Source organism: Hemiscyllium ocellatum, chromosome 8 (assembly GCF_020745735.1).
Source record: "Hemiscyllium ocellatum isolate sHemOce1 chromosome 8, sHemOce1.pat.X.cur, whole genome shotgun sequence".
In the NCBI taxonomy this organism is placed as follows: domain Eukaryota; kingdom Metazoa; phylum Chordata; class Chondrichthyes; order Orectolobiformes; family Hemiscylliidae; genus Hemiscyllium; species Hemiscyllium ocellatum.
In genome coordinates this window covers 56,894,061-57,137,853 of record NC_083408.1, presented here as the reverse complement: position 1 = coordinate 57,137,853, position 243,793 = coordinate 56,894,061, and the positions used below count along the sequence as shown (strand labels likewise).

Genomic DNA, 243,793 nt, shown 5'->3' with positions numbered 1-243,793 from the left:
GACACAGAAGTATTTGGTTTCACATGACTCTGAGGAAGTGCCTGAGCTGGATGGTTTACATAAGAAATCACAACCAGACTTTCTCCTTTTGACACAAACATCAAATATTATGCTCCCAAAAGCAGAAAGTTCTGTACAAGAGAAGTTTAAGCCAATAACTACTAGCCCTGTGGAAATGTCTGAGGATATTCAACAAGACAATTTTTTAACAATTAACATTGATGATAATGCTCTGGTACCAGTTGAAGTTGCAAAAACAGGTCCTCTAAGAAACAATAAGAGATTAGGTAAGAGACATGCAACAAGTAACAAAAAATTGATTGGAGGCAAAGAATGGCATGAACCACATGGCAGAAAACGGGATGTTTTCAAATCGGCAATAGCTCCAATTGCCGGTACTGCTACAGCTCTGTCTATGTCAAAGAGGCCTAATCCACCACCAAAACCTAATTCATCAAAACTCGTTGCTGCAGTGAAGTCTTCTACACTAAAAACACCTTCTTCTCTTCCTGAAAAGGAAGAAGTTGCTGTTTCAAGTGCAAAAGTGCAAGATCATAAAACCAAAAGTAAAAGTTATGTAAAAAGTAGCACCCTTTCTGCAGATGTGACCAAACAGAGTAATAAAAAAGAAAATTTCAACAAATCTCCTTCATTGACAAAGCAAATACCATCAGATTCTACAGGTGTCCAAATTGATAAAGAAGAAAGTGCTCATTCCATTCATTCTCAAGGTGTGAGGTCTGCTTCAGAACTGCTAGAAGAAGCTAAGTATCTAGCAATGCCAGACGCACAAAAAATATATGAAAGAAACTTCCAACAGAGCAAGCCAGAGCACTCTCTGACTGCAGCACAGCAAACATTTACAGCTAAGGCAAAATCTGTTGATGAAATCATTGCTTCACTGCGGTCTGGTAGACACACCACCTCCCAGTCTGCTTCAGACCAAAAGATCAAAGGACTCTTGGAGAGAGTGTTTGGCTACAGTTATAGCAGTAAAAGTGAGGTAAGTGAACCATAACAGAGTGATATTTTCTATTAGTTGAAAGTTGAATGTTGTGAAAAATGTAGTTTCCCAAAATTATAGCAGAGTTTGTTGTCACAACATACCAGACAAAACCAACAGTTGAAAGAAGTGATGAATCTTGATGTGGTTCAGTCAGTTTGTTTTTCGAATGTATATACCTTGTATATGACCAAGCGCACAAATACACTGTGACATAAGTATTAAGTATTATTATTTAGCTTTCTTGATTAAGATATTGTCACTGCAGATGATGAAGTAGGAAATTTAAAATACGACACATGGCCAAATTTTAAAAAAAATTGTAATAATGCTGAAGAAGGACAGCAGATGACACAGTTATGTTAGAAAATGCTGTGAAAACGCAGAAAAAAATTCTGAAAAATGATTCTGTTGATATCACACAAGACAACTGAGTGAAACCTAGGAAGCAGTGGGTATAACAGAAACATTGTTGTAGACAACGAAGTGAGTTGGGTGTCAAAATTCAAAAGACTTTAACCCTGATCCTGCTTACCCACTTCTGAGTTTCACAGGACTGGGAAAAGGAGTGTAAGAACTGAAATGAGATGCGGATAGCTTTTGTACAAAATGAGTATGTTCACATCATTATTTATGGGCTACAAGGAATGGGAATACTTTCTTCCAGTCCCCCATCAAACTTGGGACTATATCAGAACTCCCAACATTGGCAGTTAAAGTCTCACCTGCTCGCTGCACTTTTCATGTGGATTGGGCCCTTGTGCATCTTGGGTTTGGATGGAACCTACTGGGTCCTCCAGCTGGGTTTACAATTCCCACCTGAACCGTTACATCTTCCACTCTCCCATTCTTCTCTGCATCCATAACCCATACCTGCTTGTAACCAGGCTTACCTTTGTTTGTCAATCCCTTGACATTTAGCTATGTAACAGGTAATGATTCATTCATTATAATTATAAATAAAAGGTGTTGAATACACTTCAGGGTAACAGGTAGTAACAGAACTAAAATGATAGGACAATTAAAATTTTCTGCCAATATATACTGTGTCATGTGGCAACTTTGAGATGTTTAGTGAATCTTTGGTGACTACATGGACAGGAAATGCCTTCAGCTGCTTAAACTCAACTTAATTTCTGAACTTGAACATTAGCTACTGCCACTGGAGGGCATGTAGATGAACGAAATTTTCCTGGTTTGCACACCTCAAGTGGTGTACATCCTGGGGCAACAAACAGTTCAAAAATATCAAGTGAGTGGCTGTTCCGCAAAGCAAAAAGGAGATACCAGTACTTCAGGAATCCTTTACAAATGTGGTGCTGCTCAGTTGTTGTTTATCAAATGGCTACATGGGGAGGGAATGGCAAAACATGGAAATGTTGTTGTTGTTGCAGGGGATTTGACATTCAAGAGGATAAATGGGCATTTCTGCAGCCAGTTGATGTCTTGCATGGCCTTGTCTCCTTGACACAAGGGTAAAAGAGACCACCAAATCAGTGCAGAATATCATGCCAGGAGAATGGGAACAGACAGTCATGGTCGAGTTTAGAAATAAGTGTTAAAAGCAACAGTCAGCATGGATTTGTTAAATGCATATTTGTGTCTGTCTAACTTGAATGAGTACACAGTTGAATTGAATTTGGTCATCTCAATGGCGGTGACATTAGTAGCAATTACCTTACAATGACTAGTGCTGGTTGAAGGGGAATTGTTTCTTGTGCAATTTGTGAGCCACACATCACTTCAGCACCCGTCATTTAAGTGGAATGATGGTCTGTGCTGAATGCAGCGATAAGTTGAACCTTTAATGTGGTCTGGTTGGAAGGCTAATGGAGTACTGCAGGTGTTCACATCTTGATGACAATCACCAGGTAATTGCACATTGCCTGAATGTGGATGGATGGTGGGAACATGTCCCTCATCATTAACGTATAGCATGTCTGACTGTGCGGAGAAGTGTGCTCAACCCTCATCTTCAGGCAATGTCACCAATGAATGTTCTGAGATTGAAAAAGAACCTTTCACTCCTTCTGTTTCCTTTTTAGTTCATTTCCACTGTGAGTCCTGGGTCCTGCCACTAGTGGTCACTGTGCTTACTTCCCGAAGAAAGTGAATCAAGACCAGAGCTGATGACAAGTTCAGGAACAGCAGTAGATCACTAAGGGGATCCACCTCACGGAGAAGCTCAGGATGTGGGGGCTGTGCAGGAGCGCTAGAAGTTTTCAGCCCCAACTGAATTTCCTGATGAGGCATAGTTGATGCAGGCTCTGTATGACCCAGCATACTGACTGAAATAAGCCTGATCCTGGAGTGGGCCCTGAGGGCTGAAGGAGTGACAGCCCCCCTCTCCCAGTGGTTGTGAAGGTGAAAGCTGCCTGAATCTCTATGTAATTGGCTCCTTCCAGGGAGTGATGAGAGATTCCTGTGGGATCTCTGTCATGCATCATAAATACATTAGGACAGCGACTGATGCCACTCTGCAGTAGGAGCCAAAAACAAAGCTGGTTTCCTCCAGGTGCAGGGTGCCACCTATTGTACACACACTATGAGGGACGTATTATAGCACTGCAGAATTGATCAATAGGAAGGGATTACATTTGATTAATGTTCAGGTGATCTGTGAGCATCATTACTAAATGCTTGACATGTGTGCCCACTACCCTGGCAGCTGCCATGACTCCTACATCATGGATCAGTGGTACTGGAAGAGCACAGCAGTTCAGGCAGCATCCAATGAGCAGCGAAATCAGGAATATGAAGGGCTTTTGCCTGAAACGTCGATTTCGCTGCTCGTTGGATGCTGCCTGAACTGCTGTGCTCTTCCAGCACCACTGATCCAGAATCTGGTTTCCAGCATCTCCAGTCATTGTTTTTACCTCCTACATCCTGGAGCACTCTCGTGTACCTGGTGAGTTTGAGTTTCTAGGGTCTTACAAGATTGGTTACTGAGGACAAGGGACTGGGACCTTGGTTCATGATACCATTGTGCAATGTACTGATTAATGTGGAGTTCAAATACAGTACTGCCAAGGCCTCTACCAGGGACCGTGGTGGTACTGACACTGGGGCTGATGAAGATGTAGGTTCACTGCTTGGATAGGTCTGGGACATTGCCCTCCAGTAAAGTCTAGATAGAGTGTGCTGTATCATCCTGATGTGCTTTACTCTCTACATTTGGTCTGTAGGTGCTGGTGTTGGACTGGGATGGACAAAGTCAGAAGTCATACCACACAAAGTTATAGTTCAACAGGTGATTTGAAATCACAAGCTTTCAGAGCACTGCTTTTTCATCAGGTGACTGCTGACTTTCTCTGCATTTGCTGCAGGTGATATGTTGGATGCTGAAGAACTAGGGGCAAAGGACAGTGTCCCATGAAAGAGGAGGACACTGGGGAGGAGGAAGCTGTCATTGTCTATGACAGAGCTCAGCTATAATGGGCACCAAAAGCTACTCAGGTCCTCATTGAGACCAGCTTCTAACAGATGACAGATGGGTGCAGTGGGTAATCACGGATTGTAAAATATTGATTACATATAATGCATGTTCTCATTTGCAACAATATGGAGAACCTCCACTTCGCTTGAGTTTGTTTTTGTTTGCTCTGTTGTCTGGTAATAAAAGCATTTGTCTGCATATGATATTCCCCTCATGGACAACGACAAGCTGCAAGTCTCCAATGGGCATTGGGGTAGATTTTCAGATGGTGAATCGAAGGACAATTGATGTGTCTGGCCTGGTCGTTAAAAAATGACTATGGTGAGAGAATGGGATTGTTTGAGCGAGGGTGTGTGATTTTCTGGTTGCTGTGCCATGATATTTTCAATGAGAGGTAATACTGATTGTCAGTGCTTGTTCAGATGCACAGCAGCTTTTCACAGGTGGCATAGGTGCAAGGGATTTCAGTTTCTCAGTGAATATCTGTTGAATGGTGAGTTGTTCTGGGAGCTTGTGGTCACATGGGGCCAGAATTAGATGTAATAGCTGCCATAGGTGTGTGGTAAGTTGTCAACCAGGTGGATTTGGTAAGTTATGGTGGGAAAACTCTCAAGGCTTCACAGCAAAACTCCTTTCAAATTACTGGATGCAACTGAGATTTGGACAAAAGCAACAGTAAGATTCAGCCTGCAATGTTTGCAATTCTCCAGTTCTTTGGCATCTCCCCTGACTCTAGTCCTGACTGAAAGGTTATGAACAGTGTACCTGCAATTTCTATCTTCAATATCTGTGGATGGACTTCCTCTGGTCCTGAAGCTATGTTAACTTTAAGTACTGAACATTGCTCCAAAGTGGTTTTCTTATCAAATTTGAACCCTTTTTAATGACTTGAATGTCCTCCTCTGTCACGAAGACATGTTAGAATCCACCTCCTTGGTAAAAATAGATTCACAGTATTCACTTAATACCCACTGTTGCCTATTGCCTCCATGTGTAAATTCCTTAATTGGCCCTACACCTCCATTTTTACTACAAAATAGAGGACAGTACAGCACAGCACAGTAGCAGGCCCTTCACCCAATCAAAACTGAGTGAATGTGATGTTGTTTTAAACTAATCCTATCTGCCATCTCCTCTTTATTGCCTTTATAAGACTTTGGGATTTCCCTTTATGTTGGCTGTCAGTCTTATCTCATAATCCTTCTTTACTTCTATAATATGCTTTCTGTCCTCCACAATTAACTTCTGTGTGCTTCTCTGTTCGCGATTTTATGTGCTATCTGGCACCTGCAGAAGCCTGCTTTCTTCTTTAATTTAATTTCCTTCTCCTTTTTCATTTGAGGAACTCTGGATTTGTTCGTCCTACCTCTTCCTTGTGAGGGAACATGCCTTAACTATGCCTGAACCATTTATTATTTGAAAATATTCCCACTTTCAAATTTCCTACCAATGTTTTGATTCCGTCTATCTAGCCTACCTCTTCCATGCCTCATTGAAGTCAGCTGCCCCCCAATTAATTGAACTTACTTTGCCTTTCTACAGTCATTTTCTATTGTCATCGAGGCATTTGGATGGGTATATGAATAGAAAGGGTTTGGAGCGATATGGGCCGGTTGCTGGCAGGTGGGACTAGATTGGGTTGGGATATCTGGTCGGCATTGACTGGTTGGACCGAAGGGTCTGTTTCCATGCTGTACATCTCTATGACTCTATAACTCTAAATTATAAAATTGTAGATAGCTCAGACAAATGTTATTCAACCCATCATGTTGTACTTCTCTGTAAGAGCAAGTCACCTACTCCCACTCCTTCACCTCTTCCCCAAAGCCATGCACATTTTTATCACTTCAGATAATTATCTAATTCTCTCTTGAAGGGCTTGATTAAATCTGCCTCCACCATATCTCAGACAAAGCATTCCAAGTTCTGAAGCACTTACTGCTTTAAAAAAAATTGTTCCCTTATGCTAGTGTTACTTCCTTTGTTCATCACTTTGTTTCTTGATCATCCTGCCAATGGAAACTTGTTCTTCCTATTTCCTTTGTCCAGATCCCTTGTTGCTTTGAATATCTCAACTAAACCTCTCAACCTTCTCTTCTCTATGGAGAGCAGTCTTAGCTTCTTCAATCCATACATGTAACTAAAGTTCCATACCCTTCAAACTACCCATTATTTTTTGCACTGTCACTGATGCTTTCACATCTTTCCTGAAAACTGGTGCCCAGAACTGCACTCAGTACACCAGTGGAGGCCAAGTCAACAGTTCATGTAGGTTTATCATAACTTCCTTATTTTTGGACTCTTTGCCCCCATTTGTAATGTCTAGAATCTCAACAGTTTAGTTAACCACTTTCTTATGCAATGCCACTGCTTTCAATAGTTTGTGCACATATATATATATATATATATCCTATTGCTGAAAAAGGACACATTTGTCAAGGCTTTTCATCTTGCACGTATCAGGGTTGGAGGGTTTGAGCTACAGGGAGAGGCTAAATAGGCTGGGGCTGTTTTCCATGGAGCACGGAGGCTTAGGCGTGACCCTGTAGAGGTTTATAAAAATCATGAGGGGCATGAGTTGGGTAAATAGACAAGGTATTTTCCCTCTGGGTGGGGGAGTGCAGAACTAGATGGCATAGGTTTAGTATGAGGGGGGAAAAATTTAAAAGGGACCTAAGAGGCAAATTTTTCATGCAGAGAATGGTACGTGTATGCCATGAGCTGCCAGAGAAAGTGTGGAGGCTGATACAATTACAACATTTAAAAGGCATCTGGATGGGTGTATGAATAGGAAGGATAGAGGGATATGGACCAAGAGCTGGCAAATGGGACTAGATTAATTTAGGATATCTGGTTGGCATGGACAAGTTGGACCGAAGGGTGTGTTTCCGTGCTGTACATCTCTGTAATTCTGAAGAATACCAAGGCAAAGGAAAAAGGTATGCTTTCCTTTATGAACAGAAAGTGCTGATTGCTAGGCAATACTCAAATTTTGAACAACCAAATGCTTACCTTTATTTTGTATTCCCTCTTGTCATTCTTCTGATCAAAATACAGTATTTCCAATCTGTTTATGTGAAAGAACTGATTTTTTAATTTTTAAATCACACCTTCTTGTCATACTTTCCCAAACTAGCAATATTTCCTTTTTTAAAATCTGTTCTCCTTTACACTTTGGAAACTTTTGTCAAATCATTTCTTCATCTTATAAATTCCAGCAAGTACAATTTATTTTTATCCATGGGACTTGTGCATTGCAGGCTGAACCAACATATATTGCCTGTTCTAGTTGCCTTGAAAAGGTTTATGTAATTTCTCCTCACACTTGGGCCAGAATTTAACATCCCGCCCTAGGCTGGGCTGACAGGTGGGGAATGAATGCGTAAAGTTGTGCTGTGTTCGGGGCCATGCCCACCCACTTCATCACCTCTGCTGGTGTTTACCAATGGGAGGTATGTGTCAGGTGGCCTCTTGCTGTTGAGTCAGCTATGGTTTTTAAATAAGCACTTAATTGCTACTTTCCTGCCTCCTCTCACTGCTGCAGGGGGTATCCATATTGTAGTGGGGCCAGATGTACTCTGAAAGCCCATGTGGCTGGGTGAGAATTTGTTCACATCAGACACCTTGTGCACATGGAGGGCTCCTCTAGCAGAAAGGGCCATCCTTGTCCCAACCATTCTACCTATTGATCCACCATATGTGCCCCCATGACCATGGTGCACCCACTTTCCTCAACTTTGGCTACCAGCAACACCCCTGCTTGGGGACTAATTCATCAAGTAACTGCTGCAGCATGGGAATTCAATGTTTGTGAAATACAGATGTCAGAATGGAAGAAGATATAATGTGCCCTGAATAGGTATTAATGACTGTCCTAATTTTGCAGAGCATGTATTGGAATTGGTCATTTACTCATCAGAGTGGTTATATTAATTCCAGAAAAGACAATACGTATGTACATATATTAAATGGACCAAAAGGACCCTGAATCCAGCAAAGATTTCAGATCAACAGCTAGATGGCATTTCTAGTATATGGAATGAATTGTCTGTTGTGGCCACAGGCTAGGATTGCTCAGAGACTACCAACAAAACCAAAATTACATGTTTCCAGTGATTTGTCATCATACAGTGGCAAAAATACAAGTTCCCATTATGTCATACTGTCAACATGGATGAAATATGCATTGATTTCAATATGGTCAGCAATCAGTGAAGGGAGTAAGTTTGGAAACAGTTCCACTGAAAACCATGGGGCATGAGAAGACAGTCTTCTCTTCGGTACTAACCTGCATGGCCACCGAAGTAAATTTAAAGTCTATGGTAATTTCTAAACATAAGACCACTTTGAAAATCAAGTTTGTTGCAGGAGATTTTAAATATGTCCATGGTAATGGTTTGTTAGGTAAGGATAGAGTGAAGTTGTGGATTGGTAATAGTCCAATATCAGCATCCCAATGGTGTGCAAGATAAATGAAGCTTATTAGTGTGGGACATCGTCAGATGGCATATAACCAATAAGATGAAGAAGTCTCTGCAAATAAATAATGACGACATAATAGATATACCCAGAAGTCTAACATCTGTAGTTTAACCTTTGGATGAATGCCTCAACAAGACATTGAAGAACCACGTTCATGCAGAATGTAACAGGTTCGTTGTTGGTGGAGAAGGAACCTCCACAAAGAGTGGAAATGTACATATTGTCCCACTTGATATTTCATGTCATTCCATCATCAAATCATGGGATGATATTAACATACAAATAGGTAATTTGACAAATGTAGAATATGCTATTCATTGAATGCAGAGAAGGTCATTTGTTGTGGAGGGATGGTTCTGCAATTGAAAGTGTCAAACCTGATCCAGCGTGGATCCTTACAATGATGCCATTGCTGAAGTGACTCAGAATAGTTTTGCTGCAGTCTTTGCGTCAGATGCAGGAGATGATGCTGTGCCATTTTTATAATTGTAAAGACCATGCTTTTTTAGTTGTGTGTTTGTAATTTTGGACTCAAATGAACCAAGAACTGCTTTAAAACTAAGGATAGCTGTATGATTTGAAAGCAAGTTATTTGACACTCATAATGAATACAATTTGTACAGCTGTGGGTTTTAACAGTGTTTGCGGATGAGCTGGCTCATTAGGGGGTAAATTCAGAACAGAAATGCGGAGACATTTCTTCAGCCAGAGAGTGGTGGGCCTGTGGAATTCATTGCCACAGAGTGCAGTGGAGGCCAGGACGCTAAATGTCTTCAAGGCAGAGATTGATAGATTCTTGTTGTCTCGAGGAATTAAGGGCTACGGGGAGAATGCTGGTAAGTGGAGTTGAAATGCCCATCAGCCATGATTGAATGGCGGAGTGGACTGATGGGCTGAATGGCCTTACTTCCACTCCTATGTCTTATGGTCTTATGGCTCAAAGGGTCATGTACAGATGGAGCTTTGGTTGGCAACAACTAGTTGATTGGTCTTTGTACTAGTGACCTGTTATTGATGACAAAGATCATCTGATTAGCTCTCAGGCAACTGAACAGCTTGTCCTGGGAACAAGCCACAGAGAATCCATCAAGTCACTACCAGTCAGGAGCTCTTTCTCCTTCCTCTGCATAAGCTACATTAGACCTGAATAAAACTAATTTATTTTTCATTCATCACTTGCTGTAAACTATGATTTTTTTAACTGATAAATCAGAGATTTTTTTAGAAATGAACCAGCTACCTGTGCCTTTTGCAAACCAGTGGAAGCATCCAGTGAATGACAACTGAGAAGCAGCATTCTGACCTGTACTAGAATCATAAGAATCATCTTCACTACCTTTGTAAACAGGAACCTTGAAACTCTTTTTCCAGTTTTTCTCTCTATCCATAATCCATGATATTTTAAGTGGCTATGTATGTGTGTGTGTGTAATTCAAATCTAATCAGTAATAAACAGTAATTTTTGCTAAGTACAGAACACTGGTCCACACTTTCTGTCAACCTGGGATTAAGAGTCAGGTAAACTGATGAACCTTTGCATACTTTTAAAATCTTTAACTTTTGTGATTACTCTAGGAATAACAAGCTTGATTTCCAGCAAGCTACACACAGTGAGTCATGACAAAATGTTTTGATTACTCCTTTAGAATTAATTAATTTGATAAAAACGGTCAAATCAATTCAATGCAATTTACCGCTGATTACTTTTTTCACTTTTCAAAATGATGACCACCTTCATCAACACCAGTTATTCACATTTTACATCTAGTGTAAAATTCAACTCTCTGTTTTGGAAGGATTTTCCAAGGCATCAAGGTCAACAAATATGCTGTGAACTGCAGTGCTTAAGAAGAAACATTTGGAGTGTTTTGGGGAAAGCGAGGTAGCAGGGCTAATTGGTAGCTTGTTAAGAGCGTAGATACAGGCAACATGGATCCAATTACTTCTTTCCTTGCTCTATGAGTGCCAAGTATTGGCCATTTAAGGTCACTTCCCTTCAGGCCTCAAATGTGAGGTTGGCAATTTTATATACAAGATAAATGTTTTTGAACAGATTCCAAGTCCACACTTTTTAATGAGAGCTCCATATAACATTTAAGTGAGAACTCTATATTACTCACAATCTATTGATTACTAGCTCCCCATATTAATACAACTGGGTTGGTTGGTCAGCTCAGTTGGGTGTGATGTTTGCGATGTAGTGTGTTGCTAATATTATGGGTTCAATTCCCATACTGGCTGAGATTTACCATGAAAACCTTTCCTTCTCAACCTCTCCCCCTAGCTGAGGCATGGTGATGCTCAGGTTAAACTACTAGCATTGTCTCTCTCTAATGAGAGTGGTCCAATATGACTATAGCAATTTTACCTTTATTTATACAATCAATTCTCACCTATTGCCCCATTCCATTAGGCCTCAGGCATTCCTTCAGATCTTATTATATTAGACAGGCAGGAGAAGTTCACAAGCAGCATGATGCCTTCCTTAATCTTCAGATGTGAATGGAGTACGGGTACCTCAATTAAGATTGCATGAATAGGAAACTCTGCCATTCACAATATCCTGCTGTGTTTTATTTTGTGCTTCATTTTTATCCTTTCTTGAATTCATGACACTGTGGGTGTACCTATACAAAACAGACTGGTTCAGAAAAGTTGCTCACCACCAACCTCTCAAGGGAAGTTAGGAGAAGGCAACAAATACTGGCCTTGTAGGCAAAACTCTCACTCTATGAATGAATAAAAATAAATTTAAAGTGCTTGCTTAAAATTCTGTATTGAGGTACAAAGAACTTTTAAATCAGAAAAGTAATTTTATTTCTCTGATCTGTCAGCCTGTGGAGAACATAGAAAATCTTAGCCTGGGAAGAGAAAAGCTGGGAGACAACAGTCAAGTTGTAAGCAATATGAAAGAAGATATGTATGCTAAATTTTATGATGTACATATAGAAAAAAACTGCTTGTGCTATGGGAAATCTGTGAATTTTTGTAACATTGGTTGGGGGTCTCAGAATAACAAGTTGGAAAAACATGAGATAGAGCATCTGGTTGTTTAAATGGTATGTGCATTTGGGTTGAAGTGCAGGTTGTTTAATGTGGGAAGAGTGATCTGAATGTTAACCATGGTGACAGTGAAGTTACTTCACTATTTTTGGATCTAATGTGACAGATAAGTAAAATTATCACAAATAAGTCGAATAGCAAATGCATAAAATAACATGGTCACTTTTTAATTGTGTCTTCCCGTGGATGAGAAATATTACTTTAACTATTCCACCAGATAGAGGCATGGGAAATAAATGTAAATTCATTAACATTATCGATGACATATTTTGAGTATCATATTTTAGGCCAATCAGACAACAAAGCTATATATGAATGAAATTGTCAGGCTGATAGATTTTACAGGCTTCTTAACTTTATTAAAATCTCATTTAGTTAAGCTTGAATATTTATCCTGTGCTTTAGTTAAGAAATGGGCAAGAAAGACTAGTTTATGCACAGCCTTTCTAGGAGAGTAGCTGTGCTTAAGTTGTTGATATGCTTTGCAACTGCAATATTTTTCAGAGCAATGAGATTATGCATATGGATTTAGTATTTAGTTATGTCTACCACACAATATATTTGGATTTAAACAATCAACTTCATCTACTTCTAAGCTTGGTTGCAAATTATGTGTTTTTATGTGTCTTGGTTGAAGATCAGTTGGGTTGCATTTTTTCACTTTAACTGCAAGTTAGATTTTGCATTATAAAAATATGTTGTGTTATATATTATAGATTTGAGATAACATTAACATAATACCTTCAAGCATTATCAATGTTGGAGTTTCTGAATCAGTTGAGAACAAAGCCTCCTGTGCCAACTACTCTGGCTGCCTGCCAGCAGGCATTAGATCTGGATGAGTTCATGTAGAACTGTCTTACTTAGTCCCCAGGGTTAAGATTGTCCCCAGATGCTTAGGGTACAACATCCACTTTAGGTGGCAGCTATACCATCCCCACTCCTTGCTTTAAGATAGGCCTGCCATCTGAACATGAGTATTATACGGCCTCATGTGAGAGGAAATGTTAAATTTCAAGCCATAATGCCAATTGTTAATACAAGGATTATTTAGAAATACTGCACAAGAGCATGTCCACTTTATTCCTGATGAAGGGCTTACGCCCGAAATGTCTATTGTCTTGCTCCTCGGATGCTGCCTGATTGGCTGTGCTTTTCCAGCACCACATTCTCGACTCTGATCTCCAGCATCTGCAGTCCTCATTTTCTCAATGTCCACTGTATGTTGAAGATCCTGGTCACTTACCAAATGACAAATTGCACGGGATTGCATGCTAGTATTTAAATGAGGAGACTGTGGAAAATTCAGGGAAGGACCCTCCGTGAACTTCCAGTACAATGTTGGTGCTGTCCATACATAAAGATCTGAATTCCAGCTTCACAGTTGGATTATGTTACAAAATTGTTCTTACTGAGATGGGGCCTAATGTGCAATTATCAGAATAAAAATAAATTGCCAATAATAGTTAAACGATTTTAATAGCAGCTTTATATTGTGCTTTGAATTAAAAATAAAACCAAGAATCTGGTGAAGATAAGGGTTAAAATGCACCACATATTTGTGCTAACATAGCTGAGCACTGTGCTCCTATCAGTAACAACAAGAATTTTGAAGGTTTAAAAGATTTAATTTTTAGATAGTGGAAATGGGGAGAGGAACAAAGTGGTAATTCATGCGTTGAAGCAATAGCAAAGTATTACTATTGAACTGATTTACATTCATTGCTGCTGGTCAGGTTGGGCAGAGATGGAAAGTGAGCTTTAGGCTACTTGGCTGATATTGTAATTGGATGAATTTCTTGGAGAGAACTGGGTTACTTGTTCAGTTGAAAACCTGTGATGCTAAACTAAAATCAGTACAGATGCATGAAATTATCTGCTTGGAGTTCTTGTTGTGCTTATGTTTAATTTAATGATTTTAAGTTGGGGTTTGCGCAATGAAGGTTGGCTTTAGTACTTGTTTGCATAATTGTTGTTAAGTAATCTTGATCACTAGATTGACAAAGTATTATTTTCGGTTTAATAGGGTTTAGCTCTATTTAAGTTTTTTTGTGTTTGCTAGAGCAAGACTGAAAGTTTATTTCAGGGAAGAAATGTCTATTGTGTTAACTGTGTGAAATATACTTCTTTTCAGCATTTGGAATTGTTGTAATCTGATTTCAGGTGAGACTGGCTTTTCTGCCTTCTTTACACCTGAAGACAGAAATATCGATTGCAAACAAAACCGGTGCCAAATAGCAGTTTTGATGAATTTGAAGTTCCTATTCATCTGATACTAAAATATAAAGAACAGTAGCTATCACCTGAAGCTAACATTTGTAGCTTTACCTTAAAGGTTTTCCATTACTCTGTATTAATTTTATAGCCGGGTTCCATAGACCATGAAGGCTCTATTTTGAGACAGCATTACTAAGTTAATTGCATTTAGTTATCCATCATATCCTAAATTTTCCATCCTCCTCTCTAGATCTTGAAGTGCAGTAAAATCTGTAGTAAAATCTATTTATTCAAATGTATACAATTGCCTTACCCTGATTCTTATCCTGTTGCATATACAAATTTGTTATAACCATTGCTTCCAATTCTACATTTATTACTGAAATAGAATGTTAACGTTTATGATGGAGAAATCTGCTTATTTAGTTCTGCTTCTGATGATGCTACACATTCACTTGTATAATGCAGCATCAATGATAGGGTAGTGGCTGCTTCACAAAGTTAATGTAAATCTGTGTGGCATCATTAAAAGTATAAATTAATTTCTCCCTTTTTATATTTAAGAAATGAAGGATCCTTGATTGCTTCACTTGCTTATTTCTTTGCATAGCTGAGCTTGCTTGGGTTGCATCAGACCGTGGGTGGGTTTTTCTTTGTTTTCTTCTAAGTGGTGATGAATATCAAATGCACGGTCTGCCCACCACTGTGAATGGGAAAGCCCACAGATCGTGTCCCTCTCAGGCAGGTATGTGGTCATCTAGTGGGCTTTGTACTGGATCAACTCTTTGGGTCAGCAATGCTTGTTCTGCCTGAAATTGTTGGTGAATCAGAGGTTGTTCAGAGGTAGGCAACCTTATAGATGATTGCTAGGTGGGACTATTGATGAGAGAGAATCAGGGAGGTGTGGAAGCAAGAGAAGTGGCTGTCTTTCAGCAGCCAACCCCTTACCATTTCTGATCTATGCTCCCGATCGGCTGAGACTGAGGCCCACATCTGCCTCAAACAGCCCAGGGAGGTCACTGCACAGAACAGGTCGGAAGGCTTTAATTAACTAGTTAAGAGTCTGAATTGGTAACAGGACACGCTGAGGACTTAATTCCCGCATTGGCAAGAAGGTTAATCGATTTATCCCTGATGTCTCCTCATCAGATTACCTTGCCCACCTTTTCCCAGGAGGACAATCGTGAGAAAATGTGGTGACCTTTTTAAGCCTAGAAATAGGTTTCAAACTGCAAATTTTTAAGCATCGCCAAAACCACCCACAATATTATGCACTTTAAAACTCCTCCCACCCCACATTCCATTTATCACTCTTATCTATTACTTTATCACCTGTGTTCAATGTCTTAATCACTGCATCTTTCACCACATCACATCACAAAATTCAACTTGCCTAATACTTTGCCCAGATCCTGTCTTTCATTAGCTTCCCTCAACCATGACTCATCTTTGTTCATTGTTCCAGTAATGCACCAAGATCAACGTTCTTTCTGTCAACAAAGAAAACCCTCCATTTTATTTGTGTGACAAATGCATGGCATCCATATCTTTCTTAGTCTTTGTAGTGTTTTTGGATGTTGAACTAGAAAAGGTTGCTATATACTGCATCACACGCTCAGACTATAGATTCAATAATGATATTGTAGTCCGATTCATTTTAGGAACCTTTGGGAAGAACTAATTTAGATAACATTTGTTTGAATTACTGACTGAAAGATTCATCATTGAAATCTGGGGATTGATTTTAAATGGAGATATACTGAGAGCAGAGAGAATTAAAGGGGAACTCCTGTAGGAAGCCAATGTGAAGACTGGCCCCCTGTCATTCCTGGATCTTGTTTGGTAAAGTAGCACAAGCTTTAACTTAAACCTGGTGGCAGTGAAATTGGGGCCAGTGGGTATAAAGTGATGTCCCAAGAGCTTTCTCCAGTGCCACCAGTGTGTTCCTCCACCATAGAACTTGCTGGGTTTACAATTAATAGCTAAAGATAACTAACCTTTGGGAGCAGAAGGCTTTGTGGCTTCTCAATGTCACTGAGTGTTTTGGATCCTGTTGGACAGGATAGAGTGAACTTTACTCCTTCATCTACACATTGTAATATATTTTCAAACACCCAAGCAAGGATGCCCATCTCACTTTCCCTGATTCGTTTCTGGGGAAGTCACCTGGCTACCTCTATGTTTCTTCCCTCCATGGCAGTGATGATGTACAGATGGGACAGTACCGTTTCTTAAGTCTTTCTGCATGCATGCACTGCCAACCTCTGTGGCTTATGACATTGGCTCATTCTCATTGAAAGCTATCTCAATGTTGGCCAGTTTTCAATAGTGCTATGGCTCTTGGCCTTGCAGTGGGGTTTGTAGGCACACAGGGCACACATTCCTTCCATGTTCAGAAGCAGTACACATCCTCAGACTCCTCAATTGGTGTGACTGCTGGAGGGTGAGCACCCAGAGCCTATCAACAGAGTCTGACATTACATCATGCTGCTGGACTGATTAAGGTTATTGAAGCATTTCTGTTCCTCCTGACCACACTTCAGACTGCTGTCAGTCTCAGTAATCCCAACTTGGTAATGGCATGGGGTGGGGTGGTCCTCTCCTGACACACTCTAAAAAGAAGACCTCATTCCTAATTCCTATCCCTCACTGACTCAAGGAGGTTCTCTCGGTCACCTTCCCTCTTTGCCTTTTTTCATTCGCCATTGATGCACCAACAGTAATGCGTTTTGTGATGTGTTTCAATGCTGCCTACACTTGTGCAGTCCTATCCACATGTGAACGCAAATAGGGTTGCAGCCAATTAGTAGCCTGCCAATTGAAAATCGGGATTGCTTCTGAGATTATGCTGGGAGTCAAAAATAGTCCTAATGTGTCCCTAATATAAATTTCCCAAACCTGGAGTGAATATCAGGTCAAATGACTTCCATGATGCATTGTTCGCTTTCAAGGCTTCTTTTATGAGGAATTTTAATAAGCATTGCTTTCCTGCTGGTATCAAAAAAATGAGGATTAAAGTTTTAACTGAGAAAAATAGTTAAATATTTAAACTTTTATTGATGGCTCGGAAATTAACATTGTGCGTAGGGGAACTAGGTTCAAGGATAGTTGACATCAGGATGGAAATCAGTCAGATGCAAGACACCAGAGCAGACAATGAGCAATATATTGTAAAAGGAACCAGTTGTAATATTTTTTAACCTGTGAATCGGAGGGATTGATTGGAGGCACAGCTCTCAAATAAGGGAAGCACTCCAGTGTGCTGGAGATTGAGTGACATTCTATGATTGTTCACACTTGCTGAGAATGAAGATATTTGTGGAGGCTCCTCCTCCTGTTAGTTGTTTTATTGTCTACCACCATTCATGGCCGGATGTAGCAGGGCTGCAGAGTTCAAATCTGATCTGTTGGTTGTGGGATATTTAGTCCTGCCTATTGCATGATACTTTTGATGTTTGACATGAAAGTTGTCCTGTGCTGTCGCATCACCAGCTTGAAACCTCATTTTTAGAAATGCTAGGTACTGCTCCTGATATGCCCTCCTGCAGTCTTCTTTGAGGCAGGGATGATTTCTCAGCTTGATACCACAGTAGATTGAGGAACTTGCTGAGTAACGAGTTTACAGATTGTGGTTGAATAAGATTCTGCTTCTACTGATAGCCCACAGTGCCGAAAGGAAGCTGAAGTTTGAGTTCCGTGGTCTGTTCCAAACATGTGCCATTTAGAATAGTGGTATTGTGACCTTCATCAAGAAGGTTATGAATCTATGGAATTTCCTGCCCAATGCAGTGGCTGAGGCTTCCTCAGTAAATGTTTTTAAAGCTAAGATAGATAATGTTTTGAGTAGTAAAGGAATTAAGGGTTATGGTGAGAGTGCAGGTAAGTGAAGCTTAGGCCAGAAAAAGATCAGCCATGTTCTTATTGAATGGCAGAGCAGTCTGAAGAGGTCAGATGGCCTACGCCTGCTCCTGGTTCTTATAGCCTTATACATAGGCCTCTGACATCAATGTGTGGTAGCTGCTTCTAGAAGTGGTGTGGTGGAGGTGGTCACCCCTATTGGTGCTGTAATGCATGGACTTATCTGCGAAAGATACATCTGGGAGGTCTCAGAAAGTATGTCTTTCCCTCTTGCTGATTCCATAACTATCTCCTGCAGACCCATTCTAGTGGCTGTTTCTGTCAGAACTTGACCAGCTTGTTCCATAGTTGTACTATAGACTTACTGCTGGTGGTGGATATTGAAGGCTCTTTCCAGACTAATTCTGTAGCCTTGCCATATTCTGTGGTTCTTCCAAGTGGTGCTGAATATGGAAGAGTACTGATTCATCAGCTGACATGATAAGACCATAACATCATCAGAAATATGAACAGGAGTAAGTCATTTGGCCCCTCGAGCCAGCTCTGTCATTCAATATGATCACGGATGATCCAACATTCCTCATGTTCACTTTCCTGAATTTTCTGCGTAAGCCATAATTCCCCTACTCATCCAGGACCTATGTATCTCAGCCTTAAATATATCCAAAGACTCTGTCCCTTCAGCTCTCTTTGGCAAAGAGTTCCAAAGACTAGAGGGGGATAGTCAGCAGGAGGTTTCCTTGCTTATTTGTGTCCTAATGCCATGAGACATCATAGGGTCCAGAATGTTAACATCTCCCAGAAGAATTTCTTCCTGACAGTATATACCTATAGTGCAACCTCTGCTGGGCCAGACCTACTGGTGGGTGAGGACACACCCAAGGATGGTAAACGTATTGTCTGTGAGGCGGTTGCTTGACTACTCTTTGAGAAAATTCTCAAAGCTTTGCACAAGCATTCAGAAGTACTGCAGTATTGCCTGCAGTTCTGGTCACTGCATTATAGGAACAATGTGGAAGCTTTGGAACATGTTCAGAGGAGATTTACTAGGATGTTGCCTGGTATGGAAGGAAGGTCTTATGAGGAAAGGCTGAGGGGATTGAGGCTGTTTTTGTTGGAGAGAAGAAGGTTGAGAGGTGAGTTAATCAAGGTGTATAAGATAATCAGAGGGTTAGATCGGGTGGAGAGTGAGACTTTTTTTTCTCGGATGGTGAGCACTGACAGGAGGGGACATTGCTTTAAATTGAGGTGTGATAGATTTAGGATGGATATCAGGGGTAGTTTCGTTACTCAGAGAGTAGTTGGGGTGTGAAAGGGCCTGCCTGCAACAGTAGTAGACTTGCCAATGTTAAGGGCTTTTAAATGGGCATTGGACATACTTATGGATAATAATGGATCAGATTAATTTCGCTGGTCGGTGCAACATCAAGGGCTGAAGGACCTGTACTGCACTGGAACAATCTATGTTCTATGTTCTATGTTCTAAGTTTGTAAAGGTGGACTTTGCAGGGGAGATAGGGCTATGTTTGCTGTTGTCAGTTGTGGTGCCCAAGTTGAAAAAGAATAACTGATGCCTGACTTCTGTACTTTTGTATTTAATTCCCCTAACAAGAAATGATAACATTCTATTAGCTTTCCCAATTACTTGTTGTACCTACATACAAAGCTTTTCCAACTAGAGCACCAAGATCCCACTGAAGCTCAGAGTTCTACAGTCAACCATTCAGAAAATACTCTCACTTTTTGTTTTCCTTGGCAACATGGAAATGTTGTATTTTCTCACATTATACTCCATTTGCCAGATCCATGGCTACTCTCTTAACCTAGCTGTATCCCTTTGATAGCTTCCTTATATCTTCTTCACAACATACTTTCTTTTGCCTATCTTTGAGTAAATTTAACAATGATACCTTGGCTTCTTCATCCAAGCCATTGTATACAAATTATAAAATTTGAGGCCCTAGCACTGATCTCCCTGGTGCAGCACTTGCTACACTCTGCCAATATATGTTTGTCTACCCTCTGTTTCCTGTTAGCTACCTAATATTATAGGACTCCCAATGTGTTACCATCATTCCATGATGTTTAGTTTTCTTTGATATGACACTTTATCAATGTCTTTGGAAATCTTAATATATTCACTGGTTTTCTTTTATTCACAGCCATATTATTTCTCCAAAGACCTCTAATAAGTTGGCTAAATGTGATTTTACATTCACTAGACCACATTGAATCTGCCTGATTATCTTGAATCTGTAGTGGCCTGTAATGATGATTTTATATAATTAGCTTCAGGCACTCTCCCTATGGCTGATATTAAGCTGACTGGTCTGCAATTCCGTGGTTTCGGTCTCGCTCATTTTTTGAGTGAAAAAGTTGCATTTGCTATTTGTTAAACCATTGGAATTTTCCCTGAATCCAGGGAATTTTTCAAATAAGTGATATTTACTCAATTTCCATTGCACTTGAAAGTTAGTTGAAGATTGCTGGATGCAAGCCTTCTGACCCCAGCTACAAAAACTTGCTGAGTACCATTTCTTTGGTGGTTGTACATTTCTTCACTTCTCCTTCCCTACAATTTCCTGATGTATATCTTATTCTGGGCTGTTAACGTGTATATCCTATGAGGAAGACTGATGTAAACTACATGTTCAATTCATTTTCCACTTTCTTATTTTTCCTTATTAATTCCCCAGACTAACCTTCGTATAGAACCAATTCTCACTTTGTGAATTCCCCTTTTTCTGGAAACTTTTGAAAATTTTAATTTAAAATTGGAGAATTCAGGAGGTGTCTCATGACATTAACCAAATAGTTACTTACAAAATATTAGATAATTAAATACAGACCCCACCCCACCCTTAACTAATCTCTCTTCTTGTGAACAAAAAGGTGACAGAGTGTCAATCTGAGTGAGATTGCTACTCTTTAGAAAATTCAGCCAAATAAATTAGTCACTCTTTGCCATGTTTTGATTGCCAACCTATCCTTGTACAATTACATATATATATTTCTTCTTGACATTCGGGACTATCTTTTCTTTAAATAAACAAATGATGCCAGTGGCACCCCTTAGAAGTTTTCTTTCTCTTTGGAATATTTCGATTTATGCAGCATATTCTGAACTATCCCCTTGCATTTCTACCACTGCGTCTAGATTGAACTGGCCCTTCACCGAATTCACCAACTCACATTGCTACTGTACTTTTATTTCCTCATAATGACCATAACGTATGCATGCACCTTGAGGGAGAGAAGCATGAGTTCAAAAATAATATTCCATGTTTAAGTTACCATAATATTCAACCATATTATGGATGTGCTTACTTGGGAAGCCTCCATGACAAGTTTATTCGGTCATCCCATCTCATTGAACAATATTATTGGCCCTCTGGTTGGACCAGATCATGCTGTAAGAAACAATCATAAAAATACACAGAGTATTTACACATGGACCCATCAGGTATTACAGGAATACTTTTTATCTGCCCTTATCAAGGACGAAGATCTTATCCAGGTCATATTTAAAAGGTGAAATGATTGAAATAATTTTACTTTATTCTTTCATATGATGTGGACATTGTTGGAAAGGCCAAATTTTGTTTTCTATTCCATAAATGCCTTTGAGATGAATGGCTTGTGGGGCCACTTCAGACAGCATATAGAGTCAGCCACCTTACCATGAGTCTGGAGCCACATATAGCTAGACAGGTGAGGACGGCAGATTTTGGTCCTTAAATTGAAGGGTTTAGAAGTGATAAGGAGGAGATCTTGGACAGATGTCCATATTTTAAACTAATAAAACACCAGGACCCCATCCAGTGCATTCAGGGATACTGAGGAAAGTGAAGAGGAAATTGCAAAGGTCATAATTTTCCAGTTTTCCTTAGATTTGGGAATGATGTGAGAAGACATGTGTATTACAAATGTTACACTCTTGTTCCCAAAAGAGTGTGCAGGTAAGCCCAGCAATTGCAGGCCAGTCAATTTAACTCTGACGGTGGGGAAGCTTCTAAAAACAATAATTCATGACAAATCACTTGGGCAAATGTCAGTTAATTGAGGAAAGTCAGAATGTCAAGATCAAATCTTGTTTAACTCTTTAAAGGGATCTATTTTGAAGAGGCAAACAAAAGGATTGATGAGTGTAATGCTGATGCTATTGTTATGATCGTAGCTGATGAAAACACCCAACACGTTTCATTCCAGATTGAAACTTTGCTTGATAGACCATAAGTTTTAAATTTGCAATTTGGTTACTGTTGTAGTTGGTTACTTAATGTATGTACTCAAAACTGTCAAACTGCTTTTAATTAAAGAAGATACACTTATTGCATTAAAAAATGGCTATTTCTTGGTCCATCATGATTAACAAATCATATGTGATCCTCAGCTTTATTAATAGGGGCATGAGCTACAAAAGCATAGAGATTTTGTTACGTTTGTATAAAATACTGGTTTAGTCCAGGTTCAGTCACAACACACTGGAAAAGATATAAAGGTGTAGGAAGGATGCTGAAAAGATTCATGAGAGTCGTTCCAAGAGTTGAAAAAAAGAATAAAACAAACTGAAATTTCAACAGGCCATGCTGCATCTATAGAGTTCTGAAGCAGATGTGAAACATTAACTCAATTTCTCTCCACAGATATTGCTAGACCTGTTGAAAATTTTCAGCTTTCTCCATTCTTATTTCAAATTTCCAGCATCTGCAGTGTTTTACGTTTGGAACCAGGAATGGAGAACTCGCATAATATAGATAAATTGGAGAAGCTGGGACTTATTTCCTTAAAGAAGAAAAGGTTCAGAGGAGATTTGCCAGAGGTGTTCAAAATCAGGAGTCCAGCCAGCGTAGATTGGGAAAATAAAGTCCTCATTAGTGGAGGGATTGCGATTAGGAGGATGTAGGTTTAAGATAATTGGTAAAAGAAGCAATGAAGATAAAAGAGGGAATGTTTTGATTCAGAAAGTGGGTTTAGATCTGGAAAGTGTTGCCTGAGAGTGTGGCATTGGCTAGTTTGGATTATTTTCTAAAAAGAAAGATTGTGCAAGAATACAGGAAGAAAGCAGGGGAATGGTGTTATTTGAATTGCTCAATTGGAGCACTGGCATGGAAACAATGAATTTTATGCCTTCGATCTGTGCTGTAACAGTTCCGTGATGTTGACAGTGTCACTGAACTGCATGAAAATTGAGAGATGTAGTAATTTTCAAAGGAATTGGCAGTGCCATTCTCACTGTACTCTGTGACTAGAGATCTGGTTTGTGGAGGTTGCAGCTCGGTGCCTCAGAAAATGCTACTGGCTGATTCTGGAGTAGAAAAAAAATGTTCTTTGAATATTTTGGGGACTATGGTCTTCTTTTGAGAGCTCTCTTCTTCCCTTAGTGCAGAGGTTCCCCTTTGCAGTCTGTGTCCCATTGAAACCCAAGATGAATTATAAGTATGAGCTCCACACTTATTGCCGTATCCTTGCTCATAGGTCTTTAAACTTCACTGAATTCCTTTAAAAGTGACCAACAACCTCCTTCTCAATCCAACAATCTTTGAGAGGCCCTCCAACAAAACAGTATATGATATTTCTACTCACTCTATAACAATAAATGAAAGTCAAAAGCACCTCACCTTGAATGTGCAATGTAGATTACTTCAAATAGAGCTGATGGTAGTGGAGGAACTGGTGGTTTTGGTGGAGATGGGATGTGGGAGAGGGAAGCAAGATTGAGGAGGTTGACTGGTGAGTTGTGGCAGGCTATCAGGGGCCCTTACTCATATCAGTGTGGCTGATAATAGGACCTCCAAGGTCAAAGAAGGCATTGGGTGATGGCATGCTGTACTCACTCTGTATATTTCAGCCAGGTACACATCAATCAGAACATTCCTGCAAGCATCTAGCGTTTTTGCTTTTGCATGATATTTAATTAAGTGTTTCTGGATTGCCATTTCCGTAACTTAATTTTCATGTGTTTAAATACACATCTGAGGTTTAAGAATTGAAAATAAACTTCAATTTTTAATTAATCCAGAAATAGTATTTTCATAAGTCTTGAGCATTAGTGGCAGGGACATTTCTGCCCTCTAGTGTTTGGTATCTGAAGAACTATTGTTACATTATAGGTATGCACATCAGATTAATGTTAAAATACTGGTCAGTCAAAAAAATGCTTTATTTTAAAGGAGATGACGAAAATCACAGCTGAGCAGAAACAGGAGAGTGATATGGTATTGCTGCACTCTGAATGGAAGGCTTCACTGACAGATTCTCAGTGGACACCTCGAAAGCACAGACATAAGGTACTTTATAACAGCATATTTTTTATATAAAACAAATACAGTTGTTTGACAGCATTTTATTTTCAATTTAAAAATGAAGGAATAATCCATAGTTTATGAAAGGTGACAGTAAAACTGACAAACATTCACAAATTGCATGGCTGGATTTTATAAACAAATTGTTGACATATGGGATTTTATTGTGATCCTATACCTAGTAAGATTATGTTTCAGTCGGGTCACGTCAGTCAGTGATGTGCCCCATAGATGGGGGAGGAGATTCAAAAGGTGAATAAAAATGATTCTTAATAGATTAAATAGTGTGTAGAGTGGTTCAAATAGCATCCTATGGCATTGAGGGAATCTAGAAAGTGGATCTTTGGAATTTTAGGCTAAAAATTGCATGTGGCTTGCTTGTGGTCATTTGTGACATGATGTGATTACTTACACTGTCGACATGATACAGACAGCATGAAAACTTTGTGCTGCTTGATCATCTCCTGCTTGCTGTTACAGACCAGCTTAAATGCTGACTGGCTGCATGTCCTGCAGGGGGCAGAGCTGCATGTGAAGTTAGCTAAGGTTAAAATTAGCCTGCAGTCCTGAATGTCGCCTTGGACCTCTTTAAAAGGCTGCTGAGGTATTATGAGTTTTTTTGTGTGTGTGTGGTCTTTCATTTCAGAATTTTGGCCAAGAGGATGTTGTGATGATCTGGGAGCATGAGCATGATAAAGTGGGGAATTATCGAGCAGCAGTGACTTGGAGAAATTTTGAGGAGACTCAGAATGTCATGAGCTACTTGGAGCAGCTCTCTCTGAGGTGCTCACGTAGTCATGATGGCAATGGCTGCGACTGCACTAGAGCTGGGTTCAGTCGATCAGAATTTGGAGTGATTATTGCTGGGCTTCCTCAAGCTGTTGAGGCATTGGAACTGTTGTTTGAAAATGTCAGTGTTTCTACAATGTTACGAGATTGTGAATTTTGAATTTGAAATTGATTACACTTTTGTTATCCATAAAATGCTAAGAGATATGGGGACAAGACTAGAACACAGAGTTAAGTTGCAGATCAATCGTGATCTCTTTACAATAAGTGGAACAGATGCAACAAGTTAGATAATTTGCTCTTGTTCCTTTTGGGTAGAATTTTCCTGTATATTTACTAAGTATGATGGTGAGCCTAAAGAACTAACATGTCACCTTCACTGGCAAGAAAACTCACTGGACCAGCCACCATACAGCTCATTATGAGCCGGCAGATGAGCCGAGTGACAGGCCTCAACGCGAGTGGCCCAGAAACTGCTAGCTCCTGGTTGCTGAAGTCCCCTGTTCAAAGCCTATGGCTCAATGGGTACAAGCAACAAAGAGCTTTCCTTCTTGCAGGTTAGGAATTGTGGGGGGGAGGGGTGGTGGTGGTATGGTGAAATGGGATCATTAGTGTCAGAGGCAAGACTAAGTTAATTGCCTACAGAAGCCATCCACTTGTTCACCGTTGCCACTTCAGTATGCCTCCTGCCTGTCCTCGTTGGGGCAATTTGAAGCCACCCCTCCAACTTTGCAGGCAGTTTCCCAGTCAAGAAACTAGCCACCTTTCTCACTGAGGTGTAGGTGGTCAAGAAGGTGGTGAGTTAAAGCCTTTTCAGTGGTCATTAATGACCATGATGGGTTTTATTTGCTAGCAAGTCAAGTAAGTTGTCTATTGACCCTCTGTTTGAACACAGAATTGCTCAGATGGTAAGAAGGGGTTAAGTTACTCTCCTGGACAATTCTTTTTTTTCTTCCTGTTACTCTTCTCACAATGTCCAGAGAGGGAAGAATTGCACACACCATCGTTATGGGAAAAATCTTTATCTGTATATTGAATGCATCTTAGAAGGTGGCTAAAGAGAAGTAGAGTTAGTTTCATTTTCTTAAGGAATTAATGGTATGTTCTAAAGTGATTTATGAAATAGTCGGGGGAGAAATAAATACATTGAATTAAAAGATCCTTCAATAAAGAAGTATCAGACTAAAATTGAAACGATGGAATTGAAGGTGAACAGTGAGAGGGCAATTGTACAGCTTTAGTCTCTAGCTGCCTCTTCAGTGCGTCTGTCAAAATTTATGTTATGAACTGTGCAAGGATTCCCAACTATTCATAAAATTGCCTATTAAGTGTTAAACAATTTATCTACAAATAATCATTCTGATGTTCAGATTGAATCTTTAAGGGAAATCAAACAGAAAATCCAAAAGGAGGAAGGAACCATAAAGGCTTCGGGCAGCACTGTGCAAAGTTCAATGACACCTCCAGAAACAGAGGAAAGGCCAAAATCTATATCAGCACTTACTTCAGCACTGGAACTGACACCTTCCAGAGAAACTTCTTTTGAGGTTCCAGACAGATTTCAGGATACTCTAACCAAGGAGGAAGTAGAAAAGATTCTTGAATTATCTGGAAAGGTAGGTTTAAAAACCATTCTACGTTGAATCATAAAATGGTTACAACACCAGCTTTTTGCACAAACAATTCCCCTAGTCCCACTGCCCTGTGTTTTTAACCACAGCTCTGCAAATCCTTTCTCTTCCAATAATTATTCAGTTCTCTTTTGAAGGCCACAATGTAATTTTCCTCTGCCACACTTTCAGGCAAACATTCAAGATCATAAACTTCCTCTGTGTAAAAATATTATTTTTTGTCTCAATTGCTTCTTTTGCCAATATATAATTTTAACATTTCTGTGTATGCTCTTGTTCATCATTAAGTCATTTTTTTGGAAGTGTTATTTTAAGTTTAAATTAGAAGTTTAGGGCACCAAGAGGATTCGAGGTGAGATAAAGAGATACAGGTCCAGATCGTCCAAGATGGAGACTAGATGTAGCATGAAAGATGTGCCTTGGGATCTCCTAGAAGTCTTGGTATACTGACAATGAGGAAATTACTTGAGTTGTTTAAATTTCTGCAGCAAGTCTGGAACCCTCATTAAACTGCTCTACTTCTGAGCTCAAGTCAGAGCTTTGGAAGATTCTGATTTATTTTGGGGATAGTTACCCAGAAAATGTAAGGATTAAAACCAGTTTTAATTTCTGAAACCTATATTCTCCTCTGGCACCTAACTCCATGTTAGAGGGAAAGTACAGCAGGTCAGGTAGCATCCGAGGAGCAGGAAAAGCTTCATCAGATTCATTTTTACCAAAACATCGATTTTCCTGCTCCACAGATGCTGCCTGACCTGCTGTGCCTTTCCAGCACCACTCTAAACTTGACTCTAATCTCCAGCATCTGCAGTACCCACCTCTTCCATGTTGGAGGGACTATACTCCCTCTGTTGAATGTACTCCATTTTTTTCATCCACTCCTGCTTAGTTGGAGAGATTATGCTCATCCTGCTGTCCTTTAGAGAATGCACCTCAGTGTAGCATCATGGGCCCTTCAGCAGGGTATCTGGGTGAGTGGCAGACCCAGCAGTAACAGTATTGAGGCTGCATCCACTTTGAGCTCTGAGATTTTCTTGACATTAGACTCCAGGATGACTGTTGCAAGTTAATGTTCTTCAGGCATGACCTAGTTTCTCCCGTAGCCACTGAAATAACTGCACGGAGGCCAGAATCCTGTCACGAAGTCACCCTTTATTTACTAGTACACAGTACATCGTGCCAGCCAGCTCCGAGTTAGTCCTCGTCTGAGGAGATTCTAATCTTCTACTTATATTGGTCAACCAGGGCTTTCCTGATTGTCCCAGGTTAACAACCCAATCAAGAACCTTGTCATCAACAAGGTCCACCTGGTTCCAATAATTACAGTAATCTTCCAGTAGAGTTCTCCTACATCAGTGGCAAGATCTGGTGAAATCATGAGAAAGCATTCTTTTAGCCACCTCCAACATGAAACAACACTAGCTGTAAATTTCCCTCCAAGTTGCTCACCATCCAGACTTAGAAATATATTACCATTCCTTCAGTGTTGCTGCATCAAAACCCTAGAAATCCCTCCCAGCAGCACTAACAGAGGGTGTACTTACAACAAATGGACTACAGTACTTCAAGAATACAGCACACAACCACATCTAATCATGGGCAATTAATACTGTCCTAGCCAGTGACACCCATGTTCCATGATTAAATGAAAACAAAATTCTGTAGTGTATAAAGCAAAATATTTCACCACTGTATTACTGATCAATAAAGTTGTTGCATTGTAAAAAGCTTGTGAAGTAGTAGAAGACTATAAAGGCCTCTTTTGGTGGACAGATTTTAGTAAGCTGAAATAACAGTCCAGAGTCTACTGGAAAAATATAGAGAATTTATTGGGCGCATAAATGTTAGTATTTAAATTGTCCAGTAATTTGTGTGAGGGAGAGATAACCTGAGTTGCAAATTACTACAAATGTCTGGATGATTTGTATCACATACCATTAGCCTCATGAAAATTGCATTTTGCTATCAACCTCCCCATTAAGTCTTGAGAAATTGTTGTCTTTGCAAATCAATTGTTAAACAGACTAATCACCATTGGTTTGGGTTTGTTCTTAACAGAGAAATTAAAAATTTAACATTATTCATTTTTCTTCCTTGCTCACTTTAATTCCCTCTCTTTCTCAATCTTTATTTCCATTTCTTTGATTAGATGGATTCTTGTTTCTATTAATTTCATATTCTGTTGTCCCATTAAATTTGCCTGGTGCTATCTGTTCACATTTCCAGTCATATTCCATGGCAAAAATCTTTGAGCTGAGGGCTGAGTGAAAAAAAAGTCTGATGGGCTAAATCGTGAGATATCTCACTCCAGGAAATGTTGGACTATTAAACTAAGCACTGTAAGAAATTATGATGTATTTCATCATTGAAATATATTAGTCTAGGACTTATAGAAATATTACATAGGTGTATAGAATATTATATATTTGGATATGTTAGCTTAAAATGTAAATTGCATATCTTTCATATCAATACATTTCAGAAATCTGTTTGGCTCTGTGTTTGATTTCTCAAACATCACTGTTTTTGAAGGAACTATTTTGTTTCATCGAGCAATATGATCTGACTTTGAAAAATACTGTTTTTTGAGGCATGTTTATAGTATGAGCAGAAATTTACCTTCCACTGGTGAGTTTGCCATTGGGTAGGCTCATTGGATCCCTCAGAAGGCCTTCCCATCAGCACCTGTTCCAAGCTACCTGCAATTTTAGGGGGATCAGATACGTGGACGGCACTTTCATTATCATTAAGAGACCAGAAATTGAGAACACATACTGGATTATCAACATACTCACAGGGATCAGATTTACGAGGGAGGAGGAAACCAACAACCAATTCCCATTCCCAGATATGATGGTAGAAAGAACACGGAATGGTGAATGCACCACAGAAGTGTTCAGGAAAGCCACACACACTGACCAGGTCCTGAATTACAACAGCAAACACCCAAACACACATAAGAGAAGATGCATTAGGATCCTGTTTAAAAGGGCTACAACACACTGCAGCACGACCTAAGTAACAAAGGGAGGAAGAAGAAACCTCTACAGAGTACAGAGGAACCTCGATTACCTGAATATCAATTATCCGAATATTGGATTATCTGAAGGAGATCTCGAGGTCCTGATAGAACACTGATCACGTCTTTAGTTTGCAGTGATTAAATAGGCACCATTTCCAAATGACTGACCTCCTGCCCTCTCTCTCTCTCTCTCTGCCCACACTTTCCGTGGAGTTCTACATAGGGTTGTACCCTAACCCCCCCCCGCCCCAGATAATCAAAAAGTTGCAGTAAAGAGGTGTGTGTGTGTGTGTGTGTGTGTGTGTACGCACGCTATTTGGAGATTTACCCCACAAAGGGAGCAGCAGTAGTCTTGTTGTTGGATGGGTTTGGGGGGCAGCAGGGGAGGGGGCGGGTTGGGGTTGGGGGCTCACATGTGGTATGCAGCTGCCTCGTCTCCTGAATGAGGAGCAGACTTAAAAAAACTCCGAGCCTCAGAGGAAAGGCATTTAATCGATTAACCGAATAATTTATTATCTGAATGAAACAGAGCCCGCCCGTCTCATTAGGATAATCGAGGTTTCTCTGTATTCACCAAGAATCGATATCCCCACAACTTCACCGCAGATGCCTAACAGACAAACAATGCATTGAGAACATGCCATGACCTAACTCACAAGCAACGCTTCCTGACATTAAAAAATGTTTTGGAGCTCACAGCCAGATGTCTCTGACCACTGGGATTCATGCCCGTAAACCGACAACCGCACACAGGCAACTCACCAGAACAAAAGGCTCTATACCCATCATGTGCAAGACAAATGTAATTTACAAGATTCCATGCAGAGACTGCACAAAACCCTATATAGGCCAACAGGCAGACAATTAACAATCCACTTCCATGAACACCAACTAGCCACTAAACGTGACGATCAGCTCTCCCTTGTTGGCAGAGGTGAAGGACCACAAATTCAACTGGGACAATGCAATGAATGTAGGATAAGCCAAACAGAGGACAGCTGGAGAATTTCCAGTAGCATGGAGTTCATCCACGCACTCCATCAACATAGATCGGGACCCAATATACTGGCCACTGCAACAAACAACTGGAACCAGCAACTGGAAGTAGCAGGAATGGGACCAAATTAATTCCAGAAGACACAGTACAGCAGCACTTCACAGGAGACTGGAAAGCTCAGAAGATGTCACGTAGACAGGGGACGAATTATCTTCAAATCAACTTCCCAGTTCGGTGAACGTACCCATAACTGTGACAACTGGCACCCAAGCTACAAATCTTTATGCAAACTTGAATTTTAGGGGATTGGGGAAATCTACTTTTCCTGGTTCTAACTGAGGCCCTGAAGTGACCAATTCATTACAATTTACTGACCATTTCATCCCATCTTCAAATTTCAGACTGGCAAGAAGAGTTCAGTCCAGGGGAAAATGGCATTGCTCATGCCCAAGGTGGGATTTGGACTGAGGGAAGGAGCTTCCATCAGTAACCTCTTTTCAATATTAATGAAGTCTAATGAAGTCTGCCTGGAGAGTGCCCCCTCCTCTGCCTCTTTACCAATACCTCCATCCCTACCCACTGCGCAGCCCTCTGAGACTCATCCATCACCACAATGAGATCTCCTTACTTAACTGGCCCTGAAACTCCAAGAGTGCCAGACTATAGGACTGTTTGCAGATGCATTCCTGTCCACTGTAGTTGCTGGATATCATCCTGACTGAGGGTGGGATGTCCCATCCCCAACTAGGGAATGGCCAATATTGCCACTAACTCTTCCAGTGCTGGAATGGGAAACCTTGCCATTCTAAATATCCTGGTCATGAATTACTTGGCATCAGTTTTTTTGTTTAAAGTTTCTGGTATTCATCTTTCAAACGTTAACCATTGACTTTAACTTATTAACTGAAGGCAGGACACCAGATGCTTTAGTTTCAGATAAGGAAATTAATATTAATGGCAAAATGTTGAGCAGTTAATGATATAAACAATTCAAGAGCTGTGCAAGTTGCTAATCTTTCCTTAGCAGTATTTTTCAAGCTGGCTATGTGTGAACAAGAGTAACTGTTAATTCATTGAATTTTAAAATTTAGATAGTAAAGGACACAAATCATATATTAACACATGGCATTTTTCTTAGCAGAAACGTTATATTTTATATTTTGTTTGGACACTGCAGCCTGATTACATTTTGAAATTGTTAAAATATTAATACAATTCATTAGCATTTGTAATTACTTTAAATATATAATTTTTTTGATTCATTCTTGACAGAACAATTTTCAACTATTATTATATTTCATATGTTTTACCTTATTTCTAGGTCACTGTTTCTGATATAATTCATGTAAAAGGAACTTCATTTGGATTAGCAAAGAGAATTTCAGATGACCAGAAAATCCTACTTGGGGATGAAGAGCCTGACCAACAAGTCTCAGTGGTAGCCACACGGATCCCAATGAATAAGTACAATGCAATTATTATGGGTGTTACGTTTCAGAGAGGTTCTCACATGGAAATCTCTGCAAATAGTTTATGAATCTTACTACATGTAATTATAATACTAGGCGACAGTCTTAAAAGCTTTTAGCTTTGTACTTCAGTTCCTTGTAGATAGAAATGAGGAAATTCACCACAATTACTTATAATTCTGCTGTCATCATAACTTACAGACTTCAACTCTAGCTGCCTCAGCTACGGGTTTAAATTGCTATAATTACTCATTCAGGCACTATTTAGGCTCCAATTGGTCTGGTGCCAGCTACTTTATGTGGTTTATGTGAAACTCACCTAATTTTACTCCTCTGTGTCAATAGTGCTTTTAGAACAAGTATCAAGCTGCAATGGCCACACCTTGTTCATTTTCTCTCCAATCTTTATTGAGGTTTAAACAAAATTTAATTATTAGCTTTTGTAACAACTGAGGCCTCTGAAAGGAGTGTAGCACAAGGAAGACAGCCTTTACATGGAACTACTGACAATTCATAAACAGATAACATTCTCAAATAACTGAGCAGTAAACGCTCAAAAATGGTTTACTGTCAATTTATTTTTTACTGTTTGGAAAAAGGACATCACTATGAAGACTGGTATTTATTGGCTATTCCTAGAGTGCCCTTGGAAAAGAATTGTTGAGTCTGTTCGCTGCGTTCCTTTAAAGGCACTTCCAGAATATGATTACAGAAGGAGTTCTCAGATTTTGACTTATTTGATATCATATAATCACTCAATATTGCACAATATTTTACTCAAATTTGTCCTTAATATTAGGTGTGAGAGAAATCTTGAGAGAATTTGGAATAGGCTGATGGGAAAGAATATTTCTGAGCTTAGAAAATGACAACTAAGCCACCCACAGAATGTTACTTTAACAGATTTAGATTTTGTTACAAAACAAAGTTTTATGTGGTATGTGTTATATGGTAGCCAATGTTAATGCTATAGCTTGAATAAGTGACTTTGATAAATGGTTATCATGCAATTTTCATGTGGAATTGAACTGCTTTTCCGAGAATTGTTAAATAATTGCCAAACAGACCACATACAAAACAATGTTAGTGGGTGATGAAATGTACAAAATAGTAAGATTGGCTAGCCTAAATTCTCTCTTAAGTTGATTACCAAATTCTAGGAAATTTATATCATAAAAGCACAATTAGAATGCAACATATTACTTCTTTTTAGAAATAAGTTCAAAAAAGTTATGGTATCTTGTACTTCACAGATAGAACTGCCCTAATGTTGGTCAGCAATTACTTGTTTGTTCACATGCTGATTGGTGACCATATAAAAAATTCTTGCAGAACAGAGTTTCAAAATGAATATTTGCTATTTCTGGAATGCAATGGGCATATGTACAGAAGTCAGTATTAGCAAAGCTCCAGCCTCACTACATCACCATAGCAGTACTTCAGCAATGCACTCAATAGTGCACCTTACATTGCAATGCCACTGTCAGCCCACTTAGCATGTAGGGCCAGACACCCATCTCTAGCATTGAAATAGAGTGCTTCTCAAGGCTCTTAGCTTACTTTCTTAGTACTTACACATTTGCGCTTAGTTGAACACACAGTATCTTTGCCTGACTTTGCCATTTAATGCAGTCACCAAGCCAAGTATTTTTTCATATTTAGTAAAAATGGACAGTCAAGGGAGCAGACATGTTACTACATAGAAGGCAGTGAGGTCTGGAGATGCTGGAGATCAGAGTGTGTTGCTGGAAAATCACAGTGGGTCAGGCATCACCTGGAGCAGGGAAATCGATGTTTTGGGCCAGAGCTGCAGGAATTCCTGATGAAAGGCTCCGGCCTGAAACATCGATTTTCCTGCTTCTCAAATGCTGCCTGACTTGCTGTGATTTTCCAGCAACACACTTTCAACATGTTACTACATAGCACCATTCTATGACAGTGTCATACCTCAGCTTATATGACAAACACATTGCATATGCTTCAACCAAATGGCCATATCTAATGGGAATTAGTCCCTTGTTCAAGCAATAGGGAAATGGTTAGTCAGGGTGCCACCACAGTCGGTCAAGGCCATTCTTTGATTTCAGTGCATGAGTTTGATATGGTCATTTGCATGCTTGGTATGATCAGGGTACAAGGCTCTGTGTCCATCTAGTGCTGGAATGGAGCAACAGTTAATCCTGCAGGTTGAGTGAAACCAACCTGGGGATTACTGACAACTCAGTCAGAAAGCTGCAAAGAAATAAGTCAAGGGACTGGTTCATCCTCAGTCAGGAAACTTTATGAGGTATCCCAAGTGGGGGAGGAGGAAGCATAGTGGGCAGAAAACATTAGTAGTCAGGTAATGACATGAGTGAAAGCTATTTACAGAAAATGTTGCATACTATAGAGAGTAGAAGGCCATGAGCCTTGGTGAGATGCAATAGCAGAGTTAGAATGAGCATGAGATAGTGGAGAGAAGATGGTGGCATTTATGGAGAAGCAGAAAGGGTCATTAAGCTTCTTGCAACATTACTGTGCAATTCTCTGGATTGTGAACACTGCACTAACACAAGTGGCAACTTCAGACCGACTGGTAACCTCTGATGCCATGATCTCCTGTTGTAGTACTGCGGAAAGAGGATGTCCCTTTTCGCCTCCAACCCATTCACCGGGTAACTATTTGTAAAATAGGGTGCCAAATTATGGAATGTCGTATGGAATAACACAGGACAATTGTTTGGTTTTCAGTATTTAAACTGGGGTTTAATTATGGGATTTGTGACACCAGAAAGGACTTCCATTTCTGCTGAGCACAAGATTGTTTGACAGGAGCATCGTGGAGGATCCATCATTAATGAAGCCACCAGTGGACAAATGTATGAGAAAAGCTGCCTGGTCTGACAAAGGGAAACTCTCCATAAAACTCTGTGAAAGTGACATGATCAAAATGTGGGAAGGTTAAGCCCAAAGAATCTACTGCTCTCTGCATTTTGTATTCCCATCTTCCTATATTTCATTATCAGAATGCCTTGAGGTAAGTGGACCCAGAGAGCAAAAGTACTTGAGTGTCAGCTTCTGCTTTTGCCCATTAGTTTTGATGTTCTCTCAGCCTGTCTGTGTAAGAGAAGGGACTGCAGGGAGCATGTTGTGGGTACAAGGAATGCAGTATTCGGTAAGAGTGTAGTGATCTGATCTCCAGCATCTGCAGTCCTCACTTTCTACTAAGTAGTGAGGTGTATTGATGCCATTCTTTGAAGTAAAGAATGAGAGTTCAGATGGCTGTATTGTCTTGTTAGTGTCACAGCGTGGCATATTTGCTCAGGATTGTAGAGGAATTTGGAGCAGGAGGGGGAGGATCCAGTGATTGTGGTCAATGTAGGTGGAACTAGGAAGGAGTTTCAGCATAGAGTGTATGAGAAGCTAGATACAAAATTCAAAAGCAGATCTTCGAAGATTTTAGTCTCTGGATCGTTAATTAACCCGCATGCAAATTAGAATTCAGTACGTAAAGTTAGAGAGATGAATATGTGGCTGAAAGAATGATGTGGGTGAAGTAGGTTCCAGTTTGTGGGTCATTGGAACCAGCAATGAATAAATGACCATTGTACCATTGGTATGGTCTGCACTTGAACTGGGCTGGAGTCTGTGTATTTGTGAACTGTAATTAGGGAAGTAAAGAAAAGATTAAACTAAGTAGTGAGGGTAAGGGATCAGTTGTGCAAAGATGTGTTTTATTAAAGGGCAGAGACACGGTAAGAGAGGAAAATAGTAATCTGGGAAATCAGGGTCAGAGAATTGAAGGAAGGGACAGAGAGAAAAATGAACCATGGAATGCACTAACTATCACGATTAGCTGCTAAAAAGATAACAACAACTAAAGACTAACTGAATTAATGTAGCATTCATAACAATGTAAAAAAATTGATATTGCATATCAAATAAATAAATACAATTTGATAGCCATTACAGAAACATGGCTTCATGATGACAAGGATTGGATCCTAAATATTGAATAGCATGTGGCATTCAAGGATGTTAGGCAAAGGTGAAGGAAAAGCATTGTCAATCAAGGAAGACATTTATTGCAAAGGTTTGTAATAATCTTTGTTCAGGAGATCATGATGTAGAATCAGTTTGGGTGAAGATGAGGGATGATAGAGGAAAAAAGTCACTAGTGGGAGTGGTCTACAATTCCACCCTTAACAGTAACCACAGTATGAGACAAAATGCACAGGTATTCTGGTGCATGAGTTACAAAAAGTTTTCAGGTACTGACTGGAATCAAAATGGCTAATGGAATGCTTTTCTTTATTATGAAAGAAATGGAACATAAAATTAAGGATGTTAACCTTCAGTTTTACAAGGTATTCGTGAGACCACATCTTAATAATATGTGCAGTTTTTGTCTCTTTAAGGAAAAATGTAAATACATTGGAGGCAATCGGAGGAGATTAACTATGTACCTGGAATAAGTGGGTTTTTTCATGAAGATGGGTCGGACTGATTAGATTTGTTTCCACTGGATTTAGAAGACTGGGGAATGACATGATTGAAGTGTACAATAGTCTTGAAAAGGTGGATGTGGAAAGGATGTTTCCATTTATGAATGAATCCAGAACTAGAAGGGGGCACTATTTTAATATTGAACATCACTCTCTTGGATAAAAATGAGGAGTTTTTTTTCCATGAGAGGGTGGTGCGATTTTGGAACTCTCTGACCCAGGAGATGGGGGATATGGGATCATTTTTAAGACAAGGTGGATAGATTCTTGTTACGCAAGGGGATCAAAGGTTATTGGAGAAAGATGGGAGTGTGGAATTCAAAACACAAATAGATCTGCCATGATTTTATTGAATGGTGAAGGCGACTTGATGGCCTGAATGGATTATATCCACTTCTATTGTATTTTTGTATGATTTTATGTACAACTTATTTGTATTTCTCTGGAATTCCATTGCAGATTTACTTTAGTATGGTTATGACTAGAGGCAATGGCAATAGGAATTGGGATAACCAGCAGGGAAAAATAAGTTGAAGGAGCAAAAGGGAGCAGATGACAAAATTAAGAAGTCAGTCATATAGTATCTACCTCAACCTTACCTCTTGCCTTCTTGCTTAGCTCCTTTTTGGTGCCCATCTCTCCTCCTACCTCAGTTTTATTATATATCTGCCTATAAAAGACTTTTGGTTTCCCCTTTATGCTAATAGTGGTCTCCTCTCATTTTCTCTCTCTCTTTGCTGTCTTTGGGCTCATTTCCTTTAGGGAGCCTGCCCCCATCAACCAGTGAAAATTCTACCTGCTGCCTCTATTTATGAAGCCCAGGATTCTATCTTCTTTACCTGCCCTACCACCTTAAATGAATTGTGCACACTTACTCATATTTTCTCTGATCCTGCATACCTTTTATTTACAATTTACATAGATGATTTAGAGTTGAGGACCAAGTCTAATGTGTCAAAGTTCGCAGATGACACTAAAATGAATGGTAGAGGACACTGAAAGTCTGCAGAGAGATAAAGCTAGGTTAAGTGAATGGCAAAGGTCTGGCAGATGAAGTACAATGTTGGTAAATATGTGGTCATCCATTGTTAGGAAGAACAGCAAAATGGACTACAATTTAAATTTTGAAAAGTTGCAGCCTGCTGCTGTACAGAGGGACCTGGGTGTCTTTGTGCATGAGTTACTAAAAGTTGGTTTGCAGATGTAGCACGTATTTAAGAAAGCACATGGAATATTGTTCTTCATTGCCAGAGGGATGGAGTTTAAAAGTAAGGAGGTTATGCTGCAACTGGTGAGGCCATATCTGGGATACATTGTACTTTTAGGTATCCTTACTTGAGAAAGGATGTCCCGGCAGTTGAGTGGATGCAGAGGAGGTTCACGCGGTTGATTCCTGAATTGAGAGGTTTGGATAATGAGGAGAGATTGAGCAGCTGGACCATATTCATTGGGAATTAGAAGAATGGGGTGGGGGTGGGGGTGATCTTATGGGAGCATATAAAATTACGAAGGGAATAGATAGAATCTGGGAGGTTGTTTTCACTGGTGGGTGATACTAAAACTAGGGGGCATAGCTTCAAATAAGTGGGAGCAGATTTAGGACTGAGTTGAGGAAGAGCTTCTTCACTCAAGAGGTTTTGAATCTGTGAAATTTCCTGGTCAGTGAAGCAGTTGAGGCAACCGCGTTCATTGCTTTTAAGGCAAAGATAGACAGATTTTTAAACATTAAAGGAATTAAGGGTTATGGTAAGTGGGCAGGTAAGTAGAGCTGAGTCCATGTAAAGATCAGCCATGATCTTATTTAACGACAGAGCAGGCTGGATGGGCCATACGGCCTACTCCTGCTCCTAGTTGTTATGTTCTTTGAAAATTATACCCTTTGGTTTATATCACCTTACTGATCTTCCTTTCAGAATGCATCACTTTCCACTTCTCTGCATTAAATTTCATCGACATTGTCTGTCCATTCCACATGTCTATGCCTAGCTGGCTATCATTTTCCTCCTCGCAGTTAATTATATTTCAAGGTTTCGTGTCATTTGCAAATTGTGAACTTGTGCCCTATTCACCAAGTCCAAGTAAAATGGTGGTGCCTTTCCACTAGTAGACCAGGTGGATACCAGAGAATAGGTTCCATTCAATGTGGAAGACTCTGCTGCAAAACCCAGCCACAAATGCAGCAGTGGCTATTACTGCGGGGCCTTCCTCTTCATGCCTGATTGCTTCTGACCCTCCACCTTACCTTATTTGTTCCACATGTAAGGTATTGTGAATGGAGGTTATTTCTGCTTCTATGTGTACTTTTCAGCACCAACTCTGACAACTGGTTGTGGATTTTTGACCACCTTTTGGCCTTTTGAAGGCAGCCATTTAACTGAATGGTCTCATAAATCAGATTTCACTGCTAGCATTTGAAGGATCCTGTCCCTCGTTTTATCCTGTCAATGAGAACGGGTGCCAGGAATAAAATTCCTGAACAGAGAGTAGTAAAGCAAGGAAGCAATGGTGAACCTTTATTAAACACTGTTTCAGCTTCAGTTGTGTATTGTGTCTGAAGTTGAGCATTGCGTTTTTCAAAGGATGTGAAGGCATTAACAAAATGTAGATAATTCCATGGATGAGAAACTTCAGTTATGTGGATATATTGAAGATGGTAGGATTGTTGTTTTTCTTAGAGAAAGCAAGTTTGAAAAGTGTGTTTACAAGTCTGTCTCTTGTAGTGACCTAATTCTTCCAATTGAACCACACAGAGTGCTCAGTGTTAGGGATATCAAAGAGCAGGAAGGAAATTTTGTGCTGCATCAACTAAAAGAAATACCAGGGGCAAAGCTTTAGACATCCTGTGTACATTTTTACACTGATGTCTAATATTCTATTCCTGAGTGCATACATGTGTATGCAGAACAAACTATTACTTAACAAATCAGAATAGTTGCTGAATACATTTTCACACATCTAGATTAGCAACTGAGGGGCTTTTTTTGCTGTATAGTTGAAGAGACTTTTTTTCTGAATTGTTGTAAACTGATGGATGTTTAAAATGAATGATTTTCTTCAACTTTTCACACTAAGATATTTTGTTGTATCATTTAAAAAAGGGTACATTTCATTTGATATCAATCTTTGTTACAACTGTTTCAGATGTGCCTTATTTTCAGAACACATGTGGCTTTTTAGAAGTGATATTTCTGTACAAATCTGTGTTTTCTTTTCCAAAGCTATGAGCGATTACTTTTTTAAGTTTCTGCACAGTTCATGGAATGATGATTTTTGTCAAATGTACTCCCAAGAATTAATTTCTCATACTACTTTGATTGTGTATTGCAGACATCGAGGGCAACAGAATATCCACCACCTTTGCATTGCTGAGCTGAGTCATGTATTACCCATTGATTTGCAACTGGCTTCAAAGTTGTATTATACTCCAAACCGAAGAGGACATGGCAGTAGTAAACTTCCAGAGTCAATTCAGCTAGAGGAATCATACATGTATAAAGATGAAGATTTTTCATCTGAACAACAGAAGATAGCAAGGTAACAGCAATCTATGTAAGCTTTCATGACTGATGTCTTGAAAATCCATTCACCATGTACAAGAGACCAATCAGAGTATGAATGTTTACTCCCCACCTACTTGGATGAGTTCAGCACCGTGGGCGGCACGGTGGCACTGCTGCCTCACAGCGCCTGAGACCCGGGTTCATTTCCCGACTCAGGCGACTGACTGTGTGGAGTTTGCACGTTCTCCCCGCGTCTGCGTGGGTTTCCTCCGGGTGCTCCGGTTTCCTCCCACAGTCCAAAGATGTGCAGGCCAGGTGAATTGGCCATCCTAAATTGCCCGTAGTGTTAGGTAAGGGGTAAATGTAGGAGTATGGGTGGATTGCGCTTCGGCGGGTCGGTGTGGACTTGTTGGGCCGAAAGGACTGTTTCCACACTGTAAGTAATCTAATCTAATCTAATACTAAAGAGGCTTGATATCCTCCAGGATAAAGCAGTAACCTTGATTAGCACCACATCTACAAAAAATCCATTCTCTCCATCACCGATATTCAAAAGCAAGTGTGTGTGCTACCTGCATTTGCATTGCAGAAATTCACCAAAAGCTCATTGGACAGCAACTTCCAAATCCTTATCCATTTCCAATACAAATGATTGTACAGTATGGAACGCTATGATTTCTATGTTGCATAGACCATGGGGAAATTATCATTGAAATGCAAATGGTCAATATTGAACAATGGAAACTTAAGAAAACTGTCTAAAATGTTTGGCCAATTGCCTTTTTGAGTTCAGTTTAAAGTTGACAATTTTTTTTGCCACTGATTTATTAACTTCCTTCAAGAGTTTGAAAGCATAAGACAGAGAACTGAGGATATCAAATTTTACATGGCATGTTCAAGGGTCCTAATGCGTGATCTTGTTATATCGTTTTAAAAGAAATTTGTTTGAGATTGCAGTGTTAATAATTCATACAGAGAAATTCATCAAATTTGTGAGCACCTCTGGAGAGAGAAACATAGTTAACATTGAATCTGAAACTCTGAGTTTGGGAAAAGTCACATTGGACTCAAAACATTACCTCTGTTTCTTACTTCACAGATAGTATCAGATCTGCTGAGTTTCTCCAGAATATTATGTTTCTTTTTCAGGTGTCCAACATATCCAATGTTTTGCATATCTTTTAGCTTTATAAGGTCTAACTTTCAAAATTATTAAAGTTTATTCTGAATATATAATGTGCATTTACTTATTAATTAAATTGTGCAACAACAATATCATGATAAAAGAAAAACATATTTTCCCACTTGCACATAATAAACGCATTATTTGTTTGCTCTGTAGTGCTCCATGTCTTCACACTGTTGTTTCTTTATCAAATAAAAATTGTAAAGTTACAATTAATGTTTTTCTAATTCCAGAATTATCTATGAAGGAATTCCTGCATCAGAAGCAAGTCAGGAAAAAGTGCAGGATAGTGTCAGAATTTTACCACCACTTTCACCTGAATATTTGAGGGAATGGCAAAGAATTGCAGAATATTATGTGGAGAGACCCAGAATTATGTTATTGGGAGAGTCAGTAAGTAATTAACATAATAAAGCTAACAGTACAATCAAGAAAAAGTACCATTGCAATAAATAACAGGCTTTGGTTGCTAAGGGTAAATGGTTTGTTCATAAACTGAAATATGATAAGAGGCATAATAATGTTATGGGATAACATAACTTCGAATATCCTGCTCATCTCTTACAGTAACTCTAACAGGTCACTGTTGGAGCCCTTTATCAAATCTCCTTTGTGTTGGGTTTGCATTTTTTCTAAGCGTTTTGCTTTTGCCTTGTATGTGTGGAAGAATCTTCATCACCTCTTACAAATCAAATGCTAGCAAAGGCTTGAAGTCATGCATGTGGGGACATTATGCACTGAGAATTCCTACTGCCTTTGTGTGTTGGGCACATTTTTTTCTCATTGCTGACTAAGACTGACTTGTCATTGTTTTTTGGGACTCTCTTTTTTATTCTTTAATGGTATCTGGGAGTTGCTAGCTAGACAATATTTGTTGCCCATCCCCAATTCATCTTAAGTTGGTGATTACTTGTCTTCTTGAACAAAAGCAATCGACCTGGTACAGGTAGACCACGGAGAGCCAATGGATGATATCTATCTGGACTTAAAGAAGGCCTTTGACAAAGTGCCGCACAGGAGGCTACTGAGTTGGATATGTTCCATGGTGTTAGAGGCAAGGTGCTAGCATGGATAGATGCTTGGCTGGCTGGCAAAAAAGCACAGACTGGGGATAAAATGGTCTTTCTTGGGATACCACCTGGTGACAAGTGATGTTCTGCAAGGCTCAGTGTTGGGACCACAACCTTTCACTTTATACTTTAAAGATCTAGATGAAGGAACTGAGGGCATTCTGACTAAGTTTGCAGATGATACAATGATAGGTAGAGGGATAGGTAGCATTGAGAAGGCGGGGAGGCTGCAGAAGGATTTGGACAAGTTAGGAGAGTGGGCAAAGAAGTGGCAGATGGGGTACAAAGTGTGAGGCCATGCTCTTTGGTAGGAAGAATAAAGTATACATCATTTTCTAAATGGGAAGAAAATTCAGAAGTCTGAAGCGCAAAGAGACTTGGAAGTTCTCGTCTAGGATTCTCTCAAGGTAAACTTGCAGGTTGAGTCAGTAATTAGGACAGCAAATGCATTTATATTGACAGGACTTGAATATAAAACTAGGGATGTACTTCTGAGGTTCTATAAAGCTCTGGTCAGACCACATTTGGAGTGTTGTGTACAGTTTTGGGCCCCATATCGCAGGAAGGATGTACTGGTTTTGGAGCGTATTTAGAGGAGGTTCATGAGAATGGTCCCAGAAATGAAAAGGTTACATATGAGGAACATTTGAGGTCTCTGGTTCTATACTCAATGGCGTTCAGAAGGATGAGGGGGTGGTCTAATTGAAACATACACAATACTGGGTGGATGTTGGGAAAATGTTTCCATTGGTAGGAGAGACTAGGACTGGAGGGCACAGCCTTAGAGTAAAGGGAAGAACTTTTAGAACAGAGATAAGGAGAAAGTTCTAAAGCCAGAGAGTGGTGAATCTAAGGAATTCGTTGCCACAGATGGCTGTGGAGACTAGGTCATTGAGTGTATTTAAGACTAAGATAAATAAGTTCTTGATTGTCAAGGGGATCAAGGGTTATCGGGAGAAAGCAGGGGAATGGGGTTGAGTAATGTATCAGCCATGATTGAATGGTGGAGCAGACTCAATGAGCTGAATGGTCTAACTTCTGCTCCTATGTCTTTACAGTGCTGTTATTAAAGGAATAACAATCTGCTTCCAAGTCAGGGTTCTGTCTGGCTTGGATAGAACTTGTGGGTGACGATGCTTCCATGCATCTGCTGCATTTCTCCTTCAAAGGTGGTTGATGTTATGAGTTTGGAAATTTCTGTTGAAGGAGCCTCAGTGAGTTGCTGCAGTGCATGTTGTGTATAATACACATTTTCCCACTTTGTGTCAGTGGTGAAATATTTGAAGCCACTATATCTTGCTATTTACTTGGTCAACATTGAAGACCTTCAATGTAATGTTGGGCTGAATGAGAGCTGAAGGGAAGCTGACCAAGGCAGCATGAAATGAGTCTGATCAGCCTACCTGAAGAAATTATGTGGAGAGATGCAGGAAAAGCTATTGGTCAGAGTGGATGAAATCAGCATTGATTTTGAGCATCATGTTCCATGCAATCAATTTTCATTCACAGATTCTGATGTTCAACTCAGTAAGAGAAAGAATGGTTTCCTTTTTGGTACAGTTTGTATCATTGACAATTGTTGCACGATTAATTTGTTTTAAGTAGTTTTGTTTTCATGGAATTGTAATTCATTTTGTATTTGCTTTGAACAGATGGAGATTTACAAAGATGCAACAAAGTTGTTTTGGACATCGACATTTCCTAAGTTTGCTGTTCCTATTTCATGCATGCAAGAAACCCTGTATCCCCAGTTAAAAGTGGAACTGGTAAAAAAATGAAGTTTTCTTTCAAAACTTATATTCTGATTCAAAGAAAAATATGTGTATTTGTAGGCTCTATGATAAATTATAATCTATAAAAGAACAGTTGATACTATTTAGACAATATATTAATGCTGTTGTTTTGATTTTTTGAGATCAAATTTAGTTCTCTATCTGCCCTGTTCCTCTCCTGTACACCATCACAATGTCATTTAGTCCATCATGCTTGTGACAGAACTTTGAAAGAACTATCCCAAGAACTCTCCTTTTCTAGTCCCATAGCATTGCAATTTTATTTCCATTTCAAAACTGAATTAAGTTTTCAAAGTTATTATTGAATTTGCTTCCACCAACCTGGGTAAAATGAGTTTCCTTATGTTGCTTTAGGTTGTTTTGTTAATTATCCTAAACTGTGTGTCCTCTGATTACTGACCCTTTTGAACACCTCAATCAAATTTTCTGTTAACATCAGTCCCTTCATCCAAGTCAAAAATATACATCGTTACTAGCTGAAGGCAATCTACTGATACTTCTAGCACCCTGCTCTTTGTGAGCTGTCAATTGAATAAATCCCATTACTATTTTCTGTACATTAACCAATCCTCAATCCATGCCAAAATATAATTGTCAATCCAATAAATCCATGACCTAAGATCATTCCCATATAACTACTCCACTTTTAATCTGCTATGAGCTACTTTATTAAACATGTTTTAACAATGCACTTGATGTGTATGTAGATAATCTGCACGACCTCTCTCATTGTTTCTTATAAGAACTGAATCAAATTAGTCAAACAAACTTTGCTTTTACCATTTCTGTGCCATCTTTTATTGATTAACTCTAATATTTATAGCTAACAATTCATTTTGTCCTTGTTTAATATTTACTAAAGCTCCCCCACAGCCTTATTACGGCCGTATGTAGTTGCTGAATACATCACTTTTTCCTTTTTTGAATGTGATGTAGTATTTGTACTGAAACTAGGAAGTGCTGAATTACTTAGCAGGTGTGGCAGCAATTGTGGAGAGAGCAATAGAGCTTACCTTGTAGGCTGTTTCAGATCAATGCCTCTACAACGTCCACTGTAATTCCATGAGCAGCTGGGTATGCATCCCTCCTGGACTAAGTGATGTGAGTGTGGTCTTGCCTTAACTTTGACTATCTTTTTATTTTGTGTAGCTTACTTTAAAAGACTTTTGGATTCTCTTTTCTGCTCAGTCTGAATGCTTCCTCATACACTTGCCTTATTCTTTTTGTTTACTTATTCTATTCTCCCTGTTCAGCTTGGTTCTCACCTGAAATAGGAATTTATCAAACACTTCCCTTTTTACTTTTAATTTTTATGTCTTTAATAATCCAGGGATGTCTGGTTTGGATGCCTGACTTTTCCCTTCCTCTTGGCAATGTGTATATTTTGTACATGAATTAGTTCCTCTTTGAAGGTCACCCAGTTGTCATTTGCCAAGATATATTTTCTAATTGTCTGCTGTGCCTGCATGTTAACCTTCAGTGACTTATTGATGAAGTATCTACCCAGGTTTACACTTTCTAATCAACAACCATTTAAGAAATACTCTGTATATTAGTTCTTCTTACCAAAGGTGACAACCTCGCACAATTCCACACATATTCCATCTGCCATGTTCTTATGCATAGATTAAGTCTGAATTCTCTTGAAGGTACTTTGTATATTTTCACAGCACAAATTCAAACTTAGCTTTAAGTCATGCATAAACTTGGAGAAATATTACATTTGCCCCCACCTCCAAATCACCAAATCAGTAATATACATTGTGAGAAGCTGAGGCCCAAACCAGCCTGCCAATGCGAGATTGCTCATTTTTTCCCTACTCTATGTTTCTTGCCTGTTAGTTAATCCTTAATCCATATAGGTTTATTATTTCCCATCCCAGGGGCTTTAATTTTGCTAAGTAGCGTCCTGTGGAGGGCCTTATTGAAAACTTTCTGAAAATCCAAGAATATTAAGACCAGCTTTATCCATTCTGTTAGTAGCACTATCCAAGATGTTCATCAAGCATGATTTCTCATTCAGAAATCCATGCTGACTATGCCCTATCAGAATATTATTATCCAAGCTTATATTTATCAATTATTTATAATGAATTTTAACATTTTCCCTACTATGGATGTAAGGTAAGCAAGTCTGTAGTTCCCGATTTTCTCCCACCTTCACTTTATACATGGTGGGGTGATATATGCTACCTTACAGTCTGCATAATCTGTTCTAGAATCAAAGGATTGATGATCACTGTCTTCACAGGTACCTTTATCAACATGCTTGTATGCACAATAACAGGTCCTGGGACATAGCAATCTTTAGTCCCGCTAATTTCTCAACATGGGGTAGGTGATGGCCTAGTGGTATTATCACTAGCTTGTTAATCCATAGGCCCAGTTAATGTTCTGAGGACCCAGGTTTGAATCACACTGTGGCAGATGATGAAATTTGAATTCAATAAAAATCTAGAATTAAAAGTTGAAAGATGACCACAAATCCATTGTCATAACTGGGGAGAGAATAGGGCCCCTCAAAGATCAGCATAGTGGCCTTTGTGTGAAGCTGCAGAAAATGGGGAAGATACTAAATGAGTATTTTGCATCAGGATTTACTGTGGAAAATGATATGGAGGATATAGAACGTAGGGAAATAAATGGTGACACCTTGCAAAATGTCCATAATACAGAGGAGGAAGTGCTAGAAGTCTTGAAATGCATAAAAGTGGATAAATCCACAGGACCTGATCAGGTATACCCTGGAATTCTATGGGAAGCTAGATAAGTGATTGCTGGGCCTCTTGCTGAGATTTTTGTATCATCGATAGTCACAGGTGAGGTGCCAGACGACTGGAGGTTGGCTAACGTGGTGCCACTGTTTAAGAAGGGTGGTAAGGACAAGCCAGGGAACTATAGACCAGTGAGCCTGACATCAGTGGTGGGCAAGTTGTTGGAGGGAATCCTGAGGGACAGGATGTACATGTGTTTGGAAAGACAAGGACTGATTAAAGATAGTTAACATGGCTTTGTGTGTGGGAAATCATGTCTCACAAACTTGACTGAGTTTTTTTGAAGAAGTAGCAAAGAGGATTGATGAGGGCAGAATGGTAGATATGATCTATATGGACTTCAGTAAGGTACCCCATGGGAGACTGATTAGCAAGGTTAGATCTCACGGAATACTGGGAGAACTAGACATTTGGATACAGAACTGGCTCAAAGGTAGAAAACAGAGGGTGGTGGTGGAGGGTTGTTTTTCAGACTGGAAGCCTGTGACCAGTGGAGTGACACAAGGATTGGTGCTGGGTTCTCTGCTTTTTGTCATTTACATAAAGGTACAGTTAGTAAGTTTGCAGATGACACCAAAATTGGAGGTGTAGTGGACAGTGAAGAGGGTTACCTCCAATTACAACAGGATCTTGACCAGATAGGTCAATGGGTTGAGATGTGGCAGATGGAGTTTAATTCAGATAAATGCGAGGTGCTGCACTTTGGGAAAGCAAATCTTAACAGGACTTATACACTTAATGGTAAGGTCCTAGGGAGTGTTGCTGAACAAAGAGATCTTGGAGTGCAGATTCATAGCTCCTTGAAAGTGGAGTTGCAGGTAGATAGGATAGTGAAGAAGGCGTTTGGTATGCTTTCCTTTATTGGTCAGAGTATTGAGTACAGGACTTGGGAGGTCATGTTGCGGCTGTACAGGACATTGGTTAGGCCACTGTTGGAATATTGCATGCAATTCCGGTCTCCTTCCTATCGGAAAGATGTTGTGAAACTTGAAAGGGTTCAGAAAAGATTTACAAGGATGTTGCCAGGGTTGGAGGATTTGAGCTATAGGGAGAGGCTGAACAGGCTGGGCTGTTTTCCCTGGAGCATCAGAGGTTGAGGAGTGACCTTATAGAGGTTTACAAAATTATGAGGGGCATGGATAGGGTAGATAGACAAAGTCTTTTTCCTGGGGTTGGGGAGTTCAGAACTAAAGGGCATAAGTCTAGGGTGAGACAGGAAAGATATAAAAGAGACCAAAGGGACAACTTTTTCACACAGAGGGTGGTATGTGTATGGAATGAGCTGCCAGAGGAAGTGTTAGAGGCTGATACAATTGCAACATTTAAAAGGCATTTGGATGGGTATATGAATAGGAAGGTTCGGAGTGATATGGGCCAGGTGCTGGCAGGTGGGACTAGATTGAATTGGGATATCTGTTCAACATGGACAGGTTGGACCGAAGGGTCTGTTTCCATGCTGGACATCTCTATGACTCTATGACTCTCTGACTACATTCAGATGAATGTGGCATTGAGGAGCACTAACAAAATTAGAGTCAATGGGAATCAGGGAGATAATTTTCCACTAGCCAAAGCCATAATGAGACATAATGGTTGTAGTTGTTAGAGATCGGTTACTACAGCTCTGGGATATTGCTGCTGGAATTTCTTAGGATATAATATCCTCTGCCCAACCATCTCCAATTACTTCATCAACAACCAAAGTGGATAAAGAGTGGAGCTGGGAAAAAAAAACACTGCAGGATCACGCAGCATCCGAGAAGGAGAGTCGATGTTTCAGGTCAGAACCCATGAAAGTTTCCTGAAGCATTGACTACCCTTCTCTTCTGATGCTGCTTGATCCTGCAGTGCTTTTCGCAGCTCCACTCTTTATCCACTCTGACTGTACAGCATCTGCAGTCCTCACTATCTCCCCATCAACAACCATCCCATCACAAAGTCAGAAGTGATGAAGTTTGTTGATGATCACACAACATTCAGCATCATTTGCAAATTCTCTAGTTACTGAAGCAGTCAATATCCAAATGCATTAAGTCTTAGATGATATCCAAGCCTGGGTTTAAGATAGTAAATAAATTTCATGCCAGCTAATAACCATCTCTACGAAGAGAGAATCCAACAATTGGTCCTTGACTTTTAGTTACATTACCATCACTGAAACTTCTACTATCAACATCATAGAGGTTATCATTGATCAGAAACTGAACTGGACATGCCGTATAAATATTATGGCTACAAGAGTTGGTCAAAGATAAGGAATCCTGCAGCAAGTAACCCACTTCCTGACTCCCCAAAGCCTATCTATCATTGACAAGGCACAAGTTAGGACTGTCATGGGGTATTCCCTACTTGCCTGGATGAGTGCATCTCCAACAACACTAAAAGCCTAAAACCATCAGGAAAAGGTAGCCCACTTGGTTGGCACCATATTTGCAACCATTCACTTTCTCCATCACATACTCTCAGGAGCAGCAGTGTGCACCATCTACATGATGGGCTGCAGAAATTTGCCAAGGCTCCTTTGTCAGTCCCTTCCAAACGCATAACCACCACCATCTAGAATGACAAGGAGAGTAGATGGAACACCATCACCTTCCTGATCCCCTCCAAGCCACTCACCGCCCTGATTTGGAAATATATAATTGTTCTATTACTGTCACTGGGTCAAACGCCTGGAACTCCATCCTGAACAGCATTGTAGATATAACTATGACAAATAGGTTACAGTAGCTCAAGAAGCAGCTCACCACCATTTTCTCAAGGTCAATTAGAGATCAGCAGTAAATGCTGGCCCAGTCAGCAGCACCTAAATCCCACAAACAAAAATAATGCAAAATGTTGGAGGTGTGAATATTTTTAAAATTGTGGCACAAAGGAATTGAAAAACTATAAAAACAAATAATAAATTATAATTGAAAAGGTATTATTTTAACATCTAAGTCAACTAGATTATTTTTTTGCAAATAGTCGTTATCTATCAACTTAATGAACATTGCTTCCATACTGTAGTTGCAGTTGAAATAACATGTTGATGACATTGATTCATGTATCACTAACATTTAACAAATGAAGCTAAGATTTCAGCATATAATCCTGTTGAACAATCTTTTTCTCAACATTAAAGGATCACACAGCTTTCTGTGACTTTGACAAGGAAATATATCAATTGGATGAAGAGTATGACAGTGATGATGAGGAGGAAAGTTTGGAACACAAAGCTGCAATGGTATGAATCACAAACAATTTTTTTTCCTTTCATGTTTGACAAAACAAATCCAAGATCTCGGTTTCAGGAAGAAACAAGGTTGATATTCCTGACCTTTACATCAAGAGAATTGTTATTTTGCCAGGGCCAGATGTCAGGAAAGAGGATCGAGACTTGGTTAATTGGTCTCCCACCATTTTTCACAATGGCTTGAGATTTCAGGGCTTTCCCCATGGCCGGGAAATAGTAAGACTTGCATCTGATCTTGTGGCTCCACGTCTGTTGGCAGTTGTCCATTCTCCTTGGTGTGATGTAAATAGGTTCAGAGAAATTTCTCTGGGTTTTTTGTTTAATCTTGGGCATTTTAGTGCAGGAATGCCATGTGAAGTTTATTATTTTACCCTATTTCTGCACCTCAACTAACTATAGGATCTGTAGAGGCCCTGGAGCAGTTAAGGTCTGGGTGATAATTGGTACATTTTTGTTCTTTTCTGGCAATGTTTTCAGTTCATGGAGTCTTTCTCATTGTTGCTATTCATCTGTGATAAGCGTGTGTGATCTTGAACCCACTGAATAGCTGGATAGCTACAGGGTAGACCATTTAGGACAGAGATGAAGATAAACTTCTTCACCCAGAGAGTGGTGGCTATGTGGAATGCTCTGCCCCAGAGGGCAGTGGATAGAGCTCTCAAGGATAGTGGAATCAAGGATTATGGAGATAAGGCAGGAACAGGATACTGATTGAGGATGATCAGCCATGATCATATTGAATGGTAGTGCAGGCTCGGAGGGCAGAATGGCCTATTCCTACACCTATTGTCTATTGTCTAAATATCTTTCCTATTCCTCGTGCTGAAGGTGAGCCTGTGCCCAGCCCTTTGCCCCTCTGCACCCCCACCACACAAGTGCCAGGGAAAAGGTAGGGATCAAGGCTGACTTTATTTGGATTTAATACGAACCTTGCATTTACCTCTTGTAGCATGCTCAGGGCTGGCCTTAGTGGAAGTCATATGAAAGTGGGGTCCAAAAATGGGTTGCCTTTCAGTGTGCATTTTTTGTCTCTTCCAATTTGCTTTGTGAATAGAATTTTGCGGAGGTGGAGGAATAGGCTGGGTGTGTTCCTGCCTTTCTCTCAGCGCATACATTCAGTGTCGCATTCTCACCCATTCCTTTCCCTTCCTCATTCTGTCACTCACGGGAAAGTTGTCTGGTCAGCAACGGTCACATCAAATGAAAGAATAAAGAAAAAAAAGGAATTTCACTGAAACACAGTGGAATCATCAATGAATATCTCTACTTTTGACATTATGCTCTGGTCATTGATCAATCATCAGAAGATGGTTAGGCCTGCCCAGTGAGACCCCTACAGATAGAGCTGTTGTGATGCAGTGGTAGTGTCCCTACCTCTGGACCAGCAAATCCCACTATTTAAATCCCACCCATGCCAGTGATGTGTAATAGCATCTTTGAATAGGTTGACTAAATGAGAAAAAAATGAAACTTCCACAGTGATGTCTACACATGTAGTGATTGAGTCCCAAGAAGAAAATGAGGACTGCAGAAGCTGGAGATCAGAGTCGAAAGTGTGGTGCTGGAAAAGCACAGCAGGCCAGGCAGCATCTGAGGAAGTGCTTATGCTCGAAACGCCGATTCTCCTGCTCCTTGGATGCTGCTTGAGTTGCTGCGTTTTTCCAGCATCACGCTCTCAACACCCAAGAGCCACAACCTTTTTCCTTTGTGTTAGTTATGATTCTAGGCAGTTGAGTGCTTTGCTTCTGATTCCCATTGCCTTCAGGTTTTCTGTGGATCCTTGACACTATGAATGTTACTTGATGTCCAGGCAGTATTCTCATCTTACTTTCAAACATCTGCTGTTAATTTGTATCAAGTCCTGTTCACTCATCACTTCCCTACTAGCTCCCCTCCTGGCAATTACTTACTTTGAAAACCCTTTTCCCTTTTACACGTTAATCCTTGGCTCTGTCCTCCACTTCTGTAATCTACTTTAGTCTTTCTCATTGGTATATACATCATTCCAATCCTACCCTCTCTACATCCACAATTTTGATCACACTCTATTAGTGGGATTTCAACTCCCTAGACCTACCTCTGGAATGAAACATCTCTGTCCTCCTTTACCATATTCTTAAATATCTACATCAACTAAGTTCTTTAGTCCTTCCTTAGCCCTTCTCTGGCTCAATGAGTAAAACATTTTTAAGGTTTCTAACAGAAAGTGCCTGAGGATATGGTTAGTGACACTACATAAATGTTAGTTATTGTTATGGCCATTGTAAATAATTGTAAGTGATATGTTTTATTTCAGCAAAGAACACTTTTCAAAAAGCACAAATCATTACCAGATCTACGAGTATTTTCTTTTTATTCTTCCAGTGAGTCATTCACAAACAGTAACTTCCAGGTATGTTCTCCAATTTGCAATGTCTTTGATAATTTATAAGCTTAAAGTAGAAATCTCAAGATAATTTACTTGTAAATAATCACCTATTTTGAATTATTTAAAGTTCCAAAACACACTTCTAATGTATGTGTTAACAATGCCTAATCTTTGCTCAGATATTTTACAGATGTTGCTTTTTAGTTCTGGAGATTTAATGTTAATTGTAAGTACAGGGGAATAAAAGCCCTGGTTCATATCTGAAAGCTGGCAAACATTTAAAATTAAGATCATCACAATTCAGAACATAACTTATTTACTGGGTAAAGTCAGAGGAAAGGATTATGAAATGGCAGGTGGTTGTACTTAGTTAAAGAGCTTGAGACATGATATCCATAGTTATTCCAGTGAAATAACAACGTTCTAAATCTAGATTCCCTTGATGAAGAAACATTTTGGAATTGTTAATTTGCATTTCAATCCAGAAACAGTTGTTGTGTGTCACATGGGTGGGACTTACTGAGTTTTGTTTGACTGAATTTCAGTTTTGTTGTGTCAGATTCATGACACCTGGCTTGCAATGATTTTTCTCACGTAATCCATGGCTCTACACCTTATTAACTTTGCATGTGGTTTCTCTGGTGCCCTTCCAAAGGAATCCAATGATAGGAGAGAATGAAGTTTTTACAGTTGCTAGGACCTTCCCGTACATGGTGTAGTATGCACACCATTTCAGACATTATGAGCCCCTTCACACATGGGTGCTATATTGTTATCACAGAGAACAAGTAGAAATGTATGTTAGCTTCCCACTTCACCCTGAGCTGATGGTGGATGGAGTGATGGAGAACAGGAAACAGCTTTACCCTGTAGCTTGGCAAAGGAGGCCATTGTTGTGGTTCTGTTTGCCGAGCTGGGAGTTTTTGTTGCAAACGTTTCGTCCCCTTTCTAGGTGACATCTTCAGTGCTTGGGAGCCTCTTGTGAAGCGCTTCTGTGCTGATTCCTCCAGCATTTATAGTGGTTTGAATCTGCCGCTTCTGGTTGTCAGTTGCTGTCCGCTGCAGTGGTCGGTATATAGGGTCCAGGTCGATGTGTCTGTTGATAGAATTTGTGGATGAGTGCTATGCCTCTAGGAATTCCCTGGCCATTCTCTGTTTGGCCTGCCCTATAATCGTGGTGTTGTCCCAGTCGAATTCATGTTGTTTGTCATCTGAGTGTATGGCTACTAGGGATAGCTGGTCGTGTCATTTCGTGGCTAGTTGGTGTTCATGGATGCGGGTTGTTAGCTGTCTTCCTGTTTGTCCTATGTAGTGTTTTGTGCAGTCCTTGCATGGGATTTTGTAGACTACATTGGTTTTGCTCATGCTGGGTATCAGGTCCTTTGTCCTGGTGAGTTGTTGTCTGAGAGTGGCTGTTGGTTTGTGTGCTGTTATGAGTCCTAGTGGTCGCAGCAGTCTGGCTGTCAGTTCAGAAATGCTCCTGATGTATGGGAGTGTGGCCAGTCCTTTGGGTTGTGGCATGTCCTCATTGGGTTGTGGCATGTTACCAGATTTGACCAATATGGATTGAGACAATGGCCTAAGTCAGTGCCGTCTTCACAGTAAAATGTAATGTACTCAAGTGGAGAAAAAAAGGTTAATGATCTTCTGTGCTCTGCAAGGCTACTTTGTCACTCACTGGGGTCACCACGAACTGTTCCTCCATTCATTTCAATTGTACTTAATCAACCCACTTTTGCTTCAGTGCAGAATGAATTATGCTATGATCGGGCCAAAACCTGTGATGGAGCAGGTGGGTGGGGTGGATATAGAGCTCCTTGTTTCATATGAAGAGAAAATATTCCAGCTGGCCGAAGAAGAGGACAGCTGCTCACGTGGAGAAGGGGACACCTCGCTGGGCAACCAAACCAATAAACCTCATTGTGTGGTATTGTGCTGCTCTCCCATTATCACCAGTGCCAACTCTTCCTTAATCTACTTAAGTGTTGATCTCTCTTACACATCTACTTTCCTCTCTTCTCTTCGGCAGACACCTCTATCTTGAAAAGGTCAGCACCAGAGTCCTTTAGCTTCATCTCTTAGGGGAAGCTACTGAATCCTCAGAGGATATACCAGCAAGGCTTTCATTTACACACTCCACCAGCTCAGAGACTGACACTATTGGTGTGTATTCTTTCTGGATTAGATTCAGGAGCACAATCTAGTGAGCACATCACTGACACATCTCTGCAGCTGGTTGAGGTAGAAATGCCCCAGGTATATGACACTCAGAGAGCCAATGGAGACCAGCTTAGTTCGGGCAGAATATGATCTGTGATTTCTGCCATTAATGACTTTGTGAAATTGCATAGGTAGGCATAAGATCTGCAGGCAGTTTCATCAGAAGTAGGTGGTAAACTGGAACAAACGATGGAAAATAATGACAGCAGTGACATCCTGGATACATTTATGGTTTGAAGATTGTGAGATGCTACATTGGTCCCTTGTTGTTGGTTGAGCTGTTGGATTAAAAATTCAGGACAGTTGTATCCTTGCAGCCATTGGGCTGGAATGGCCATCCAGTTCGTCTGAGTGTAAGTCCTCCATAGCTGATGACACAGGTCAATGCTGATGGCTCAGATAACCTTGATCTGTGTCTGTACTGTCTTTCTGAGGCCTCTCATCATTCTCTTCTGCCTTCTTGATCAATATTCACTTGTTGCCTTTCTCTTTTAGGCATTGTACAGAAGTATTTGAGCTTACTATTCTTCCAGGGTTTGCTGACATTGTTGAAATTACCCCCTCCTTCACATTTCCCTTACTTTTAAAGTAACAACACAAACACTCCAGTCTTGGATCTACGAGCAGATAATTCATGGAGAATATCAGAAAGGAAACATTATTTCTTTAATGGCACTCCTGAGCTTTCACATTAATCATTTTTCATGTTATGCTCTGACTTGGTGTGCCATGCAAAGTTAGTCAATGTCACACCTTAATAAGGAGTTCTGAGGTATCAAAATCTTTCAAAGTATAAGTTACACAACCAAGCTGTTTGCTCTAAACTAGAGAAATGGGATTCTGGTATCTAATGTGATATCCTGCTACCTCCACCCAGAAAAAAAAGCATCCTTGCATATCATGGACCTTTGTAGACTTACAGTTCAGTGTGTGAATGTGGCAACTCGGAAGCGATGAAGCCCAAGTGAGGTTTTTAAATTAGTGACTGATGACACTTGCTCAGCTGACACAACAAGGGCATAATTAGTGAGAGCAATGATTACTTGAAGTCATAATTCTTGAAAAATGAATGACCTGGCATTGGAGGGAAATTTGATACCAAATGAGTGGTATTCACTGAATGAAGCATGGTTAATGCATTTGCTGCGAGCAGGAACCTTACATTCAAACAATATTACTCCACTATCAAAGATCTGGAGACTAAAACAGTTACTTAGTCTGGTCACTCTGCATGCACTGGCAGTCATTTTGTGTAATTATTGCAGTGCTGGCATTGGATCAAAGATGGCAACGCTTCAACTTCATGTCCTTGTGAGTGATTTGAAGGTAACTGCAGGATACTGCCCATATTCTCTACACTTCCCTTTTTGTTGCTGTTCCTGTGTGCCTCTCTCCACTTTCATTCAGCCTTGTTTTATAACCCTTCACGTCCACAGTTTACACCCAAATGGCCATGGCTTTTCGATTTGCTAGGTAGAGGCTAGAGTCATAGCAAATTGTGAAATTGCACTCTCTCAAAGGTCCCAGTCTGCTCTTATGGCTTGAGATCCCACCCATCGATCTTGATTGCTCACTTATGTTTCCGTCCTCATGCCTATCTGTGTTCTATAGGTACCGTTCCCTCCATGACTCCCTTGTAAGGTCCACTCTCCCCACCAACCATCTCCCCACACCTGGCACCTTCCCATGCTGCTGTGAGAGGTGTAAAACCTGCACCCACACCTCCCCCTTCACCTTCATCCAAAACCCCAAATGATCATTCCAAATCCGGCAAGGATTTACTTGCATATCCTTGAACCTCATTTACAGAATCCATTGCTCTCGATGTGGTTTTCTCTACTTCGAAAAGACGGAACGCAAGCTCACGGAATGGTTCAGGGAACATCTCTGGTCCACAAGCACCAATCTGTACTACCTTCCGGTGGTCATCCATTTCAACTCCCCCTCCCACACCCCTAAGGACACGTCCATTCTGGGCGTCCTCCACCGCCTAAACAAAGCCACCCGCAAACTGGAGGAAGAACACTTCATTTTCCACTTCAGGAGCCTACAACTATATGGTTTTAACATTGAATTCACCAGTTTCCAAATCTCCCCACATCCTATCCCATCCCACATCCAACCCTCCGGCTTGGCACCTCTTGACCTGACCTACCTGTCCATCTTTCTTTTCACCTATCTTCTCCACACTTCCCACTGACCTATTACAATCATCTCCTACCTGTTGCCATCCCTCCTAAATTTTCCCAGCCCCACCTCCCCCCAGCTATTTCTCAGCCCCCTTCCTGATCCCCAGTCCTGATTAAGGGATATGCCTGAAAAGTTGACTCTCTTGCTCTTCGGATGCCACCTGGCCTGTTGAGTTTTCTCCAGTGCCGCACTTTATTGACCCTGCCCACTTTCACAGTAATCATTACCTTATCGTCCAAATCCAATGAAGCTTATCACTAGACTTGATTATCCCTAGAAATGAGAGTGTGGCCTTAATCTCAGTTTCGATTTCATGACGGAAAAGCAGTAGGAAGATTTACTTTAACTTGCTGTTCTTGAAAGAAATCAACAGAAATCCTCACTAGCTTTCTGGGAAAGCAAGTGTTAATTGGAATTAGCTGGGATGTATGTATGTATGTATGTAAGAAGGCATTCATACAGGGGATTAGGGATCCATAATGAAGAGGTATTGAACTAAGAGTCTTACCTCCCAGAATAGCTGGAACTGAGGAAAATTAAATTCCAAAAGACTGCAGCCTACGTTTTGGTTGGCTGATGGATTTAAATAGAGTTTTCATAAAATTTAAGAAAATTCTTGGGATGCATATGAAGCAAAATTGAGTGCTTAAACTCTGTAATTATATACCATATCATTAAGTTAATAATGCTAGTTTGTTTAAGTCTTCATATACAATAAAGTTTGGTTTTATTTAAAAATATGAAAACTTATTGTATTGTTTCCATCAATTAAAATTAACTGGATCTCTCTTTAAATGAAATGGTCCCGAAAAGGAATATAGAATATGTTATACATATCAGTTAAATATAAACACTGCACGTATTTTTTCGAAATTATGTGCTCTTTTTAACTTTTTAAAACACATTTAATGTGGCAGTAAACATAAAACAATTTTGTTGTTGGAAAATAATTGGTGTTTCTATAATTACATTTTTAGTTCATAATTCAACAAACTGACAGGTGGGAGGCTTTCAAAAGTGTGATAATGAGAGTTCAGAGATATTATGTTCCTGTTAGAGTGAAGGGTAAGGCTGGGAAGAGTAGGAAATAATAAATGAACAAATAAACAAAGAATGATAGTGAGATCCTGGTAAAGAATAAGAAAGAGTTGTATATCATACGCAGAGAACTGGGATCAAATTAACCTCTTGAAGCGTATAAAGGGCGTAGAGGCATTTTTAAGACAGAAATTAGGAGGGCAAAAGAAAAGGGAGATGAGATAGCCTTGTGAGATAAGGTTAAGGATAATCCAAAGAGAATTAAGTACATTAAGAGCAAAAGAGCAACTAATGAGAGAATAAAGGCCCTTAAACATCAACAGGTCGTCCATGCATTTGAACCTCAGAAGATAGGAGAAATACTAAATGAATATTTTGCATGAGGTTTACTGTGGAAAAGGAAATGGAAGCTGGAATCAAACATTGATGTTTAAAAACAGTTCACATTACAGAAGAGGAAGAGCTGGAGGTCTTAGTAAGCATAAAAGTGGATAAATCTCTGGGACCTGATCAAGTGTATCTTCAGATACTGTGGCAAGTTAGGAAATAAATTGTAAGGCCCCCAGCTTAGATAGGACCCTAGCATCATCTATTACCATGGATAAGGTGCTGAAGGACTTAAGGGAGGTTAATTTTGGTGCCTTTATAAGAAAAGGTATAAGGAGAAGCCTACGAACTATAGATCTGCGAATCTGACATCGGTGGATAAGTTGTTGGAGATGATTCTGAAAGTTAGAATTTACATGCAATTGGAGATGCATGGACTGATTAAGGTCAGTATGGCTTTGTGTGAGGCAAATCATGTTTCACAAACGTGTTTGAATTTTTTGGGGAGGTAAACAAAAAGAGTGATGAAGGCAGAGCGGTAGACTTTAATAAAGCCTTTGACAAGGTTCCCCAATTAGACTGATTAGTAAAGTTAGATCACATGGGATTCAGGAGAGCTTGCAAATTGGACGCAATATTGGCTTGATGATAGGAGACATAAGGCGGTGGTGGAGGGTTGTTTTTGGGACTGGAGGCCTGTGACCAGGAGTGTTCCATGGGGATATATACTGAGTCCACATTTGTTCATCATTTATAGAAATTATTTGGATGAGAATATAGGAGACATAGTTAATAAGTTTGCAAATGACACTAAAATTGGTGTATAGTGAACAGTGAAGAAGGTTATCTAAGATTACAAAGAAATCTTGATCAACTAGGTCGATAATCTGAGGAGGGGCAGCTGGAGTTTAATTTGGATAAATGTGAACTATTGCATTTTGGTAAAACAAATAAGGGCATGATTTATACAGTTAATGGTAGGGCCCTGGATGGTGATGTAGAATGAACAGACCGAGGGATTCAGGTACATAATTCTTTGAAATTTGTATCACATGTAGACAGTGTGGTACTGAAGACATTTAAGTACGCTTACTTCATTTCTCAGGTCTTTGAATATAGGAATTGGGATGTCATGTTCAGGTTGAGAAAATTGGTGAGGCCTCTTCTTGAATACTGTGTCCAGTTCTGGTCACCCTGCAATAGGAAGGGTTCAGAGAAGGATTTTCTGGGAATTGAAGGTTTGAGTTATAAAGCGATGCTGCAACTTTTTTCACTGGAGTCAAGGAGGTTGAAGATTCTAGGATTTTCTAAAATCATGAGGGGCATAGATGAGATGAATAACAAGGGCCTTTTCCCAAGGGGAATTCAAAACTAGGGGACATATTTTAAGGTGAGAGGAGAAAGATTTAAGAATAACATGAGAGGCAACTTTATACACAGAGAGTGGTTTGTCTGTGGAATGCACTGCCAGAGGAAGTGATGGATGCAGGTACAGTTACAATGTTTAAAAACTGTTTTGGTAAGTACATGAATAGGAAAGAGTTATATGGGTATGGGCCAAATGCAGACAGGTGGGACTAGTTTAGTTTGGGAACATGGTTGGTGTGGACCAGTTGGGTCAAAGGGTCTGTTTCCATGCTGTATGACTTGATGAATCTATAACTGTGGCCTAACTAGCGTTTTATTTCTATTTAGTAAATCTGTTAAAAAGCCTACACTGTATCTCTCAATCTTTCTATTGACAACTTGCTTTCATATTTGATACAGACAGTAGATGGCACTAAAATAAAATAAGTAAATCCTTTATTTCTTTGAAATTCAGAGTATGATACCTGAACGGACAATACAACATTCGGTACAAAAGAGGAGGATAGTTATATATATAAATTTACAAAACACCACTGACAAACCTGTGATTACCAAGCATAACTCGTTACCAAACCTCCATTTCTTTGAAGATGAGAAAAGCCTGCCGCTATCTGCTCCTTTCAAAACTATGATGAAGGAGATCGAACTCCAGAGGGAACAACTAATTCAGGCTTCAGTAGAGACCACCAAACGGGAAGAACAGGCAAAAAGGAAATCAGTAGAAGGCTTTCTGACTCCAGATGCTTCTCAACTGAATGCAATGCCAGTAAGAAGCATATCTATAGAACAGATGCAACCTTCAGTTGCAGCTCCAGTAACAGAAGCAGTCATCAAAAGAACAAAAAAGACAAAACGCCGAAAAAAACTTAAAGCTTATATGAGAAAAACACCTTTATCAACACAGTTAGCTTTTGTTTACAAAAAACTGTCGATGCCTCCAAAGCGTATCAAAAGGTTTATTTATTATCCTTTTAAAATATAATGGCATTGATTCCAAATTGAACTTTAATTATTATACAATTTATAATTTTATGTTTGAAACTCTCTTAAACAGATCAGAATCTTTCCCTACACTAATTACTCGGAAAGGTGAAAATCGTAACGTTCCCCAGCGAGATTCTAGCGTACCTCGCTTATTTAACTTTGAAAACTTTGCAAAAAAGAAAGGAGGAATTCCTGAAGGTGTCGTGACCAGAGAGTGGGTCAGGGATATATGGAACAAGTGGTTTGATGAAGTCTTCCTGCCATCAGAACCAACCAGTCCAGCAACTATCGATAAAAAAGATATACCGGTGCTTCTAAAAGAAAAAGGAGCTTTTCAATTGCACGTCAACCTGCAGGAGATAGAACTGCAGAATTTACAGCTATCAACAGAACAAGAGAATTTAGAAGTGTATCCAACAGGTTCCCAGTCTGAAGTCACTCGAGCTGTTTTGCAGTCTTTAGTAGATGATGTAACGTACCGCATAGATGTAAATGGTGAATCCACAGCATTTAATTATTGCCGTCGGGGAGCTTTGTGTAGAAGATTAGGACAGTTAAAGTCAGCCATGGAGGATTTAAATGAAGTAAGTGCACACAAAATTTAAGAAATATATATTTGTAATAACGTTGTTGGCCTTCTTTTGTATTTACAAATTTGTTTTTCAAGCCACAGGAAGTATTGTCAATTGAGGGAGAAAGCGAAAAAGTGATCAGTAAAAGTTGGAAAGCAGTTATAGTCTGGAATTGTGTGAAATATGAAGCTATTTTCCTCTTTCGGCTGTGTTTCTTGTAATGTAATGATAATGAATAGGGTGAGATATTGATGTTCATCATGATGTGACAGTAACACTAGTTATGTATCAGAGGTTGTGAGAAAGGATAGAAAAGTTTGTGTTAGTGAGAGATGCAGTTACCCAGATAACAGTATTATGTATGATTGTGAATAAAAGAGAAACTGTCAGTCAGCCAGTCGTCACTTTAGGGCAAACCATTTCAAGCCACAAATGACCAGAAGGAATAAGAAGAGCCATCTCTCCAATGTGTGAAATAGAATATCACACTGCCAGCCTCATGGCAACAAAAAAAATGTTTAGTCTTTTCATTGTTTAATTTATATACTGATAAATCAGACAAAAGGAATGAGTTAACAGTTATATTTAGTTTAAAAATGATGTTGCTCTGACTTGATTAAACTTAAAATATAAGCCATAAGTATTCATTTAACATGGAACATTGTTTTGTAGAGGAATAAGACAGTAGATTGAAAGAAGCAATGGTCCTTAGTAGAGTAATATGCTCTTTTTGTCGGATGTGGGAGTTCACGGAGAGTTTATGGGTTACTGAGGATTATATCTGCAATAAATGCCGTTGGTTGTGAATCCTATTAGATTGAATGTATCATTTGGAGAGGCAGTTCAAGGCAATGAGGAACTAAAAGAGAAAGGGGGTGTGATGGGTGTCAGTTATAGGAAGGGAGGAAAGTCTCAGATACTGTCACATCGATGGGTTAACTCCAGGAAAGGTAAGGGAGGTAGGCAGGTAGTGCAAAAGTCTTCTGTGGCTATTCCCATTTCAAACAGCATATTCCAAAAACATGGTGTTTTGGAAAATGTTGGGGGTGGTGGATTCTCAGGGGAATGTAGCACGAACAGTCAAGTTTTGAGTATTGAGACTGGCTCTGATGTAATGAGATGTATGTCGGGTTCCATGCGATTGATTGTCTTAGGGGACTTTCTAGTCCGAGGTACAGACAGACATTTCTGTGGCCAGCAGCGAAACATCAGAATGGTGTGTTGCTTCCCTGGTGCCAGGATCAAGGATCCTCAGAGAGGGCACAGACAGTTCTCAAGGGGGAAAGGGGCCAGCAAGATGTCATTGTGCACATTGGAACCAACGACATAGGAAGGGAAAATGTTGAGATTCTGAAGAGTGATTACAGAGAGTTAGGCAGGAATTTAAAAAGGAGACCCTTGAGAGTAGTAATATCTGGATTACTCCCGATGCTACAAGCCAGTGAGAACAGGAATAGGAGGATAGAGCAGGTGAATGCATGGTTGAGGAGCTGGTCAGGGCAGGCAAGGACAGAGCAGAGAACAAGGTAGGATTGATAAATTAAACTGCATTTATTTCAATGTAAGAGACCTGGCATGGAAGACAGATGGACTCAGGGCAAGGTTAGGAACATGGGACTGGGATATCTTAGCAATTACAGAAACATGGCTCAGGGATGGACAGGACTGGCAGCTTAATGTTCCAGAATACAAATGCTACAGGAAGGATAGAAAGGGAGGCAAGAGAGGAGAGGGAGTGGCATTTTTGATAAGGGATAGCATCACAGATATACTGAGGGAGGATATTCCCAGAAATACATCTGGAGAAGTTATTTGGGTGGAACTGAGAAATAAGAAAGGGATGATAACCTTATTGGGATTGTATTATAGACCCCCGAAAAGTCAGAAGGAGAAACAAATTTGTAAGGAAACCTCAGTTATCTATAAGAATACTAGGGTGGTTATGGTAGGGGATTTTAACTTTCCAAACATAGACTGGGACTGCCATATTGTTAAGGGTTTAGATGGAGAGGAATTTGTTAAGTGTATACTAGAAAGTTTTCTGATCCAGTATGTGGATGTACCTACTAGAGAAGGTGCAAAACTTGACCTACTCTTAGGAAATAAGGCAGGGCAGGTGACTGAGGTGTCAGTGGGGGAGTACTTTGGGGCCAGCAACCATAATTCTATTAGATTTAAAATAGTGATTGAAAAGATTAGATCAGCTCTAAACGTTGAAGTTTTAAATTGGAGGAAGGCAAATTTTGACGGTATTAGGCAAGAACTTATGGGCGGCACACTAGCACAGTGGTTAGCACTGCTGCCTCTCAGCGGGAGAGACTTGGGTTCAATTCCCACCTCAGGCAACTCTCTGTGTGGAGTTTGCACATTCTCACCGTGTCTGCATGGGTTTCCTCCAGGTGCTCCGGTTTCCTCCCACAATCCAAAAATGTGCAGGTTAGGTGAATTGGCCATGCTAAATTGCCCGTAGTGTTAGATGAAGGGGTAAATGTAGGGGAATGGGTCTGGGTGGGTTACGCTTCGGCAGGTCGGTGTGGACTTGTTGGGCCAAAGGGCCTGTTTGCACACTGTTAGTAATATAATCTAATCTAAAAAAAACTTTCAAAAGCTGATTGGGAGCAGATGTTCGCAGGTAAAGGGACGGCTGGAAAATGAGAAGCCTTCAGAAGTGAGATAATGAGAATGCAGTGAAAGTATATTCCTATCAGGGTGAAAGGAAAGGCTGGTAGGTATAGGGAATGCTGGATGACTAAAGAAATTGAGGGTTTGGTTAAGAAAAAGAAGGAAGCATATGTCAGGTATAGACAGGATAGATCGAGTGAATCTTTAGAAGAGTATAAAAGCAGTAGGAGTATACTTAAAAGAGAAATCAGCAGGGCAAAAAGGGACATGAGATAGCTTTAGCAAATAGAGTTAAGAAGAACACAATACAAATACATTAAGGGCAGAAAGAGGTTAGATTAGAGTGGTGCTGAAAAAGCACAGCAGGTCAGGCAGCATCCGAGAAGCAGGTAAATCAATGGTTCGGGCAAAATCCCTTCATCAGGAAACCTGATGAAGGGCTTTTGCCTGAAACACTGATTTTCCTGCTCCTTGGATGCTACCTGACCTGCTGCGCTTTTCCAGCACCACTCTAATCTAAACCCAGGGAACTATAGACTAGTGAGTCTGACCGTCGGTGATGGGCAAGTTGTTGGAGGGAATCCTGAGGGTCAAGATGTACATGTATTTGGAAAGGCAAGGACTGATTAAGGATAGCCAACATGACTTTGTGCATAGGAAATCATGTCTCATAAATTTGATTGAGTTTTTTGAAGAAATAACAATGAGGAGTAATGAGGGCAGAATGGTGGACATGATCTATATGGACCTCAGTAAGGCATTTAACAAGGCTCCCCATGGGAGATTGGTTAGCAAGGTTAGATCTCATGGAATACAAGAGAACTTGCCATTTGGATGCAGAAGTGGCTCAAAGGTAGAAGACAGAGGATGGTGGTGGAGGGTTGTTTTTCAGATTGGAGGCCTGTGACCAGTGAAGTGCCACAAGAATCAGTGCTAGTAAGTTTGCAGATGACGCCAAAATTGGAGGTGTAGTGGACAGCGAAGAAGGTTATGTCAGATTACAACAGGATCTTGATCAGATGGGTCAAAGGGCTGAGAAGTGGCAGATGGAGTTTAATTTAGATAAATGGGAAAGCAAATTTTAGCAGGACTTATACACTTAATGGTAAGATCCTAGAGAGTGTTGCTGAACAAAGAGACCTTGGAGTGCAGGTTCATAGCTCCTTGAAAGTGGAGTCACAGGCTGATAGGATAGTGAAGAAGGTATTTGGCATGAGTACAGGAATTGGGAGGTCATGTTGCAGCTGTACAGGACATTGGCTAGGCCACTGTTGGAATATTGCGTGCAATTCTGGGCTCCTTCTTATGAGAAAGATGTTGTGAAACTTGAAATAAAAAGATTTACAAGGATGTTGCTAGGGTTGGAGGATTTGGGCTATAGGGAGAGGTTGAAAAGGTGGTGCTGTTTTCCCTGCAGCGTCCGATGCTGAGGGGTGACCTTATAGAGGTTTATAAAATTATGAGGGGCTTGGATAGGATAAATAGACAAAGTCTTTTCCATGGGGTGGAGGAATCCAGAACTAGAGGGCATAAATTTAGGTTGAGAGGGGAAAGATATAAAAGTGACCTAAGGGGTAACTTTTTCACGCGGAGGGTGGTACATGTATGGAATGAGTTGCCAGAGGAAGTGGTGAAGGCTGGTACAATTGCAACATTAAAAAGGCATCTGGATGGGTATGGGAATAGGAAGGGTTTGAAGTGATGTAAGCCAGGCGCTGGCAGGTGGGACTAGATTGGGATATCTGGTCAGCATGGATGAATTGGACCGAAGGATGTTTGAATGCTGTACATCTCATTAGTATATATCAAGTAAAATAAGTGGTTTTGTATTGAAGCATGAGGTATCCAACTGAATACTTTCCTCCAGTGTGGAAAAACAACTATTCACCACTACTGTTTGTTTTCTGTCACTCAATCAGCTTCGTATCCTTGCTGCCAGTTTCTGTTTTTTTTTCAACTGTTGTCAGCACCTACACAGGCACTGTACCCCAACTCTTCCGCCGTTACATCGATGACTGCATCAGTGCAGCATCGTCCACCCAGTCTGAACTGGAGCAGTTCATTAACTTCACCCACAATTTCCACCCTTCCCTCAAATTCACTTGGTCCATTTTGGACATCTCCCTCCCTTTTCTGGACCTCACCATCTCCATCTCCAGCAACAATCTCCAGATGATTGTTCACTACAAACTAACGGACTCCCATAACTACCTGGATTTCACCTCCTCCCACCCAGTATCCTGCAATACTCCATCCCATTCTCCCAATTCCTCCGCCTCCACTGCATCTGCTTGGATGAGGCGACATTCCACTTGCAAGCCTCCTAGATGTCCACCTATTTCAAACGACATGCTTTTCCTCCCTCTGTCATCCAGACAGCCCTCTACCTCAGCTCTTCCATTCCCCTCACCACTGCTCTAAACCACCCCCCCCCACGCAATAAAGACAGAGTCCCCTTTGTCCTCTCAAACCACCCCACCAGTCTCTGCATCCAACGCATCATCCTTAAACACTTCTGTCAACTCAAAATAGACCTTACCACCAAGAACATCTTTCCCTCCCCACCCTTCTCTGCCTTCTGCAAGAACCGTTCCCTTCAACCCCCCTGAATCCCCAGGAACCTTCCCCTGCAACAGGAAAAGATGCAAAACCTTCTGGTACACCAACCCCCTCACCTCCATCCAGGGCCCCAAAAAGTCCTTCCAGGTGAGACAGAGGTTCATCTGCCTCTCCCCCAACCTAGTTTACTGCAGCAGATGCTCCTGATGTGGTCTTCTCTACATTGGGGAGATCAAACGTAAACTTAGGGAATGGCTAACTGAGCATCGCAACTGGGTCTGCAGGGGCTGACCAGACCTCCCAGTCACCGCCCACTTTAATTCCCCTTCCCACTCTCCGACATGACCATCATTGGCCTCCTCCATTGCTGCAATGAAACACACCACAAATTAAAGGAACAACACCTCATCTTCTGTTGGGCCTCCAGCCCTGAGGGCAACATTGAGTTCTCCAATTTCGAATAATCTCCCTTCCCAGCCCCTCCCCTTCCCTCCCACTCCTGCCAACCACCAACCAGATTCATTTCTACCATTGACCAACCAAGTCATACCCTCTATCTGTCTTCAGCTTTCCCCACTTTACCATCCTGCTCCTGCCTCCCCCTTTATTTGCAGCTTCCCCGACACTCAACTCCAGTCCTGTAGAAGGGTTATACCCAAAACATCGACTTCTCTGCCTCCTGATGCTGCCTGGCTTGCTGTGTTCTTGCAGCCTCCTGCCTGTCTATTTCAATTTTGTTGGCAAACTTATTCTGTGGCACTTTATCAAACCACTTTTGGAAATCCACATAGACCACGTTAACTGTTTACTCTTACCCACCATCTCTCTTACTTGATCAAAACACTTGATCAGGTTAGTTAAACATGATTTCCATTTAACAAATCTATTTAGGCTTTTTTTGACCCATTCTCAGTGGTCAGACTGCTCGGCAGTAGTTGCTTGGTTTATTCTTACATAATTTTCTAAACAATGTGTAACATTTGCAATTCTCCAGCCTTCAGGCATCACCCCATAACTAAGGTGGATTGGAACATTTGTACCTTTGAAATTTTCACCCTTGCTTCTACCAACACAATTAAATAAATTTAATAAAGTCCTGAAGAATACAATTCTGAAGAAGAACCATACTGGCCTTGAATTATTAATCTCTCACCACAGATGTTGGCAGAGGCATAGAGTTTATCCAGTATTCTATAAGTCTATAAGAGCAGGAATTAGGCCATTCAGCCATTGAATCTGCTGTGCTATTCGAACAGTTCGGCTTTCTCTCCATAACCTTTGGTCCCTTGGCAATCAAGAACTTATCTATCTCTGTCTTAAAAATACTCAATGAACTGACCTCCACAGCCCTCTATGGCAATGAATCCTACAGATTCACCACTCCCTGGGGATAGAAGTTTCTTCTTCTCTCTGTTCTAAAGGGTCTTCCCTTTACTCGAAGGATGTTCCTTCAGGTCCTCGTGTTTCCCGCCAGTGGAAACATTCTCCAAATGTACCCTCTGTCCTGGCTGTTTGGTATTTCATACGTTTCACTTCGATCTCCCTTCATCCTTCCAAATTCCATTCTCTGCATTTATTTCCAATTTTCAGTATCCACACTATTTTGCTTTAGTTCTAATACAATCCTGCTGACTTAACAAATTACATCCAGACTTTTAAATCCTATTTTTTGTCAATTTTTAATCCCATCTGGTAAAGACAGATACAGAGTGTTTGTTTAGTACTTGAGCTATACTCCACTTTGCCTTCATGTGTAGCTCTCTCTTTTAGTCCTTAATTGGCCTCATCCATCCTCTCACTATCATTTTACTATTTATTTTATAATAGAACACGTTTGGATTTCCCTTTATACTAAATGCCTGTCACTAATTAACGTTCTTTAGTCAAAGCAGAAAAAGGGGCATAGTCAGACATCAAATTGATAAAGGAAGTGAGACCTCCTTTTCTGTTTCATCTTTTTCTATATCTGTTTTCTTATTTAGGAACTGTGGTTTTGCTTGCACTATCAATACTTTCATGAGATCTTGACTGTACCTGATCCAACTTCTCTTCAAAAGCAGTCCATTGTTCAATCTGAGTTCAATTTTGTCTACAGCTATGATTTCAGTTTATCTGGGATAGATTCATTCTTATCCTTCTTCAAATTCAGTATTTTTGTTTTCGATTGCTAACTGTTCATTTCCATCATTAACCTAAATCAGATGTTACTTTGATCACTTTTCCATTAAAGTAGTCCTCCTTCTATGAAATCTAATCGACCCATATCATTCCCCAGAACCAGACTGAGGAACTATATTGATGAGGAAAATTCTCCTGAACATATCTTAGAAATCCTTTCCCCTCCATACTCTTTACACCATTAATGTTCAAGTTTATGTTAAGATAACAGTAGTTCCAATTATCATTTTGCTATAGTGTTTGTATTGCAATATTGCTCTTCTATCTTTTCCAGTAGTTGCTGGCCTGTGGTTTACAGTTATCTGTATTGTTACTTAACTCCAAACAAATACTTTTCATCTTTCACTCGAATAGTACATCCCCTTTCTCCAGTTCTGTGATAATCTCCTGAATTGCAGGCAATCACCCACCCCTTTCTTTAAACACTTTTACCCTCATAACAGATCATTGCACTGTACTGTGAATAGCAGCACCACAGAAATGCCAGACTATGACCATCACCAATAAGAGACAATCCAGTCACCGCCCCTTGACATTTAATGGGGGTCACCATTGACCAGAAACTCAACTAGATTCAGTACATAAACACAGTGGCTACAAGGGCAGGTCAGAGGGTAGAAATACTGCAGCGAGTGACTGATCTCCTGACTCCCCAAAGCCTGTCCACCATCTATAAGGCACAAGTCAGGATTGTGATGGAATGCTTTCCACTTGCCTGAATGAGTGCAGCTTCAACAACATTCAAGAAGCTTTAGGGCGGCACGGTGGCACAGTGGTTAGCACTGCTGCTTCACAGCACCAGAGACCTGGGTTCAATTCCCACCTCAGGCGACTGTTTGTGTGGAGTTTGCACGTTCTCCCCGTGTCTGCGTGGGTTTCCTCCGGGTGCTCCGGTTTCCTCCCACAGCCCAAAGATGTGCGGGTCAGGTGAATTGGCCATGCTAAATTGCCCGCAGTGTTAGGTAAGGGGTAAATGTAGGGGTATGGGTGGGTTGCGCTTCGGCGGGTCGGTGTGGACTTGTTGGGCCGAAGGGCCTGTTTCCACACTGTAAGTAATCTAAAAAAAAAAGCTTAACGCCATCCAGATCAAAGCAGCCGCTTGATTTGCATTGCATCCACAAGCGTCCACTCCACCAACACTCAGTAGCAGCAGCATGTACCTGCAAGATGCACTGCAGAAATTTAGCAAAGATCCTCAGACAGCACCTTCCAAATCCATGACCACTTCCACGTAAGGACAAGGGCAGCAAATATAAGGGAACACCACCACCTTTCAAGTTGCCTCCAAGCCACTCACCACCCATGACTTGGAAATATGTTGTTGTTCCTTCACTGTTGCTGGGTCCAAATCCTGGAATTCCCTTCCTGTTGGCATTCTGAGTCAATCCACGGCAGGTGGACTGCAGCAGTACAAGAAAGGCAGCTCACCACCACCTTCACAAAGACAACTAGGAATGGGCAATAAATGCTGGCTAGCCAGTGATGCCCACATCCTACAAATGAATTAAAGAAAATTGAATTATGCATTGTCTTACATTTCTGTTGTTATAAAAGGTACAGCATTAGACTTATTATGAGCAAAGTATTGGGAGATACATTTGTATTAGCATCTATTAAAAGATTGTGTTATTTTCACAGTAATATGGGGATCCATTTCATTTTATATATTTTTGTTTGAATTACTTATTAGCTATAATTGTATTCGTGGTTTATTTGTGATTAGTGTGTATACAACTGGTCAAACTGTAAATAACAAAAATTCTATTTGAATAATAATTCTATTGCTTTTTGATTTAGGCTATTAAATTAGAACCGATGTTGCTTGATAGCTATTGGCAGAGACATTTCCTTTATCTTCTTCAGTTGAGAACATCTGATGCACTAGATGATCTTAATTTTGTACTTAAACACAATAGAAATCATGCAGGTACAGTAATTAAATTGTTTAATTCCTACTTTTCATTTTTAGTGGTATCGTTCCATTTGAACAAGTGTCCAACTGGAAGAAAGCACATTTAGAAATTTAATTATGCTGGATTTATAATTCTAGATAAATAGATATAACTCCTCTGGCATTATTGTTAGCTTCCAAAAATATTATTCATTCATATATTAACAATAGGAAATGAATAATTTAAAGTTGGATATAATTTTAAGTTGTAGTTTTTCATCAGAATTTTCAATTTTCAATTTGCACTAAAATAAACTTTATCTTATGTATGGGGTTTTGGACGCATATTTCACAAAATTACATGTAGCTTCTATAAAATTAATTTTTTTTTTACTGCTAGATGCCTACACTTCAAAGGGAGACATTTATAGAAATAAAGGGGATATCACAATGGCAATCATAAATTATTCTCAGGGCCTCAAATGCAGACCTGATGCTGATATCTATTTCAAGAGAGCTGAGATGTATGAAAAAAACAATGACCTACTTTTAGCTATGGAAGATTATTTTATGGTAAGTGTATTTGCTTTTGAAGATATTTCATAGATATGAATTTGACATTTTTTCTGCAAGTGAGTTGATCACATAAATTTTCTCTTTGTAACCATTTCCCCAGGTTTCTCCTGTTATTTTTAAATAGAGTCATAAATCAGCAAAATTTAATGTCCAGTTGTTTCAAAATGTTTTCACTTTTGATTGTCAGAACATATGAAGGTAAAATAAAAAAAGGTTAGTTAGAAATGGTAACAAGTAGAGGATAGGATTTGATGACAGTTATAATTTGTTAGATATGTATAAAATGGTACATTTGGTGGGAAGAATACCGAGGCTACAATCTCCTTGGAAAATAAATCTCTAAGTTGGACAATCTCTTTACTTGCTCATTTTACTTTGCTCATTTTCATGTTATTATTTACACCCATGTGTTGTTCAGCTACCTCAGACCTAATACCGTTGTTGTCAGAGTGAAAGCCCTTGACATCTGTATCTGGTCACAAATTCACAAACCAATCAGCAAACTGTTGCTGACGAAACCTCACTTTGTATTTAACTATTTTACATGTCATTTGCTCTTCCACCTTCTCCTACTGCTTGCTAAGCAACGGTGTAAATAGGATTTACAATGTGTTTCAGCCACAGTACCTGCTTTTCAACAATACTCCTCCCTCAGTTGCTGTGAACCAGTCCTTTTTCCAATCCAGTCCATATCGAAAAATGAAGTGAGAAAAAAATGCCCTCTTTACAATGTTTGTTTTTTATTTGACAGAAAAAAGGTATCAAATATTCATAATGTAACACTGTTTTGAACATTTATACCCAAATCATTACTTCAAGTGATCACTCTTCCTTTATGTACTCCTCATGATGCTACCCCGTGACTTCAGAAGAAATAAAGACAGCCTGTATTGACTGGCCAGTGTGATCTGAAACTGTGATTGCCGATTATAATGATTTCTGATCTGCACAGTGATAAGAAGCTGGAGCAATTCGAACACCCTAACTCCAGGCCTCATCTCTCCATTTCACTTCTTATGCCCCACCCACAATTTCATGCTAGCAGTGAGCTTAGGTAGCATTATTCTACACTTCATAACATCACACAATGATCACGATGCAGATGAAAGCTGTTCAGCTCATCATTCCTTCTGGCAGTAAGACCCTGAAAAGTTGAGAGTTATTCAATTTTCCTGCACCATTCAGAGCAAGCAGTCCATTGTTGAGCACCAGCCTGCATTCACCTGATTACCTCATCATGTGTGTTAATGTAGGTTGGCACTTTTTAACATGGAATTAGGCAGTAGAAAAGCCGAGAACAGAATGGCATTCATGTTAAAGCAGTCTCCTCCAATTTCTCACCAGCAATGTGTTTGCGAATGAGTTCAAATATCTTCTGCTACTTCTTTAGAGTTGTCCTCTTCTACCTTAAAGCACTTCACAGGAGTGAATATAATTTGAATATGGTTAAATGTAATTTGACACCAAATCTGAAAAAGATAATATTTGTGCTAATGGCCAAATACTTGGTCAAAGAAGTAAATTTTAACAAGTACATTAACGAAGGATCAAGAAGAAAGCTTTCATAGATTATCCCAGAGTTTAAAACTATTGCGTCAGTTCTGGTTACCCTACTATACTGCGTGCAGTCCTGGTTGCCCTACCATAGAAAGGATGTTATTAAACCAGAAAGAGTGCAGAAAAGACTTATTAGGATGCAACCCGGACTAGTAGGTTTGAGTTATCAGGAGAGGTTAGATTGGCTGGGACATTAGAGCGTAGGAGACTGAGTATGACCTTATGGAGGTCTATAAAGTCATGACATTAGATAAGATAGATAGCCAACAGCTTTTCCCCATGCTAAGGGAGTCTAAAACTAGAGACCTTAGATTTAAGATGAGAGGGGAGAGACAGGAAAAAGTCCAGTGGAGCATTTTTTTCATACAGAGGGTGGTGAGTGTCTGGAACAGGCTGCCAGAGGTGGTGTTGGAAGCAAGAACAATTTTGTCATTTAAAAAAAATTTCAACAGATACATAGTTGGGATAGGAATGGAGGAATGTGGACAAAATGCCTGGCATATGGGACTAGTTTAATTATGAAAACTGGACAACATGGGCAAGTTGGGCTGAAGGGCCTATTTCCATGCTGTAGACATAAAAAAGAGACCATGGCAACTGAAGGCACAACGAATGGTGGAGCAATTAAAATCAGGAAAGCTGAAGAAGTCAGAATTAGTTGAGCAAAGATATCTTTTGTGCCTGAGGAGATTATGGAAGTAGGAATAGACAAAACCAGGACTAATTCAGGAGAAAAATTAGTTTTTTAAAATTAGAAGTCAGTGCAAGTTAAACATGTACAAGAAAATTTTATGATTAAGTATGTGGATGTACCACTACAGTAGGTGCAAAACTGACCAACGTTTGGGCAGTAAGGCAGGGCAGGTGACTGAGGTGTCAGTGGGGAAGCACTTTTGGGGCCATGATCATAATTCTATTAGTTTTAAAATAATGATGGAAAAGGATAGATCAGATCTAAAAGTTGAAGTTCTAATTTGGAGGAAGGCTAATTTTGATGGTATTGGGCAAGAACTTTCAAAAGCTGATTGGGGGCAGATGTTCACAGGTAAAGGGACAGCTGGAAAATGGGAAGCCTTCAGAAATGAGATAATGAGAATCCAGAGAAAGTATATTCCTGTCAGGGTGAAAGGGAAGGCTGATAGGTACAGGGAATGCTGGACGACTAAAGAAATTGAGGGTTTGGTTAAGAAGAAGAAGGAAGTATATGTCAGGTATAGACAGGATAGATCGAGTGAATCCTTAGAAGAGTATAAGGGCAGTAGGAGTATACTTAAGAGGGAAATCAGGAGGGCAAAAAGGGGACATGAGATAGCTTTGGCAAATACAGCTAAGGAGAATCCGAAGGGTTTTTACAAATACATTAAGGACAAAAGGGTACCTAGGGAGAAAATAGAGCCGCTCAAAGATCAGCAAGGTGGCCTTTGTGTGGAACTGCAGGAGATGGGGGAGATGCTAAACGAATATTTTGTATCAGTATTTACTGTGGAAAAGGACATGGAAGATGTAGATTGTAAGGGAATGGATGGTGACATATTAAAAAATGTCCATATTACAGAGGAAGAAGTGCTAGATGTCTTGAAATGCTCAAAAGTGGATAGAATCCCAGGGTCTGATCAGGTGTACCCTAGAACTTTGTGGTAAGTTAGAGGAGTGATTGCTGGGCCTCTTGCTGATGTATTTGTATCATCGGAAGTCACAGATGATGTGCCAGAAGACTGGAAGTTGGCTAACATGGTGCCACTGTTTAAGAGGGGTGGCAAGGACATGCCAGGGAACTATGGACTTGTAAGCCTGATGTTGGTGATGGGCAAGTTGTTGGAGAGAATCCTGAGGGACAGGATGTACATGTCTTTGGAAAGGCAATGACTGATTAGGGATAGTCAACATGGCTTTGTGTGTGGGAAATCATCTCTCACAAACTTGATTGAGTTTTTTGATGGAGTAACAAAGAGGATTGATGAGGGACGAGTGATAAACGTAATCAATATGGACTTCAGTAAGGCATTCAACAAGGTTCCCTGGGAAGACTGGTTAGGAAGGTTAGATCTCATGGAATACAGGGAGAACCGGCTAGAAGAATACAGAATTGGCTCAACAGTAGAAGACAAAGGGTGATGGTGAGGGTGGTTTTTCAGACTGGAGGCCTGTGACCGGTGGAGTACTACAAGGATCAGTGCTGGGTCCACTTACTTTTTGTAAGTAAAAAATGAGGTCTGCAGATGCTGGAGATCACAGCTGCAAATGTGTTGCTGGTCAAAGCACAGCAGGTTAGGCAGCATCTCAGGAATAGAGAATTCCACTTACTTTTTGTCATTTATATAAATGATTTGGATGTGAGTAAGTTTGCAGATGACACCAAAATTGGAGATGTAGTGGACAGCGAAGAAGGTTACCTCAGATTACAACAGGATTTGGACCAGATGGGCCAATGGGCTGAGGAGTGGAAGATGGAGTTTAGTTTAGATAAATGTGAAGTGCTGCATTTTGGGAAAACAAATCTTAGCAGGACTTATACACTTAATGGTAAGGTCCTAAGATCTTGGAATACAGGTTCATAGCTCCTTGAAAGTGGAGACGCAGGTAGATAGGATAGTGAAGAAGGTGTTTGGTGTGCTTTCCTTTATTGATCAGAGTATTGAGTACAGGGGTTAGGAGGTCATGTTGCGGCTGTACAGGACATTGGTTAGGCCGCTGTTGGAATGTTGCATGCAATTCTGGTCTCCTTCCTATCGGAAAGATGTTGTGAAACTTGAAAGGGTTCAGAAAAGATTTACAAGGATGTTGCCAGGGTTGGAGGATTTGAGCTACAGGGAGAGTCTGAACAAACTGGGGCTGTTTTCCCTGGAGCGTTAGAGGCTGAGGGGTGACCTTACAGAGGTTTACAAAATCATGAGGAGCGTGGATAGGGTAAATAGACAAAATCATTTCCCTGGGGTGGGAGAGACAAGGACTAGAGGATGTAGGTTTAGGGTGAGAGGGGAAAAATATAAAAGATACCTAACAGGCAACATTTTCATGCAGAGAATAGTGCATGTGTGGAATGGGCTGCCAGAGAAAGTGGTGGAGACTAGTACAATTGCAACATTTGAAAAGCATCTGGATGGGTATAGGAATAGGAAGGGTTTGGACGGAAATTTGCTGGTTGCAAGCATGTGGGACTAGATCGGGTTGGGATATCTGGTTGGCATGGATGAGATAGAGCAAAGGGTCTGTTTCTGTGCTGTACACCTCTATGGCTTTATGACTCTAAATCAATGAACACAGAGCTGAAAATTGATTGGACCCCTTGTGATAAAAGATTCAGGCAACAGAGTTTAAAATGATCTTAGGATTACTGAGTGGAAGATGTAGTAGGCTGTATTAAAAGTCAAACCTGGTGTGAGAAAAGATTTCTTGAGAGTTTTATGAGCATGGCTGAAACAGGGAATAACACTGTCATATTATGAAGGAGGAGATAACGGTCCTTAGTGATGGTGCAGTATATACTCAGAGGTTCATCTTGGAGTCAAGATGATAGTAAATAATTTGGTTCAGTCTCAGACAGCTGCCCAGACAAGAATGGTAAGAAAATGGAGTTTTGGTGGGAACAAAACGTAATTTCCACCTACTCAATAATTAATTGAAGGAAATATCTTTCCACTGGGCATTTTTGACAAACAGTCTGACAATTAGTATCAGTGGAAGAGTGAAGAGAGAATATGAGGAATCACCAGTTGCCATCTGCATGCACATGAAAACTGATGTATTTTTGGATGATCATGTCTCTAACTGTCCGAGGCTGCACATGTCAGTAATGATGAGGGTAGATAATGCAACATGATCATGGTTTCACATTATGTCATTTATAACTTTGATTGTAAACTATTTACTAATGGAAGCTGTGGAAATTTGTATTATTTGTGAAGATTATTTGTAATACCTCACCTTGCGCTTTACATTAAAGTCGTGCAGAAGGTTGTAAAACCCAATCGGAAAGAAAATTGGGCAGTAATATAATAATAATTTTTCAATGTTGCTATTTCAGCAAAAAAAAACATTGCTGGAAGGTATCAGCTGTTTGTACAGAGGATTTTAACAATAGGGAGAGGCTGAAAAGGCTGGGGCAATTTTCCATGGAGTGTCAGAGGCTGAAGGGTGACCTTATAGAGGTTTATAAAATTATGGGGCACAAATGAAATAGCTAAAGTCTTTATTTTTTTTCCCAGGGTGTGGGAGTCCAAAACTAGAGGGCACAGGTTTAAGGTGAGAGGGGAAAGATGTAAAAAGGACCTGAGGAGTAACTTTTTAACGCAGACAGAGGTGCATGCCTGGAATGAGTTGCCAGAAGAAGTGGTGGCGGTGGGTACAATTACAATATTTAAAAGGCATTTGGATGGCTATATGAATAGGAAAGGTCTAGAGGAATATGGGCCAAATGCTGGCAAATGGGACTTGGTCAGATTGGGATGGCTGGTTGGCATAGACGAGTTGGACCAAAGGTCTGTTTCCTTGCTATATGACTCCATATGATTTTAGTCACCAGTTATTTTAAATAGTCAGAAAATCATGTGGAAAATATATCCAAATTTCTGATGCAGGCTTTCAGCTGATGAGGCTCCCCAATAGTGGTACAAAGTTAGAAACATGCCATAATGGACTAATTTATTCAAAGTGCAATTCAACCATGGTAAGCATAGAAGCTTTATGAAACAAAAACTTAATGATGATTACATTTTTTTGAAACAGAATAATTTGGAATGAGGGTGCAAGATTACTTTAAAAAGAAACCCTCTAAACTTATCACTTCTCTAAGAATTGTTTATTCATAGAATATAGTACTATGTATATAATATATTTGAATGCTAAATTAGTTAACCAATTACTGACTGAAACATGATAAATGCAAAAATACCATAATTCAGATACCATGTATATTTTATATATTTTGTTGTAGGCTTTTAGTTTGAACCCAAAAAGAACAGATGCTTTGATGAAACGTGCTTTATATTATTTTGAGAATTCCACCTGGCAGTTAGCAATTCAGGATCTTACAACACTAATCAAACAGGAACCTGGCAATGCTAAAGCCAGGTAAGTTACAATAGAATTTTTTAAACGCATTTAAACATTAGTCAAATTATCAACTGTACCTAGGAACTACCAATGTGATTAATTTCCACTGGAGTTCTTTTAATCACTTGCTGTAAGGTTTTTTGGAAGATTGGTTGAAACTTGGAGTATTGTCTTAAGTGGTTTCTCAGTGATACCTGCGAATCTTGGTTCAAAGAGCAAAGGATGGTATCTATTTATTAAAACCAGCAAGATGTATTAGATGCCATAAGATTGTAAAATAATGCTGAATATTTGTAATAAAGCTTTTTTGTACATTAAAAATGTATGATTGTTGTTACTTATATAACCGTGAATGCACTAGTAGTTAAAGTGATTATGATGTTAAAAACTTGCTGAATTTTAAGTATTGTTTTAAAGAAAACTTCATCCTGGTAAAGCTTTCTTCTTTTCCAGGAGGGAAGTGCAATGTCTTTTGAGACAGAAGCAATACAGGAGAGTTTATAATTTGTTTAAAATTGCTCTTAGTGATCATCAGTTACAAATCACACAATACCAGGTTATGGTCCAACAGGTTTATTTGGAAGTACAAGTTTTGATTTTTAACTTTGATTTTGTGATTTTTAACTTTGTCCATCCCAGCCCAACACCAGCTCTCCACATCATCATCAGTTACAGCAAAGTAATCTCTGATACATCTGCTCTTCTCAATGGCTATACAATAGACCCTACAAGACCCTTCATATAAAAGTTACATGAGGGCTCAACGTGATAATTCCCTTCTCATAACAGTAAATATTCAGCTAGTTTTCACTCTGAAGAGTGAAGAAAAGAAGTGAAGTTGGGTTGGAGGGAGGCTATATGCAGTAAAAACTAAGGGCAGAATTTCTCTGTTTCCTTGATCAACATGGGCAATGGTGAGAATTGTGAGAAAATATGACAAGAATGAAAGAAAATTAATGTCTCTTCAACTTGTCCTTGAATGTTACATGAACAATGTCCTCTTCCATCTTCATCCATCAAAGTTAGCAAAGGGAAACCACAAGCCTCAACCATTATCATGGCTGATCTTGCATCAACTCAGACTGCACTTTAGCTTTTCAGACCTTCACTTTGGAGAACAGAGGAATTTCTGATTCACATGCTCCTGCCAGGCTGGGTTGTGCACACAGGAATGCAATTAACCAATTATATCTGAACAGGATTCATCCTATGACTCTTAGCTTCATTTCTTAGTGCTCATTTACTTTCTGCACATTTGGATTTGTAGAGCTTTTTAGCCCAGAAAGCAAGAACGTGGAGAAGAATGTGATTGACAGCTATAGAGTGGAGTTGCTGCATGCAATAGTCAGATTGATAGCCAACAAGCTTTGGTGAAATTTGTCTGTGGTGGCAGAACCAGGGTGAGTGTGAATTATCAGAGAGAAAGTGATGGCCCTTGCCCTTGTAGAACACAGCACATCACTGACCATTTTCCTGTATTGCTGTACATTTTGTCTGATCTTTCCTCATCTTCAAATGTTTTCCTAAAGTCTGCTTGCTTTTCAATGTCAAGTCATTGAAAGACATTTCAAGCAGTTAAGCATCCAAATTATCCTTGGTAAAAATTGATTTCACCTCAAATTCACAATATATATCAATGTTTTGGAAGTGGGGAACCAAACACAATATTTCCAAATTTGTGGATGATAAACACCTAACTGGGTGTGTATATTTTGAAGAAGGTATAAAATTGCTTCAGGAGGATTTTCACAGGCTTAGTGAATGGGCAAGAACATGGCAAGATGGAATATAACATGGAAATATGTGAGATTATCCTCTTTGATTGGAAAAACAGGTGTACAATGTACTTCTTAAATGGTAAGAGATTAGAAGGTGTAGTTGTATGTGAGGACTGGGTGCCCTTGTCAATGCTACTAACAAGCAAGTGCAGCAGGATATTAGGAAGGCTAATGGATTGTTGGCCCTTTCATGCAAGAGGATGTGATTGGGAGCAGTGAAGACTTGCTTCACTTTTATGGGAGCTGAGTTAGATCACATCTTGAGGACTGTTCAGTTTTGATCACTTTGCCTCAGGAAAGATATTTTGTGGATCAAGGAATCCTTGATCTCTTTGTTGTTGAAGGTAAGGATGGACGAGACAAGGGGAAGGGGCTTAGAAAAATATTTTAGGTAGAGAAAAGAAGCAGAGTTATATTTGCATTTCAGGTTCCATGGAATAAGTGAACATTTTTTTCATAAATGAGAGCAGGATTTAATAATGTCAGTTTGTAGTTGAGCCAGACCTGATAGTAAATGGCTAAACCAGTTGGTCACCTATTATCCATTCATACTTGCATCACTCAGACTTAAGGAAGTGTAAATAAAGGCTGATCCTGATGAAATGACCAGGTAAGCAAGAGTAATGGTTCTAATCTGGATGAAGGTGTCAAATGTGGAGCTGAGAGCGGTTAAGCAGATCACTATCTATAGAAATGTTATCATGAATGGAGGGCCAAAGCTAAACAGTTGTGACTTTGGAAGTTCAGTTGTAAATGACTTGGAAGATGAATTAAAAGGGAGATATTTCTATTATTCAGTTTAAGTGGATAGGTTTCCCCAAAATAAAATGAAAATCATTGTTTCCAACCCCCACATCAAAGCCTGCACATTTGCCACAAATTTTATCCTCTTTCTTGCACACAGTTCAAACTGAATCAGACTGTTTCTAACCTTGGAGTCCTAAGCAAACCTTAGCTGTCATACCTTACTCAAACCTCCACTGCTACCCCAATCTATCTGAAACCCTTGTCCATGATGTTGTCACCTCCAGAATGACTGTTCCAGTATACTCCAGACAGAAGTGCATCCACTGCTTTCTGTGGCTTTTAGCTCATTCAAAGCCCTGCTGCCCACATCCCATTGCAATAAGGCAATGCTACAGTTGGGATTGTTATCTCCTGTACTTTGGGATAGCCTGGAGTCAGTCTTTGGGTGGAGACAGAGGTGGGCTGATGCTGAGGTGGCCAGCTCCTGTATTTGCAGCGACACTGACCCTGTTCTGCAGATCATATCACCTTCACCATCCTATCTTTTGGCCTTAATCCACCCTTCCCCTTCCACCCTTGAAGGATAGACACATGCATGATCGACCTATTCATTTCCAGGTATCATGTTGTGATTTACAATAATGTTTCTTCAAATTTTCCATGTTAGGATTTATCGTGGACAGGCATATACGAAACAAGGAATGCACAAGGAAGCAATTGAGGATTTGTTTACTGCTATCCACTTGGATCCTAACAACTGGGTGGCTTTCTATCACAGAGGCTGCTTGCTGAGAAAGATTCAACCACAGCAAGCTCTACAGGACTTCAGTGTTTCAGGTATAATGCAGACTTAAATATGTGTTATAGCGAATGGTTATACAAATATTTGCAGAAGTGGATGTTTCCAATAGTTACATTAGTGACTAAAGCCAAAAATGTCAAATGTTTATCGTTTTATGTAAGTTATTTTTTACACAAATATTATTGATTGCAAGAAAATAGACTGTGGCTTTCTCTGGTCAAATAAGCTAGGCAAAAATGAGGACTGCAGATGCTGGAAACCAGAGTTTAGATTAGAGTGGTGCTGGAAAAAAACACAGCAGGTCAGGCAGCATTTGAGGAGCAGGAAAATCCACGTTTCGGGCAAACGTCCTTCATCAGGAATGGAAGCAGGGATCCTCCAGGTTGGAGAGATAACTGGGGGGTGGGCAGGGGAGAGCTGGGAGAAGGTAGCAAAGAGTACAGTAGGTGAATGAGGGTGGGGATGGAGGTGATAGGTCAGAGAGGAGGGTGTGGGAAGGTAACAAAGAGTATAATAAGTGGATGGAGGTGAGGATGAAGGTGATAGGTCAGAGAGGAGGGTGGAGCGGATAGGTGGGAATGTAGATTGGCAGGTAGGACAGGTCATGAGGACAGTGCTGAGCTAGAAGGTTGGAACTAGGGTTTATGGGGCGAGGGGAAATGAGGAAACTGGTGAAGTCCACATTGATGCCCTGGTGTTGAAGTGTTCCGAGGCGGAAGATGAGGCGTTCTTCCTCCAGGCATCAGGTGGTGAGGGAGCAGCAGTGGAGGAGGCCTAGGACCTCCATGTCCTCGGCAGAGTGGGAGGGAGCGTTGAAATGTTGGGACACAGGGCGGTGTGGTTGATTGGTGCGGGTGTCCAGGAGATGTTCCCTAAAGCACTCTGCGAGGAGGCGTTCAGTATCCTCAGTGTACAGGAGACCGCATCGGGAGCAACGGATACGTGAATGTGCAGGTGAAACTTTGATGGATGTGGAAGGCTCCTCTGGGGCCTTAGATGGAGGTGAGGGAGGAGGTGTGGGCGCAGGTTTTGAAATTCCTGCGATGGCAGGAGAGGGTGCCAGGATGGGAGGTGGTTTGTTGGGGGATGTGAACCTACCAGGTAGCCATGGAGGGAACGGTCTTGTGGAAAGCAGAAAGGGGTGGGGAGGGAAATATATCTCTGGTGGTGGGGTCCATTTGTAGGTGACGAAAATGTCAGTGGATGATGCGGTTTATGCGAAGCTTGATAGGGTGGAAAGTGAGGACCAGGGGGTTTCTGTCATTGTTATGGTGGTGGGGTGGGGTTTGAGGGCAGAGGTGTGGAATGTGGATGAGATACGTTGGAGGGCATCTTCAACCACGTGGGAAGGGAAATTGTAGTCTCTAAAGAAGGAAGTCATCTGGTATGTTCTGTGGTGGAACTGGTCCTCCTGGGAGCAGATACGACAGAGGTGGAGAAATTGGGAATACGGGATGGCATTTTTGCAGGAGGTAGGGTGGGAAGAGGTGTAATCCAGGTAGCTGTGGGAGTCAGTGGGTTTGTAAAAAATGTCAGTGTCAAGCTGGTAGTCCTTGATGGAGCTGGAGAGCGAGGTGTCAGAGATGGTCCAGGTGAATTTAAGGTCGGGGTGGAATGTGTTGGTGAAGTTGATGAACTACTCAACCTCCTCGCAGGAGCACGAGGTGGCATTGATGCAGTCATCAATGTAGCGGAGGAAGAGGTGGGGAGTGCTGCCAGTGTAACAACGGAAGATGGACTGTTCTACGTAGCCAACAAAGAGACAGGCATGGGTGGGGCCCATACGGGTTCCCATTGCTACCCCTTTGGTCTGGAGGAAGTGGGAGGATTCGAAGGAGAAATTGTTAAGAGTGACGACCAGTTCAGCCAAATGAATGAGAGTGTCAGTGGGGACTTTGGGAGAGGAAGAAATAGAGGGCTTTGAGGTCCTGGTCATAGGAGGCCCTGGTCATAGCAGATGGAGGTGTCGAGGGATTGGATATCCATGGTGAAGATGAGGCATTGGGGGCCAGGTAAACGGAAGCCTTGGAGGAGGTGGAGGGCGTGGGTGGTGTCTCGAACGTATGTGGGGAATGTGGGGACTCTAATCTAAACTCTGGTCAAATAAGCTGTTAATGGTAAGAGAAATGCTGATCTCGATGAACATTTAGTTATCAAGAATTCTCAGGAACATGTGGTAATGCATATTCCAGAATGATGCCTGCTAGTGAGCCTTTCCATCTTCCTGCTTGTGGAAGCTGGATTGCTATTAGATCATTTGATTTAAATATGCACTTTGGAAACCTGCACCATTTGAAACACATCAGGCACTGCCACCTTGCAGAGTCTGAAAAATCCTGTTCCAAATGCGAGTGAGTGAGTTATGGTTTGTTAACCCTTTGGTCCTTTTATAAAAGGACTAAAAATGTCTTTTGAGATATAATAATGTTTTGACCAACTTACATTATTGCAGTGCAGATCCTGAGGTGGGAGTTCTTCTGTAGGAATAGCAAACTATATTTACTATTACTATTTCTACAGGCTTCTGAAAGTTTAAGTTTATCCAGGCTTTGAAGCAGGCAATCCTGTCTTTGGCCTCCCTTTCCCCTGACCAAAGGCTCCATCCGTTTTGAGATAATTTCAACAAAATAATTTAGACAACTAAATGGATTAGGGAAGACTAGACATTCCACATGCATTTGATGTATGAGCGAAGATAATTGATTATTATTCTTGGTTATTCTTTGAGAGAATAATAGACCCATGAAAACACTTACATGGTGAATGCTCTTCTATATCTTTTGTGTGAAAGCTGAATCAGTTCCTGGTTAGGATGAAGAAGGTTGGATTAAATTCAGAAATGGTGCCAGAAGCAGTGAGTATTGGCATACACAGTGCCAAAGAAATTGGTGCTGGGGTTGAACTATTTACCGTATATATCAATGACTTGGATGAAGGGACTGAATATCTGTTTGCTAAAATTTGCTGTTGACATGATGAGAGGTTGCAAAGTAAGTTATGAAGAGAACATAATGAGTCTGCGAAGTGATATAAATAGATTAAGTGAGTGAGCAAAAATTTAGCAGATTATGTATAACATAGGAAAATGTGAACTTGTCCACCTTCGCAGGAAAAATAAAAAAAAAGCATATCATTGACATAGAGAGAGATTGCAGAATTCTGCTTTACAAAGGGAACTTGATGTCCTGGTACGTGAATCACAAAACATTAGCCTGCAGATGGTTAGGAACCCAAATTAAATTTTGTCATTTAATGCAAATGGAGTGGAATATAGAAGTAGTGATGTTTTACTGTGGTCATATAGGATTTTGATGAGACCATGCCTAAAATACCCAGAAATATTTTGTTTTGTTCTTGAAGAAAGACTAAAATTGCATTAGAAACATTGCAGGGAAGGTTCACTTTAATTGATGAAGTGTTTATCTTAAAAGGAAAGGATGGATTGTTTGGTCCTATCTCCAATGGAGTTTACAGGATTTAGAGATGATTTCATTGAAACATATAAGATCAAGAGTGAACCCGTTAGGTAGATGCTAAAAGGCTGTTTCCCCTTGTAGATGATCTAGAACTAGGGGAAACAATTTACAACTCAAGGTTCTCTCATTTAAGGTAGAGATGTGGAGAAATCTTTGTGGGTCTGTGGAATTCTCTTCCCCAGAAAGCAGAGGAGGCAGAATCATTAAATATTTTAAATTCAGCAGGAGATGGATTCTTGACTAACAAAGGAACCAACAGGTATTAGGGGTACACAGGAAACTAGAGTTAGGGATAGTTATTGAATGGTGAAGCAAGTTGGAAGTGCTGAAAGGCCTTCTGCTGTTCCTAATTTGTACGTTTGTATGATCTATTTAGATTTCCAGAAAGCCTTTGACAAGATGCCATATAAGAGGCTGGTAAGTAAGATAAGAGCCCTTGCTATTAGGGACAAGGTACTGGCATGGATAGAGGATGCCTGAATAGAAGATGGATGCAGGCAAAAGGCAGAGAGGACGGGTAAAGCATTTTTCAGGATGGCAGTCAGTGACTAGTGGAATTCCACAGGGGTCAGTGTTGTCAGAAATTCATTGAGATGACAATATAAAAGGATAAAATGAAAACATTTGCTGAGCATAGATTATAAAATCTTTTTTCATTTACTCTTGGGATGTGCACATTGCTGTTTGGCAGCATTCTATTGCCATCCCAGCTGCCCCTGAGAAGGTGGTGGTGAGCTGCCTTCTTGAATCACTACAGTGTACAGGTTGCAGATAGACCCACATTGCCATTAGAGAAGGAATTCGAGGATTTTGACCCAATGACAGTGAAGGAACATCAATATATTTCCAAGTCAGGACTGTGAGTGGCTTGGAGGGGAACTTGCAGGTGACAGTATTCCCACGTACATGCTGCCCTTGTCCTTCCAGATGAAAGTTGTTATGAGTTTGGAAGGTGCTATATAAGGATCTTTGCTGAATTTCTGCAACGCACCTTGTAGATAGTAACGCTGCTATGGCTGAACATCGGTGGTGGAGGGAGTGGGTGGTTATGATGTAGTGCCAATTTACTTGGCTGCTTTATCCCGGATTATGTCAAGCTTCTTGAGTGCTGTTGGAGCTATGCCAATCCAGACAAGTCCGAGTATTCCATCACATTCCTGGCTTGTGTCTTGTAGATAGTTGACAGGCTTTGGGGAATCAGGAGATGAGTTACTTACTACAGTATTCCTAGCCTCTGAACTGCTCTGGTAGCCAATGTGTTTATGTGACAAGTCCAGTTGAGTTTCTGGTCAATGGTAACCCCAAGGATATTAATAGTGATGGTAACCAATTTAATTTAACAAAGGCAGCACGGTGGCACAGCAGTTAGCACTGCTGCCTCACAGCGCCAGAGACCTGAGTTCAATTCCCGCCTCGGGCAACTGTCTGTGTGGAGTTTGCACATTCTCCCTGTGTCTGCGTGGGTTTCCTCCCACAGTCCAAAGATGTGCAGGTCAGGTGAATTGGCCATGGTAAATTGCCCGTAAATGTAGGGGAATGGGTCTGGGTGGGTTGCTCTCGGAGGGTCAATGTGGACTTGTTGGGCCGAAGGGCCTGTTTCTGCATTGTAAGTAATCTAAAAACTTCATTGAATGTCAAGGGGCAGTGATTAGAGTCTCTTACTGGAGGTGGTCATTGCCTTTGCCTTGCATTTGGATAGTGTCCAGATCAATGAACAAATACATGAACAAATCAATGGCATACCCATGGGCTCACCCATCTCTGGACTCATAGCAGAAGCAGTAATGCAAAGATTAGAACAAACAGTCTTACCGCAAATTCAACCCAAACTCTGGGTCAGATATGTGGATGACACCTTTGTAATAATTGAAAACACAGAAATAGAGAACACATACTGGATCATCAACACCACACTCACAGGAATCCGATTCACTAGAGAGGAAGAAAAGGACAACCAACTCCCATTCCTAGACGTGATGGTACAGAGAACACCGAACGGAGATTTCAGCACAAGGGTACACAGGAAAGCCACACACATAGACCAAGTCCTAAACTACGAAAGCAACCACCCCAACACACACAAAAGAAGTTGCATCAAGACACTATTCAAAAGGGCCATAACACACTGCAGTACACCAGAACAGCAAAAAGAGGAAGAAGAACACCTATACAATGTATTCGCCAAAAACGGATACCCGCGCAATTTCATCAACAGATGCCTAAGGGAAAGACAAAGGAATGAGGACATGCCACAACCCATAGGACTAGCTACACTACCATACATCAAGAGCATCTCTGAACTGATAGCCAGACTACTGCGACCACTAGGACTCATAACAGCACACAAACCAACAGCCACTCTCAGACAAAAACTCACTAGAACGAGGGACCCAATACCCAGCATGAGCAAAACCAATGTAGTGTACAAAATCCCATGCAAGGACTGCACAAAACACTACATAGGACAAACAGGAAGACAGCTAACGATCCGCATCCATGAACACCAACTAGCCATGAAACGACACGACCAGCTATCCTTAGTAGCCACACACTCAGATGACAAGCACTATGAATTCAACTGAGACAACACTACTATTATAGGACAAGCCAAACAGAGAACAGCTAGGGAATTCCTAGAGGCATGGCACTCATCCATAGATTCAATCAAAAGGCACATCGACCTGGACCCAATATACCGACCACTGCAACGGACAGCTGGAACTGACAACCAGAAGCAGCAGAGACAAACCACTATAAATGCCGGAGGAAACATCACAGAAGCGCTTCCCAGGAGGCTCCCAAGCACTGAGGATGTCACCGAGACAGGGGACGAAACATCTGCAACACGAATTCCCAGCTTGGCGAACAGAACCACAACAACGAGTACCCGAGCTACAAATCTTCTCACAAACTTGCTGCCTTTCAACTAAAGTTATGCCCCGGTGTTATTGACCCTTTGACTAAGGGGAACAGATCATTTCCTGTTGGAGAGTGGAGGACCAGAAAGTAACAAATACACAAGAAGGCAGGATTAGAAGAGGGAGTGGAATGAGATAGGAGGAAACTTCCAGAGAGGTGTTTTGTAACACTGAAAAGAAGCAAAAAGATTTCGTGTTTATATGTAATATGGAAAAAAAATACTGATTTGATTGTTGTGATAAAACAAATCAACTTATTTTTGTAAGAAGAGAAACAAATCCACATTGACGAGAAATTTTCTTCTCATATCAGTTTCTGAGGTAACCTTACACAGGTGGGAGAAGAATATGGGACATGTTTGACACTTTCACAACTTGTCTCCCTTCAACCTTACATTCATTCTTGCTGAAAGTCATGCTATGTGCTCTCCCACATATAGGTTATGCACCTCCCAGTTTGTTGAAGAAATACCAATCTTCGAACCCCACTGTGATCCTGCAAACTTTACTGGAATCAGTGGAGTAGTGGCATGTGCAACTCTGCACTGTCACCCCTTCACTTTTTTCACTGATATGTCTAAATGCTGCATAGAAATCTTAGAATTAAAGTAACTAATAAACAAGACAGACTTTTCATTGGATATAGTAGTTTGACTAACAAGCTTATCTCCCTTTCTTTACAGTGCTTATCAATGAAGATGTTGAGAATTTGGAATCATTTTTGCATCGTGGTATTTTGTACACTGAACGTGGCGAGTGGCACGCAGCAATATATGACTTTGAAAATGTACTCCAGCTTGACAGGTACACTGTTCGAACCTTCTTCCATTATTAGTCACTTAGCTGACTGTATCAGAAAAGTAGTAAGACATCATTTCTGAACTATATCTACAGGCATGCACAATTAATTCTTATTGTTCATATAAGCCATGGGGTTTGTATAAAGCTACATATGGACTATACACTGGTGAATCCTGTCACCAAGTGAATGCTCTGTTCAGATAACACCTTCCTTGTCTGTGTTGTTCACCCCTTTAGGTGAAGCTGATCGTGTTTGCTGTAGATAATCGATGTGTTGTTGGTTCAGGATTTCCTCTCCTCTGTCTTTACTCTCTGCCTCTGACAATAATTTCTTTAGAAGAAACTGCACCATTTTGTTTTAATTTGGTGACACCAGGTGTAACAGTTTTTAGATTAGATTAGATTACTTACAGTGTGGAAACAGGCCCTTCGGCCCAACAAGTCCACACCGACCCGCCGAAGCGCAACCCACCCATACCCCTACATTTACCCCTTACCTAACACTACGGGCAATTTAGCATGGCCAATTCACCTAACCCGCACATCTTTGGACTGTGGGAGGAAACCGGAGCACCCGGAGGAAACCCACGCAGACACGGGGAGAACGTGCAAACTCCACACAGTCAGTTGCCTGAGGCGGGAATTGAACCCAGGTCCCTGGCGCTGTGAGGCAGCAGTGCTAACCACTGTGCCACCGTGCTGGTTGAGCTGCTCCCAGGACTTGAGGTCAATCATAAATCTCCCCTGTGAGGCCTTCAGAATGGCCTTGTAATATATCCTTTGATAAGCGAATGTCAGGCACTTAGATGACATCATCAGTCCAGCTTAGCCCAATTTATAATGTGGCCCATGTAGCATATCACTTTGACAAAGGCAGTTGTATAGGGATCCTTGTGTGCACCAGAAACAACTCATTTGGTGCCATTCTAAGTCGCGTCTTTTAGGTGATATGATGCCCATCTGCCAAATTGGGATCACACACGTCCATTGTACAAATTTATCCAGTGGACCCGTGTGATCCAAATTTGGCTATCACTGCAGAAAGACAAATATATCATCTGCAGGGTTAGCCAAGCAGCAGCATTATTTAGGGTCACTTAAAGAGTTATAGATGAGCTGCTTTTGACATACCTTTTCTTGTGGGCTAAGTTTGGTGAAGTATTATGTTTTTGGAGTTGGCTTTTGGTAGTTGGTTCTTTCAGGCGGGAAAAACCGATGAATACCTCAAACACAGGTACATTGTGGCAGTGCATCTTGGTCTACAAATTAACCAGGACGTGGAGTCAAGGACGTATGGGAGGACATTGGCTTCTTCCATGATCCGCTGTTCAGTTGTGGTGACTGAGCTGACTTCTCCCAGAGTACTCCTCAGTGATGCCTCTTTGCCATCCTCTGTTTGGCTGAGATGCATTAGCAATGGTGGTGGTAGACATATGAGTGTTGGCATACCGACAAAGAACTAAAGGTTCATCCTCCACTGCCCCTGGTGCTACCCCCAGGAGTGGGGCACTCTGCAATAATAACAATATGCTAGAGGGCAGATTTCTGTATTGCTGAGTGAGCCTGCAAACCCTTTTGAACAATGAATTAGCAATGATAGTAGCAGTCTGAGCTAGCATGGTATTTGCATGCATCTCTATGACTGCAGTCTGGACTTCCATTTGCAGGACTGAAGTATTGGGAGTTTTTCACTCATGCTGCAGTGGACGTTGAAAAGAAGGCCCTCAAATAGTCAGGTCTGCAGGTGCAGTTATAAAATTGGCAACCACTTTCATGGTGGAAAGAATGGAATCCAATGTTGTTGGATGCCATCTATCATGTTGGAGCCAGACAGCTGCATGCTTCCTGATGGGCTCTATTGTGGGTTTGCCAATGCACCAAACATCAGAGTGATCTATAGTCTGCATTTTCTGCTATACTGCCTTACTGAATTCCTCATCTTAATGCCTAATAGCAGAATTCGACTGTGACCTAACTCACCACATTTGCCCACCATCCCCTGCAAAAAAAAACACATGAACCATCCATTTTCCCTGGCCTGGCTGCAGCCAACGTACAACCAGTGACCCATCACTAAGTGGTTAGAGAGTTGAAATAGAGCAGAGAACTGTAGCACATTATTATCTTCATTTATCTCAGCAGAATGAAATTCTGTGGAGTCTATTGCCATACACTCTGTGATGTGGAGCACCAATCCTCCATTGTGATGTGGAGATACAGGTTGGACTGAGGTGGGCAAAGTCAGAAGTCATACCACGCCAGGTTATAGTCCAGAGGGTTTATTTGAAATCACAAGCTTTCGGAGAGCTGCTCCACGTTTGGTGAAGTCACTTCACCCAACAAAAGAGCAGTGTTATGAAAGCTTGTGATTTCAGATAAACCCTCTGGCCTATAACCTAATGCCAAGTGACTTCTGATTTCCTCCATGATGGAGGGTGTACCTGGCAGCACTCCTTTCCTGCTGCAAGTGGGACATTATATCTGGATGTTGTGCCTGCCATAGATGAAACCTGGAAAGGTGATGAGAGTTGGGTAATGGATTGTCCTCACTGGAAGCTGGATATGTGTGAGTGGGAGTGTGTGGATGTTAGGCCTGAGTCCCACATGCGGCTAAAAGCAGCCAGGTGAGTAGTGAGGGTGTGGTGCATTGAGCAGCAAAAGAGATCCTTAGTTTGGTGAGTATGGGCCATCTTCTTCCACTCCCTTCTGAGTGTCCTTCTACACTTACAAGGAAAAGTTATATTTCCTTCTATTCACCGTAACTGCTCCCTACTGAGCATATTGGTGAAATTTGGTGCCTTCTCCATTTGGTGGTACTCTACTTTATTCTACTCTCTTTAATAGTCTGTTTCAGTTATTGTCATTCTTAAGAGATGCAGTGCCATCTTATGTTAGGTGGAATAGACTTACCATTAATAGCTGAAAGCTAGCTGGACAGGTATTATCTTTGTGTGATCTTGGGCCCCCAGCCCCCATTGTGCAGGGAGGTAGCCAGCAATGTGAGTCATGCCCAAATCACGGTAGTGAGGTGGCAGCACAAAGTTTACCTGTTGCTTCCCTTAAACAGAACTGGCACTTACACATCAGGAATCATGACCCGCACAACCAGTTAACAGCACAGGCATGTCTTTAAGCTCAAATTTCTACATGTGACGTTTGTACATTATCTGCTATATCACTGTCAAATATGAGTTAATTTAATGACTAATAAGTCCAAGAAAATGTTAGCATGCAAGTGGATGAAGGCCTGTCCTGGGTATGAAGAACTGAATTTTGAGCTAGTATGTGCACTTATTTGATGTGACTATGTGAAGGAAAAGTTTCATGAGCCATTGCTGAGTAGAGTAATTGTTTTCTTCACAAAAGTATCTTCCAGTTTTCCTTCTTCCTTAAAATGCCTACACCCAGTGGATTACTGAAACATTAAGAATTTGTGGGAGAAAAATAAATTATACTTGTAAAGAGGTATTGGGATCACAATATGTGATTAAATCCCATCTCTTCACAGTAAAAGGTAAGGTAAAGTCGCCATAATCCCAGAGGACTACAGGATTGCTCTCTCATTAGACAGAGATGAGTGGGTGGGTTTACATTGAGGGTCACCGTGCCTCCGGTGAGGGGTGAGTGAAAAGGCGGGACCTTGATGGTAATCTCAGCATGTGTGGGAATTGAACCCATGTTGTTGTTCTTCATGGGGATGCAAGTATCACCTGAATTTTGTGTTGCCAACAAATTTAACTAACAGCACTATGCTAATTCTGCTGTTAAGTAGAGGGATGCCTGAGCAGAGGGCGCAAGATTGTGTGAGGCTACCACCATTTCAAATTAATCGCACTACTTTCAGTCAAACAGCACCCCTTAAAAGCAAGATGTCTGTTGGTTGCAGCAGGAACTGGAACTGGTTCAGAAAGAGCTAAGGGCAGAAGAATGGATTTGGTCCAACAGATCAGCTGTATGTCTAAAATTTGTCCAACATAGTGCTAGAGGTCTTGTAGGAGGTGAATAGAAGAAAAGAGGTCCTTTGTCACTCAATTGCCATGGTGTCCTCCAGACAGACACTATGAAAGCAATAAGAATATTAATTCCATTATACAGCCCCAAAACCCTGGATCTAATGTCACAAAAGGTTCAAAGACTATGGCTGGTTAAGGTTAGTGAATGCATATTCACATGCCATACATTCACAAGTGACTTTCTAGCCTTGTTATGATGCATTCATAACATCTCGTCATTCACCTTTTAACAGTCTTTGTCAATCATGACTCAAACTTTGCATTTCTCATCTTACGTCACTGTGACATGCACTGGTAGCTATTCAGCCGAATCAGGGACCTTATTAAAACACATTGCACACTCATTAACACACCTTTCTATATTGCAGGGCAAGTGGGTCCATCACTGGGAGTACCAACATCTAACAGAAGAAGGTCAAGTATGGCTACTTGTGAATGCTCCCATAGAAAGATAGGCTCTAGCCATGATTGGAATGGACACAATTGAGACCATGCCCAGCAGTGGACTGAAACTATTGAGCTGGCAGTTTGTTCCTTTCAAACAACCTTCTTGCATTTTATCCACAATATTTTCAGTTTTATTTGTTGTAGCTCTGATAGGAGGAGTCTACATACTTTAGAAGTAGTGTAGGAAGAGGATCTGCCAGTAGAATCACTAAGTCCAAGTGTCCTTCACCAGAATGGAGGGAAAGCACAGCACAGATTCCATCCCAGTGGATTGTGGATTTGCTCACAAATGTTTTCTCTGGTGAGGACTCAGATGATGACATTGGTGGATGGCTGATAGAAAAACACTAATGGGCATGCATAATGAAAGGCTTGGTGCAATGACAGGCCTGCTAATATAACTGGAAAGAAACGTAGAGTAGTCCTGCACTGGCTTGACAGGCCTATGTTCAGGACCTTTCCAGTGTGGAAGTGGTTCCCAACTCCACGAGAACAGTTACACACTCCACCATGGTGCAGCATTCCCAGTGTCCCTGCTTCCATTGCCATTACAGCAGAAACTATCCAGTATCTGTGTTGTATAGTTGAAGCTCAGACTAAAGTCAAGAAATCTCAGCTCGTTGCCATGCTGATTCAGGCTGCTGCCAGAACTCTGATACCAGAATTCAAAAGTGACTTGCCGGGTCTCACATGGTCCTGTAGTCAATGCTGCAGCAGATTAATAAGCTGTTTTAAAATGTGTTCCCCGACTGGTGGCAGTCTCAATGTTGAAAACATTGGAGCTCCGAACATTGCCACTGCATCAGTGTCTTTGCTGTTGCCTTTAGGTCAGTCAACTTAGTCTTCTGTAGCTCATTCTGGGGTAATGCAGTGGAGGTTGGACCTTCTAAATCCATAACAGGGCACTCTGCAAGCCATCTGCAGTCACCCAGAGTGAAAGTCAATAGTCTTCCACTAACATCACACTGCACGGGATAACTGGACCAGGTAAAAGCACCCACAAGGCAGTCACTAAGGGAAAGTTGCTTAGTCACATTTTTTAAGGAATATTGAGTGGGTTGTCAGATAAAATTGGTTTGTATTTGTTATTTTGTGGTGGCTACTATTTTCAGGGTTGTGTCTAGAGCATGTTATTGTCCATTACAATGAGAAAGCAAGACATGTGATTGTTAGACATCATGAATTTAGATTTGTATTCTTTGGGACCACAGTTTAATCAAGTAATTGCAGAAAGCTAGGTCAGAGAAAAGGTGTTGGTTAACACTTCCCTTTTTCCTGCTCTTCTGACTTCTTCTCCACATCATCCTCCTCCTGCTCTGAGATGCTCATTATATCTCTGCTGAAAAGAGCTGTGCCTTAATGATGGCCAGGTTGTGGAGGATGAACCAAACCACTATAAATCAGGATACTATCTGCTGAGAGCAAGAAAGCAAGAAGACCATTGCTTCACTCCAGAAAGCTGCTGTTATGTATAGTAACATGGCTCTCAGTGGCAGCCATGTGTCTGGTCAGGTTGCAGAATGTTATTAACCATATGTTAAATGGAGGACCCTATGTCCCCTGGCAATTATCCTTTGTGCAGATATTGTGGTTCAAATACCAGCAGAGTAAAACCGTCATGTGTGCTGTCAGGATAGTGGGCATACTCATGAGCATGGTGTGCTGAGTATTCACTGAGTGGTAACCTGTTAGCTGCTATCCATTTCAGCATTTAGTAGCACCTTCAGCAAATCTATGAGTAAACACTTGATGGCACCATCGGCACATGAAATCTGCAGTTCTGGCAAAAATCACCTGCTTGGTCTTCCTGCTTCATTTGTTCAGAGGGAACACAGTGGCAGTATAGCTTTAAGAATTACTTAGAGTCATTGAAGTGTACAGCATGTAAACAGACCCTTCAGTCTAGCTCGGTCATACCGACCAACTATCCTAAATTAATCTAGTTCTTATTTGGCAGCACCGAGCCCATATCCCTCTAAGCCCTTCCTACCCATATCCCCATCCAGATGCCTTTAAATGTTGTAATTGTACCAGGCTCTAACACTTCCTCTGGCAGTGCATTCCATACATACATCACAGTTTGCATGAAAAAGTTGCCCCTTATGTTCCTTTTAAAATCTTTCCCCTCTCACCCTAAACCTATGCCCTCTAGTTCTGGACTCCTCCACCCCAGGGAAAAGAACTTGTCTATTTATCCTATCCATGCCCCTCATGATCTAATACACCTCTATAATGTCACCCCTCAGCCTCCGATGCTCCAGGGAAAACAATCCCGGCCTGTTCAGTCTCTCCCTATAGCTCAAATCCTCCAGCCCTGGAAACATCCTTGTAAATCTTTTCAGAACCTTTTCAAGTTTCACAACATCCTTCCAATAGGAATGAGACCAGAATTGCACGCAATATTCCAAAAGTGGCCAAACCAATGTCCTGCCACAGCATGACCTCCCAACTTCTTTACTCAATAAAGGAAAGCATACCAAACATTTGCTTCACTATCCTATCTACCTGCAACTCTACTTTCAAGGAGCAATGAGCCTGCGCTCTGAGGTCTCTTTGTTCAGCAACACTCCCTCGGACCTTACCATTAAGTGTATAAGTCCTGCTTTGATTTTCTTTTCCAAAATTCCACATCTCGCATTTATCTAAATTAAACTCCATCTGCCACTCCTCAGTCTATTGGTCCATCTGATCAAGATCCCATTATACTCTGACGTAACCTTCGCTGTCCACGACACCTCCAATTTTGGTGTCATAAGCAAACTTACTCCTAGTTCACATTCAAATCACTTATATAAATGATGAAAAGCAGTGGACCCATCACTGATTCTTGTGGCACACCACTGGTTACAGACCTCTGAAAAGCAACCCTTCATCACTACCATCTATCTTCTACCTTTGAGCCAGTTCTGTATCCAAATACCTAGTTCCCCCTATATTCCATGAGATCTAACCTTGCTAACCAGTCCCCCAAGAGGAGCCTTGTCAAATGCCTTACTGAAGCCCATATAGATCATGTCCACCATTCTGCCCTCTTCAATTCTCTTCGCTACTTTTTCAAAAGATCGTGAGACATGATTTCCCTTGCATACAACCATGCTGCCTATCCCTAATCAACCATGCTGCCTATCCAAATACATGTAAATCCTGTCCCTTAGGATTCCCTCCAACAACATGCCCATGAGCAATATCATACTCACTGGTCTTTGGTCCCGATCTTTTCCTTACCACCCTTCTTAAATAGTGGCACCACGTTAGCCAACCTCTAGTCTTCCGGCACCTCACCTGTGACTATCGATGATCCAAATATCTCAGCAAGGGGCTCCGCAATCACTTCCCTAGTTTCCCACAGAGTTCTAGGGTACACTTGATCACGTCCTGGGGATTTATTTACCTTATGCGTTTTAAAACATCTAGCCCCTCCTCCTCTGTAATATGGACAATTTAAGATGTCACCATCTAGTTCCCCACATTCTGTATCTTCCATGTCCTTCTCCACAGTAAACGCTGATGTAAAATGCTCATTTAGTATCTGCCCCATTTCCTGCAGTTCCCACACGTAGCTGCCTTGCTGATCTTTGAGGGGCCCTTTTCTCTCGAGTTACCTTTTTATCCTTAACATATTTACAAAATCCCTTTGGATACTGGTTAACCCTATTTGCCAAAGCTATCTCATGTCTCCCTTTTGTCCTCCTGATTTCCCTCTTAAGTAGACTCCTACTGCCCTTTATACTCTATGGATTCACTGTCTATACCTGACATATGCTTCCTTCTTTTTCTTGACAAAACCTCAATTTCTCTATACCTACCACCCTGACAGGAACAGACTGACTCTGGACTCTTGTTATTTCATTTTTGAAGGCTTCCCATTTTCCAACTGTCCCTTTACCTGCGAACATCCGCACCCAAACAACTTTTGAAAGTTCTTCTCTAATACCGTCAAAATTTATACTTCAACTTTTAGACATGCTCTATCCTTTTCCATCACTGTTTTAAAACTGATAGAATTATGGTTGCTGGCCCCAACGTGCTGCCCCACTGACACCTCAGTCACCTAGAGTAGAGATGTACAGCACAGAAACAGACCTATCGGTCCAACCCGTCCATGCTGACCAGATATCCCAACCCCAATCTAGTCCCACCTGCCAGCATTCGGCCCATATACCTCCAAACCCTTCCTATTCATATACCCATCCAAATGCCTCTTAAATCTTGCAATTGTACCAGCCTCCACCACTTCCTCTGGCAGCTCATTCCATACTCGTACCACCCTCTGTGTGAAGAAGTTGCCCCTTAGGTCTCTTTTATATCTTTCCCCTCTCACCCTAGACTTATGCCCTCTAGTTCAGGACTCCCCGACCCCAGGGAAAAGACTTTGTCTATTTACCCTATCCATGCCCCTCATAATTTTGTAAACCTCTATAACGTCACCCCTTAGCCTCCAACCTTCCAGGGAAAACAGCCCCAGCCTGTTCAGCCTCTCCCTATAGCTCGAATCTTCCAACCCTGGCAACATCCTTGTAAATATTTTCTGAACCATTTCAAGTTTTGCAACATCTTTCCATTAGGAAGGAGACCAGAATTGCATGCAATATTTCAACAGTGGCCTAGCCAATGTCATGTACAGCCGCAACATGCCCTCCCAACTCCTATACGCAATACTCTGACCAATAAAAGGAAGCATACCAAACGCCTTCTTCATTATCCTATCTACCTGTGACTCCACTTTCAAGGAGCTATGAACCTGCACTCCAAGATCTCTTTGTTCAATAACATTCCCGAGGATCTTACCATTACGTGTATAAATCCTGCTAAGATTTGCTTTCCAAAATGCAGCATCTCGCATTTATCTGAATTAAACTCCATCCGCCACTTCTCAGCTCATTGGCCCATCTGGTCCAGATCCTGTAGTAATCTGAGGTAACCCTCTTCACTGTCCACTACACCTCCAATTTTATTGTCATCTGCAAACTTATTAACTGTACCTCTTATGCTTGCATCCAAAGCATTTATGTAAATGACAAAAAGTAGTAGACCCAGTACCAATCCTTGTGGCCCTCCACTGGTCACGGGCCTCCAGTCTGAAAAACAACTCTCCACCACCACCCTCTGTCTTCTGCCTTTGAGCCAGTTCTGTATCCAAATGGCTAGTTCCCCCTGTATTCTGTGAGATCTAACCTTGCTAATCAGCCTCCCATGGGGAACCTTGTCGAACGCCTTACTGAAGTCCATATAGATCACACCTACTGCTCTACCCTCATCAAGCTTCTTTGTTACTTCTTCAAAAAACTCAATCAAGTTTGTGAGACATGATTTCCCACGCACAAAGTCATGTTGACTATCCCTAATCAGACCTTGCCTTTCCAAATACATATCCCTTAGGACTGTCCCCAACAACTTGCCCACCACTAAGGCCAGGCTCACTGGTCTATAGTTCCCTGGCTTGCCCTTACCACCAGGGGCACCACGTTAGCCAACCTCCAGTCTTCCGGCACCTCGCCTGTGACTATTGATGATACAAATATCTCAGCAAGAGGCCCAGCAATCACTTCTCTAGCTTCCCATAGAGTTCTAGGGTACACCTGATCAGGTCCTGGGGATTTTTGTGTTTCAAGACATCCAGCACTTCCTCCTCTGTAATATGGGCATTTTGCAAGATGTCACCATCTATTTCCCTACATTCTATATCTTCCATATCCCTTTCCATAGTAAATCCTGATGCAAAATATTCATTTAGTATCCCCCCCATTTTCTGCAGCTCCATACAAAGGCTGTCTTGCTGATCTTTGAGGGGTCCTATTCTCTCCCTCGTTACCCTTTTGTCCTTAATGTATTTGTAAAAGCAGTTGGATTCGCCTTAATTCTATTTGCCAAAGCTATCTCATGTCCCTGTTTTGCCCTCCTGATTTCCCTCTTAAGTATACTCCTACTTCCTTTATACTCTTCTAAGGATTCATTCGATCTATCCTGTCTGTACCTGACATATGCTTCCTTCTTTTTCTTAACCAAACCCTCAATTTCTTTAGTCATCCAGCATTCCCTATAACTACCAGCCTCTCCTTTCACCCTAACAGGAATATACTTTCTCTGGATTCTCGTTATCTCATTTTCCAGCCGTCCTTTACCTGCAAACATCTGCCTCCAATCAGCTTTTGTAAGTTCTTGCCCAATAGCATCAAAATTGACCTTTCTCCAATTTAGAACTTCAACTTTTAGATCTGGTCTATCCTTTTCCATCACTATCTTATATCTAATAAAATTATGGTTGCTGGCCCCAAAGTGCTTCCCCACTGACACCTCAGTCACCTGCCCTGCCTTATTTCCCTAGAGTAGGTCAAGTTTTGCACCTTGTCTAGTAGGTACATCCACATATTAAATCAGAAAATTTTCTAGTATACATTTAACAAATTCCTCTCCATCTAAACCCTTCTGGGTGGCATGGTAATACAGTGGTTAGCACTGCTGCCTCACAGTGCCAGAGACCCAGGTTCAATTCCCATCTCAGGCAACTGCTTGTGTGGAGTTTGCACATTCTCCCCACATCTGCGTGGGTTTCCTCTGGGTGCTCCGGTTTCCTCCCTCAGTTCAAAAATGTGCAGGTTAGGTGAATTGGCCATGCTAAATTGCCCGTAGTGTTAGGTGTAGGGGAATGGGTCTGGTTGGGTTGCTCTTTGGAGGGTCGGTGTGGACTTGTTGGGCCGAAGGGCCTGTTTCCACACTGTAAGTAATCTAAGTAAAAAAAAAATCTAATCTAAGTTAACACTATGGCAATCCCAGTCTATGTTTGAAATGTTAAAATCCCCTACCATAACCATCCTTTTATTCTTACACATAGCTGAGATGTCCTTACAAGTTTGCTTCTCAATTTCCCTCTGACAGTTAGGGGATCTATAATACAATCCCAATATGGTGATCATCCCTTTCTTATTTCTCAGTTCCACCCAAATAACTTCCCTGGATGTATTTCCAGGAATATCCTCCCACAGTACAGCTGTAATGCTATCCCTTATCAAAAATGCCACTCCCACTCCTCTCTTGCCTCCCTTTCTATCCTTCCTGTAGTATTTGTAACCTGGAACATTAAGCTGCCAGTCCTGCCTATCCCTGAGTCACATTTCTGTAATTACTATGATATCCCAGTCCCATGTTCCTAAGCATGCCCTGAGTTCATCTGCCTTCCCTGTTAGGCCCCTGCATTGAAATAAATGTAGTTTTATGTATTATTCCTACGTTGTCCCTCCCTGCCCTGACTGTTTGACTCACTTCTGTTCTCAACTGTACCAGTCTTAGATTGATCTATTTCCTCACTATCTCCCTGTGTCCCACTCCCCTACCTTACTAGTTTAAATCCTCCTGAGCAGCTCTAGCAAGTTTCCCTGCCAGTATATTAGTCCCCTTCCAATTTAGGTGCAATCCGTCCTTCTTGTACAGGTCACTTCTACCCCATAAGAGATTCCAATGGTCCAAAAATGTGAATCCTTCTCCCATACACCAGCTCCTCAGCCATGCATTAATCTGCTCTATCCTCCTATTCCTACCCTCGCTAGCTCGTAGCACCAGTTGTAATCCAGATATTACTACTCTCGAGGACCTCCTTTTTAAATTCCTGCCTAACTCTCTGTAATCTCCCTTCAGAATATCAAAAAAACAGTCAAAACAACAGCAGTTTTCAAAGAGAGAAGAACAGAATTTATTTGTCCCACCTTGTCCCTGCCTGTCCTGACTGTTTGACTCACTTCTGTTCTCAACTGTGTCAGTCTCAGATTGAGACTCTTCTCTTCCTATGTCGTTGGTTCCAAAGTGGACAATGATCTCCTGCTGACTCCTCTCCCCTGTGAGAACATTATGCACCCTCCCTGAGACATCCTTGATCCTGGCAGCAGGGAAGCAACACACCATTCTGCTTTTTCGCTGCTGGCCGCAGAAACATCTGTCTGTACCTTGGACTGGAGAATACCATAACACAATTGATCCCTTGGAACCCGACATATCCCCTGTTGCATTTGAGCCACTCTCAATACCAGAAACTTGGCTGTTTGTGCTACATTCCTCTGAGAATACATCATCCCCTACATTTTCCAAAACAGTACACCTGTTTGAAATGGGTATATCCACAAAAGATTCCTGCACTAGCTGCCAACCTCTCTTACCTTTCCTGGAGTTACCCCATCTATGTGACTGTATCTGAGACTTTTTCCCTTCTTATAACTTCCATCCATCACATACTGTTGCTTTTGCAATTTCCTCATCGTTTCTAACTGTCTCTCCAACCGATCCATTCGATCTGATAAGATTTGCAACCAACAACATTTATGGCAGATATAATCTGCAGTAACCCCTAAACTCTCTTTGAACTCCCACATCTGACAAGAAGCACATATCACTCTACTAAAGGCTATTTTTGCGCCTTCACAATCTACAGACCCAGAAAATAACACCGTCTTATTTCTCTACAAACACTGCCTCAGGTTAAATTAATAGTTATGGCTTATATTTTAAGTTTAATCAAGAGACATATCTCCAAAAACATATAATCAAGAAAGAACCCACTGTACTCACTACTGCAGATTTTCTGTAGGCCACACTTAAAACAACAATTAACTTATCTGCTTCTGTGCTGCGAACTTCACCCAATAGTTCTTCCAATATCAGTTGTGAATTTCACTGTTTGTTAATTTTCCCAGATGCACTCCAATGTCCTGCGATACATGAATTCAACCAGCAAAGGCAGTGTCAGTTTCTTTTCTCCCTTTCTCTCTCCTGCACTGACCTCATCATGTGCTTCCTTTGTCTGTTCTTCTCCCTTTTAAAACTGCTGTTGTTTTGACTTTTTTTTCCCCCAAAGTTCCAAAACAATGCAACAGCATATAAAACAGTAATTGCTGTTCCTGGAATTTGAGGAAATCACCTCCAGCACCTAAAATACCTCAAAAAAGGAGCAGCTGTTACCATTAGAAATTTTTCTCATCCTCCATCTTGGATTACCCAGAAACCTTCCTTACCATATTTCCCAAGAGTATATCAAGTTTTGCTTCTCTAGTAGTTACATCCACACACTGAATCAGAAAATTTTCCTGGTATATACTTAACAAATTCCTCTCTAACTAAACCATCTTAACTGCTCTGGCAGTCCAAGTCTATATTTGGAAAGTTTTAATCCCCTACCATAACCACCCTATCATTCTTATAGATAACTGAGATCTCCTTACAAATTTCTTTTTCAATTTTCACTGAATATTGCGGGGGTCTATTGTACAATCCCAATAAGGTGATCATAGAACATAGAACATAGATTCCTTATTTCTCAGATTCATCCACATAACTTCCCTCAACATATTCCCAAGAATATCCTCCCTAAGTACAGCTGTAATGTTATCCCCGATCAAAAATGCCACTCCCCCTCCTCTCTTGCCCCCATTTCTATCCTTCCTGTAGCATTTGTATCCTGGAACATTTAAGCTGCCAGTCTTATCCATCGCTGAGTTACATCTCTGTAATTGCTATGACATCCCAGTCCCATCCTCCTAACCATGCCCTGAGTTAATCTGCCTTCCCTATTAGGCCTCTTGCATTGAAATAAGTGCAGTTTGATCTGCACCACTCTCTGCTTTGTTCCTGCCTGCCCTGACTATTTGACTTGCACCTTTTTCCAACTGTACCAGGCTCAGACTGATCCCTTTCCTCACTATCTCTTTGAGTCTCACTGAAGATCTAAGACCCCTCAAGAGGGACCTCTTGGTTCGAGATCGGTCAAAAGAATCGACAAATGCGGTCTGTTCAAAAAGCAAGGGTCATTAGTTTATTGAATTAAGGTACCTTGATGCAATTCTATCCAGCAACACAGAGGTTAAAGCTTCTGTGTTCTGTGGTGAACTTGCGCAATTACATTTGAAAATTACACATTATTTATGTTTTTTAAAAGACAATACAACCCTAATTACAAGAAAGACCAATCACATATAATAAGGTGACATGATTTAAAGCAAGTTAATCCAATGATATTTTCTGGGAAAGGGTTCTTAATTACAAGAAAAGTTCAATTAACTGTAACATGGTGACATGATTGACAACAGGCTAATCCAATGGTAATTCCTTGGAAAATAAATCTTATTTACGTAAATTGTCATACCATGTATCAGTTCAAGGTTAGTTTGAATGGTCAATTAATGTGTCAGTATTCATTTTATGAAAACTCTACTGATCTCTTATCTTTGAATTTCAGCTTAATTCTGCAAATCAGCAGTACAGGTTCATAGGGTTCAATTAGTATTCTCAGCCATTTTATAGTATTCTTTTAAATAGAAAAACTATTTTGTGGTTAATAAAAATCTACATATACTTGTTGCCTAAATTCAAATTTTAGATCCTTTGGTCCCACCACCACCTCCCCCCTTACTAGTTTAAATCCTCCCAAGCAACTCGAGCAAATCTCCCTGCCAGTATATTAATCCCCTTCCATGTGCAATCTGTCCTTGTTATACAGGTCTTTCCTATTCCAGAAGAACTTCCAATGTTCCAAAAATATGAACCCTTCTCCTCTTCACCAGCTCCTCAGCCACACGTTCATCTGCTCCATCCTCCTATTCTTACTCTTACTTGCTTAAAGCACCTGGAATAATCCAGATATTACTACCCTCTTGCATAGCCTGCTCTTAGAATCATAACATCATATAATTGTACATTATGGAAACAATCGCTTTAGTCCAACTAGCCCACACCAACCATGTTCCCAAACTAACTAATCTAACCTGCCTGTGATTAGACTTTCTTCCTTCAAAGCTTTCCTATTCACGAACTTATCCAAATGTCTTTGAAATGTTGTAACTGTATCTGCATCCACTACTTTCTCTGGAAGCTGATTCCATACACAAACCACTTTCTGTGTGAAAAAGTTGCCCCTCATATCCTTTTCAAATCTTTCTCCTCTCACCTTAAAATATGCCCCCCCCCCCAAGTTTTGAACTCACCCACCCTAGGGAAAAGGCCCTTGTCATTTTTCACTGCCATTTTCAATGGACAAGCTGAGTGTATGGTGCAGTTCTCGTGAAAACATGAGAACATTGCAAACAATCACTTTTCAAAAAAACACCCATAAACTAGGAAAATTAGTTATACCATTGCAGAGAATGAACAAGAACAATTTAATTCTTTGAGAATAGCTAACTGTAGATTAACAATTTTTGACCTTTAATTTGTGATAATGGATGCCAATAAAAGAACTATACACCTCATAATTTTGCTTCCATCTAAATGAAAATATTTTCTGACTCAGTTCTGGTTGTCATTCTGAAGGTATAGATGGCTGCTATTTGCCATATGTACTGCTCAGAAAAAGTAGCAATGCATACAGCAGCTGAGGTAGATTTGATTTTGATAACTGAACCAAGGACTGACTGACCATCAGTCTAGATGTGAACTGTTTCCTAACAAATCCAATGGATTCACAGTAACAATTAGCACAGCAGCAACACTCACTGCAGCAAAGTTAAATGGAGAAGCTATGTCCTCAAGCAATCACCCTTGTTTAAGCTTGGTCGCTCAAATACCAACACAGCAGCAGATTGGTGCAGAGTAAAAACATCCTGCCCAAAGTGACATCATCCCAGGAACCACCAGACATAAAAACCAGGAAAACAACAACTCACATGTATAACCACTAGAAAACATGAAACGATGGATGGCTGCGCAGGGACAGAAGATGTTGAAATGGACTGAAAAGAATAAACAGTATTCTATTAATGCATGGCTGTTTTCATATGGTCTACTTTTGTCTTCCAAATTTTAGGGCAAGCAACTTCTTTTCCTTTTATAAAAAGAGTTATGTTTGAATCAATGTTGTTATATGGTACATTGTGGCTTGTTGTACTCATGACTTCCAAAGTCACTTTATATATAAAATTTAAAGAATTTGAGCAGTAACTATTTTATCCACAAATTGAACAGTATATAGTAAGCTTCTTTCCTTATATTTGGAACTCTAAAAATCCAAAATTTCTTCCTACTTACATATAAAATGCATATTCTCTCATCTCAACTAATGTGTTGTCTCCTCTCTGCCTGCCTTCCAGTCTTCTAGAGACTGGTTGCTCCCTCAGCTTATGGATCACAACATTGTTGTTGAGTCATATTTGTCACAATTTAACCTCCTTCAGATCCTTTCTCCCATCTGTAAGCTTCTGAAGACTTGAAATGCAAATTAATGTGCAAAATTGCCTGTGTTGGTTCAGGATACCTTATGCCAAGCACTTTTACAGTTGACTAAACTACAACACAAATTTATCTGTTGATAATAATTTTTAGCAGTAAGTAATAAATGAAATTATTGAATTTGATACAGTTTGGGTAAGAAATAAACAAACGAACAAGTTAATAGAGTTTGGTTTTAAGTGACAGATAATTGCTTTTCCAAAGTAAAATAACTCCCTCTTCCTTAGCAGTTGGATTACACATGCGTACCTATAGTTTTGTATACTCTACATGCTATTGCAACAATACTAAATTGTTGACTGTCCCATAAGCAAAATAAATAACTATATAAACAGAAAACTCTCGGAAATACAATTTTGTCTCTGTGAAGCCAATTTAAAAGGCAGAGACATATTAATTGAATAAGACATAAAAAGTGTGCTCACGGCCAGTTTTGTGGTATGGTGTCTGATAGGATGTGTAAAGATACTGACAGTGAAATTAAACTGTGACAGTTTACACAATGTAGTATTGATTTGTTTTTAAGCATAGAACATCACACTCAAAAGTATTTTTAAAACAGATTGCATCTACTATTACATTAAACATTTCTTGATGCAGACAGCCTCAGTTTTTACAATCCAGCAGGATGGTATTGATAGGAGGGTCCAAAACTATGCAATTCCTGCATTGAGCATTTGTGTTAACCATCCTGTGCCTTAGCACATCAGCTGAGGGTTTAGATTTTACCACTCCACAACATTTGGCTGTGGACAGCTCTTTGCATTGGGATACCTGCAAGCTTTAAGCAGACCAAAGTGTATCTTCATAAGTTGATGGCATTTCAGCAGATGTCTTAATGTGTGACCTTGCAAACTGTCTGCAGACTATCACATCCTATAACACAACTCAGCTTAGGATTAATCTGAACAAAAACCACAGTGTCTTTCTGCAAAGATTCTTTTCAAATGCATTTTCCAATGAAGTGAAATCACTAATAGCCTCATGCTCCCTGCAATCTCTTTGTGGACAGCAGTGCTCAGGTGCTAAGTGTGTATGTTGGATCTGATGGGAAATGTGGTTACATCCTGCTCATTTGAAAGCTGTAGCAACAATGCTGAAGTAACTGCACAGATGCCAGTGTCAAGTCACTTATATATTACCGTACAGTACACTGGCTATAACCAGCCAGCTCGGAGTCTGTCCTCAACTGAGGAGATACTAACCTCCAGGTTATATCGGTTAGCCAGGGCTTTCCTGATTAGGGTTGTTAACCTGGGACAATCATGACATAACCACCCCCCCCCCAACCCCAACTCCATCCCAGGTCCATGGACGTAGGTGTGGGGTTTTCTCTTGGAACTTCTCTTGTGATGCTTTCACCATAGTTCTGGTTCCTCTGACTCAGACTCAGACATTGGCAGTGAGTATCAAACTATGGCATGTCTCTTGCATCTGGAATGTCTCAGAAGTGTCTCCTTCCCTTCTTCCAGTGGTAATGGTACCGAGGCTGCATCCATTTCAGACTCTGAAATGTCCTCAACACTAGATGGAGGGGGAGTATCTATGGTTTCTGACAGGCCTTCAGGCTATTCTAAGGGGCAAGGTATGTTTTGCGCCTGCCCATATGTGAGGTAGCAGCTTTCAGGTGATCCATGTGTTTGTTCAGGACTGTATCACCTACCTGAAGTTTGTAAGTCACTGGACCTGACCTTGCATCAACCTTGCCTTGTACATATTCAGGGCCATTCCCATGATTCTGGCAACAAAGTTCATCCCGTGAATTAAATTGTCTCTCTCAGTTAGAGGATGCATTTGGTTCCTGCTTCCATTTCACCCTCCCACCTCAAGTCTGGGAATATCAGGTTTAACCTGGTGTGGAGTCTTTTCCCATTAGCAACTCTACTGGAGCTATCCCTGTTGTATGCGGCGTGGTCCTATAGAAACAGAGACAGTTTGAATGCCATCTGACTGTAGGAAATATGCAGATTCCCTGCTGGTAAATGTCCCATTGTCTATGATCAAAACTTCCAGGAGTCTGTATCGCAAACAATGCTCGCAGTTTCTCAATTATCACCCCTGAGTTTGTTGAATGACCTCTAAGCACATCCAACCATTTTGAATGGGTATCCATAATGACCAGCAACATTGAGCCCATGAAAGTACCGGCAAAGTCACAGACATGTAACCGAGTCCAGGGTTTACTCAATCACTCCTACAAATGTGGGGGTACTACTGGTGGCAACTTTTGCCCTTGTTGGCACTCTGGGCACTGCCCTACCAATGTAGCTATGTCAGCATTCAACCCTGGCCAGCAGACATAGCTTTTGCCAGCATCTTCATCTTAGAAACACCGATGCCCCGATGGAATTTGGTCAGTAGCTGGTGGCGATCTTTACTCGGGACAATCACTCTCGCTCCCTCTCCCAATATGTCATCCTGTACGGTAATCTGGTCTTGCTGGGTCCAGAAAGGTTTCAGTCCTGTTTGTGATGGCCCCTCTGTTTCCCCCATTACCACCAGCTGTTTCAGTTTCACTAGAACAGGATCTTTGTGTTCACAGTGTAATATTATCGGCAGTGACTGGAAGGGTGTCCAGAAAGTTTAAAACCAAAACAGACTCTTCCAGGGGAGGCACACCAGTGGAATGTCTGCCAGTGGGAGGTGGCTCAAGGCATTGGCATTAGCCACTTGGCTTCCTGGATGGTGTTCTGATTTGGACTTGCACACAATGAGAGTATAGGCCTGCTGCAATATTATACCAGACACTATGTGCAGCATTGACTTGTCTTCCTTCAGTAGCCCTAGCAGGGATTTGTGATCTGTAACTGTGACAAATTCTTGTCTGGAAAGGTACTGGTGGAACTTCCTCACGCCAAAGACAACTGCTAAACCTTCCTACTCTACCTGAGTATACTTGCGTTCACTGTCAGCCAGAGTTCAGGAAGCATATAGTGTTGGGTGTTCCCCCACATTGCGCCACCCATGAGCCAACACTACCCCAATATCGTATGGGGAGGCTTTACATGTCAGCTTTGGATTGTAGTGGACCAACACCTTAGATGACGACAACTGCTTTTTCACTTCCCTGAAGGCTGCTTCTTGGCTATGAGAACCTATCCAAGTCTGACCCTTTTTCAATAGCAGGTGTAAAGGTGCCAAGATGGAGGCCAGGTTACATATGAATTTTCTGCAATAATTTACAAACCCAATGAAAGACCTAAGCTCTGGTACAGATGTGGGAGCCGGGGCTCCTTTGATCATCCTCACTTTCTCTTCCAATGGGTGTAACCTGGTTTTATCAACTCTGTAACCCAAATAGGCCACTTGAGACATTGTGGCCACGTACCTTTTCTCAACTCAGGCATACACCCAACTGAGAGAAATATTTCAGCACTATGTACAAGTTCTTCAAATGCTCTTTCTTGGTCTTTCCTGTTATTAGTGCATCATCCAGGTAAATGGCAACCTGGGTAGCCCTTGTAAGATGTTTTCTATGATCCGCTGGAAAGGGTGCAGGCCTCTGATACCTCAAATGGCAATCTTTTATATTGGTATGAACTTTTATAGATGTTAATTATGACATAAATCCGGGACTCCTCATCCAGTTACAATCACAGGTAGGCATGGCTCATGTCCTCCTTCATATAGGATAGCCCCCATGCCAACTTTGCATACAAGTCCATTATGTGAGCGATTGGGTACTTATCCAGCAGTGAGAAACAGTTAACTGTTTGATTGCAATCCCCACAGGCTTCACAATTGGTATAACCAGTTCTGCCCATTCTGCTAACTGTACTGGTTTCATGATTTGTTTACTCTCCAAGCTCCTGATTTCTGCCTCTACTTATGGCACTGGGTGGGCCTTGTAAGATCACAGAGCTGCTTCCTGGTCAATATGTAAAGTAGCTTTGCCCCTTTGATAGTCCCAAGCCTTTCCAGAAAATCTCCTGGATATTTCACAAGGACTTCATCAAGGCAATCATTTTCTAATCAAAAAATGTTGAGCCAATTTAGGTGAATCTTTCTCAACCAATTTGCTCCCAATGGACTTGGTCTTGAGCCTTTTACTTTTAGCTTTGGTGACTGCACCAACTGCTTCTCATAGAAGACTGGAACCAATGTCGTACCCTTCATTTGCAACCATTTCCCAGTGTGTGTTCTCAGTCTGGCTAAGGTCTTGCACAAGTTCAAAGGTTGGAGTACTGAGTGAATCTTGTTACAGACAGTTGCAACCACAGAAACAGCTGCCCCGGTATTGACCTCCATGGGAACTGGGTGACCATTTAATTAAACGTTAATTTTAATCAGTTCCAAATTGGGTGTCACTAAGCAATTTAATTGCTTCAGCCCATGTGTAGGGGGACTTTCTAGCATGTGCAATCTCCTGGGCAGCGCCACACGAGTTTCCTTACTCAAGTTAGGCTTTGTGGGACTCTTTGCTGTCTCAAGTCCACATACCAGGAGCAACTGCAATGGCTTGCTAACCAGATCCTGGTAAACTGTTTCACCCCTTGGCTGAGGCTTGGCTTTGTTGTGGGGTTCTGAGTACAAATCATTATTCAGTTTCCACCACTAGGAAGAAAAGAAACACCCGAGTGGCCAGTGACAAGCAGTGCCCTTCACATCAAAGGGCAATGCTGCATCATCAAACAGTAAAGGGGAGGCCAGGGAGTAAATCAAAATAGAGTTGGAGGGGGGAATAATACACTCCACTTCATGCGGCGTCCACCTCTCCCTGAACAACTCAAGGGTGTTGGTGGACACTGCGTGCTCCTTCTCTAAGGACACTCGGGCTCTACAATAACCACGGAAGAGGGGCAGGTAATCAGCCCTAATGAGCCCCTCCAGTTTGGCCAGGCCCAGGAACAGACCCACGAGGAGGTCTTCAGACCTGCCCTCCCCCCTCCATACTGGGTGCCCGAAGATCAGGAACATGGGACTGAAGTGCAACCAGAAACAGAGAAGGTTTTTATGAAAATCAAAAAGGGAGTGCAGGCGCCCACACCCAATATAATCTCCTTTTTTTTTAATGTGAACAGAACTCCTGACACTCTTTTTTCTTTTTAATATAACCCCCACACTACCACCTAACTGTGGTCGTGCTTATATTTTCCCCAGCACCCATGTTGTGTGTGTGTACGTGTGAGACATAGTGAAAGACAACAGATGTACAAATCTTCATTCAATTTCCACCACAAGGAAGAAAGGAAACACCAGGGTGGCCAGTAACAAGCAGTGTCCGTCTTAGGACACCGCATGCTCCTTCTTCAGGGACAACCGGGTTCTGACATACCCGCAGAAAAGGGGCAGGCAATTGGCCCTAACGACCCCCTCCACGACCCGCTGCCTGGACCTGTTTATGGCCAGTTTGGCCAGTCCCAGGAGCAGACTCATGAGGAGGTCCTCAGACCTGCCCTCCCCTCTCTGTACTGGGTCCCCAAAGATCAGGAACATGGGACTGAAGTGCAACCAGAAACAGAGAGGAAGGTTTATAAGAAAATCAAAAAGGGAGTGCAAGTGCCCACATCCAATATAACTTTCTGGTTAATATTGGTCAGCCAAGGCTTTCCTGGTTGGCCCAGGTTAACAATCCCAAACAGAAATCTCGTAGACAATGAGGTGTACCTGGCTCCAAATCACAACAAAGGCATTATGTCAAATGAATGTGAAAGTCTGATGGGAAATCATTCCAGAAGGTCTGCATTGAAGTGCAGAGAATTACAGGGACAGAAACTGGCTGCTCAGTTTAACCAGTCCACGCTGGTGTTTATTTGCTATTTGTGTCTCCTTCCAAATTTCTTCACTTAAATCCTCCATCTAAACTTTGCTTTGCCAATTGTATGTCCAGCTTTCACAATTGCATCTGTGCTAATCACTTATGCCACTCCCTGTGGTCGCACGTGGTCCACATTCTTACCATTCATTGGTTAATGGATTTCTTATTGGATTACTTTTTGCCTACGTTATATTGATCATCTCTATTTAAACTCTTTCACACAAGAGGAAACATTCCATCCACTTCATCAAAGCCTTTCATAATTTTAAAACCTGCATTTAGAGACCCTTTGGTATTCTTTTTTCCAGAGAAATCAACCCATCCTGTCAATCCTTTCCTAATGTGGACCTGCACATTTCTGCATCAATGTTGTTACTCCTCTTTGCACCCTCTCCAGTGCCTGTCCAACCTTTGTATATTACAGTGACCAAAACTATATAAAGTGCTCTAAATGTAGTCGAGGAGGAGAAAGTAAGGACTGCAGATGGTGGAGATCAGAGTCGAGAATGTTGTGCTGGAAAAGCAGGAGAGTTGATGTTTCGAACATAAGCCCTACATCAGGAATGTACTGCCTTGTGTTTTTCCATGGGGTCTAAAACTATTTTAATGCAAGAATATGTCTATATTAAGGTGAAGATAAACAGCAACCATATTTTGTGGTGTAGCCTCACATACATAATTGTGGCTTAGGGCTCTAATACTCATCTGATTGCCACTGTGCATAGCATGGAGGTAAACGGTGGGTGGCATGGTGGCACAGTGGTTAGCACTACTGCCTCACAACGCCAGAGACCTGGGTTCATTTCCTGCCTCAGGCGACTGACTGTGTGAAGTTTGCACATTCTCCCCGTGTCTGCGTGGGTTTCCTCCGGGGCTCCGGTTTCCTCCCATAGTCCAAAAATGTGCAGGTTAGGTGAATTGGCCGTGCTAAATTGCCCGCAGTATTGGGGGCAGGGGTAAATGTAGGAGAATGAGTCTGGCTGGGTTTCACTTCGGCGGGTCAGTGTGGACTTGTTGGACCGAAGGGCCTGTTTCCATACTATAACTAATCTAATCTCAGTGCTAATGGCATGCGATGCAGCCAGCTTAAGACAGTTTGTCCCGCTTAAAGAGAAGCTACATTGAATGAGAAGAGGCTACTCAATGCTATTGCTGTAAGCACACCCCCAAGCATAATACAGCACAATCATAGACTTCTGTTGATGTTCCTCTCCATAGATGCTACCTGACAAACTGAATATTTTCAGCAATTTTGTTTTCGTCTCAGAGTTCAAGCCTCTGCAGTATTTTGCTTTGGCACTGACTTGTATCCTTTCTATTGCGGGACAAGGGATGTAAAATAAATAAGAGCAGAGCAGCATTGGCAGAGGAAGAGGAAGACACCTGGATGTCTTTCATGATAGCTTCAATGGGGCAAGTGATCTTCCTTATCCTGAGGCTGACTTTACAGAGCCCGTGTCTCCCAGGATTGCTGAGAACAGTGATAATTGTGGTCTGCTCCAGCCTTGCAGCACTTTGCAGTTCCCAGCTCTTTCAGGTATTATGAGTGAGCTGCATCTAGTGGTACTATGGACCTCCTGTTCGCCATCCCTCTTCCCTTATTTCATAAAAGCTTCTTCACTCCTGACTTTCTGATTATAGATACCAAAGAACTATCATCTTCTCAGCCAGGAGAGGAGAGAAAGAATAAAACAACATTGATAACAATGTCTTGGCATTTATCTGTCCTTTGCATCGATCAGCTCAGATATTGCCGCTGCATGAGTGTTATATAATTTTGATTAGTACAATGTTGCATGCGTGGCAGTAATGAGGCCAGTGTCAAAGAATGCTTGGCTTGCCAGCTCACCAGAGGGCAAGGTCACAGTTCAGATAAAAGAGTTTCACATTAGGATCCCAAAGCAATGATATGCAGGAGAAAGCCAAAGGGAATGTCACGATAATGCCAGATACATTGGCTGACGTTCCAGTCAGTTGTTGTCATGGTGATGCAGGAAGCTTGTAGCCATCTGCATTGTCTGGCTTCAATTTGGCAGAGGATGCTGTGCAAAGTTTGCCCTCTCAGCAATCTCTGCTGCATCTCTGTTGTAATGTTAATCCAGGGTGTGATAAAATGATTGCAAAGTCTGCATTTTTGAAACTGAAACTCAATAACTCCAGATTTCTGGGAAGGGGACTTGCCTGGCCATGGCTTCAGACTTCTGAGACTCAGAGAAATTAGCCCCTGACAAAGGTTGCAAGGAAAACTGAGGCTGACTACCAAAAAGAAGCATCAAAAAGTGTGGCGCTAGAAAAGCACAGCAAGTCAGGCAGTATCCAAGGAGCAGGAGGATCAATGTTTCGGGCAGAGCCCTTCTTCAGGAATGTGGTGACGGAAGGGGGTGGAGGCATGGAAGGGGGCTGAAAGATAAATAGGAGGGTAGGAGTAGGTTTGGAGTAAGGTAGCTGGGAAGGCGAAAAGTAGATGCAGGTGGGTGGTAATAGTGATAGGTCGGAGGGGAGTATAGAGTGAATAGGTGGGAAGAAAGTGGACAGGTAGGACAGTTCAAGAGGGCAGTGTTGAGTTGGAGGGTTGGATCTCGAATGAGAGGGGAGAGGGGAGATAAGGAAACTGGTGAAGTCAACGTTGATGACGTGTAGTTGAAGGGCACCAAGGTGGAAGATGAGACGTTCTTCCTTCAAGCGTTGGGTGGCTTGGATTTGGTAGTAGAGGAGGCCCAGGACTTGCATGTCCTTGGGGGAGTGGGAGGGGGAGTTGAAGTGGTTGGCCACAGGGCGATGGGATTAGTATCCTGTCTCCTCAATGCGGAGGAGACCACATCAAGAGCAACAGACACAGTAGTTGAGGTAAAAACAATGACTGCAGATGCTGGGCACCAGATTATGGATTAGTGGTGCTAGAAGCACCAGTTCCGGCAGCATCCGAGGAGTGTTGCTCCACAGTAGGTGAGGTGTTTGGATTTGCAAGAAAATCTCTGATGAGAAAGGATCCTTTGAGGCCTTGGACAGAGGTGAGATGAGAGCTGTGGGTGGCGATAAGGGAAGGTGCTGGGAATGGAGGGTGGGGTGGTGGGGGGGCGCATGGACCTAACAAGGGAGTCACAGAAAGAATGGTCTCTGTGGAATGAAGATAGGGGTGGGGAGGGAAATATATCTAGTGAGGACCAGGGGGGTTCTATCCTTGTTGCTGTTGGAGGGGTGGAGTTCAAGGGTGGAGGTGCAGGAAGTGGAGGAAAGGTGCTGGAGGGCATTGTTGATCACTTGAGAGGGGAAATTGCAGTCCTTGAAATAGAAGGTAATCTGGGATATCCTGGAGTGGATTTGCTCCTCTTAGGAACAGATACTACAGAGTTGGAAGAATTGTGAGAGAGGGATAGCGTATTTACAGGAGAGGGTGTTGGGAGGAGATGTATTTCCTGTAATGTGATGTCCATGTTGAGTTGTCACTGGAGATGGAGACAGAGGGGTGCAGGAAGGGGAGGGAGGAATCTGAACTTACAGTCAGGGTGGAAGGTTTTTATGAAAGTGATGAACTGTTCAACCTCCTCATGGGTGCATATGGTGATGCTGATACAATCATCAATGTAGTAGAGGAAAAGGTGGGGGATGGTGCCAGTATAACTGCAGAAGATGTACTGTTCCACCTACCCAACAAAGAGGCAGGCATAGCTGGTGCCCATGTGTATGCCCATGGGTACCCCTTGGTCTGAAGGAAGTGGGAGGATTCAAAGAAGAAGTTGTTGAAGGTGAGGACCAGTTCCTCCAATCAAAGGAGTGTGACGGTGGAGGGGTACTGGTTGGGTTGGCACAAGAAGAAGAAATGGAGGGCTTGGAGGCTTTTGCTGTGGTGGATGGATGTGTATCTGGATGTCCATGGTGAAGATGAGGCATTGGGGGCTGGGGAAATGAAAGTCATGGAGGAGGTGAAGGGTGTGGGTGGTGTCCCAAATGAATATGTGAGTTCCTGGACCAAGAGGGACAGGACGATGTCAAGATATGAGGAGATATGTTTGGTGGGACAGGAGCAGGCCGAGACAATGGGTCAACCAGGGCAGTCAGGTTTGTAGAGTTCGGATAAGAGGTAGAACCGGGCGGGGGGGGGGGAGGGGGTTGTGGGTCTACGAGACTGGAGACCATGGATGGGAGATTCTTGAGCTCATGAGGTTGTGGATGATCTGGGAGCTAATGATTAGGTGATGGGAGGTGAGGTCCTGTTCTGGGAGTTGATAGTTGGGTGATGGGAGTCTGGAAGGTGATGGTTTAGCGATGGAATCTGAGAGACCACAAAGAAGCACCAGGTTGCCAGATGAGATTCCAACTTGTGGTCAGAACAGACACATGGTTTCTTCAGTGTTTCCATTCGCTGGTCAGAACAGGCAAGGGATGGGAAATATTGAAAAGTGTGGGGCTGGAAAAGCACAGAAGGTCAGACAGCATCCAAAGGGAGCAGGAATATCGATGTTTCAGGTGTAAGCCTGCAGCAAAAAATTCCCGATGAAGGGCTTATGCTTGAAACGTCGATTCTCCCGCTCCTTGGATGCTCCTGACCTGCTGTGCTTTCCAAGCTTCACACTTTTCAACTCTGTTCTCCAGCATCTGCAGCCCTCACTTTCTCCCAAGTGATGGGATGACATGCGTGAGCTACCCAAAAAATGGAGGAGGTGGATGTTATTTTACCAGCACCAGCCATATTGTGTACAGTGGTGTAACTGAGTAGTTGCATGAAACATATGCCATCAGAACCATCATGAGCTGACTGAAGGAAGTTATAATTGTGTCCTTTTGGTGATAATTGTATCTGTGGAACTAAGATAAATAATGCCACTTTTAAAGACCATTTAATGATTAAATGAGGGAAAGGAGTTAAACTCTTCTTCAGGAAGCCAAAGTTGTGAAAGACCTTGGGGACTGCATGTACTGCCAAATATTCTGGGGATATGACTAGTAACTCTGAGAGATTCACCTTTGTTAAAATCAACAATTTAAATATTCTTTACTGATTCTACTGAATGCAATTTGCAATTGTCTATGCTTCTATTCTTCCTGCCATAGTGCACAATCTCACACTTTCACACATTGTATTCCATCTGTCATATTTTGCCCACTTCCAGACCTGTCCAAGTCCTTCTGAGCTTCAACACTTCCTCAACACAACTGTTCCTCTTCCTATGTTTGTGTCATCTGTAAACCTAGCAAAAATGCCCTCAGTTCATTTGTTCAGATAACTAATATTTAATGTGAATAGTTCTGGTCCCAACACTGACCCCAGTGGAACTCCACTGTCACCAGCTGCCATCATGAAAAATACTTCTTTATCCCCACGCTCTGTTTTCTGCTAGTCAGCCAATCCCCTAACCATGTAACGTTTTTGTACTGAACAGTATGAGCTCTTAGTTAGCAGCCTCTAGTGTGGCGCATTGTCAAATGCCTTCTGGAAATCCAAATAGATCATGTCCTTTGGCTCCCCTTTATCTAACTTGCTTGTTACTTCCTGAAAGATTTGTCAGACATGGCCTTCCCTTGGCGAAGCCAATCTGATCAGCCCATTTTTACCATAGGATTTCCAAGTAATCTACAATCTCATCCTTAATAATGGACTGTAAAATTTTTACCAACAACTGAGGTCAGGTTAATCGAGCCTACAATTTCCTGTATTTTGCCTCCCATCCTTCTAAAACAGGAGTGTTTCGTGAACCATTTTCCAGTCCTCTGGGACCCTCCCTGACTCCAGTGATCCCTGAAAGGTCATTACCAATGCCTCCACAATCTGCTCAGCTTCCTCCTTTGGAACACTGGGGTGTAATCCACCTTGTCCCGGTGATTTATCCACCTTCCGACCTTTTAGTTTCTCTAGTACCTTCTCCTTATTGATGATCACCTCAGCCCTCTGACTCTTGAAGTTCTGGAATGCTACCGGTGTCTTCCACCATGAGGACTGATGTAAAGTACCTAACTTGTTACTTTGCCCCTTCTTTGTTCCCCAAAACTACTCCTCCAGCCTCATTTTCCCTCCTAGGTTTCCCTTCCAATTAACTTATGAACTGTGCAGGATTTAAATAGGAACTATTTTAATTAGTTATATGTCACATATCCTTTATCTAATATTCTTCTCGACTTATTCCAGTACATACTGTTTATATTGAGGATTAAAATCAGATAAATGAGCAGCTACTACTTGTCAAAAAGCTGGAATCTACTTTTCACACTAGTTCTTCATTCTTTAAAAGTCAAAATTATTTGAGTCATGCCAGCATGCTAATGGATGGTCACAAGTGCATGTTAGTGAACTGTTGAGTTCAAAATGTTTCATGTTTTGAAGATAAATCAGCAAAAAATACATTACTTGTAGAGTATTGATGAATTCAGAAGACCAAGTAAAGGGGACTAATTTCAGGTACATATCTGAATAACACAGGTGATAGTTTGCTGAGTAATGAAAAGGTGGTTTTCAGAATGGTCAGAATGCTAACATATATACATAAAATGCTTACATCCTGTTATTATTGAATCAGAGCCATTTCTGTATGGCTAATCTAGTTTCTGTTTTAATTCCAGATCTATTTGCTTAGCTCATATAAATCTTGGGCTTATTTATCTTCTAAAATTGGACTACTATTATGAAGCAATCCGTAAATTTTCAAATGCCTTAAAGGTTGAACCAACTTCAACAAGAGCCTATGTATGCCGGGCAAAGGCGTATCAGAAGGTATACAAATATTTGAAACAAAAATGAAAAACTGATTTTTGATGTTCAGTTCACTATGTCTTTCTTAGTATATTTTTACATTGATTAAAGTTCCAATCTTAATCCCTGTCAAGAATTAGCTGATTTTCTGGAGAATTTGTTGGTTATTCATTTTTGGGATGAAGGCATTGCTGGCTGGTCCAGCATTTCCTCATTGCCTTTGAAGTGGTAATGAGCTGGCTTCTTGAATCAATGCAGACCATTTAGTGTGGGTAAATCCACAATGCATTTTGGGAGGGAGTTCCAGGATTTGGACTCTGTGGCACTGAAGAAACAGTAACATGTTTCCAAGGCAGGATAGTGACTGGCTTGGAGAGGAAATAATAGATAGTATCATCCCATGTGGCACCTTTATCCTTCTAGATTGTTGTGTGGTGGCTGATATGATAGGGGCATTTAAAAGACTTTTAGATATGCAAGGAATGGAAGGATATCGACTAAGGGCAGGCAGATGGGATTAGTCTAATTTGGCATCATGTTCAGCACAATATCATGGGTCAAAGAGCCTGTTCCTGTGTTATATTGTTCTATGTTCAATGTTGTGTTTGTGGGAGGGTAAGTGCTGTCTAAAGAGCCTTGATGAATTTTAAGAATGGTACACTGCACTGTTTCTGTGCATTGATGGTAGAGGGAGGGAAGTCTGAAGATGTGGTTCTAATCAAACAGGCTGCTTTGACCTGGTTGCTTTCAAGCTTTATGAACATTGTTGGAGCCACACTCACCCAGTGAAGTGTGAAGCATTCTATCACACTCCTGTCTTGTGCCGTGTAGATGGTGGACAGGCTTTGGGGAGTCAGGAGGTGAGTCATTCACACATATTCCTTGCCACTGACCTGCTCTCATAGCTATTGCATTTATGTTGAAAATCCTGCTCAGGTTCTAGTTAATCGTAACCCCCAGGATGCAATGCAGGATTCAGTAGTGGTGTTGCTATTAAATGTTAAGGGGTAATGATTAGATTCTCCCTTACTGGAAATTCTCATGCAATGTACTTATGTGGTATGAAGTTCATTGCCATTTGTTAAGTGGACATTGGCACCTGGATATTATTTTGCTGGATTGTTAAGGTGTTGTGAATGGTGCTGAACATTGAGTAATCATCAGTAACCATGACCAGTTCTGACCTTTATATTCTTGTGAAATATGCTCTTTTTACAAATGCAAGTCAAGATGTTTTAACAAAATGTATCTTTTTTCAGTATTATTCTCATTATCTAATGATACAAAAATGGTTAGGAACCCGGTTGACTCCTGGAATCATACCCCACTTTAATATGATACATTCCTACTGAGGCTCCTGTTTCTTTGTTTCTCTCCCTACCCTGTCTTTATTCCCTTTGGTCCTGAAAGACTAATTCTGTTATCGTCTCTCTTGTCTTCCATCCTATCACAGACCTTACTTCTTGCCCTTATCCCACCTACTCTTGCTTAAAACCTATTGCAAATTTAATTTCCCAGCTCTGCTGAAAGATCACATATGGGACAGACTTTCCGATAATCGGACAGTTGTTATTCCACCATTGAGAGGATGTGTGAACATCAAATAACTCTGAAGGAATTGCCCAGGAAGTTTAAGATTTCACTGGGCAGTTCCTCTACATCTGGAACCCTCTGAAAGTCTCCATAAAACTAAAGACTTTGGATGGTTCCAAAGAAATTAAGTAAAATAGTTACTCTGGAAAAACTAGACATAGGGTAATTCCCGAGTAACTATTCAGCTGACCCCATACTCAGCTCACTCTCATCACCCAGACCCCTTACCCCCCAGATCCTAGTCTGACAACCCTCAACACCTGCTCACCTCCCCAAGACCTGACCATTGCCTGCCCAGAACATGACTCCCTCCCCACCCTGGGACATGACCACTACCCAACTTACCCATGACCTGACACCATCATTTGCCCCCTTCCAGGACCTGACTCCCTCCGACTGCGAGATCTGACACCACCAGCTATCTCCTCCTGGGATCTGACACTCCGATCCCCGGCCTGATCTGCACCCTGGGCGGCACGGTGTCACAATGTTTAGCACTGCTGCCTCACAGCGCAAGAGACCCGTGTTCATTTTCCGACTCAGGTGACTGTGTGGAGTTTGCACATTCTCCCCGTGTCTGCATGGGTTTCCTCCGGGTACTCCGGTTTCCTCCCACGTCCAAAGATGTGCAGGTCAGATGAATTGGCCATGCTAAATTGCCCGTAGTGTTAGGTAAAGGGGTAAATGTAGGGGTATGGGTGGGTTGTGCTTCGGCGGGTCGGTGTGGACTTATTGGGCCGAAGGGCCTGTTTCCACACTGTAAGTAATCTAATCTAATCTAAAAACCCGCCCTCTACTGGATTAACTTCTGCCAGACCTGAGTGTGTGGGACTTCTTGCTGGAACTAATGTGACCCCCTATTTGTAATGCCCCGACTGCTGCTGGACCAGAACTGACCCCAAACACTACCTCTCATTCTGTCAGCTCTGACTCCCAGTATCCCCCCTTCTCCTGTTGCCAGATCTGACCATCCATTCCCCTTGGACTGGCTGTCTGACCTGACCCACTCTAGCATACAGCAGCTGACTGCTGTGAGAAGGGAATGTGGTTTGCCTTCCTCTGACAGTTCTGACCTATGTATGATCTCCCAGAATGAAAGTTTAACTCTGCATTTCTGAAGGACTTCCAAGTAGAATCTCCTCTGGATAATGGGGAATTCTCTTCTTTTATAGAACACAAGGGCCAGCATGGTAATTTGCTTAAGATTGGTACTTACCAGAAAATTATTTATTCTGTTTCCCTCCCTGTACTGTCGTTGCCTAACCTGCTGAGGGTTTTATTCTCAGCATTTTCTGCCTTTATTTCAGATTCCCAGCATCTGCAGTTTTCTGGTTTTTGTTTGACTTGGTGGTAATTGGTTAGTTCCCAGCAGTTTTCTTGAGTGAATGGTAAAGCTATTCAGTTCACATTATTTACCTGGATGGCTGGGGTTGATTTTGCATAATTCTATTTTCCTCCAAGTATAATTTTGGGTTTAGGTCATATTCATACGATGAAAATGCATGCAAATAAATTGTGTCCAGAGTATTGTTGGAATCATACAAAAATCAGGGCACCTCAGAAATATCCACCTCTTTCCTAAACCAAAGATTCCCCTCCACCACGAGAGCCCTTAGCTGTGTTTAACACATCTCCCATACTTTGGCCCTCACCCCCTCTCCTTCCCCTGGCCCTCACTTTCCACCCCACCAGCATTCACATCTGGAGAGCATAAGCTGCCATTTGCAGCACCTCCATGACCAGACACATGTCTCCCATCCTTCCCCGATCAGCCTTCTGCAGGGATGTTTTCTCTCTTAAGCATCCTGCTCTACTCCTCCTCTGCTCCCAACACCTCCATGGGTGTTCCCATGCAATTGCAGAAGGTGTAACATCTACCTATTTACTTCTTCCCTCCTTACCATCCAAGGCCCCAGATACACCCTCCAGGTGAAACTGTGATTCACCTTCCAGGTGAATCTAGTCTACTGTATTCACTGCTCACAATGTGTTCTCCTGCACATTGGGGAGACAAATGCAGACTGTGTGACCACTTTGCAGAACATCTACAGTCTATCTGCAAAAATGACCCTCAGCTTCCAGTTGTCTACCACTTCAACACACAACCCCGTTCCCTGGCCAACATCTCTGGCTCGAGCTTGCTGCAATGCTCCAGTGAACCTTAGCACCATCTGGAAGAACAGCACCTCTTTTGTCCACTTGGGGACCCTGCAGCCTTCAGGACTCAATATCCAGTTCAATATTGTTAAGGTCTGAACACCTTCTTTAGCTATTTCCATTCACCATGACCTGTTGTCACATGGCCTGCTTTTAGCACAGCCAACCCATTTATGGTCCCCATTAGTAGCTCTTCTATCTCCTTGTCTTATTATTATCTACCCCTTTGTTTGCTTAACTGTGCGTCTCACTCTCTCTCCCTCTGGCCTAGACTTCACCTATTGCTTACTCCTTATACACCCTCTCCCCAGGTCAGCATATACACTACCGTTTTCAAGCTACCATAAGTTCAGAAGAAGGATTACTGGACCTGAAATGTTAACTCTGCTTTCTCTCCACAGATGCTGCCCGATCTGCTGAGTTTCTCCTGTAATTTTGGTTTTTGTTTCACATTTCCAGTATTGGAGTTCTTTGTTTTTTTAAAACATATTTGATATTTTCATTGCTCTAAAAGTATTTACTAATATGTGTAGTAAAATAGTGCAGTTTTTAAAAAAATGCATTTGAAAGTTGGTTTACCTCAAAAAAAACTCTATTTTGCTCTGTGAGCATCAGATTTTTTAGATTAGATTTACAGTGTGGAAACAGGCCCTTCGGCCCAACAAGTCCACACCGACCCGCCGAAGCGAAATCCACCCATACCCCTACATTTACCCCTTACCTAACACTATGGGCAATTTAGCATGGCCAATTCACCTGACCCGCACATCTTTGGACTGTGGGAGGAAACCGGAGCACCCGGAGGAAACCCACGCTGACACGGGGAGAACGTGCAAACTCCACACAGCCAGTCGCCTGAGTCGGGAATTGAACCCGGGTCTCAGGCGCTGTGAGGCAGCAGTGCTAACCACTGTGCCACCGTGCCGCCCTCATCATTTGATGTTATATCACAAAAACCATGCCTCGAACTATATTGAGTCATTTACTCATTGCGTAAGTGTACAGGGTGTTGTCCATTTCTTAGTGAATGGAATATTTTTTGTGATAAAAATCATTATTAAATTGTGCCTGTTAAAAAAAGATTGCAAAATGGGCGAGTCTCGTCAACCAGTGCAGTCACTGGAAACTCACATTGACAGCACGAAAGCATGGCCTGCTTTGTGAGTGAAGTCTGATCCATTCAAATTGAATTTTAAATCAGCGCAAAGCATTATAGCAAAACCCTAAATTACGTGTTCTTTTAACTCATATCTTTAAAATTCCTTGATCTTTTGATCTGATTCGCCTGATTGCACTGCAGTCTGAGAACAGAACTATGAAAAGAAGCAGAAACACAGGCCAAAACTTGAAAGTCTGTGACGGAAAACTGCAAAGAAGAAGAAGCAGCAAAAAAGAAATTAATGATATTATTGGTATGTTTCATGATTGTATTTGTTTGTGGCAGATCCATAATCTGACAAGAGCATTGAAAGATATAACATGCGCCATTCACCTCCAGCCTCAAATACATTACTTCTACCTCTTAAGGTGAGAATGAATGTCATTCCTTTTTGTAACAATGTCTTCATTGTGCTTTGAAGAAAATCAATAACTTAATCAGATCTTTATAGATGCAGCCATGTCCTAACTTGTCAAAGCAAGAATTTTAATACACATCATGTATATTCACATTGATACTATGATCTCACATTCAGATTTGCATTTGGTACCAGTCAACTCTATTTCCACTCACTCAGTGTGGGTTTACACTGTGTTGAGATGGGGAAGAATAGCCCTATGAATGGAATCTTATAGGGATCCAAGTTACATGAGGTGTTGTGAAACCTGTGGCAGAATTGGATGAGAAATTATGTATTCTTTTAACTCATATCTTTAAAATTCCTCCAAAAATTTTCTCCAAAAAGTGGAAGGCTCCACTTTTGTCCCAAGTTTTATAATTAGGGTGAGTGGCGGGGGGAGATTCTAGCTAGGAAACTCAACATGGAAATCAGAGTGGATGCTTGGTGAATTCAGCTCGCCACTTACACAACGTGGAAATCTACAGAGTATGTCCAAACTGTATCTGAGGGCACAATCAAGGGTTACAACCTGCAAACACAACTCCTCACAACCAGCATGGCACTTCTCCAATGCACTGGCAGGATACTTTGGAAGCGCAGATTTATGTTGCAGGGTGCATCAGCTAGTACCATTGAAAACCTTCTGTTGGGATCCTGTGTGCCAGAACAGGCATCCAGCTGACAGATTGGACCCAACTTTATCTGAGGATTGTCCACTTGTTTTCTCTGTGCTCACTCAGCACCTACCTGCTTTCTCGTAATGCTGTCATGCCAATTAGTGCATCACACAACTAGGTAGTTTGCCTCATTGGTTAGCAGTCCTCAGTCAAGAGGGCATACATCTTGCTGTAAGGCAGTGTGTTACATCAGTCCCACACCTACACCATGAGCTAGGGGCTTTATGTGGCAAACACACTGCATACACAGCAAGCAAGCAGCCACCTCTCAATGTCTTAAGGAGGTAGACTTCACTGAAGTCCACAGAGGCATTCTCCATCCAGGGTACTGGCCAGAAAGTCAAGGGTATTCTCCAAAATCAGTCCAGGGGATTGGTCGAAGCCAGGCATCCACTTAAAATGTCTGGTTAGGTCACTGAAGGGAACAGGCTAAGGTCAGTTTGTAGGGATTATCTCCAGAAACTAAAGGGAAAAGGGAGATGCAAGGGTGAGGAGGGTGACAGAGTTAGACTGAGGCCAAGGTAACAGAGAGAAGAGCATGTTGCTTACGCTGGGTGCAGTGGAGAAAATCATTGACCATCTAATGGCACAGCTGGCCATTCCTCTAAACCATGGGATAACACTGACCTGGGTGGTGACATCACACCAGGCTGCCCAAGATCTAGTGTCATGGCCTCCTTTTCCAGTTCTCTAGGAAACTGTCTCCTTTCCTTTACATCAACCCTTTGATCAGGACCTCCAGGTCTCTGTCGGAGAATCGTGATGCTATCTTACCTTTTCATTGCCGATGCTTGTAGGTACACAGTGGCCTTTTAAAGATGGTGACAGTGCACTGTATGCTGGTCTTAGGTGGCTATTCACTGAGTGGTGACGTCCTGGGAATGGCATGTGGTAAGATTTGGCCAGAATCTGGCATGAGGGATGCTGTACAAGTGGAATAAATAGTTAATGAGATAAATTTGAGAAGATACAATGATAAATCTGGCTAGCTGTCATGGTGGAAATCTCTCCAAAAAACTTGACATAACTCAGAGTTAGCCAAAAATCAAAAGATGAAGCTCAATGTCTCTGTTGTTATCGTTTACTGCAATGTATCACCTGGTATACTTGGAGCATGTATCCTCCTTTTAAGATACCATAACCACATTAGGTTTCAATTGAGTTTAAGCCAGCCTGCTATAGATTAATTGCTTGTTTATGAAACTTTTCAACAAAATATTTCTGCAGTTTGCTTTCTAGCCACACGATGGAGACTGTAGCAAAAAATTATTTTCACTGTTTGCATTACAATAAGAACAATCAGACGTTTCATCTTCTATGTTCAACAGAGTGTAAACAAGTCGGAGGTTGTTTAACTTGCACAAATAATGATATGCTCAAAGCACAATACTGCAGAGATCTTTATTAATTTCAGACTATTGGGTTGATAAACCATGAAGCTGCTGCATGAACTATGCTGTGGCTCATTGTGTAAAATCACAGCAGCAATCACCAACTTTGATTTTTATCAAGCTTTTAATGTAACATAACATCCTAAGATGCTTCACAATGGGCAAAACGCTGAATGTTTTCAAGAAGGAAATAGAAACATTTCTTAGGGCTAAAGGGATCAAAGGTTATGGGGAGAAAGTGGGGATAGACGAGTGAGTTGGATCATCAGTCATTATCATATTGAATGGCAGAACAGACTCAGAAGGCCAAATGGCCTACTCCTGTCCCTATATTCTATGCTTCTGTTGTAAAGTAAAATATAACACCGAACCACATGAGGCGATAATAGGTCAAATGGCAAATAGCTTGGTCAAAGAGATAGATTTTGGGGATAATCTAAAAGTAGGAAAGTGAGGTTGGGAGGTTTAGTAAAGGACTTGGGGTTTGGGCAGCTGCTGACAATGCCATTCATGATGGAGCAATTACATTAAGGAATGCTCAAGAAGCTAGAATTATAAGCACAGATAATTAGAGGCTAATTATTGCAATAATTTTCTGAGGTAGGGGTGACAGTGGTGAAAGTGGGGACTGCAGATGCTGGAGATTAGAGTCGAGTGTGTGGTGCTGGAAAAGCACAACAGGTCAGGCAGTATCCGAGGAGCAGGAGAGTCAATATTTCAGACAAATGCCCTTCATCAGGAACGAGGCAATGAGCTGAGGGGGTGGTGAGATAAATGGGAGGGGGGTAGGACTGGGGGGAAGGTAGCTGAGAGTGCAATAGGTAGATGGAGTTAGGGGTAATGGTGATAGGGCAGAGAGGAGGGTGGAGCAGATGGGTGGGAAGGAAGATGGACAGGTGGGACAGGTCATGAGGTGGAAGGGTGGAACTGGGATAAGGTGGGGGGAAGAGAAATGAGGAAACTGGTGAAATTGACATTGATGCCCTGGGGTTGGAGGGTTCTGAGGTGGAAGATGAAACATTCTTCCTCCAGGCATCGGGTGGTTAGGAAGTGGTGCTGGAGGAAGCCCAGGACCTGCATGTCCTTGGCAGAGTGGGAAGGGGAGTTGAAGTGTTCGGCCAGGGGGCAGTGGGGTTGGTTGGTTGCTCTGCGAGTAGGCGTCCTGTCTCCTTGATGTAGAGGAGATCGCATTGGGAGCAACGGATGCAGTAAATGACATGTGTGGAAGTGCAGATGAACTTTGATGGATGTGGAAGGTTCCTTTGGAGCCTTGGATGGAGGTGAAGGGGGAGCTTTGGACACAGATTTTGCAATTCCTGCAGTGCCAGGGGAAGGGACCGGGAAGGGATGGTGGATTATTCAGGGTATGGACTTGCGGAGGGAGTCATGGAGGGAATAATCTTTATGGAAAGTGGGTAGGGGTGAGGTAGGAAATGAATCTGTGGTGGTGGGGTCTGTTTGGAGGTGGCAGAAATGGCAGAGGACGATGTGATGTATACGGAGGTTGATAAGATTGGATGGTGACGACTTGGGGGTTTCTGTCCTTGTTGCGGAAGTGGATGAGATGCGCTGGAGGGCATCATCAACCATGTGGGAGGGGAAATTGCGGTCTTTAAAGAAGGAGGCCATCTGGTGTGTTGTGTAGTGGAACTGGTCCTCCTGGAAGCAGATGTGGCGGAGGCAGACGAATTGGGAAAAAGGGATAGCAGTTTTACAGGAGGCATGGTGAGAGGAGGTGTAGTCCAAATAACTGTGGGAGTTGGTGGGTTTGTAGAAGATGTCACCGTTGATGGAGATGGAGAGATCCAGGAAGGGGAGGGAGGTGTCTGAGATGGTCCAGGTGAACATAAGATCGGGGTGGAATGCATTGGTGAAGTTGGTGAACTGCTCAACCTTCTCATGGGAGCACGAGGTGGTGCCGATGCAGTCATCAATGTAGCGGAGGAAGAGGTGGGGAATGATGTTGGTGTAATAATGGAAGATAGACAGTTCCATTTAACTGATGAAAAGACAGGCATAGCTGACACCCATGCGGGTGCCCTTTCATCTGGAGGAAGTGGGAGGATTCAAAGGGGAAATTATGGAGTGTGAGGACCAGTTAAGCTAAACAAATGAGAGTGTTAGTGGAAAGGTACTGGTGGGACATCGGGAGAGGAAGAAACTGAGGGCTTGGAGAACCTTCTAATGATGGATGGAGGTGTAAAGGGACTGGATATTCATGGTGAAGATGTGGCTTTGGGTACCAGAGAAACAAAAATCTTGGAGGATGTGGAGGGTGTAGGTGGTGTCCCGAACATAGGTGGGATGTTCCTGGACCGGGGGGATAGGACAGTTTTAGGTGGAGATGAGTTCAGTGAGGTAGGAGCAGGCTGAGACAGTGGGTTGGCCAGGGTAGACAGGCTTGTGGATCTTGGGAAGGAGGTAGAACTGGGTGGTGTGGGGTTCCCGAACTATGAGGTTGGAAGCTGTGGGTGGGAGATCCCCTGAAGTGAAGAGATTGTCTATGATCTGTTAGATGATGGTTTGGTAATGGGAGGTGAGGTCATGGTCGAGGGGGCAGTAGGAGGAGATGTCTCCGATTGGTGCCTAGTTTCAGCGATGCAGAGGTCAATGCGTCAAACTACCACTGTGCCAGCCCCCAACCCCGTCTGCTGGTTTGATGGTGAGGTTGGGGTTGAGTGAAGGTGTGTACGGCTGTGCATTATGAGGACGGGAGGTTGGAGTGGGTGAGAGGAGTGGACAGTTTGAGGCAGTCAATGCCCCAGCGGCAATTGGAAATAAAGAGATCGAGGGTGGGTAATAGTCCGGCATGGGGTGTCCAGGTGAATGGGGTGTGTTGGAGGTGGGCGAAGGGGTCCTCAGAAGGTGGGCAGGAGTTTTGATTGAAAAAGTAAGCTCGGAGGCGGAGGCGACAGAAAATGTGCTCAGCATCACAACGTGTATTGAATTTGTTGATCTGGGAGCGGAGGGAGGTGAAGGTAAAGCCTTTACTGAGGACTGATCGTTCGTCCTCAGTGAGGAGGAGGTCTTGGGGGGATGGCGTAAACTCGGCAGGGCCTGGAGCTAGGACCTAGTATAGGGCTGGAGCTGGGACAGGGGGTGGAGACTGTAAATGGAGTGGGCATAGTAGTAGAGTTGCGGGGGGTGACGTCATTTACAGAAGTGACACTCATAGGGGGCATCGGGGGGGGGGGGGGTGGGGCCAGAGGTGGTGACTGTAGGATCCGTGGGGGGGATGAGCAATGCCAATGAAGCAGTTTTGAACCCAAAAATGAGGCTTTAAGCTAAAGGCTTTGACTTAACTGAACATGTCAATTGACATGAAATATATTTGGATGACAGTGAGGAGAATGTCAGAAGCTGGCCAAAAATGTACTGGAATAGTTACATTTACAAGTAACAAAAACACAAATGATAGTTTCAGCAACAAGTGAGCTGAGGTACAATCTCAACTAGATGATGTTACTGTGGGGATGTTAATGTCTAACTATTGTCACTAATGGTACTGTGCAAGCCAGATCCCAAAATGAAATCTGATTTGAAAGTCTTTTTTGTTTCTTAAAGCTATGTTAAATCCATTCAAAATAAAAATTGTTCTTTGCAGTCCTAGCCTGTATCACAAAATAAAAATGATAACTTAGAAACTTTAAGTATCAGAACTATGTTGCTAAAAATAATAATTCTATTTATGAAATAGTGTAGCTTGTGTATTATTGGTGGTTCATGTGAAATGGTATTGCATGGTATTGCAGGCTATTTTCTAACAAGAAGAAAATATTTATTTACAAGTATTACATGAAGACACACTTATTGAATTAAATGCTGTTTCATAATCTAATATATTTTTCTTAATTCATTTTTCATTAAAGAGGACAATATCTGTATGAAATGAAAAATTTTGAACTTGCCAGTTTTTGTATCCAATATTCTGCTGAGATCAATCAAGGTAATGTTTTCATACAAAAATCAAATACTTAAAATGTGCTGCAAGATATTTAATTTTGTAAAAATTAGTAAAGGCAGGTATAATTAGTTTTGACTTAATTGTGTACAAATTAAATTATATTGATGAGTAACCAGCTTGACATATTTGAGTTGTTCAATTGTCTGTTCTAATTTATTAACATATCTATATACTTAGAAGTTTGATATATGAAAATAATTGTATAATTGATATTTATAGTTACATCCTCATAATTTGTATTATAATTGAATAGACATTTTTAAAAATTGCAACCCCTTCATTAATCAGGACATTTTTAGAGGATATGCATTGACCACTCATTTTGGAGGCACAGTTGTAAGTTCAAGAATTATTGAAACATTCTAAAGGAATCATTCAATCTGTTACTAACACCATGCATTTGCCTAGCTTTTTGCCAATAAAATTACATTATTTGTACTAATTGTGTTAATGGTGTTAATAGTATTGACCGAATAAAACAATTTAACAACTGAAGGGAATGGAATTGAGAACTCACTGCCTTAAAAATGGTGAGTCTGGGAGCAGATGATCCGTGTGATACCATCTGACTCACAAACCAGGGGACACAGTTCTGTTCCTGATGGGGCATTTGGAAATGAATGTTGATCTCTTTCATTGTTTTCTGACTTAATTTTGTCTGGACAGAGATGTCAGTGATTTACATATATGGTGCATCATTTGATTGCTTTAAAATGTAAATAAATAATCTAATATGGTTAAAAATATGCAAATCAAAAGTTTCTATGTGTAGAATTATTGGGCTTAATTCAAGTCTAATTTCCTAGGAGAGAAATTCATTGGAATTAAATATGGAACTAGCTGTTACCGTCCTTTGACTTTTATAGTGTTAATCCAACATTACATCCAAACTGTGGGATAGATCCATGTGTTAATCCAACCTTGCTCTGCATGCTTCATATTTAGAGAAAATTTGCATATTAAAACAAATTAATGCTCGCTAGACATTTCCAAAAGTTAAGAGAACAGAAAATACACAGGATGTCAAGCAGCACCTGTTTTCACTGTTAAATCTTCTCATATGCTGCCTGACCTGCCGGCCATTTCCACCAGCTTCTGTTTGTGTTTCAGGTTTCCAGCATCAATAGTATCTTGTTTCTGTATTTTGGATTCTCCGAAATTGAAATATCTTGGAATAGTTATGTTATTCAGTTGTATTTGGTATGTGTCTTTGTAACAGATCTCTTTATCAAGCTTTTACAACCTTTCATAAACCTTTCTTTTATGGTTTGTTTGCTGGAACAGCTTCTGATTCCTCTCCGATTCAGCAAGCCACTGTACAAGTTTTTCTGAAAAATTATGACAAAGCTATAGAGAACTTGAACGGAATGGAAAAAACATCACCACTGTTAATGTTTCTTGGGAAAAGCCAAATGAAAGCTGGCAAACATGAGGTAATGCATATTTCTGAAACATATTTCTCAAAATAGGTCTAGGTTATTTCAACATTGAATAATGCATGTATTCATGTGCTGGTGAAGGGGTAAAATGTGGGGCATGTGTAATGAGTCTGGAAAATGGCTCCATTGTACACATTTCGGACTGTAATGGATTGTGTGCATCAAGTCTGGAGAGATATATATTTACAGAATCATGGATTTTCAACAGTGCAGAAAGATGCTTTTTAGCTCATTAGGTCATTACCAGTTCTCTGCAAGAAAGATTTTACTAGACATACTTGCACTGCCTGTAACCCATAGTCCTGCAAATTAATTTTTTTCAATTACTTAGTGTTTAACAAAGGGTCATCAATATTTACTTGCTTTTTATACTTGTTGCCTCTCTTTATAGAGTGCAAAGATTCTTGAACAAAAACAGAAGTTGCTGGAAAAGCTCAGCAGGTCTGGCAACATCTGTGCAGAGAAATCAGAGTTCATGTTTCGGGCCCAGTGACCCTTCCTCAGAACTGGAGAAGAGTCACTGGACCATAAATGTTAACTCTGATTTCTCTCCACAGATACTGCCAGACCTGCAAGAACGCAGCACTTCGTTAGCTTCTCATGGGCAATTTGGGTAATGAGCAATAAATGCTAGCCTAGTCAGCAACACCTTGATCTCATGAAAAAAAAATGAAAAGAATGAACACCTTCCCATGAAAACATCTTCTCTCTCATACAACAATCACAGATTCAGTCTGAGTCTTTGTAATAGGAGCAAAATGAATAATCTGTTAATGTCCTGTACCTACATACAACTAAATACAACTAATACCATCCTAACTGCATTCTGAAACAAGATAACTTGGGTTTCCTCCGGTGCTCCGGTTTCTTCCCACAGTCCAAAGATGTGCAGGTTAGGTGAATTGGCCATGCTAAATTGCCCATAGTGCTACGTGAATTAGTCAGAGGGAAATGAGTCTGGGTGGGTTACTCTTCGGAGGGTCAGGGTGGACTGTTTGGGCTGAAGGGCCTATTTCCACACTGTAGTGAATCTAATCTAATCTAATTTAATCTAAACATTTTAACCAATTTATACACTGAAATACAAGCACTGATTCACTAATGTCCTTGAGGGAAGGAATCTGCCATCTTTACCTCACCTGGCCTATATGTGACTCCAGACCCACAGCAATGTGTTTAACTGCCTTTCGGGTAGTTAGGGATGGACAATAAATGCTGGCTTGGCCAGCGATGCCCTCATCCCCTGAATGAGTAAACTAAAACTACAGAGAGCTGCACAATTAAAGAAATCCATGACTAATGAATTCACCACCAGGTACCTAAGAAAGGCAGCCAACATCATCAAAGACCCCTCCCACACTGGTTATTATCTCTGCCCATCTCTGCCAAAAGGCATTGAACATAGAATGTTACAGCGCAGTTCAGGCTCTTCGGCCCTCAATGTTGTGCCAACCTGTGGAACCAATCTGAAGCCTATCTATCCTACACTATTCCATTATTTTTCATATGTTTATCCAATGACCATTTAAGTGCCCTCAAAGTTGGCAAGCCTACTACTATTGCAGGTAGGGTGTTTCACGTCCCTACTAACTCTCTGAGTAACGAAACTATCTTTGACATCTGTCCTTTATCTATCACGCCTCAATTTAAAGCTACGTCCCCTCATGCTAGCTATCACCATCCAAGGAGAAAGGCTCTCATTGTCCACCCTATCTAACTCTCTGATTATCTTATATGTCTCAATTAAGTCACGTGTCAATCTTCTTCTCTCTAATGAAAACAGGCTCATGTCCCTCAGCCTTTCCTCATAAGACCTTCCCTCCATATCAGGCAACATCCCAGTAAATCTCCTCTACACCCTTTCCATATCCTTCCTACAATGTGGTGACCAGAACTGTACAATACTCCAAGTGTGGCCACACCGGAGTTTTGTACTGCTGCAACATGACCTCATGGCTCCAAAACTCAGTCCATCTGCCAATAAAAGCTAACACACCAGATGCCTTCTTAACCACCCTATCAACCTGGGTGGCAACTGTCAGGGATCCATGTACGTGGACACCGAGATACCTCTGCTCATCTACACTACCAAGAATCATACCATTAGCCCAGTACTCTGTATTCCTGTTTCTCCTTCCAAAGTGAATCATCTCACACTTTTCCACGTTAAACTCCATTTGCCACCTCTCTGCCCAGCTCTGCAGCTTATCTATGTCCCTCTGTGATCTGCAGCATCCTTCAGCACTATCCACAACTCCACCGACCTCAGTGTCATCCGCAAATTTACTCACCCATCCTTCTACGTTCTCATCCAGGTCATTTATAACAATGATAAACAGCAGTATCCTAATACATATCCTTGTGCCACACCACTAGTAACTGAACTCCAGGTTGAACATTTCCAGTCAACCACCACCCTCCATCTTCTTTCAGCTAGCCAATTTCTGATCCAAGCTACTAAATCACTGTCATTCCCATGCTTCTATTTTTTGTGAAATAGCCTACCATGGGGAACCTTATCAAATACCTTACTGAAATCCATATTTACCACATCAACTGATTTACCATCATCCACCTGTTTGGTCACATTCTCAAAGAAGGTGACCAATAAGATTTGTGAGACATGACTTACCCTTCACAAAACGTGTTGACTATCAATAATCAACTTATTCTTCTCTGGATGATTATAAATCCTATCTCTTGTAACCTTTTGCAACACCTTACCCACAACCTTAAGGCTCACTTGTCTATAATTACCAGGGTTGTCCCCTTCTTGAACAAGGGGACAGCATTTGCTATCCTCCAATCTTCTGACACTATTCCTGTAGACAATGACAACGTAAAGATCTAAGCCAAAGTCTCTGCAATCCCCTCCCTGGCTTCCCAGAGAATCCTAGGATAAATCCCATCCATCCCAGGGAACTTACCTATTTTCACACTTTCCAGAATTGCTAACACCTCCTCCTTGTGAACCTCAATCCCGTCTGGTCTAGCCTGTATCTCAATATTCTGCTCGATAACATTGTCTTTTTCCTGTGTGAATATGAACGAAAAATATTCATTTAGTACTTCCCCTATCTCCTCAGACTCCATGCACAACTTCCCACTACTATCCTTAATTGGCCCTAATCTTTCTCTAGTCATTCTTTTGTTCCTGATATACCTATAGAAAGCTTTAGGGTTTTTCTTGATCCTATCCACCAATGATTTCTGAGAAGATACAACAGCTTAAACACATGTACCAACATGTTCAAGAACAGCCTCTTTGCTGCTCTATTTGGACTTCTGAATGGACCTCTCAAACTTAAATTCTAATATTGACCTTGCTTCTTGTGATCCTCTTTGCAGCCATAACTTTGTATTCTTCAACCTGTTCTGTCAGCCTCCAATCTTTGTATGGTACGATCTGCCCAGGCAGATAGTGAGGAAAGATTTCAATCTGAGACTGGTACAGTTGAGATCAAAGGCGAGTCAAACAGTCAGGACAGGCAGGGACAGAGCAGAGAGCAAAGTAGAATCCACAAACTCAACAAACAGTTCTTCCTAGCCATATCAGAGATTAAAGACAGTAAGTACCAAAAACTTTCATGTACTTACCCCCACACTCATGGCCCCTCAACTATTCCAGAATCTTCCACAGGCCTGTCGGACGCCATTACACATGTGGCCTCCACAGCGCCCGCGGCACCAAAGGCCGCCGCCCACCGTGACGTCACTTCCGCCCCCACCGACTTCGGAGCCCCCGCGATCGCCGCCCCAACAACTGCCCCGGTGACCACCACACACACAACCGCTTCCACGATCGCCGACGGACCCGCGACCCACGCGGCCACCGGGAATGACCACCACTCCTCCGTCGCCGCAACCATTTCCGCCCCTCCGGTTGCCGTCGGCGCAGCCACTTCCGCCCCCACTGACATCACTAACCTGCAGGAACACAAATCCTCAGGTTTCCCCGCCCCCACGCCGTCCTTCGTCACTACGCGTAACCCCGCCCCCACGCAAACCTTCGTCACCACACATAACCCCGCCCCCACACCGTCTTTCGTCACTTCACGTAACCCCGCCCCCACGCTTATTTCCGTCACGACGCATGACCCCGCCCCCACGTCGAGCAACGTCACCACGTCTAACTCCGCCCCTACGTCGATCTCTGTCCCCGCCCCTAACCCCGCCCCCAGCTCCAGCTCCAGTCCCTCACCAGGTCCTAGCTCCCAGCCTTGCCGGATTTTCACCATCCCTCCAGATCTCCCCCTCTCTGAGGATGAAAGATCAGTCCTCAGCAGGGGCCTCACCTTCGTTCCCCTACGCCCTCGGATTAATGAGTTCAACACGCGCCGAGATATTGAGCAATTCTTCCGCCGCCTTCGCCTCCGTGCCTACTTTCACAACCAAGACTCCCGCCCACCCTCTGACGACCCCTTCTCCCGCCTCCAACACACCCCATCCACCTGGACACCCCGTGCTGGCCTCCTACCCGCCCTCGACCTCTTTATAGCCAACTGCCGCCGTGACATTAACCGACTCAACCTGTCCACCCCTCTTACCCACTCCAACCTCTCACCCTCAGAACGTGCAGCCCTCCACTCCCTCCGCTCCAATCCCAACCTCACCATCAAACCCGCAGACAAGGGAGGCGCGGTGGTAGTTTGGCGCACTGACCTGTATACCGCTGAAGCCAAACGCCAGCTCGCGGACACCTCCTCTTATCGCCCCCTTGACCACGACCCCACCTCCCACCACCAAACCATCATCTCCCAGACCATCCAGGACCTCATCACCTCAGGGGATCTCCCATCCACCGCCTCCAACCTCATAGTCCCACAACCCCGCACCGCCCGTTTCTACCTCCTGCCCAAAATCCACAAACCTGCCTGCCCCGGCCGACCCATTGTCTCAGCCTGCTCCTGCCCCACCGAACTCATCTCCCAATACCTCGACACGGTCCTGTCCCCTTTAGTCCAAGAACTCCCCACCTACGTTCGAGACACCACCCACGCCCTCCACCTCCTCCAGGATTTTCGCTTCCCCGGTCCCCAACGCCTTATTTTCACTATGGACATCCAGTCCCTGTACACCTCCATCCCCCATCACGAAGGACTCAAAGCCCTCCGCTTCTTCCTTTCCCGCCGCACCAACCAGTACCCTTCCACTGACACCCTCCTTCGACTGACTGAACTGGTCCTCACCCTGAATAACTTCTCTTTTCAATCCTCCCACTTCCTCCAAACTAAAGGGGTTGCCATGGGCACCCGCATGGGCCCCAGCTATGCCTGCCTCTTCATAGGATATGTGGAACAGTCCATCTTCCGCAACTACACTGGCACCACCCCCCACCTTTTCCTCCGCTACATCGATGACTGTATCGGCGCTGCCTCGTGCTCCCACGAGGAGGTTGAACAGTTCATCAACTTTACTAACACCTTCCATCCCGACCTGAAATTCACCTGGACCATCTCAGACTCCTCCCTCCCCTTCCTAGACCTCTCCATTTCTATCTCGGGCGACCGACTCAACACAGACATCTATTATAAACCGACTGACTCCCACAGCTACCTGGACTACACCTCCTCCCACCCTGCCCCCTGTAAAAACGCCATCCCATATTCCCAATTCCTTCGTCTCCGCCGCATCTGCTCCCAGGAGGACCAATTCCAACACCGCACAGCCCAGATGGCCTCCTTCTTCAAGGACCGCAGATTCCCCCCAGACGTGATCGACGATGCCCTCCACCGCATCTCCTCCACTTCCCGCTCCTCCGCCCTTGAGCCCCGCTCCTCCAACCGCCACCAAGACAGAACCCCACTGGTTCTCACCTACCACCCCAACAACCTCCGCATACAACGTATCATCCGCCGCCATTTCCGCCACCTCCAAGCGGACCCCACCACCAAGGATATATTTCCCTCCCCTCCCCTATCAGCGTTCCGCAAGGACCACTCCCTTCGTGACTCCCTCGTCAGATCCACACCCCCCACCAACCCAACCTCCACCCCCGGCACCTTCCCCTGCAACCGCAGGAAATGTAAAACTTGCGCCCACACCTCCACACTCACTTCCCTCCAAGGCCCCAAGGGATCCTTCCATATCCGCCACAAGTTCACCTGTACCTCCACACACATCATCTATTGCATCCGCTGCACCCGATGTGGCCTCCTCTATATTGGTGAAACAGGCCGCTTACTTGCGGAACGCTTCAGAGAACACCTCCGGGCCGCCCGAACCAACCAACCCAATCACCCCGTGGCTCAACACTTTAACTCTCCCTCCCACTCCACCGAGGACATGCAGGTCCTTGGACTCCTCCACCGGCAGAACACAACAACACGACGGCTGGAGGAGGAGCGCCTCATCTTCCGCCTGGGAACCCTCCAATCACAAGGTATGAATTCAGATTTCTCCAGTTTCCTCATTTCCCCTCCCCCCACCTTGTCTCAGTCGGTTCCCTCAACTCAGCACCGCCCTCCTAACCTGCAATCCTCTTCCTGACCTCTCCGCCCCCACCCCACTCCGGCCTATCACCCTCACCTTGACCTCCTTCCACCTATCCCACCTCCATCGCCCCTCCCCCTGGTCCCTCCTCCCTACCCTTTATCTTAGCCTGCTTGGCTCTCTCTCTCTCTTATTCCTGATGAAGGGCTCATGCTCGAAACGTCGAATTCTCTGTTCCTGAGATGGTGCCTGGCCTGCTGTGCTTTGACCAGCAACACATTTGCAGCTGATAAATTAAACTGCATTTATTTCAATGCAAGAGGCCGAACAGGGAAGGCAGATAAATTCAGGGCATAGTTAGGAATGTGGAACTAGGATATCATAGCAATTACAGAAACATGGCTCAGGGATGGACAGGATTGGCAGCTTAATGTTCCAGGATATAAATGCTACAGGAAGGACAGAAAGGGAGGCAAGAGATGAGGGGGGAGTGGCGTTTTTGATAAGGGATAGCATTACAGCTGTACTTAGGGGGGTATTATAGAGTCATAGAGACGTACAGCATGGAAACAGACCCTTCGGTCCAACCTGTCCATGCCGACCAGATATCCCAACCCAATCTAGTCCCACCTGCCAGCATCCGGCCCATATCCCTCTAAACCCTTTCTATTCATATACACATCCAAATGCCTCTTAAATGTTGCAATTGTACCAGCCTCCACCACATCCTTTGGCAGCTCATTCCATACACGTACCACCCTCTGCGTGAAAAAGTTGCCCCTTAGGTCTCTTTTATATCTTTCCCCTCTCACCCTAATCCTATGCCCTCAAGTTCTGGACTTCCCTACCCCAGAGAAAAGACTTTGTCTATTTATCCTTTCCATGCCCCTCATAATTTTGTAAATTTCTATAAGGTTTACAGTGCCTGAGACCCGGGTTCAATTCCCGACTCAGGCGACTGACTGTGTGGAGTTTGCACGTTCTCCCCGTGTCTGCGTGGGTTTCCTCCGGGTGCTCCGGTTTCCTCCCACAGTCCAAAGATGTGCAGGTCAGGTGAATTGGCCGTGCTAAATTGCCCGTAGTGTTAGGTCAGGGGTAAATGCAGAGGTATGGGTGGGTTGCGCTTCGGCGGGTCGGTGTGGACTTGTTGAGCCGAAGGGCCTGTTTCCACACTGTAAGTAATCTAACCTAATCTAATCTAAAGGTCATCCCTCAGCCTCCGATGCTACAGGGAAAACAGCCCCAGCCTGTTCAGTCTCTCCCTATAGCTCAAATCCTCCAACCCTGGAAGCATCCTTGTAAATCTTTTCTGAGACCAGAATTGCATGCAATATTCCAACAGTGGCCTAACCAATGTCCTGTACAGCTGCAACATGACCTCCCAACTCCTGTACTCAATGCTCTGACCAATAAAAGAAAGCATACCAAACACCTTCTTCACTATCCTATCTACCTGTGTCTCCACTTTCAAGGAGCCATGAACCTGCACTCCAAAGTCTCTTTGTTCAGTAACACTCACTAGCACCTTACCATTAAGTGTATAAATCCTGCTAACATTTGCTTTCCCAAAATGCCACACCTTGCATTTATCTGAATTAAACTCCCACTGCCACTTCTCAGCCCATTGGCCCATCTGGTCCAGATCCTGTTGTAATCTGAGGTAACCCACTTTGCTGCCCACTACACCTCCAATTTTGATGTCATCTGCAAACTTACTAACTGTACCTCTTATGCTCGGAAATACATCAGGAAAGGTATTTGGGTCGAACTGAGAAATAAGAAAGGGCTGCTCACCTTATTCGATTGTATTATAGACCCCCTAATGGTCAGAAGGAGAAACAAACTTGTAAGGGGATCTCAGTTATCTGTAAGAATAATAGGGTGGTTATAGTAGTGGATTTTAACTTTCCACACATAGACTGGGACTGCCATAGTGTTAAAGGTTTAGATGGAGAAGAATTTGTTCAGTGTGTTCAAGAAAATTTCTGATCCAGTATGTGGATGTACCTACTAGAGAAGGTGCAAAACTTGACCTACTCTTGGGAAATAAGGCAGGGCAGGTGACTGAGGTGTCAGTGGGGGAGCACTTTGGGGCCAGGGATCATAATTCTATTAGATTAGTGATGAAAAAGTGATGAAAATAGTGATGAAAAAGGATAGACCAAATGTAAAAGTTGAAGCTCTAAATTGGAGGAAGGCCAATTTTGACGGTATTAGGCAAGAACTTTCAAAAGCTGATTGGGGGCAGATGTTCGCAGGGAAAGGGACAGCTGGAAAATGGGAAGCCTTCAGGAATGAGATAACAAGAGTCCAGACAAAGTATATTCCTGTTAGAGTTAAAGGAGAGGCTGGTAGGTATAGGAAATACTGGATGACTAAAGAAATTGAGGGTTTGGTTAAGAAAAAGAAGGAAGCATATGTCACATAAAGATAGGATAGATCAAGTGAATCCTTAGAGGAGTATAAAGGCAGTAGGAGTATACTTAAGAGGAGAGCAAAAAGGGGAAATGAGATAGTTTTGGTAAATAGAGTCAAAGAGAATCCAAAGGGTTTTTACGAATATGTTAAGGACAAAAAGGTACTTAGGGAGCGAATAGGGCCACTCAAAGAACAGCAATTTGGCCTTTTTGTGGAGCCGCAGGAGATGGGGCAGATACTAAACAAATATTTTACATCAGTATTTACTGTTAAAAAGGAAATGGAAAATATAGAATGTAGGGAAATAGATGGTGACATCTTGAAAAATGTCCTTATTATAGAGGAGGAAGTGCTGGATGTCTTGAAACGCGTAAAAGTGGATAAATCCCCAGGACCTGATCAGGTGTACCCTAGAACTCTGTGGGAAGCTAGAGAAGTAATTGCTGGGCCTCTTGCTGAGATATTTGTATCATCGATAGTCACAGGTGAGGTGCTGGAAGACTGGAGGATAGCTAACGTGGTGCCACTGTTTAAGAAAGCTGATAAATACAAGCCAGGGAACTATAGACCAATGAGCCTGATGTTGGTGGTGGGTGGGTTGTTGGAAGGAACCCTGATGGACAGGATGTACATGTATTTGGAAAGGCACGGACTGATTAAGAATTGTCAACGTGGCTTTATGCATAGGAAATCATGTCTCACAAACCTGATTGAGTTTTTTGAAGAAGTAGCAAAAAGGATTGATGAGGGCAGAGCAGTAGTTGTGATCTATATGGACTTCAATAAGGCGTTTGACAAGGTTCCTTATGGGAGACTGCTTAGCAAGGTTCGAGCTCATGGAATATAGGGAGAACTTGCCATTGGGATACAGAACTGGCTCAAAGGCAGAAGACAGAGGGTGGTGGTAGAGGGTTGTTTTTCAGATTGGAAGCCTGTGACCAGTGGAGTGCCACAAGGATCGGCGCCGGGTCCATTACTTTTCGTCATTTATATAAATGATTTGGATGGGTGTATAAGAGGTATTGTTAGTAAGTTTGCAGAAGACACCAAAATTGGAGGCGTAGTGGACGGCGAACAAGGTTACCTCAGATTACAACAGGATCTTGATCAGATGGGCCAATGGGCTGAGAAGTGGCAGATAAAGTTTAATTTAGATAGATGTGAAGTGCTGCATTTTGGGAAGGCAAATCTTAGCAGGACTTATACACTTAATGGTAAGGTCATAGGGAGTGTTGCTGGACAAAGAGACCTTGGAGTGCAGGTTCATAGCTCCTTGAAAGTGGAGTCGCAGGTAGATAGGATAGTGAAGGCGGTGTTTGGTATGCTTTCGTTTATTGGTCAGAATATTGAGTACAGGAGTTGGGAGGTCATGTTGCGGTTGTACAGGATATTGGTTAGGCCACTGTTGGAGTATTGCTATCGGAAAGATGTTGTGAAACTTGAAAGGGTTCAGAATAGATTTACGATGATGTTGCCAGGGTTGGAGGATTTGGGCTGAGCTGCAGGGAGACGTTAGGTTAATTAGGTTAGGGCTGTTTTCCCTGGTGCATCGAAGGCTGAGGGGTAACCTTATAAAGGTTTATAAAATCATGAGGGGCATGGATAGGGTAAATAGACAAAGTCTTTTCCCTGGGGAGTAGAGGGCATAGGTTTAGGGTGAGAGGGGAAATATATTTTAAAAATTATGTAAGAGGCAACTTTTTCACGCAGAGGGTGGTACGTGTATGGAATGAGCTACCAGAGGATATGGTGGAGGCTGGTACAATTGCAATATTCAAAAGGCATCTGGATGGGTATGTGAATAGGAAGGGTTTGGAGGGATATGGGTCAGGTGCTGGCAGGTGGAACTAGATTGGATTGGGATATCTGGTCGGCATGGACTAGTTGGACCGAAAGGCCTGTTTCCATGCTGTACATCGCTATGAGTCTATGACTCTATAATTCGGTAACTTAAACATTAACAGTGATCCAAGAATCGCCAAATTTAAATTTGTCAATCTGTTAAAATTCACAACTTATTTTTTGATGTAATGACCATCTGTTACTAAATGATATCAAATTTTGACTACATCTGAAAAGCATTTAACAGATTATCCTTAATGTAAAGCTCATTCAAGAGTTTTAAAAAATCCTGCGAGAAATAAAATTTGAAGAAAGGACATTGGGAATTAGTGAACATTAGTTGGATGGTCTGTTCTGCTATGTATATATTCTAGCTGCTAAATTACAATCTCAGACCTTTTGCACATATTGATCAGTTTCATGAGAGTAAGCTTCTCCTCTCACAGTAGTCATGGTCTCACTGCAAGATCTCCTATGCATAATGCAATTCGGTTATCAATAGGTCATTTAGTTGTATAAATCTATAGGATTCTATGGCATGTGTTAATGCAGGCACACGTTGATCAATGAATTCCTTTTCACTTTGGCACCTAATATTGAACACATGCCATTCATTTAGTTACATTAATTTAGGGTGTAATTCATGTCTTCAAGAATTTCAAAATTCCCCTTATCTCATTTTTCCGAGAAACCTTGGTTCAAATATATTTTATAACAGTCTCTCCCAACTGCTCTGGCTTGTTAATTAATCTGTCACAATTTCATAACTTTGCTTTTAAGTTCAATTTCATATCATTCTTCATTTAATTAGCACCATGAGAGGAAACTTTGGAGCCATTATATCCTATCCAAACTCAAAGCTATGGCCTACTTCTTTGTCCTTTTTCTGTGACTTCCTGTGGCTTTCAGTAGCTTTCAGAAGCGTTGAACATTCAATTCCAGCTCCATGTCTGGCAGGCTCATAGGACAACAGTCTGTCTTGTACTGTGTCTTTTATCAAACTGGTCATAGGATAGAAGCCTGTAATGAGTATCACAACGTCGTGGTCACAGAACAGTGGAGGCATTTGGTACGGTATTGCAATTTTTCTCTCAAGCTCAGCTCTGTATGCCATTAACACCCAACTAATTAACCCTTCCTAACAGCACTATGATCTTTCTTCTACCCCAAATTCTGCAATGGTTCAAAAAGGCAACACACTTCCAGAATGATTGGAGTGGGCAATAAATGGTGACCCAGATAGATGCCCACTCACAGGCCATAAGAAATTAAAAACAAATCCTTACATGTTCTGTTCAAATCACCTTTGTGACCTTTAGAAAATATATATTTTGATTTTTTTTGTCAAATTTGGGCATTTTCACTGGCAGTTAATCAAGCTCATATCAACAGGTATGGATTTGTATATTTTATCAAAATGCTATCAGCAGGAAATTGCAGTTAGATGCTTCTGATGATGGGTGATCACCAAATTCATTGGTAGTTCAGCATCACTGGTAAACATAGAGCTTTCTTAGCATAAATTAATTTGGAGCAAATGCTACATTGATATATTTGTGATTTTTGTGGCAGTTCCAAAATCCAAAAGTCAGTCATTCACAAAAAAAACGAGTCAAATACAAGTCACTCAAATCACTTCGCACTTCATTTTATTTATCACTGTGGTTGTCAATTTTCTATAACATTGTGCACTAAAGGTTAAAGGTCTTCTCAAGCAAAATAAGCTGGGAAGGTGAAGCACGGTGGCACAGTGGCTAGCACTGCTGCCTCACAGCGCCAGGGACCTGGGTTCAATTCCTGCCTCAGACTGTGTGGAGTTTGCATATTGTCTGTGTGGGCTTTCTCCGGGTGCTCCGGTTTCCTCCCATAGTCCAAACGTGCAGTTCAGGTGAAAATAGTGACTAGTAGTTGCTCAGCAGGTCCATTAAGTTTCTGGAACTATTTATTTGTCTGTTTTCTGTCTTTCATGCACTGCCCTTTTCTTGTCTCTCAACAACTTTCTACCAAACCCCATTTCCTTCAGTCACCGATAATACTAAGGTATAAACATTAAAGTCTGTAACCCTAAAGCCTTTATCATATCTCATTTTACAATGTAGGATGCACTGAGCAGCTTTCAGAAAGCTTTGGATCTCGAACATGAAGCTTCTGAAATAGGAATTACAAACACAGTTACTACAAGTGTAGAAGTATATTACCACATGGGTCTTTGCTACATTGAACTAAATCAACTCCGAGAGGTGAGAATATTATTCCTTATTGTGATGTTTATTCATGTTACTTAGTCTCTGTTACTTGAAGTAATTTTTGATTGATGTTTTTCAGGCAATTGATTCCTTTAATAGTGCAGTGAAATTGCTCCCAAATTTTGCTAAAGCTTATTATCAGCGAGGATTATGCGGTTTGAAACTTCATGACTTTAATTGTATCTATGACTTTCACAGAGCACTTGCACTCAACCCCAAACTCTTTGAGGTATTGTGGTTACCTATTTATGCATTGATTTGAGATAATTGTTTCCAGATTGATATAAAATAATTAATTAGTTAACAAATATTCATCACTTTTTACATGTCATGTTTACAGATATATCTATCATTTGTAAATATTAGTTTTTGTTTAGTGTTGAGACCACTTTACCATAAAATTTAGCATGTTGATGGTATTTTTAGTTTGTGTAAAGAAGTGCTAATAAAACAAAATTGGAAACCTTTACCATCTAGTTGATTCAAATGTAGGCCAAAGTCTAAGATTTCTGATAAAAATAGATCATTCACCAACTATGAAGAAAAGTCATTCAACTATAGTCCAGGCCCAAAGCATTCTGTCATGGTCAATGTGGCCTCTGACCTGCAACCTCCCGGCTGTATATAAATATTTGTTTTGGATTTTGATTATATGATGCTGACATTTTCCTTCTGTTTCTACCCCTCACCCACCTCTTGACCCAAGAAAACAATTCACTCTGCAAGTGACATTATGACGTAGGTGTATTGTACTGGAGCAGAAGAACAGAGTTGAAATCATATATTCAAGCACTACTGATAAACTGACAAGTGGTTAAATCACACAGCTTTTTGGAGAAAGACTGTTAAATATTGCATAAATAAAATGCAGGGACTAGTTCATTTCAGAAAACCTGGTCGGCATACATGACCCTTAAAGCCAAAAGGTCTGTTTCTGTGCTGTATGACTCTATGACTCGAAGTATTTGTCAGAATTGCCTCTTCAGGTGATCCTGAAACCTATGACCTTTCAAAATCAAGTCTTGATCTCAGATTTTCCTCTCAGCTCTTGCCTTACATCTGACCCACCAGACTTTATAACGTTCTTCACAAATGCGAATGCACAGCCTAGGTATACGCTGATTCCAACAATGGCTCAAATTTGGAGCATTTACCTCTCTGACACTGGGTTCATGACGATGAGGCCTGAGATGTAATATTCACAGCTGCACAAATATTACTATTTGTGAGGGATGTGGAGGATAACTTACCAGGCCTTCATCCTTTTTCATTTTTTGCAGAATAAGGATTTATTTTAAGTTCTGTACAGATGACCTACAAAATGTACTGTGGTACCTCCTGTTCTAGTCATATAAACAAACCTTTTAGATAACATTTTTAAGTTTTAATTTCCAAGCCTTGTTTAAACAGAACAGGTGAGCTGGCCAGTGCAAACAAAAAAAAGTTATTGAGAAAGCCTTCTTGGATGTTGACGTTGGAGGAGATAAATATATCATTGGATTCTATTCTGGAGTACATCTATTATGAAGTAAAAAAATTGGTGTCAAGTTTCCTGGTGAACGATCTGCCTTCAGGAGGATTTAATGACAGCTACCCTTAAAGTAAATATAATACGGAAATGAGCAGAAGGTTACACAGATAAGACTAGATGAAATAGGGTAGGATACCACTTGTGTGCTGAATAATCTCTTCCTATCCTGGAAGTTCGATCTCCCCCATGTCAATATTTTATTTATCAGGGTCTTTGTCCTTCTACTGCAGAGCAGCAAACTAATGGTCACAAATCCCAAAGATCTTATTATGTAGAAAACCTTTACAAATCTGAAATGTGTTTTCTCTTGAATTGATCATTGACCTTCCCTTAGGTTTTCCATGAAATTCTGATTTGGAGAAGATGTTGGGATAACTGGGTTTATTTAATGGTGTACAGTCCCAGTCAGTTATATTTAGCCTCGGAGGCAGTGCAGTGAACAGAGACAGGCCTCTACTGGCATTTCTTCTTCAACAAGCCTGTACAAAGGTTTTAAAATACAGCATAAAATGTTTATCCTGAAATATTATTTAACCTGCAACCTCATGAAGAATTCCAAAGAAATTGTGTCTTTACCAGAATCTTCTTTGTTTCTGTAGGTCTATCTAAGTCGAGCTGTTTATTATGCAATACAAGGACGCTTTCTTAAGGCCATTCTAAGCTGTAATGAAGCATTGAAAATTGAGCCCAGGAGTGTAAGAGCTTTTCTATGCAGAGGGGCACTGAAATTTTACAGCAAGGTAATGTGAAATCATTTCATTGTGCTCAGTTTCTCCAGTCAGTAATACATTATCTCTGGTGTAAAAATGCAATGGCATTGCTTGTTACACAAAAGGTGGGACTGCAGCGTAATTGAGTTGGGCCAACTAGGAAACAAACAGTCTGAGGGTAGCCAAAGGGCTATCAAGGGCTGGGACAGGCTGCTGAAAATGCCTACCTCTGTTGTCTGGGACGTATCCCCAAAGCTTCCTCATACTCTCCATAGCAACATATGCTGCTTCACCCAATGTGCAATCAATGGAGAATCAATGAACTATATAGTGGCAATAGTGGAAAAGGTTTTAAAATATAGCTATTCATAACTTGCTTTAAAAATTGTTGTTATTTGAATCTCATAAAATGTCAATCAACCAGAAGTTTAAAGTATCAATAGTTGAATCCACTTGACACCTTCTTTCTTATAGAAATAAGCATTGAGCCATTGTCTAAAGCAATGCAATATAAAAACTATGAATCAAGTCATGTTTTTCCTTGTGTACAGCTGTTTCAACAAACTAATAGAAGTTTGTACTCTCAGCCAAACATGCACAATAAAGCCGGAAGTTTTGGCAGAAATCTCAGAATCAAAGTCCTGACCAAGGTCTGTGGAATTGCTCTGACCTCATAAAAATCCAGTTCACTAACTCTGCCTCTCTTTCTACTTGTTGAATATTTCTAGAATTTTGTGTTTTTGTTTGAGAATTATATACTTAATTTAGATAATTTATCACACCTTTAAATACCAGAGATTGTACCTGGAGACATCAATTTCTCCTCTTTAGCAAATCCCTGATCCCAGAAACCAGTCTGGTGGCACTTTTTTTGCATTCCTTCAAGGATAAATCTGTTCCTTCTTAGATAAAACCAAACCTGCACACAGTACTCTAAATCTGGCCTCACCAGTGTCCTGTTGAATTTAGTTGACTTCTTTATTCTTATGCTTTAATTGCTTTGTAACTGAAGTTAACATAGCATTTGCTTTCCTAATTGCTTGATTCATCTACCCAGGACCTGACTTCATATCAATCATGTCTCTTACCTACGCAGGGCCATTTCCATGGTTCCTACACTGAATTTCATCCCTTGATGTAAACCATCTCTGTTGCTTAGCAGAATCTTGTGTCTGATATTGGTGTTCCTGATGCCATTTCACCTTACCTCCCCAATCCAGAAAGATCAGATTTAAGTTGGTACAGAGTCTTCTCCCCATTAGCAACTCTCCTTGATCTTTCCCTTGGTTGCACAAGTAGTGGTCCCATAATCAAATAGGAACTGTGACAGTTTGGTATCTAGTGAAGCTGTAGGCTGTTTCTTTAAGCCTACTTTCAAAGTTTGGACTGGTTTCTGCCAGACCATTGGATGATGGATGGTATGGAGCTGTCCTTACATGATAAATACCATTCAACTTCAGGAAATACTCAAATTTCCTGCGGGTAAACGATGGCCAGTTATCTGTGACCAACGATTTGGGACCCCATGTATTGTAAAAGATGTGCGCATTATTTTTTAATTCTTGTCCCTATGTTTGACAAATGATCTCTATGCATGTCCAACCACTTTGAGTGGACATCCACAATGACTAATAACATTGAGCCCATGAAATGACTTGCACATTCGATGCTTAAGTGAGTCCAGGGTTTACCCAGTCATTCCCATGAATGTGGGGGAGCTGCTGGCAGTGTGTTTTGTCCTGTTGGCACTCTGGGCACTGCCACACCAATGCAGCTACATTTGCATCCAATCCTGGCCACCAGACATTGCTTCTCACCAATGGCTTCAATTTGGAGACCCATAGGTGGCCCTGGTGGAGTTCAGCCTGTATCTGATGGTGACATTTGCTCGGGACAATCACTCTTGCTCTCCATAATAATATGCCATCCTCTACTGTGATCTGATCTCTCTGGGTCCAGAAAGGTTTCAATTCTCGTTGTGACGGCCCTTTGGTTTCTCCCATCACCAAAAACATTTCAGTTTTGCCAGGACCGGCTTTTTCTGTATCCAAGTCTAATATTGCCAGCTGTGACTGGAAGAGGGACGAGAAAGTTTAAAAACATTATGGACTTTTCCAGTGGTGTATCTGTCAGCAGAACGGGGGTTAAGGTATCAGCATTCTCTTCCTGGCCTCCTGGATGGTGTCCCAACATGTAATCGTACGCACTTCGTATTAGAGGCCACTGCTAAATGTGGTGACACTGCCTTGTCCTCTTTAGTAGACTTAGCAGGGATCTGTTGTCTGTTATTACTCCAAATTTACATCAGTAATGGTATTGGTGGAACTTTCTGACTCGAAATATGGTTGCCAAATCTTCCTTCTCTATCTGGGCGTATTTACACTTTGTATTAGCCAAAGTCCTGGATGCATACATCATTGAGCATTCCTCTCCATTGGACTAACTATGAGCTAATACTACCCTGATGCTATAGGGAGACATGGCATGTCAATACCAGATTTTGCATGAGATCACAGTGTGCCAATGCTTTTGAGAATAATGCTCGTTACTTCACTTTCCTGAAAGCTATGGTTTGGCTATACCACCATTCCCAAGGGTGACACTTCTTTTAAGAGATTATGCAAAGATGCAAAGATGGAGGCCAGGTTATGTATGAACTTTCTGTAATAATTCACCAACTCAAGAAAAAACCTAAACTCTAGTACATACATGAGAACCAGGACACCTTGATCACCCTCACTTTCTTGGTCTGTCCAAGTCCTAAACTATGAAAGTACCACCCCAGCACACACAAATGAAGCTGCATCAGGACACTATTCAAAAGGGCCACAACACACTGCAGTACACCAGAACTGCAAAAAGAGGAAGAGGAACACCTATACAAGGTATTCGCCAAAAACGGATACCCGCGCAACTTTATCAACAGATGCCTAAGAGACAGACCACGGAATGAGGACATGCGACAACCAAAAGGACTAGCCACACTACCATACATCAGGAGCATTTCAGAACTGACAGCCAGACTACTGCGACCCTTAGGACTCATAACGGCACACAAACCAACAGCCACGCTCAGACAACAACTCACTAGAACAAAGGACCCGATACCCAACATGAGCAAAACTAATGTAGTTTACAAAATACCATGCAAGGACTGCACAAAACACTATATAGGACAAACAGGAAGACAGCTAACAATCCGCATACATGAACATCAACTAGCCACGAAACGACACAACCAGCTATCCCTAGTAGCCACACACGCAGACAACAAGCAACATGAATTCAACTGGGAAAACACTACTATCATAGGGCAAGCCAGACAGAGAACAGCCAGGGAATTCCTAGAGGCATGGCATTCATCCACAAACTCCATCAACAAACACATCGACCTGGACCCAATATACCAACCACTACAGCGGACAGCTGAAACTGACACCCAGAAGCGGCAAGGACAGACCACTATAAATACCGGAAGAAACATCAAAGAAGCGCTTCGCAGGAGGCTCCAGAGCACTGACGATGTCGCCTAGCCAGGGGACGAAACGTTTGCAACAAAAACTTCCAGCTCGGCGAACAGAACCACAACAACGAGCACCTGAGCTACAAATCTTCGCACAAACCTTGAATTAGGATTTTACTCAGGCAGCCATTTTCTCATCAAAAAATGTTTAGCCAATCAAGGTGAATCTTCCTCAACCAATTTTGCCCCATCTAGCTTGGGCCGAGCCTTTTACCACAATCAGAGGTGGCTAAACCAGCTGCTTCGCATAAGAAACTGCAATCACAGATGTACCCTTAATCTGTAAAGATTCCCTGGTATAGGATCTCAGTCTAGCTGAGGTCTTGTACAAACGTAACTGCTGGAGTCCAGAGCAAATTTTGGTAAAGACTGGTTCTGTCATCCCTGAAACAGCCAGCCTGTACTGACCTCCATTAGAACCAGGTGACCATTTAACCAGATGTTTATTTTGATTGGTTCTGATTTGGATGTTGCCAAACAATTTAACTTTTCCAAACCAGATACATGGTGTGCACTCTCCCTATGAGTTCTCTTACTCAATTTAGGTCTGGTGGGACACTTTTGCTGTCTTGAGTCTGCATACCCACAGCAACTACAATGCCTTGCAGCCTGAATCCTGAAGAAAATTTTAACTGTTTGGTTGAGGCTTTGCTTTGCTTTGGGGCTGTCCTAGAGTCCCTCTGTTCAGGATATGTCTTGAGTGAGGCTATGTAATTGCCTTTATTCAAGTTGTATTCTCCAAGTTCAGACAGACTGGCAAGAATATCCACTTCCATCAGAATACCCTGCAACTCATACGCTCAACTTGTCACATTTTCCAATGATAAAGCCAGTTTTAATGCCAGTTTGAAATCCAGTTGGGCTTCAACAATAGGTGCTTTTTTTTATGGTTACATCATTCATTGAGCAGTCTCAAACAGTCTCTTAGTATCTCATTAAGGGTTAAACCAAAGTCACATGGTTCTACCAGTTGTCATAATCTAGTCAAAGAAGCTGATATGGATCCCCCTGGTTCTGAATAGCTGGGTAAAACCAATCGCATCTGAAAATTAGAAGCAGTTTGGAGTCATAATATTCCTTAACTACGTCTGTCAACTCTTGAAAAGTTTTAGTAATCTAGTGCCTCTGGGAAAATTAGGCTCCGAATAACCGAAAAAGCTGTGGGTTCACAAGCTGTCAGGCGAATTACTCATTGCTTTTCATCTGCCTGATTGTCTTTCCATATCCTGGGCTGTGTCTTCAATGGCAGGATCGAATAAGTCAAGCTTCCTAAGTAACAGCATGTTGCCAGATGCTTACCCTAACTCAAAAATGACTGTAGTGAGCAAATTTCTTTAGGAGTATGCTTTATGATTAGATTAGATTCCCTACAGTGTGGAAACAGGCCCTTCGGCCCAATCAGTCCACACCCAGACCCATTTCCCTCTGACTAGTGCACCACTATGGGCAATTTAGCACACCCAATTCACCTGACCTGCACATCTTTGGACTGTGGGAGGAAACCGGAGCACCTGATGGAAATCCACACAGACACAGGGAGAATGTGCAAACTCCACACAGACAGACACTTGAGGCCAGGATTGAACCTGGTATTGTGAGGCAGCAGTGCTAACCACCGTGCCACCCCAATACACCTTTTCTCTTGTAATCACTGAAATAACTCCACATAGGCTGGTATCCCATCATGCAGTGACTCTTAATTTACACATGAGGAGACTTTGACACTGATCCAGTTCTCTCAGAGTGAGTAGGATGTCTAACACTCTTGTGTATATTTTTTTTCTGAACTTCTGACACTTTTTCTTTCTCTCTATAAAACCCCCACACTGCCGCCTAACTGCGGTATTGCTTATTTCTCCACCGCACCCTTGTTGTGTGTGAGACACAGTAAAAGACACAAGGTGTAAACACTCCTATTTATTTGCTATTTTTTCTTTTTTTTTCTTTTTGTTTGTTTCTTTCTTTACCCCCACACTACTGCCTAACTGTGGTAGTGCTTATTTTCCCCCAGCACCCATATTGTGTGTGTGTGCAGGTGTGAGACACAGTGAAAGACACAAGGTGTATGAATCATTATTCAATTTCCACCACCAGGAAGAAAAGAAACACAAAAGTGGCCAGTGACAAGCAGTGCCCTTCACATCAAAGGGCAATGCTGCATGATCAAACAGTGAAGGGAACACTCCTGTTTATATTTTTTTATGAAATGGAGAGTCCTTCACCACTGATCCAGCTCCCTCATAGCTACCTCTCAGAGTGAACAGGATGTTTGATACTCCTGTTTTTTTTTATTTTCCCCACACTACTGCCTAACTGAGGTAGTGCTTATTTTCCCCAGCACCCATATTGTGTGTGTGCAGGTGTGAGACACAGTGAAAGACACAAGGTGTATGAATCATTATTCAATTTCCACTAGCAGGAGGAAAAAAAACACCCAAGTGGCCAATGACAAGCAGTGCCCTTCACATCAAAGGGCAATGCTGCATGATCAAACAGTGAAGGGAACACTCCTGTTTATATCTGTCAGCCAGGGCTCCCGGATTGGACCAAGTTAACAGTTCCATCAGGGAACTCATATTCTATGGCATCCATCTGGTTGACCTAGTTCCAATCATGACCCACACCAAATATTTATCGCTACATTTGAGTGATCAAATTACTTTTATATCATTGCCAGAAGTTAAGTTTGTTGTATATGTTGGGGCTGTTGAATGTTATTGTACTAAGCAGTTTTGATACATGTGTGATACTTCATGTTGTTTCTCTGTACTTTCTAGAAATCATAAGTAAGCTATCTTGTATTTTACTGAAACGTTATTGAGAATCTTTTGCTTTGCAGGCATATCATTTAGCGATTGCAGATCTAACTGAAGCAATAAACATGAATGAGACCTGCACCTTGGGTTATTTTAACAGAGCTGTCTGCTACCAGAAGATGAATGATCTTCAAAAGGTATAATGGAACAAACACATTGTAAATCCTGAGGCTGAGGCTGAGGCTGAGGCTGAGTGGAATGTGATTTAAAAAAAGGTCATTGTTATAAAGAGCAAGATGACCTACATTTTTCAGATAGCAATACAGTGGGATTTCAGTCTTTCTTTATTTGTCAACATTTTGTAAGTGTTCTATAAACCTCTGTCCCTCTGGAAATATGATGATAAGGTCGTACTCTTGATTGGGGAAAGCTAATTGGGAAAGCAATGTTAATTTTGACAAATTGTGACATTAATTAAATGTAAATGCATGCAGATTGGCCTCCCACCTGATTGACAACATACTCAATCTACTATCTGAAAGGGAAGAAACAGAAGTTTATCTCAACATCAAAAATCTGCTTTTAGCCTCTTGCCACGTTAAGTTAACCCATCCACCATTTTCCTCACTATGCGGTGACTGGACGACTCTACCCATCATCTTTCAAAGTGTTTGCAGTACCTATCCAGTGCATTGATCTGGTTCTGAGCTTATACTGGCCATTTCCATAGGATTTTCCCATGTATCTTGTGGGGAACATTTAGCTGCATTGTTTTGAATAGTGACTCTGGATCTGGCCAACAGAGCACGACCTTCCAGTCAGCTGTCTTCGCTTTGTTTGCTCTATCTATTCAGGTCATCCCTAGCTTACTGAAAGAACATCTATGATTCTTCATTTTTGTTGGTCTCATCTCTGACTTAAGTCCATTTTAGTGGTGCTTTGGATGAAGATCTTAGACCTTTTGTCTCCTGTGATGACAAACTGTGCTCTCTCTCTCTCCATGACTTTGTATAGATAGGTGGTCATGGTCTTTCACATCTACACCAGAGATCTGAATATTACCAATTTGTTTTGCTGCTCCTTTATATCCTGTGTGTACCTCAACTACTTTCTGCTGCAATACATCCTGGCTTACTTTGAAATCAATACGCAGACAGAGGAATTTATACTGACCAAATGACATGTTGAATGTTATGACTGAATCTGGAAGAGTGCACCATTGCCCTAGTTCCACGGGACACAACATGAAATATTTATTCTGATTACCCAGATAACAAATGAAATACTTTATCCATTTCAATTTTAAGTAAAAAGGTCAATTGTATTTCTTAGTAAATGCAATCATCAGGTTTCTTATCAAAACAGAACATAATCATTAAGATGCAACACTGGTTAACAGCACATCAGTTAATAAATTATAAATGCTTATCCCTCTAAATATCTACCAGACATGATTCTCTGTAGCAATTGGCTTTCTGAAAAAAAAAACAAAGTGACAAATGGGTTATTCTTGAAGGCAAAAGAAGGTTAGTATAAGATATTCTAATGTCTATGGCTCTGATGTTCTAGTTTGTGGTCAATTCTTTGATTAGGTATGGTTGTCTCTGAAGTCTTGAAAACATAACTTGCTCAGAAACTACAATTCTAAGCTGTTTCTTCAGTCACTTTTTTCAAAAGATCAAATTAGAGAGATCAGATAGGCAGCTTATTCTAAGCTTGACAGCTTGTTTTTAACAGGTATCCCTTCATTTCAGCTGGTTCTTTGCAGGCTTCCCTTTAATCAGAGAATAATAAGAACTTTCTCCAAGCCAGCAGTTATTCCAGTGATATGTTTTGCAGGAAACCTTATTAAAAATCCTCAGTGTCAACAGTAAACTTTTAAAGATGCCCCTTCAGATAACTTCAGAAAACTGTCAAAGAGAACTACAGGACAGTAGATGTCAAATTATCTGAAAAAATAGTTGATGATCAAGAAGGAAAGGGAGGGAGAAATCAAGAACAACCTCTATCACTGGAGAAAATGTATGCCAAAGGATTGAAGACCATCATGTCCTCTGCATCCAATTCTCAGGGTGTTTGACAGGGTCGACACTCACAGGCATCATCATGCTTTTAATCACAAATACCCATTACGTCAGCTTCTATATTTCTTGCTACATTGTGGTTACTGTTTGGAGGCTCGGAGATCACTCCCATAAGTGACATTTTCCCCCTACTGTTTCTCATCTCCATCCGATCTAATTCTTCATCCTGATATCCTGAGCCAAGATCAGCTCTAAGTTTCGCATCAATACCATCTTTGATAAGGAATACTATCCTTCCACTTCCACGTAGCTTCCTATTCTTCTTCAGTATCATATTGATGCCTTGTATCCTGCAAACATATGGTGGTCACAAGCTGGGGAAAAAAAACCAGATGGATTTAAGAGTTTTTTAAAAAGCCATATGCAACTAGGTTTATCATGTTTTCAAATCAAATTTATTGTTCAGTTTACATATTCTGTAACTTTTTTCAGGCATTGAAAGACTATGGAATAGTTCTGCTTCTTGGCAGTGACAAAAGGTTAACTTTGAAGGTGCTCGTTAATCGTGGTCTGTTATATTTGAAGATGGACGACCACCAGAATGCACTAAAGGTCAGCAGAGCAAACATGACAAAGGACTTCCAGCAAGAAAAGAATGATAAACTTTTGGTGCACTTTTGGAGATTGGCAGAACATAGATTTGTGCAGTTTCCAAATGGTGACTTTAAATTTTAGCCATGTGAAGCCAAAAAAACATAATACATCAGCTCTGGCACTTCGAGCAGATCATACTTAATTTGTAGGGAACCTGATAATTATGATGATTGCTGGTAAAGGAGGGTATGAAGGCTATGGTGGTAGGTATAGGGACCAGAGGTTGGTATGGAGGGCATGAGGGGCTATGGATTGGCATAAATGGGGTATGGGAAGCATGGGGGTTGAGGGGCAGAGTGCTAAATGGCTAGAGTTTGCGGAATTCCTACTCTCATGGCACTCCTCCACATTTGGCAGCCCCAAAGACTGACTCTGAACTGTCTCCAAAGCCTGACCTCCATTGACATCAGCCCTTCAGCTCCAGCATCAAAATTCTGACTGATTATCTGGAGTCCCTTCTCCCAGGTTGGGTTTGTAGGTCTACACTCCTGACGCAGCAGTGAAACTTAAAAGACCATAAAATTTAGGAGCAAAATTAGGCTATTCAGCCCATTAAATCTAATCCAGCATTTGATCATTGCTGATTTGTTTCTTAAGTCCATTCTCCTGCCTTCTCTCCATAACTCTTGATCCCCCCTCCAATCAATCAAGAACCTATCTTTGTCCTAAGTCCACTCAATGGCTTCCCCTCCACCTCCCTCATGTCAATGAGTTCAACCTCAGTAGCACATATCTGCTCTTGTATTCTAGCCCTTTTGAAATGAATGCTAAAATTGCATTTGTCTTCCAAACTGCCAAATAAAACTGTATATTAACCTTAAGTGAATCCTAAACTAGGATTCCCAAGTCCCTTTGTGCTTCAGATTTCTGAAGCATGTCACCATTTTGAAAATAGTTTACACCTCTTCCTATCTAGTGCATAACCTTATGTTGTAGTTTTCTTTGTTCTCTGTTCTTTCCCACATTGTATTCATCCACCCAGTCTGCTAGCCTGTCCAAGTCCTTCTACTGTCTCCCTCCTTCCTCAACATAACCCTTCCCTCCATTTATGTTTGTGTCATTTTCAAACTTAGCAAAAGTACTCAGTTCCTTCATCCAGTTTGTTAATCGAGAACATGAATAATTGTGGTTCCAACACTGACCTGCGAAACTCCATTAGTCACCGGCCTCCATCCTGAAAAACACCTTTATCGCCAATTTTTGCCTTCTGCCAATCCTCTATCCATGCCAGTACCTTGCCCCTAACACCATGGAGCCTTATCTTATTCAGACACCTCCCGTACAGTACCTTGTTAAAGGCCTTCTGAAGATCCAAATAAATCCACTGGCTATCCTTTGACTAAATAGCTTGTTACCTCCTCAAAGAATTTGAGTAGGATTTGTCAGGCATGTCCTGGATATAGGTTTGCTCGCTGAGCTGGAAGGTTCATTTCCAGACGTTTCATCAGTGGCGTCCAGGCGAAGCACTGTTCATGATTCCTGGTTTCTATTTATACGTTTGTGTTTCTTTGGGTTGATTATGTCATTTCCTGTGGTGATACCATTTCCAGTTATTTTTCTCAGGGGGTGGTAGATGGAATCTAACTTGATGTGTTTGTCGATAGAGTTCCGGTTGGAATGCCATGCTTCAAGGAATTATCATGCTTATCTCTGTTTGGCTTGTCCTAGGAAGGATGTGTTGTCCCAGTCGAAATGGTGTCCTTCCTTGTCTGTATGTAAGGATACTAGTGAGAGAGGGTCATGTCGTTTTGTGGCTAGTTGGTGTTCATGTATCCTGGTGGCTAGTTTTCTGCCTGTTTGTCCAATGTATTGTTTGTTACAGTTCTTGCACGGTATTTTGTAAATGACATTGGTTTTGCTCCTTGTCTATATATGGTATTTCAAGATCATTAGCTGCTGTTTTAGTGTGTTGGTGGGTTTGTGGGCTACCATGATGCCAAGGGGTCTGAGTAGTCAGTTGTTGTATTCAACATAATCAGGTCTGCATGTTGCTTAGTCAGTGACCCTGAAGTAACTTGCTGGAAGTCACCTGCACCACAAGGCCTGAAATTTCACTCAGAGGTGCAGACCCACAAACCCAAATCAGTGGAAAGGACCCCACATAGTCAGGTTTTTAGTGCAAGATATTGATGGTAGTCAGGCTCAAATATCATATACCAATCAATTTCCCCACCTACCATCCTGTGCACTTACATCCTCCAAACTAAATCACCTATCCACTGTGGCAGACCACAAGACGCATGCTGACAGGAAATTAAATAATGTTTTTAGTGTACTGAAAACAACAAATGCTGGAGATCACAGTGGGTCAGTTAGCAATCATGGAGAGAGAACAAGCTAATATTTCAAGTCTAGATGACTCTTCATCAGAACTGGTGAAGTGTGGAGCATTTATATATAGTTTCCATGTTCAAAACAGTGTTGTCGACATTACTTGCTTCGTCCATGATCGTGGTTTCCCACTCATTGTGGCTGACAGGGCCTTCAACCCCATCTGACCTGTCCCTTCCCATCACTCACAGCAGCATGATTGGGTCCCCCTGGTCCTCCAGCCTTCGCATTCAAAATGATCATTCTCCACCATTTCAGACAACTCCAGCAGAATGTCACCGCTGAACACATCTTCCCCTCATTCCCCCATTTGTGTTTTGCAGGGACACCCTAGTCCATTTCACCACCACCAACACTAGCCTGTCTCTCCCACGGCACCTTCCCATGTAACCACAGAAGGTGCAACACCTGCCCCTTCATGTCCTCCCTGCTCACCATCCAAGGGCCTAAACTGACTTTCCAAGTGAGGCAGCATTTCTCCTGTACCTCCTCCGGTCTTGTGTATTGTATTCACTGCACTCCATGTGGCTTACTGTATATTGGAGAAACCAAACACAAATTGGTGACCGCTTTGTGGAACACCTTTGATCCATGTGCAAGCATGATCCCGACCTTCCTGTAGCCGGCCATTTTAACACAGTGTCCTGCTCGCACGCCCACATTGTCTGTCCTCAGCGTGCTGCAGCAGTCCAGTGAATCACAGCACAAACTAGAGGAGCAACATGTCAACTTCAGATTAGGCACTTTACAGCTTTCTGGACTTAATATTGAGTTCAACATCTTTAAATTGTGAACTATTTCTTCCCTTCGTTTTAGCATGTTATCACGTCCTCCCCACCAGTTCCTGTCCTTTTATGTCGGCAGGAGACATACCATTGCTTTGTCATTCTCATATGCTGATCACTTAAACTGAGCTGTCAACATCTTTTCTCCACTAGCACTCTACACCAACAACCTCCACAACGTTCCCGCACCCTCCCCCATGCATAAACACTGTCCCTTCCATACTTCACTTCAGCTCTGATGAAGAGTCATCTAGACTTGAAACGTTAGTTGCTGTCTCTCCATGGATGCTTATTGACCTGCTGTGAACGCCAGCATTTGTCGTTTTCACTAGATTCCAACATCTGCAGTAATTTGTTCCTAACGTTGTTAGTGTATACTGATTAATTGACTGTTTAAAGGGAAACATTTATTGATTTTTAAAAAAATCCTCAATCCCTACATCTGCTTGTAATAATCAGCTCTTTCTTTAAAAAACAAACCTTTGTATTCATAGCCCTACATTGAAGACTGTTGACTACTTGGTGCATTTAATCAAATAGAGAACATAGATGCACACATCCCATCATGACGCTAGGTTGTGAAATCAATAATGCAGTACAAATCCTAGGTTTGTCTTCAAGCTTATGTCAATGGAGTACAATAGCAATCGCGTTTACTTTAATTTGAAGGCAGCTGGTTTCTTTTATCTTAAACACTAAGTAATTTAAATGCCTTGACAACTTGACAGATTTCAAATTTTTACTTTGCTTTCTGCGTTCATATTTACATGTAATGAGTGCACAGGATACTTCACCTCTCCCCAATGAGGGCCCCTTCCAAAAGGTATTCTACCTCTCCAAAGAACTCCAGTAAACTGAAATCTTCTTTAGTTTAAAGCCACAAGACATATTTTGGATATCCGGCTTGTGAAAATTGTATCTGACTGGAGATAACTGCACTTTCACATGTGTACAAAAGTAAAACACAGTGGTTGCTGCAGATCTGGCAGCATCAATGGAAAAAGGAGGGATGATCTTTTTGAATCTAAATGACTGACATAACAGAAGCTAACATAAGAGAGTTGACAGTTCATGTTACGGTTGTCTAAAACTTTGGTTTGGCCACATTTGGAATACTGCATACAGTTCTAGTCGCCACAATGCTAAAAGGATGTGGATGCTTTGGAGAGGGTGCAGATGAAGTTCACCAGGATGTTGCTTGATATGGAGGGTGCTAGCTATGAGGAGAGGTTGAGTAGATTAGGATTGTTTTCATTGAAAAGATTGAAGTTGAGGGGTGACCTGATTGAGGCCTACAAAATCATGAGAGGTGTAGACAGGATGGATAGCAAGAAACCTTTTCCCAGAGTAGAGGACTCAATTATTAGGGATCGTGAGTTCAAAGTGAGAAGAGAAAAGTTTAGGGGAGATACATGTGGAAAGTTCTTCACGCAGAGGATGGTAGGTGCATGGAATGTGTTGCCAGTGGAGGTGGTAGGGGTGGGAACGATAGCATCATTTAAGATGTATCTAGACAGGTACATGAATGGGCAGGGAGCAAATGGATACAGATCCTTAGAAAATAGACGATAGATTTAGGTAGAGGATATGGATTGACACAGGCTTGGAGGACCGAAGGCCCTGTTCATGTGCTGTAATGTTCTTTGTTCTTTGTCTCCTAAGGACTCTTATATGTGTAGTTGTTTCTGTCAACAGGTGTGCACAAATTACAACCCACCCTTCTTTCTCTCCCATGCCCCTCACACCAATGGAAGTGGTGGGTGCTTGTTTTGGGTTGGTCTTCCTGAATCACTGCTTTGGTGTCATTTTGAGTAAGCTGCGGACTCGCTGCTGCTTTGAGAGAGTTCATACCCAATTTGTAATGAAATAGCTGGGAAGGGAAAGAGTCAATGCCAAGTTCCTGAGAACACTTCCAGCTGTCACTTGCTTCCTTTCACTTGCCTTTAGGAGTAAAGGTATAATTCTGCACTTCTGATTTACCTCATCCCTCTCAATTTCCCCTCCCTCAATGGCTTCTCCAGACCTATCTCAGACTGCTGTTGGAACTTTATATCCTTTTATATCACAAGCTGGCTGAGCCTTGCAGTTCAACGATTTAATTTAAACTGGACTGAAGGCCAACATAGAGTGTGCCTCAGTGTCCGGGGTGTGTGTGCGTGTGTGTGTGTGCGCGTGTGCATGTGCAACAAAAATGATAGTGTTTCAATGTATAAATAAGTGTGATCACATCAAGACAATACTTGGTTATTTTATGTAGTTTAGCACATTACTCAACTAATGTTTAGTTGCTTTGATTTTAATTTATTTGTTTTGTAAAACTTTATATCTTATTGCAGGAATCCTGTAAGTTCATTATTGAAAATTCCAATTTTCAGTCCTGACAAAGTTCATGACAATATTTTAATATTGTTGTCAGTTATCCCAAGGTATTTGTAATTAGATGAACAAATATAAACAAGTCTATCATTTTGTCCAATGAAAGCAACAGACTGCCCAACAGCTCATTTCAATGAGGAGTTATTCTTTATTTCTGGATTGTATTCAGTCAGTTGACTACAACATTAACGAATTTGCGCTCATCACTTGCAGGACTTTAAAGCAGCAAATGCAGGACAACCAGAAAATGCTTACATTCATCATGCTGTAGCTATCTGCTGTCATAAGTAAGTCATAAGAGAAAACTTTAAACAGCTATTTGTGACATTTCTGAGATTTGCAAATTAAGAGTATGAGCTTGGGACAATCCACTGGAAATTGGGGAAAATACCAAGAATTTGTCTAACCACATAGTATGTATCAAGAATGTGAAAATGTTTGCCCCCCCCCCCACCACAACAGCAGAAAAAAAATGTACTTTCCGTACAAGCTGAATATTGGTGACGGACAGAATGTCTTGCTCATTTTGTTGATTAGCTGGTGTTCTGTATCATAGCCATTCAAGGAGACTGGACCTTGAAAAGGATGAGGTCCTCAAAGAACAGCTTATGGGGGGGAAAAGGATTAATTTCAAGTTCATTCCCTAACTTTTTCCAAACATACAATCTCATTCCCACTAAAGAGTTTTGAAAATCAGCCAAACCTCATTGATAACCCCAATAACTTTATACTGAATATTACTACAAAATACATTTTAATTCAATCTTAATTTCCATTCAAGAAACATTAGACATTTTGTTTCTAACAGATGACAGAATTATTGAATACACTGGGAGTTGAAAAGGCCCTTAATGTGATCACGTTGTGTTATGGTATTCAGCTACCACCAGAGATGCAACTGAAGGCAGAATTGAGGAGTTGCAGGGGCAATGGAGGAGAAACAGAACTGAGGCGGGAATTGAACCCAGGTCTCTGCTATTGTGGGGCAGCAATGCTAACCACTGTGCCACAATGTCACCCACCTTTTATGAAAATGAAATACAGACAGTTGGTATAAGTAAACTGATCACAACCACATTACGCTGCCTGGGCAAAAAGAAAATCTAGCTCCGTATCCAATACAAAAAGGTAGAATTATGGCTGTGTGGTATTAACTAAGAATTAAAAATCTTTTGTTTTTGGAATAAAGATTTAAAGTGCTACTCAACATGGTCAATTTAACAAGTTCATTGAATCCTTAAGTATAAATGATGGAATATATCAGACTACAAAGAATGAGCAATGTTTTATTATTTGCATTGTGTTTAAGACTTCAGTATTTAGAAGATGCTGTAAACAGTTTCAGTCAAGCACTGAAATTGGACCCATTTTTTGTGGATGCATATAATGGACGCGGAAATGTGTACATGGATTCTGCTCACACAGCTGGAATAAAGCAAGCACAAAAAGACTTTGTGCAAGCACTTCATTTAAATCCAAAATGTGTGAAAGCTAGACTCAATCTAGGATACAACTTTCAGGTAAGGAGGTTCTTGGTGATTTATTATTTAAATATTAATGTTCTAAAGTTGTATTTAAGTAACATTTTCTAGAACTCCATTATTTGCATTTACAAAGCACCTTTGCATATTTTTCAGAGAGGTATGAAGAAATGTATAGATGTTAAATGAAATAGGAGATATTGGTGGTGGGGGGGTGGGGGTGGGTGTGGGGGGGTGGGGGGGGGGGGGGGAAGGTGTCAACAAAAGATAATCAAAGTGGTGAGTTTTAAAAGGAGAACATTCAAGTGGAAGAGACACCAAGAGGCGTAAAATCCAAAAAAAACTCTTCAGTGTGAAATTTAAGTGTCCTAAAGTAAAAAGATGGAATGCCTTTCAAAGGCTGGAAGGAAGATTGCAGTGATTGTAATGATGTTGCTTTTAAATCTTCCTGTTGAAGTAAAAATTTACTCAACATTTCCAGATCAGATTGTGAACATTGCAAAAGATTTGTGTTTCACACAGCAACTACTATTACCTTGGTGAAAGCAATAAATTAAAAATTGCAAAGATATTGACATGACTTTGATATCCGAGAGAAAGGATTTGCTAAACCAATTATGAATTGCTAAGAAAACAATTTAGTACCGTAGGGTCATAGAGATGTACAGCACGGAAACAGACCATTCAGTCCAACTCATTCATGCCGACCAGATATCACAACCCAGTCTATCCCACCTGCCAACACCTGGTCCATATCCTTCTAAATCCTTCCTATTCATGTACTCATCCAGATGCCTTTTAAATGTTGCAATTGTACTAGCCTCCACCACTTCCTCTGGCAGCTTAATCCATATACATACCACCCACTGCGTGAAAATATTTCCCCTTACGTCTCTTTTGTTTCTTTTCCCTCCCACCCTACACCTATGCCCTCTAGTTCTGGACACACCCACCACGGAGAAAAGACCTTTAATTATGCTATCCCCCTCATGATTTTATAAACCTCTAAAATGATCGCTGCTCAGCCTCCTACAATCCAGGAAAACAGCCCCAGCCTATTCAACCTCTCCTGATCACTCAAATCCTCCAACCCTGGCAACATCCTTCTAAATCTTTTCTGAACCCTCTCAAGTTTCAGAACATCCTTTCAATAGGAAAGATGACCAGAATTGCATGCAATATTCCAAAAGTGGCCTAACCAATGTCCTGTACAGTTGCAACATGACCTCCCAACTTCTGTACTCAATACTCTGACCAATAAAGGAAAGCATACGAAATGCCTTCTTCACTATCCTACCTACATGCAGCTCCAGTTTCAAGGAGCTATGAACCTGCACTCCAAGATGTCTTTGTTCAACAACACTTCCTAGGACCTTACCATTAAGTGTATAAGTCCTGCCAAAATTTGATTTCCCAAAATGCAGCACCTCGCATTTATCTAAATTAAACTCCATCTGCCACTTCTCAGCCTGTTGGCCCATCAAGATCCCGTTGTAATCTGAGGTAACCTTTTTCGCTGTCCACTACACCTCCAATTTTGGTGTCATCTGCAAACTTATTAACTATATCTCTTATGCTCACATCCAAATCATTTATATAAATGACGCAAAGTAGTGGACCCAGCACTGATCCTTATGTCACTCCACTGGTTTCAGGCCTCCAATCTGAAAAACAACCCTCCACCAACAACCTCTGTCTTCTACTTTTGAGCCAGCTCTGTACCCAAATGGCTAGTTCTCCCTGTATTCCATGAGATCTAACCTTGCTGACCAGTCTTCCATGGGAAATCTTGTTGAACACCTTACTGACGTCCATATAGATCACATCTACCGCTCTGTCCTCATCAATCCTCTTTGTTACTTCTTCAAAAAACTCAGTCAAGTTTGTGAGAAATGATTTCCTATGCACAAAGCCATGTTGACAATCCCTAATCAGTCCTTGCCTTTCCAAATACATGTGCATCCTATCCCTCAGGATTCTCTCCAATAACTTGCCCACCACCGATGTCAGGCTCACTGGTCTATAGTTCTCTGGCTTGTCCTTTGTTTTACATTTATTGATGTTCCAAAATTAGAAGTTACACCTTACAATTTCTAATTCTACTTCTACGTGCAAATGCAATTTTAAAATATCTCAACTCTAAACAAAACACTCAAAATATATAACAAATACAAATTGAAAATCAATGATTTTTTTATTTTTAAGACGGTGATTGCCTTAAATGAAATTAAACTTTTCCCTTTCAGGTTCTGGGAAGATTTCAGAAAGCATGGAATCAGTTTACAATTACAATTGATATTGATCCAATGTTTCATGATGCTTATGAAGGTCGAGCAGTGATTAATCTACAAATGAACAATACATTTGCAGCATTTCAGGACATCAATGCTGCATTGAAGGTAGACATAAGAATATTGCTTGAAGACACACATCTCCAATATAGCACAATTTGAAAAGTATGATTTTTCAAAGGGAATTTTGCATTAAATTGTTGGAGTCTGTTAAGGAAGTTTTAACAAAATAAATTTAGAAAAGCATAGTACAATTAGAATAAGTCAGCGTGATTTTATGTAAGGGAAATCCTGTTCAACAAGTAAAGAGTTCTTTTTTGAGGATGTAATGAATAGCGTTGATCGAAGGGAACCAGTAGCTGTCGTATAGTTAGATATCCAAAAAACATTCTATAGAAGTGTCACACATAACAGAAGAGTTCATGGAATTGAGTGTGATGATATTATATTTAGATAAAGAATGGGAATAAATTGGGCATTTTCAAGTTGGCAGGCTGTGATGGTGTGGTGCTGCAAAGATCAGTTTGAGTTCTCAAAAATCTAAATCTTACGCAATTGAGTCATAAATTAATCACCCTGTCTCTTTGGAGACTCTCTCGGACTCTGAGTGAAGACATTTCTCCTCATTCCTTCTCTTCCTCCACCAGTGAGCTGTCCTTTTCAATGACCTCACCAATGTAAGGCTCACATCCTTGAGTATTATGGAGAGCAGAGCAGATCATCACAATTGCAGAGATCCTAATAGGAAAGTATTGCAGCCAGCATCTGAGCAGTTCTTACACCAGACCCAGTGCTTTCAGACCAATCAGTTGTGAATCTGATTTGTTGCCCAGTCTTAGTGACATGGGTTATATTCATAGAATATTGATAGAGTTCCTACAGTGTGGAAACAGACCATTAGGCCTAACAAGTCCACACCAATGCACAAAAGCAACCCACCCAGACCCATTCCCCTAACCTATTACTCTCCGTTCACCCCTGAATAATGCTCACACACATCGCCAAACACTATTGGCAATTTAACTTGGCCAATTCACCCAACCTGCACATCTTTGGATTGTGGGAGGAAACCAGAGCACCTGGAGAAAACCCACGCAGACACAGGAAGAATGTGCAAACTCCACACAGACAGTTTCCCGAGGCTGGAATCGAACGCATGTCTCTGGCGCTGTGAGGCAGCAGTGCTAACCATTGAGCCACCGTGCTGCCCATTGTGTCAGTGGTGGGGGGACATGGTTGGATGGAGGCAGCACGGTTTTATATATAAAATTAGTGTACTGTTGCTTGCAAGAAGCTGCAGAGATTCACACTAGTAAGGACACAGATGTTTGTGACCATTTGCTTAGAGTCTGTTTCCTTCACCATTGGTTCTTCTCCTCTGTAAATTAGATTGCATGCTGGGGATAATTTGCCATTCTTCATATCTCTTGCCCCTCTTCTGACTTTCTGATGCCCAACTGTCTGTTCTCCTTCTATCAATCACCATGGATTTCTGAGGCAAAAACACCTATTTCCAGCTGCAGGCTTCCTCATACTTAGATGTAGCCAAAACACCCTGGCTTTGACACCTGGTCTGAAAAAGATAGTGCAGGCTGCCTATGGAAAACTCAAACCTGAGACAGGCCTTTAACAAGCCCTTAATGTCCTGTTTAAATGTCACATTTGCATGCCTCCTATCCTCATCGCTGGAATCCAGACCTTTTTTCTGCATTTAGCCCAAGGCAGTCAGGAGCTAAGTGATCCTGGAGGAACCCAAACCTCAGTGAACATATTATTCCTTTGTAAGTGCTACCCGATAGCACCAACGATCCCTTCCATTTCTTTGCTGATGATAGAGAGTATACTGAGATGACAATAAGTTGGGTTGGACTGTCCTGCTCTTTGTCCATAAGGTTTATCTGGACAATCTTCCACATCGCCAGGCAGATGTCAGTGTAGGACACGAGACATCCAGATGCATGATGCCATTGTCATTTTCTCAAGTGCACACCTCCATTCTGATCAGACACAGACCCAAAAATCTAACTCTGTCTTAACTGCAGAACTAATAAATACTTATTTAATTGATCTGTAAAGAAGATATCTCTGTGCATGTTGGCCCAAGTGTGGTTGGATCCACCACCACGAAGCAGTGTAAGGATGTAAACAATTCAAGTATCCACATACATCAGAGACTGCATTAGGATACTACTGCAATTTTGATAGGACAAAAATAAAGAATCAGAACAGCTGCCCAGAGACTAGGGGCTACAGGGAGTAAACCATATAAATTAGAGAAATATCACTTACTAAAGTTTATTACAATATTTAAAATAGGCATGCATGTTTGAAGGAAATAATTTTTTGCCACAAAGCAGGTTACTCTAACAATTCAGTCACAGAGAAGAGCTGGGATGGTTAACGCTGGTTGCAATATAGAGCAGAATGTATGTGTCTTACACCTGCACACATACACACACAACATGGGTGCTGGGAAATAAATTACCACCTAACAAGGGTAGTGTTTGTGTGGGGATTAAAGAGAAAACAAAAACCAGGAGATTAGAACCTCCTCAAAAAAAAATAGAGCAGGATGCACAGACTTTGAGTAAGATACTATTGCAATATTACAAAACAGGAAAGCATTAAGATTCTTGTTGCATGCAAATCAAATTAATTGGTTTGTCATTGACATGATCTGTGGGATTACCTAATACTAAAGGTAACTGTTGATATATTGATGTTGCTTACATCCAATTAGTTTCCTGCTTCAGCAAACGGGTTGTTTTTACTCTTTCACATTTATATCCGGAGCAATTGGTTTTTATTCATTCTGAATTAATGTATTGTTGCTGCAGTTTCAACTAACTGTTTAGTTCCTTGGAAAAAAAAATGCTTTTTTAGAAAATAAAGGGGAGAAAGGAGTCTATATAATTGCACTAATCACTTACATCACTACTGTTACAATAACAATTTTCTTCTTCCTTGTATTGCATAATTGAATATAGAACCTTGAGTCAATTCAGCTCTACATGTTAGCCAGTCAAAGCACAAACAAAGGCTTGGGCAGCTAATTCATTACTGACATTTAGTAAATATTGGACCTTATTTGATTTGCTTCTCAAAGATGTAGGGCACTCAATTTGCTAAGTGTTGTAGCTGTACTACTAATTATCATTAATAAAAAAAGTATCATGCTGAATAAATTAGCACTGTAAAATAAGCATATCTTATTTCTTACAGATTTGTAAATCTGCAAAGTTGTTTACAAACCGTGGAGTGATCAACCAGTTCACAGGAGATCTAACCAATGCTATGAGAGACTATCAGAAAGCTGTATCTCTCGATCCCACCTATTCACTGGCTTATTTTAATGCAGCCAACCTTTACTTTTGCAACAGACAATTTGCACAGGTACTGCACCTCCCTCCCATAATATTTAAAAAACTTCAATGTATTAAATCCACTTTGCAATTGCTGAATAATGTTGATCTCTATTTTCACTATTCATAAAGATTTAAATCGATTTCAGTATAGATTAAAACACAATTATAGTATTTCTGAATGAAGAATTTTACTGCAGTATCAAAAAAAGTACATTGTAAAACAAAGGGATGTGGTTAATTTTATCATTGGACTAAGATATCAAAGAAATATTCAAGTGTAAGTTGTGATTTGAGTCACTACCAGTGGGTGAGGAAAATTATACAAGTAGATAATTGCTTGCATTGCCATTTTTTAAAAAACGTATCTAATTAGTGAAATCTTACATCCTCATTTTTTCTTAATAACCGTCTCTTAATCATACATGCATTTATTTTGTGTCCAGCTTTCAAATATGTGAAGCGTAATCCATATTGAATGGGTATGAATCCACTATAGCAACTTGTATAGGATCTGATGGTTAGAACAGCTCTGAAATGCCACCTTGTAAATTACCAGGCATCAAACGGGTTTACCCATCTTGTGAAATGGTTACTAATCTTAATTCAAGTTGCAAGTTTAAAGGGACTTACAACAACTTCGAAAAGGAATAGCTGCTGAATATTCTAATTTATCAATTTCTAAGTCTCACAAAATGAAAAATAGTAATAATTGTTCTGCATCATTTAGAGCAATGGAAATTTCTTAACTGTTGAACTACATCTAATTTCTAATGTCTAACTATACCCTGCTGAAGACCTTGTATTATTCTATTGTATAATAAATGCAATAAATTCAATTGGACATCATCCTTTGCCTTTTCCCAGAACCCCATGTTCACAATATCAAAAAAGACATTAACCAGTAAACAGAACACTTTCCCATTTTAGGAAACCCGAACTGATACAAGGTGTCTTCAGGTCAAATGCAGCACAGGCAGAGTTCATCATTTTAACAACAGACTTAACTGAAAATACAAAGATGCATCTGCTATATCTTTTCAAACGTATACACCTTCTGCACAGTTAGTCAACTTCTACAAGTAGTTCATGCTTTGTGGCTTCTTCAATGCTGGTTAGCTGGCGAATTGTCCATTCTTTTATCCGAATTTGCTGGAAGATAGTAAGGAGATAGGTTTTACACTCAGTTCCATGTAATTTTGAAAGTCTCTGCAAAAAGAGTTATTGCATAACTAAGTTTAGCTATATAATGAATAATAATTCTACTTGGTTAGCAATAGTAAGAGTATCTATTGCCTGTATGATGAGCATGCAAGATGTTTGTTTCTCCATTATGAAATTTTGTCTGATGTTCACTTCAAAGTCCTTCCACTGGCCTAGGTTTGGAGACAGAGCCAAATTGTTGGAATAATTTAAACCTGAAGAGAAATTGAGCCCAGTTATGAATTTGTGCCAGAGACAGGGGCTTTTTTTGTTGGAAAAAGGTAAATTTTCAGAGTTGAGATGAGCAGTTATGAAGACTGTTAGAATAACTTTCAGGTTGGAATCAAAAAGCACATTTAAATAAAGTGTTACTAAGAGTCAATTTGTTCAGCAATTCTCCCACACATCTCGTTGTATGTAAATTAGATTTCAAAATCAAATCTTGCGTGAACAATTTAAAAAAAACTGAATATACCTGTTCAATAGGCATTTTTTTCTTCCTATACTTTCTTTTTTTGTGAATAGATTTCCGAACATTATTGAGGTCAATGGCAGGAGATTTTGGAGAAAGAAGCCTGGATTGGTCTTTAATGATTTCCTCATTACTTTTCTTACTGAACAGTTTGGGAGATGTTGGTATTGGTTGGTCATCTTCAACAGCAATTTCTTCAACTGTAGAGTCGCCTGTGGCATTTGTAATACCAGACTTGTGAATCTGTTCAGTTTCGGATAAAGCCATATTTTGATGGCTTTCTTCAAGGATCGTTGAGAGATTTGCTCCTTTAGAATATGTAGATTTGCTTGACATAACTGTGTTCCATTGTTTAGCTCCTGTTTTATAACTGACACTGTTTATAATCATGAGCTTCTGTGTATTCTCAGGACTTGAAGAAATTTTCTCAAAACTTTCATCATTGGGGTTTACAAATTTAGATATGGGAGAGATGGTTGGTATCCCAGACTTGAACAAGACTGATTCATAAAGCATTTTCTGTGTTTCAAAGCTATCATGTTCTATTCTGGATAGCTCTATATTCTTTTCCACTAAGTTATCTCTGTTTTCAAAGGAGAATTCAGGTGTGCTACATTTCACAGAGGATGAAAGTCCAGTTGTCAGTAGCTCCACATTTATAAAAGGTATTTCTTCGTCAGACATACTGTTGATCCCTAAAGGACAGAGCACAAAAAAGTTGATTTCAAAAGGGAAGCAAAACATATGGGCCTGAATTTCCAGACCCCATTGACTATGGTTCATGCTTTTGGGTAAAATACTGCAAACTCTGCTGCTCTTACTAGGTACCATCAGGCATATGATTTACAGGCTGACAAACAACCTATTGGGTCATATCATGAACACACCTTCCATAGCCAATAAGTCTGAGCGGGAATTAAACCTGGAGTTTCTGGACTAGAGATACAGATGTTCCCATTGCTCCACAAGACCACCTATCGTCTTCACTCCATTAAAACAGTACCAATGATGAAAGCCTTTTCAAACAATGAAACCAAAGTTTTATTCAGAACCTCACAAAAACAGCCAGCCAATTCTTTAATGTCTCCTTTGATCTGTTGTGATCAAACTGTTGGAATCGTTGTAGGTTCTGGAAAGCAACCAAACATCAATAATTGCATAATGGTAGCCTTCAGGATAATATCAAGAAACAGGTATTGTAACTGTTAGATCAGATTATTTTTTTTTAAATCCCCTCACTGGATACAGGCAGCTTTAAAAGTTTTAAAATGCTAGGGGTTTAAATAGCTTCACAGTCCTATAGACCTTTGCCATTCTTCAATGTAAATATTTGTCATTCTATGACTGCGACTTAAAGGCTTTTCTGCTGCAAAACACCAGTATTCAAAAAGGTCCAACTGAATTTGGATTTCCCTCATATATGAATCACATCTTGCACTGACTGGTTAATATGTGAATTGATTGTTTCCACAACTCTGCAGAAATAGTGCCAAAAGTTGGAACTAAAAAAACAAATTCACTCAAATTTTTCATAAAAAAGTCTAAATAACCAAACTCCATCTTTCTAACCCTTTAGGAGTACACTAGTTTCTTGTGAGAAGAAATTTAATTTTTGTTCATTCAGGAGATATGACCTTCACTGAGTATATGGCTATCCCCAGTTGCCCTTGGCCAATTAGTGGCGAGCTGCCTCCTTGAACTGCTGCAGTCCATTTGATGTATCTAATCAAAAATACTATTAGGACCAAATTCTGATACTCACTCATTCCCTAATGACAATAAAGGAATGATAGAATATTTCCAAATGAAGTGGTGATGGCATGGGGAAGAATATACTGGTGGTGGTGTTCTCATGAGTCTACTGCCCTTCTCCTTGTAGATTGTAGTGGTCATGGGTTTGGAAAATGCTGTCAAAGGTACCTAGATGAATTTCACTACATCTTGTAGATGGTGCATATTGCTGTCCATCAGTAGTGGATGGAGAGAATGTTTATGTATGTGGTGCTAGTCAAATGAGCTGCTTTTTTCCTGGATGGTGTCAATATTGGAGCTACACTCATCTGAGTAAGTGGGTAGTGTTCCATTGTTACTTGTAGATGGTAGAAAGGCTCAGGATTCCTTACCTCTGGTTTGTTTTTGTCATTACAGCATAGGAGCAGGCTCTTAAGCCCACTATTTGTGTTGACCTGGATGCCATTCTAAACTAATCTCATCTGCCTGCACATGGTCCTTATTCCTCTATTCTCTGCCTGTCCATGTGACTGTCTAAATGCATCTTAAATGTTGCTGTCATGCCTGATTCTACCAACTCCCCAGCAGCACTTTCCAGACAACTACTACCTTCTTATGTAAAAGAAAAACTTGCCTCACACATCTCCTTTAAACTTTGCCCTTCTCACCTTAAAGCTATACCCTATAGTATTTGAAATTTCTTCTGTGAGAACTATTCATCCTATCCATGCTTCTCAATTTTATATGTTTTTAATCAGGTCACCCTTCAGCCTCTGACACTCTAGTAAAAACAATCCAAGTTTGATCAACCTCTCCTTAAAATCAGTCTGCTCCAATCCATGCAACATCCCAGTAAACCTCTTTTGCACCCTCTCCAAGGCCTCCACATTATTCCTATATTATATTGACTAGAACGGCTAACAATGCTCCAAATAAGCCTAACTAAAGTCATCTTTAGCTTCAATATGACTTGCCAACTTTAATATTCAATGCCCTGACTGAAGGCAAGTCCTCCTTTGCCACCTTATCCACTTATGTTGACACCTTTGGGGAGCTACAGACTTTCAGGGAGCTATGCACCCTAAGATCCTTCTGTACATCAATGCTCTGAAGGGTCCAGTCATATACAGTGTATTTTCCTCTTGCATTTGACCCTCCAAAACGCACCCACCCACACTTCCAATTAAACTCCACCCAACTTTCCAACTGATCTATGTATTGCTATATCCTTTGACAGCCTTCCTCGCAATCCACTAATTTTCACATCGCCTGCAAATTTACTAATCAAACCATCTGTATTTTCATCCAAATCATTTATATACTTTACAAACAGAGGTCGCAGCACTGATCCACACAGAACACCACTGGTCACGAACCTCCAGTCAGAAATGCACACCTCCACAACTATCCCCTGTCTTCAAACCAATTTTATATCCAACTTAGCAACTCATCCCATAAGACTTGATCTTCTGGACCAGCCTACCATGAAGGATCTTGTCAAATGCTTTAGTAAAGTCCATGTAGACAAGATTCATTGACCTGTCCTCAATCATCTTTATCACTTCCTCAAACCACTCAGTCAAATTTGAGAAGTAAGGCCTCCACACATATAAAAGTTATGCTGACTGTCCTGAATAAATCCATTCTTTTCCAAACGCAAGTAAATCCTATTCCTAAGAATTTTCTGCAAATTTTCCCTACCACTGATAGGCTAGTAGGCATTCTATATTTTCCTGGATTATCTTTGTTGCCCTTCTTAAAAAAAGGAACAATGTTGGCTATTCTCTAGCCTATGACTAAAAAGATACAGGCCGGAGAAATTTCCTCCCTTGCTCGATCCTATCAGACTCTGGGGACTTATTTACCTCAATGACTTTGTTAAGTCTCTCATCTTTTAGAATGACCATATTGGTTTCAGCTCTTTCATTTGTAAATCACAAAACTTTTAAAAAAAATTACATTTTCCAGTGCACTTTAACAATTGGTGTCATATTGGCCCAGGTAAAGTATTGAAGGTGTTAACTGCCTGTGAGACTGTCTGTGCCACAATGGTCAGACTGATTCTAATCTAAAAAGCGGATTTACAGTATCTTACATGGATTCATGCAGTTTTTGAGCAAAGTAAAATGTAATTCTGCAAAGTACAAATTCACCCACAAACTTATATGTGTCTGCATGTGGCTGTGTGTGTGTTTGTGGGGGTGTGGGGGGGGGGGGGGGGGGGGGGGCGCGGGTGTGGGGGTGTGGGAGGGAGAGCAGTTATGCTGTCTATGAGAGGGAGTGTATATGTGTGTGAGTGTGAGTGTAAAGGGGTTTAAGTCTATGAGAGGTGTGTGTGGGGTCCATCTGTCTGTATGTTTGTGTGTAGTGCAATGGGGTCACCTGTAGTGCACTTGAGAATGTATCTTTTAGTAAAAGTTTTGTGATTTACATATGAAAGAACTGCAACCAACATGGTCATTTTCAAAGATGTGAGACTTAACAAACAATCCAGTTCTTTTTCAATATATAATTTCAGTTACATCACACTGTAAACTTTTGCTATAACTTCTGTATCTTACAATCTTATTCTCCACAACCACCTGACGAAGGAGCAACACTCCAAAAGCTCGTGCTTCCAAACCCATTGGACTATAACCTGGTGTTGTGTGATTTTTAACTATTTACCAAGGACATTTCATGGCCCTTTTTCTATTTTTAATGGTCCTAATTTTTTGTTTCATTTTCTTTCCTGCATTCTTTATATTCCTCAAGAGTCTTGTCTGATTTCAGTTTCCTAAGCCTTACATTTGCTTCTTTCCCCTATATGGCCAGTCAAGTTCAGTTCCGGTTAATGGGATGCCCTAGGATGTTGATTGTGAGGATTCAGTAATGGTGGTGCCATTGAACATCAAGGACACAATGACTGGATTCTCCCTTGTTAGATAAGGATAATAGCCAAGCATATGCATGGCTTTGGTATTACTGCTTGTCAGCTGAAGTCTGGATATTTTCCAGATCTTCCTAAGTTTGGACACAGATTCAGATTCAGAGGAGTCATAAATATACAATGTTCAGCACCAATCAAAATCAGCAAACATCACCATTCTGAGCTTATGATGGAGAGATCTTGATGAAGCAGCTAAAGATGGTCAGGCCTTGGACACTACCCTGAGGAACTCAAGCAGAGATAACCTTGAGTTGAGATGATTGGCCTCCAACAACTACAACTATCTTCTTTTGTATGACTCCAGAGGGTTTACCATCTGATTCCATAATTGGCCTTCTCCATAATCGATTCTATTTTTACTCGGGAACCTGGTTGTCACACTCAGGCAAATGTGCCCTTATGCCAAAGGTGGTCATTCTCATTTCTCCTCTGGAGTTTTGACCATGTTTGACCCAAGCTATAAATGAGGTAAAGAGCAGAATGGTCTGGGCAGAGCCCAAACTAGGCATCATTAAGCAGGTCAGTGCTGCTGATAGCACTGTCAAGGTGGTAATTGACCAGCTTAATATTTCCTGTTGTGTCTGTGTGTATAAGGTCTATCGGGCAATTTTCCAAATTGCTAGATAGGTGCCCGTGTTGTAGATATACTGGAACTGGATACGGTAAGGTCTAGAGCATGTCTTTAGAACTATATTTGGAATGTTGTCAGGGCCCATCATTTGCAGCCAGCTCTTGATGTCAAATAGACTGAATCTAATAATTTATTGAAAACTGGCATCAGTGGTGCAAGCAATCTCAGGAAGAGGCTGAGATGGTCATCCATGTATAATTTCACAGTGCAAATTGTTTTAAATGCTCCAGCCTTATTCATTTGCATAGCCTTCTCCATAATTGAAAGTAGCAATAATTGTGGGGTCTCCTCCTCCAGTGAATTGTTTAATTGTCCATCCCACATTCATATATGAACATGGCAGGACCATAGAGCTTATAACTAATCCATTGGTTGTGGAATTGCTTAACTCTGTATATCAGTCACCACTAATACTATTAGACATGTAAATAGTCTGGTTTTGTAGCTTCACCAGGTTAACACCTCATTTTGTGTAGGTCTGGTGTTCCTGGCATTTTCATTTGCTCACTGCATTGAACCAGGATTGATTCCCTGGTTTAATGGTACAGATAATTGTAGATTGGGAGAGGTATGTAGTTTCAGACTGTGTAGAAGTGTGATTCTGCAGATGGCCTGCAGTACCTCTTGGATGCCTGGTTCAAACTCAATCCCCTAAGCACAGTGGTAGCACCGCACAACATGGAGGATATCCTCAGTGTGAAGACAAGAGCTTGGCTTCATTCAGACAGTGCAGTGGTTACTGCTGCCATATGGTCATAGATAGATGATGGATCAGTAGCAAGCAGAATGGTGATGTTTTTCCTCAACACAAGCTGCAGTTTCAATCTGGTAGTTCTTTTCTTTAGCACTTGACTAATCCAATCTGTAATGGTACTGCCCATCCACTCACAGTTGATAACAAATACGAAGTCTCCCATTTTTACCATATTCTGAACTTTTGCCACCCTCACTCCTTCTTCCAAGTGGTGTTCAACATGGATGAGTATTGATTCATCAGCAAGGAGGTTTTCTTGCCATATGTTTGACTGGATATCATGAAGTCTCATGGCATCAAGAGTCAATGTTGTATACTAATCTGCCACCCCTTCAGCTGGGTCTGTGCTACAGTGGGATAAGATGTATACAAAGGCTGTTACTTAACAAGTCTGTGAGACACACTCCCAAGTTTGGTACTGATGCCTGGATGTTAGTAAGGAGGACTCTGCAGAGCCAATAGGGTCACATTTGCATTGTTATTTCCTAGGCCTAGATTGATGCCAGGTGGTCCAGTTTCATTCCTTTGAGAATGCTACATTTGGAGGTTTTACTTGTGGAATTACTGCCTACTCTCAAGTTGCAAACAACGAATTAAATTCTAAATCATCTTTGCACCAATAATCCATTCCAAACTACATTTCCTATTTCAATTTTTGCACAAGAATTGGAAACATAATAACAGCAGCATTTACAACAGTGGAGCACTAAGCTTTAAATCCACATTTATATTTGTTACTATGTTTGAATACAATCTATTTTAAGTGAGACCTGCACAAGGCTGCCAATTGAAGAGTAATATCAGGCTCAGTTTCCAGATTGAGCATCTGGATTTACAACATACACATTTCAGAACTATTTAACTGACTCATTTGAAATGTTTGTTTTTTAAAAAAATATGTTTACAATGTTCTAACAATATCAAAACATTGATGAAGATACAATAACAGATACTATGACAAATTTACATTCAAAAGGACATATTTTTATCTCTTACATGTACAGCTTTGTAAAATCTCCAAAAGGTCAGATTAGATTCTAAATTAGCTCTATATAACTAAAGATTATGTAGAAAGATTTAGTTTATCCCACAGATTACAACTAAAATACAATGATATAAACAAGTTAAGGTACCCTCAGAATATAACTGAGCAAAGCAAAGATACATTAACTTGCTGTTAACATCTTACCTATTTAGTTCACAACTGAAGCACAACCTACCTTAAGCAAATCCTAGCATGACATCTACTTAGATAAGATAACAATGAGTTAACAAAGTCCACCTGTATTTCAAATTTTGATCATTAGGGAGTTCCTTGCAAATAAATCATTGTTATAAAGCTTAATTATTTTCAAAGCCAAAAGTAAGCAGCTAATTTACAACCAATAAACAATTAATAATAAAGTATCAAATTTCACCGGAATAAGAGTGAACATGAATAATTTAGTATTAGAAACTTTGAAACCTTGGCATATTTTATATATGCCTATAAAATTGTCATTTGTTTTAATATCCAGGCCAGCTGAATGTCAAATGACTGATGGAAGTTAATTCATAGCATTGTGAGGATATTCACTTCAGCAGAAAGAATTGGGAGAGGCATTAGAGACTAATTGAAACAATTCTAGTAAGTGTGTAGGGATAGAGAGGCTGTCTTGTGGTGCAGTGACCATGTTCCTACTTCTGAACTGAAGGTCTGGGTTCCAACCTCACCACTTCAGAGATGTATCATAGAATATCCAGACTGATCTGGATTTTATGCACAAATATTTTTGCAAGGGACAGGACATACGGATAACATGGTTAACAAAGAATGTAGGACCTTTTGGAAGCAAAAAGAAAGAATATTTTCCATATAGCAATCAGTAATGACCTGGAACTCATTGCCTATGCAAGTGCTGAAAGCTGAAATGAGGAATGATTTCAAAAAAAAATTGGATGGGCACTTAAAAGAAATAAACTTGCTGGGCTAAGCTGATAGGTATGGGAGAATGGCACTGATTGAATTGCTTGACAGAACTTTAGAAATTTGATGGGCCAAACAGTCTGCCTCGATGACATAATAACCCTGTGAGTATAATTCCCGAGATGTTCATTATGTTTCTGAGCTATTCAACATTAAAGTGTAATCATTTAATATGGAGGTTTTATAATCCTTGTCGAGCCCAATTTGAATACAATAAATATTTTGTTTTAACAGTTGAAATGAAGATGATTAATGATTAAGCATTGCCAATTTTCTCTTAATTAGTAGGTTTTCTTCATGTTACGTTGCAAGGATAATTTTGAAGGTAATTTTGTGGAACAGCTGTATAATTTTGGTCCTTGTTAATAAATTGGAAGCTCTTCACAGTCAGTTACCATGTAGTGTATGAATGATAATAGCACTTGGACACATAGTTTGTTTTATGTAATGTTCCCCAGCTGCTTCGCGGTAATGGAAACTCAATTTGAAATCAGATGGTCAGCTGTGCTCAGTTGGTGGGACCATTGCCTCTGAATCACAAAATTCCAAGCTTCAGTCCCATTTCAGGGCTTGAGCGTAAAAATAAAGGCCGCTCCAGTGCAATATCTAGAGGACATTGCACTGTTGTGGGTGCCATGTTTCTGACAAGAGATAAGAACCCATCTATCTGGTTATAAATACCCCAACATACTGTTATGAAGAAGAGCAGGGGAGTTATCCTCAGTATCTTGAACAATATTTATCTTCCAAACAACATCACACAAAACAAAAAATTTAGTTATTATCATACTACTCATTATAGTGAGTTGCTGAGCACACTTGCTACATTACAACAGTGACTATACTTCAAAAGATCTAATTGGCAGTAAGTCAGATTGGTCGACAGGGCTAAATGGAGGGACTTCCTTCCACTGTGGGGAATGGAGGTCCCACTATCACCTTGTTAACATCAACTGTAGCATAAAAGAGTGGAGGCATGGGGATCTTGTGGCAGTGTCCTTACCTCTGAGTCCTGGGTTCAAGTCCCACCTGCTCCCAAGATGTGTGCTACTATTTCTGAGCAGCTTGTTTAGGGTAAATAAATACAACCCCAAGGGGAAAAGATAGTTCTTTTAAAAAAAAAGTAATCCTGAGAAATTAATATACTGGTTTCCCATTTTGAAGTAGAAAAGACAAATTATACCAGTATGTCTCATTCACCAGTTACATAGAACATAGAAAAAATACCGAGCAGTACAGGCCCTTTGGCCCTCGATGTTGCGCCGATGCAAGCCCACCTAACCTACACTAGCCCACTATCCTCCATATGTCTATCCAATGCCTGTTTAAATGCCCATAATGAGGGAGAGTCCACCATTGCTACTGGCAAGGCATTCCATGAACTCATGACTCGCTGAGTAAAGAATCTACCCCTAACATCTGTCCTGTACCTACCACCCCTTAATTTAAAGCTATGCCCCCTTGTAATAGCTGACTCCATACATGGAAAAAGGTTCTCATGGTCAACCCTATCTAAACCCCTAACCATCTTGTACACCTCTACCAAGTCACTCCTAAACCTTCTTTTCTCCAATGAAAACAGCTCCAAGTGCCTCAGCCTTTCCTCATACGATCTTCCTACCATACCAGGCAACATCTTAGTAAATCTCCTCTGCACCTGTTCCAGTGCTTCCATATCCTTCCTATAATATGGCGAACAAAACTGCACACAATACTCCAGATGCGGCCGCACCAGAGTCTTATATAACTGCAATATGACCTCAGGACTCCGGAACTCAATTCCTCTACCAATAAAAGCCAGTACGCCATATGCCTTCTTCACAGCACTATTTAACTGGGTGGCAACTTTCAGAGATCTGTGTACATGGACACCAAGATCCCTCTGCTCATCCACACTACCAAGTATCTGACCATTAGCCCAGTATCCCATTTTCTTGTTACTCCTACCAAAGTGAATCACTTCGCACTTAGCTACATTGAACTCCATTTGCCACCTTTTTGCCCAGCTCTGCAGCTTATCTATATCCCGCTGTAACCTGCCACATCCTTCCTCACTGTCAACAACTCCACCGACTTTCGTATCATCCGCAAACTTGCACACCCAACCTTCTAGCCCCTCCTCCAGGTCATTTATAAAAATGACAAACAGCAATGGTCCCAAAACAGATCCTTGCGGAACACCGCTGGTAACTGCACTCCAAGATGAACCTTTACCATCAACAACTACCCTCTGTCTTCTTCCAGCCAGCCAATTCCTAATCCAAACTTCCAACTCACCCTCAATGCCATACCTCCATATTTTTTGCAGTAGCCTACCATGGGGAACCTTATCAAATGCTTTACTAAAATCCATATACACCACATCTACCGCTTTGCCCTTGTCCACCTCCTTAGTCACCTTCTCAAAGAATTCAATAAGGTTTGTGAAGCACGACCTATCCTTCACAAAACCATGCTGACTATCCTTGATCACATTATTCCTATCCAGATGTTCATAAATCCTATCCCTTACAATTCTCTCTAAGACTTTGCCCACAACAGAAGTGAGACTCACCGGCCTATAGGTTATCCCTACTCCCCTTCTTGAACAAGGGAGCCACATTTGCTATCCTCCAGTCTTTTGGCACTATTCCTGTATACAACGAGGACATAAAAATCAAGGTCAATGGCTCTGCAATCTCCTCCCTTGCTTCCCAGACAATCCTAGGATAAATGCCATCAGGCCCAGGGGACTTATCTATTTTCACCCTTTCCAGAATTTCCAACACCTCTTCCCTACATACCTCGAAGCCATCCATTCTAATGAATTGTGACTCAAAATTCACATCGGCAACAATGTCCTGTTCCTGAGTGAATACTGACGAAAAGTATTCATTCAGTTTCTCCCCAATTTCTTCAGCCTCCACACGCAACTTCCCACTACTATCCTAGTCATTCTTTTATTCCTGATGGTTCTAATGGTTTTTCCTTTAGGGGAGGGGTGGGTTGAATATGGAGGAAACAGAATTTGGAAATTGCGGGGTGGGGGGAGGAATCCACTATTTCATCTGAGTCCCTCTTTATCTCGATTATACGCAGCTCTGAAGATGGGAAGGAATGTATTATTGCACCAAGATCAGTTGGGAGTCTGGTTTGTGTCATCAGACAAATGCCCTATAATCATTACTTATACTCTGGGTGGGAAATTTCAATGTCCACCACCAAGAGTGGCTTGGCAGCAGTACTACTAATCAAGCTGATCGGGTCCTAAAGGACATAGCTGCTAGACTGGGTCTGTGGCAAGTAGTGAGGGAACCAACAAGAATGAAAAACATACTTGACCTCATCTTTATCAACCTGCCAACTGCAGATGCATCTGTCCATTACAGTATCAGTAAGTGTGATCACCACACAGTTCTTTTGAAGATGAAGTCCAGCCTTCACATTGAGAATAACCTTCATCGTGTTGTGTGGACTATCACAAAGGTAAATAGGTCAGACTTCAAATAGGTTTAGCAACTCAACCCTGGACATCCATGTGGTGCTGTGGGCCATCAACAGCAGCAAAATTATACTCTAGCACAATCTGTATGGCCCAACATATCCCCATTCAATCATTTCCATCTAGCCAGGGATCAACCCTGGTTCAACGAAGAGTGCAGGATAGCATGTTAGAAGCAGCATCAGGAAAACCAGAAGATGAGGTGCCGACCTGGTAAAGCCACCAAACAGGACTACTTGCATGACAAACAACATAAACAGGTAGTGATAGACAAAGCTAAATTATCCCACAACCATTGGATCAGTTCTAAGCTCTGCAGTCCTACAACATCCATTCATGAATGGTAGTGGATGATTAAGCAACTCACTGGAGGAGGAGACTCCACAAATATCCCCATCCTCAATGATGGAAGAGCCCAACACATCAGTGTAAAAAGTAAGGCTGAAGCTTTCACAGCAATCTTCAGCCAGAAATGCTGAATGAATGATCCATCTCGATGTACCCCAGTGTTCCCCACCATTACAGATACCAGTCTTCAGCCAGTTTGATTCACTCTACATGATATCAAGAAATGTTTGGAGCCACTAGATACTGCAAAGGCTACGGGTGCTGACAATAGTACTGCAGACCAGAGTACTGAAGAGTTCTGCTCTAGAACTTGCCGTTCCACTAATCAAACTGTTCCTGTACAGCTACAATACTTGTATCTACCTGGCAATGTGGAAAACTGCCCCAGTATGTCCTAGACATAAAACAACCAACCCAGTTAATTAGTAGACTCTCAATCATCAGTAAATTGATGGAAGGGGTCATCAACAATCCTATCAAACAGCACCTGCTCAGCAAGAACCTGCTCAGTGACGCTCAGTTTGGGTTCTGCCAGTGCCACTCAGCTCCTGACCTCATTATTTGATTAGATTAGATTAGATTCCCTACAGAATGGAAACAGGCCTTTCTGTCCAACAAGTCCACACCGAACCTCTGAAGAGTAACCCACCCAAACCCATTTCCCTACATTTACTCCTGACTAATGCATCTAACACTGGGCAATTTACCATGGCCAATTCACCTAACCTCAGTTCAAACATGGACAAAAGAGCTGAATTCCAGAGGTGAGGAGAGAGTGACAGCCCTTGATATCCAGGCTGCATTTGACCAAATATGGGATCAAGAAGTCCCAGCACACCTAGAATCAATCGGTATCAGGGTAAACTCTCTGGTGGTTAAAATCATACCCATAGCATGTGGACTGCAGCAATTCAAGAAGGCACCTTACCACCACCTTCTCAAGGGCAACTAGGGACGGACAGTAAAGACTGACCAACCAGCGATACCTACATCCCACAAATAAATAATAAGAGTGTAACCTATTGTGGAATGTCAATTACTGAGATTGAATCTTTTACAATGAGAAATCTTGAGACACTAGAATATTTAACTATTTTCCATCAATGCAGACTTCAAAGCTTACAATTCCTGTAATGTTTTAAAAACCTTTGATTGGAGATCATGTTATATTTGCAAAGCATTTAGTAGTATGATGCAATTTATGTTAAAACAAAAATGTAATTACATTGCTCAAATTTGATGGTATTTTAATTAAATTGACATGTTCCGGTTCAATCAGAGTTTCCTGTCTAGAAATCAAGTTAGAGCCTTTTTAAAACACAGGATGAGAAATACTGAGGGGAAAGAATTACTCCAATTAAAATGAGCCCAATTTTCTGAACCCTGGTAAAATCAGATTTGTGCTAGTCCCAATCTTGGGCTTGTTCTAATGGGGGAGAATTTGAATGGTTTTTCTCTTGTTAGCTGCACTTCCTATTTTATCAGTGTTGAAGGGAAGTTTGATCTCTTGACTAGAGAAACAAAAATTTTGGCATTGAAGAAGTGTTCCCAGTAGAGTATAAAAAGAAAAAATTATAACAATAACAGAAAATTGCCTCATGTACAATTTGCTCCAATGGTTTACTGCCTACATAACAAAGGATAAACATTGTCGCAACGGTAGCTTTGATGCATTCTATTTCTACATCAAGTTTGTGTGATGAGTAAAATGGCTGATAAGGCCAATCTTGGAGCTGTTGAGCCATAAAATCCCAAAGTGTGTATTGTCCTGTAAAGGTAGGCTTGTGGTGCATAGTGATGTCGAGCCCATTTGGCCCATTTCTCAATTAGCATGTTGAGGAAAAGTTGTGCATTAGACTGCTTCATGTGAAAAATGTATATGAGTGTAAGTCTGTAAGAAAATCTTCACACACAACTGCAAATTCAAAATTGTGAATGTATCGCTAATATATCAGAAATAGGGTTCCGACCTGTCAGCTCAGCACCATCCTCATGACCTGTCTTTCCTGACAATCTTCCTTCCCACCTATCCGCTCCACCCTCCTCTCCGACCTATTATCTTCAGCGCCACCTCCATCCACCTACTGCATTCTTAGCTACCTTCTTCCCAGCCCCACCCCCTCCCATTTATCTCTCCATCCCGGAGGCTCCCTGCCTCATTCCTGATGAAGGGCTTTTGCCTGAAACGTCAATTTTGCTGCTCCTCCAATGCTGCCTGACCTGCTGTGCTTTTCCAGCACCACTCTAGTCTTAACTCTGATCTCCAGCATCTGTAGTGCTCATTTTCGCCTGGTAGGACGTTAGCACTCGTGTCAACATTTGTTGCACATGGAAATTGACAAAGATGTTAGAAAGGGCTGGACCTAGAAAGAATCCCATGGTTACCGCATGTTTTTGGGATTACATGGTAGAATTAGCAATACATTTGACTTCTCAAATTTGAAAGTTCATAAGTTCAACTAAAACAGATTCAGACCTAGTGCCACATCTATCTTGCCAAGATTCAGTACAAATATCAATGACATTCTTCAGCATGTTTATAAATAGGCTTGTAAGGTCCAATAAACATGAGATGTTGTTAGCAATATGTATGTGGGCTTCACAAAGTAAAATAAATTCTTTGTTGTGTAAGAATTTCAGCACTGGAGTATTGGCCATACAATCCAGTGACAGATAAATCAAGCTAGATATTACTTCAGTTATTCACAATTGGCAGACTACAAGTGGTGACCAGTCTACAAACTAATGTTTTTTTGTTAGATGTGAAGTTGCGAATGGACAGCACGTGTTAAGCACTTCTGAGTCTGTTGAGGGCTAGATTAACAACTAATTTAAGATAGTCAGTTGAGATCATAATGTGGCTCATTCGCACTTAGAGTCATAGAATCATAGAGATGTACAGCATGGAAACAGACCCTTTGGTCCAACTCATCCATGCTGACCAGATATCCCAACCTAATCTAGTCCCATTTGCCAGCACTTGCCCATATGCCTCTAAACCCTTCCTATTCACATACCGATCCAGATGCCTTTTAAATGTGACAATTGTACCAGCCTCCACCAGTTCCTCTGGCAGCTTATTCCATACATGCACCACCCTCTGTGTGAAAACATTGCCCCTTAGATCCCTTTTATATCTTTCCCCTCTCACCCTAAAACTATGCTGTCTAGTTCTGGACTCCCCCACCCCAGGGAAAAGACTGTCTATTTATCCTATCCATGCTCCTCATAATTTTATAAAGCTCTATGAGGTCACCCTCAGTCTTCGATGCTCCGGGAAAACAGCCCCAGTCTATTCAGCCTCTCCGTGTAGCTCAAATCCTTCAACCCTGACAACATCCTTGTAAATCTTTTCTGAACTCTTTCAAGTTTCACCCATCCTTCCGATAGAGAAGGAGACCAGAATTTCACACAAAATCCAAAAGTGCCCTAACCAATGTCCTGTAAGCTGCAACATGACCTCCCAACTCCTACACTCAATGCTCTGACCAATAAAGGAAATCACACCAAACGCCTTCTTCACCATCCTATCTACCTGCGATTCCACTTTCAAGGAGCTATGAACCTGCACTCCAAGGTCTCTTTGTTCAGCAACACTCCCTAGGACCTTGCCATTGCTTTGCTAAGAGCTACATAAATTCTTATGGAGGGACTCATTTTCAGCAACAAAATGAATATGTTTAAGCATTACTTTTCTGAATCATCCTCAGCGTTTAAAATAATCGAGATTAAACTATCAAATTGGTGTGTCAAATTATTAAAGAATTCAGACGTTTTAGTGTAGTATACAATAAATCAGGAATTTCATTATAAATGTACAATGGTATTTAATATTTCACACATTTGTTTCCTTATAGCTATGATGGAATGTTCGACAAATTTTCTTTTGTCAAAAATGCTACTTTACTGTTTACCTATCTGATGCATAATTAATAATTGAAGATATGCAAACATTGTGCTAACTGAAAAGGCATTTTACCAATGAAAAATTATCATTTTTAATGATCTCAATGCAATTGTTTTCCAGGCTCATGACTACTACACCAAGGCAATTAATTTGCAACCAGGAGATGAATCTGCTTTTCTAAACCGAGCCATATGTCGTGTTCTGCTTCGGCGTGCTCAAGATGCACTGGAGGACTTTGAAGAAGCTGTAAAACTTAGTCCTTATTCAGCTCACATTTATTTCAACCGTGCAAACCTCTATGCCACTCTAAAACAATATAAAGATGCTGAGAGAGATTATTCACAGGGTAAGATGAAACATACACTGTTGCTTTCAAGCATTTTGTTAAATGACAGATATTGCAATATGCTCTGAAGAATTCCTAACAAATATTCCCAAGATGAAAATTCAAGCGAGATAAAAGAAACTTGAGCCTTGGTTAAATGTGATCATAGAACATAGAACATAGAAGGATACAGCGCAGTACAGGCCCTTCGGCCCTCGATGTTGCGCCGACCGAATCCTACCTAACCTATACTAGCCCAATAACTTCCAAATGCCTATCCAATGCCCGCTTAAATGACCATAAAGAAGGAGAGTTCACCACTGATACGGGCAGGGCATTCCATGAACTCACAACCCGCTGTGTGAAGAATCTACCCCTAACATCTGTCCTATACCTACCACCCCTTAATTTAAAGCTATGTCCCCTAGTAACACCTGACTCCATTAGCGGTAAAAGGTTCTTAGTATCTACCCTATCTAAACCCCTAATCATCTTATACACTTCTATCAGATCTCCCCTAAACCTTCTCTTCTCCAATGAGAACAGCCCCAAGTGCCTCAGCCTTTCCTCATAAGATTTTCCTACCATTCCAGGCAACATCCTGGTAAACCTCCTCTGCACTCGTTCTAAAGCTTCCACATCCTTCCTATAGTATGGCGACCAAAACTGCACACAATACTCCAGATGAGGCCGCACCAGAGTCTTATACAACTGCAACATGACCTCAGGACTCCGGAACTCAATTCCTCTGCCAATAAAGCCCAGTACACCATATGCCTTCCTCACAGCACTATTTACCTGGGTGGCAACTTTCAGAGATCTGTGTACATGGACACCAAGATCCCTCTGCTCATCCACACTACCAAGTAGCCTACCATTAGCCCAGTAATCCATCATCTTGTTATTCCTACCAAAGTGAACGACTTCGCACTTAGCTACATTGAATTCCATTTGCCACATTTCCGCCCAGCTCTGCAACTTATCTATATCCCGCTGTAACCTACCACTTCCTTCCTCACTATCCACAACTCCACCGACTTTTGTGTCATCCGCAAACTTGCTTACCCAGCTTTCAAGTCCTTCCTCTAGATCATTTATAAAGATAACAAAAAGCAATGGTCCCAAAACAGATCCTTGTGGTACACCGCTAGTAACTGCGCTCCAAGATGAACATAATCCATCAACTACTACCCTCTGTCTCCTTCCAGCCAGCCAATTCCTAATCCAAACCTCTAATGTATCCTCAATGCCATACCTCCGAAGTTTTAGCATTAGCCTACCATGGGGAACCTTATCGAACGCCTTACTAAAATCCATATACACAACATCTACTGCTTTACCCTCATCCACTTCCTTGGTCACCTTCTCAAAGAACTCAATAAGGTTTGTGAGGCACGACCTGCCCTTCACAAAACCATGCTGGCTATCCCTGATCACGTTATTCCTACCCAGATGTTCATAAATCTTATCCCTTACCATTCTCTCTAAGACTTTGCCCACCACTGAAGTCAGACTCACTGGCCTATAGTTGCTAGGGCTATCCCTACTCCCTTTCTTGAACAATGGGACCACATTCGCTATCCTCCAGTCCTCTGGTACTATTCCCGTTGACAACGACGACATAAAAATCCAGGCCAATGGCTCTGCTATCTCCTCCCTAGCTTCCCATAGGATCCTGGGGTAAATGCCATCAGGCCCAGGAGACTTATCTATATTCATCCTTTCCAATATTCCCAAAACCTCTTCCCTGCATATTTCCAGGGCATCCATTCTAATTATTTGTGATTCCATATTCACATCAGCAACAGTGTCCTGTTCCTGAGTGAATACTGATGAAAAGTACTGATTTAATGTCTCTCCAATCTCCTCCGCCTCCACACACAACTTCCCACTACTATCCTTGACTGGACCGATACCTACCCTAGTCATCCTTTTATTCTTGACATACCTATAGAAAGCCTTTGGGTTTTCCCTAATCCTACCAGCTAAAGACTTTTCATGTCCCCTTCTCGCTTTTCTTAGCTCCCTCTTTAGCTCCTTCCTGGCTACCTTATAACTCTCAATCGCCCCTACTGAACCTTCACGCCTCATCTTTACATATGCCGCCTTCTTCCCTTTCACAAGGGACTCCAATTCCTTACTAAACCACGGCTGCCTCACAAGGCCCTTTACACCATGCCTGACTGGTACATACCTATCGAGGACACGCAGTAGCTGCTCCTTGAACACTCCCCACATCTCATTAGTGTTCTTCTCTTGAAGCCTGTTTTTCCAATCCACACATCCTAAGTCATGCCTCACTGCATCATAATTTCCCTGCCCCCAGCTATAGCTCTTGCCCTGCGGCACACGATTATCCCTCTCCATCACTAAAGTAAAAGTCACCGAGTTGTGGTCACTGTCCCCGAAGTGCTCACCTACCTCCAAGTCCAACACCTGGCCTGGTTCATTACCTAGAACCAAATCCAATATAGCCTCCCCTCTTGTTGGCCTGTCGACATATTGTGTCAGGAAACCCTCCTGCACACATTGTACAAACACCGACCCATCTAATGAACTCGAGCTATAGCTCTCCCAGTCAATATCTGGGAAGTTAAAGTCCCCCATAACAACCACCCTGCTACCTTCACTCTTTTCCTGAATCATCCTCGCAATATTATCCTCTACTTCTCTAGGACTATTAGGAGGCCTGTAGAAAACACCTAACAGGGTGACCTCACCTTTCCTATTTCTAACCTCAGCCCAAACTACCTCAGATGGCAAGTCCTCTTCCATCGTCCATTCCACTGCTGTGATACTGTCTTTGACAAGTAATGCCACGCCTCCCCCTTTTTTACCCCCATGTCTGATCCTACTAAAACATTTGAACCCTGGAACGTGCAACAGCCATTCTTGTCCCTGTTCTACCCACGTCTCTGTAATGGCCACAACATCGAAGTCCCAGGTACCAACCCACGCTGCAAGTTCACCTACCTTATTCCTTATACTTCTGGCATTGAAGTATACACACTTCAATCCACCTTTCTGGTTACAGGCACCCTCCTTTGAGATCGCTGCATTATTCCTAACCTCCCTACACTCAAGGTCCTGTACCCTAAAGCTACAGTCCTGGTTCCCATGCCCCCGCGGAGTTAGTTTAAACCCTCCCAAAGAGCACTAGCAAACCTCCCCCCAAGGATACTGGTGCCCCTCAGGTTCAAGTGTATCATCTATCACATAACTTTATTTCTATTTAAATGTTATAAGATAAATGTGCACGTTTCTGCATGCTTTAAGTAGGAGTCTTAAATTAATAATTTTCTTGACTTAAAAGTCATAATCTAAACTTCTTCATGTTCTAAAGACCAGTTGCAGATTTAATAATGTAGGGCAATAATCGACTTGTTACTTGAAAATTGACACACTGTGTACACTGTGTATGTGCATCTGCAGAGCTCTACATGTGGAGTACTAATGCACGGCCCTATATTTAACAGTGCCCAATCATACATCGCAGAGCATTAAGTCTACTTATCTAACAACGAGGGTTGGATGAGCATTGTTTCCTTGTGTATTAATCAAGAATAATATGGTCTTTATGGAATTGATGCTGACAAAAGTTGTTTTGTTCATGACATTTGTGGCAGTGAATAAAACATATCGAAACCCTTTTCAATGTTACTGTGAATCTGTTCATTTGGCATTTGTATGGCAATATATTTGCAGGCATAAATATCTATCCCTACATGTCAAATTTGAACAATGACCTGACAAGTTGGCATGCACAATTGTCTCAACTGCTTGTTTTCTTTACACCTATGCTACCCTAGACCTCTACAGTTTTATTTTATTTACTTTGAAAGGGCAAGCCTGTCCTCATGCAAATGCATAAGATATTCAGAGTATATTGATTCTATTTATCTGGTACCTAGTTGATCTTACTTCTCCCTGATTCACTGTTAGCTCATCGACATTATAAGTGGTTTCTTCACCTCCAGCACTCTTGTTCCTGCTTTCAAACAGTTGACATTACCATGTTGTCAAAAGAAAAATCCACTCCAACTTCTGTCTTTCCAAACATGTCGCTGGTTTTTTGATTTTTAAATATTTAAACATACTTATCTGGATGTGCCCTGTGCACTTTCACACACTCCAAATTAAGTTAGTTGAATACAATTTGCCTTGAATTAATCCATGTTAGTGGGCCATAATTAATTAACACTTATCCAAGTGACTGTTGAATTAATCCCCAATTATTGGGTGCATCATAAAAAACAGATTCTAGTACTTTCTCTATTTCTCCAGTTAGGCTACCTTTCAATTCTTCGACTGTTGTTAAATTATCAGACTGCATGCAGTGAAAATAAGCAAAACTTTCCGCTAATTAAATTAAAATTTTTGCTAGTAAATAAGTGTAAATTTTATTGACTTTCACGGAGGATTTCTTTCCATGAGTGCTAACGCGATTTCTCATGCTAACTTCCCAAACTCACCTCATTATATATGTACCATGTCCCTGTGGTGCCATACTCTCTTGTTGTAGGTGGAACTACTCACCATTTTCCTAACCCTCTGGTTTACCACTAATCTTCGCCACATTGTTTTCCTTTGGATGCTATATCCCCGGTTAACCATGATCTCCCTCTTCCTCTTCACTGAAATCTATCTTTGCTGTGAGCCATGAATCATTTCTTAAAACTCTGCCGTTGTTCCTCAGCAGCCTTTGCTGTTAAATTTCTTCCCCAATCTACTCCAGCCAGTTCTGCTCTCATTCCTTTGTAATCATTCTTATTTAAGCTTAGCAAAGTTGTTTCTGACCCAAGTTCCTCCCTCTCATGAATGTTAATTCTGCCGTTTATGGTCACTGTTTCTGAGGACATTGTTTATTAAACTCGCCTCCTTAAACATCACCAGATCCATTGCCTGATCCCTGGTTGGATCCACAACATATTATTTCTAGGAATCTGAACTGAATACACTCTGACTTTTTCCTCATGGCTTCCTTTGTCAGTCTTACAATCCCAGTCACTGGTGACAAGTATCTTTAATGTGAAGACAGAGTTTCATCTCCACAAGGGTTTGATAGTAGTCAGTGCTGAAAATGTGTTGCTGGTTAAAGCACAGCAGGTCAGGCAGCATCCAAGGAACAGGAAATTCGACGTTTCGGGCCAGAGCCCTTCATCAGGAATGAGGAGAGTGTGCCAGGCAGGCTAAAATAAAAGGTAGGGAGGAGGGACTTGGGGGAGAGGCGATGGAGATGTGATAGGTGGAAGGAGGTCAAGGTGAGGATGTAGGGCTCTGGCCTGAAACGTCGAATTTCCTGTTCCTTGGATGCTGCCTGACCTGCTGTGCTTTAACCAGCAACACATTTTCAGCTCTGATCTCCAGCATCTGCAGACCTCACTTTTTACTCGAAGATTTTAACCTACTGTGAATCCTCTTGCAAGGATGCCTTCCTTGAAGAAGCTCTCTTCCTCCCTCTACAAGGATTTCAGTGAGTCTCTCTCTCACTGCACCCCCCAGGTCATCTCCTCTGCACAAAAGCTCTTCAGCCACGTTCTCAAACAGACTCGTTATCACCCTCACCTTGACCTCCTTCCACCTATCACATCTCCATCGCCCCTCCCCCAAGTCCCTCCTCCCTACCTTTTATCTTAGCCTGCCTGGCACACTCTCCTCATTCCTGTTTGATAGTAGTCACTCCTATCTATATTGTAGTGGACTCTCGTCAGTAATGAGTAGATTCGTGAGGAGAAGAGGTTTTTACCTCTGAAAACAAAAAATGCTAGAAATCACAATGGGTCAGGCAGCATCCTTGGAGAGAGAGCAAACTAGCGTTTTGAGTCTGAATGATTCTTCGTCAGAGCTCTGATCCCTTCCAGAATATATTTTGTGGCCTTGCCACACTCATTGCTTCTTCCAATTAGTGTTCAGTTTGGGGGGGGAGGCATTAATTCAACAGTTGAGCAGGGGAGGGCAGGGGGCATTAAGTAGTAACTGGTAGTATGTTTCCTGTCTATGTTTGTCCTGAAGAATTGAAACTTCAGGATCCAATTCATTGTTGAGGACTTCCAGAGAAGCTCCCTCCCTCCTCTGTACCATTGTGCTGCAACTTGTGCTTGTGGAATAACACCTACCCAAGAATGGTGATGGTATGTCTGGGACATTATAAAGTCTGATTTGGTGAGTACAACCATATCAGCCTGTTGCTTGAGTAGTATGTGGGATGGTTCTTCCAATTTTGGTACAGGCCTCAGATATGAGAAGGAGGAGGACTTTACCAGGTCAACAGGACTGGAGTTGCTGGTATCATTTCTGATGCCTAAGTAGATGTCAGATGGTCTGTAAGGTTTCATTTCTATTTGATTATATAGCTGTTTGATGGAACTAAGTGGCTTATTAGCCATCTCAGACGGTATTTAAAAGGACATTGTTGACTGTCTCTGTCATTTCCATACTTTGCATTATAATTTCAACTGGCACTCAACTCTTCCTCCTTATATGCTATGGAAATATTTACTAGGTTATGTCTCCTGCTGTTGATTTTTTTTCTTTCTTTGCTGTTTCTTGGTCCTTTTGAACTGAATCCTAAAATCCTCCCAATGTTCAGGCTGACAAGTCTTTTTGGCAAGAGAACAAGCCTCTTCCCTTGGTCAAAGGCTATATATAATGAATTCCTTTTGTTAACAACAAATAGGCCACTTTTGTTGGATCATTTTTCAGTTGGTTTAACATATCTTGAAAACTATCTTGTATACATTCTGTGAACTTGTCCTCCATACTTCTTTGAAAGTTTGGTTTGCTTTGTATATAGAAAGCTTAAGGTCCCCATAATCACTGTGTTAACCTGATTACATGCACTTTTCATTTCCTGATAATGTTGAGTTATATCATGTTAAAAATCACACAACACCAGGTTATAGTCCAACAAGTTTAATTGGAAGCACACTAGCTTTCGGAGTGTTGCTCTTTCACCAGGTGATAGTCTAAATCATGAGTTATACCACAACTTTCACAAGTACCGTTAGCTATTTTTGATCTTTGCTATACAACTGTGTTCCATCAGCAATCATTTTCATTCATTCCCTTTCAAATATGTTAGTCTGTGCTTAAATCCTTTTATGGCCTCACCCTTCCCTATATCAGAACCTTCTACTATACCTAGAGACTCTATTGAGCTCTCCATCCCTCTGACTCTGGCTCTTACTGAATTTTCATAGAATCATGGAATTCCTACTGTGTGGAAATGGCCATTTGGCCCATTGATTTTGCACCGACCCTCCAAAAAGCACCCCAGCAAGACATACCTTACCCCCGTAACCTCGCATTTCACCTGGCTAATCCACTTAGCCTGCACATCCCGAGACACTATTGGGCAATTTCCCATCAGCATTTCACCTAACCTGCACATCTTTAAACTGTGGGAGGAAACTGGAGCACCCACGCAGACACAGAGAGAACATGCAAACTCCACACAGACAGTCACCCAAGGTTGGAATTGAACCCAGACCCCTGGTGCTGTGAGGCAGCAGTGCTAACCACTAAGTCACATTCTGCCCATTTTCTCCCCTTTTTGCATCGTCTTTATGGGCTAATCTTCCCATGATCTTCACGTTCCTTACCACATTCCTCTTCCTCATTCACCCCTTCTCCTTCTTTTATATCTGCCATATGATTGAACTGTTTGGCCAAGCGTTTGGTCATCTCCTCATAATTGCTTAGTCTTGTATATTTCTCTAATTAGTTGCCACAAAATAACTTTGGGATGCTTTGCTACTTTAAAGATATCAGATAAATCAAGTTCATCTTATCTTACGCTACTTGTTTGCAACTGAGTTAAAAAACTGAGATGTTCCTGGCTTTGTGCCTGGATTATTAAATGTCAGAAAGCTGAAGATTTTCATTGGTTAATATTTTATCTTGCAATATAGCATCTGAAGAAGACACATCTGTGGTTTGAATATTTTGGGCTCAGTTTTATTAAAGTTACAGGATCACATATGGTACACGATACATGCTAGAAAACCACAATTCTCCACAACTTATAGTCCCCAGGATGCCAATTTTTCTATTTATTTTTATTTTCCAGAATGTACGATTGTCAGCTTCATTTTCCTTAAGCAAACTCTATTGTTAAAATGAAGTGATTTAACAGTGGTGCAACTTATATTCTAATTTCAATTTCCTAGCTGCCAAATTGACAATCAGATGCATAACATTCAAAACTGTCTCCTGACAATGACTGACGAACATTGAGACCATTATTTTCAGGGACAGAAGTCACAGAACAAAAAGTGCTTCCACATAAAATTTATATTTTCCAAAAATGCAAAGAAAAGTGGTGGCTATCTCATATCATTCAGCTACTATGTACCTGAATATGTGAATGGATGAATGTTGCCCCAGTGATGGACTTTAGAGTATGGTCTATAGTAGAACAAAGAAAAGTTAGAGCCTGGGAACAGGCCCTTCTGCCTTCCAAACCTGACCCAATAATTGTTCTTATGTTTCAAGAGTGTGTCATCTCCAAGGAGACTGTGTGTATGAACAGGCCAAGAGTCAGAAAAGTACTTCACCAAATCAGATTGAAGGATTCTTGCTAAGTGGTGGTCAAATGGGGGTAGAAATTGTGTTGCGTGAGTACGTACATTTCCTGATATCATTTAGATAGTTAGCAGTTTTGCTGAGAAGATGGAAAGGTGAGGCCCAGCAATCTGCCAGATCAGAAAATTGGCTAATTAAGTGGTTTAATGAGTTTTTCTAATTGTTCAGGTGAGGCAACATTTCTATGGGTAGGTTTGAAATGCAGACTGAAATAGGCCAAACAAAGGTCAGCAGTAACCCAACTGGGAGACAGTGATGACTGTGTCATTCTATGAATTGGACTGATGAAAGAACATACTTGTATTGAGAAACAGTTGGGAAATAGAGAAAGTGGTCTGTGTGCATTCAGTCAGTTGAGAATGTCATGATCCTGTAGGGATTGTGGAGCCATAAACCATGAGTGGACAACTGTTGAAATGGAATTAAAGTACTCAGAGATACTGATGAGTAGCAATCATCCTCAGGAGCAGAGGCACAGCTCAGAAATCAGTGGAAAAGAAGAAATAAGAAGGCAATAATTGTAATTTTTCAGCATTGAGTGTACCTCCAAAATATAGTTGTTCTAGCTGAGGCTCAGTTGTCTCTAAGTTGCAAGTTTCTAGTTTGAAGTCTCATGGCAGAGCTTGAGTAAAATAATCAAATGGGGCACTTCAGTGCAGTACTGATAGAGTACAATACTGTTGGAAATGCTGAATGGGAGCTAAACTAAAGTGCCTTTGCCCACTTTGGGTGGATGTTAAAGTTCCCCTGGTAAGATTTTGAAAAGGAGCAAGCAAGTTATCTCCAGTGTCTTGGCCAATATTTATCCCTTAACAAAAACAGATAATTTGGTAATTATGGCTGCAAATGTGTTGCTGGTCAAAGCACAGCAGGTCAGGCAGCATCTCAGGAATAGAGAATTCGACGTTTCGAGCATAAGCCCTTCATCAGGAATAAGAGAGAGAGAGCCAAGCAGGCTAAGATAAAAGGTAGGGAGGAGGGACTAGGGGGAGGGGCGATGGAGGTGGGATAGGTGGAAGGAGGTCAAGGTGAGGGTGATAGGCCGGAGTGGGGTGGGGGCGGAGAGGTCAGGAAGAGGATTGCAGGTTAGGAGGGCGGTGCTGAGTTGAGGGAACCGACTGAGACAAGGTGGGGGGAGGGGAAATGAGGAAACTGGAGAAATCTGAATTCATACCTTGTGGTTGGAGGGTTCCCAGGCGGAAGATGAGGAGCTCCTCCTCCAGCCGTCGTGTTGTTGTGTTCTGCCGGTGGAGGAGTCCAAGGACCTGCATGTCCTCGGTGGAGTGGGAGGGAGAGTTAAAGTGTTGAGCCACGGGGTGATTGGGTTGGTTGGTTCGGGCGGCCCGGAGGTGTTCTCTGAAGCGTTCCGCAAGTAAGCGGCCTGTCTCACCAACATAGAGGAGGCCACATCGGGTGCAGCGGATGCAATAGATGATGTGTGTGGAGGTACAGGTGAACTTGTGGCGGATATGGAAGGATAATTATCTCCAGTGTTTGTGAGAGAGTGTGAAAATTAGCTGTTGGTTTTCTTACATCACAATGATTACTATAAGTCAATAAGTATTCCATTGATTTTAAAGTGATTTGTTTATTGGATGGAAAAAGTGCTACATAAATACAAGTCTTTTTTTATACTTGGACATATAAAGAAATTTGGAGCTTGTACCTATGGAAGCAGATTGCATCTGAGATTTGCACCATTGTTTAGGAAGATTTCAGACCTTGCAATACTGTTAACATGTCCTACCAGTAAATTTGAAAGATAATTTCATCTTGATCTTCTTCACCTCTGGTTTATTCTAAGGATTAGCATCTGTCAGACATCAGCACATCATTGCGTCCTCAGGATCCCTGAAGATGCAGGGCATTATCAGTTGCAGCCGTGTGGTGATCATAATGCTTTATGAGCAGCCAGTAATATTTATCAACAGGAAGAGCTTCACTCTCTGAAATTTCAGCTGGACTGTGACTACAAAATGTGCTTTCAACAGAAGTGAGCTCACAGCCAGGATGCCTTCATGCTCCATCAGATCAGGGTTCTACAGCTCTTCATGTCATCATTAAAACTCTGTGGATGGTTTCTACAAGACAAGGGATACCTTTATGTAAGCTGAGTAGGAGGCACAGAAATGGTACAATTTATGGCATTTGCTTATAGTGCTCACATTTGAGCAGACCATCATGACCTGGAGGTACTGTTTTGGTGCATGGTTTAATCAGGTGATGCCCTACAGTACACTTTTGAATAATGTAGTTTGCTATGCTTGCCTTTGTTTGCCCTGTAGAGTGGTATGGGCCTCGAAGAGGTGAAACTATGAGGCACATTTCATTCAGACCCTCTCTGACCAAACTATTTCTTATATATAAAACTTACAGAAAGTATAAATCAAACAGGAGATCTGAGGGCTGGTTTCATGATGACATGTTAATATCACTTTACACTGAGTTTTTTATTAATAGTTAATTAATTGAATCTACCTGCCATCAGGTGATGATTGTGGCTATGTTAATCTCTGCATTTCCTTTTAAAAACAAATTAAGTCCATGTAAAGCTCAGGGTATTAAAAATAAGAAGATAGAAGTCAAAAATTGATAGTCCAGTTTTACCACTATCATGACATCAAATTTCATTGTCTGCTTGTTTGAGTAGCAGTTCTTCAATCTGATTGGTTAAGGAGCTGTATTGTGTCTGGCTCTGTTCCACTGTGTCAGATTCTAGATGCTGTGCAATTTTACATAACCAAAAGATCCCCAGTGCTGGAGTACAACAAAAGTCTGTGCGTGTATGTTGATGTTATGAATAGCTAGCACTGTTCCTTTGCCTCTAATCCCAAAATCCATTCAACTGGTATTCTTAATTCTGTATTTTCTGTTTTCTTTGGCAGTTAGCTAATTGTCTAATCTGCTGTTTACACTTCTACTGTCTGTGAATCTCAATGATTTTCACAGGGCCTTCTAGTAAATCCCAGATTTTATATACATGAACGTAAATCAAGAAATTTTCACAATATGGTAAATTGTTACCTTATAATATTCTTGGTCTTATTGTGTTTCTAAAGAATAATTATTGAGTCTGCTCGGGAATGGTTAAAAATAACTTTAACAGGAACAACCACTAACTGTGACTTAATCTTTACACAAGACAGCAAGACAACAAGACCATATTATTACATTCCATTTATTGACTGGGAATACTTTAGATGGGTCAGTTTTTGTCCAATGTGTGCAGGAGGGTTTCCTGACACAGTATCTAGACAGGGCAACAAGGGGCGAGGCCACATTCGATTTGGTACTGGGTAATGAACCCGGCTAGGTATTAAATTTGGAGGTAGGTGAGCACTTTGATGATAGTGACCACAGTTTGGTAAGGTTTACTTTAGCAATAGAAAAGGATATGTTTATACTGCAGGACAAGAGTTATAGCTGGGGGAAAGGCAATTATGATGCGATTAGTCAAGATTTAGGATGCACAGGATGGGGAGGGAAGCTGCAGGAGATGGGCACAATTGAAATGTGGAGCTTATTCAAGGAACAGTGTGTCCTTGATAAGTATGTACCTGTCAGGCAGGGAGGAAGTGGTTGAGCGAGGGAGCAGTGGTTTACGAAAGAAGTTGAAGCCCTTGTCAAGAGAAAGAAGAAGGCTTATGTTAGGATGAAATGTGAAGGCTCAGTTGGGATGCTTGAGAGTTACAAGTTAGCCAGGGAAGACCTAAAGAGAGCGCGAAGAGCCAGGAGGGGATAAGTTGTTGGCAGACAAGTTCAAGGAAAACCCTCAGGCTTTCTATAGGTATATTAGGAGTAAAAGAATGACTAGAGTAAGATTAGGGCCAATCAAGAACAGTAGTGGGAAGTTGAGCGTAGAGTCAGAGGAGATGTGTAAGTGCTAAATGAATTTTTTTTTCATCAGTATTCACACTGGAAAAAATAATATTGCTGAGGAGAATACTGAGATATAGGTTACTAGACTAAATGGGATTCAGGTTCACAAGGAGGAGGTGTTAGCAATTCTGGAAAATGTGAAAATAGATAAGTCCCCTGGGCCAGATGGGATTTATTCTAGGATTCACTGGGAAGTCAAGGAGGAGATTGCAGAGCCTTTGGCTTTGATCTCTATGTCATCATTGTCTGCAGGAATAGTGCCAGAAGACTGGAGGATAGCCAATGTTGATCCCTTATTCAAGAAGGGGAGTAGTGACAACCCCAGTAATTATAGATCAGCAAACCTTACTTCCATTGTGGGTAAAGTGTTGGAAAGGGTTATAAGAGATAGGATTTATAATCATCTAGAAAATAATAAGTTGATTAAGGTTAGTCAACATGGTTTTGTGAAGGGTAGATCATGCCTCACAAACCTTATTGAGTTCTTTGAGAAGGTTACCAAACAGGTGGATGAGGACAAAGCAGTCGATGTGGGTTTATGGATTTCAATAAGGTGTTTGATAAGGTTATGCATGGTAGGCTGTTGCATAAAAATGGAGGCATGGGATTGAGGGTGATCAGAAATTGGCTCGCTGAAAGAAGACAGAGGGTTGTGGTTGATGAGAAATGTTCATCCTGGAGTTCAGTTACTAGTGGTACACCACAAGGATTTGTTTTGGTGCTACTTCTTTTGTCATTTTTATAAATAACCTGGATGAAGGCATAGAAGGCATAGAATTTCTGGATGACATTAAGGTCAGTGGAGTTGTGGATAGTGCCAAAAGATGTTTTAAGATACACAGGGATATAGATAAGCTGCAGAGCTGGGCTGAGAGGTGGCAAATGGAGTTTATTGAAGAAAAGTATGAGGTGATTCACTTTGGAAGGGGTAACAGGAATACAGAGTACTGGGCTAATGGTAAGACTTTTGGTAGTGTAGTTGAGCAGAGAGATCTTGGTGTCCATTTACATAGATTCCTGAAAGTTGTCACCCAGGTTGATAGGGTCATTAAGAGGGCATATGTTGTATTAGCTTTTATTAGTAGAGGGATTGAGCTTCGGAGCCATGATGTCACGCTGTAGCTGTACAAAACTCTGGTGCAGCTGGACTTGGAGTATTGCATACAGTTCTGGTCACTGCATTATAGGAAGGATGAGGAAGCTTTGGAAAGAGTTCAGAGAAGGTTTAGTAGGATATTGCCTTGTATGGAGAGGAGATCTTACGAGGAAAGGCTAAGGGACTTGAGGCTGTGTTTGTGAGAAAGAAGAAGGGTGAGTGGTGACTTAATTGAGACAAATATGATAATCAGAGGGTTAGTTAGGGCAGACAGTGAAAGCCTTTCTCCTCGGATGGTAATTGCTAGCATGAGGGGACATAGCTTTAAATTGAGGGGTGATAGATATAGGACAGATGTCAAAGGTAGTTTCTTTACTCAGAGAGTAGTAGTGGCATGGAATGGCCTGTCTGCAACAGTAGACTCGCCAACTTTAAGTGTTTTTACATGGTCATTGATAGACATATGGATGAAAATGGAATAATGTAGGTTAGATTGGCTTCAGATTGGATTCACAGGCCAAAGATTTCACTACGCTGTAATGTTCTATGTTCCATGTTCTATTGTACGAAATTACATCATTTCCCATGATCTTATTTGCATATAACCTTGTGACTCATTATACCATGTGCCCTGTATCAATTTGCATTGAAAAACCACACATTTTCCTTCTATTTCCACAATATGTTACAAGCATATTCCCAGCATCATGGAGAGGTGAAAACAGACTTCCATTGTTCAGCAGAAATCAATAGATTCATGGTAATTAATGACAAGACTGAATGTAATGTGGGAAATTAGAGATGAGATAGATGATGACAGATTAGGCTCAAGGGGCTGAATGGCTTATTCCTGGTGCTATGAAATGCTACTAAACTGCGACAATATATTCAGAGTACGAAACATCTAAAGAGACCTGAACAAAACATAACATACATTTGAATGCAGTGCTTCCCATTTTCTCTGTATGATCTCATTTTGAAGTTTATTCATTGTTGTGACCCCTAAGTGAGAACTGAGAGAGTGGGACTACAACTACACAATTGTTATAAGTTCATCAGTGCTGCATGGTGGTCTGAGGGGTCATGGTCCCACTTGGCATCCAGACCTCCAGATTGGGAATCCCTGGTTTAATGCCGAAGACATGATATTTCTGCTTTAAATATATGCCCTATGATTCAGCTAAAACAAACAAGGAAGTTGAATTAAAATTTATGTTCGTTCTGCTGTTGACTTGCTTGTCTCATATTTTTACAGCACTGCAGCTAATGCCGGATGATGCTTTATATTACAAACTCCGTGCAGACGTCCGGGGCCATTTGGGTTTGATTGAAGAAGCTATCATTGATTACAAAACAGCATTAGACATCCAAGAAACTGAATAAAACAGATGATTACGTTTACCAAGAACAATAAGCAATTATCTCATAATATTATGATTAGGATGGAATGTCTCTGGTAAAAATAGAAACGAATAGAATTTTAGAAAGTCAGTTCTTGCAGAATAGTAAGTATCTCATTACTGATGACATTTCATTATAAATGAATTTAAGTATCATTCAACACAACATATTCTCTAATACTATTACAACAGTGGTAACAATGTATATCACTGGAATATTTGCTCAAAATTATTTAGTTCAAAATTGTTTAGGTATGAAACATTATTATATTTTCTGTTACTCAGAAACATATGGGAAGTATCTTGTTAAAATGTCGACTTTTCAGATTGAAATTCTTTTTGCTGATGTAACCATAAAAGATATGGCTACTTAAAAAAGAGATAACTACTGTTTCAGTATTAATGGGAAAATGGAATGTAAGTTGTAAGAGTTATTCTTCATTGGTTTTTATATTTTTTTTATTGATTATGCTTTTTCACATTTGAAAGCAGATCACTTCGTGTACTACTTTTGTTGAAGAATAAAGATAAAAATTTGATTTTAAAAATCAGTTGTTTTGTTGCCAACTCTGTTTTTCATCGATATGAATTATATATAATATTAACCCTTATTCTGATCCTGCCACATCCCATTTAGTTATTTCATGTGAAGTCAATGTAAGTTCCATTGCAGAACCAACTTTTGCTAACCTTCATTTAATTCATTTTCAGTTCAGTTCTGAAGTTTGCTTTCATGCCTGGTGGACAAATTGTTGTATTGCCTAGGGGTGGGAGGAGGAGGAGGAAGGTGGTATCATACTGTAAGAGTAAAGATTTGGTCATTTTGAACTGAGACAAAGAGAAATATATTCACTAAATGTGTTGTGAGTCTTTGGACTTATTCACTAGGACAACTATGAATATTCAGTTGCTGAGTAGATGCAAGATCTAGATTAATAAACTTTAGATGTCAAAAAGTGTGGTGCTGGAAAAGCACAGCTGGTCAGGCAGCATCTGAGGAGCAAGAGAGTCAACGTTTCGAGCATAAGCTCTTCATCAGAATTTTTAGATGTGAGAATCATCGAATGTGGTGACGTTACAGGAAGGTACAGTTGAGATAGAAGGTTGTACTTGGTCTTAATGAGTGGTATAGTTGGCTGAATGCCTATTCCTATTCATATTTCACGTGAGCTCATGTTCATTTTAACCATAGGATGATAAGTTGACCTCACTTGACCTCCAGTAGGATGCCAAAGAAATAATCAAAAGCTTATCCTAAGTATTCTAGCATAAACATCACTTACAAGATGAGAGCCCCAAATGCAGAAAGACCATTATGAAAACCATCTCTTGATGAGAGTTCCCACTCCCCACAAACATCTCCAATACAGCAAAGTACCAACTTTTAGTAAATTGAAAGTAATTCTTCTGTTTTTCTCATGCAAACATGACATTTAGACTGGAGATGGAGGAATTTAGACAGAGGAGTATCAGGTCAAAATTCCTGTGCTGCCTGTCAGATGTAGGATTGGAAGGCATTTTCTTTTATAGCTGTAGTCTTCTGCAACTTCATAGTTAGACTTCCCAATCAATTTATTTTCTGAAATGAATTGAAAGGTCAATATCTAATTTATTAAATGCTTGAACAGAACAAACCTGTGGAAAATATTAAAGTAACAAAATTAAAATATAACACAGCAAAAAATAATCTCTGAGAATCAGAAGTTGAACATGTTCTCTATAAAACAATTTGTCTAGATATATAACATGTTAAGTTTTAAAGTAAAGAACAAAAACTCCAGCAATTTAAGTTTGTCAGTAGACAATCCTATTTGAATGATTGTATTGAATTAGTGAAGAATTCATTGAGACATTTAAATGTAAAAATGTACTCATTTCGTATATTGTAATTGTATGTGTCCACCATCATTGCATAAGGAAATTTTATCCGGTATGTCTGAAATAAACAAAAAAGGATAACCAGTGAAAAGAACAGAAATGTAATTTAGTGAGGGTACATCAGGTCTTTGTGCCATTTATACTTGGCAAGTATGGGGTACTAACCTATATTTCATCTGGGTTAAGTTACACACATTGGATGAATGGGAGCACACTGGTACATTGCAATAAGGAAAATCTGTTGGAGAGTCCTCAAACCAGTCTAAAAATTTCTCAATTAAGCATGTCTTATGCTCAAGCAGGATTATTTGTACTATGCCCAGTAGAATAGGCAAAATAGTTGTGACCTGATTTATGTAACATTATGAAGTTGGTGAGGGACTGGGTTTTCGCAATTAATTAGCAGCTCAACAATTGTTGATCGAGGAGAGATTTAAATACTAACACCATTTAATGGCATTTTCATTGGATACCAGAACAGGTCTGCAATAATGAGTCCCCATCCTGTATTTCCGGACAAAACTTACAGCAGGATGTTGTACCAATTTGCTGCTCTTGATTGATGGGTTTCTGCTTGGAGTATATCAAAGGCATATATCCCAAGCAATTATTTTTTAGAAAAGAAGTAAATGATTTATCTTTTTCAACTGCAATGCAAGTATGGTCTGAGATTAGCAATAAGCTGTTCAGCATCTTTTGGAATTCATTGTGAAGACAAGAAATACCTTTTTTGAAACAAATATTCATTAAAAAAAGGTTCACTATTGAGGCACTGATTATGTATTAATTGCAGTTTTCTATCATATGACTCATAAACAAGTGCGGTGAACTATGAGTCAATACTTAATATGATATAATACTTAAACATTAAGGATTTACATATCAATACAATTTTATGGTCGCAGTCTGCCATTTCTTTACTGCTATCATATCTTATGGAACATTATGGATGGAGCAGAAAATTACTGTATTAACTGGGGAAGAGTATTTTGCTGTATTGTTCCTAATATTATGAAAGAATTAATAAGAAAACATGTCAAAATTATCAGATTTTATGAATTATGACATTTATTGCAGTAAAAGTAACTGAATTGTAATGTTAAATGAGAATAGAATTTTGGAATGCTCAAGTGTGAAATTTTATAGGTGGATCACGTGACTTTCATAATGGAAGGTAATAAACCAGATACACCTTCACTTTCTGGCTGAGCCAATTCTATGTCCCAATACTCAGGTTAGAACAGAACAGTGTGCTTGTCTGCTTTTTATCCTGCCCTCATTAAAAATGCTAAGCCATGGACTTCCTTGGATTGGTCGACATCTACGGATAAAATATACCATTGCCTTTTGCACATTGGCTGACCAGGAACCTCTCCCACTTTTACCACTTGCAATCAGGCAAATTGGAAGGATTTACAGCCTGACAGTCAACCTGTTTGGCCACATTAAAAGTGCATCTTTCACAACCAACAAGTATTGCCAAGGGAATCAAACCCAGAACTTCCAGCTGAGACAAGGGGCATGCTACCACTGTGACCGAAGGTCTCCTGCACAGAAGAGTAAGAACGACGTATTAGTTTTGTTTCGAAAGATTGATTACGACAGAATGAAAGAATGCACAATTTTTATGAAGCTCAATTTTCCTTACCATGCAACTAAACATAATGAAGCTTCTATAAAATTGACGTAAGTTCATTCTAACGTAATGGAAATTTTCACTCTGATTAGATGATCCAAAGAAGTAGTGAAATGCAATTACTGATCAATAGACGTTAATGCTGCCAGACACAGTGGGTCAGGTTTTTATTTATTTTTGTTGAACCAGAAGGTAAATGATTTTAAATTACATGTTATTACCAATTTGAAATTGACATGACAATTTGATTTTCTTGGTAATAACCTAAAGTCTAGTCAATTTGACTCACATCAAATATTGATCCATATTAAGGCTTAGGCTCCCTCCCAATACATATAAAGTGTGAAGGCATAAACATTTCTTCTAGTCTAAAATTAACTTTATCATGTGTATTGTAAATGGGTTAATATGTCACAGTCTTAACAATCAACCTTTGCGTGGCTATGCTGTACTGGATATCTTATAGGTTTACAATTATACTCTGTGTGATCCACATCATAATACAGAAAACACTAATTTGTCAGGTAACTGTATACAGCCTAAAACCGTTCCTGCTCTGTCTATGTATGTACAAGTAAAATGATTGAAAAATAAGTAAACAACTGTATATTTTCTTGCAAGTGCAGAATTTTCCAAAATGATTGTCTTTTAAAGCAAGCCTTCTAATGTAAGGTGAAACTAAAATGCCTATGAGATGAACAGTTGGTAATGATACTAACTCTGCCTGAAGACTGATGTTCAAAGAAACAATCCTAATGGAAACGTAACGAGCAAAAAATTATCAGAGTGGGCCTTGCTGCAGGATATCAGTATTCTCCAGTTTTGAGGATATTTAGAAGGTTGAATGGAATGGCTTCAAATAAGACTGGATGACAGGAGGAAGAGAGTCTGCTTAAAATCTGGGAGGGATTTGGGCCTGAATCTTCGAGGCTGCACATCTCCAGGGAGTAAGGTTTAAAGTATGTACTCAGTCAGTGAGGAAGTCTTTCATTTGATGTATTAGTTGCCTCAGTCAAAAAGTGTGGTACTGGAAAAGCACAGCCAGTCAGACAGCACCCAAGAAGCAGGCAAGTCGATATTTCGAGCAGAAGCTCTTCCCAGTGTTAGTGGCCTGCTTCATCATTTCCATATTCAACTCGAAACAATTCTGTCTTTGCTCAAAGATTCTACTAGAACTCTTGAGTATTTCAAATGCTGTATGGACTCATTGTTTGCAGCTAATTTTTCAATAATGGAATCATGCCTAAATCTATGATTTACAGTTCATATCTTGCATTACAAACAACAGGAAACCCCAATACATACCATTACTGGGATTATTTTGTAAATTATATTTGAGCAGGAACCATAGAGATCCTAAAGGTAACAAAGCACATTGAAATGATTAGAAAAACAAATCAGTTCCCTGGGTTTACGTGTATGGAATGAGCTGCCAAAGGATGTGGTGGAGGCTGGTACAATTGCAACATTTAAGAGGCATTTGGATGGGTATATGAATAGGAAGGGTTTGGAGGGATAGGGGCCGGGTGCTGGCAGGTGGGACTAGATTGGGTTGGGATATCTGGTCGGCATGGACAGGTTTGTTTCCATGCTGTACATCTCTATGACTCTATAGTGGAAAATAATACAAAAGAGCAAAGATGTTAGGCTAAGACTTTATAATCACTAGTTTGATTTCAGCTAAATTATGGACAATTCTGTGCAGTAAATTTCAGAAAAGATAGAAAGGTCTTAAGACAAGACTGGAGAAGGTTTACCAGATTTTTAAAATTCATTCGTGAGATGGGGGCAGCACTAGTCAGGTCAACATAGACAAGCTCCTTCACTGTCCTCATGACCTGACCTACCTGTCAATCTTCCTTCCCACCTGTTCTCTCCACCCTCTTCTCTGACCTATCACCTTTACCCTCACCTCCATCTACCTATTGCACTCTCAGTTACCTTCTCCTAAGCCCCACCCCCTCCCATTTATCTCTCCACCCCTCATGCTCCCAGCCTCATTCCTAAATGAAGGGCTTTTGCCTGAAATGTCGATTTTACTGCTCCTTGGATGCTGCCTGACCTGCTGTGCTTTTCCAGCACCACTCTAATCATAGACAAGCTCATAGGACGGTTAGGATTGTTGTTGTAGGTTTGGAGTCACATGTAGGCCAAACTACAATTCTTAAATGACCTTACCAAACCAGGTGGGGTTTTACAACAATAGCTACAATTAGGTGAGCTTTTTAATTTCAGTTCTTTTAAAAAAAAATCAAATCCACCATCTGCTATGGTGGTATTTGTGACCATGGCCCCAAGACATTAAACTGTAGTTGTGACTTGGTAAAAACAATGCCTTTCATCAGGAATAAAGGCAGAGAACCTGAAGGGTGAAGAGATAAGCTAGAGGAGAGTGGGGGTGAGGAGAAAGTAGCACAGAGTACAATAGGTGAGTGGGAGAGAGGATGAAGGTGATAGGTCAAGGAGGAGGGTTGAGTGGATAGGTGGAAAAGGAGATAGGCAGGTAGGACAAATCATGGGAACAGTGCTGAGCTGGAAGTTTGGAACTAGGGTGAGGTGGGAGAAGGGAAATGAGGAAACTGTTGAAGTCCACATTGATGCCCTGTGGTTGAAACTTATGACTTATCATAACAGTGACATTACCATTATCACTTCCACTATCTCACCATACATTATGAGAGACTTCAGTTTTGAGAAGAGGTGTTCCCCTGATTGAGCTGTTCCCCTGGAAGCAGAGAAGGTTAAAAATGGCTGGATAGAGGTTGTCAAGATACTGCAAAGGTTTGATAGAGTGAATAAAATCCAATCCTTCTGATGAATGCATCTTTGGCTTTCAGAAAGTTATCAGGGTCTGATAAAATAGCGGAATCTGATCCCATAACTTATTTTAAAAAGGGAAGCAAAAGCAAAATTCTGCATTTGCTGGAGATCTGAAATAAAAATAAAGACAGAAAGTGTTGGAGAAACACCACAGGTCTGGCAACAACCATGGAGAGGAAAACAGAGTTCATGGTCCTAGTCTAATAATCCAAAGTCTTTCTGGGATCTGGAGAAGTCAGTTTGGTCTCAAAATATCAACTCTGTTTTTTCTCTCCACAGATGCTGGCAAACTTACTGAGTTTCACCATCACTTTCTGTTTCTGTGTCAAAAGGGAACAGAACAAATCCTTAAAAATCTGGAAGTTATAGAGTTACGGACAAAATGTCAGAATGTAGGTTTAGGCAAGGCTGATGGTTTATCTAACCAACATGGACATGATGGATGGTGGGCTCCTTCTGTACTGAACATTTCTATGATTTAACCGTGCTGTACTTGAGGGAGTCCTTTCAGTAAGCTGTCAAGCAAAACAGACTAATGACCTCTCAGCTCAGTCAAACTGATTGGCTTTCCAACTGGTACTTGTGAACACAGTAAGAAATTTTACATTAATTGACAGTGTCATTAGATTTAATCTTTCAGAAAATCACACTTTATGGTGAAGCTATATCCACACTTTACACTTTTGCATGAAATTATTTACAGATTTACACACGACAAACATGCACCTCCTTATCCTATGACAGCAGTTGGACCACAAGTGACTCCCCAATTACTGCTATCACTTGCATGCAAGTAATGCACAATTAACATTAGATGCCTTGTATGTTACTTGGTGAATAAACATTTTGCATTTGGTGTTACAGTAGGTGGTGTGCTATACAGGTTCAGAAGTTTAGCATAAGAAGGAACTTTAATTTGTATTTAATTTAATTAACATAGAAGAATTCTTGACATGGGGCTATTCAGTCCATTATAGCTATGTTAATTTGAAAGGAGGTTTGCACAGTGGCTCAGTGGTTAGCACTGCTGCCTCACAGACCCAGGTTCAATTCCAGCCTCGGGTGAATGGCTGTGTGGAGTTTGCACATTCTCCCTATGTCTGCATCTCCAGGTGCTCCGGTTTCCTCCCACAGTCCAAAGATGTGGTCAAGACAGGTCAAGCCCTTCATCCCGAAACGTCGATTTTCCTGCTCCTCGGATGCTGCCTGACCTGCTGTGCTTTTTCAGTACCACTCTCATCTGCACTCAGAGATTGACTGAAAGTGAGGCAAGTTAGAATATCATGTTTAATGATCTCATATCTTAAAGATACTTGACCTGTCTTGTATGGAAACCATTAAAAAAGCCATTAAGAAAATACCTTCTTATTTTTGGTCCTTAATCCTGCAGCCATGGTACTAAACGTCCATAGAAATATAATGTAACCTGGGAGGATTTAATGATGAGGTTAGATATTTGAAGTGTAAGTGTTATGTTCCTCACCTTGATAATTAAAAGGATAAATAATGTAACTTTAAGTATGTAACATATTGGATCCTTTTGACCACAAATCTTATTGTTCAAGGGATAATTGAGTAAGCCAGCATTTGAAGTTTAAATTTAAAATTTAATGGTAATTCATTTATCAATCCTGTTAGTAAAGAACCAGATTTACAGATTGACCACTGGATGATAATGATAATAGCATGAGATTGACAGGATCAGTGATGTCTGGTTTAATTTTTACCTGGTCCTACTTTTCACTCAGCTCAATAGCAAGTAAAATGAAACAAGGTGCAAAATTGGCCAATGATCTGATACTATAGTCCTTCACTGGCCAACGATATTAAATTTTCCTCTGTAATCAATCACATAGTTTCTTTTTATGCTGTAAGTTTGCCCCCTGAACTGGTGGGTTTGTTCTCAGACTTTTTGTAACCATGCTAAGTAACATCATCAATGAGCCTCCGATGAAGCACTGGTGTTCTGCCCCGCTTTCTATTTGTGTGTCCTAGTGGGTGTATAATGTATAATGTAAAAAGTATAATGGTGGGTGATATCATTTCCAGTTCTTTTCCTCAGAGGTTCATTAATGGAGTCCAAATCGAAATGTTTATTGATGAAGTTCTGGTTTGAATGCCAGACATCTAGGAATTCTTGTGCATGTCCCTGTTTAGCCCGTCCTAAGATGGATATATTGTCTCAGTTGAAGTGGTGTCCTTCTTTGTCTGTGTGTAAGCATTCTCATGATAACTGGTCATGTCTTATGGTGGCTAGTTGGTGTTCATTGGAGTTCATCCACTAAAGAGGAAGAGAACAACAAGTTTCCCCTTCCTAGATATCACAGTGGAACAAACAGTCAATGGAGAACTGCAGACCAGCATTTACAAGAAAGCAACACACACAGACCTGATACTCAACTACAGGCACAATCATCCCAACACCCACAAACAGAGCCGCATCAGGACATTATTTAAATGGGCCACAACACACTGCAGCACCCAGGAGCTACAAGCAGTAGGAGAAAAATACCTGAACAGCATATTCAAGAACAACGGGTACCCAAAAATCACAGTCTGCTGATTCTTTTTTTAAAATATATTTTTATAGAAAAATAGATTTTTTAAATATAAAACAAATACAAAACAATACAATTCAAAACAATACAAAGAAAGAACACCAAAAAAATGTAAAAAACCCAAAAGGCCCTCATGTACAAATGTATAAATATGCATAAAATATATATATATAAAACTCCTACTAACTACCTAACTAAATAAATAATAACCAACAACAAACTAACAAATAATAATAACACAACTCAGCCAAACAAAACACTCACTCTCGAATATCGAGAGCATTAGTTTTCGTTTATTTATTATTATTTCATTATTTATACGTTGCAGTTCCCCCTCCCTGGATATTGGACTCATAACGCACAATTGTTATGGCTATATAAAAGCCCTTATTAGTGTGGCAGACAAGTTGTCCAGGTATTCCAAATAGGGCCGCCAAATCTTATAGAAGTTCTCAGTCTTGTGGTGAACCATACTTGTGAAAAAATCCAAGAGGATATGCTCCATAACAATCTTCCACCAACCCGACAGGCCCGGGGGATTTTCGGATACCCACCCTAACAAGATATTCTTTCTTGCGCAGAAAGTGAGGATGTTGAAAAGTTTTTTTCTTATGCGCATCTACAGAGAATACACTGGGCAGGCCAAGAAGATGAGCGATCTACCCTTACACCCAAAATCCCCTCCATTGCACCCACCATAACACTCCAGTATGTTTGAAGCCTACTACAAGACCAGAGACAATGGGTGAGAGTGCCCGTACAGACCTTGCACTTGGGACATGTTGAAGATATCCCTGGTTTAAATTTTGACAAACGATCTGGAGCCAAGTGGACCCTGTGGAGAATCTTCAGCTGTAAAGCATGGGTCTTGTTGCAAATTGTTATCTTTCTTGATTTTCCCAAATATCTTCCCATGTCTCTGAGTATAGTTCTCTCTCCCACACCCTGCAGAGTCGATCAAACTCATCTGAGGGGGCACCCTCCAACAGGTGATATAAAGTGCTGACAGAAAATATACTCTTAGCACTGAGCACTCTCCTCCCTCTGTCAGATTTGTAGGGATCAGTCAAAAGTGTAGTCTTTTTTTAGCAAAATCCCTAACTTGAAAAAAACAGAAGAGGTCCCTGTTAGATAGCTTGTGTTTCTGTGCTAACTGATCTAAGGACATCAATGTGTCTCCCTCAAATAAATCGCTCATGCAAGACACACCCCTAGCTACTCAATGTTTGAATCTTGAATCTATCACCCCTGGTTGAAAACCCAGCATACCGTCTATAGATAAGAGAAGATGTTTTGCAAATATTGCGTTCCCTCTGCCACATTGCCCTCCATGCTTTAACAGTATTGCTAACTATTGGGTTATGGCAATATTCTCTAACTGTCCTCATTTTGTCCAAAAAACAGCAAACTAGTAAGGGCGCACCCTTCCTGAGAAGTTTCGATATCAAACCATATTGAAAGAGGGTCCCACAATCCCAATCATTCACCTAAGATAAAAGTGAGCTTAGTTGATAGTTTTTAATGTCTGGGAGATCCATTCCCAATCTATGAGGCAATTATAGTTTAGCTAATTTACTAAGAGGCTGCTTACAATGCCAAATAAAAGAGCTGAACCAGCCATTCAGTCGCCTGAACGTTTGCTTATCGAAAATCAGGGGGAGCATCCGTATAGAGTACAACAAATGGAGGAGTATATTCATCTTAATGAGTGCTATCCAACCTAACCATGAGACCGGAAATGCCTCCCATCTTTGAAGATCTTGTTTCACTTTGTTGAATAATTGGCCAAAATTAACTTTGAACAACCAATCAAGAACTGGAGTGATGAAAATGCCCAAACACACAAACCCCCCTGTGGCCACTTAAATGGGAATCAATATTCGTCCTCATAGCCTCTGATTTTGTAAGATTAATCTTGTACCCTGAAAAGGCGCCAAACACATTGATGCATTATATCAGGCAAGGCACCGAAACTGCTGAATTTGACAAGAAAATGAGGACATCGTCCACGTACAATGAAGACTTATGTAATTTTGACCCCACTTCTGGAGCTGATATATTAGGATCCCTCTGAATGTCCTTCAGCAAAGGTTCAATTGCCAATGGAAAAAGCAATGGTAAAAAGGGACAGCCCTGTTGGCAGCCTCTAAATATGTTAAACTGGCTTGATCATACCCCATTGGTGATGACCGCAGCAAGAGGGTCACTGTAGAGATCCTTTACCCATCTTATAAAGACTTCATCCAAACCAAACCACTCCAGAGTACAAACAAGTACAGCCACTCAACTCAGTCAAATGTCTTCTCTGCATCTAGAGAAATCACCAATCCCTGTATTGACTGTTGTTGACATGCTTGAATTACATTAAGCAGCCTCCTAAGATTACTGGAGGATCTGTGACCCTTTATGAAGCTTACCTGATCCTCTTTAATAGTAGAAGATAACACAGTCTCCAGCCTTAATGCGAGAGTCTTAGACAGAATTTTGGAGTCCACATTTAAGAGTGAAATGGGCCTAGACAAAGCACAGTCATCCGGGACCTTCCCTTTTTTAAGAATAAATGAAATATTGGCCTCTCTTAGAGATGGCGGGAGATGATCATGACTGTATGAGTCTTTGATGAGCATGTTGAGCATCGGGCCTGACAATGTTTATAAATTCCTTATAGAATTCACTGGGAAGTCCATTAGGACCGGGCACCTTTCCACTCTGAAGCTGATTCACAGTTTCCTGCACCTCTTGCATTGAAGGCATTGTGAAAGGACTTTTGTTCGGGGGTCACACCCAGGAGCTCCAGATCCTTGCAAAAGGACTTCATCTTGGCCTGACCCACCTCACAACCTTCAGATGGTATCAGCTAGAGTAAAATCTCTGGAATGCCATATAAATCATTTTGGAATCACATGTTAGATTCTCAGACCCTTCCCTAATTGTCATGATGGCTTGTGGGGTACATCTTTTCCTGGCAGATATGCTAGGTACTTGCTTGGCTTGTCACCATGCTCATATAACATTTGCTTTGCGAAAGTAAGCTCTTTCTTTGCTGTCTGCGTGAGCACGGAATTCAATGCAGACCACAGCATCGTAATCCTCTGTAGCTTGACCAATGAGGGCCTGTCAAAGTTAGCCTTCTCAGCTGCCTTCAATTGGGCTTCGAAGAGACATTGCTGTTCACCCTTCTGTCACTTCCTACTGGTAGAGTAGGAAATAACTAACCCCATGGCATAGGCTTTGGCAGTTTTCCAAAGGACAGACTGGCTACTAACCTAGCCTGAGTTAATGTCTAGGAATGGCCGAAATTCCCTATAATGATAGGCTGCGACTCGAGACTGATCAGTTTAGAGAATGCATCTTCCTGGAATTTGAGGGGATGGGCCGGAGGGCAATAAACATTTAGAACACCTTATTTTTCCTTGTTTATCAGGGCTTTGAGAATTACAAACCTCTCATGTGTGTCTTTAACACACCCTAGTAACTTAAAGGGGAGATTCCTCCTAACCAGTAGAGCCACTCCCCTACTTCTGGTATTAAAAGATGAAAAGTAAACCCAATCAAAGCCAGTCTGCTGTGGTTTCAAGTGCTCCCTATCATCCAAGTGTGTCTCCTGTAACAAAGCAATTTCCACCTTCTCCTTTCTAAGATTCGAAAGTATCTTCTTACTCTTGAGTGACTCCCCTTGATATTCCATGTACATCATTTAATCACGTCATTGGCCATAACCTTCTGCAGTAACATTTAGATTCCAGATAGGAAGAACTCAAACCACAAATTGCTGAGTCTTAGAGTTGCAAGATCCATCGAACATAAAAACTACATAGACTAAAACCACTACAGTTAACAAACCTACAAAACTATCAAAGAGAATATACAACAAAACAAAAAACAAACCAACATATAAAACGCCAATGGCGCTGAATATGGGAACCCCTGCTCAAAGGGGTCAACTACACATCTCAAAACCCAACTTCCCATTCCGCTGCCAATACTGCAGCCCAGGCATTTAAATACCTGAAGTGGACATAAACTGCCTGTAGGTAAGCATCTAGCCATCCCAATCAAATTATTACCAATAAAAAGATAGGAAAACAAAGCACTGACTGGACTTCCTTTTTTTAAAAAAGGAATAACAAAGACATACTCAAACTATTTGTACATACTAATTTGTTCAAATTAGGTTAATTTGTCCATGAAGTCTCTTGCCTTCTCCAACATGTCAAAGAAATCCATCTAAGGTGACCTGGATCATTGCCGGATACCTCAGAGAGTACTGAGTCCCAAGCTCCCCCAGTCTTCTCTTGACACCATCATAGGATTTTCTTTTCTGGATCTCCGGAAGAACATGATTGGAGAGCCCTCATAAACTAGGGCCCTCAGATCCTTCCCCTGGATTCTGGAAGCTTCCACTATTCTCTCTTTATCTCTGTAGTGATGAAACTAAACCAGGAGAGGATCAGGACGTTGACCCACACTTGATTTCCGTGCTATGACCCGGTGAGCCCTCACGATCTTCAAGCCTCTCATTCCAGTTCCAAGTTAAAGAATTTCAGCAACCAGTCCTCAATAAATTCTGCAGGCCACTCACCTTCCTTACCCTCCAGCAGATTGACGATACAAATAGTTTTTCTCCTGCCTCTGTACTCGGGTCATTAACTTGGTCAAGAAAGTTACGTACCTGTGTCTCCAGGGCTTGGATCCTATCCTTGGAGGAACCTGTGTCACATTCCACCACTCTGACTCTGTGTTCAACCTCATTTGTCCTTTTCTCAAGGTCTCCCAGCTGCTGTTCATGCTTCTGCAGCATGATAGGGATCAGGGCCAGCTTCTCCTCTATCTGTTTACTCAACATCTTGCAAGATTTCACGAGCTCCTTCACCAGGACCTGGTAGGAAATCGAGGCTGAGGATCCTGCAGCCTGAGTTGCAGGCCCGGCCTCAGATGCTCCTCCTCCCTTTTCCAGCAACCCTGGACAGGGAAAACCAAGTTAAGTTGATTTTTAACAGTTTCCTGGGACTCCACAATCTTTTCAGAGTCCCAGGATATCGCAGTGGTCCGGGTAGGGCGGTTAAAAGTTTGTCCTGCTTGCGCTGCAGTGCGGAGCTCTGCGATGCGATCTTCCTAGATTGCTGCCATCTTGGATTCCCCAGTCTGTTGATTCTTAAGCAACAAACCCCAAACAAGAAGACACACACGCCCAGAGACGCTATCCATACTACCACGCATCAAAGACATCCCGGAGATGACGACCAGACTACTCTGACTCCTTAACAGCATGGCAGCTCACAAACCTACCAATGCACTGAAACAGCTCCTGTACCAACAACCAGCAAAATGAATGTTATTTCCAAAATACCTTTCAAGGACTGCAATGAACACTACATCAGACAGATAGGCAGGGAACTAGTCACCAGGATACACAAACACCAACTAGCCACCAAAAGACATGACCAACTATCACTGGTATCCGTACACACAGACGAAGAAGGACACCATTTAGACTGGGACAACATACTCATCCTAGGACAGACTAAACAGAAGCACACACAGGAATTCCTGGAGGCCTGGCGTTCAAACCAGAATTCCATCAATAGGTACATCAATTTGGATCCCATTTACCAACCTCTAAGAAACAGACCGGAAATGATACTACCACTGTAACAGACCAAGACACAAATAGAAAGTGGGACAGAACACCAGCGCTTCACCGAAGGCTCACTGATGATGTTACCTAGTAATAGCTGAGAACAAACCTATCAACTCAGCGAGCAAATTTATACCTGAATTCCCACATGAGCTACAAATCTTCTGAAAAATCACAATTTTTTTTATCTTCAAGTTAAACCTTCCTTTAGTAATTATTTTCAACACTGTAAATAGGTGATGGTTTGATTTCTCACATCAGAAAAAAGTGTTGCCTTCCTGTTTTCATGTATACTTCATTTGGCTACTCCCCAGTTCCTTCATATTTTTTGAGAACAGCCTTTCCTATGAAATGCTACCACAAAAAATAGTTTTCTGATATTTGTTGATCATTGTCCGTTCAATTCCTTACTTGCAGAAGAAATTGTGGGAATTAAATATAAATTGTCTCACAAAAGCTCCTGCCTGAAGACAGAGAACTCTGAATTTATACATTTAATGAATGTAAGTCTGGTCTTGACATGAAAATTTGAAGAGAGTGTTAGAGAAAATACTCACCTCAAATTTTCCACTAAATCCTGAGAGAAGTACTGAATGGACAAAATTGGATATGTTCTGAAAATGGTTGTGAAGCACAATTAACTCGACATATCCTTGGCATCACAGGCACCTTCAACAGTACCTTCCAAACTCGTGACCTCTACTACCTTGAAGGACAAGAGCAGCAGATGCACTAAGCTAGCACCATGCAAGTTCCTCTCCAAGCCAAGTCCTAATTTTGAAATAAATAGCTGTTCTTTCACACTGAATTGATCAAAATCTTGACCTTCCTAACATTATTGTGGGTAAACTTACACCACAAGGGCTGCTGTATTTCAAGAGGGCCACTTATTACCCTTCTCAAGGACAATTAAGAATGGGCAATAAACATGGAGGTAATCATCAATTCCTGCACCCTGTGTATGTATGAATAAATTAAATAAGGACAGCATGAAAACTTCAGGCAAACTTTCATTATAATGATTGCAGTCTAAATATTGTTATTGAATAGGGACTGTGGTATTTTGAGGCGAGCATGTATCCCAGCCAACCTTGGTCACTTAAGGTGACTATGTATTTCAAAGGGAAGGTTCATTTTGATTTGAATAAGTGCTACAATTCATTACAAAAAGCATTTTGAAAAGGCAAAGCAATGGCACACCATGTTAGACAGCAGTCTCCAAGGTTCTCTGATCCACACAGGGGTCTTGTTTCCAGAATGGAGGTCAATTCTGTATCTACAGGTAAATGAGGCACTCCAGAGAAATTAGATTAGATTAGTTTCCCTATAGTGTGGAAACAGACCCTTTGGCCCAACAAGTCCACACTGACCTTCTGTAGAGTAACCCATCCAGACCCTTTTCCCTCTGACTAATGCATCTGACACTATGGGCAATTTAGCATGGCCAATTCACCTGATCTGCACATCTTTGGACTGTGGGAGGAAACCGAGCACAGGGAGAATGTGCAAACTCCACACAGACAGTTGCCCAAGGCTGGAATCGAACCTGGGTCCCTGGTGCTGTGAGGCAGCAGTGCTAATCACTGAACTACCGGCCACCTTTCCTTAAGAGAAGACGTCAATGCTAAACTGAAAGACGTTAATGTAATGTCAGAAGAAGTGCAATGACCTTAAATGAGTGATCAATATTTGTGAATGGATCTAAGTGGCATAGCCCCGAAACTGTACAACTAGCCTCATACTTTCAGCACCACATCCCCATTACCCAGCTCTATTATAATCTCCATCATAATGCCTCAGTCTCATGCTCATAGTGTCTTCTCACTCTCCTTTTGCACTATTACTGCTTCAAAACCACAAATCAAAGCTTGTATACACTGCCAGATATTCAAAACACATTTCCCCATACTCATTACATGTTTCCCTCACGTGCAGGACAAGGTTGAACACAACTGCCCTGAGCACATAACTGCGTAAGAATAGGCACAGCTTTGCCTCAATGTTCTTTCCAGCACTGGAGCAACAATGATTGAGTTTGCGGCCAGTAATCGGACTTAAAGGATTGAAGTTGACGTACTTCCTCTTGGAAGAAGTGATCATAGTTTGAATAAGGATGGAAAATGTGAAGATAAAATCCAATACCAGGGTTTTGTGTTCAAACAAAGGAGGCTACAATAGGAGGAAGGAGGAGTTGGCTAAGTATGTTGGAAGTAAAGATTTTATGGTAGGACAGTTGACAAACAGTGGAGGACTTTCAAAGCAAATTTTCAAAGAGCACAGCAAATGTATATACTGGTGAAATGAAAGGTCTGTAGGAAAAGGGGTAATCTGACATGGATGTCCAAGGAAATAAGAGAGGCTATCAAATTGAAAGAGGTGGCACACAAAATGGCAAAGACCAGCTAGAATATAGAAGATTTGGAAAACATTAAAGGTCAACAGAAAGCCACAAAAAATGTACAAAGAAAAATAAGATTATGAAGATAAACTAGCTCAGGATATAAAGGTAGATGGCAAAAGTTTCTATGAATATTTAAAACGAAAACGAGTGGCTAAGGTAAACATTGGTCTTTTAGAGGATAAGAAGGTGGATTTAGTAATGGGCTATGAAGGAATGGCTGAGGCACTGAAAAGATATTTTGTGTTGAGCTTCACAGTGAAGGACATGAATAATTTGCCTGATACTGGCAAGGAGACAAAGAAATGTAAGGACCTAGAAACAATCAATATCATGAAAGAGATAGTGTTGGGCAAGCTAATTGAGCTAAAGGTAGACAAGTATCCTGGCCCTGATGGAATGCATCCCAGGGTACTAAAAGAGATGGGGGAGAAATAACAAATGCACTTGTGGAAACTTGATAAATTTCACTGGACTCTGGGGCAATTCCAACAGATTCGCAAACAGCAAATGTGTTGCCACTGTTTAAAAATGGAGGTAGACATAGGATGGGAAATTATGGGTCTGTTAGCTGAATTTCTGAGTGGGGAAAATGTTTGAATCTACTATCAAGGAAGAAATAACATGACAACTAGTTAGAATTTGTCCGGTTGGGTAGAAGTAACATGAAAGGCAGGTCATGCATAACTAATCTATTGGAATTTTATGAAGACATTACAAGCTCAATGAATAATGGGGACCCAGTAGATGTGGTGTATCTGGATTTCCAAAAGACTTTCAACAAAGTGCCATAAAAAAAGACTTAGATAAAGAGACATGGCATTGCTGGTAATGTATTAGCATGGATAGAGGATTGGTTAACTAACAGGAAGCAAAGAGTGGGAATAAATGAGTACTTTTCTGGTTGGTGATCGGTGACTAGTGGTGTGCCTCAGGAATCTGTGTTGGGACCACAATTATTCACAATTTATATCAATGTATTGGAGTTGGGGGTCACGTGTAGTGTGTCAATGTTTGCATATGGCACAAAGATGAGTGATAGAGCAAAGTGTGCAAAGGATTGTGAAACTTTGCAAAGGGACATTAATAGTTTAAGTGAGTGGGCAAAGGTCTGACAGGTGGATTCCAATATTAAATATGAAGTCATCCATTTTGATAGGAATAACAGTAAAAAGGATACTTGAATGATAAACAATTGCAGCATGCTGCTGTGCAGAGGGACCTTGGTGTCATTGTGCATGAATCATAGACAGTTGATCTGCAGGTGCAACAGGTAATTAATTGCTAAAGGGATTGAGTTTAAAAGCAGGGAGTCCACCCCTTTGTGCTTTTCGCAAAGACCGTTCTCCAATTCACATCTCAGCCACCAAGTCAAATTCCAGAGGTACTACAGATGGTTGCATAAATCTGCACATGGTGATTCACTGAGTACAAGTGATCCACAGTCAGAATAGGAGGAAAGTGACTTACGGTGGCAGTTGTTCCAGAAGGTGAGGTCACCTATGTGTTCTGGTGCTACAGACTTGGATAGGACATTTGGTTGGGCAGGGTAGACAGAAAGATTGATGAACATGCACTCTGAAATGCTTACATTAACAGGCCTCCCAGAAAGCTTGGTGCCACTGTCAAATATGACACATGCATCAGCTCTGGCTCAGTTGGTACCACTCTCGCTTCTAAGTCCAGCATCATAGGTTCAAGTGTACCTCCAGAGAATAAAGCACAAAAAGTCAACACTGTCCTGACCAATTGATTGTTATCGATCAAGTAAACTTACAGGAATAGATTATGTGATCATTATCACATTGATGTGTGTAAACTATGAGAAAATTGGCAACTGCATTACAACATTTCAACAGAGACTGTGCATCAAATTGGTTGCAAAGCGCTTTGGAGCATCCTGGGGTCATGAAGACATCATTTGGATGCAAGTCTTTTTCTCAAATGTCATAGCGGAGTTCAATATCAACTTAGTGCTTTTGTTTTTCCAGAGACCTTGGAGCACATCTATGCAGGGTGGAAGTAATGACGTTTTTCATGAGAACATCTTCAAACCCAACCATGATGTAAGATATAGTGGCTGAAGTCTCAACTCCCAAGGCAGCAGAGGCTGAAAAAAAAGTCATTGTCTATGTACTGCAGTAGAAGATCACACTGAAGTTTCTGCAAACACCAGTCAGTTATTATTGAAGCTTAAATTGCTGACGTTGCGGCTGTGGATATATGTGCTCAAGGAGACTTCCATAATATCGTCGTTGTTTAGGTGGCATGGTGGCACAGTGGTTAGCACTGCTGCCTCACAGCGCCAGGGACCTGGGTTCAATTCCCGCCTCAGGCGACTGACTGTGTGGAGTTTGCACGTTCTCCCCGTGTCTGCGTGGGTTTCTCCGGGTGCTCCGGTTTCCTCCCACAGTCCAAAGATGTGCGGGTCAGGTGAATTGGCCATGCTAAATTGCCCGTAGTGTTAGGTAAGGGGTATATGTAGGGGTATGGGTGGGTTGCGCTTCGGCGGGTCGGTGTGGACTTGTTGGGCCGAAGGGCCTGTTTCCACACTGTAAGTAATCTAATCTAATCTAAAAATCTTTTCACTGACAGAGTTCTAGGATAACTGAGGCACTGCTTCAATCACATGACATTGGCTGTACAGAACCCAAACTTGCTGTCCTCCCTCACACTGGCAGCAACAGTCCTGCCATCACTACCACTCTACCATTTACTTTGCCGCATGTCCACCAGCTGCCTCCTTGCTGGGGTACCTTTTGTGAAGGCTTGACTCCTAGTGGGAGCACCTGTGACCCAAAGATATCAGAAGTGCTGGGCTATTGTGGAATGCAAGGTTCATTATTTGTTAATCTGTCGAAGTATATTCTCTTGGTCTGGGGCTGGATGAGTCGTGTCCTGGGGTATATGTGATGTCTGGGACGGCTGGTTTGGCCCAATTAGAGGTATTGTGGGTAAGATTAGTGGCTAAGTGCAGACATTTTGTGTTATCTGTTTTGTGGCCATGTCATGGGGAGGCTGAACCCCATATTTTCTCCCACACACCGTCAGTTGGGGTAATCACAACTGTCAAGCTAGAATGAGTGTTTGCTCACTTATCCTTTTGTCCTCTTCTTCCTCAGTTGCTCATTATATACCCAGTATAAAAGGCTTCACCCTCATATTCGCAAAATTGTGTAGTGTGATATAGACCAAGATGAACTTTAACACATTCATATGAGGCCTCTGGATTGCTGCAGGGAGTGGAAGAGTTGATTAAGTATCACAACGGTATGCTCAGTGACAGTACTGTGCTGATTAACATTAACACTGGACTTAATTGTGATCTGCAATGGAGTCATGGACCTGGTGGCCTATGGTTTAACATGGTTGGTGAACTATTGATGGAACAAGAAACTGGCACATCGTAAAGGCATCATGATTGCTTTCTGAATATGAGGCATTGACTTATGAAGCTGCTCATCCATGGAGGGACATTTGGCAGTTTTGGTACCTCTCTGTATTTAGGTGCAGTACCTACAAGGTCATACGTGCAGTCAGTGGTACCTTGAAACAAGGGAAAGCATAAAACCCAGGCAAAAACACATCAATATTCCACTTGCTTCTCTCTGTTCAGTGAAGGTGCAATGAACTTCCCTTTTCTGACAGACAGAGCACCAGTCCTAGTACAGTAATGGATGCAAACTGGAAAATATTAGAGATGTCAACCTGCTGCAACATGGAAGGAACCCAGTGCAAAGAGTTTCATGGTCACTGTCATTTTCACAGCCACTGGCAATGCTCCTTTTCAGCCTTAAATGCTATAGTTCACTCTGTTAGATGGACGGTATCCATGAGTACTTCCATTATAAAACAGAGATGTTGCTCACACTGTTCCTTAGTAAAGTTGAGAAAAGAGAACTGCTCCATCAAAATTGTGAATGGCTATGATCTCTTGCTGAGAACCCTGCTTCCTTTCACTCTGTGTGATCAGTGACTATTGACCCATTAAATTGACATTAACTCATGTTATTCTCCTTCAAAATCTTCACACATCAAATCTGAAATTAATGCCAGATACTATATGTGGCATATGTTGGGGATATTTGGAATTGTTAAAAAAGTACAATATTTTCTCATCACACTACTTACTAAATATTAGAAAGTGGTAGCAGGGCTATAATATAAAAACAAAATTCCACATATCATGTGAGAAATGTGAGGATCTTATCAAATTTCTTGATGCATTTATTCAACTCTGCAAGAACATTGTGAGGGTTAAAGATCAAGAATACATTTCCATTTGGCTTTAACGTTAGTGGGAAAGTTCACATTGGTATAAAATGATGTCCTCTGCTTTTATGCTAATAATTACTCTTCGCTAAATAAAGAAATCCACTTAAAGATCACAGATATCTGTTATTCGAGAATACATATGCTTATCTATGTGGTATAATTAGATAAGATTAGATTACTTACAGAGTGAAAACAGACCCTTCAGCCCAACAAGTCCACACCGGCCCTCCGAAGAGCAACCGACCCAGACCCATTCCCCTACATTTACTCCTTCACCTAACACTACAGGCAATTTAACATAGTCAGTTCATCTAACCTGCACATTTTTGGACTGTAGGAGGAAACCAGAGTACCCGAAGGAGACACCGGGAGAATGTACGAAACTGCACACAGTCGCCTGAGGTGGGAATTGAACCCGGATCTCTGGCACTGTGAGGCAGCAGTGCTAACCGCCGTGCCACTGTGCCCCCCCACCGAATTAAATCAATGACTTGTCATTTTGAAGAAGGCGGCAACACAAATGGACTGTAGAATGAGATGAAAGACCTTACTGGTTTGACATGGATTGCTTTCCTAGACTGGTCTACTTGTCTAATCTGACCCTCAGAATTTATGTCTGAGAAACATTTTTACATTTGCAACCCAAGAGAAAATGTTTCTGGTAATATCATTTGGCAAAATTTGGAAAAGTATCCATGTTTGGATCAAAGGACCAAGTTGAACAGGTGAATGAGAAATCTTTCCTCTCAGTGTACTCAGATTGTTGCAAATTAAAGTTTCATCATTCCAATTACAGTTTAAGGACACAACTGACATTGATTCGTGCAATCTCCAATTTGTCCCCAGCAACATGAATAAATAAACATGCCCTCCAGACTCTGGTCTTTAACGTCTACAAGAAAAATTGCAGCAGTAATTGAATACGCAATCTAAAAAAATGCCAAAATATTATGTTTCAATTTACAAAGAGCAATTTTGTCAAAAAGGCAGCTTGCATTGGAAAGAAAAAAAATAAGCCAATTGTAATTGTCAGTTTTTCAACTCCTTTATTGAGCTTGTTCTCAAGTAATTCCTCTAAATGCTTCATTTTTATAACTGTTTTAACTGAAGTTGTGTTCTTACAGCAGTTTAATTTACCTTGGTTGATGGATAATCAGCCATTTTGTGAATGCACACATCCAAGAAAACATGCATACTCCAATAGGATATATTCTTAATGTTTACTGTATAAAGCATGTACAAGTATTTAAAGTCTGTGGAGACATTCATTATCTGCTTTACCAGTTGAAAGTGATTTGAAATAGGAATTTGTTTTCATCATAATCTGAAAGTTAGTAATGAAGGTTGTATTATTGTGAGGTAATAAATGTTTGGTACCTTTATGCTGAAAATTAGGAACTCAGTTGGATAACTCAGTTGGATATTCAGTTGGATAACTGATAAAAATTATTGGGTACCGTCTTTGCAAGGATACCACTGAGATAAAGTGAGGGAAACTTCTCTCAAAACACCTGGATGGGTTGTGAGGTGGGTAGTGACTTTGTGTAATGGTGTAAAATGAGAAATAGCAGATCAGCACCTTGGTTTACATCTTTTCTGATTTTTACTTCCATTCTTCCTGCATTAGAATAACTAAGTATTCCCACCCATTGATGATAAAATATCTAGTTTGTTTCTCACCATTGTGTTTTAGTTGGTGAATTCATTAAAGCAGAGTAAGGTAAAGAGAAAAACAGTTCTGAGATTCATTAGTACCAGGCAGAGGATGCCATGCACTGGTGAAAAGATATTAATTGTTTATTCCCATTTGGTTCTTTGAAAACACAGTAGTCAAATTTCCATTAAGGCTGTTTAGATGGGTGAAACTAACAGAACTGCCAAGCCTGCATCAATTTAACTAAATGTGAATGAGTATCAGAGCGCTGCTTACACTCAGAGTTCTTGCTTTTGTGTAGGTATGGAATTGCAGCATAAGTTGAGATGATAGCTTTAATCTTCTCGATATTAATATAGGGAAAAGATAGAATGTACAGGACTGCCTGTAAGACAAGCAGCATAGAGAAATGAGCTGTGGAGGGGTTCCTAGTTGTGGGGACAAGGTAGAGCTATCTGCTGTCAAATGTGGGCTTTGCTTCTGGTATCGTAAAGCTAATGTAATCCCATATAGCATACAAAATAGGCATAGATAGCAGGGTATTGAAAGATCCAACAGGTATTTATCACAATTAGCTGTTATATACAATTATTTATTTCATGGACACATAAGTGTTTGGGCTAGTATTAGGCTATTCACTCATAGTAGAACAGTGCACTTCTAATAGCATGTCATACTTCATGTGTTAGGAATTAAGACGGTATCTGAGGTCCTTCAGGTCATGCTATGATACATTGATGATATTATCAGCATGTCTTTTAAAAGTACACTGATATATGGACTGTGAGACATAATACAACATGTCTTTTAGAAAGATAAAAAATTATCACAAACATATGTATATGGTTGTATATAGGTAGTGTTGTCAATGTGGTAATTAAACCAACAGATAAAACCAGTTTATAAGATTAACATTTCAAACTTCAATATAACATTTTGGAGGTTTTGACAACTCACAGTAATCTGATGACCATACACCCATCTGGAGAAATACCCAGTGTTCTCTTTTGCACTTGTTTGACAACTTGACTGTCTTGCCACTATTTGCTGTCGCTCTTCACAATGATACAATCATCATCATAGACTTCTCCTTTAGTATATCTACATGAATGGCATGTCATAGATAGACCTTAGTTGGCTTCTGTTCCTCCATACTGTGCCACAATCAGTAATAACTTCATATGATGTGGGCTAGTATGAATCAGGATATTCAATATTTTGGAATTAGGACTAACTTGCTCAAGAAAATGACTTCTAAAGATATACCCAGTTCATCCCTGTATGGCCAAAATAAATAAATCATCTTAAGTACTTCTTCAACACTGTCAGTCTATCCTATGATAATGATCTTTTGTGAATCTAATAGTTGGTGTTACTAATTGGAACAAATCACATTCCATACAGTGAATTCACTTTGCCTCTGGCCAAAGTGTAACTGATTAAACTTAAGAATATATTTGACTTTGCAGTCTAAAGCATCAACATGTACTCGGCCAAAAATTGTTTTCTGGCACTGCATCTATCTCCACTGGATCAGAATTGGATTTTTCATCCATGTACTCTGAGGCATTGTATCGAGCTGCTTCAAGAATTTTTTTGCTCAATCCAATTACCACTTTTGACTTGCTCTGTATCTCTGATTGCAGGTTCTGAAATGAGGCAGAGTCTTTGGTGAAAAGGTACTTTGATTGATGGTTATCACATTTTTCAGTAGCCTTTTGTTGATCACTTGGCAGTAACAGTAAGAAATATAATGAATTGAAGTATGCTCAATGAATCTGAATGAATATCTCCACCGCAGGAACTGCCTCTCTTAATGCTTATATTCCTTCACCACATAAAACCCTTTACAATGCATCTTTGAATTGGTGAGCTGGTGTACTTCACAACAAATTGGCACCACCAGTTAATGCTGCTGGCTGCCCTATTACCCAATTACAGTGCATCTAAAAGTACAGAGATTTAATGAACATAAAACTTCACACAGTTACACAACAAAGTTGACAACCATTCCTGATTGTCATTTGTAGATATTGGAGAAAATAATGACAAGGGATGAGGCTGACTATTAGTTCTGTTGTTCAAGAAACTTGCACTGAGTTTTTGCAATTTTAATACAAAAACCATGATCAGGCATTGTCTGTGACACTTCAGAATGAAATTTTCACCACAAAAGTATCTATCTAATTTAGTTTATGCATTTTGGGATATTCTGATTAAATACAGAGACAAGTCTATCTCTACCTTTTATAAAGTTTATTAACTACTATTAATTATTGTGCACACAATTGATTCTTACCTACCATTTCAACAACATGCAGGTAGACTGGGAGAATCAGGATGGTAATGGACCTCAAGAAAGAGACTTTGTGGAGTGCCTCAGAGATGGATTCTTAGAACAACTGGTGCTGGAGCCGACCAGGGAGAAGGCAATTCTGGATCTGGTATTGTGCAATGAACCAGAATTGGTCAGGGACCTCGAAGTGAAGGAGCTGTTGGGAAGTAGTGACCATAATACAATAAGCTTCAATCTGCAATTTGAGAGGGAGAGGGTACAATTGGAAGTGACACTATTTCTGTTGAATAAAGGGAACTATGGAGCTATGAGGGAGGAGCTGGCCCAAGTTCAATGGTGCAATACCTTAGCAGGGATGACAGTGGAGGAACAATGGCGGATATTTCTGTGTATAATGCAGAAGTTGCAGGATCAGTTCATTCCAAAAAGGAAGAAAGATCCTAGGAGGAGGCATGGGTGGCCGTGGCTGACGAGGGAAGTTAAGAAACATACAAAGTTAAAAGAGAAAAAGTATAACATAGCAAAGATAAGTGGGAAAATGGAGGACTGGGAAGCTTTTAAAGAACAACAGAGGATTGCTAAGAAGGAAATACGCAGAGAAAAAATGAGGTATGAAAGTACACTGGCCAATAATATAAAGGAGGATAGTAAAAGTTTTTTTAGGTATGTGAAAGGCAAAAAAATGGTTAAAACTAAAATTGGGCCCTTGAAGACAGAAACAGGGGAATATATTACGGGGAACAAAGAAGTGGCAGAAGAATTGAATGGGTACTTCAGATCTGTGTTCACTGGGGAAGACACAAGCAATCTCCCAGAGGTAACAGTGGCTGAAGGACCTGAACTGAAGGGAATTTATATTTGCCAGGAACTGGTGTTGGAGAGACTGTTAGGTCTGAAGGTTGATAAGTCCCTGGCGCCTGATGGTCTACATCCCAGGGTACTGAAGGAGGTGGCTCGAGAAATCGTGGATGCGTTGGTGATTATTTTCCAGAGTTCGATAGATTCAGGAACAGTTTCTGCGGATTGGAGGGTGGCTAATGTTATACCACTTTTTAAGAAACGTGGGAGAGAGAAAGCAGGAAATCATAGAGCAGTTAGTCTGACCTCAGTGGTGAGAAAGATGCTACAGTCTATTATTAAGGATGAAATTACGACACATCTGGATAGTAGTAACAGGATAGGTCAGAGTCAGCATGGATTTATGAAGGGGAAATCATGCTTGACTAATCTTCTGGAATGTTTTGAGGATGTAACTCTAAAGATGGATGAGGGAGATCCAGTGGATGTAGGCCTGGACTTTCAGAAAACTTTTGATAAAGTCCCACATAGGCAGTTAGTGAGAAAAATTAGGGCGCATGGTATTGGGGACAAAGTACTAACTTGGATTGAAAGTTGGTTGGCTGATAGGAAACAAAGAGTAGTGATAAACGGCTCCATTTAGGAATGGCAGGCAGTGACCAGTGGGGTACCGCAGGGATCAGTACTGGGACCGCAGCTTTTTACAATATATGTTAATGATACAGAAGATGGTATTAGTAATAACATTAGCAAATAAGCTGGGTGGCAGGGTGAAATGTGAGGAGGATGTTTGGAGATTACAGGGTGACCTGGACAAGTTAGGTGAGTTGTCAGATGCATGGCAGATGCAGTTTAATGTGGATAAATATATGGTTATCCACTTTGGTGGCAAGAACAGGAAGGAAGATTACTACCTAAATGGAATCAATTTAGGTAAAGGGGCAGTACAGAGAGATCTGGGTATTCTTGTACACCAGTCAATGAAGGTAAGCATGCAGATACAGCAGGTAGTGAAGAAGGCTAATAGCATGCTGGCCTTCATAACAAGAGGGATTGAGTATAGAAGCAAAGAGGTTCTTCTGCAGCTGTACAGTGCCCTGCTGAGACCACACCTGGAGTACTGTGTGCAGTTCTGGTCTCCAAATTTGAGGAAAGACATTCTAGCTATTGAGGGAGTGCAGCGTAGGTTCACGTGGTCAATTCCTGGAATGGCGGGATCACCTTACACTGAAAGACTGGAGCGACTGGGCTTGTACACCCCTGAGTTTAGAAGACTGAGAGGGGATCTGATTGAGACATATAAGATTATTAAAGGATTGGACACTCTGGAGGCAGGAAACATGTTTCCGCTGATGGGTGAGTGCCGAACCAGAGGACACAGCTTAAAAATACGGGGTAGACCATTTAGGACAGAGACGAGGAGAAACTTCTTCATCCAGAGAGCGGTGGCTATGTGGAATGCTCTGCCCCAGAGGGCAGTGGAGGCCCAGTCTCTGGATTCATTGAAGAAAGAGTTGAATAGAGCTCTCAAGGATTGTGGAATCAAGAGTTATGGAGATAAGGCAGGAACAGGATACTGATTAAGGATGATAAGCCATGATCATATTGAATGGTGGTGCAGGCTTGAAGGGCAGAATGGCCTACTCCTGCACCTATTATCTCTTGTCTATTATCTACCAAGCATTGAATAGAAGTACTTTCCATATATTAGGATTCCATTCTAGTCTGCAGATAATTAACTCCCACCTAAAGGAGACAGATGCAATTACATTAGCAAATGAAAAAATCTTTTGAACACATGTTAAAAATAAACAAGATCAACAATTTAATTAACCATTTTGTAGGAAGCCACTCTCATAAATTAGAATATTGAAACTCTTTATGCTAAGTGATGTGAGAAGTCTAAACAGGCAAGACATACATCATGTGTTCCGGTTATGGAATATGTTTCTTCTATCAGTAACATTCTACCCATTCTGCACCACTTCAACATTCCAGAACTTTGTTTATAAAGGAAGAAAGATATACCATTTAAATAGAGCTTTATCATGCTCATCCATTGAATGTTTCACAAGCAGTGGATAATCGCTCTTCCATGTTCAAGCACAGCAGCTAACTTGTGCACAGCAATATCCCACAGACCTCATATTAATATGAAAATGAATCAGTCAAATTTCCAGCTGATTTGATCTTTTGTTTGCACCGAATACTAGATTAGCCAGGCAATCTGCAGTTTAACAGTTAACTTCACCTGAAGGATGACATCTCTGATAGTGCAGCACTCGCTCAAGACTTGCTGAAGTGTCAGTATACAATAGATTATGATCACAAACAGATCTTGAACCCACCTTTTGATTCAATAGCAAGAGATGTTATCAACTCCACTAGTCTGATACTTAATACAGCTGGCACTGAGCTTACATCATTATACACTAAACAACATAAACTGCTCACATTTTTGTCACTGCATGATTGATTATTAAATTGAGTAAAACATTGAGATAGAAAATTAACTTTATGGATTGGATAGTAATATCTATTAGCTACCACAATTAATTAATGGCCCTGTCAATTTATCTGAGTTTCTCTTTGAAATTAGTTTCCTTTCTTTATTGTTATAACAGGATTATGATTCTAACCTTGCAGGAATCAGTCCCACTGTATTTTGACTCACCATCTGCAGAGAGGTCAGCTTACTTTTACAGTGCTGTCAATCTGCCAATAAATTCTTTAACTGACCTTGATACTGAATAATCTAAGATCTGCATTCTTAAGGACTAATGATGAACAATTTTTCTATCATTCTTAAAAGCCCAGAAATGCATTCATCTAACTTTGCATCAGGAATATGCAGCATCCCTTACATGTTCACACAAAGTATCTGAATTAATCCATTTCATTCACATTGCAACTCTATGAACGTATTACTTAGTTTAGTTTTGTAATTATTTAGCTCAGTGATTGCGAGAAAATAATTTGTGATTCTCGACATCCAATTGATTTCAACCAGATAGGTCCACTAGTCTCTTGAATCAGTTTAGAATTACTCTTCTTCCCTGTGAATACATTTCTCATTTCAATTCACTTGAAGCTTTGATTTATTCTTCATTCTTTATTTTGTGCTCGCCATCAGTTGGATTATACCAGCTTTCGATGTTTCTATTTCCTGAGAGGGGTTGGTTAGCTGTATGGCTGGGTTACAATGAGAGTGACACCAACAGCTCAAGTTTGATTCCTGGACTGGCTGAGGTTACTACGAAGGACTCTCCTTCTTTTCCCAACTCTTCACCTGCTGAGGTGTGGTGACCCTCAGGTTAAACCAGCACCAGTCATTTTCCTGCAATGAGAGGGTTGCATAATTCCTTTACTTTTATTTCCTGTAAATTTGAGATATATGCATCAAAGTTATGTTTTATATGTACTTGAAAGATGTCTTGCTGGGAGGCTGTTTATGAAATCCATACACAGGATTATAACTCCTGCTACCAGCCCTATGTTGCTTCAAATCAAAATCCAGCAATCAAATTCACATTTCACTATTTTGTTTAAGGTGTTAGCTTTTTTATTTTATTCACAGCATGATCCTGCAAACAATAACATGATGAATGGTGAAAGTGGTTTCATTGTATTTGGTTGAATAAAACCTAATGTCTGAGCTCTGTAGTTTTTGTTATTATCATGGAGAGCAGGACAACTACAGACAACCCTGTCACGGTAGGCACTGCATGATGTGTCAGAGTATGGACATGGATACCACTATTACATGTGGGGACACCTCAGACCATGTACATGGCAGGTACTCATGTGACTCAGCCAACATTGCCTATCTTATACGTTGCAGGCAAGGATGCCCTGAGGCATGGTACATTGGGGAAACCGAGCAAAGGCAGGAGGGTTCCCTTCCAGTTGGGGAACACTTCAGTGGTCCAGGACATTCGACCTCGGACCTTCGGGTGACCATCCTCCAAGGCGGATTTCGGGACAGGCAGCAGCAAAAAGTGGCCGAGCAGAGGCTGATAGCTAAGTTCGGTACCCATAAGAAGGGTCTCAACCGGGACCTTGGGTTCATGTCACACTACAGGTGACCACCATTGCACTACACACACACACACACACACACACACAGGCACTCCTATACACACACATATACACAGACCCATGTATACACAGACATGCACACAGATACTCACACACCCCCCTGCAGACATACACTCCCACACTCCCACATGCATCCTCTCACAGACTTAGACCACTTTACACTCACACACACATATATACACTCTCTCTCACAGACACTCATTACCCCCCAACCCAGACACACACACACACACACACACACACACACACACACACACACACACACACTTACAGACACACACACTCCCACACTCACACATGCACCCCCTCACAGACTTAGACACTCTACACTCACATACGCACACATATACACTTCTCACACTCAGAACCCACCCACCCCGGACACACACACAAACCCACATGCACACATATACATATACGTTTGTGGGGTGAATTTGTACTTGCAGAGCTACATTGTACTTTGCTCAAAAACTGCATGAATTCATGTAAGACTCTGTTAACTCACTTTTTAGATTAGAATCGTCTAAACATTATGGCACAGACAGAGAACACAGGGGGCCAACACCTTCAACGTTATCTGACTAACACCAATTGTTATAATTAATCTGAGAATGTAACTTTTAAAAAAAAGTTTTGTGATTTACTGATGAAATAAGTGAAACTGTCATGTATTCGAACAGATGAAAGACTCAACAAATAATCAAGGTATTTTCAATGTATAATTTCAGTAACATCACACTGTAAACTTTTGCTATAAATTCTATGTCTTGCAATTGAGCCCTCCACAACCACATGATGAAGGAGCGTCGCTCCGAAAGCTAGTGCTTCTAATTAAACCTGTTGGACTATAACCTGGTGTTGCGTGATTTTTAACTTTGTACAACCCATTCCAACACTGGCATGACAGTGACAATATTATTGGGAGCAAACTAAACATTGGTGAAATGTCTTTATTCTCTGTAACTTTAAGATACTTCACCTTCAGGAAAATCAGAGGCATAAGCTAGTTGCCACTGAAAAAAGATATGGAGACTGCAATGCATAGCAACATCATGCTGCCTTCTCATTGAATGATTTCAGCATCCAGCCATGCTGAATTGCCCATAGTGTTCAGGGATATGTCAGCTAGTCAGGGTAGAGTAATAGGGGAATAGATCTGGGTGGGATACTCCTTGGTGAGTTGGTGTGGACTTATTGAGCCTAATGGCCTGTTTCCACACTGTAGGGATTCTATGAAATAAACATTGAGGCCTTTGTATCCTTGGCCATTCACATTCCCCTTCATGGGTGGCACGGTAGAACAGTGGTTAGCACTGCTGCCTCACAGCGCCGGACACCCGGGTTCAATTCCCACCTCGGGCGACTGACTGTGTGGAGTTTGCACATTCTCTGCGTGGGTCCCCTCCGGGTGCTCTGGTTTCCTCCCACAGTCCAAAAAATGTGCAGGTTAGATGAATTGGCCATGCTAAATTGCCCATAGTGTTAGGTGAAGGTAGAGGAATGGGTCTGGGTGGGTTGTGCATCGGTGTGGACTTGTTGGGCCAAAGGGCCTGTTTCCATCCTGTAAGTAATCTAATCATTAACCGTAGAGGTCATTGGCTATAAGCAGAGGGTTAATATCATGAATAGATATCACCATTTAAAGCTGGTCTGTATCTTTAGGCCTGGATTTCATCCTTACTATGAATGAAATTCAAGTCAAGGTCAAGAGGAAGTTGAGTATCTAGTGCGGAAGGAATATGGCTGCCTGAACCTGACCACATGCCATCAGCTTCATGAATATGGGGGTCATGGGATTACCATCAAATCATCTGGATGAAGGGGTTCGAACATCAGGAAGCACGCACGTTTATTGATCCTCATGAAAAAGTGCAATATTTAAATGCAGAAAGACTTGTGTTTCACTTGCAATTCTATGTGCAAGTTTTTTGAGGGAGCATTGTAAATAAATATAGCAGCAATGTGAAATCTTGCTTATTTAACCGAAAAAAAAAGTCTAGGTCCAGATAGAAGAAATCCTCACCCTATGTAAGAGTTCAGTCTGCAGCTTCAGTGGGCTCGGTTGTATTTGGAATTGTCACAATCTGCCCAGAACATTCGCATTGTTCCATGGTTCAGTGAGAACTCAGAGCTCACTGTGTAAGCTCCACCAGAATATTCTGGAATTCAGAGAGAGATTTAATTTCAACTGACAGTCATGAGGACATCATGAATGACCAAGATGTCCCGGATAGTAGTCATTGCGAAGATAAGAGGCTGTGAGCTCAATATGAGGAACTGGATCCAATACCAATAAAGGATCAACAGATTTCACACTGCAATTCTATTGTTCAGAAATTGATGAAAGTTCAGTGGAAGAAACAAAGAGACTGAATATTTAAGGGCTGGACGTTAAAGTATATGTGTACCCCTTCAGAAAGTTCCTGGGCAGTATTGGCATGATTGGTCCCTTTCTCAAGGCAGTGAGGAAAGTAGCGAGAGTGGAAATAACCGAGTTAGTTGGCCCTGAAGAGATACTCATCCCACAGACTCCACCTCAGCAATTCACTTCTGTTTGAGAAGATCCACTGGAGGCTTTTTCAACTCACCATCAATAAAGGTCCTTAAGTAATCAATTAACAGCCACCTAAATATAAGGTGATTGGAGGTGGAGAAGTGAAAGGAACAAGGAAAGAGGCATTATCTTGAGATATGATGTTCACGTTCGATATTTGAGTCTGGGGGAAATATTATTATAATTTTTTTTAACTGTAGCAGGTGAATTGGAACTATGAGAGTGCCATTTCATAGAAACGAACTCAGAAGGTGAAGCATTGAAGAGTGTGGAGTAACTGAGGTTGCCAAAAACAGTGATGAGGAGAAAGTGAGGTCTGCAGATGCAGGAGATCAGAGCTGAAAATGTGTTGCTGGAAAAGCGCAGCAGGTCAGGCAGCATCCAAGGAACAGGAAATTCGACGTTTTGGGCATAAGCCCTTCTTCAGGAAACAGTGATGAGGTTAACGAGAATGAGGATAGATTGTAGACTATGGTCACAGTCATATCAAAAGTTATTTATGTCTTTGACCAGGAAGCCATGCTCAATGGAAGAGAAGCTAGATTAGATGCTCTCAAATGAACAGCCTCATTTCAGGATAGCAGCTGATGACAGGACTTTGAAAATTGATTAAAATTTGGAAATATTGCAAGTATCAAGTGCAATTTTATTGAGGACAGAGATGATTTTAGCAATGATGTCAGCAGTGCATCATATTCTGAAAATTATTTTGGCATAATTCTATACTAAGCTAGTGTTAATTTTAATCATCCAACAATATTGTTTTAATTACATTCAGTGAAAAACAAATAGCAGAATAATTAGTCGTATGTACAAGTATACCTAATGTATACAGATAATATTCAGATGGTTGAGAGATCTAGCAGTTATTGCCTTGAGCCAGCAGGATCATCCAGGCCATAATGTTTAAACATCATTCCAATTTTCTAATGCCAGTGAGGAATTAACAATAACAATGTATGTATTTTATTACTATCCTTAAAATTTGAAGTTCAATCTAACCATTTAATTAGTAACTAATCTGTGCATGCTGTAAGTCATTTCCATTGATCAGCATTCAGTCTCTTTCACAAATCATTAGATAATGAAGCAGACTGTATCCACATGGAACATGATCTGGATAACATTTAGGTCTGGAATGATAAATATTAAGTGACACACAGTGACAGGCAATGATCATCCTTAACAAGATAGTCTAAACATTTTCTCGTCACAGCTCCTTAGCCAAATCCTCCCATAATCGTTATCTCGGGCTTAATCACTGACCCAAACTGAATTGGATGAGCCTTATAAATACTGTGGATAGAGAAGCAGGTTAAAAGCTGCAGATTCTGCAGTGTGAAAGTTACCTCCTAACTTTCAAAAGTCTTTTCACCATCCAGAAAGTACAAGTCAAGAGTGGAAACAATGCTTTCCATTTTCCTGGATGGTTGCCATTCCAACCACATCCATGTCATCTCGGAACAAGGAGTCTGTTTTTTTGGATTAAACATTCACCAGAGCTCTCAAACATTTCGCTTTTGAGGTGTTACCTATGTGTTATAAAAAATCCACATATTCCCTCTAACACAAGTTTTCTTTTCTGTATAAAATCTGGTTTTATCATTTAAATAAATGCTTGTTTATCATTTTTCTTTAATTTTGTGTGAAGCTTATTTTTAGTGCTGAGCAACAATTCAGTCAAGACATTGATGTATCTCAAACAAATACAAATGCCTTTCATAACCATGATTTGATATTTCATTTTCTTTGATGTCGTTGCTGAAAATCCATTTTGCACTGTACCGTGTGTTACAGAAGAAGTGTTGTATTCATTAGAGCATTTACTGACCTTGGTTTGAAGCGAACTGCCTGATGAAACATCAGTGAGCTTTCCTAATAGCTTTAGTGGAACAGAGGGTGGCAGTTCGGCTGTAATATTCTCAGCAAGGAGATGTGCAGCCCTTGGGTGCTTAATACATTTTTCTTTTAGAATTGGTGACAGAACAAAGGAACTTCTGGGTCTTTTTTGAATGCTTAGTTTGGGAAGTCAAGTGGGTTTATTGTGATTCAGTTTCTGACTAAAGACATTCGATAGAACAGTTCTTAGCAGACCTCACAAACATCAATATATTTGCATTTTTATGTTTAAAATAAAAGGTAAAGAAAATGCAAAATTGCTGTATGGGCTTGAGTCACCAAATAAGGCTTGCTACACTAATTCATAACCACATCATCAAGTTTGGGTGCTTAATATACAGAAATAATGTGTCAAACTTGGACAGCATTATCAGCCCGATCTAAGACAGGGATACATGTCAAATCAGGATCATTTTCAAACCATCTAGGTCAAAAGTACCAAAATTAATGAACTGTCATCAGGTATGAAGTTCCTATAGACAATCTCATTAATTTGTTTCAAATTCAACCAACTAGAGAGCTTATTGTTTGAACTCTTCTGTAAAGGTTTAGCAAATGGAGGAGAATTCCTATTTGCGAAGTGACTACAAATGAGATTTATCAATGAGTTATTGATTGGGATGTCAGTACTGAATCTATAACTTTTTCCCATTCAGCTTTCAGCCCTATCACAAGGGGATGACTTGGAAAAATGGACAGTCTCACTACCAAGAGAACCGTGATTTCTCAATGTATAACTTTCAGGCTTCAATCCAAACTTTCCTTGTGTGTAATATTTCTGACTTTATCTCCTCTCAGTGTGTTACTAATTATGTATTGCTCAGATAAAATGACTCCAAGGTAGGACTTCTTAGTACTTGTTTTGAAACATTCTTGCAGATATCTAGGGATCGAGGGACCAAGGGAGCAGTGAAACCTTGATCCCTAAGAGATGTACTTGCCATAGTACCTGCAATAACTTGTCATGGGTTTTTCTTCAACACCTAACTCCGTTATTTGTGAGAATAAGGGCAGCAAGGGGAATTGGAATGCCTCAATCTCCAGGGCCTGGTCCAAATCACACCAGCCCAATTTGTTCATATATTAAAGTTCTTTCATTATTGCTGGGTGAAAATCCTGAAAGTTCCTCGTTCCTCTATAAGTACACTAACTGTGAGAGTATCTACACAGCACGGTAGGTTCAGAAGTTAATGAAGTCAGCTCAACACTACTACTCAAGACCACTTAGGGATAGCTGGATCAGCCAAATTCGATGATGATTAGAATTACAGGAAGTTCCATCATGAGTTAACAGCAACTTAAACGCTGCTGCTTGTGAAACATAGTGAGGTCAGTACACCCATTTTGGATCAACATACTGGCCTTCGGATAGGTCTGTCAAAGGCTCACCAATGGAATCCAAGCCTGGAAAATCGGTGCAACCTCCGATAAATCCATTTCATTTGAACAAAAACTTTATTTGGCCAGGGAAGACATTTTTGATGTTGCCAGAGTTTTGGGCTGCATGTGGCAGTCAATTTTCCAGATACATATATAGCTTCCCAGAAAATGTGCCAAGTCAGAGCTTGGACGCTTAAGCAGATGCCTGAATTAGTATCTCGAGGAATGTTCCAATTTTGGTTATCGTAATTAAGACCAAAATTGCGCACTGACATTAGACTTGGCAACAGATGAACAATATCCATTTTATGATTGTTTTCACACTTTCTGGAAAATGTCCCTGCCATTTATGCCTGCCTGTCTTTTACTTAGATCATCAGCAATCAATCACTAAAGAATATGATTGTCCACATAGGAAATTCTGGATTATGTGGGGTGTGGCTTGAATTCTCCTAGGTAGATACCTTGTGCAAGACATCTTTTATGGGGATGCCATTGCATATTAGCAGACACAAGATTTTTCAACAAAGATAGATCCGGTTCCAGTGACAAAGGAACCTTAGTGACTGGGATCTTTCTACTGTTGCATACCTTCTTCTGCTATTGCAGCTGTTGATATCACACAAATATCTCCCAATTGAGTTGTTGTTGAGGATTTGTTTGAATTGCATTTTGTCTGGTTCCCTCTCTCCAGCCTTATATCATAGGTGATCCTACTAGGAGTTGAGTCCTCCTGATGACATCACTCTCGGGATCAATGGAATACTCAAGTCACTCCATCAGAGGATGGTAGCGAACCACAGGAAAGAACAGCTACTTAGATACAATCCTACTGACACTATAAACTGTGGCAGGAGGGGTAGTAAGGGACACAATTCCAGTGCAACCACTCCTACATGTTACAGTTTTAACAAAACATGAATTTTTTTATCATTTATGCCTTTTCCTCAGAGCCGGTCCCACTGATTATAAGAAATGACAGTAAATGTTTGTGGAAGGCATGTGTTATAATTTTAGGTTATAGTTATCAATTTTCTTCAGTTGATGTGTGTTTCTACCAATTATTTTTTAAAATTCATTCATCACTGCTGAGGACTGAACTTATTGTCCATCCCCAATTCCCCTTGATAATGTGGTGATGAGTTGCCTTCTTCAACCACAGCAAGTATATCACAGTGTTGATAAAGGAAGGAATTCCAGGATTTATGACACCACCCTTGGAAGTGGCATGTCAGAGGAAAGCACATATATAGCTTCCCAGAAAATGTGCCAAGTCAGAGCTTGGACCCTTAAGCAGATGCCTGAATTAGTATCTAGAGGAATGTTCCAATTTTGGTTATCATAATTAAGACCAAAATTGCGCACTGACATTAGACTTGGCAACAGACGAAGAATATCCATTTTATGATTGTTTTCACACTTTCTGGAAAATAGCCCTCCAAGATGTATTCACTAACTACATTGCAATTTTGGATAGCTACTTAAATACTTTGTAAGACCATAAGACATAGGAGCAGAAAATAGGCCATTCAGCCCATAGAGTCTCCTCCGCCATTCAATCACGGCTGATAGGTTTCTCAATGCCATTCTCCTGCTTTCTCCCTGTAACCCTTGATCCCCTTGACAATCAAGAATCTATCTATCTCCATCTTAAATATACTCAATGACCTGGCTTCCACAGTCTTCTGTGGCAGTGAATTCCATAGATTCACCACTCTCTGACTGAAAAAAATTCTCCTTATCTCTGTTCTAAAAGGTCTTCGCTGTACTCGAAGGCTCGGGTCTTAGTCTCTCCTATCAAGGGAAATATCTTCCCAACATCCACTCTGTCCAGGCCATTCAGTATTCTTTAAGTTTCAATTAGATCTCCTCTCGTCCTTCTAAACTCCATTATGTATAAACCCAGAATCCTCAAACATTCCTTATATGTTAAGCTTTTCATTCCTGGGACCATTCTCATAAACTTTCTCTGAACCTGCTCTATTGCCAGTACATCCTTCCTGAGATATAGGGCCCAGAACTGTGTCAATACTCCAAATGTGTACTGACCAGAGCCTCAGAATTACATCTCTGCTGTTATATTCAAGTCCTCTCAAAAATAAATGCCAACACTGTGTTTGCCTTCCTAATTATTGTCTCAAACTGCAAGTTGACCTTGGACTCGAACTCCCATGTCTCTTCGCACTTCAGACTTCTGAATTTTCCTCCCATTTAGAGAATGGTCCATGTTTTTATTCTTCCTATTGAAGTGCATGACTTCACACTTTCCCACTTTGTGTCCCATCTGCCACTTCTTTGCCCACTCTCCTAACCTCTCCAAATCCTATTGCAGCCTCCCTGCCTTCTCTATACTACCTTGCCCTTTACCTATCTTTGTACCATCTGCAAACATAGCCAGAATGCCCTCAGTTCCTTCACCTAGATCATTAATGTATAAAGTGAAAACATATGGTCCCAATACTGACCCGAACAGAACACTACTTGTCACCAGTTGCTATTCTGAGAAAGACTCCATTATCCCCACTCTCTGCTTTCTGCCAGACAGCCAAACCTTCTATCCATGCTAGCACTTTGTTTCTAACACCATGGGCCCTTATCTTACTCAGCAGCCTCCTGAGCAGCATCTTGTCAAAGGCCTTCTAGAAGTCCAGGTACAGAAATTTCTTCCCTCCCCCAATAATTTCAGTTATTTATGTTTTGCATTGTTTAACTGACAGATGGGATGCCTATAGTGTGGACAAGGATTTTTTTTCCCTGTACTAATTGAAATAATTGGATACAATTACTATTTCTGCAGAATAATGCTTCTGAAACAATGATGTCCCCTCAGAGACTTTCCCTAGATAATGAGTAGTGACTTACACTACATGACTTCAATTCCACACTTCACTGACTTGCTTGTCTTGATGAAATATGCCACGACTATATGACTGGTCACAGCACTAACCTCTGGGGCATTCTATAATCTCATAGTATTTTTCCTAGCAGGCATTGGTATTTCTGACTTATTAAAATGGACAAAACATGTTTCTGTTTTACAAAATCTGTAATTCTGTCCTTAAATCGCAGTTGCCATTATTGGTTATTATGTCTGTGACATCAAAAAAAACTGAGTTAATTGAGGTATAGTGTTATCAGTGCCATGTGGTGTCGAAACAGCAGACATTTGTCTCATACTGTTTTATTTATTGGTTCCCTAAGCTGCATTTTGGAATCTGTAAAATTTCTGCTGTACAGCCAGTTACTATAGATATACAGAATACTGAAAATGTGAAATAACAAATAAATGCTAAAAATGCACAGCCAGCAAATTACCATCATAAATTACCATCTTCATCAGAACATATTATCTGTGATCTGCTGTGCAGTTCTAGTACTTCCAGTTCATTTTGCTGAATTGCTTAAATTATAATTCAAACAAAACATGTAAAATAAATAGCAATGTATTCTCAGTTTTGTCATGATCTTTGACTTTACTTCACAAAACTTTGCTTAATAGAAGTGATTTCTCATGATATTATTCAGAATATTGAATCATCTAACAAATATTAAGAGAATTTGTGGAGCTATTACATTCAAATCAATTTCTAATACCAAATCATTTCCTGTCATTCCAACAATCGGTACCTTCAGAAGGATTAATTGTCAGTGAAGGATGACCACAGATAATTGCTTCAAAAAGTGGAATTTAAGGGACGTCGTGGGGCAGAGCGAGTGTCCCTACTTCTGAGTTGGACAGGCTGGGTCCGAGCTGCTCTGGAAGGTGTGCAATAACATTTCTGAATAGGTTGATTAGGAAATATAAGAAGTCGAAAGTATGGTGCTGGCAAAGCACAGCATATCAGGCAGCATCCGAGGAGCAGGAGAATATATGTTTCAAGCATGACCTTCACCATTCCTGATGAAGGGCTTATCCCTGGAACATTGATTCTCTTGCTCCTCAGATTCCGATGACCTGCTGTGCTTTTCCAGCACCACACTCACGACTCTGATCACTAAAAATATCAATCAGGATAATAAGGTCAATAAAAAGCAAGCCACATCCTGGGGTTCATTTCTACAGTGAAAGAATTAATAACCAGCAGTCATGTTAAACTTGAGTGGCGCCTTGGTTAGACAAAATCTGGAATGCTGTCCACAATCTGCTCTCTATATTGTAAAGAAATGTTGGAGAAGGTCAAAAAATAATTTATAACAATGGGCAAAATTGGGAATTATAATTATCAATAAACACTGAGTAGGTTTGGGCTAATTTCTTTACAAAAGAGAAGGTTAAGTGGTCAAGTGAAGGAACCGTGGTTTACTAAAGAGTTGAATCTCTTGTCAAGAGGAAGGAGGAGTCTTATGTAAAGATGAGACATGAAGGCTCAGTCAGGGCACTTGAGAGTTACAAATTATCCAGGAAGGAACTAAAGAAAGAGCTAAGAAGAGCCAGGAGGGGACACGAGAAGTTCTTGACAGGTAGGATCAAGGAAAACCCTAAAGCTTTCTATAGATAGGTCAGGGGTAAAAAATGACTATTGAATTGAACTGAATTGAATTTATTGTCACGTGTACTGAGGCACAATGAAAACCTTTGTCTTGCGAGCAACACAGGCAGATCACAGAGTTATGTCGCATAGATAGTAAATAATAGGTAAACAATGACAAAAACAAAAACACAGATACGGGCGAATCTTAAGAGTTTGTGATTCCATTCAGTATTCTAACAACAATAGGGTAAGGACTAGGGTAAGATTAGGGCTAGTCAAGGACAGTAGTGGGAAGTTGTGCGTGGAGTCCTATGAGATAGGAGAGGTGATAAATGAATATTTTTCATCAATAATCACACAGGAAACAGACAACATTGTTGAGAATACGGAGATACAGGCTATTACACTAGACAGGATTGAGGTTCATAAGGAGGAGGTATTAGCAATTCCAGAATGTGTAAAAATAGATAAGTCCCCTAGCTGGATGGGAATTATCCTAGAGTTCTCTGGGAAGCTAGGGAGGAGATTGCAGAGTCTTTGACTTTGATCTTTATGTCACTTTTCTACAGGAATAATGTCAGATGACTGGAGGATAGCAAATGCTGTTCCCTTGTTCAAGAATGGGACAGCCCTGGTAATTATAGACCAGTGAGCCTTACTTCCACTGTGAGCAAAGCTTTGGAAAGGATTATAAGAGGTAGGATTTGAAATCATCTAGAAAGGAATAACTTAATTAGGGATAGTTGACATGTTTTGTGAAGAGTAGGTCATGCCTCAGAAACTTTATTGAGTTCTTTGTGAAGGTGACCAAACAGGGGGATGAGAGGAAAACCATTGATGTAGTGTATATGGATTTCAGTAGAGTGTTTGATAAGGTTCATTATGTAGGCTTATTGCAGAAAATGTGGAGGCATGGGATTGAGAGTGATTTATTGGTCTGGTTCAGAAATTGGCTAACTATAAGAAGGTTGGTGGTTGAAGGGAAATGTTCATTCTGGAGTTCAGTTATTAGCAAGGATCTGTTTTGGGGTCACTGCTATTTGTCATTTTTATTAATGACCCAGATGAGGGCATAGAAGGATGGGTTAGTAAATTTGAGGATAACACTAATGTCGGTGGAGTTGTGGATAGTGACAAAGGATGTCGTAGGCTCCTCACATGCTGTGCTTTTCCAGCGGCACACTTTTCAACTCTGATCTCCAGCACCTGCAGTCTTCACTTTCTCCATCTTGCTATCAGCTGTCTAAGATCCTTCTACAACCTCAACACCTCTTTATTCTTTTTCTCCTCCTTTAAGATACTCTAAAAATCTGCCTCATTGCCTTTCCTAATGCCCCCTTCTTTTCTTGTTTTTTTTAAAAATCACTTTCCTGTAAAACACCTTGTGAAGTTTTACTATATGCTAAAGAAAACCTCAGTGTAAGTTTTGTTGTTGTTGAATAGTTTCTTTTTTCACTTTGATGTATAATAGGACTAGGTTGGAATTGTTCCTGAATTAGGAATCTCCAAGCCAGCTTCTTCATGGCTCATGGTTCCTGGATCTGCAGAGATGTCCTGAACCATAGCATGGATTCAGGAATCCTTTCAAAAATAAATTCAAAGATTCTTATTCATGACCCTTCCTTATGTTTCATGCTCTTTCCCAGCTCATTCTAGCTCACATCACTCACTCTCACCCTCAAACCCCCTTATAACTTGTCTGTGAACTAACAGCCCTTCCATGCCCATTACTCCAATATAAAAAAGATGTACAGTACCAATGAACCGTCTCAAAATGGTAAATATGGATCTAATGGCATCCAGAAAATCATAAATATTCTTTTAAAAAATTATTGCTGACATCATAACCATATGAGAATGTCAATCAGACTCCCAGGTCACTGAAGTATCAGTAACAGAGGATTCCAATACTAGCTCTGGTCAATCTAATCAGAGGACATCTGCTTCCTTGATCTGCCCTGTTGAGCTCTGTAAGAATTGTGTATCTTTTGTTATGGACCAGGACAGGCCCCTTCAAAACATTTCAAAGAAGTAGCCCAGACCCTAACTTTGCTAGTTGTTTTAAACAGTTATAATGTGGATATTCCAAGAGAGGATACAGCTGGCCAATCCACTTACTTTTAAGCAAAACAGAATTTATTTAAAAGATTACCAAATGAAATATAAGCAAAGAGATCAGAATGCCGAATAACATAACTTCTCCGAAAACCCAATAGATCATCACAACTTAATTGTTCTAAATACTTGCAACAATTCTCATAAACACCCTCTTGGCACAAAAGGTGAAATCAAACACAGGGTCTTAGAGGAAAGATGTCAGAGAGAAAGTACCACCTAGACTTGCTTCTTTGGGTCTAGCAGCTTTTTCCACACTACTGCTAAAAAAACCAAACCAAACCAGAGAGAGGCTGAGCTGGGAGAACTGGCCACTCCCCATTCATTATACAAGAGTTCTTTTTAAAACATGAAAGCCTTCTGCCTGAGGTAATATCTGTTAGCTCTAATAAAATTGGTCCGAAAACCCTTCAGCCATAGACTTTTGGAGTCTGTGCCTTTTACGACTTCTCTGAAAGAAAAAGCCAAGGATAGCATAACTTTATTAAAGAAGCAGCATCTTCACACATACCCCCTTTAAAAAAATGATCCATTAATATCCAAAGATGACTTCAGGATGTAGGTTTACTTGCTAAGCTGGAAGGTTCGGTTTCAGATGTTTCGTCACCACACTAGGTAACATCATCAGTGAGACTCCGGATGAAGCACTGATGATATGGCCCACTTTTTATTTGTATGTTTAGGTTTCCTAGGGTTGGTGATGTCATTTCCTGTGGTGATGTCATTTCCTGTTCTTTTTCTCAGGGGTGGTAAATAGGATCCAAGTCAATGTGATTGTTGACAGAGTTCCGGTTGGAATGTCATGTTTCTAGGAATTCTCACACGTGTCTCTGTTTGGCTTGTCCTAGGATGGATGTGTTGTCCCAGTTGAAGTGGTGCCCTTCCTCATCTGCATGTAAAGATATTAGTATGAGTGGGTCATGTCCTTTTGTGATTAGTTGATGTTCATGTATATTGGTGGCTAGTTTTCTGCCTGTTTGTCCAATGTAGTATTTGTTACAGTTCTTGCTCGGTATTTTGTAAATGACATTAGTTTTGCTTGTTGTCTGTATAGGGTCCTTCAAGTTCATTAGCTGCTGTTTTGGCGTATTGGTGGGTTGTGGGCTACCATGATGCCAAGAGGTCTGAGTAATCTGGCAGTCATTTCCAAGATGTCTTTGATGTAGGGGAGAGTGGCTATGGTTTCTGGATGTGTTTTGTCTTCTTGTTTGGGTTTGTTGCAGAGAAATCTGCAGACTGTGTTCATTGGATACCAAAGATGTCAAAGTTTGGGTTGGATGGTTGGCAGAGCTGTTTGTTCGAGTGTCTGCATTTCTGCATCAGATACCAGGGTTCTTAGCAGAAGCTGTAATTCAGATACTTGAACAAATAGTTCTGCCAACCATTCAACCCAAACTTTGTGTACACTACTTTGTCATCACTAAATGAAACAAATTAAAGGAAACCTTCAAGACCATCAATAATACTCTTACTGGCATAAAATTCACAAAAGAGGAGGAAAACAACAACAAACTGCCATTCCTAGATGTTGCAGTAGAGCAAACAGCCAATGGGGAATTGGGCTTTGGCAAATTCACTTTTAGCCAGCTTTATCAACAAGCCTGAGAGAAAGTGAGGACTGCAGATGTTGGA

The 243,793-nt window shown here is 41.0% G+C and overlaps 1 protein-coding gene across 1 annotated transcript; it reads left to right on the top strand.

Moving 5' to 3' along the window:
• Nucleotides 1-778: 778 nt before the first annotated feature.
• On the top strand, nt 779-199,675 carry ttc6 (tetratricopeptide repeat domain 6). The gene is made up of 34 exons (XM_060828959.1): nt 779-1,003; nt 24,233-24,349; nt 24,845-24,910; nt 25,011-25,274; nt 26,524-26,769; nt 32,125-32,267; nt 40,084-40,290; nt 41,676-41,835; nt 44,165-44,278; nt 50,204-50,305; nt 52,611-52,706; nt 54,427-54,609; nt 60,280-60,779; nt 60,880-61,393; nt 70,538-70,667; nt 71,032-71,204; nt 77,698-77,834; nt 81,009-81,178; nt 88,221-88,341; nt 117,316-117,466; nt 122,640-122,722; nt 128,692-128,768; nt 130,071-130,219; nt 143,017-143,157; nt 143,243-143,392; nt 145,294-145,434; nt 151,767-151,880; nt 154,200-154,376; nt 160,067-160,140; nt 161,163-161,373; nt 163,581-163,733; nt 166,848-167,018; nt 184,530-184,755; nt 199,548-199,675. Exons 1-34 carry the CDS (start codon nt 779-781, stop codon nt 199,673-199,675), a joined length of 5,814 nt encoding a protein of 1,937 aa, XP_060684942.1.
• The last annotated feature ends 44,118 nt before the right edge of the window (nt 199,676-243,793 follow it).

What these genes read in the sequence shown, in the direction of transcription:
- ttc6 (XM_060828959.1), top strand. Translation starts at nt 779, where the DNA reads ATGCCAGACGCACAAAAAATATATGAAAGAAACTTCCAACAGAGCAAG. An exon ending in TCACAAACAGTAACTTCCAG is followed by an intron (nt 52,707 to 54,426) that starts GTATGTTCTCCA and finishes CTTTTGCTTCAG; the next exon opens with TGCAGAATGAATTATGCTAT. An exon ending in TGAAAGCTGGCAAACATGAG is followed by an intron (nt 130,220 to 143,016) that starts GTAATGCATATT and finishes TTTACAATGTAG; the next exon opens with GATGCACTGAGCAGCTTTCA.